Below are 288,358 nucleotides of genomic sequence, written 5' to 3'. Positions count from 1 at the left end.
TTGGATTTGGAGACATCCGAAGGGCTCTAAGCCTCTAAATCGGCTGTGCTTTGAGAAGAACAAGAACTCCAACATTTGAATATACATATACACATATAGGCTTCATTAAGGTATTTGATAAAAGCTACAGAGCCCAAGGGAAAAACGTGGACAATGTTGTTGTTAGGCACAAAAATGCCATTAAACTGGTCCTTGGCCTTGGAATAACATGCAAAGTACACAGCTCTTGATGGTGCAACTCCAACTAGGTTTGGACCCAAGCCTCTAAAAACTGACCTTGGTTCCTCTTTCTCCAAAATTGACTTGGGATCTGACCACTTCCTCTCCACTAATGGTTCCCAGCTGAACTTGAGGATAATCAACAGTTCACAAAGCCAATCTTGAAGACTATGAGGACCTTGGATTTATAGGTAGGAGGGGCTTTAAGGACATGTAATAAAATGCCCTCATTTTACATATGAGGCCATTGAGGCCTAGGGAAGACAGATTACTTTTCTCAAGTCAGATAATAAGTAACAGAGTCAAGATTGAATTCAGATCCTCTAATTTCAAATCTATTATGTTTTCTACTGTATCTTGTTTCCAAGGCATCATAACAGAAACCTTACCTCAAATAACCAATCTCTAAAACAGAATCACAAAGTAAATGGCAAGAGAAAAATCACACAGAAAAACTCATTTTTACCCTCATAATAAATCATGAAAATCTTTCCAGAAAACTCATCTCATGCAGGAATCAGAAAACTTTCTTATGTGAATATATGAAGTGGCGAAAAGGTCAATCATTCATTTTCCTAATTTAGGACTTAGTACCTGACATTGAAGATCTTCAAGTACCTCTCAAGTGAGTTATGCTCAGAGTTAACTGAATTTTTGCCAAGACTTCTTGTATCAGGACTACCATTGTAGACTCACCCTATTTGTATCCTGTATCCCATACCCTTCAATCTACCTTCTCACATCATAATGTTTCTATTTTTCATCCAGTCATACCACCTCCTTGAAAACAGAGTGTAAAGAATTTTCTTCAATGAATATCTTTGGGTCCTAAGTGTCAAGAGAAATTAAAACAAAGACTATTCCCTTTGACCATGTCCTCTACAATAACAAGTACATGACAGTTTCATTTATTTACTTATTTTTGAGAGAGATATAAGACAAGAATGACTTCTATAGTTCTTTCCATCCCTATGACATGGGAATTTCCAAGGAGGCTTCATGAAGGAAGTGACACCTAAGTCTGTCATTATAGGGTGAATTTTGAACATCAATTTGTGAGAGCAATCTCTATGTCTTAAGTACTCCCTACCCTCAAGAACAATGGTTATATACATCTTTCTGGATGCCCCTACAAAGCTTAAAACAGTATGCCATTATGAGTATTTGTTAGAGTTCAAATGTTGGAGTTAGTTCTTCTCAAAGGCACAGCCAGTTTAGAGGCTTGGAGCCCTTCGGATGTCTCCAAATCCAAAGGTTCTGTCCTTCAGCCTCTGCCTCTGCTTTCTTCTGCCTCCAACCAAGACAGAGATGGAAGGTCTCTCTTATCTCCTTGTGGGGAGCCCAGCCACCAACTTGCCACGGAGAGAGGGCTTCTGGCGTAGCTCCACTGAAGTCCGTCAAAAGTGTTCTCTGCAGCAGAGTCGTTCCTCTCGAGTCCAGCGTGATCAGCCAGCCAAGAGGAAAAAAGTGTATTCTGGAATGGCTGTCTCTCCTTATATGTGAACCTTCTGAAAGAATGGGATTATGGGTTTTCTCCCATAGTGCTCTCTGGCCCAAAGAGCTTTAAGGTGTGGACTCTCTTGAAGTTAGAAAGTGTACTTTGTGAAGCTAGCATACTTATGGACTCCAATGAGTAAAGGTGGGAACACAAGCCTTGTCTTGATTAGTTCTACTTAGTACCTTGTTTCAGGTTCTGGCCAAAACAACTTCTTGTAAAATTAGATCAACTCTAATTACTTAGCAGTTAGTAAGGATTCCAACAAGTATTCCCTTCACTGATGAAACTCATAACCCCTTTTTGTTTCAATGTTAAGCATATAATTATTACAATTATGTAATATGTATAGTGAGAGTAGGGGAGAATGGAATTAGATATGACCCCTCCTTACATTTATTCAAAGACTCAAAACTGTCACTGAGCCAACTAAAGGATTTGATCCAATAAGCATTTATTAAATGCCTACTATGAGTTAGACATTGAGCTAAGCATTGTGAATATAATTAATGAAAGCATAGTCCCCACCCTCAAGGCAAGCCTTAATCTAATGGGGAGAGACAAGATACAAAAAGATACAGGAAATTGAGGAGCAGGGAGGTACTCAGCATAGAGGCATTTTGTTTGATGGAGTTGAAGCTAAATAGAGCAGAAGATGCAGAGTAGAGTGAGCTACATATTCAGATTAGTTCATGTTCATCATGATTATGAAAAGATAATTTCATCTTCCCAGTGTCATTAGAAAACAAGATGCCACCCAACAATTCCACACCTTGATCCATCAAGGTCTTTCAAGAAAGTTGTTGTCCTAACCTTCCCCAAGGTCAATTAAGGGCAGGAGCCATTTCCCTGGAATGTAAAGCTCCTTAGCTAAGAGTGGTTGCTATGAATTATAGTGACTGTACCCTAGATGGCTTAGCTAGCCTGGTGCAGAAAATATTTATAACAGAAATGTTTCATAGAGATGGTGTACCTGACAGCATCCATAATATCATTCAATACAGAACATCAAGAATCAGCAAAACAAACAGATCAACAACAACAACAACAACAACAAAACCCAGAGTGGATAGAATCCAAGGAGCCCAGCAGGGTAAATTTACATAGTATCCACTGAGAAGTAGAATCAATGAAAGCTAGTCAGTTGATGTCAACATGAAATATTAGAGGTCCTGCATGATTGAAGATGGGTTTCTGCTACATTTATATTTTTCATATGTCACCTATGATCCCTGTGCATGCTCACTCTCCTCACTGATAGTGTATATATTTGTGGGAAAGTGTGCCTTAGGTTTATGGGAAGGTGGGAGATTGTATTACAAATGTTTTTACTATATTTTCCTTTCCTATTTTTTAAGTTTTGCTGATGAGTTTTGTTATACATTATTGACAATATTTTCATTTCTTGAGAGGTCTCCTAACAAAATAAAAGTAAAATAAAATTGCAATACACTGAATTATCTGTCAGTGCCTGCAAGGTTAGCACACACTCCCATCTCTCTATTTAAAAAAAATTAACAGAAATCTATTTTCTTGCCCTCTTTGCTCCCATCCAATTAAAAAAGAGAAAAAAAATTTCTTAAATCAAATATACATTGTCAAAACAAATGTCCTATGTCAAAAAGCATATGTCTCATTCTGCACCCTCTTCGTAATGTGATCACTTCTCTATAACAGATAGCATGTTTTGTCCTCTGGAATAATGAATTATCATTTTTATAATAGCTTTCTTTTTTTCTAAAATACATGCAAAGATCGTTTTCAACATTCACTCTTGCAATTTCTTATGTCCCAAATTTTCTTCCTCTCTTCCCTCTCCCTTTCTCCCAAATAGCAAATAATTAAGATAGGGTTAATATGTGCAATTCTTCTAAACATGTTTCCACATTCATTTTAAATAATTCAATTTAAGAGGGAAAAATGAGTAAGATATAAATGACTTTCCAAAAAAAACCCTCAAAGCAAAATTCCTGAGCCAGATAGATTCATAATTGAATTCTAATAAACATTCAAATTCAAAATTAATTTCAATATTACACAAATTGTCTGGAAAAAAGCAAAAAAAAAAAGATTCTATTAAATTCCTTCTGTGGCACAGATACCTTCTTGATACATAAACCAAGGAGAATCAAAAACAGAAAAACAAAACTGAAGACCAATATCCTAAGTGAACATAAATGCAAACATTTTAAATAAAATGAGGTTAAAGCAAAGAGGTTAAAGCAACCTATCACAAAAATAATACATTATGACCCTATCAGATTTAAGAATGTAGGATTAGTTTAATATAAGGAAAATTATAAACAATTAACTTGAATCAACAAAATCATATTATTATAAAAGTAGAAAAGATTTTTGACATACTACACCATGAATTTATAATATATTTATAATGTAGTTTTAGGTCTGGTATAGCTAGACCACCTTCGTTTGCATTGTTTTTCATTATGAATGATCATTTATTTTTCAGAATGCTCATAGCTTTCAAAATTTGCTTTTAGTGTTTGTTATTTAATTCATTTCATTCTTTATCAGTTTAAAAAAACTCTTCAAATGGTCCATTCTTTTTTTTTTTTAATTTAATTTTATTTAATAATAACTTTGTATTGACAGAATCCATGCCAGGATAATTTTTACACAACATTATCCCTTGCAATCACTTATGTTTCGTTTTTTCCCTTCCCTCCCTCCTCCCCCCCACCCGCCCAGGATGGCAAGCAGTCCTATATATGTTAAATATGTTGCAGTATATCCTAGATACAATACATATTTGCAGAACCGAACAGTTCTCCCGCTGCACAGGGAGAATTGGATTCAGAAGGTAAAAATAACTCGGGAAGAAAATCAAAAATGCAAATAGTTCACATTCATTTCCCAGTATTCCTTCTTTGGGTGTAGCTGTTTCTGTCCATCATTTATCCAATGAAACTCAGTTAAGTCTCTTTGTCAGAGAAATCCATTTCCATCAGAATACATCCTCATACAATATCGTTGTCGAAGTGTATAATGATCTCCTGGTTCTGCTCATCTCACTTAGCATCAGTCCATGTAGGTCTCTCCAAGCCTCTCTGTATTCATCCTGCTGGTCATTCCTTACAGAGCAATAATATTCCCAAATGGTCCATTCTTTACATTGATGTGGTATAAATTATTCTTATGGTTTCGTTTTCTTTACTCTGCATGAATTCATCAATTCATACTTTTTTTCATGTCTTTTTTGAAATCATATATACCCTCATTTGTTGCAGCTCAATAACACTCTATTACAATCATAAATCACATCTAATTCAACTAGTCCTCAATTGATGGAAATCTGGTTTAAGGTCTGGTCCTTAAGAATCAGTTTTCTGTCTTGATCAATTCTTTTTGAATGTAAACAACAGTCATTTCTGCTTTGGCCAAAAACCCTGAGGGTTTTTCCCTCCCAGATTCATTCATTCATTCATTCATTCATTCATTTAGATTTTTTTGGACTATGTGAAAGAAGAGTTTCTTTGCCTCAATTGGTTTTCATTTGATTTCATTTGAGTGGAAAAGACAAAAATGATAAATAATGGAGGTACTATATGAAAACCAGCATAGTGATATTTTCACTCCCCTGCCTCCACCCATCAGAATCGTCATTTCCTATACAACACATCAGGACTTGCACAAAGAGTAGGCGGGGGCCATTCTTTCTCCAAGCTTATATATTAATAGAATATGGTCCAATTACTATTTAGCCTCATGTGCTTGGGACCTCAGTGCATCAACTCAAGCCTCAGCCCATTACATCTCCCGCTTTCTTTTGTTTTTGAACACAGGTGATCATGCCATCCCTGACTCCTCAGGGAGGTCAGAGCCCCCAAGGGGAGGTGATCACATCCTCCCTGACTTCTCAGGAAAGGAGGTGAAAGCACCGAAAAGGAGGTGATCATGACCCCCCTGACTTCTCAAGAAGGGAGGTGAAAGCACTAAAAAGGAGATAATCACGCCCTCCCTGACATCTCAGGAAGGGAGATGAAAAGCACCAAAGGGAAGTGGGGGTTGCTAGAAGGTTTCTGGGCTCAAGGGTCTTATTATGCACAAACCCATCAGCATGGGAAGTATTACACAAGCACATAGCAACAACGCAGAGGCTATTAGTGATGACTCTCCCCACAGTCAGTGCAGGCTTGATGTGGTGTAACAAACATGAATTATTCACCCAATTAACGGCATAACAAACAATATGAATCAACATTGTGTTGTAAAAGATTGCCAGAAGTCCTAGAAGGAGAGTATGTAAACAGCAGTCACACATACATCTTCTTCAGTAGCCAAGAGATAGTCCAAAACCAATCTATTGTCCATTGCTTCACATATCAGGGAATCCAATGATCTCCCCAAGTTTTTGAAGTCCAGCAAAAGTCTTTTTATGTCTTAGGGAATCCAATGATTCCAGCAGATTTTGAAGTCCTGTAACAGTCATATTATTTCTCAGAGAATCCAATGATTCCTGAGCGCTTTCAAGTCTTATGTCTCAAAGAATCCAATGATTCCTGAGGGATTTAAAGTCCTACAACAATCTAATGTCTCAGAGAATCCAATGATTTCTGAGGGTTTTGAAGTCCAATGATTTTCTATGTCCATGAGTCAAACGCCATAACTGCCATACTCTTTCAATGGTGAGCACAGTCAGCAACAGAACCACCCGATGTTTCTTGGGTCTTCTCCTTCGTTTCAAGGGTCTGCTCCATCTCTCTGCAATGGACAAGGCAAATATGGCTCGTTGGCACCCATCTGATTCCTTCTCCACCTGTAGAGATACAAGCAAACCCTCTCCCCCAAGCAGTTAGCCTATCTGGTCCCTTCCATTCACCACTTTCTGGGTCTCTCCACATCACCTGGCGATTATCTAAAGATAGTGGAGCTGCTCGCACTGGACACTGCCTTTCTGGTGGGTTATAAAACCTGTCTGCCGGAGCCAGTGCATCTTTGTCAAAAATCAAGAAGTTAATAGTATAAAGAGCTAGATTTAGAAGCTCTCTAGGGTTACCTGTGGCTCCCCCTTTCTTTTGTTTTTGGAGAGTCTTAATGTCTCTGTTTCTCCTCTCTACTATTGCCTGTCCTTGAGGATTAAAGGGCATTCCAGTGGTGTGTAAAATATTATACTGTGCACAAAAGTGTGCAAAATGTTTGGAGGTGTATGCAGGACCATTGTCTGTTTTTATTGCTTGTGGCACACCCATAATTGCAAATGCTTGTGTGAGGAATTCAGTGACCACTCAGGCTGTCTCTTTTGCTGCTGGTATGGCAAAAGTGAATCCTGAAAAGGTGGCTACCACAACGTGGATAAAAGACAGACGACCAAAAGATTTATAATGGGTCACATCCATTTGCCAGATTTCACTGGGTCTCAAACCACGAGGGTTCTTCCCTGGAGGCAGTGTAGGAGCGTGGAAAGGAAGGCAAGCTGTACAGCTTTTTACTATGCTCCTAGCTTCCTCTTTTGTTATCCCAAATTGTAAATGCAAAGTTTGAGCAGCCTGATAGTATTTAAAATGGGATTCCTGGGCCTCCTGAAATAAAGGCGTACTGGCTAACATAGTTAAAAGGCTATCTGCCTTTGAATTCCCATCAAAAATAGGACCTAGAAGTCCACTATGTGAGTGGACATGCAAGATATAAATCTTACCTGGATGTTTTCTCACTTGCTCCTGAAGTTCCTTAAAGAGCTGATATATATTAGAAGCTGCAAATTTTATTTGGGCTGTGGCAATTCTTTGTACCACACCTACTGAATAGGCTGAATCAGATATTATATTTATGTCTCCTGGATAATAAGTGAGAGCTAACATGATCGCATATAATTTGTTCTGCTAAGTGGACTGAAAAGGAGTTCTGACTACTCTCTTTATTGTTAAGTCATGAGAGTATACAGTGCAAATATTGTGTTTGGATGCATCTGTAAAGATAGTTGGTCCTTTAAGAGGAAATTTAGAAACTTTTTCTTCAAGAATCCATCGCCAATTATGTAAAAGTCTGGTTATCTTTAATGGAGACCCATGTGTAAAATTTGGAGCCATGGCTAATAAAATTTGCCACTCTGGGATGGTCTCACAACACACATTAATTTGTGTATTGGTGTAAAAGGTATATATCTTATCAGGTCTTGCCCCAGATAATTGTACTGCTGGCTTAATGTCCTTTAACAAAATTCTAGCCACAAGCAACCTGCCTCCACCCACCAGAATCGTCATTTCCTATACAACACATCAGGACTTGCACAAAGAGTAGGCGGGGGCCATTCTTTCTCCAAGCTTATATATTAATAGAGTATTGTCCAATTACTATTTAGCCTCATGTGCTTGGGACCTCAGTGAATCAACTCAAGCCTCAGCCCATTACAATGATATACTGTCAGTGAATCTGTAAATGGATACATTCTGGAAAGCAAATTGGAATTATATAGCACAAGATGTGTGCCCTTTGACCCAACTATACCACTAATAGATTTATTCCCATAAGAGCTCAAAGAAATAAAAATTTCTTTATGTAAAACAATATTTATGGTGGCTCTTTTTGTAGTGGTAAAAACACTAAGTAGATTTCCGTTCTTGCTTGTTCTTTGTTCTAGAAGAAGACCATGACCAGGGAGGTGATGCCATAACATACAAATGAATTGTATTTAAATAAGGGAAGACTGTGCAAGGTTACCTGCCTCACTTTCCCTTCCAGAGCCATCAGAATTCAGTGGCCAGATTTATAAATCAGGATGACTGGAGATGAGTGAATCTTGGAAGGTAGACTGCTAAATATTTTATATATATTGTAGTGTAAAGGAAATTTTGCTTTCTATCTTTTCTGGCTGGATTTTTTTGGTATTACGTATAATAAATGCTGACAATTTGAAGCAGTTTATATCTTGCAAGTTTGCTGAAATTAATTATTTTATTAGGTTTTCATTTGATTATTTAAGATTCTTTGAGTATATAATCATAACACCTGCAAAAAAGTGATAATTTTGTCTCTTCTTTACTCATTAATAGTCAGCATTTCTAGTACTATGTAAAATAGAAGTGGTAACAACATACATACTTGTTTTACCCCTGAATTTATTAGAAAGGAACCAATTTATATGCATTATAAATAATGGTGGCTCTTGGTTTTAGATATATGCCATTTGTGTTTTTTAAGGAAAGGTTCATTGATTCCTGTTTTCCAGTGTTTTTTTAAATAGAAATTCATGGTGTATTATGTCAAAAAAATTTTCTACATTTATAATAATATGATTTTGTTGATTCAAGTTAATTGTTTATAATTTTCCTTAAATTAATGCTACATTCTTAAATCTGATAGGGTCATAATGTATTATTTTTGTGATAGGTTGTTTTAACCTCTTTGCTGATATTTTATTTAAAATGTTTGCAATTATGTTTACTTAGGATATTGGTCTTCAGTTTTGTTTTCTGTTTTTGATTCTTCTTGGTTTATTTATCAAGAAGGTATCTGTGCCATAGAAGGAATTTAATAGAATTTTTTTTTTTGCTCTTTTCCAAACAATTTGTGTAATATTGAAATTAGTTTTGAATTTGAATGTTTATTAGAATTCAGCTATGAATCTATTTGGCTCAGAATTTTGCTTTTAGGTTTTTTTTTTTTTGTTTGTTTGTTTTGTTTTTTTGGAAAGTTATTTATATCTTACTCATTTTTCCCTCTTAAATTGAATTATTTAAAATGTCTATTTCTTATTCTATTAATTTCAATTATTTCACTTAAGCTGTTGATTTTATTGGCATATAATTGAACAAAATATTTTAAAATTATATTTTCTTTATTATTTATGAATTCTCCTTTTTCATTTTTGATATTGATACTGAGGTTTATGTTATTGTTTTTTCTCTCAAAACCAGATTCTAAATTATTTATTAATTTAATGGAGTTCAACTTTAATGTTGTTAATTTAATTTTAGGCTTTCTATTTTGATGTTTAGTTGGATTTTTAAATTTGTTGATTTTTCAACTATTTTAGTTGCATTGCTATGTTCTCTCTGTGTCTGTTTCTCTCTCTTTCTGTAATAAAAGTATTTAAAGCTAGAAAATTTCTTGATGGGTTATTTTGATTGCATCTCTAAAATTTTGAAATGTTACCTCATTGACATTCTTATTGAAATTATCTATAATTTTTATAATTTATTCTTTGACTTTAGGATTCTTTAGGATTAAGTTATTTGTTCCCCCATAGATTTTTTTTTTTTGCTACTTTGTAAGCTATTTCTCTTTTTTTTTCCTTTTTTGTTAATTTTTATTTAATAATTACTTTATATTGACACTCGTTTCTGTTCCAATTTTTTTTCCCTCCCTCCCTCCACCCTCTCCCCTAGATGGCAAGCAGTCCTTTATATGTTGGATATGTTGCAGTATATCCTAGATACAATATATGTTTGCAGAACCGAACAGTTCTCTTGTTGCATAGGGAGAATTGGATTCAGAAGGTATAAATAACCCAGGAAGAAAAACAAAAATGCAGATAGTTCACATTCGTTTCCCAGTGTTCTTTCTTTGGGTGTAGCTGCTTTTGTCCGTCATTTATCAATTGAAACTCAGGTCTCTTTGTCAAAGAAATCCCCTTCCATCAAAATATGTCCTTATACAATATCGTTATCGAAGTGTATAATGATCTCCTGGTTCTGCTCATTTCACTTAGCATCAGTTCATGTAAGTCTCGCCAGTCCTCTCTGTATTCATCCTGCTGGTCATTTCTTACAGAACAATAATATTCCATAACATTCATATACCATAATTTACCCAGCCATTCTCCAATTGATGGGCATCCATTCATTTTCCAGTTTCTAGCTACTACAAACAGGGCTGCTACAAACATTTTGGCACATACAGGTCCCTTTCCCTTCTTTAGTATTTCTTTGGGATATAAGCCCAATAGAAACACTGCTGGATCAAAGGGTATGCACAATTTGATAATTTTTTGGGCATAATTCCAGATTGCTCTCCAGAATGGTTGGATTCGTTCACAACTCCACCAACAATGCAATAGTGTCCCAGTTTTCCCGCATCCCCTCCAACATTCATCATTATTTTTTCCTGTCATCTTAGCCAATCTGACAGGTGTGTAGTGGTATCTCAGCGTTGTCTTAATATGCATTTCTCTGATCAATAATGATTTGGAACACTCTTTCATATGAATGGTAATAGTTTCAATTTCATCCTCTGAAAATTGTCTGTTCATATTCTTTGACCATTTATCAATTGGAGAATGGCTTGATTTCTTATAAATTTGAGTCAGTTCTCTATATATTTTGGAAATGAGGCCTTTATCAGAACCTTTAACTGTGAAAATGTTTTCCCAGTTTGTTGCTTCCCTTCTAATCTTGTTTGCATTAGTTTTATTTGTACAAAGGCTTTTTAATTTGATGTAATCGAAATTTTCTATTTTGTGATCAGTAATGGTCTCTAGTTCATCTTTGGTCACAAATTTCTTTCTCCTCCACAAGTCTGAGAGATAAACTATTCTATGTTCCTCTAATTTATTTATAATCTCGTTCTTTATGCCTAGGTCATAGACCCATTTTGATCTTATCTTGGTATATGGTATTAAGTGTGGGTCCATGCCTAATTTCTGCCATACTAATTTCCAATTATCCCAGCAGTTTTTATCAAATAATGAATTCTTTTCCCAGAAGTTAGGGGCTTTGGGTTTGTCAAACACTAGATTGCTATAATTGACTATTCTGTCTTGTGAACCTAACCTTTTCCACTGATCCACTAATCTATTTCTTAGCCAATACCAAATGGTTTTGGTGACTGCTGCTTTATAATATAATTTTAGATCAGGTACAGCTAGGCCACCTTCATTTGATTTTTTTTTCATTAATTCCCTTGAGATTCTCGACTTTTTATTGTTCCATATGAATTTTGTTGTTATTTTTTCTAGATCAATAAAATATTTTCTTGGAAGTCTGATTGGTATAGCACTAAATAAATAGATTAGTTTAGGGAGTATTGTCATCTTTATTATGTTCGCTCGGCCGATCCAAGAGCACTTAATATTTTTCCAATTATTTAAGTCTGACTTTATTTGTGTGGAGAGTTTTTTATAATTTTGCTCATATAATTCCTGACTTTCCTTTGGTAGATAGATTCCCAAATATTTTATGGTATCAACAGTTATTCTGAATGGAATTTCTCTTTGTATCTCTTGCTGTTGGGTTTTGTTGGTGATGTATAAAAATGCTGAGGATTTATGGGGATTTATTTTGTAGCCAGCTACTTTGCTAAAATTATGAATTATTTCCAATAGCTTTTTAGTAGAATCTCTGGGGTTCTCTAGGTATACCATCATATCATCTGCAAAGAGTGATAGTTTGGTTTCCTCATTGCCTACTCTAATTCCTTTAATTTCTTTCTCGACTCTTATTGCCGAGGCTAGTGTTTCTAATACGATATTAAATAATAATGGTGATAGTGGGCAACCTTGCTTCACTCCAGATCTTACTGGGAAAGGTTCCAGTTTTTCCCCATTGCATATGATGCTTACTGATGGTTTTAAATATATGCTCCTGACTATTTTAAGGAAGAGTCCATTTATTCCTATGCTCTCAAGTGTTTTTATTAGGAATGGCTGTTGGATTTTATCAAATGCTTTTTCTGCATCTATTGAGATGATCATATGGTTTTTGTTTGTTTGGTTATTGATATAGTCAATTATGCTAATAGTTTTCCTAATATTGAACCAGCCCTGCATTCCTGGTATAAATCCTACTTGGTCATAGTGTATTATCCTGGGGATGATTTTCTGTAATCTTTTTGCTAATATTTTATTTAAGATTTTAGCATCAATATTCATTAGGGAGATTGGTCTATAATTTTCTTTCTCTGTTTTCAGCCTACCTGGTTTAGGTATTAGTACCATGTCTGTGTCATAAAAGGAGTTTGGTAGGACTCCTTCAATCCCTATTTTTTCAAATAGTTTATATAACATTGGAATTAATTGTTCTTTAAATGTTTGGTAGAATTCACATGTAAATCCATCTGGTCCTGGGGATTTTTTCTTAGGGAGTTGATTGATAGTTTGTTCTATTTCTTTTTCTGAGATGGGACTGTTTAGGATATTTACTTCTTCCTCTGTTAGTTTGGGCAAGCTATATTTTTGGAGGTATTTTTCTATTTCATTTAAGTTGTCAAATTTATTGGCATAAAGTTGGGCAAAGTAACTCCTAATTATTGCTCTAATTTCCTCTTCGTTAGTGGCGAGTTCTCCCTTTTCATTTTTAAGACTAACAATTTGATTTTCCTCTTTCCTTTTTTTAATCAGATTTACTAAGGGTTTGTCTATTTTGTTGGTTTTTTCATAGAACCAACTCTTAGTTTTATTAATCAATTCAATAGTTTTTTTACTTTCAATTTTATTGATCTCACCTTTTATTTTTAGAATTTCAAGTTTAGTGTTTGACTGGGGGTTTTTAATTTGTTCCTTTTCTAGCATTTTTAATTGCAAACATTGATCTTCTCTTTCTCTATTTTATACAAATAGGCCTCTAGAGATATGAAATTTCCCCTTATTACTGCTTTGGCTGCATCCCATACATTTTGGTATGATGTCTCATTATTATTGTTTTCTTGGGTGAAGTTATTAATTATGTCTATGATTTGCTGTTTCACCCAGTCATTCTTTAGTATGAGATTATTTAGTTTCCAATTATTTTTTGGTCTACTTCCCCCTGGTTTTTTGTTGAATGTAATTTTCATTGCATCATGGTCTGAAAAGGATGCATTTACTATTTCTGCCTTACTGCATTTGAGTTTGAGGTTTTTATGTCCTAATATATGGTCAATTTTTGTATAGGTTCCATGAACTGCTGAAAAGAAAGTGTATTCCTTTCTGTCTCCATTACATTTTCTCCAGAGATCTATCATATCTAACTTTTCTAGTATTCTATTTACCTCTTTGACTTCTTTCTTATTTATTTTGTGGTTTGATTTATCTAATTCTGAGAGTACAAGGTTGAGATCTCCCACTATTATAGTTTTACTGTCTATTTCTTCTTGCAGCTCTCTTAGTTTCTCTTTTAAGAATTTAGATGCTACCCCACTTGGTGCATATATGCTTAATATAGATAGTGCTTCATTATCCATGCTACCCTTTAGCAAGATATAGTGTCCTTCCTCATCTCTTTTAATTAGGTCAATTTTTGCTTTAGCTTGATCTGAGATCAGGATGGCTACCCCTGCTTTTTTGACTTCACCTGAAGCATAGTAGATTTTGCTCCAACCTTTTACCTTTAACCTGCATGTATCTCCCCGCTTCAGGTGTGTTTCCTGTAAACAACATATTGTAGGATTCTGGCTTTTAATCCATTCTGCTAACCGCTTCCTCTTTATGGGGGAGTTTACCCCATTCACATTTATGGTTAGAATGACCAATTCTGTATTACTTGCCATCTTGTTAACCCCGGTTTATGCTTTCCTCCCTTCTTTCCCCTTTCCCCCCCTTCCCAGTATTAAGCTTGTGAGCACCACTTGCTTCTCACAGCCCTCCCTTTTTAGTATCCCTCCCCCCACCTTAGAGTTCCTCCCCCTATCTTACCCCTTTCCCTCCCAGTTCCCGTATTCCCTTCTGCTTAGCTTATTCCTTCCCTTTTCACTTTTCCCTTCTCACTTTTCAATGAGGTGGGAGAAGTTTTACCATAGATTGAATATGTCTTAAGATTTTTCACTTAAAGCCAATTCTGAAGGCAGTAAGATACCCACTATATTCATCCCCCCTCCATTCTTTCTCTCAGATATAATAGGTTTCCTATGCCTCTTCATGAGATGTACTACCCCCACTTTACCCTTTTTCTGATACAATGTCCTTTCCACATCAATTTCTAGAACAAGGTATACATGTATTCTTTATACATCTATATAGTCAAAATATAGTTCCCAAGATTAATCTTTACCTTTTTAGATTTCTCTTGAGTTCTATATTTGTAGATCAAACTTTTTGTTAAGTTCTGGTTTTTTCATCAGAAATAGATGAAATTCGCTTACTTCGTTGAATGTCCATCTTCTTCCCTGGAAAAAGATGCTCATTCTCGCTGGGTAAGTTATTTTTGGTTGCATACCAAGTTCCTTAGCCTTTCGGAATATCATATTCCAGGCCCTTCGATCTTTTAATGTGGATGCTGCCAGATCCTGGGTGATCCTTATTGTGGCTCCTTGATACTTGAATTGGGTTTTTCTAGCCGCTTGCAATATTTTTTCCTTCATCTGAGGGTTCTGGCATTTGGCCACTATATTCCTTGGTGTTTTGATTTTAGGATCCCTTTCAGTGGGTGATCGATGAATCCTTTCAATGTTTATTTTTCCTCTGTTCCTATGACTTCTGGGCAGTTCTCTTTGATAATTTCCTGGAAAATAGTGTCCAGGCTCTTTTTTTCATCATGTTTTTCTGGGAGTCCAATGATTCTCAGATTGTCTCTCCTGGATCTGTTTTCCAGGTCTGTTGTCTTCCCCAGAAGGTATTTCACATTTTTCTCCATTGTTTGATTTTTTTGGATTTGCTTGACTGATTCTTCTTGTCTCCTCGAGTCATTCAATTCCACTTGTTCAAGTCTGATTTTCAGTGAAGTGTTCTCTTCACTCACTTTTTTAAAATCTTTTTCTAATTGTCCAATTGAGGTCTTTTGTTCTGTGGAATTTTTTTCCATTTCGCCAATTTTGTTTTCCAGTTCACCAATCCTATTTTTCAAGGATTTTACTTCTTTATCCACTCTCTCTTTAACTTTCTCCAGGCTCTTTTGCCAAGCCTCCCTCTCCTTTTCCCAAGCTTCCCTCTCCTTTTGCCAAGCCTCACTCTGCTTTCCCCATTTTTCTTCTAGCTCCCTTGTGAGAGCCTTTTTAATCACTTCTATGAGGTTCATCTGTGCTGAGGAACAGATGATCTCCTCCTTTGGGGATTCACCTGGGGACTGCCTGTTTTTAGTCTCCTCAGGATTTAGAGTCTGCTCTCTATCTGTGTAGAAGCTGTCAAGGGTTAAAGTCCTCTTCAGCTTCTTGCTCATTCTGTCTATTAATCAGAGACAAACTACCAAAGAAAAACAGAAAAAACTGGAGTCTTTCTTTGGGGGAGGAATTGGGTATGTTATCGAGCTTCCTCTACAGACTGCAGGGGGCAGCAGTGAGGCACTAGCAGGACTGTGCTGCACCTGCGCTCTGAGATCCAAGAGCGTGCTGAGTCACTGGGGGGGGGGGGGGGGGACGGCCAGGTCCCGAGAGACTCCAGCTATTTGGGGTTGTATTCTTCAGTCCCGGTGTTTTTAGCTTCTCTGCTGGGCTGCTGACTTGTTGCTGGAGCAAAGTATCCAAACCTGTAGTGAAGCTCTCCCCACAGAGACGGCTGCGATCACTCCCCACCCCCTCTCCAGTCTGCTCCCGTGCTCTCACTGCCGCTGCCCTCAGCCTGCGCCCGATCTAAAACTGCCCCAGCCCTCCAGTAAAGACAGACCTTTCTTGGCGAATCTCAAGGATGGCTTCTCTTGGTAACTATATGTGGGTTTTTTTCAGTCAAGCATTGATTCAGAGGCTTGTAATGAAGTGGATAGTGAGAGAGAGCGTGGAGCTTATGCAGCTGTGAGCCTCCTCTCCGCCATCTTAACCAGAAGTCCCCCCCCATAGATTTTTACTGAGATGCCAGCATATCAAAATGGTTATAAGATTTAGACATAAAGGATGATAATGATCAAATTAAGAGAGCAAAGAAAATTGTATATCAAATCAATAGATAAGGAAAAAAATTGTGATTAAACAGGAGACAGAGAATATGATAGGTTCTATAATGCATAATTTTGATTACATTAAATTTTAAAAGTTTTTGTACAAATGAAATCAATGTAACCAAAATTAGAAAGAAAGCAGAGGGAGGAGAAATTACAGCAAGCTATATGATAAATGTATGTACAGAACTGAGTCAAATATATAGAGAATGGAGTGAAATTTATAAAAATAAGACCCATTTCCTAATAGGATAATAATAGAATAATAGATATAAGAGAATAATAAATAGAATAAATTCTCAAAGGATATGACCAGGCAGTTTTCAGAAGAAGAAATTTAAGCTAACAACAGTCATATGAAAACATATTCTACATCACTAATAATTAGAGAAATGCAAATGAGAACAACTTTGAGGTATCACCACACAACTATTAGATTGGCTAACATGACAGAAAATTAAGATGATAAAAGCTGGAGGAAATGTGGGAATAACAGTTATATTAATGCATTGTTGGTACATTTGGTACATTTGGCAGAGATATGAATTGGTTCAATCATTCTGAAAAACAATGTGGAACTATATTCAAGGGATTGTAAAACTATACATTCCTTTTGACCTAGCCTGCTCTACTTAGTCTGTCTGTCTGTCTGTCTGTCTCTCTCTATATATATGTATATGTATATATATATATAAATGTTGAAGAGAACAAAGAAATAGGAAAAGGACCCATATGTACAAAAATATTTATGGCAACTTTTTTTTTGGTGGCAAAAAATTGGAAATGGAGGGGGGAATACCAGGGAAAAAAAGGGAATGACTGAACAAGTTGTGGTAGATGATTGTGACAGAATATTATTTTGCTAGAATAAATGACAAAAGAGATGGTTTCAGAAAATCCTAGGAAGACTTAAATGAATTGATTCAATGTGAAATAAGCAGAACCAAAAAAAAACAGAATACAGCAATATTGTAATAATAAACTCTGAAAGAAAGCTACTCTAATCAATATAATCACTCAAACTAATTTCAAATAAGCCATGATAAAAAAAATGCTATTTATCATCAGAGAAAGAATGTATACATTCTGAGTATAGATTGAAGAGTATTTTTTCACTTTATTTTTCTTGGGTTTTTTTGCAACTTAACTAATATAGAAATATGTTTTGCATGGCTTTACATGTAAAATGAGTATCATAATGTTTGTCTTCTTAATGGATAGAAGAGAGCCTAAAGGGAAGGAGAGAACTTGGAACAAAAAAACTTTTAAAATAAGTTTTTTAAAAAAAAAGCAACCAACGACACCAAATCCATTCTTTTTGTGATTTATTTGTCTATAGTGGAAGGGATTTGAGGAGTAACATCAGAGGAAATTTATATTTTCCAGAATAGGGGCTGATTTTTAAACAGAGAGACACACATACATAAGGAAAAAAAATTCATTTCAAGAATTAAATTTCTTGATAAATTTTTATTTTGGGGGCACAAGTTAAAAGTAGAAGAAGCCTCAGAACTCAAAGTAGTCCATTCTTCAGATAGGTAAAACCAGATTACCACTGAGACTGTGTACACAGGTGATTCTGTCGTCATGGGAGCAGGCCCCAATAGTCCCAAGATATATGAGACATGGGGGAAAGGAGCCTGCTTTGCAGGCAAGAAGCCTTCTCCAGCCTCACAACATTCTGAAAAGCTGAGCAGAAGATAATAGAAAGCATTTATTTTTCTGCCTGCTGGGATTGGGAGGTTCCACATTTATGTAATCAATATGAGTTAAACTGACCAGGAAAACTCCAATAAATCCATTTTCTTCCTTTGCTTATTATTATTTTTTTTTAACAAAGTATCAGTGTAATAACTCCGTATTTTGTTATTGTTTGTATTATTTTTTAAACTTGTTTTTGTAAACTTATTTTTTTTTAACAAAGTATCAGTGTAATAACTCCGTATTTTGTTATTGTTTGTATTATTTTTTAAACTTGTTTTTGTAAACTGCATTATTTTTCAACATGAATTTCAATGTGAACAACCTACCAAAAAAAATCTTTTTAAGGTCTTAAGAAGGGGTTAGTGCAGTTTTGAGGTCAACTAAGTGATTCAATGAGATGGGTAGGTGGCACAATGAATGGGATTGATCTTGTTAATCTTTGTCTCTTGGGGAAGGAAATGGCAAAGCACTTCATTATCTTTACTAAGATATTGGCAAAATCTTTGCACATTTTGCCAAGATAACAACAGGGCATCTTTCAGGAGATCACTCTGCTATGGGGATAAAATAGCTATTTCACAAACAATTATTTTTTTATGAGGCAAAAGAAAATCCACCAAAAAAACCTAATAAATTTCATTTTAAACTTAAAAAATCCATCAATCCTGCAAGGAAGATACTACAAATATTAATTATTCTCATTTTATAAAGGCAAACATTGATACAATATAAATACTTCCTATTCCTTCAAATAAATATGTCTCTAGTTCATTCACCATGCTAAACACCCTTCTTTGGACCCACTCCATTTTATTAATCCTTTCTTGAGCTGACTACAAAATTAGAATTCCAATCTGGAAGTAATTTAAAAGATCTAGTGAACCAAATTTCTTAACCGAGGGTCCATAGTCTATAGACAGATTTCAGGGGCCTACGAACTTGGATGGGTTAAAAAATTTAACATCTTTATTTTCATTAGCCTTTAAATGAAATTTTTTTCTCAGTTTCTTCATTTACAAAAACAACATAATGATAGCACCTAGTTCCCAGAGTTTTCATTAGGATCAGATGAAGGTATTTGTAAAGAACTAAGCACAATGATAAGCACTAGCTCTTATGCTTGTAAGCAATAAATGATATTTCTGGGAAGGAGTCCCTGTTTCATCAGATTGTCAGAGAGATTCTGAATATAAAAAGTTAAGAATTCCTGAGTGTCCAATATCTTCATTTATAGCTGAGGAAATCGACTGTCTGGTATATTTGTAGGGAATTCTATCTCAATTCTCCACAGACATCATCATTTTCCCCTTAGGTCCTTTTTAAACCTGACAGGGAGTGCAAGTGGAGGAGAAGGGAAGGGTGAAAAAGTCAAAACAATCATTTAAACCCTAGTCCTTCCTCCACTCTCAACTTCAAGCACTTCTCAAGGCAGTATAATAGCAGAAAGTTTTCAGGTGAACCCTGGAGGACGCTTTTTATTATCATCTCTCTTCAAATTAAATTATTGTCTTTTAAGGTCCCTTATAAGACCAGGGGTCACTGTCCATAGTAGAAAGTGCCTCTTCCAGGTTCAGTTTCTGGAATTTCCCTTTCCCTTGGACAAGAGACATAAAAATGTGCAAAATTCTAGGCATTCTAGTCCTGACTTTTGTATTGCCCTTTCTCCCTATTTGCCACTTTGCTCTCTTGCTCAGGTCCCAGGCCTAGGCTACCTAAGCTCTTGGGGCTGATAGGATAAGATACTACAGATTGTCCCAACTGAGCTTGATAAGGAAAGGATAATTTTCCCAGGACAGCAGCCAAACTAGAGAAACAAATCCCTTAGCAATTGAAAGCTTTCTCCAAATGAGAGGAAATTCTTCTCTTTGGTGGCAGCTGTTGAGGTCAAGGACCTGCTCCTAGATGAAAGAGCATTTCCTTTACATTGTATTCTGCTTAGTACCAGTGTGGGGAAAGAGGGGTGGGAGCAACCACACAGCCTTGCCTTCCCCTATAGACCCTGGCTACTCACCCACACCCACACAGGTTCCCATTGTTCTCAAAGCCCTGGGGTTGCTGGCATCCTTCATTCCAGGGACCTGGGAGCCTAGCTTTTTCCTTTTGAGATAACTTAGAGGGACAAAATCTTCCTGGAGCTTCTTTTCAACAAATATTCACAATTTTTCCAATCACCCTCTTTAAAAAAATCAATGTGATAAATGGTCAAAAGATATGAACAGATAATTTTCAGATGAAGAAATTGAAACTATTTCTGGTCATATGAAAAGGTGTTCCAAATCATTATTGATCAGAGTAATGCAAATTAAAACAATTCTGAGATACCACTACATACCTGTCAGATTGGCTAAGATGGCAGGAAAAGATAATGATGAATGTTGAAGGGGATGTGGGAAAACTGGGACACTGATACATTGTTGGTGGTGTTGTGAATGGATCCAAATCTTATGGAGAGCAATCTGAAACTATATGCAAAAAGTTCTCAAACTATGCATACTCTTTGATCCAGAAGTATTACTACTGGGCTTATATATCTCAAAGAGATATTAAAGAAGGGAAAGGGACCCAAATGTGCAAAAATGTTTGTGGCAGCTCTTTTTGTAGTGGCTAGGAACTGGAAACTTAATGGAGTCCATCAATTCAAGAATGATTGAGTTAATTATGGCATACGGATTTTATGGAATATTATTGTTCATAAGAAATGACCAGCAGGATGAATACAGAGAGGCTTGGAGAGAATTACATGAACTGATGCTAAGTGAAATGAAATGAACAGAACCAGATCAATGATCTGTGTATAATATACACTTCAACAACAATACTATATGAGGATCAATTCTGATGGAAATGGCTATCTCGCTAATGAGAGGATCCAAATCAGTTCCAATTGATCAGTGATGAACAAAACCAGCTACACCCAGCATAAGAACACTGGGAAATGAGTATGGACCACAACATAGCAATTGCCCTCTTTCTGTCTTTATTTGCTTGAATTTTTGTTTTTCTTCCCAGGTTATTTGTATCTTCTTTCTAAATCCGATTTTTTTTTTATGCAACAAGATAACTATATAAATATGTATACATATATTGTATTTAACATATACTTTAACATGTTTAACAGGTATGGGACTGCCTGCCATCTAGGGGAGGGGGTGGAGGGAAGGAAGGGAAAGTTGGAATGGAAATTTCTGCAAGGGTCAATGTTGGAAAATTATCCATGCATATATTTTGTCAATAAAAAGCTATAATAAAAAATGAATTCACAAAAAAATCAGTATGACATTATGAATACCTATGAATCATACCATTTTAAAAAGTATTGATTTAAATTTCTCAATGTAAGTGCAATATTGCCCAGTTTATCTGTGTTTCATACTGATATTCTTTTTGTTCTCTTCTGTGTGTGTGTGTGTGTGTGTGTGTGTGTGTGTGTGTGTATTTGTTCGTTCATTTATTTATTTGTTTACTTATTTCACTCTCTAGTAACAAAGAATAAAGTCAAACTACAGAGATTATTATTGGTCATGGCAAAAAATATACCTCTCTTTCTGCTCCTCTAGTTCTTTACTTTCATCCTCTCTACCAAGATTAGGATGGTTCTAGTTCTTTCAAGAAATGATTGGTTATTGTACTAATGAGAGTTATTAAATATTTCATTTTCTTTTTTTGTCTTGAAGTCATTGTATGAATTTTTTCTCTGATGCAATTTTCCTCACAGCATGTCTCCCTGGTATTTCTGAATCTGACCCTTCCATAGTTTCTTGTAGTACTTCATTATATTAATAGGCCTTTATTATATTTCCAGTTCTATACAACAACAATAAAAAATCCTATTATAAATATTTCAATGGATATATGCAATATCATTCTTTCTCTGATCTCTTTGGAATATAAACTTAAGAGTGATATTACTGATTTAAAGTGTATGCATAGCTCCCTGGCTTTGCATATAGTTTCAAATTGTTTTTCAAAATGGTTGAATAATTTCACAGATCAACCAACAATGCATGTGTGCTTGTCCCTCCACAGTTCTTCCAACAATTGCCATTCTCCTTTTTCCATCTTTTCATTTGTATGAATTTCATTTCAGAATTATTTTCATTTGTATATGTCCTACTAGTGACTTGGAAATGATGAGAGCTTACATTTCTTCTTTTGAGAAATGACTTTTTATAATCTTGGACCTGTGTTGTTAGTGTGAGCTGTACTCAACATGTAGATGAGAGTAAAACTCTGTGTGTCCTGAGTGAGCTCTGTAAAATTATGTAAAATCACACACACACACACAAAATGTCTCCTTTGATCTACAAATCCAAATGGTCTTGCATCCTCTGGAGCAAGATAAGCTTTCTTGGGGGAAGTCACAACCCCAGCAAAATTTCACATTTATTTGAGACTTCCCTTAGACGCATACAGATCACTTCTCTCTTGAGAATGATATGCTTGCCAAGAGAATCCCTCTTGATGTTTCTTTAACAAGAAAGTTTTTTTTTTTTTGTTTTTTGTTTTTTGTTTTTTTTTTTTACCATAGCCTTTGTGTTTAGTGAATTCCTTTGTCCCCAACCGGTGCCTTGGAGAAAGGAACCTCACCCATTCCTGCCTAACCTCTTTTTCGGTACACTCATTCATCATCATTTGGTGACCACAAGGTTTTCATCCATGAGGGTTTTTCTGGTTGAGGTAAGCCTACCATACCAACCTTCTATAACAGGGGACAACTTGACTTTCCCAGGGCACACACATTGGAGTTGTCTGGAGCCTTGCACTCATGTCTCTCTTAGGAAGCTTGGACAGGCAAACTTCTGCAGTGTGACAAATAGCCCTCTTACTGAGGAGAGCTTTTGTCACATCTTTCTGTGTCTCTGGGACACCTAGGGCAGACAAGAACTATAGAATTGGAAAGCTTGGGGCCTGTGGCAGTATGGGTCAGCTTCCTTCCTCTATTTCTAAAGATTCTCTCTTAGGCTGTCTCTAAAAATAAGGACAAATTCGGCTTGAGAGATTTAAAATCGAAAAAAGTTCATCCATTTTTGCAATACTGTCTGGCCACAATATAAGTTAGACAACCAGGAGTAATGACCAATTAATGGCTCAATCAATTTCATTACTATTAGGGAACTAGACATATTTTGCAGGACTTAGTATCCCTAGGATGGCCTTCCTGTCTCAGAGCAGTGACTGCCACAGCCCTATTAATTGAGGAAGCCTCTAAATTGACCTTAGGTCAGCCATTAGAGGCTCTAACCCCCACCCCCACAGAGTCCAAAGCATTCTAAAAGCCAAAGGGCCATCAGTGGCTCTTGAGTGGGAGGTTTAATAGGTACAAGTCTGTGAAGACCACGTAGATATTTTAAAATCAGCGGGAGTCAGAATAAGCAAAAGTCCTTAATCTTTATTCTTTGTTGAAGGGAGAGGAGAGAGAGTGGACACAGGAATCTCCTATTTTTTCTAGCACCAGGAGTTACCTCCCTTATCCTATTCCACCTTCTAAATCCTCCTCCCAATCTCTCTATCCACCAACAAATCGAGCCAGCACACAATGGTGGGGCAAATGCTAATAGAGTATTGTCCAATTGGTAATTAGCCTTAAGTGTTTGCGTGTCCAAATCTCAGTGCATGAACTCGAGTTTCAGCCCTTTACACAAGTCCTCCTTCTAGATACCCCTGACCTTACTTTCCAAGTCTGTCACACTTTAAATCCTGCCACTCTTCTCCCTGACGTCTCTCAACTGGGAGAAATTGTCCATAATTATGAGGAAGTTATAGATTCTGTCTACTCCAGCAGATCTGACTTGAGGGACACCCGCCTTGAGAACCCAGATGGGGAGTGGTTCACAGATGGATTTAGCTTTCTTGAGAATGGGGAGAGAAAAGCAAGTTATTTAGTGGTATCTCTTCATACCACCCTTGAGGCTAAGCCATTATCTCCTGGAACTGAGCTCATAACCCTAACCAGAGCTTTATTTTTTTTTTTTTTAGTTCTTTTTTTAATTATAGTTTTTTTTTTTTTATTTACAAATATAGGCATAGGTAATTTTTCAGCTTTGACAATTACAAATCCTTTTGTTCCAACTTTTCCCCTTCTTCCTCCCACCCCTTCCCCTAGATGGCAGGTTGACCAATACATGTTAAATATGTTAAAGTATAAGTTAAATACAATGTATGTATACATATCCAAACAGTTATTTTGCTGTATAAAAAGAGTCAGACTTTGAAATAGTGTACAACTAGCCTGTGAAGGAAATCAAAAATGCAGGTGCACAAAAATAGAGGGATTGGGAATTCTATGTAGTGGTTCATAGTCATTTCCCAGAGTTCTTTCCCTGGGTGTAGCTGGTTCAGTTCATTACTGCTCTATTGGAATTGATTTGGTTCATCTCGTTGTTGAAGTGGGCCACGTCCATCAGAATTGATCATCATATAGTATTGTTGTTGAAATAAGTAATGATCTTCTGATCCTGCTCATTTCACTCAGCATCAGTTCATGTAAATCTCTCCAGGCCTTTCTGAAATCATCCTGCTGGTCATTTCTTACAGAGCAATAATATCCTTTAATATCCATATACCACAATTTATTCAGCTATTCTCCAATTGATGGCCATCCACTCAGTTTCCAGTTTCTGGCCACTACAAAGAGGGCTGCCACAAACATTCGTGCACATACAGGCCCCTTTCCCTTTTTTAAAAATCTCTTTGAGATATAAGCCCAGTAGTAACACTGCTGGGTCAAAGGGTATGCACAGTTTGATAGCTTTATGAGCATAGTTTCAAATTGCTCTCCAGAGTGGCTGGCTATATTCACAATTCCACCAACAATGTATCAGTGTCCCTGTTTTCCCACATCCCCTCCAACATTCCGCATTATTTTTCCCTGTCATTATAGCCAATCTGATAGGTGTATAGTAGTATCTCAGAGTTGTCTTGATTTGCATTTCTCTGATTAATAATGACTTGGAGCATCTTTTCCTATGGCTAGAAATAGTTTCAATTTCTTCATCTGAGAATTGTCTGTTCATATCCTTTGACCATTTATCAATTGGAAAATGGCTTGATTTCTTATAAATTAGAGTCAATTTTCTATATATTTTAGAAATGAGGCCTTTATCAGAACCTTTGACTGTAAAAATGTTTTCCCAGTTTATTGCTTCCCTTCTAATCTTGTCTACATTAGTTTTGTTTGTACAAAAACTTTTCAATTTGATGTAATCAAATTTTTCTATTTTGTGATCAATAATGATCTCTAGTTCTTCTTTAGTCATAAATTCCTTCCTCTTCCACAGGTCTGAGGTAAATTATCCTATGCTCTTCCAATTTATTTATAATCTCATTCTTTATGCCTAGGTCATGAACCCATTTTGACCTTATCTTGGTGTACAGTGTTAAGTGTGGGTCAATGCCTAGTTTCTGCCATACTAATTTCCAATTTTCCCAGCAATTTTTGTCAAACTGTAGTTCTTATTCCAAAAGCTGGGGTCTTTGGGTTTGTCAAACACTAGATTATTAAAGTTATTGGTTGTTTTGTCCTTTGAACCTAACTATTCCTTTGATCAACTAGTCTATTTTTTAGCCAATACCAAATTCTAACCAGAGCTTTAGAATTGGGGAGAGGGATGAGAGTCAACATCTACACTGACTCCAAATATGCTTTTCATATTTTGCAAGCTCACAGAGCTATTTGGAAAGAATGAGGCTTGTTGACAGCAAAAAATTCTCCTGTTAAACATGCGGGAGAAATTCTGCATCAATTGCAAGCTGTCCATGAATTTAGAGAGGTCTCGGTCATATTCTGTAAAGGGCACCAGAAGGGAGAGTTACTTCAATCTAAAAGGAACAGGCTGGCAGATTCAGATGCTAAAGCTGCTGCCCTTTCACCATTGACTATGGCATCTTTGATTCCCCAGCTGCCTAAGTCTTTTGTTTCTTCCTATAACACACAGGAAAAAGCTCTTCCAGAGGAAAGGGGGTACAGCCTTTCTCCCTCGGGTTGGTTTCAAACACCCTCAGACCAGATCTTAATCCTGGAGGCAAGTCAGTGGAAACTGATAGCTGGTCTTCATCAAACTGCACACCTGGGGAGAAATGCTCTCCATTCCCTGGTGAAACGCGTTTTCACCGACCACAAGCTGGGAGAAACAATCAAACAGGTCTGCCAGACCTACCTAATCTGTGCCCAGGTGAGTCCTGAGGGAGCTGTTAAGCCCCGACCTCTCCTGAAGCCAGTCCAGAGGAAAGGCATGTACCCTGGTGAGGATTGGCAGCTAGACTTCAGGCATATGCCCCCTTGTAGGGGTTTCAAGTTGCTTCTGGTGTTTGTTGACACATCACTAACTGGGTAGAAGCTTTTTCTTCCAGGACTGAGAAGGTTAAAGAAGTATCTAAATGCTCGCTGAAAGATCATACTGCATTTTGGCTTGCCCAGCGCTTTACAGAGCAATAACGGGCCGGCCTTCATTTCTAAGTAACTCAAGAGGTAGCCAAAGCACTTAATATTTCTTATCTCCACTCTGCCTGGTGTCCTCAAGCCTCTGGGAAGGTGGAGAAAATGAACCACAAGCTGAAGAGAGTTCTTACTAAACTATGCCTAGATTTTAGAGGACTGGATAAAAGAATCTCCCACTGAGGCTACTCAGTGTCAGAATTGCCCCCCTCTCCCCAGGAGATAATTAAACTGAGTCTTTTTGAACTCCTTTATGAGAGGCCTCTCTTAAACACTGACATCCTTGTGGATTCCGAGCAGAATGGAATCATTCAGTTTGCTACTCAGCTCAGTGCATTTCAAAAGGCACTCTCTGAATACGCAAATGAACACCTTCCTAGGCTCTTGGAGGCTCAAGCTCAAATCCCATCCTCTGTCAATCCTGCGGACTTGGTGTATTTGAAAATCTGGAAGCCCCAGGGATCCGACCCTCTGGGGGTAAAGTGGAAAGACCCATACAGGGTCATTCTGACCACTCCAATGGCAGTTAAACTGGAAGGGTCCCCCAGCTGGACTCATATTTCTAGAATTAAAAATGCTGCTTCTGTTAACCTCTCCTTCAGATACCCCAGTGTATTCCTGAGCCCATAGAGGATCTGAAGTTTCTCTTTTGCAAGAATCTTGTGAAATCTCTGAAGAAGGAAAGGTGACATTGCCTATCATCTTCTTCCCTCCTCATCATGAGGACTCTACTCCTGATGTTCTCTTATTCTGTGGGCTCTCGCCAGTGGGGTGACAACTTCCTGGTCAGAGTAGGGGAATCTATAGTCCCTACTGCCACCTATACTAACTCCTCTTCTGATTATTATCTTTTTGCTCCTGCATTTTCAGATTGCTTGTGAGATTTGTTTCCTCTAGGGCTTCAAGCTGCAAACTTCCAACTTCTGCGACCTAGGGATCATGAGACAACTGATGAGCAAACTCAACATCCCCTGGATGCTGCAGCTGCTTGTTTTCAGATCTCGTTTCTTTATTCCAAGCACAAATCCCCATTACGGTCAGCTCTATGGCCATTTTCAACAGGAAGTAGTTACAGAAGACCTTCAACCTTCAACCTCTTTCCTAAAAGAATTTGTGCTTATTGCTTGAGAGGGGAGATGATGAAAGTAAAATTCTGTATGTCCTGAGTGAGCCCTGTAAAATTATGTAAAATCACCAAAAAAAAAAAAAGTCTCTTTTGATCTACAAACCCAAATGGTCTTGAAACCTCTCGAGCAAGATAAGCTTTCTTGGGGGGAAGTCACAATTCCCCCTCAAGATTTCACATTTATTGGAGACTTCCCTTAGACTCATACATAAAATGGATCTTCAGAAAATGACTCTTGGCAGATTACTTCTCTCTTGAGAAGCCTGTCAAGAGAATCCTTCTTGGTATTTCTTTAACAATGAAGCTTTTTTTTTTTTTTTTCCTTTGCCCAAACCTGAGCCTTGGAGAACAGAACTTCACCCATTCCTGCCTCACCTCTTCATCAGTAGTACCCTCATCCCTCATCAGTAGCACTGGACTGTCATTGTATGGCTCAAGTGAAGGGAGAATAGACATCTCCTATGACCCTTTTCTAAGGGAGACTTTAATTCTTGTCCGGAAGAGAAACAGGAGGTTGGGGACAAAAGCTTGACCATTTTGCTCTTTGCAGAAAGAGGGGTACCAGGCTAAAATTATATCTATCTGCTTCTTATATAATAATGTTATGGAATATATTTTTTCATGTTCAAGCTAAACTACTGATCACTATTCATTAGTTGTGGTAAAGGAGAATCTCAAGTTTTATGTCTACAATTTGGTTCCTTTTCCTCAAAATACCAGTTCCACAATGAACACAAATAGTAATTAGCAAAGAAACTCATTTATCCAAGTCAGTAGTAAAAAAGAAATCAGAGAGATTACACAAGGAGAATATATATCAAATAATATAGAATGAAGGGAGCAAGATAACTTGGTTCAACCAAGGAAGAAAGTTCTAGATCTCACAAAAGCATGAGACTTCCCTGAAGTCTCTAGTGTAACAAATAAGCTAAGGACAGGAGCATGATGAAGAGCTCAAGCTTTTCTCATGTTGGCTTTTCTTCAAAGTCTATTCTTCCTTCAGCAATGTGAAGTAGGATTGGCATTGTCCAACTTCTCTCTCAAAGATGAAAACCCAAAACACCCAGTATGGAAATACTTGCACAAAATAATGAAGAGTGAAATGAGCAGAACCAAGACAATATTGTATACTGTAACATCAATATATTTTTTAATAACAACCTTGCCTAAATAAGTTATTTTGACTATTATAAATACTCAAATTAACCATAAAGGACATATGAAGTATGCTTTCTATATCCAGAAAAAGAACTGATAAATTAAAAAATATGGCCAGAGAAATCTGGAAAGATGACAGAGTAGATTGGTAAATTTCAATTTTCATTCCCTGTTTCCTCAGCAAATAGAAAAAAATTTGTACCTCAAGGCAAACATAGAGTGGAGAAAAATCAAGAAACCTTGGAGCAGAACCATAATCCTCCTAATACAATTTGAGAAGATCTGAAAAAAAAAAAAAAGATCCAGGAATGGGATTAATTCACTTGTGTCAAGAGCAAACACCTCCAGGACAGCTCTATATAAACAACTAAGTGGGGTTAGCTGCTTGTGGCTGGAGCCTCAGCAGGAACCACAGAAACTTTCACCTCTTGGATTATTTGTGGGGGGAAAGGGGAATGTCTCAGTCTGAGAAGACTGAGGGAACCTTGGCTGATTAGGAACACCAGGCCCAACAGTGAAGCAACTGTAGCCCTGGGTAAGAAGGAATAGTACAATCATTAGTACAGAGGCAGTGGAGCACAGATGTTGCTAGCTGCTGGCACTTACAGGAGGGTGGAGTTTTTAGTTTAGGGTTCTTGGTCAGAGAAAAGAGCTGAAGTAAAGCCAGACACCATCCCTCCCACCCCAGGATTAGAGGTGCTTACATAAATACCTCTTATTAAAAAAAAAAAAAAAAGAACCAGAAAAGAACCCCACCATAGAAACTTACTATGGGAATAGGGAAGATTGAGGTTCATCATCAGAGGAGGACACTGACATAAAACAGCTTCTACTCCAAAGAGTAATATGAAATGGCTTCTTGCTCAGAGAGAATTTATAGAAGAACTCAAAAAAGAATTTTAAAATCAAATGAGAGACATTGAAGAAAAACTCAAAACAAAACAAAACCATCCAAGAAAAACAAGATTATGGAAAAATATAAAACAACTAGAAAAGGAGATCGTCTCAAAGATAAATCTGAAATTAGATTTGGGCAAAGGGAAGCCAGCAAAACTATGAGAGACTAAGAAATAACAAAACAGATTATTATGAAATGAAAAAATAGAACATAAGAAAAATGACAAATCTGGAGAACAGATCAAAAAGAGAAAATATAAGAATAATTGGTGTGTCTGAAAATTGTGTACAAAGGACCTTAACACAATAATGCAAGAAATAATCCAAGAAAATTGTCCTAGTATAATAGACCATGAGGAGAAAGTAGAAATAGAAAAAAATCCATCAATCATCCTCTCAATGAGATCCTCTTTAAAATTCACATAGAAACATTATTACCAAATTTCAAAACTCCCAAATCTTTTGCAAGAAACAAGAAAAAAAATTCAAATGTTTTGGAGCTACAATTAGAATTGTGCAAACCTTATCACCAACTACAATAAAAGACCACTGGTCCTAGAATCATATCCACCAACAATCACTAAGCCTGTGGCCAAAAATATCATATCCAGCAAAATTATCTATAATTTTGAATGAGGAAAAAAATGGACATTTAATGAACTTGCTGATTTTAAGAATTATCTATCAACCAAATCTGAAATTAATAGAAAATTTAACACATAAGAGCCAATATCAAAGATCAGTTTCAAGGAACTTAACTCAAGGACAAATTGTATTTTTTGTTTGTTTATTTTTATATGGGAAATGTATACCACATATTTAAGATTGACATCAACAATAGGATAGCTTAAAAGAAAAATTGGAGCAGAGTTAAGGTAAAAATAGTAATTGTGTCATACAAATGAGGTACAAAGGAAGAATAGACATAGACATTAGAGGGAAGAAGAGAACTCATAGTTCTGAATACCTATTTATTTACACAAGAAATGGGTTAAATAGGTAACACTACATACATATTATGAAATCTATAGCACCCTTCAAAATCTATAAAGAAATAAGGTGGATGAAAAGAACCAGTTCCACCCAGAGAAAAAACACTGGGAAATGAGTATGGACCACAACAAAGCATTTCCACTTTTTCTGTTATTGTTTGCTTGCATTTTTGTTTTTTCTTCTCAGGTTATTTTTACCTTCTTTCTAAATCCGATTTTTCTTGTGCAGCAAGATAACTGTATAAAAATGTATACATATATTGTATTTAACATACACTTTAACATATTTAATGTGTATGGGACTACCTGCCACCTAGGGGAGGGCGCAGAGGGAAGGAGGAGAAAAGTTGGAATGGAAGTTTTTGCAACAGTCAATGTTGAAAAATTACCCATGCATGTGTTTTGTATATAAAAAGCTTTAATTAAAATAATTAATTAATTAATTTAAAAAAAAATAAGGGGTAAGGGATGGGCAGACAGGGAAGCAAAAGGTGTGGGAAGAATACAAGAAAGGGATCCATGGGTGGGAGGAGATTAAGTAATAGCAAGGCAAATTAGGAGCAGAATTAAAGCAAAGGATCATCAGGTATAGGAAAGATATCTGTATATGTGTCTATATTTGTATATACATATATCTACATATGTACATATAAATATATCTTTTCTTAACTATAGCCTGCTTGGGGGTGGGGAAGGAATAAAAAGGGGAAAAAAAATAAAGTAAAAATGGTGTACAGTTGAGAACAAAAGAACAATTTACAAGGAAGTAAAGAAAAGCTAGATACTCATGAATATAATTTCTTCTATTAATATATGTACTTTCTTGAACTGATAATTTGTTGTTATATATTTTGAATCCTCCCTGATGTTCTAGTGAGCACATGACAATATTTTTTTTGTTTTGTTTCATTTTGTTTTGCATTCCTTTTCTGTTTTCTTTTTTCTTATTCTGTTTCTTTAAATAAAAATTAAAAAAATAATAATTCATTTTGTTTTGCATTCCTTTTCTGTTTTCTTTTTTCTTATTCTGTTTCTTTAAATAAAAATTAAAAAAAATTTTTAAAGTATAAAAATATGTATTGAACAATTTTATACATACATACCTATCTGTGTCTGATGGTAATCATTTTAAGGGTGGGGGAAGGGAGAAAAAGAAAATAATAAAGAAATTTACATAATTTTGTTGTATATTTGAAATAAAAAGCAAGTTGTGCATAATAGATTTGCAGTTTCATTCACAGTCATCTTTTTTATTGTGCTATGTTATGGAAATGCTTGTTTTAGTTTCAGAAATTAAAAATAAATTTTAAGATACAAAATAACTATAGATAAAATTTAGATAAAATTATCATTCTTATTATATTGATTCAGTTTACCCATAAGCAATTAACAATTTATCAGTTGTTTGAATCTGACTTCATTTGACTGAAAATATTTTGTAGTTTGTTCTTATGATCTTGGGTTTGTCTTGGAAGATAGACTCCCACGTATTTTATATTGTTTACATTTATTTTAAATGAAATTTCTCTTTTTATCTCTTGCTGCTGAACTTCGTTGGTAATATAAAGAAAGGGTCATGATTTAATTGGTTTATTCTCTCATTTCTATTTCCAATATTTCTTGTATCTTTCTTATTAGATTTAAAAAATCCTTTTGGAGCTTTTCCATGAAGACTTTTTGCATCTAAAACAATTTATGTTTCTCTTTGAGGCTTCACATGTAGGCATTTTGATGTTGACTTTTCTAAGTTTGTATTTTGATCTTCCTTGTCAATATATCTTTCTATGGTCAGGGTTTCCCATTGTTTCCCCCCCTCACCCCACCACATACACACACCATTTCCAGACTATTTCATGACTTTTAAAGTTCAACTCGTTCCTGTGATATTTAGGGCACTAATCTAAGGTCCTTGTTCAATTGCTTTCTGTGCTAGGGCCTCTAGGCTTGCCATTCCAGAACATTAGTCTGTCATAGCAGGGCTGGAAGGCTCATAGCTTGCCCACTGCACTGCTGTCCTGTGGAGCCTAAAGCACCCAACCTTGGTTATTGATCTGTGTTGGAGTTAAGAGCCAAATGTTGTCTTGTCTGGGCACTTACTGTGCTGAGTTGCATTCACTTCTTACCCAAATGAGACAATCCTTTCCTGCCTCCTTCAAAGTTATTTTGGGCTGAAAAATTCTTTTATCTATCCTTTTGTGGATTCTGTTCCTCCAGAATTTGTTTTGAGGAATGATGTGAAGTTGTTCTGAGGGAAACTGGAGACAGCTCAGGAGATAGTCATATGATTTCTTTGGTTTTGTAATTGATTTAGTCAATGATACTGATGTTTTTCTTAATAGTGAACTACCTGCTCATACATAGTATATGATCTTTGTGATGTGTTGCTATAATCTTGCTAATATTTTATTTAATTTATTTTTACATCAATATTGATTAAAGAAATTGATCTTTCTCTGTTTTGGCTGGTTTCAGTATTTAGACCATACTAATATGTCATAAAAAGAATTAGGTAGAACTCTTTCTTTGCTATTTTTTTCCCAAACACTTTATATATTATCGGAATTTATCATTCTTTAAATGTCTGGTAGAATTCAGTTGTGAATCCATTTCATACTGGACATTTTTTTCCTTATGGAACTCATTGATGGATTGTTCAATTCCTTTTTCTAAAATAAAGTTACTTAAGTATTTGATCTAATCTGTTAATCTTGGTTTAAATTATATTCTTAAAAATATTCATCTATTTCATTTGGATTGTCAGATTTATTTGGCATATAATTTGGCAAAATAATTCCTAATGCTTTAATTTCCTCTTCATTAGTGATGAATTCACCTTTTATATTTTTTTGATACTGGCAATTTTTCTTGGATTTCCTAATGAAAATTTATGTATTTTCTAGAACTTTTTGGGGGAGGTTTGATAAGGACAAACTTATTTGTTTCTTGCTACTCTGCTATTTTAGCATTAAGAAATTTCAGGAAAATATTAAATGACTCTTGTTCTAGTAATCCAAAACTTTATTAAATACAAAATTTATCATATTGTTACCTTTTCCTTGTTCCAGAGTCACATAAATTCTATCACACTATCTTGTGATACATAGATATATGAAGGCATACGGGGGGAGTGGGCAGGAGGAAGGACTATGTCAGTTGAGACATTCTCTCTATAAACTAGAAATACTTGAATTTAGAATAATGACAATTATTCTAGATAGACGTACTTAAAATGTAGAATATTATATTACTATTTTTCTTTTATATTACGAACCAATTAGCATTAACTAGTTTTTACAAATATGAGAACTAATTGAAGGAGCTGGGCATATTTATCCAAAAATAAAAGAGAGATGATTTTGGAAGATGCAATGGGAGGAATTGGGATTTTTTCCTTTTTTTTTTTTTTCCTTTTGGTCCCAAGAGGGCAAAACCAACAGTGATAGGTAGAAATTACAAAAAGGTCAATTGAAGCTGTGAAGTCAGAAAACCTTACTGACAACTGAAACTGTCTGAGAGCAGGTCTCTCAGAGGATGGTGCATTTCCCATCCTCAGAGATCTTCAAGTAGAGTTGGGATGACCACTTGTCAAGTATATTGTAGTGGGAATTCCTTTTAAGTATGAGTTGATTTCTGTCATCTTCTCCACTCTTCAAATTCTGCTTTTTTTTAAAAAAAGGAAGAAAAAAAGATGTTTTATAAAGCTTTATGATGCCCAGGGACCTAGCCAAGGGAAGTATAAAGGAAACTACTTCTAAGCCACCCTATATTGATCATTATCTTGTGGAGCTTGGAACACTCAGAGAAATTCCCTTCCTAACTCATGGAACCACTTTTGTTTTCCTGACTAGTTAATAATGCTAGTTGCATTCACCTAGCAATACTTTCTTCCCCTATTTGTGAGGTAATTTATAATTTTCAAAGTATTATCCAATTAAAAACCACCTTTACTAAATTTAGAGCCGGAGAAATTTAGGATCAACCCAAACCCCATTTTGCAGATAAAAAACATTTAAGCTCAGAAAAGGAAACTTGCCCAAATTTACACAGTAGCAAGTACATAGGCAAATTAGTTTCCTATTGCATCTTTAGGCATTTAACTCCCCTGCTCAAAAACCTTCATTCATTTTCTCTGGATTCTAGAATATTATCTTTGCAACCTAAGTATTCAGATTCTCATATATTATCATACATTATGATTCCAATCTATCTATCCAATCACATTTCACATTATTCCCTTTACATGGCCTTCAAGTCCAGTCAAACTAGACTCTTCAGTTTCATCCTACCTTTTCTCTGCTCCCTGTTGTCACCTAAGCTGACTGTCCATACTTGTTGGAATCCTTACAAACTGCTAACTAATTAGAGTTGATCTAATCTTACAAGAAGATTTTGGCCAGAACCTGAAACAAGGTACTAAGTAGAACTAATTAGTACAATGCTTGTGTTTACACCTTTGTGTTCACACCTCCCTTAAAGCTCTTTGGGCCAAAGAGCACTATGGGAGAAAACCCATAATCCCATTCTCTCAGAAGATTCACATATAAGGCCAATGAGGAGAGAAAGCTATTCCAGAATACATTTTCCACTTGGCTGGCTGGTCGCAGAGGAGAGTTCAGCTGGACTGGAGAGGAGCAACTCTAGTGTAGACAGAGAATTTTGCGGAATTACGCCAGAAGCCCTCTCTCCGAGGCAAGGCAGAATATATTCCACTTGGCTGGCTGGTGGCAGATGAAGAGTTTTCTAAGGATAAAGCTACGAGTGAGAGTTCAGTGGACAACCAGATTCATCTTCATCTCACACCACTGTGGTAGGTGGCTGGGCTTCTGCACGCCCCCCACTGAGACCAAGCTGGTCTGAAAGACTCACCAGAAAGCTAGCCGAGCTCCAAGAGAAGGAAACAAGAGATTCATTCCATCTCTGTGCTGGTTGGAGGCTGAAGAAAGCAGAGGCAGAGGCTAACGGACAGAACCTTTGGATTTGGAGATATTCAGAGGGCCCTAAGCTAAACCGGCTGTGTTTTGAGAAGAACAAGAACTCCAACATTTGAACTCCCAACACATACTTGCTTCTCATTTTACCTATAGAAATACTTTTCTTCCTTCAAACCCTAACTTGAATATCAGCTCCTCCAGAAAGCTAACCATGATCTTCACTGCCAACTATGGACAAAAACAAATTCATTCTTTTTTTTTTTCTTGCATTACTTTATTTTTTCCCTTTTTCCTAATTATATTCTACTTCTCTATTTTTATCTTTCTTCTGCTGTCTCCACTTCTGAGGAACTATATTATTATTTAAGTCTTTGAGTTCCCAACTATCAGAATAGGACTCTGAGAAGTTTTAAAATGTTAGTTAAATTGTATTTGACTGAATATGTTCTGTAGTGAGTGGGATAAGGCTTAGTCACTGTTGACTAGAAATCAAGATTAAGGCTGTCTCACCCAACTACTTTCAGTCACTTATGTGAGACTCCTGGGCTGATTTAAAAGAATTGGTAGCTGGGGTAACAATGGAAAATAATCTGGCTGGCAGCAGGTTCGAATCACAAAAGGTGAGATAGTCCTGGAACAAGAAACTTAAAAGCTCAATTGCCTTCCCTGTGGAGAAAAGCTGCTGCAACTTAGCATGGGACCGGCAGAGGGCAACAAACGTTTGCAACAATACATGAGCAGTGGAGAGGGAAGTTAATAGATGGTCCAGGCAGTTACTTATCCTCTCTCTAGATTGTCTCTGTATATATTCCCTATGTTTATCAAACCGAGTAGAAATATTTCTTACAGAATAAAGTGCTTAGTACTTTACTGGTGGTAGATAGTACATAGAAAATGCTATATAAATGTGTTATTGTTATCATCATCATCATCATCTTTTTCTTCATCATAATTTTCATTGTTTTTGTCATTCACTTCATGTGGGTTCCCCACAAACTAGGACGTGGGGCTTCTGCAAACATAACCTGATCACTCCCCCCGGTTATGTGGGATTCTCTGGGAAGATATATACCTGTGAAGATTTTTTTGTTTTCATTTATGTTTCTACGATGTTTTAAGAAAGTGTCTTTCACTTTGGATCTGGTAAAAAAAATAAATATTGCTGGAGTTTGTGAGCTATGATTTCATATAGATGCTAACCTAAATCATACCTTGAAACTGATTAAAGCAACCTAGACTATATGTCCTTTTTACGGGTGAGGAAAATAAAATTTCTTAGGAAGCTTGCCCAAAGTCATTGTGGGAATTCCTTTCCAATTCAGACATATAAGCAATGTAGGACGTTATGCTTCTGAATCTTTCCTAAGTTCTGAGTTGTCTTCCTATTAAAGGCCAGACCTCCTACAGTCCAGCCTCTGCCCCAAGTTTCATTTCTTCTCTTGACCTTAGCTTTTAAAGCTAGTCTAGATCTTGTTTATCCCTTTATTTGCATATTTGTCACAGTCCTACAATTAGATCTCCCCTTTCCCAATCCCTTTACCTTAGCTGGTGCATAAATAATTGTTCTGTGGAGGGAGGCTTTCCTTGAACTCCCTGAACAAATGTTCAGTTTAACAGGACTATTGAATTTAGAACTAGAAAGGACCTTAGAAATTCTTAAATATAATCTTATTCATTTTACAGACAAGGAAACTGAAGCTCAGAAAGGAAAAGATCCTTGCCCATAATCATAGAATTCAAACTCGGGTTTTCTCAATCTGCACTTCTCTAATGTTCTTTCTTTTATAACAGAGTTATGGCCTCAAGAAGGGGCCATTGAGGGCCAGCGTGATGAAAGAAGGCTTCCTGGAAAAGCAGGGAGTAAAGCTGGACAATGGAAAGCAAAACACAGCTGGATTTAGAGTTAGGATAATTGAATAATTAACACCTAACTTTGAATTTCAACTCTACCACTGGCTACCTGTGTGAGCACAGAGAAATCATTCACTTCTCTGAACTTTTTTCTGGGTAATCTTTACAAATAATAACCTTCCTTATCTATATATAGGATGAGGGAAGGATGATTTTTAAAGTCCTTTCAAACTCTAAGTCTATGATCTATGAGGTGATAGAAGGCTTTCAATCCAACAGGTATTTATTAAGCATTTACTCTGAATAAAATCCTGAAATTTGAACTTTATCATAATAAAGCTAGCATTTATATAGTGCCTATATTGTGTCAGGCACTGTACTTAGTATATTAAAAATATTTTCTCATTTGCTCCTCACAGCAACCCTTGGAAGTAGGTATGATTTTAATTTATATCTTCCTGACTCTAAGCCTAGTGCTGTATCCATTGGGCCACCTACCTGCATAAAATAAATGAAAGCACATTGATTGACTAGAGCTGTGTTAGAGGATCTTTCAGCACCCAGCTGAGAAATCAATATATTTTGAAACCAAGATGAACTGTTATCATCAGATGCTTAACTGATTAATATCTGCTTAAGAATATATCATGGGGTGCAAGAATGTTTGTGGCAGCCCTCTTTGTAGTGGCCAGAAACTGGAAACTGAGTAGATGCCCAGCAATTGGAGAATGACTAAATAAATTGTGGTATATGAATATTATGGAATATTATTGTTCAGTAAGAAATGATCAACAGGATGATTTCAGAAAGGCCTGGAGAGACTTACATGAACTGATGCTGAGTGAAATGAGCAGGGCCAGGAGATCATTATATACTTCAACAACAATACTATATGATGATCAATTCTGATAGACCTGGCCATCTTCAGCAATGAGATGAACCAAAAAGAATTCTGGGAAATAACTAAGAACCATTACCTTGAATTCCCAATCCTTATATTTTTGCCTGCCTGCATTTTTGATTTCCTTCACAGGCTAATTGTACAGTATTTCAGAGTCCAATTCTTTTTGTACAGCAAAATAACGGTTTAGTCATGTATACTTATTTTGTATTTAATTTATACTTTAATATATTTAACATGTATTGGTCATCCTGCCATCTAGGGGAGGGAGTGGGGAGGAGGGGGAAAAGTTGGAACAAAAGGTTTGGCAACTGTCAATGCCGTAAAATTACCCATGCATATAACTTGTAAATAAAAAGCTATTAAAAATAAAAAAATTTAAAAAAATCTGGAAAAAAAAAAAAAGAATTTATCATGGGGAGGGGTGGGAGGAGGACAGCTAGGTGGTGCTGTGGATAGAACATTAGCCCTGAAATCAGGAGGACCTGAGTTCAAAAATCTGGTCTCAGACACTTAACACTTCCTAGCTGTGTGACCGAATCTATCATGGGGAACGCTCTCAGGAAGGGATCAGAGAATCGTGTTTTTAAAGAAGATATCTAGTTCAACCTTTATATTTTATAGACAAGAAACCTAAGGTGCAAAGGAGTTAAGTTACTCATTCAGGATCAGACAAATAGGGAAAGAATCAGAGAAAAGATTTTAACTTAAGTCCTATGATTCCAGAATCAATACTCTTTCCACTGTACCAGTTCGTCACTATACTTAGCAAGCAGGTGCTTACCCCTTTAGTTAATGCATCCCTCCCAATCATATAAGCCAGGGTTTATTAAACTTTTTCCACTTGTGACCCCTTTTCACCTGAGAAATTTTTACATGACCCCAGAAACAGTTATATAAAATAGGCATACAAATCAAACATTTATTGATAAAAATCATATAATTGCAACCCCTACATTCATTTATGAGACTCCATGTCCAATATATGGTAAAGCCTTCTGATTTTGGATTGGCAATGATTAATTATAGTTGGACACACTACACATTAATCCCAGCATCATGGTGTCATTTTGGTCCTCTTTGAGCATGAAGGACAAACAAGAAAGAAGTGGTATCAGCCCTGGGTCATTTGAAGTCACATACTCTTTCCCACCCATCACTACCACCACTATGGGATCCCAGGTACTCCTCTTCTGACTTTTTGGGGAGGACTCTCTGCAGAAGTAAAGAATTGTAACTCTGTAGAGTAAGGGAGGAAGGCTGGATCTAGGGTCCAAAATGAACCTGCTGATATACAGATTGGCTAATTGATCCTAACCTCCCTCTCACCACTTTGCCTAACTGAAGCTTCTCTTTTACCACAAGAAGAGGTCCTTGGCCAAGTGGCATATAGCCCATGCTTCTCCTACTCTAGATGCTTAGATCTAACTTCTCCATTGCCTAATGGAAGAGTGGTTTTTTAGCAATTAATAAGTGTCCAGACCTGCTCACAGGAAGATTTCGGTACCAGCCCGAATCCTGATCAGGGGTGAGGAATGAAGGGGCAGAACTCATGAAGATGGTCAAATAAGAACCCTTTTATTAAAAATTTTCTCAGCCTTATATACTCTAATACACTTACATAATTTTAGCAGTGTGTGTACTAACTACATACTGTACATTTGGGACCACATACACAACTTGCTATTGTATGCAGATGTTTCTTTGGCACACAGGTTGTTATGTCCCCTGACTTCTCAGGAAGGAGACACACTTGGGGGAGATGGGGAGCCAAACCAGACATGTGAGCAGGGTTCCACAGGACTAAAGGGTCGCCCAGGGTTCCCTACTATCTGTGACCTTCTACAAATAAGGAGGAAGAAAAGTTCCCTAGCAGAGACCCACTAAGGTGTGGCAAGTAGAAAATTGGGGGCTAACCTTAAAGTGGTTAGGGTCCTAATACGTGTTAGCTTTTGTAATATTTAGCAAACAGACTAATTACAAAAAAAGCTAAATCAGCTATAAGGAGAAAGATGCCATGAGGTGGGACATAGAACATGGTGTATTAACCCTAATAAGGAGTTTAGGATGCTGGTAAGGAACAGTTAAGTCCTTTTATAAGAGACATATAACCGTAGGGGTTTGATATCATAATTGGGCTTTTGAATTATATGTAGTAAGGGAGGGACTGTAATCAAAAGTCCATTTGAACAAAAGGCCTATTTAAGAACAAAAGGCCCACTTAAGGCTGAGATGATCCTATCAGTGCTTTAGTTGCTTCTGCTAAAGTCCATCTGGATACCCAGGACCTCATCATTTGTATCTAAAAATTGTATAGCAGAAAAGTAGGAATATTAAAAATATCCTTTTCTGATTATAATGTAATAAAAATTATGTTTAATAAAGGATAACAGAAACATAGATTACAAATTAATTAGAGAAACAATCTTAAAGAATGCATGATTTAAAGAACAAACCATAGAAACAATGATTTCATTAAAGAGAATAATAATGAGACAATATATTAAAACATATAGGATACAACAGTGATTAGAGGAAATTTTATATTTATAAATGTTTACATCAATAAAATAAAGAGCAGACTAGTGAACTGGGTTTATAATTTTTAAGAAATTAGAAAAAAAAATTCCTGATTAAATACTAAATTGGAAATCCTAAAAAATTAATAGTGGGAGTAATAAAATTGAGAGTAAAAAACAATATTGAATTAATAAATTAAGCTAGGACTTAATTTTATAAAGAGCATCAAATAATATAAATAATTGATTAATTTCAATGAGAAGAAAACCAAATCACTAGTATCAAAAATGAAAAGGATAAAATATACCACTAAAATGAAGATGAATAACAAAGATGGAATTAAAACAATTATGAGGTTTTATTTTGCTCAATTACATGCCAATAAGTTTAAAAATTTAAGTGAAATGGAATATTTACAAAAATATAAATCACCAGAAAAAAAAATAGAATATCTAAATAGGCCTATTTTAGTAAAGGAAATTAAACAGGCCATAAATGAGCCTCCTAAGAGAAAAGCACTAGGATCACCTTGATGTACAAATGAATTCTATTACAAATTTAAAAGTCAATTAATTCCAGTATTAAATAAATTATTTAGAATGATATGTAAAGAAGGAATTTTAACAAACACTTTTTATAAAACAAACATAATACTGATATCTAAACTAGGAAGGGTAAAAACAGAAAAAGAAAATTAGATCAATTTCATCCTGCATTTTCTAAGAAAACAAATGACATTACAGGGTGCTGTCTTGACTTGAGTGTGAATTGTATTTAAATGGGCAGAGTTGCCTAAACTTACCAGTTTTGCTCTCTCTTCCATAATCATCAGAATCCAATGGCAAGATAAAAGCCAGGATGACTGACAATGGCCTGGAATGCAGACCTTGGCTTCTTTGATGTCTAACCAAGTTCTAAAGATTCCACAAAACCTGATTTAGTGACCTTCAAGGCCACTGGAACAAATTGTTTTCATCGTTTCATTCTATTAGGGCAAGTCTTAAGGCAGACTTTCATATCCTCATAGCAAATACTACTTTGCAAAATCTAATCTAACTGTGAGTAGCTAAATGGAACTGGGATTCAGGGAACAACATTATACTTGGAAATACTATAAGTGGAGGACTGGAGTTACTGGTAAAGAGCATAGACACACCCCAAATCTTCTTTAAAATATTGAAAAATTCCAGGAAAGAGGAAAAATCTAACATTCCTGGCCTTCCAAACAGTAAAGGTTGGGATAATCAATGTTACATAAGTAAAAGATACATGCAATGTAGATAAAAAGTTACATCAGAGGTGGAGGGTAGCAATGGAAAAGGCTGCCTTTGGTTAATGACAGTATCACAGAAGGCTGGATATCTACTTTAAAGGTATATTGGGGAGATTACTATTTACTAATAGTGAATTATATGCTCTTCAAGTTCCCAATGACTTTTGTTTTTCCCAAACTTCAAACTTCCTATGACTAGCACCCAATTCAACTCTTTCTTCCTTCAGCTTTAATGCGTGCTGGGATAGAGAAAAGGGGAACTCTGAAATAATTCAGACCTCCCACAACAAAAGGAGAAATTTTTGCAAGAATTACTTTAATTTCATTTGCACAGATCTGATCTATAACTTCTCCTTCAAGGCAAAGGTATTTATATGACACCTACTATGTGTCAGGCACAGTTGATCCTCCCCACAAAAATGGGAGGTAGATGTAAATTCCTGTTTTTACAGTTGAGGTAACAGATATATGGAAGTTAAGTGACTTGCTCTGGATCACATAGCTAGTAACTGGCTGAGATTGGATTTAAACTTCTTCATTTTAGATCCAGTGCTCTCTATCCACTCTGCTACCCAGTTGAGGGAGACAAAACACACACAAAAAAACTATGCACAAAGCAGTTAATTGAGGGTAACTCAAAGAAAAGGTACTAATATTGATGAGGACAAGAAAAAGTTTCTTGTAGATAATAAGGTTTTAACTGGGCTAAAACCAAGAGAGTCAAGAAGGAGAAATTTCCAGGCAGGAATGACAACAAGAGCTGAAAAAAAAGAAGCGTCTCTTATGATGAACAAAGTATGTGGGAAAAAATCAAATTTTAAAAGACTGAAAAGATGAAAGGGTTTCAGGTTATGAAGCACTATAAAGATACAATATATTTGATCCTGAAGGAGAAGGGGAACAACTAAAGCATACTTAATGGGGTTGTGGGTGCAGCATGTGATATTACAAGTCAGACCTAGGCTTTAGGAAGATCAATTTGACAGTGTAGTAGAAGTTGAATTGGAATGGGGGAAAACTTGGGCAGGAAAACTAACCAGCAGGCTATTGCAATAGTCCAACTATAAGATGATGTGGTCTGTACGAAGAGATGGCAAGGTCAAAGGGCAGAAGTGGATGTACGCAAGAGATGTTGTGAAGGTAGAAAATGATAAGACTTGGTAATAGATTGGATATGAGAAGGGGGCGGGTGACTGGGAGGATGGTGGTACCTTCTACAAAAATAGAGAAACTAGGAAGAATGGAGGTTTAGGGTAAGGTGAATATCATGAGTTCAGTTTTGGATGCGAGTTCTACAGAACTTCCAGTTTGAGATGTTCAATAGGCAATTGGATATGGGAGACTGGAGAATAGCAAAGAAATTAAGGCTGGATAATAGGATCTTGGAATCATTAGCATTGACAAGATAATTGAATCCATCATAGCTGATGCAAATATCAAGTGAAATAGTATAGAAAGAGAAAAGGAGCTTTGGGGAAATAATGGTTTATATGCATGGCTAGAATGAAGATTCACCAAAGGAGACTAAGGAATCATAAGAGAGAGAATTAGGAAGATTAATGTTGTAAAAACCTATGGAGAAGACAGTATCAAGGAAAAGGACAGCAATAGTGTCAATCACTAACTGCAGAGAGGTTAAGATTAAGAGATGAAATTCAATTTAGAAATTAAAAGATCATTGTTAACTTTGAAGAAAGTAGTTTTTTAGCTCAATGATGATATCAGAAGCAAGATTTAAAACAACAGAGTGAGATGAGAGGAAGCTGAGGTACTAATTATAGATGGCCTTCTTAAGAAGTTTAGCTACAAAAAATAGGAGAGATATAGAATGATAATGAGGACAGGCAGATCAAGCAATTTTTTTTGATGCTGGTGACATGGTTATATTTCCAGGAAAGGGGGGAGGGAACAATAAACAGGGAGAAATTGAAGATTAGTGAGAGAATAAAAATGATAAAAGGGGGGGATTTGTTTAAATGGAAAGAGATCAAAACTGTATGTACAGTGATTTGTCTTGATAAAGAGAAAGGCTTTTTTATGTGAAATAGGAGTGAAGAAGATAGTGGTGGAAGGGTATCTGAGGAATGTATGACAGGGAAAAAAGTTGAGAGATCTTAATGAAGTGTCCCCCCCCTTTTTTTTTTCCTAAATATGAGGCAAGGTTCTCTCACCTGAAAAGGTAATAGAAGAGGAAGATGTGGAATACTTGAGGTGGGATGGAAAGGCTGGGAAGTTTTTGTGGTGTGTGATTGTGAATTTATTAAGATGTAAAAGGATTGCTTTACTGCAGTGAGGGTTCAGTTAGGACTATATAACATAAATTTGTAGGGGACCCAGTCAGCATGATTTTCTGATTTTCTCTAGTTTCATTCAGTAGCATAAACATAGAAACAAAGGCAAGAGGTAATGGGAGTAATCCAAAGGCTAAGGCTTCATGGGATAAGATTTTTGAAAGGGACAGGGGGTAAAGAGATTCTAGAGGCTGGTATAGTGTTGACTTTGTTTACCAACAGATCATGATCAGGAATGGGGGAGGATATAGGGGTGATAGTCTAGAAAAGAATTGAGGCATGGGAGGGATTAACAAAAGGATTTTTACTTATCTATGGCAAAAGGAAGGATCTTCAACGAGAGGCACTGTTAAGTGAAATTCCCATCAATATCCACCAAAAATCTAAAAACTCCCTCTAACTCTCTTTTTGCTAAATGGCCAAAAAATTCTCTAATCTTGGTAGAGGACTGTTGTAATATGGGAGCCACCTGCCAGTGGCTGCTGGAAGTCTAACTCAGATCTCTTCACGTGAGAGGATGATGATGATGATGCTGCTGCTACATGGAGACTGAGAGGCAGTTGCTGTTCTCTGACCTCTCTCCTCTTCCCTCTTGCCTCCAATTTATTTCATTCCCAATCCACAAGGAATCTGCATAAGTAAAGGCTGCTCTGCAACTCCTTCAAGTGTTATGATTCACAGCTGTGGAGGCTCTCGGAGAATTGACCTGCTCCTTCATTTAGGCATGGTCCTTAACAGAGAAAGTAGGGAATAAATTGATGAAGTCATAGTGAGAAATGGATGTCTCACAGTAAGCAATTACCATCTATAGAGGCATCACAAGAAAAACACAAGAAGCATGAAAGCCAATCCAAGTTCACCTTTCCCTGTACTTTCCATCCTTTATTCCAACAAATTCAAGCTCATTATGTTGAAATGTTGCACACTATAAAGCTAACCCTATCATATCCAAAATCATTTAAAAATCTTCCATTAGTCATTCTTGCTCCTTCACATTTTCTCCCCTCTCCCACCAAATTTCACCTTTCCTTTTTTTTCCCAATCTTCTTGTACTTTTTGTGGTCCCGTGAGTCCGATGCCATGGTTGCTGCTGAAATAAGACATTCCATTTCCCAACTCTTCATATTTTCACTGGTTATCTCCTTCTTCATTTCTGCTTCTTGGATTCATTGATTTCCTTCAAGTCTCAGCTAAAATCCTACCTTCTAGAGAAAGCCTTTCCTAATCTGGCAAATATTTCCAATCTGTCATATAGAAACATACATACATACATGTATACATATAAACACACACATATGTATAAATACATATATATGTACTGTTTTGTATAGTTGTTTTCATGTTATCTCTTCCATTAGACTATTAACTCCTAGAGAGGAAGGATTATCTTTTACCTTTTCTTGTAACTTAGAACAGTTCTAAGAACATAATAGGTGCTTAATCAATGTTCACTGAATATCTGATTCAAACTTAAAAGACTAAGAACCATTTCTTCAATGGATAAATGTTCAAAGGATATGAACAGGCAAGTTTTCAAAAGAAAAAGAATCTAAGCTGTTGACTTAAGCTAATGACTATGTTTTTTGTTTTTTTTCCCATCATGTGTGACTAACTCTGTGATCTCATTTTGAGTATTCAAAGACACTGGAGGTTTATCCTTTCCTTCTCCAGCCCATTTTACACATAAGGGACTGAGGCAAACTGAGGTTTGTGACTTGCCTGGGGTTAACCAGCTAGTGAGTATCTGAGGCCATATTTGAACTCATGAAAATGAGTCTTTCTGGCTACTTGTCTTTCTGGCTCCAAGCCAGACATATCCATGGAGCCACTTAGCCACTAATTAGAAAACTGCAAAATTAAAATAATTTTGAGATTCTACCTCATATTTGTGAGACTGGCAAAGATGATAAAAGAGGGAAATGACAAATATTGGAGCAGTGCAAGAAAAGAGATACATTAATACATTATTGGTAGGGCTATAAGTTGTATTGGCCATTCTGGAAAGGAATTTGGAACTATATTCCCAGAGACTTAAGTTCATTACATAACCAAATGAATTAATAGCAGAAAAAGATAATCCCTAATTCCCTTACTCTATATCCCCTTCCCTCTCAACTTTATGATCTGGCAGGACAGCACAAACTGACCAAAAGATATATAGGAGAGGAGAACACTATACCAGAGAGATTTCATGGAAATTGGGGAAAACTATCAAAGATATGGCAAAAAGTAGTAATGAATTAATTTTTCAGGGATACAGAAAATTTTCTAACATGGAGCATGTTCTACCCTCTCTATTTCTTATAAGATTTGTTACTAAAACAGGCACCATTAAAAAAAGGAGGGAAAGGATATGACCTGTTGGACAATAACATATACACTGTTTAGATGAGGGAATTCAAAAGAAGTACCTTATAAACTTTAATTCTATGAGGAATACAGATATTAAAGAAGGAATAAATAGATGTGTGGAATATGAATCTAAGAAAAACATCTAGAAAAGACTGAAAAAAATTTAATAAAGTAAATTATGGGTAAAAATCCTTTTTTGCAAAGTCACACACATAAAAACAAACAAACCCTGCCTTTCCAAATTAACAAAAGAATTTGAAGGACACAAAAGGATTTTACTTGATTACTTGAGAGGAAAAAAGAATTAGATAACTAGAAAAAGGGAACAATACAGAGAAGTACAATAAACCAATAGCATATTCATTAATATCAATTTTAAAATTTTATGTAAAATCTTGTCACACTACAGCAATTCTCCTTTGAAATCATTCTTGCTTCATATTGCTGAATCCTTATGAAATCTGAAGAGGCTGAACTCTTTTTACTTACACAGACACTAGTAAATTTTCTACAGTGGCTCAGTATAAGGTGACCTTTGAGTATACTCCCTAGATTCACATATCACCACATATACTTCTTCCTTCATAAGAAGGTGAAAACTTAATGGATTTGTTCCATACCTATTTTAAATTATAGTTAACTGGATGCAGATTTAAAAAGAACCTTAGAGATTGTAATTTCATAAAACTAGAGGAAAGTTCAAAGGTGAATTAGTTCATCCTTTTAAACTTATTATTTTTTTTAATTAACAAATCTATTTTATGTTCCTCCCATTCCCTATCCCATTAAAAAATTTAAAAATTCTATTTAACAATTATGTATATAATTAAGCATGACTGTGTTTAAAAAAAAGTCTCATTCTGCAACCTGAATCCATCATCTTTCTGTCAGTAAGTAGATAAAATGCTTGTAAAAGATGAGAAAATAGGCCCAAGTAGGTTAAGTGACATATCCAAGGAAGAAGAAACTGATTTTCTGTACAACTCCTGCGTATCATACCCTAGTCAGTAGATTTGTGGCAGGTGGTGAGGCTAGCATGCTGGCCTGGGAGATCATGAAGCCCTGAGATCAAGTCTAGTCTCAAATATGTAATCTTGAGCAAGTTGTTTAATCAGTTTGCTTCAGTTTCTTCAACTGTAAAATAGGGCTAACAGCACCTATCTCACAGGGTTGTTATGAAGATCAAAAGAGGCACAATGTCTTGTATATAGCAGGTGTTATATAAATATTTATTATCTTTCTTTTCCCTAATCATTATATATCATAGATCTTTTTGTTAAAGAAAGGCGTAGGGCACGAGGAATTAGTGTAACACTATCTTCAGAGCTGGGCTTACTGATTGACATTGCGAATCAAGAATCAAGAATATCAAGAATAGCAATAACTGGCCATGTGTCATCAAAATGATGTCCTAGGAATACATGTGGAATGGCTAATCACAATTTTGAATAAAGAGAAGTGGTTGTAAACAACAGACCAACTATACTAGCCAAAGCATTAGCAGAAAGTGGTTCTATAGATGAATAGAATAATAGTGTAAAGGAAGTCCTTATTCTGAAATAAAGAGTAAGGATCTGACTTGGGGTCCTGAAGGGATGAGGATAATTCTTCTAAATAAGTGATACTTCAATATCACCTCTTCCCACAGGTCAACTGAGACTGGTTTAAATATGCTTTGAGTCTTAAAGTATAGATTTCATTAACATCTAGGGTTCTAAGACAAAAAGTAAAGAAGAAAGGAGAATGATTGTTTTGCCACTTAGGAACTCTACCAGCGAATAGAGACCAGGATGTAGAAATAGAATTTGAAGGTTAGCTGCCCAGAGTTGGCAAGACACTATGCAAATTTATTTGAAATAGGCAATTGAGGGTGTTTATTTTAAAATATTCCAGGTGGATGATGCATTAGTGGAAAGCACTGGGAGAGGAAATGTAGGGATAATGAGTAGCACGTTAGCATTGACTAGTCAAATCAATAAGCAGTGCTAGGCATTATGTTAAGCATTGTAGATACAAAGAAAGGCCAAAAAGAAAATCCCAAACCAAAACACTCCCCTCCCCCCCAAAAAAACAACCCCTAACTCTAATCCCTGCTCTGAAGGAGCTCACAATCTAATGAGGGAGACAAATAGGCAACACACACACACACACACACACACACACACACACACACACACACAAAGCCAAACAAGATATATATATGATAAACTGGAAATAATCAGTTGATTAAGAAGGTTTGGGAAAGGCTTCTTATGGAAGGTAGAATTTGAGCTGAAAACTAAAGGATGTTAGGCAAGGTAGGAAGTGTAGATAAGCAAGGGGAGAATTCCAGGCTAGGGAACAGAGAAAACAACTGGAATTTTGTGAGACTGGAGTGTCAAATACAGGGGCAAGAAAGGTAATCACTATCTTTAGCATATATAGGAGTAAACAAGGTATAAGAAGACTGGAAAGGTAGGGAGTACCAAGTTATTAAGTACTTTGAATACCAAACAGGATCCAACACAGGAACTCAAAGGTGAATGGTAGCCAAGTAGAGTTTACTGAACCAGGGATAAATGGGGTGTGAGATGAGCAGACCTATTCTTTAGGAAGAACCCAATTTTCCAGCTAATTTGGGTTGATAGGAGTAGAAGCAAAGATCTATTTCAAATTCCATCTCTCATATCTCCACACTTTGCCACACAAGTCACTTAACCTTTCTATGCCTAAGTTTCCTTAGCAGCAAAATGAGGAGGTTGGATGAAATGGCTTCTGAGGGCCCTTCCAGTTTTCTATTATGATTTTGTAATCCAAAGGGGTGAAGATATCTGCATTAAACAGGAATGTGTGGACTACAAGCTTAGTCAAGCTTTATTCTCCCTAAATTTCTGAAACTAAATTCTAAGTGGAAAAAACAAGTGAAAAGCTATGCAAGAGAATTACTTCTATAATGCTGCCTTTCTCTGAACCTACCTGATGGAACTTACTTCTTTTGCTAGTTCTTTATTCTTTCATATCTCGTTCTTTAAGTGTCTATTAGACAGGCATTCTTAAGCTGGAGTCTATGAACTTTTTTAAAAATTGAGAACTGTATTTCTTTCTGTGTTAATTTTATAACAAAATATTTTATGTTAAAATATAATTTTCAATAAAACAAAGATTTGTTATGATACAATTTCATAGGGCTTCACTGTGCTACTGTGCTACAACATACTATCCAGAAATTCTAAAGAAATCATTCAACATGCAGAAGCATTCAACATTGGAAGATTTATCTGAAGTGGTCCTTAAAAAATTCCTACTTATATTAAAATAAAAAAAAATTGGTTCTCTCTGCAAAGAATCATATCACTGACTCCTAAATCTGTAATAGTTTTAGGCTGAAGCTAACAATTAATGGCAGTTGAATTCACTTTCACTAAATAGTGAGAGTAAAAAACAATATTGAATTAATAAGTAAAACTAGGAGTTAATTTTATAAAGAACAACAAATAATATAAACAATTGGTTAATTTGAATCACTAGTATCAAAAATGAAAATGCTGAATATACCACTAAAATGAAGATGAATAACAAATGTAAAATTGAACAATTATGAGGTGTTATTTTGCCCAATTACATGCCAATAAATTAAAAAATTTAAGTAAAATGGAATATTTACAAAAATATAAATTATCAGAAAATAGAATATCTAAATAGGCCTATTTTAGAAAAGTAAATTTAACAGATCATAAATGAACTTCCTAAGAGAAAAACACTAGGACCAGTTAGATGTATAAGTGAATTCTATTACAAATTTAAAAATCAACTAAATCCAATATTAATAGAATATGTAAAGAAGTGACCCTTCCAAACTCCTTTTATAAAACAAATATTGATACTTAAACTAGGAAGAGTAAAAACACAGAAAACTATTAGACCAATTTCATCCTGCATTTTCTAAGAAAATGAATGACATTATAGGATTCTATCTTGACTTAAGTATGAATTGGATTTAAATGGACATTTATAAGTTGCATAAACTTATCAACTTTGCTCTCTCTTCTATAATCATCAAAGTCCAATGGCTTTGGTAAAATCCAGGATGATTGACAATGGCCTGGGATGCAGAGGATGACCTTGACTTCCTTGATATCTGACTAAGGACTCCACAGAACTTGATTTAGTTACCTTCATGGCCATGAACAAATCTTTTCATTCTACCAGGGCAAGCCTTGAGATAGACATCTATATCTTCAGCAAATATTGCTTTGTAAAACCTAAACCAACTGTTAGTAGCTATGCACATACATCTTTACAGAAAGCTTTTTTTCCCCCTTATCTTCCTCACCTCTGTGCTCACTGATTCTTCTTCTTGACTATTCTGTTTGGGGTCAATTGCTTACATCATAGCTCATCACAGTTTCTTAAAAACATCTCCAAGAGATGGACCTGAATATTCACTTTTGATATTTGGATTATAAAGGAGTATGAATACTAAAAATATCTTTAGGTGATATTGGAATTTTTTTCCTCATAATTTCAGGAAGAATATAAGCTTTCATATCAAAGTTTGTCACTGTTTTTGCAGTCTTCACAATGATTTTTCTTTTACAGACATGGTCTTCCTTCTCTCAGAAGTCTTGAGAGAAAATTGACAGAAGAGTCTAGATACTTCTTGTGCTGCTCAAAGATCTCTAGTCCAAACTCTTTCGACACAGGGATTCTCTTTCAGTAAGGGTTCTACTTGTATCTTCAAATGTGTCCCCTTTTCTTAACTTCACTATGCCATGGTTTTACAAGAAAATTCATTCTGGAAACATAAGACCTCTTGGTCTAAGATAGTGTTAGAGATGGCAAATATGGAGTATGAAATTTAAGATAAGATCTTCTGTTCATAGCCCATTGACTATTGACGTGACTGGTCTTAAATGGTTAGTTTTTAAAACATACAACCAGGCAACCAGTGATTTCCTTTTCTGTGTTATGCCAAAACAACACCAGTTGAATATGTTTGTTTCAATTGCATTTATGATGTTTGTTCACAAAACGTTTGGTTTTTTTTTTTAGGAAAGTGTAGCAGAAATAGGTTGAAAAGAATGATTTTGTAGTTTGGAGGAAAAACATTGAGTGTCATGTTTAAAAGGTAAAAAATGGGCAGGTTTTTTGATACTATTGTGTGATACAGCTCTATGTGTTGGTCTAGAAGGTTTCCCAAGTAAAACAAGTTTATCATCAGCTACAGTGCAGTGACATTAAAAAGGAAAAGTTGAGGACAGTTTTGCTATTTCATGGCACTCAACTTCCCTGGCTTTTGAGCTGTTTTCTCATGATGGGAGAGGAACTTTTTTCTGAAGTAAGTAATGTTTCTGAAGTCCCAGTATGTTCTGCTAAACTGACATTTCTTACTCCTTGGAAAAAATACTTATTACAGGAGACTAATATGTTATCTCTCCAATGACCACCCAAATATTTACTGTGCAGATTATCCTTGGCCCGCACTAGAGGGAAGACTGGTATGGGAAGTTTCCTTACCTATAAAATAAAGGAGTTAATCTGCATTTTTAAGATCCCTTTGGCTACAAATTTGTGATCTTTAGTAATATCCAGTGATGAAAATCAAAAAACCCCACCAACTCTTGCCCTTGCCTTCTTCCTCTTTTTTCCAGTCCTTTTCCTCTTTCTTCCCTTTCTCATCTCTCATCTTTTTTTTCCCTCTCTTGCCTCTTCTTTCATCCTCTTGTTTCTTCTCCCCCCATTCTCCTGTCTTTTCTGTAGGCCTGTTTTCCATAGTCTTACTTCCTCATATGCTTTCTATTGTCTTTCTTCTAGCCTCTGAGTCTCATTTGGCTTTTTCCCTTTGCTTTACTTTTTTCTTTTACTTTCTCTCCTCCTCTGATGAATCAATGAAAAATCCAATGTAGGCTTTACGCTCCAGAGTGGAGACAATTGTATTTTTCCCCACAGAATACATCTATCAGACTATGAGGTTTGGATATGATATAGAACATGATCTGAAGAAACTTATAATGGGAAAAAAAATCATATATATAAATAATACCTAGGAAAGTATCAGATTAGATGTGCAAAGGAAAGACACAGGTAAAGTTCTATAAGAAATTTAATGGAGAGTTCATTTTCAGCTTAGGGTGGGATGATCAAGATGGTTTCCTAGAGGAATTCTGTGAATTGAATCTGACAAGGGAAAATTCCATAGGCAGTGATAGGAATTAGAGGAAACAGTTCATGAGCAGAAACACAGAAATGGAAGTGCAAAACTCAAGTAGGAGATGGAAAGTTGTCTGGTTTACACTTTGGCCTAAAGCCTTAATTGGACCATCCCTCTTCCTGGCTCTCCCCCTTCTTCCAATGGTGATTTCCCTCTGGGACCTCCATTCTGTGAGGGGGGGGGCATTCTTTTCTGGGCTCTGCCAAAATCCAAATATTATTGTCCTCTTCTTGGGTACTTCCATAAGTATGTAACTGGAGAAGGGCGTTTAATCTTTTTACCTGCATATCAATAAAAGCTTGCTTCCTTTCTTTAAATTCCAAGGGCCCAGCTTAATGTTTAATTGTATTGATTTTAAGTAGAAACAACAGAAACTGTATCTTTTTTCTTTCCACCAGACACACCAACCTGAAGATTAAGCTGACAAAGATTGGGGAACACTTCCCAAGACTATGTTATGCATTTCCTAATTCCTTTCTTTGCACTCAGTTTTTTCTCTCCATTCTACCTTCCTCCACACAGCAGTTAAACTGTTCTTCCTAAAGCACAGGGTTGATCACTTCCCACTCCAGAAACTCCCTTCCAACCTCTAGAATAAAATACAAACTTGAACTTTAGTTCAAGTGCCATTTTCTAGAATGCTAAAACTATGTTAATTCCCCAGCTGTTAATATTCTCTGGCAGAACTTATTTTATGCATGTTTTATATTTACTTAACTATATATATCCATTCCTTATTCCCACTGTTTAAAATGTACATTTCTTAAAGGTAAGGACTTTACACTACAGTACCTGGCATATTGATATTTAATGTTTATTGAATTAATGACTGAATGAGATTGCACTAATGGCAAAGTACTAGAGTGATAACCTTCTTGGCCTCTTGAATACATTCTTCAATTTCAAAACAAAGCATTCATAAATAAAATCATGGTTCCTAGAGGCCTTCTTTTGGATGCTTATCATTTCACAATGAAGCTCTCAACAGAAAAAGCTCATTTACCACCATATATCAGGTACCTTCTCACCCTGGAAATTCCCTCATCCCCTGTGATCCTCTTACTGATCAGGTCTGGAATAGTGGATATGTTGGGCAAAGAGAAACTGAAGAATTGAAGGCACTGATAAGAGATCTGTTTAGCTCCATGGTTCCACCCTCTGGGGAAATTATCCAGAAATCAAAGTTATGTCAAACCCCTAAGACCCACCCTTTATAGGGTGGGTCTCATCTCATCTTGCCACGTTCTGTCAAAAATCCCAGTCATGTCCCTGAGCTTAAATTTTCCCTTTAAAATCTACTTATGGTCCATGTCATGGACTCATTGCTCTCCTTGGAGTCAATCTGCCACTGGCACTCTGCCTCAATCTCTTTTCCCTTACTTCTCCCAACTCCACTATGCTCCTGACCTCACTTCTCCTTATAGCTAACTAACCCTTTCAGGATTTAGCCTGCCAGTTAAAAGCATGCCCCAATCTCATAGGGTGTTTCCTTTTTCCTGAAGTATGGCAAATTCCACTAGGGAACCCTAACTTTTGGTGTCTACATCAGCCACATCATCACTATGGAATATCCCTCTGCCCCTTTGGCACCTCCCACAGAGTTTCTCCACAAACTTTCATTTTGACAATGGACTCAGCCCTGCCATCCTTCACCACTCTTCTTTCAGTTCTGTTTCTATGTTTTTATCTTCACCATCATGTCACCATATGGAGTACCTTTCTACCTCCTCTGATCATCCCTCAATTTTTAAGCTCTTTTTTATGGGTTGTTTCCCCCCATTAGAATGTAACTTCTTTGAGGGCATGACTATCTTTTTTTTTTTTTTTTTTTTGCTTCTATTTATATCTCCAGTGCTTAGCATAGTGCCTGACATGTAGTAAGCACTTAATAAACAAATATATATCCTTATGTATCATAGTAACATATCATGTGAGAAGTAATGAGGGCCTGAATAAGGACCAAGGCTATGAAAGAGAAAGGAAAGAGATGGTTTCAATAAATGTAAAGATGGCACTGACATGAGACAGCCAGATGGTGCAGTGAATAGACCATCAGCCCTGGAGTCAGGAGGATCTAGGTTCAAATCTGGCCTCTCTTAAGACCTTCTAGCTGTGTGACCCTGGGCACAGCTAGAATCCTAGTGCCTCATCAAAAAAAAAAAAAAAAAAAAAGATATTACTAATAAGATGTGGCAACTGATTTGAGGGGCTAAAAGAGAAGAAACAAAGATCATTTTGAGATTTTGAACTTAGGTGTCTGGTTCTAAGAACTTTTTGATGTATCAGTAGAGATGTCCCCTAGGAGCAAAAGAGACTAGGTCTAATATACTAAATTGAGGGTCAGAAAACCAGAGTCTGAATATCATTTCTACTACCTAACTTACTGTGTGAGTTCACTCTTTTGGGGTCCCAATTTCGTCATAAATATGGAAGATGGCCTGGATGATTTTCTAAGGTTCTTCTTAGACCTAAATCCTGTGATCCTATGTTAGGAATGTCCCCACTAAATAAGCTTTTTTTTTATTGTCTTGGGGTTATTGTGAATAAATTTTCTATTTGGATAGAGAGAAATATTGATGTACAAAGTTTTATTTTCAGCAACAAGATTATATTCTTGTTAAGTCCAAACATCTGGATAAATATTTTACATTTCAGACACTCTGAGTCAAATTTCTTGACAGTGGCAGCAGCAGGACCTGGGCTACCAAAGGTGGAGCCAGGAAGAAGGCAAAACCCATGCTTCTACCTCAGAGAGACACAGACTGTCTTTGCTTGCTGAATAGAAATATTCCTTACATTTCTCAAAACATGATCCAAAAATTAAAGTATGACAAAGCCCAAACTTTTTCTCTGAATGATGAGTTGATATAAACTGATTAAACACAAAATAAACTAAAATTATCTTGTAAAAATGTCTAGACTGTTCATGAACATGGAGTAATCTAGAAACTCCTTTCACCATTTGCACGATCAAAAGATATGTCCAATAACAAGATGTGGTTACAAGTCCTTTAAAAGCTTAAGTCTAGTAGCCATCATCATCATCCAAGTCACAGCCATAATCTGAAATGTAAAGAGAAAACATATATTACCAGCGAATATAACTATGAGTTACAAAAGAAAGAAAAATGAATCATTGTTCATGTACAATTATATTGCTAAATTCAGAGTGAGTTCTTTTGACTCTGAATTCATGGTATATATTACCTCTGCTACTTTAGGCAATTAATTGCATCATGTCTTGTGACATATTTTATATTATTATTTTTATCAGTTGACAAACATTTATAAAATGATTACTATATAACAAGTACTGTGCTAAGCACTATGGATATAAGAAAGATATAAGAAAGAAAGGTCAAAAAAAAGTATGCCCGATTCTCAAGGAGTATCTATACTTTCTAATGGAGAAGATAGTACATAAAAACTCAACATACAAGATATATGTAGACCATGATGATAACTGAAAGAGGAAGGTAGCCACTGAAGAGATCAGGAGGAACCTCTTATTCTAGAGCAGTCTTGTTAATTAATGTGCTTATTTTGTCTTTGTTAAATCTAGAGTGACTTAGGCCATAATAGGTGCTTATCAAGGTCTGTGAATGTGTGCGAATGATGGCAAAGGAAAACATATATTACTGAGCATTTTCACTGAATTATGTAATTTTGGAAACTTATTGTCAAATAGTAAAATGCTGCCCAGAGTTTATAATAATAAAAATAGCAACAACAATGATGTTGATTGCTATTACCACTATTACTACAATTACAATTACTATCAGTAAGGTGGACCTAGAGACAGGAAACCTAGGCTCAAAACCCAGTTCTATTACTATGTGACCATAAATACTCTTCACCCCAAGGGGCCTTTGGTTTCCTCATTGGAGGATGAATCTTATTTTTATTTATTTATTTATTTGTTTTATTTTATTTAATAATAACTTTATATTGACAGAATCCATGCCAGGGTAATTTTTTTACAACATTATCCCTTGCACTCGCTTCTGTTTCGATTTTTCCCCTCCCTCCCTCCACCCCCTCCCCTAGATAGCAAGCAGTCCTATATATGTTAGATATGTTGCAGTACATCCTAGATACAATATATGTTTGTAGAACTGAACAGTTCTCTTGTTGCACAGGGAGAATTGGATTCAGAAGGTAAAAATAACCTGAGAAGAAAAACAAAAATTCAAATAGTTCACATTTGTTTCCCAGTGTTCTTTCTTTGGGTGTAGCTGCTTCTATCTATCATTTATCAATTGAAACTCAGGTCTCTCTGTCAAAGAAATCTACTTCCATCAGAATACATCCTCATACAATATTGTTGTCAAAGTGTATAATGATCTCCTGGTTCTGCTCATTTCACTTAGCATCAGTTCATGTAAGTCTCTCCATGCCTCTCTGTATTCATCCTGCTGGTCATTTCTTACAGAACAATAATATTCCATAACATTCATACACCACAATTTACCCAACCATTCTCCAATTGATGGGCATCCATTCAATTTCCAGTTTCTAGCCACTACAAACAGGGCTGCCACAAACATTTTGGCACATACAGGTCCCTTTCCCTTCTTTAGTATCTCTTTGGGTTATACCCCAATAGTAGTACTGCTGGATCAAAGGGTATGCACAGTTTGATAACTTTTTGAGCATAATCCCAGATTGCTCTCTAGAATGGTTGGATTCATTCACAACTCCACCAACAATGCATCAGTGTCCCAGTTTTCCCGCATCCCCTCCAACATTCATCATTATTTTTTCCTGTCATCTTAGCCAATCTGACAGGTGTGTAGTGGTATCTCAGAGTTGTCTTAATTTGCATTTCTCTGATCAATAGTGATTTGGAACACTCTTTCATATGACTGGTAATAGTTTCAATTTCATCATCCGAAAATTGTCTGTTCATATCCTTTGACCATTTATCAATTGGAGAATGGCTTGATTTCTTATAAATTAGAGTCAGTTCTCTATATATATGGAAATGAGGCCTTTATCAGAACCTTTAACTGTGAAGATGTTTTCCCAGTTTGTTGCTTCCCTTCTAATCTTGTTTGCATTAGTTTTGTTTGTACAAAGGCTTTTTAATTTGATATAATCGAAATTTTCTATTTTGTGATCAGTAATGGTCTCTAGTTCATCTTTGGTCACAAATTTCTTTCTCTGGAGGATGAATCTTAAAGAGGGCATGAAATGATAGTAGACAACTGAAAGGGGACAGAAAAGAACTGTGGTAAATCAGATAATATACTGCTACTTATAAGCAGTCCAACTAACTGATTTAAGTCCCAGGAAATAGATTTACCAATATTCTTAATTTCGCTTTCTTAAGTCATATCAAAACACCTTCTCTCCCGTTGCCCTCCTCCCCTGCCCATCAGTCCTACCTACCATTTCCTCCCATTAATTGAAGGGCACTCATGCAATGATCCTCTTCTTCTTCTATCTCTTCTTCTTCAACATCATCATCATGATTATATAGTACTGGTCCACTTTCAACCACAATATTTGGAGGCTTTACAAGGTCTACAATCTGTGTCTGTGAATTGAGAAGTGATACCTACAAAAAAAAAGTTAAAGTGGGAAGGTTCCTTCTACTTTAATTCCACCTAAGCCAAAGTATAGGTGATACCTATACTTTTTAGGCTCCTTTGAGTTCTAGTATTTGAGAGAGTGATAAAAGACCAGAAACAGATAATTCCATGTCATTTTTCCACATCTGAAAAGTATTTCAAATTCAAATATTTTAAGCTAGATCAAACTTCAGAATAAAATTAAACATGAGACAACTGGTCATTGAAGTTCTTACTCCCACTAATTCAGACAATAAATTTCTGAGATGCTATCATGATGGGCTATGAAAGGGTCTCTTCATATGGTGTTAAAATAAAACTGGTGCATTTGCTATTGGCATGTTTATGGAAGAAAAAATGCACTTTTAAATCATGTCATATAAAATAGGGACAAGTCCTTGGAATAAATAGAATGTCAACATAAAAGAAGGTGGCAGAACTCAGCTTATTTTGCTTTTTTTCTCTTTGTCATCTCCAAGAACATTCTTCCCTCCTTTGTTTCACAAACATAGGTCTGGACTACTTTATTGAAACAAAAACTCTGGCAGATTCTTTAAAGTCTGAAGGACTTTCCAGATCTCTGGAAAAGAGAGTTTTAGCAGACTTCAGGGACAAGATAAGCCAAAAGTGTAAGATGGGAGATGAAAAAAGTTAATGTGATCTTAAACTACACTAAAGTGAATTGGCATCCAAAATATAACAAGGATGTATGCAACTTTATTCTACTGTAAGTCACCCTTCCCATCAAGACCTGCCCAACCCTAAACACCAAACCCTCATTCTGGCAAACAGAATCCCAAATTAAAATGTCTTACTGCTCCTAGAAATGCTAACCATCCCCTTTTCAAGCTTTGTTTTGACTTCTGAGCTATCACAAAGTGCTGCAAGGCAAACCAGTCATTTGAAGAGCATATTTACTTGTTATTTATCTATCTAAAAGATAAAATAAAATAGACTGTACAATACTTAAGTGGACCTGTTGTTTTAAAAATATAAAAGCACAGAATTTATAATTAGGAAGGACCTTGGAGATCATCTAGTTCAGTCTCCTAATTTTTACAGATGAGGAAATCAAAGCCTGGAGTTTCAGTAACTTGTCTAAGCACATGTAATATCTAAATGTATTGTAAAGGTATCAGTTCATGCCCTTACTCATACAGCTTTACATTCATGTATAACTGGTTAAGGAGGAAACAGACAAAGGGACCCTTTCTTTTTCTGTTCCTCCAGTACCTTCAGTAAAAGCCAGGTCTTTAAAAAATGTTTAAAACAAAATTCTATTGAAAACAATTTTCTGAACAAGAGTAAGACAACATGACCGCTGTCTTAGTCTTTAATAGTACGGTTCATACCATTTCATCCAAAAATCAAATTTCAACATTAGATAGCTCATATAGAAACTAGTATTAAAAATTTGGTGTTTACTTAAAAGACTCAACTTAGGAAGATCTAGAAAGCTGTTTGTGTTTTGCTCCTCACGAACTTCTACTCAGTTCTCTATATTCATGTTGGTAAGGAGATATAGAACTTAGAGAGAAACATTATAAAGCAGAACAGACCTATTGGTCAAAACCTGTTAAGATTTTTAGAGCTTATCAACCTGTAGGTTTATATATTACATTCCTTACAGGAGGAAAGTAATCTTATTTCCTTCTTTGACAACTGATAAACCTAAATATAAATCTTTGTCAATGAAAGGCTTAAATTAAGTAGTATATGTAGTTTAGATTACCCAAACTCTGGATACCAGATATAGGAATTAATCAGACCCACATTTCGGACAAATGTTCTGATTCTTTATCTAAGTCATCTTTACTCCCTTCTTCAGGATAACTTCTTTCTTTCTGGGGAAGAGAATCAAAATAAATGCCCAGCAAATTGAAGGCCTGTCTCAAGGAGGTCTAACAAATGCCAATCTCCCAAGGACTTTAAGGATTTGTGACCTTAGGGAAAGGAATATTTCAGTAATATTCACTTAGGAAAGAGATCAATAGTAAAAAGTCAATGCTTTTAACTAACCTCTCTTGTTGAAACCTTTTTAGCTGGTTGTGTAGAAACCAATGGTCTCAATCTGTAAAGAAAAAAAAAGATACTCATAAATGAAAATAAGAACAATTTTGAAGGCATAGACTAATTTTACATTTGGATCATCACAGCCCTGAACTAGCATACTGAAGGCACTAAATAATACTTTTGATTTTAGATACATTTTTAATATTTTAAAAAGGCCTATATTTTGTAGGATTTTTAAAAAGCAAAAATAAATACTGTCAAAGATTTTTTCTGTATTTACTGACACAATTACATAGTTTTAGATGTCTTGTTTTTAATGATTAAATTGTTTTCCTATTGTTGAATCACCCCTGCAATACGAATATATATATATCTCATTGTGATTTGGTTTTTAACCTTATCACTCAACTGGAAGTTTTCTTTCCAAAGTTAGCAATAATTTCTTAATTTCCAAATCTGATAGTCTTCTCGATCTTAATTCTTTTCCACATCTTACTGAATTTAATGCTTTGCTACTGTCTTTTTTCAGGGTTTTTGTGACACTACTCTCATCTTCTTTATCTCCTAGTTGTCTAAGCAAATATACACAAAATACATAAATGTGTATATTTGCGTTATTTATGCTACAAGTATTTTTATTATATAGTTGCTGTTCCCCTGTTAGGACAAACATACATTGAAGGTAGGGATTGTTACATTCTTTGTACTTGTACCTTTCTATTACATTCACATACCACAATTTGTTTATCATTCCCTAATTAATGGACATCTGTTTTATTTCCAGCTTTTTGCTACTATAAAATTTTTTTCTAAAAATTATCTAGTATAACACTCCCAGAGAAAGGGGTGTACGGCATTTTTCCTTCTAAGTATGCTGTAGTGTATTTTGGTGTATATGGGTTCTTTCTTTAAAATTTTTTCTTTCTTACAATTACTAACCTGATGAATAGCAACACAAATTTCAACATGAAAAGAAAAAAAAGGCTCTTAAATGAAATTATGAATCTCTATTATGTACATGTTTTTCTTTTAAAGTCTATATTAAATACTGTTGTACCAAAATTATCCTACTTGTCTCTCTGACCATTTTTCTGCTCTCTTCTGTGCATTTTTAAAAAAATTAATGCTTTTCCCCTCACATTTCTCCCTGTCCCAACTCCTCTTTCCAAAATAAATTTCTTTCCTTATAATAAATAAGTTTATAAATTCACACACTAATAATTTCTGAAAATATATGTCTAACCCTGTGCTTAATGTTCATTACCTATCAAGAGATAGAAGTATATTTCTTCTCTAGACTTTTGGAATTTTAACCTGTTATGAATTGAAGAGAATACCAGTCTCTCTCTTTTTTTTTTTTTTTTAATTTTTTTATTTAATAATTACATTATATTTACACTCATTTCTGTTCCGATTTTTTTTTCCCCTCCCTCCCTCCACCCCCTCCCCTAGATGGCAAGCAGTCCTTTATATGTTGGATATGTTGCAGGAATACCAGTCTCTCAATGTTGTTTTTCTTTACAATATATTCTTCTTTGTTCTGCTCAATTCACTTTGTATCACTTCATAGATCATAGGTTTTTCAGGATCTATTATTCCTTTCATTATCTATCAGAGTAGTAAATTCCATCATATTCTTATACCATAATTTGTTCAGTCATTCCCCAATTGATGGGTAAACAATTATTACAAGTTTTCTAGAGTAAAAAAGAGGGGATCTATAAATAAATGTGTGTGTTTACATGATACACATGGCAGTGGTACCAAAGGGTATAAACAGTTGAGTGATTTACAGAGATAGTTCCCTTTTCATAATAGCTATGTGTTCTGTTTCATAGTTTTGTCAACAATGCTTCTCCCACTGCTCCTTAACAACTATCATTTTCCTTTTTATTATTTTTGTTAATCTGATTGAGTGGAAGGTAGAGGTTCAGAATTTTTCCAAATTATGTTTTTCTTATTATTAGTGATATTGAGCATTTTTTATTTGCTACTAGTTTTCTTTTGAGAACTACCTTTTCATATCCTTTGATGGTTTATCAACTGGGGAATGCTTGTTGTTCTTATACATTTACATTTATTCTTTGTATATCAGTTCCAGATAACATGAGCAATAACATTAAAAACTAGATAATTCCTCTTATCCTCATAATCACAGAAACCTTTTAAAAACAGAAATTATGGCATAAAGAAAAAGCTACTTCACCCCTCTCCATGGTCAAGGTTACCAAGAATAAAAAAGAAGGCAACAACTTTTCAAGTCCTCAAAGAAAACAAAACCATGACCTTATGCTCACTGAGCCTGGGTTTGCTACCAGTAATAAGCTTGCACCAGCAGATCCAAGAATTGGACACAAAATCACAACAAAATCTAGCTCCCCACCGTGGTTCCCTCTCTCTCTTTCCAGAGACTCTGATAGATAGATGGAACTAGAGCTAGTCTACCAATCCCATGCTACTAATAGATATCAGACTGGACAACACTGTAGCACTACTGGAGTCTGGAACTGGAATGGACACCCTGTATCACCAGTGCTACAATGCTCTAAAATGCTAGTGCTAGTCCAAAAGTACCAAGGAACAGGGGACAAAGATAGTAGCACTTCACCAATACAACATACAGCTGGGACTAGGTCTGAAGGAAGCAGAAGTGGGCAGAGACTCAGCTAGGCTGGTGAACCATGATTTGCTTAATGTAGGAAGAGGCTGAGATGCTTTGAGATAAAAATCACTATCAGAAAAAGTGAGTGTTGTCAGCAAGACTTTAAAATTATCAAGTTTGATGTTGAAATTAAATAAGGCACCCAGAAGGCAATGAATAATGTTGGTCCTGCCCATCTAAGAGAAGAGTAAGGCAAATGGCAGGAATTTTGAGAGATTTGCTATATCCAGGTTTGGCATGTGCCTATTTCTAGGACTTTTTTTTTTAAACGAGGGTGTGGTTGCTGCACAGGTAAAGAGACGACAAGTGTACACCAAAGGTGGGGGAGTGGTCCTGAAAAAAGCATGAAGATCCTCATGCCAGAGGTGTTATTATTCCTTAAACACTCCATATATGGGCCGATTGATTAGTTGGGGGATGTCTGCCCAAACATAGAAAGATTTCCCCTGGTGGAATTAGCAGATGAGAATAATTCCAACAATCATTTAGGTGGCTGAAGCAGGTGCTGTAAAGTACTTTATTTTGGTAAGACACCAAAGACTCCAAGACTGTCTACTGCAATTTGTATCAACTTAAGTTGTCCTGACTTTTGCCATGCTACTGGACTTTGATGATTCTGGAAGATTAAGACCGGTATTTTGTGCCATTCTGTCTCACTTGAATACAATTCATATGCAAGGAAGACATCACTCTACTAAGGTCATTTCTTTATAAATGAAAGATGATTCACTACATAATAGCAGCAATGATACAGTAATGATTTCCCAATCTGGACATGGCTCCTTGTCTCCATCTGAAAATATCTGTCTGTCATGAAGTAATAGTTAATATAGATGAAAATATCATGAAGGATATCTTCATGTCCGAGCTCACATGATATAGATATTTTTAATTAGCCTTAGGCCAAGATGCTTCATTGGTCAAGCTGTGGCCAATTAGCTTTCCTGAGGGGAGGAAGTTTTATCAAGAAAGCACCTATGGAAGCTGAGATCAAAGGAAGTCTTGTGGAGATTGTGTTTGTGGAAAAAGCTATGTCAGGTTAATGGGAACTGAATCAAAAAATTGTTCAAGGGAGAGAAAAAATAAAATTATCAAAGGTCTTGAATATAAGCAAATGAATAAACATGAAAATAACAACAGAGGGAAACATGACTTCTGGATCTGGTAATACTTAATACAGCAAAACAAAGAAGATGATTCAACATTTGATGAGACTGAGGACTCTGTGGAATTTGAAGAGAATGTGGAACCATGAATTCCTGAGTGGATTAAAAGAAAATAAGAATCACGAGAGCAGAATGCATTGCCTGCATAGTAAAAATAATGGGCAAAATTTAAAAAAAAATCCTGGAATCTGCAATAATAAGAAAAAAGAAAGAAACAAAAGAGAAAACAGTGACTTGAGAATGCAAATATACAGAAGTGAAGAACAATCTAGAAGAGAAGCAAAAAACAATTACACTGAACAAAAACATACTATGTAAGCAAAATATATCAGTCTTAAAGATGATATGCAAAGAACCTGGCAGAGGAAAAAACACAAACAAAATAATCCTTAATATCATAACGCTGGCTAACTGCTCATAACTTCTGAAAGGAGAAAATGAAATTCCAGTTGAAATATCACAGATCTCATTACAGGAAACAATTCATATATGAACAAGTTCTGAAAGAGATCAGGAGAAAGATCTTCAAGTACAAAGAAAAGGCAATTGGAATAACACAAGATTATTCTGTACCCATTAGAAAACATGGAAGAGAATGAAATGTGTTATGAAGAGCAACTGATGTCAGAATATAGCCCAGATTGACCTAGCCTGAAAATATGAATTCAACCATACAAGAAAAATTATGAACATTCAATAATATAGAACTTGAAACATTTTTATAATGAAAACCAGAAATGAAGAGATTATTTGTTTCTTAAGACACACAAAGAAGAGAAATGCATGAAGAATGAATAAATGAAGCAGCCAAGGACAACAATGAAAACAGAGAAATCAGTAAGAGATTTCTTTTTAAATGTGTGTAAGAAATAGGGATTAAGGCAGAAATCTGATAAAGATAACAGTAAAGAGGTATACAAGAGGCATTTGGACAGAATCTATAACAACCTGCTCATAACAATTAATATTATTATTATTATTATTTTTGTAGGCACATATTACATACAACATGGGAGGGTATGGTGATGGAAGAAGGGAGGATAGTGAGACGTATATGATAGTCTGGAGTCAAATCAGAAGCTAGTAAAGAGAAGAAGATAGAAGGTGACTATTGTGGTCTCAGAAATAGATTAGCCTATAAGGATGGGGAGGAAAGACTCAAAAAGGAACAGAAAAGGAGGTCTTAGTTTAGTGGTAGAAGGGAGTTCCACTGACAAAGTCTTATGAGTGAAAAGAATGGTCCATGAAGGAAGTGAAGGCCTAAAGAAGGCCTGTGGGATTTAGCTCTTGAAAAGTACATTCATCTCAAATCAATAGGTGGGGAATTAGAACCCCTGGGATCAAGTGGCACCTGGAAGAATGGGAAAGCATAAATTCAAGGAGGAGATTTAGAAGTAAATTGGGGGGGAAATGATAATCAGCAGAAGATATAGATCACTGATGGGCTGCATATTTGGAGACATTGTAAAGGAGAGGACTTATCAGGAGGCCAGGTTTTCTCTGATACCTGCAATAATTGACATTATTCTGGAAATAAGGCACAATATAAAAGAGGAATCAATAGGGGAAGTTATACAAAGTAGTGTCAGAAACCACCAAGAGGCAAAAGTCTAGAAGTATAACGTTGGAAACTTTGATTACATTAAGAATACAGAGGAAGGAGAAAACAGATAATTAGACGAGAGCATGAGTCAGAGAATGAGGGTCTAGAATAGACAGATAGTATAGATAATAGAGTAAGAATTCTTTTTTGGAAAGGGGCACAAAAAATGAAATATTTTTTAAAAGTCCAACAAATTAATGAACAAGAGTAAGTGAAGAAGAAAGGAAGTATCTAGTTGATCTATTTAGAGGAAAAATGTGGTGTGTGGGGGATTATATAACTAGATAATAACCATTAAGAGAAAAAGAACTAATACACAAAACTCTCAAGTTTTTCCCCAAAGGAAGAGATATAACAAATGAGAGAAAAGGATCAGAGTGAAGGAAAAGAGCCAATGGAAATAGGATCACCTTAAAAAAAAGATTTAAGTAATTGAAAAAACATCATACACTGCATTTATAGCAGAAGAAGAAAAAAATCATCACTTGAAAAGCAATATTAGATACAGAGGGAAAAAATATAAACCTAATTTTTATAATTGTGAATAAATTTTAAACTGTCCAATAATACAAAAAAGTGACATTAGATAAGAAAATGAAATCATACATTTCCTTGTATACAAGAAACACATTGAAAAAATAAAGTTATACACAAAATAAAACTAGTGGTTTTTTTTCTTTTGTTTTACTATACATCAAATGAATTCAGAAAAACAGGCTGTTAACCATATCTGAAAAAGTAAAAACAAACATTCAAAAAATAAAAAGAGATTAACAAGAAATCCATATTATGCTAATCTCACTAATAAATTTATATACTCTAAATGCCTTAGCATGCAAATTTATAATGGAAACATCTGAGTACAAGAGAAAAGACAGTAACAACAATGACAAAAGTCTTCAATATACTTTTCTCCATTATATATAAGTCATTTAATAGATAAAAAGGTTAAACATGGAATTAAACAAATTGCTGGAGGAACTAGAATTAACAAGATATAAGATATTTTCTGAATGGCATACATAACATGGAAATTTTACAAACTATTGCAAACAAAGGTAAAAAGGCAAAAATAGTCAATACATACTTTACAGATTATAATGCTATAAGAAAAGGAACTGATTGAAGCATCACAAACAAAAAATACAAATCCAAATGGAGACTGAACAATGAAATCTTAAACGAGTGGGCTCAAGAACAAATCATAGAAACAAATTAAAAACAATGTACAAAGAAAATAATGATGAAATAATACTCCAAATATAGTTAAAGCAGACCTCAGAGGAAAAATTATTTCCTTATAAACATATATTAACAAACTAGAAAAATTCTAAGCAAAATCCTACCAAGCCAATTAAAGGAATTTATGCAAGAAAACATTCACTATGATCAAGTAGGATTTATAGCAGGATGATTCAATATTAGGAAAACAATCAATATAATCAATTGCATTAAAAACCAAAAGATCCAAAACCACATGATCATCAATAAGAGAAAAACATTTGTTGACAAAAGTACAACACTCCTTATACTTTTTATGCCTATAAAGCACAGATATGAAGACTTTAAAAAATATTATAAAAACATCTATCTAAAACCAAAAGCAAACATTATATGTAATAGGATACTAGAATCTTTTCTAGAATATTTGAGAGTGAAACAAGCCTCCCCATTCTCTCCATCACTATTTGATAGTGATGTATCTGGTTTCAATTCCACAGAACTAGATGCCCCTCCTAGGTTAAGTGTATTCTAATCTCATCACCATAATTGATACCCTTTTATCAGATTTCTATTAGACAGTAAGCTAATTGGAAGCTGGACCTTTGTTTTTATCAATTGTACCCCCAGCACAGTGCCTGGCACATAGTGGGCACTAAATAAATATTTATTGGATTGGTTTTAATACTGGAAATGCTAGCAACTGCAAAAAGACAAAAGAAAGATGTTAAGATAATATGTAAAGAGGAAAAAAATTATCTCTCTTTGTTGATATGATGATTTATTTGGAAAATCTTAGGGAATCAGATGATGCTGAGAGAATTATTAACTCCAGCAAAGTGGCAGGCTACAAAATAAACATTCAAAAATCAACATTTCTATATAATGATAACAAAACACAAGAAGCAAGAATAGCAAGGAAAAACATTCCAAATAAATATAAAATGCATGAAATATGTGTGGATTGACCTCCCAAAGCACACAAAAGACTTAAGTTTAATTACAAAATACTTCTAAGAGAAAAAAAGAACTATAGCATTACCTAACATATGGATCTGAGCATTTAGACTTCTGGGACTCTCCTGAATTCAATTGTTTCTTCAAAAAACTGTTAAGATTTTTTTTTGTTTGTCCTTATTTTTTTTTTTTTATAGTTCTGCTTATATGGGCCTTCCTGAATAATTAAAGTTAGGGTTGATGAATAACAAATAGTACTGAAGTCATTTTAAGTCCTCTGAAATGGATTCCTGTAGGCCACATGATTCAGACCATACTCAGTAACTATTTTTCAAGGCCACAAATTTTACATTATTCTGCTCTAGAAGACCCTAGGGATATTACAAAACATACACTGATGATCTCAGTTTATCCTATAGTAGACTACTTCTTTGAAGATCATCCATTTTCTTATATATCTGAAATCTCTTTTCTGGCTGCTTCTCTATTGCAGCCTTTCATTGCCTCAAACAAGAGACAGACATTATTATTGTCTTCCAACTTTTTAAATAAATGTAGTATGGTATAATGGATAGAAGATATGGGCTTAAGTCCTTACCCCTGACACATACTGTCTATGAAGCCTGAGCTAATCTCTCAGGAATCCAGGAAACTCTTTATAGATTATTTTTTCAGGCTATAAATTTCAGAGAAAGTGCTGACTTGCAGTAGAGGAAGAAGTCTGGTAGTTCATCTGATAGTTCCCTACCCAATGAAATGACAAGTCTAGGTCCTATCCCTTTGGTATTTAAATTTATTATCCAGAAGAAATTTATTGAGGTATGCAGGGTGAAGAGTGTTTCTAAATCCATTTCCTGCCAATATTGCTAATGGATTTCTTCAAGTGTATTTGTTAAATAATGGCTCTTTTTTCACTTTGTATTTTTAAAGGTTTATCAAACATCAATACTTTGTGTCATTTTGGTAAGACAGCATACTTGTTCAGTTTCATTCATTTATTTCTCAACTTTTTGTACTAGATAGATTTTTTTTAAAAAATAACTTTTTATTAATAGACCCCACGCCAGGGTAATTTTTTACAGCATTATTCCTTGCACTCACTTCTGTTCCGATTTTTCCCCTCTCTCCCTCCATCCCCTCCCCCAGATGGCAAGCAGTCCTTTGCATGTTGAATAGGTTACAGTATATCCTAGATACAATATATGTGTATAGAACCGAAGAGTTTTCTTGTTGCACAGGGAGAATTGGATTCAGAAGGTATAAATAACCCGGGAAGAAAAACAAAAATGCAAGCAGTTTATATTCATTTCCCAGTGTTTTTCTTTGGGTGTAGCTGCTTCTGTCCATCCTTGATCAATTGAAACTGAATTAGCTCTCTTTATCAAAGAGATCCACTTCCATCAGAATACATCCTCAAACAATATCGTTGTTGAGGTATATAATGATCTCCTGGCTCTGCTCATTTCACTTAGCATCAGTTCATCAAAGATTCTGATAAAGGCCTCATTTCCAAAATATATAGAGAATTGATTCTAATTTATAAGAAATCAAACCATTCTCCAATTGATAAATGGTCAAAGGATATGAACAGACAATTCTCAGATGAAGAAATTGAAACTATTTATAGACATATGAAAATATGCTCCAAATCATTATTAATCAGAGAAATGCAAATTAAGACAACTCTGAGATACCACTACACACCTGTCAGATTGGCTAGAATGATAGGGAAAGATAATGCGGAATGTTGGAGGGCATGTGGGAAAACAGGGACACTGATACATTGTTGGTGGAAATGTGAACACATCCAGCCATTCTGGAGAGCAATTTGGAACTACGCTCAAAAAGTTATCAAACTGTGCATACCCTTTGATCCAGCAGTGTTTCTACTGGGCTTATACCCCAAAGAGATACTAAAGAAGGGAAAGGGACCTGTATGTGCCAAAATGTTTGTGGCAGCCCTGTTTGTAGTGGCTAGAAGCTGGAAAATGAATGGATGCCCATCAATTGGAGAATGGTTGAGTAAATTATGGTATATGAACGTTATGGAATATTATTGTTCTGTAAGGAATGACCAGCAGGATGAATATAGAGAGGACTGTACTAGATAGATTTGATGGTTGTAGAGGGTTGAAACTCTGAATAGGTGTATTTGAATCAAACAACCAAGCACTTAAGTAGGCTAATTACCTACTTGATATGAGACAATGACTCTATTAGCATATGTTTGGATAAATGGCTTTTCTCACAGTTGATGCTGGCTCAATGTTTGATGTTAAGATAATCATGGGCAAGGATTAGAGGGCGTAGGGACAGAAACCAGACTCACTTTGCAGCAGCAGCATGAGGAGAGAAGTTGGTGACTTTGTACTAGAGGGGGATACATCTTTGGCGAGCCTTGTGGCAGTTTGCCTGCTTCTTTCACTTCTTCTCCTAAAGACTAAGGACTTTTACTTATCCTGACTCTGGCTGAGCCTGAGGTCTCCAGGGAACTAGCCTGGACTTAACAGATGATGACAATTTTGTAGCATGTTTTAAAGATTAGGAATATACATCTACTTTTAAGCACTGCTCTTTAATTTTTTTTTGCCATATTTCTTTATAAATATACATTTCATTTTGTTTTTTTATGTAATTCTATGAAGAAATCTCTTGGTATTCTTTCAGTACATTGTTCCTGAAAATCACTCAATCCCAACTTTAATCAATTTATCCCTTTCTATTGCAGTACACAAACATGTCCTGATTTCTACCTCATGACCATTTAAAAACATACAACTCTCATTTAACTCTATCATTCTTTAAACTACCATCCTATTCATGGAGGATTTTATTGATATATAATTTTCCTTTTTTTTTTTTTTTTTTTAACTTTCACAACCAAACATCTTTTAAAAAGTCTATTCAAGTTGCCTTCACTTTATATTTTCCTGCTTACTTAACTCTGAAATCTGGCTTTCTATCTCATCATTCAAGTGACCATGTTCTCTCCAAAGTCAACAGTGACCTTTTTAATTGCCAAATCTCTTTACCTTTTTTCAGCTCTCATTCTTTTTGTTTTCTCTGCAGCATTTGATAGCACTAACCACCACCTCCTCTTCAATACCCTTTTCTTGCTAGATTTTTATGATTTATCTCTCTTGGTTTTCCTTCAGCTGTATATATCTGGATCCTCCTTATTTTCTGTTAATGAATCATTAGTTGGATTACATATTCTAATTGTGGGTATATCTTGGGGCTTTTTCATAGGTCCTTTTCTCTTCTTTCATCAACTCATCAACTTCCTTAGGTTTAATGATCGTTTCTATGTAGATGACTTCCAAATCTATATCTAGTTCTAGTCACAACTGTTTTCTGGACATTTCAAACTGGATTCCCATAGGCATCTCAAACTCAACATCTCATTTTTCCCATGAAACTAACTTCTCTATTTCTATAAGGGGTACTTCCATTCTAACTTGTCAGACAGGATTGCCACTGACTACTCATCTTTACATATCCAGTAAGGTGTCAGATCTTGTTCGTTCTACTTTCATAACATTTCTTGGATTTATTCCCTCTATTCATCATCTTATTTGGACTATTACAAAAGCCTTTTCATTGGTTTCCTTGATTTCTTTTTTTCTTTTTCCATCTTTCACATGGCTATCAAATGGTATTCCTTTAAAATAAGCCTGACATTCCTCTGTTCTATAAACTCCAATGGTTCAATCTTGTCAAAAGGGCCAAATATAAATTCTTTTGTTTAATTTTAAAGTCCTTTACAACCTGGCATAAGTCTACCTTTCCAGACATTATTTTCATTTCTTATTTCTGTACCTTTACTAAACTTCCAACCAATCATATTGCTTCTTGCAACTCAGCTCTATAACCAATCATACTTTTCTCAACCCCATGTCACCTATTTTGTTCTATTCTTTATTCTCTTCTCAAAACTTATAAAAGTGAAGCTGAATTTTTACTCAGGGTTTGTGGCCAGACAAAACAGAAGAGAGTAAAATTTAACCAGTCAATGAGCTTGATTTTGACTATGGTCAAATGTATGGTATGAGATCATTAATGAGTTTCTGTAAAAGGAAGCATTAATGACCAAAAAACCATCATGATTTCATGAAAAAAAGGTAGATCATAGTAGAATAAAAATAGCTAACCAAATATACAATAAAAAGAAATTAGGAGTTTGCAAGCACTAAAAGAATCTACCTAACAACTTCTGGTTCATATTTTTCCATCTTGTCTAGAAAAACATAAAGAGTAAACCTAGATATACATTTATAGAAACTGGAAGAAAGTACAACCATCACTTAGGCAGCAAGTACTCTAGCCTAGCTGGATTTATCTTTTTCATTTTATTTCTACTCTATATTTCACTAATCTTTGTAATTATAAGCTCATTTCCACTTCAAAGTATACCCTCTCCCGCCATTATACTCCTGCCTCCATTGGAAAAAAAAAAAGGAAAAGAAACAAACAATAACAAAATGATGTCCACATAACTTAGATGGATACATCCTTATTCAAAACACCATGGCAACACCTTAGATAGAAAGTTATACTGAAGGAAGTTTATTCTAGAAAAAACAAAGGATTTTTAATTTTTTTAATAGAATTCTTTATATGGCTTGTTTTTTGAATAAATATCTTCATTATAGTTGAGATTTAGTGAGATTGTTATCTTACCCTTGACTTTCATTGCATGAAGCCAACTTCTGCCTAGACTTTCATATCTTAATGATATTAAGGAGTGACGTAAACTAACAATATTATCATCTGTCAAAACAAAATAGTGAATTCAAGATTTTGCTAATGGTTCTTCTCTACTGCTGCATGAACTTCCACTCAAGAAACTTAATGTAACTTGTCTGAAATGTGCTGTTGTCTATATAAAAAGATAATGCTAATGACTTCATCATGGGTAGAGTATGTGCTTTAAGTTGTTCTTCTTGTGGTAAAAAGAAGTACATTTGCCTATTCACTACATAGGCTTCAAAAGAATGAATTTGTGTAAAGTTAAATGACATAGCTTCTGACCATAAAACAGAACCAATAATCAAAAATTGAACTTGCCAGCATGGCTACATTGTTCTAAAAAAGAACAAACCCTAAACATCTGCACAAAAACTTGCTTCTGTATCCTGCCAAAAAGAAAAAAAGTCACATGTACTAAATTACCTACATGACAAATCCTGTAATGAAAAGCATCTCCTCCCTAAAGACATGGTCAGTCCTTTTGACAGCATGGTTGTTTAAAAAAAGAAAAAGAAAAAGAAAAAAATGATTGAACATTTGAAAGGTGAAATGCAAGAAGGGACTAAACATTTATTATGTTTTATTATGTTTTAAACACTGTGCTAGAAGCTTATATGTATTATTTCATTTAACCCTGCCAATAATCCTAGAAGGTAGATGCTGTTATTTATTCCTACTTTTACAATTGAGGAAACTGAAGCAGATGTAACATGCTCAGGGTCACACAGCTACCAAGTGTCTGAGATTAGATTTGAACTCAAATCTTTCTTATTTCAGGCTCATTCAGCTGCCTCATTCCTCCTCACACTCAATAAATTCATAAAGTTGACAAAAAAAGGGAAAAAGACATTCTGGAGGAGCTGTGGGAAAACAAGCAAAAGCAAAAGGAAAACAAGTTCTTTTGATGAAACTGTCAATGGTTTAGCCATTATGTAAAGCAATTTATCATATACAAAAAAACTATTATATTATCAAACCCATTGATTGCTTCAATGTTACTACTAGATATGTATTACGCGATGAAAGAAAGAGGAAAAGGACCCATACGTACAAAAATATTTATAACAGTTCTTTTTGTAGAGACAAATATTTGGTAACTAAGTAAGAACTCATCAATCAGGGAATGGCTGAATAAGTTATGGAATATAAATATGAAGAAATACTATTTATGTTGTAAGAAATGATTAGGTTTCAAAGAAATCTAGAACAAGCCATATGAACTGATGCAGAATAAAATTTGAAGAATCAGGAGAGCAATTTATACAATAACAACATTACAAAGAGAAACAATTTAAAAGACTTAGGAATGCTGATCAACACAATAACCAATTACAATTCGACATAATGATGAAATGTACTATCCACAGTCTGATAAAGAAGAAAGTACTCAAGAGTACAGAATGAGGCAACTATTTTTTTAGACATGGGCAATTCTGGAATTTTTGTTTGACTATGCTTTTTTATAACAGAGACTATATTTTTATCAATTTTTCAATGGGGGGGAAATGATAGGGAAAAAATGCAGATATTCTGCAGAGAAAAAAAATGCAGAGAAAGGAAAAATTTATTCTTAAAAAAAAAGCATCTTACTTATCAGTCCTTAGGTCAGACATATACTTGGAAATGGAGCAGAGAATAAGGAATTCAGAAATTAATTAGTCTAATAACCAAACTCTTTCATCCTATATATGTAATAAGTTACTTGTCTAAGAACAGCTAATTAAAATGTGAAGCCAGAAATTAGACTAAGGTTTCCTTTCTCCAAATTATTCCTTAAGTCATAGAAGAGCAGATTTAATTTAAAGCAAATTCCACATAATCAAAATTAAATTTATTTTTATATACAAATTTCATAGAACAAATCTAACCAATTCAACTGAAGCAAATTTGGTGTCAGTAGAGAAACAACTAGTCAGTTCTAAAAAAAAAAAAAGGTCAAATTATCTGTAAGTACTGAGAATATACCCAAATAAGATCTTTAGTACAAGTTAGTTTGGAGACATTCTCTCAAACTCAAAACATGATACTAATCAGGTAATAAGAATAAAAAGCAAATTCATACAATACCTTTTTCCCATGCTGCTGTTCAGAGGATCTGTTAGAGTTCTACTTGCAGGACATTTTCTGCGTGCCAACTTCTTGGTGCTGCTGCTGTCATTAGGTGGCTCATTTTCCCTCTTAGGGGTCATAGTTCCTTTGCTATTCAAGTCCCTTAGTACATTGTAATTAATTTTACTTGAGATTTTCTTTTGTTCCAACATCTTTTCAATGGCTTCTCCTGCAGTGCTGGCCTGAATTGGCTCCCGTTTTTTGGAGGACTTCTTTGGCTTAATTTAAACATAAAAACAGATAGATGAGACATAAATAACTGTCAATTAAGAGTTGATTTTATTACTCATAAGTAGGCAATCTTTCAACAAGTCTCTAAAGAACTAAGTGACTGGACATTCCTCACAGTAAGGGCATTCCAACTGTAGGTCACAGGGCCCTACTTCATCAATAGCACTAATGTATCCATCACTTAGATGTTATTGTTGTTCAATTTTTCAGTCATATCTGACTCTTTATGACCCCACAAACCATCCCTCCACTACCCTTCCAAATTTATTCAAGTTCATGACACTGTTGATCCATTTTATCCTCTGCCATCCCCTTTTCTATTTGTCTTTAATCTTCCTCAACATCAGGGTCTTTTCCAATGAATCCTGTCTTCTCATTATGTGGTCAGAGTATTTCAACTTCAGCTTTAGTGTTTAAATTTCTAGTGAATAGCCTGAATTAATTTTTTTAAGTCCTAACTGATTTGACCTCCTTGTTGTCCAAAGAACTCTCAAAAGTATTTTCCAGCACCACAATTTGAAAGCATTAATTCTGTGGCATTCAATTTAGCTTATAATTTAACTCTTGTAGTATAGTTTAATTTAAATTCAGTTATTAAATTCATATGATATGCCCTGGAATTTAAAAGAAAAAAAGTTTATTTTATCATGCCCTAAAATCACTGAGGACAATTCAGAAAACTTTAGTCCAGATCAAATGCTTTTCACTTTTACATTTAAATGATGGGAATTAACAATGACAACAGTAACCAGAGTTCAAACTTTGGAAAGAGAGAACACATTTCAAAGACAATGAATACTGTTGGCATAAAACTATACTTCTCTGGACCAAAAACTCAACTGTCAGAACACTCTATTCCTAGTCAAGTGAGAAGTAGACCTAGCTTAAGAAAGATCTGAATTCAAATCTGATCTTAGCCACTTAATAGATGTGTAACTCTGGGGATACAACCTTATTTGTCTCAGTTTTTTCAATTGTAAAATGAAGTGGAGGTGGAAATGGTAAACCTCTCTAGTCCAGAAAACTCAAATGAGAGTAGGAGCACTAACTGGACATGAAATGATTAAACAACAAATTTTATTTTTAATTTTTAAGTGTCTGAAAGAGGAATAAACTCTCTAACCAGTATAGCACCATAAATTCATACACATCACTGCTTGTTTCTTGAAGCATTTATGCACTGCCTTTTCTCTTGCTCAAGTACCCAAACTACAAATGGCTTAAAATACAATGTAATTGTCAATTTAACTGGTCTAAGTAATAAGTTGAAGAATTGAGCAAAAAAGAAATAAGGTTTATGACAGGAAGAAAAATATCGTTTCTTTAAAGTTAGCAAAGAATGAAAATAACAGCTTTTCTCATTTCAAACCTTAGAAATATAAGATCTTAGAATATCAGAAAAAGCAGAGAATTTAGAGGCCAGACAGTTCAATATCTTTATTCTAACATGGGGATACTGAGACTCACTCTGGAGAAAGACTTTGCCCAAAGTTATGCAATTAAAGATCTTTGGTTCTACAAAGGATTCCCAATTCAGAGTTCTAACACATCATGATTCTTTTTTAATAAAACTTTTTCTTTACAATTCAAATAAATAAATATCTATTTGGATTTTATTCTTACATGTTGAAAAAAATCATTTAAAAACTTCAAGCCAGCACATATTAATGCAATTCACTAGCTGAGAGATATTTTCTTTGGGGAAGTCTGGAATATACAGCATATAACATAGCCATCAAGTAATGTATTATTATTTAATCTTTCTAATATCAGTGAAATACTGCTCTTAGTATGGAAGCATGAATTCTTTAGCCAAATTACAAAATAACAAAAGATTCTTATAAATTTAAGCTCAAAGCCACAAAATTCAACAGGGAAATTTTTATCCAGTAAATATGGAGATTAACTAGAAAACCGATGATCTTTTTAATAAATTACAATGTTACCTTGTGTTCCTTATAAATGCCAAGTTCCTTCTCTTTTGCTATCCTTGCTTCTTTTTCTAAAAGATAACGCAACCAGTATGAATGACAGTATTAGACAATATTTCATAACATATGTGGAGGCGGGGACAATAAATAACTGCTCACCCTTTTGTTCTTTTACATAGTCAGCATGTTCTTTCATCCACAGTTCAGCTTTGATTTGTGCTTCATTTTCATTGAGAATATACTGAAGACACAATAAAGTAAATTTCTTTACAAACTTTTAAAAAACAAATAGAATTTTACCACATCTCAAAACTATAAACAAAATGCATATTTGCATATGTAAAGTCATTAAAGGAATGAAATGGGACTGTAATGTATTACAGTATTTCTTTTGTAAAAGAAAAGTATATCTGGAGGCTATCTAAAAATGTGGACCCAACTTTCACCTTCAAGAACAATATTGTTAATTTGACACTTTCACATATACTCCTTTCTATACTAAAACACATGCTATTTCTGCAGATCAAGGATAACTGATCTACTTGGAGCTAATGGAACATAATGAAAGTTAGAAATAGTATACTCCCCTCCCCCACAGAGAATTTTAATAGGTTAATGACCTCATATTTATGGGAATGAATTAAATTTTTCATGAATTGTATGAAGGAGTATGAGGGTCAACTTGAGAACAAAATCATCTATCAAGAACTTGGTTTCAATTCTTCTTTTTAAAAAAAAGATATTTTACATATAAAGAATTTCTATTGAAAACAAAATTAGAGGAAAAGCAAAAAATAGAGGAAAATTTCAATTATTAATTTTAATTAACAATGCCAGCAAGAATTTGAGGACATAATTAGTAGTATCTTACATGATTAAATTTGGTAATGTCAATCAACTTGGAAATCTTTTTTAAGTTAGATATTTCTTGAAATCATATTTCTAAAGAGTTCTGACCCATATGATATTTAAAAAACAAAATTATTTGCTACTATTGCACTGTTTTTCTTTATAACCTTAAAAAAAAACCTTATTGTTGCAATTTCATAATCTCCTATCAATGATTCCTCACTTATAACTTTAACTGCTCCAGAGTCCATTCTTCTAGGTAGCATATGATAGGGGCCACTGAAATGTTTTGGTCACCAAGTCAGTGTCACATAACATTGATTGGTTTATCTGAGGCTTAGAGAGTTTAATGAACTCACCTTAGTAGGAAGGCATGTCTGGAAGACAAAGCACTTAGAATAGGATCCCTGATGTTATTAAAATAGATGGTATTACAAAAAGACCATCATGAGAGTCAAGAATCTGAGCAACTACAATAGTATTTTGGTGTTAAAAGTCCTAACTTCTAAATGATGCAAAGTATAGAAAAACAAATTGAATGGCTAGATATTACCAAGACATTTGATTTATGTTAACAAAAATGGATTGAACACATATTATGTGCAATACATACCATATGCAAGGCTCAATGTTATAAAAACATTTCAAGAATTCTAAACCAAGGACAAGGTTTCAAGGACGAAATGCAAAAACAAACAAACAAAAAAATTGCAACATACCAAACCCCCTCTATGATTAGAATGACATTACACTACTAGTTTGCAGCCTTATTTAAAAACCAAATAAACCTATTGGGTGCATTTGCAAAGAAGTATCATTTAGATACAGCATTAGTCTGAATCTAGTAAAAATACCTGAGAACGATGTCATACATAATGTACAGAAATGAATTAAAAAGCATTTTCTTCTTTAAGGGTAAAGTATAAGAATAGAAGAAAAATAGCTTACCCTATCGATTTCACTGTCATCAATTCCATTAAGATCTAATTCACCATCGCCTGAATTTTCATCTAAATTAAGAAACAGAAACCAATCTCAATTAGAGTTCATGGGTGTTTAAAAACAATGTCACAAACATTTTAAATTTGAGATTACTTAGAGAATTGTAGGAATGCTAAGTGATTAAAAATTATATTTTAAAATACAGAATCTCCTTATTCAAAAAAGCAACCCAATCTGGCCTCAGACACTTAACATGTACTAGCTGTGTAATCCTGGTCAAGTCACTTTTAATTGCCTCACCAAAAAACACACGCAAAAAAATCCCTATGCTATTTTCTTATACCTTAAATTGTAGCTTTGTGTCTTTGAAGATCATTCTAAGTATAGTTATCCAAATAAGATTTTATAAGTACATACTTATAAAGTATATAAACTTATTAAAAATAATTAAAAAGTAAAAGAGGGAGATAATTAAAATAGACTATATTGTAGTGGGCAACATATGTTCATTGGTAACTGAATCAGCTCATTGTATTAGAGATACTTTCATTTTAAAATAAAAGTAATATTTTATAGAATAATGTCCTATGAAACTTTTTCTAAGGAAAAAATAGGACTCCTATTTTATTTTATTTTATTTTATTTTATTTTTAATAGACAGGAAGTAATTTATTACTTATGCATGAGCCATTTATGAATCAGTACATGCATATCACTACTTTGTCAAGAATAAGTATTAAAAATATCACAAAGCTAGGAGACTAAAAATGAAAAAGCAATATAACTATATAATTGAAACAATTCCAGTCTGATCTATTTAAACAGGTTATTGTATAAAAATGAGATGGATGGATGAAATGATATGAATACCTGTTATAATAATAGTTTCATATAGAAGTTTAAGCAATGTAAGTAAGTTCCCATAATAAAGAGATCAAAAAACTCTAAAACTGCTTTAATCAATAAAAACTTGATTTATTTGTTATCCAAAAGGATATGGCAGCTAGATCACTTGGTTTTAGAATGTAAACTCCTCAAAGGGGTATTTAAGAGTGAAACCATAAGGATAAACAAACAGGTGAAAGATGGAAAAGATCTTCAAAGATTTTGTAAAAAACTTTTTACTCTCAAGAAGAATGGAGTCACTATATTTGGACTTTAAAAATCACAATCCTAGATGCTTATAGAGTAAGGAGAAATGACATTAAAGAGAACAAAAATGAGAAAGCAACTATAGATTAGAGTTAGTATATGCAAAGGAGGCCTATTTTGGAAACATAGATTTTATAGTATTGAAGAATCATTTCTCAAGTTAGTTGAGGTAATGCAAGATACAAAAAGCATGAAGAGAAAAAATCCTTCAGATCTTATTGAGACCACCAATATCAATTATAAATGCCTACTTTTTACAAGTATATAAAACTTTTATGAGAATATCTTATGGGTTCATCAAGAATGCTTGATGCAGGTTAAGAGAAAAGAAGACTCTGGCAGGTGATAGTCCACAATAGACCATATCTTTATCATCACAGAGTTCTCTGAAAAGCAAAAAGAATAAAAGATCCCATTGTGTTTCTTGCTGATTGTGTTAAAAAAAATGGACTTCCGGTTAAGATGGTGGAGAGGAGGCACACAACTGTGTAAGTTCCGCGCTTTCTCTCACTATCCATTTCATTACAAGCCTCTGAATTAATGCTTGACTGAAAAAAAACCCCACAAATAGTTACCAAGAGAAGCCATCCTTGAGATTCGCCAAGAAAGGTCTGTCTTTACTGGAGGGCTGGGAGGTTTTAGATCGGGCGCAGGCGGCAGGCAGCGGCAGTGAGAGCACGGGAGCAGACTGGAGAGGGGGTGGGGAGTGATCGCAGCCGTCTCTGCGGGGAGAGCTTCGCTACAGGTTTGGATACTTTGCTCCGGCAGCAAGTTAGCAGCCCAGCAGAGAAGCTAAAAACACTGGGGTTGAAGAATACAACCCCAAACAGCTGGAGTCTCTCAGGACTTGGCCGCATCCCCTTCCCCCCCACAGTGACTCAGCACGCTCTGGGATTTCAGAGCGCAGGCGCAGCACAGTCGGGCTAGTGCCTCACTGCTGCCCCCTGCAGTCTGTAGAGGAAGCTCGGTATCAACACCCAGCCCCTCCCGCAAAGAAAGACTCCAGTTTTTTCTTTTTTTCTTTGCTATTCTGTCTTTGATTATTAGACAGAATGAGCAAGAAACTGAAGAGGACTTTAACCCTTGACAGCTTCTACACAGATAGAGAGCAGACTCTAAATCCTGAGGAGACTAAAAACAGACAGTCTCCAGGTGAATCCCCAAAGGAGGAGATCATCTGTTCCTCAGCACAGATGAACCTCATAGAAGTAATTTAAAAGGCTCTCACAAGGGAGCTAGAAGAAAAATGGGAGGCTTGGCAAAAGAGCCTGGAGAAGTCAGTTAAAGAGAGAGTGGATAAAGAAATAAAATCCTTGAAAAATAGGATTGGTGAACTGGAAACAGAAAATAGCTCTCTAAAAAACAAAATTGGCGAAATGGAAAAAAAATTCCACAGAATAAAAGAACTCAATGGGACAATTAGAAAAAGATTTTTAAAAAGTGAGTGAAGAAAATACTTCACTGAAAATCAGAATTGAACAATTGGAATTGAATGACTCGAGGAGACAAGAAGAATCAGTCAAGCAAATCCAAAAAAATCAAACAATTGAGAAAAATGTGAAATACCTTCTGGGGAAGACAACAGACCTGGAAAACAGATCCAGGAGAGACAATCTGAGAATCATTGGACTCCCAGAAAAACATGATGAAAAAAAGCCTGGACACTATTTTCCAGGAAATTATCAAAGAGAACTGCCCAGAAGTCATAGGAACAGAGGAAAAAATAAACATTGAAAGGACTCCTATTTTAAAAAATCTGAATGTCAGGTTTCACCATAAGTGTTCTTAGGGTTTTATAAAATTCAATTCATTTCACTTTATTTCAATATAATGTAATAATTTTTAAATATTCATTATGTACAGAGCACTGTACTAGGCTCTTAAGGACCCATTTTCTGCCTCATTCTCTGTCTTTGTTGAGCTCACAACTTAATCAAAGGCTGTGACATGTAACACACATCAATAAGTACATTACAAAAGTATGAAATCAAGTACTTTGTAAGACTGAAGAAAGGAAAGGTTATAATTCCCTTGGGAAGGCTGATAGCATCTGAATTGGGCTTTAAATAATGGGTAGGAATTCAGTAGGCACATTTTCAGCATTTTCCTGGCACGTAGTAACCTCTTAAAAAAGGCTTGTTGACTAACTTATTGAATATAAATCCACATACATATCTCTATACCTCATATTAACCATGTTCAAAACTGATCTAAATCTTTCTCCTTAAATCTGTCCCTCCTCCAATCTTTTCTATTTCTGTTGATCACATACTATTCTCTCAATCACACAAATTCAAAATTCTGAGGCCATTGATTCTTCCATTCTCCTGATGCTCATGTGCAATTAGTTTACAAATCCCGTCTAACAATTTTTCACAAAATATTTCACATTCAACCTCTTCTATCCATCACTATTGCCACCATCTTTGTTTTAGCTATCAACACCTCTTGCTATTAATACTAATAGTCTTTTCATCTTAGTTTGCTCACCTTTCCTACCTATCCTTAACATAATTTTCAGAATAATCTTATTATAGGCATCAAAGAATCACAAATACTTATAGTTGTAAGGGATCTCTGAATCATTCTGACAAAAAAGAAATCCTCTGCACCATCAACATAGTCATCTGTGATCGACAGTCTTGAAGATCTCAAGTGAGAAGGAACTCTTGAGGGAACCCATTTCAATTAAGGAGAATTCTTAATAAATTTTACTCCTATCAAGCATAAATAAGTCTCTCTGAAACTTTCACTCCTTGTTCCTAAAGTAAAACAACAAATTTAATTCCTTTCCCCTAGGAAATACTTGAGCACAATATTCAAATACTTGAATAAGGCTTTTAAGTTCCGATACTTAAGATTTAATCTAACTTCTGTAAGGCAGAGTATAGTACACTTCTGTTTAAAGAGTTCCAATGACAGGAAACATCTAATATTCCACTTTTGGACAACTAAATATTAGGAAGTTATTCCTATTATCAAGCCTGAATTTACCTTTTTATAATCCCATCCTCTGCTCTTGGGGCATCTTCTAAGGTCAAAAGGAACCAGGCTAATTCCTCTTCTATTTAAAATTCCTTAAAATATTTGATTATAGCTATCATAGCTTCTAAATCTTCAAATATAAGCATAAAGTACAAGACAAAGGCTCTCATTGACCTTTTCTGGATATTTTCCAGTTTATTAATATCATTCATTACTATTGAACCCAGAACTGAAAACAATATTCCGGATATAGTATGACCAGGGCAGAATATTAAAAAAAAAAAAAAAACCAAAACTAACCACTCTTATTCCTAGAAATTATTCCTCTCTTAATGTAGCTCAAAATCAAATCCGTTTTTTTAGTTTCTACATGGAAATGTAGGAATGTCAGGAATTCCTGAATTCAAAATTGGCCTCAGACACTCGCTAGCTTGCTGGGTAATCCTGGGTAAGTTATTTCACCTCTGTTTGCCTTAACCATGGAGAAGAAAATGGCAAACCATTTCAATCTTTGCCAAGAAAATTCCATATGAGATCATGAAGAGCTGGACACAACTGAACAACAACATTCTGTTATCAAGCTTATAGTTATTAAAACACACAAGGCTTTTTTTAGACAAACTGCTCAATGACCATGCCTCATTCCTAATCCTATATTTATAAAGTTGATTTTTTGAACCCAAATGTAACACTTTATTTTTGCCTGTATAGAATTTCATGAGTACATTCAGTGCAGTGTTCTATAAGGCTATCAAAATCTTTCTGAATCCTGTCACCATCATATTAGCTATTTTCCCCACCATTGTGTCATCTCAAATTTTGATGAATTTAACACCCAATTACTGATAAAAATGTTAAATAGCATTGATCTCTGGCATACACTTCCCAGCTGATAGTGTCATTCAGAACAATAGTCCTGCTTCTTCCAAACTAGTTCCAAGAATCATCCTTATAAAAAAGGAGTCCCACTTTCCTAGATATCACCAATAAATAAACATATGTCAAATGAGATGTGTTGGAAGTGTCAGGCACAATCAGAGGGCCAGTTTTTTAAAAATAATCTCTATCCTCAATATTCCAGAATTATTTTTATAAAAGTAATCATTATTTTCTTAATGGCTAAACCAAATGGGATGTTATGGGGAATTGTCCTTAATAATCTATGTGATACGGTATTGTTCATCTTGGAGTTAAGATACAGTGAGTTCTACCATTTGAGTCCCATGTGAGCTCAGAAGGCTCTACCAGATATCAGACACAAATAATCTGTCTGACCATTCGGGATGCTTGCACATAGTTTTGGCACATTCTTAGTGATAGTTATAGGTTGAAATCACATAAAATATAAGTTTCACAGTCTTTCATGAACTGTAGGCATTATTTGTATTTTTTGAAGTGATGGGAAATCTACACATATTTACACGTTTTCTTTAGTTCAGACTGGGGCAAAAAGGAAAATTAATAGCAAAGCAATCACATGATGAATATGAAAGTGCTAACAAAAAATTTAAAAATCACTTAATTCAAAAGTTCCCTAATTGAGAGGGAATTCCATCTTATACCATGTGTTATCTCTTTCCATCAACTCAAATGGCTTCTGATTACTTTTAGGATGAAATATCAATAGTCCTGTTTAGTCTTTTATTTAAAAAAAAATTGTACTTTATCTTAATCCCATTAAACATTCACTTAAAAATTGTTTTAAGTTTCAAATTTTCTCTCTCCCTCTCTGAGAAAAGTAATTTGATATAGATGATACATGTTGAATCATGTAAAACATATTATTAGTTATATTATTGCTATATTAGTTATGTCTTTCCCCCAAAAAAGCAAAAACCATGAAAAAAAAAACCCACAGAAAGTAAAAAATAGTATACTTCAATCTTCATTCAGACTTCATCAGTTATTTATCTGGAGGTGGATAGTATTTTTCATCATAAGCTCTTTTACTATGCATGTTTTGGTTTTGCATTTCACTTTGCATCAGTTTTAAATGTTTTTCCAAGTTTTTCTGAAATCAGAATGTTCATAATTTCTTAAAGCATAGTAATATTCCATTATAATTATACCCTAACCATTTCCCAATTGATGGATATACCCTCAATTTTCAATTCTTTGCCCCCAAATGCCCATGCCTTTAAAAAAAAATCTTATTTATGACACAGATCTAAAAGTGGTACTGCTATATGCAAAGAAATGCACAGTTTTATAGCCCTTTTTGCCTAAAGGGCTGTAATTCCAAATTGCTCTTCAGAAGGGTTGGATCAGTTTTACAACCCCACCAAAAATGCATTATTTAATTTTTCCACATCTTTTAAACACCCATGATTTTCTCCTTCTGTTATGTTAGTGGATTTGATAGAGATGAGATAAGATCTCAGAGCCGTTTTTACTTTCTATTTCTCTAACCAATAGTGAGTTAAGAGTATTTTATCAGATGATTAAAAACATCTTTGATTTTTTTTTTCATTTAAAAACTGACTATTCATATCCTTTGACTATTTGTCAAATGGGGAATGACTTGTAGTTTTAGAAATTTGAATAATTTCTCTAATATATGTGAGAGATGAAAAATTTACCAGAGAAATTTGCAAAATCCACTCCCCTACACTCAGTTTTCTGCTTTCCTTCTAACCTTGGGTTTTCTTTCTGCAACCTGTTTTTATTTAAATGTAATCAAAATTATCCATCTTACATTCTGTCCTTTGCCTCTTGATCAAAAATTCTTCCTTTATCCATAGGATCTAATAAGTAATCTATTCTATGCCCTCTTAATTTGTGTATGGTATCACCCTTTTTGTGCAGATCACATATCCATTTTGAGTTCATGTTGGTATATGATATGAAACATTTGTCTATACCTAATTCCTGTCAAATTACTTTATATTTTTCCCAGCACTTTTTGTCAAATATTAAGTTCTTGTCCCCAAAGATGGGATATTTGAATTTATCAAACCCTAGATAACTATGGTCATTTACTACTAAGTCTTATGTACTTAATCTATTCTATTGACCCATCATTTTATTGCTTCATTAGCACTGGATAGTTTTTATGATTACTGATTTATAATTCAGTTTGAGATTTGTTAAAACTAGGCCACCTTCCTTCACATTTGTTTTCATTAATTCCCTTGATAATGACTTTTTTTTTCTTCCGCATGAGCTTTGTTATGATTTTTTCAGCTTTAAAATTAGTACTTTGATATAGTACAATATAAGTTAATTTAGGTAGAAATGAAATTTTTATTATATTATCTTGGCCTATCCATGAGCAATGAATATTTTATCAATTATTAAGATCTGATTTCGTGTGAAAAACATTTCATATTTGAGTTCATACAGCTACTAGGTTTGTCTTGGTAGGTAAACTACAAAGTATTTTATATTTATATTGTCTACAATTATTTTAAAAGAAATTTCTCTTCCTATCTCTTCATGCTAAGTTTTGCTGGTAGTATACAGAAAGACTGATGTTTTATGCAGATTTATTTTATATCTTGCAATCTTCAAAAAGTTATTTCAACTATTTAGTTGACTCTCTTGGATTTACTAAGTATACCATCATATAACCTGCAAAGAGTGATGGTTTTGTTTTTTTCACTGCCTATTTACCTTCTTCAATTTTTTTTTTCTTGTTTTATTGCTACTGATGATATTTCTAGTACAATATTGAATATTAGGAGATAATGGGCATCCTTGTTTCAACTTTTGAAAAGTTTTTTAACTTATCCCCATTACAGATGTTTGTTAATGGCTTAAGATAGATACTGTTTATCATTTTACAGAAAGCTCCATTTATTCTTATGTTCTTGTGCTCGTGTGTGTATATGTGTGTTTAGTAGTACTTGGAATTGTATTTTGTCAAAAGCTTTTTTTCTCCATCTATTGAAATAATCATATGATTTTTGTGGATTTTATTAATGATGTAATCAATTAAACTCATTTTCCTAGTAGTGCATTCTTGGTAAATCCCACATGATGTACGAACCTTATGATATATAGCTATAATCTCCTTGCTAGTATTTTATTGAAATTTTTTGCATCAACATATATCAGAGAAATTGATCTATACTTTTTCCCCTCAGTTTTGTGTCTTCTTGGTAGAAGAATCAGTACTATATCTGTGTCATAAAAAAGAATTTGGTAGAATTCCTTCATCCAGTTCTCCAAATAATTTATATAGTATTGGAATTAATCGCTCTTTAAATGTTTAGTAGAATTCACTTTGAATACATCTTGGCCCTGGGGATTTTTTTCTTAGGTAATTCATGGATGGCTTGTTAATTCCCTCTTGTTAATTTGGACATATTCATCAATTTCACTTAGATTGGCAGATTTATTGAATATGATTGTACAAAATGGTTCTTAATTATTGCTTTAATTCCCTCTTTATTGGTGGTAAATTCACCCTTTTCATTTTTGAAACTGGAAATTTGATGCGCTTCTTTCTTTTTTAAATAAAATTAACCAATGATTTACCCATTTTACTGTGGGTTGTTACCCACCATCCCACCCCCAAAAAACCAGATCTTTTAATTTTCTTAATCTCTCCTTTGATTTTCAGGGTTTCCCATTTGGTATTTAATTGGTGATTTTAAATTTCTTTTTCTAATTGCTTTTCATTGCATGCTCTTTCTCTATTTTACTGCTGTAAGCATTTAGAAATATAAATTTCTCTCTACATACTGCTTTGTCTGTGACCCAGAAATTTTGTTATCTTGTCTTATGTTGCATTCTCTTTAATGAAATGATTGACTATTTCTATGATTTGCTCTTTGAGCCACTCATTTTTTAGGATTAGATTATTTCCAGTTAATTTTTACTTTATCTTTCCATGACTTTTCATTAAATAAATTTTATCATATCATGATCTGAAAAAGAGGCACGTAATATTTCTGCATTTGACTGTGGAGTTTTTATACCCTAAAACATAGCCAGTTTTTGGTGGAGGACATGTTCTGCTGAGAAAAAGGTATATTCCTTTCTATCTCCATTCAATTTTCTCCAGAGATCTAACATTTAATTTTTCTAAAATTCTACTGAATTATCTATTTCTCAGGGAGTAAAGTTGAGGTGCCTCGCTAGTATGATTTTACTATTTCATTATAATTCATTTAATTTCTCCACTAGAAATTTTGATGCTATACCATTTGATGCAGATATGTTGATATTATTGATATTACTTCATTGTCTATGATGCCTTTTAGCAAGATATAATTTCCTTCTTTGTCTTTTAAAATTAGGTCTATTTCTGTTTTGCTTTGTTAGAGATCATGATTGCTACCCTGCTTTAAAAAAAAACAAATTCAGCTAAAACATAATAGATTTTGTCCGAGCCATTCACATTTACTCTGTTCCTCTGCTTCAAATGTGTTTCTTATAAACACATTGTAAGATTCTTTTTTTAATCCAATTTATCCATTTCCATTTTATAGATGAGTTCTTCCCATTCACACTTACAGTTATGATTATTAATTGTACATTTCCCTCCATTCTATTTTCCCCTATTTATTCTTCTCTTTCTCTCCTTTTCTCCTGCATCTATTCTCCTGTGCTTTACTTTTGACTAGTGCCTCTGCTCTCTCTTCTATCAGCTCCTATTTTTCTTCTCCCTCTCCTCCTCTCTAATGTTCCTATAAGGTAAGACAGATTTTGATATCCAGTCAAGTGTGTATTTGACTCTTTGAGTCAAATCCAAAATAGTAAGGTTTAAGTGATGCTTGCCCCCCTCCTTTGTTTCCCTTCATACGTCTTTCCTTTTCCAATAATATTCCCAAATTCTTTATTATAGAAGCTGCTAAATAAATCCTTGGTAATCCTAACTTTTCTATATTTGAATTGTCTCTTTCTGGTTGCTTGCAATATCTTCTTTTTGATTTGAGTGTTTTGGAATTTGACTATAATATTCCAAAGAATTTTGATTTGGGAATCTCTTTTAGGAGATCATCAGTGAATTCTTTCAATTACTATTTTACTATCTGGTACTCAGATAGCTTTCCTTGATAATTTCTTGAAAGATATTATCTAGGTTTTTGTTGTTGTTGTTGTTCATGGCTTTCAGGTAGTCCAAGAATCCATAAGTTAGCTCTCCTAAATCTTTAACTCTCCTAAATCTCTTTTTCAGGTTAGCATTTTTCCTTCTTCATTTTTTTCCTTCACATTTTCTTCTATTTTTTTTCTTTCTTTGGAGATTTTGTTTGACTCTTTTTGTCTCACTTCCATTTTCCCAATTCTACTTCTTAGGAAATTGTGTTTTTGGACATTCTTTTCCATTTGACCAATTCTACTTTTTAAAGGTAGTTTTCTTCATTAAATATTTTTGTGTGCTTTTTTTTTTTTTTAACCAAGCTGTTAGCTTTTTTTCAAGATTCTTTTACATTACTCTAATTTTTTTTCCCAATTTTTTTCTACTTTGATTTTTAAAATCCTTTTTTTTTTTTTTTTTTTTTTTTTTGCTCTTCCAGGAGTTCTTTTGAACTATGAAACTAAATCATAGTTTTCTTTGAGGCTTTGCATGTAGATGTTTAGACATTATTTTTCTCTTCTGAATTGTGTTTTGATCTTCCTGTTATCACAGTAATTTTCTATGATTAGATTTTTTTGGCTTTTGTTCATTTTTATTATTTTATGTATTTACGTAATATTTATTTATAAAATTATGTTATTACTTTTAAGGTTTAACTCTGCTTCTGAAATGCAGGGGGAACTATTCCAAGCTTCTTTCACCAGGTGCCCGGTTATTGACCTGCTATGCCAGGGCTTCTGAGCCTGGGAGCTCACTTGATGTATCAAGAGGTAGAAGGCCTCAATGCTAACCTAAAGGACTACCATGCCACTGGCCTGCTGAATCAGGGATTCAGTGTTTCAATTTGTGACCTATCTTGGGGCTATAAGCCTATGGCTGGTTTGCCTAGATATAACCTGCATTATCTGAGTGAGAAAGAACTTTCCTGAAGTTCCTCTAAGTTATCCTGGAAAATTATTGCACCTTATATTTTGTGTGTTTTGTCACTCTAGAATTCGTTTTTAGATATAATTTAAGGTCATTTGGAGGGGAGTTTGGGAAAGCTCAGGCGATTTTTCTTGCTTTTTCTCTGCCATCTTGGCTTTACCTCCCTCTCAACTAACCTATTTAACTATTTAACTTTAAAATTCATTTGGCTCCAATCTCTCTTTCCAGGTACATTGGCTATTATTTTTGCAACTGAACTCTACGATCCAAACTGTCTTTTTCATTATTCTTCACATAATTAATTACTCATTTTCATGCATTTGCATGGGTTCTTTCTATGTGTCTAAAATTCATTCTCTTCTTACTTTTACTTCAGAGTTTTCCTCTTCCTTCCCAATTAGTCAGTCAATCAATAAGAATTTATTGTCTTCATCAGAATATAAGCTCCTGGGCACATCCAAGATTGAAGCCAAAATGATAGCATACAGGAAGTACTACAGCCAAGCTCTACCAACATTCCCCTCAGACAACTTTAAATTATGCCTCAAAGCAAATTCTGGAACTGCAGAGTCAATAAAAAGGCAGAGTAAGAAGTTTTTGACACAACAAAACTCAGGACTTTAAAAGGTCTGTGGCACTGGGATTGAGACTAATCCACAGTACAAAAGGATGGTAAAATCAGCTGCAAGAGATCTTGGCGGCAGCAGCAATTTGGAGGAGTTCTTATCTCAGAGATGGAAAAGGACTTAAGCAATGGGCAAAAGAGTATCCATCATTAGCACCAGGCACAGAACAGAATTGTTTGGCAACTCCACAGACATGCCCACTTCTGGGTCACTGATCCAGGGAATAAAAGAATACTTTTAGTAACCAGAGAGCAGAGGTCCTGAGGAACAATAGTATATGCAGTCACAAAAGAACTGGACTCCTGCAAAAAAATGATCACAGAGTATCAGAGCCTTTTTCTGGATAAGAACCACTAGAAACAATGACCATACCTTTCCATGAATCCACCTTAGAAACAATAACTTCCAATTTCCCAGAAGAAGCTATGAAAACTGCAACCCCATAAAGTCAGGTTCTTGGGACAGGGCTGCCTACCACTCCGAGTGAGCAGAATCTAACTTTAATATAAATTTTAAAATCAATAAATAAGTTGGAAGAATGAAAAAATAACAAAAACAAAAAGAACCTGTTCATAAAAAGCATGGTGACAGGAAGAACAAGAAGACAGGAAGAAAAAAACAGCAAAAACAAAGGCTAAAAGGATAAAAAAAAAATGCAATGAGAATTCCTGGAATACCTAAAAATTATTTTAAAATTTAAATTAAAAAAAGTTGGTAAAAATGTACAAACTTCACTAAAAGAAAAGTTAAAAAACAGAATAAAGTAAATCATTGAAAAAAATAATACAAACTTCACCAGTGAAAATAATTCTTGGAAAAGTAGAATTGACTATATATGTAGGAAAAAGAGGTACTAAAATTCACTGCAGAAAATAATTCCCTCCAAATTAGAATTGGGCAAGTAGAAGCTAATGATATAATGAAACATCAAGAAGCAATGATACAGTCAAAAGAATGAAAAAATTAAAGAAAATGTAAAATATGTCATCAGAAAAACTGACCTGGAAAATATTGAGGAGAGAGAATTTAAGGATTACTACACAACCTGAAAGCCACGATAAAAAAAAAAAAAGAGTATAGATACTATATTCAAAGAAATTATCAAGAAAATTGTCCAGAAATGTTAGAACCAAAGAATAAAATAAAAAACAGACAGTATAACTACCACTAAGTTTAAAATCTTTCCCTCTCAGATTGAGATAAACCTAACAACAAAACAAACAAACTTTTTAGAAAAAATTGAATGAGAATAAAAAGGAGTATATATTTTCTCTTAGCTATTCATCACATCACAAAAATTTATCATTATTAGGCACAAAAATCTTAAACAAGTGTAAAATTTGATTTAAAAAACCTAAATTACTGGTATCCAAAATGACAGAGTAAATGTGCCAACAATTAAGTAATGAAATAGGAGCTATTTTGTACCAATGAATCTGACAGCTCTAAATGAAACATGAATATTTACAAAAATATAAATTGCTCAGATTGACAAAAGAAATAGGATACTTAATATCTCTATCTTAGAAACGAAAAACTGAACAAGTCATAAATAAGCTCCATAAGAAAAAATCCCCAGGACTAGATGGATTTACAAGTGAATTCTACTAGACATTAAAAAAAAATAATTCCAATACTATATAAAATATTTGAAAAGAAACATATATAAAGAAGTAGTCATATCAAATTTCTTTTATGACATTAATATTTTTTGATACCTAAGCACAAGAGGACAAAAACAGGGAAAGTAAACTACAGACCAATTTCCCTAATAGATACTGATATAAAAATTTGCAGGGACATTACAACAATATATCATGAAGATCATGAACTATAACCAGATTTGACTTATATTAGAATACAGGATTGGTTCAATATCAGGAAAACTATAAATACAACTGATCATATCAATAAACCCCTCAAATTATGACTGTTTAAATAGATGCAGAAAAAGAAATATAATACCCATTCTCATCAAAACCACTAGAAAGTAAAAGAACAAAAGGATGCTTTCTTAAGATGATAGATACTTAAAATGACAAGTACTAAAGATATAGTTGATGGTCTGTAATTCTGAAGTCAAGAAGACTCATCTTTCTGAGTTCAAATCTGGCCTCAGACACTTTGAATTCAAATATGGTCTCAGGCACTTAAGCATTAGTTCTTCATCTATAAAATGAATTGGAAAAGGAAATGGTAAACCATTCCAAAATGTTTGCCAAGAAAATTCCAAATGAAGTCAGGAAGTCAAGATATGACTGAAACAACTGAACAACAATCTATCTAAACAAAGAGTTACTCTTACCTGTAATGTAGAAGAAATAAACAAAAAGGCTTCTCATAAATTCTGCAATATATTGAATTGTATATCCTACAGACATCTTAAACTTAATATACCCAAAACTGAATTTATTATCTTCCTCTCCTCCCCTGTTACTATCAAGGGTACCATCAAGTCAGTACCACATGGAAATTTTATAAAAACTGAGTCAAGCAAATGAATCAAGATCTGTTACTAAAATGGGAATAAGTCAGCCAACAAACATTAAGCATTTGCTACATGCCAGCCATTGTCCAAAATAAATAAATAAAGTGTTCAAAATGCTCAGAACAGCTAATAGGCAAAAAAGTCTATAACTGATAGCAGCTGTTTTTAGTAAGAATTCTTCATTTAACCCCACATAAGTGGAAATATTCCTGAAAGACCTTTTTTTATTCTTATAAAAGCTGGGGTTAATTCAAAAAATGGAAAGACATTTAAACTTATATAAGAGGCATTACTATTTGGTAAAAGAAAGCTCCTTATAATTTATAATTTAGTATAATAAAAAGTAGTTCTGCCCTGGTACATTTAGTGTGGGCAGAAGACAGGAATCACTTAGGTAAAACTCATTTATCAGTTTTTACATATAATGTATGCATGTTTTTCTTTTGACAATAATGTATGCATGTATTTCATTTGATAGCCAGGATTATTGGCAGTAAATAAAAATATTAATTTCCAACTTGATAACTTAAGAAATCATAAAGCTGTTAGCGCAGACTTGGGAAACATTAAGTCATTGTCTTATCAGTACAATTTTCTTTCAGAAAATATTCTTTCTTTCTGTTCAAATGTCCACTTTAGTGTTGTATTCCACTTTGTCTCTCCAATCCTAAAAAACAAAAATGAAAAAAACCTAAAACAGACCTTTCATTCTTCTACTCCATTCAGTTTCATTTCATTTCTTTATTTCTCCATGTCACTTACTATCAAATTTCTTTAAAAAATGTGTTTGTATCCTAAGCTTTCATTTTTAAGCCATCTAATATCTTTAATCTCTTATGATTTAGTTTTTAAATATATCACAACCTTCTAAAACTACTCTATCAAAGATTATCATTTTCTTAGTGCCAAATTCAACAGGCTTTTTTGGACTTCATCCTATTTGAAATCTACATCGTATGAAATCTGATCATTTACAACTTTACATTTTCTTTTATCCTGGCTTCTTGTACACCACATTTTCCTAGTTCCTAGTCCACCAACCACTCTTCACTGCTCATGGTCCTCTCTTTTGCTCTTTCTAAAAATCTCTTTTTTCTAAATGTCATTTATTTTGATGAATTCAACTATGAGCTGCCTATAGCTTCTGTCTCATATCTCAAATAAACTACAGCAGTGATTCCCCATATTCCAAGAATGAATAATGCTTTTTAGCATCAAAAACTTCCACAGACCTCAATAGTACATTAACAAAAAGTTTTTATGAATTCAATAATACTTTTAAATAGAATGATAGAATCTTAAGACCTGAAAGAAATTTCAGGGGTCATCTACTATAAGCTGTACCAACAAGAACCCCTTCTTTAAATATCCCCACCAAAGAGTCATTCAGTTTTTATTTGAAGACTTATAATTAGGAGACATCTATTATCTCCCATGGCAAACTATTACACTTTGGGATAAGCTCTAGATGTTAGTTTCCCATTTAATGGTTAAAAGATTCAAACTAAAAATTCTTTAATGGTGTTATACAATTATGAATGTGCATATATATGTGTGTATATGTAACATACCTATATATGTATTTATGTACACATAAATATATATAAACATAGATATATAATATTTCCTCTGTGACAACTGTGAGTGTGTTTGAAACATTATAGGATGATTTCTATAGAAATTCAAAACTATCATGATCATGCACAGAATGATTTTATTTGTGCAGCAATTACATCAAAGCTCTGAGCAATTCTAAGTGCAAAATATCATTGCAATTTTGCATCCTAAGGTCAAATTGTTTCCAAATCACCACAAAGGTTTGACTTTCAAGCACAATCAGTTTTAAATGGATGGTCAGGAGTGTGCATATTCCCTCATTTACATTCTACATATTATATCACAATAGGTCCCTTGATCCCCTATTATTTTGTATCATAACATCAAGATGTTACGAACATTTTTGTTGTTTTGTTGTTCAGAGATTCAGTTTGTGTCTAATTCTTCATGACCCAATAGATCATAACATGTCAGGCCTTCCTATTCTTCACTATCCAAATTTATAGTTTCCATAACTCCATCTATCCATTTATCTGTCATTCCCTTGCCTTTTGCCTTCAACCTTTCCCAACATCAGGATATTTTCCAAATGAGTCCTGTCTTCTTATGTGGCCAAAGTATTTATGCTTCAGCTTCAGTACTTGACTTTCCCATGAATAGCCTGAATTTAAATTGTCCAAGAGACTTTCAAAAGTCTCCTCTAGCACCAGAATTCAAAAGCACCAATTTTATATGCTTAACTTTCTTTACAATCCAGTTTTCACAACCCACCACAATACACTGCTAAAGGAAAAACCATAGCTTTGTCAGCAAAGCAGTGTCTTTGTTTTTTTAATATGCCATCTAGATTTGCCATAGCTGTCCTTCCAAGGAACAAGCATCTTTTAATTTCATGACTATAGTCACATCATAAAACTACTGTTAACAAAGAATTCCGAACAAATCATACAATAATGTATTACTAACTAGTACAGGGCAATAAAAATTTAAAAGAAAAACAACAAAAAACCTCATTCATCCATAAGACTAGATCAGAAAAAATAAGATATTAAATTGAAGAACTACTAAAATCAAGTTTGAAAAAGTTAAAGATCTTGAGGTCATTGAAAATCTTTACTGAAAACTCCAGAAATTATACCTGAAAACAAAAAGGATTTTACAAAAACTATATTGATGTCTCAAAATGATTATGAAGAGAATATGGGTATATACATAGAATGGAATTTTGGAAAACTGTCTTTGAACCTGATAAAGTAAATTCACCTAGCATTCTAATTAAAACAAAACAAAGTAAATTTTAAAAGCTGCTCTCTTCTATAAACATCATGGACAAATGGCACTCACCTATAGTATTTGACAAAATACATAAAAATATTTCAGGACTTCTACAACAAAGGAGGGAAGAAAAAGAGAATAATTTTAAGCATGTGTCAACCATAGCAGAACTGACTTGAGAGAATAACTAAAGTGGAAAGGCACTGGAAGAAGTAATTGATATTTAATATACATAACAGAAAATTATGTTGCACAAATGAAGTCAACAATAACAAAAAAAAATCCCAAAACATAAGAAACTGAATCTAGAGAGGAAAAGGGAAATAAAAATTTAAGATTCTTTTAATTACCAAAAATCAAAATTCTTAAACTTTAAAATATACAAGAATCAAAGCAACATATTTTATTACATTCATATAGCTTAACTTAAATAAGTCACTTCCCAACTTATGGGTATCTTCTTGGTTCCTAGTTCTTTGCCACCACAAAAAAGATGTTATATATTTTTTAATATATGGGATCTTTTCCTCCTCCTTTGAACTCTTTAGGATAGAGGCCAAAAAGTACAGCTGAGTCAAGTGGTTAAGTCAAAAGAGCAGAAAATGAAAAGAATTTATAAGGTATCTAAAAAGAAGAAGTCCCACAGAACAGGTCAAGATTATATAATTCAATTATTATTGAATATTAATTGAATAATTAATATTGAATATTAATTGAACACACCCCCCTTTTAAAAAAGGATACATCTTAATTGCTCAAGCATTTTAGAAAGAAAGGGATGCATAAAAATGACAATTAGGTATTGATTGTTGTCTAAATAATAAAAACAAATAATAAAATAAAAATAGGTAGGAACATTGTAGCCAAAACCGAGTTTCCAGGCTAAAGAAAAAAATACTTCAAGCAACCAGAAAGACATAAGTATAGTACTAACGAACCAAAATCATAATCACAAAAAACAACTCTATAATTAAAATATGGGAGAAAAATTTTGAAAATATGATGTTCAAAAGGAAAAAGTACTTTAAGAATAACTTTCCCTGAAAAACTAAGGGATATACTAAAAGGGAAAATATAGATCTTTATTAAAAGAGGACATAACAATAATATAGCTAGCAAAGTGCATTGCATATGTTATTTCACTTGTTTCTCTGATTTTCAAAGATTATGAAACATCATCTCCTCACCTCCTTCTGGGCCTCAGGTTAACTTACAATAAGTCTGGAACATGTTTCTTCACATGACTTGGATAAAACAACTCAATTCTTTCCAGTGTCGTCTTGCCTGTTCTAGCATCACCTCTTATCCAGTCCTTATGACTGACCCTGTTTTTACCCCCACAGATCCCTGGAACTGTCTTCTAACCTAATGAAATAACTTTTAGGAACTCTTGGACTTTGTCATTTGTCTCAATGCTGAAGCCTTGGAACTTCTGGGCTCTTCTATCTGTCCTGAAACTGAATTTTCTTTTAAATGGGACTAAAGTGGGAGTTGTTTGAGAGAAGACATGGAATTTTTTTATTTTTCCAACTATCCTTAATAATTATCACAAGTAAACATTTAGTTAATGCTATTTTATTCATTCAATTATTCAAAATGCCAGTCTTTTAAAGGCAAAAATAGGACAGAAACTCAAAAGGACAAATATATCTGAGCAATTGGGGTGAATGATGATGAAGAGCTTACATGCTAAAAGAGGAAGAAAAAACATGTGTCTCTTCAAAATCTATCTTCAAGGGTCACAGATGGATTAAAAACAGCCAGGACCTATTGTTAGCAGTTCTTTTCTGTCAATCTGATTTTAAGAAAGAAAAAACAAAGGAAGAAACCAGAACTAAGTAGGGAAGAAACTAGAAGAAGGAACATGATGATACTTCTTATAATTGGGATGTGTGACAGGCATATGTAGACAGGGAGAAGGGAGTAAGTTAAAGTGGCCATCCCATAAAATAAATAGGTTTATTCAAACTTTACATGAACTGCTTATTTGAAGTTGGAAAAGAATAGTTAAAAAGAGTTTGGTGTAGAAACATATTATATTCTATAACGGAAAAAGCAGGGACAGGGATTTTTTTTTATTTTTATTATTATTTTTTTATGGATAGGGTATTTTAAGAGGGAGGGAAGTCAACAAAACAAACTTCAACTTCATAAAGAAGAAATGGCCTTCTGGATCTCGACAAGGAAAAGTCTGGAAAGGAATTCAATCAGACCATTTCATTTATAAATTAATAATGCTGATCACGGTTTTGTTTTTGTTTTTGTTTTTGTAAGCAATATGATGGTAGTAGGAAGGGAAGGTTAAAAAAAAAATCTTAAGAGAAAATGGAGGAAAAAAATGAACATTTAACAATCAAATCCCTGATATGAATGGCTGAGCTAACAAAACAATGGAAGAAAGCAAAATTCAACAAAGAAACTTATTTGAATAAAACATTAGATACAGAGAAAAAGGGAGGTTGGAACAGTTTACTCAAGCAATTGCTTACGGGGTAGCAATCTGCATCCTCAGACAAGATAACATTAAAAATAGTTAAAAATAGATAAGCAAGAAAATTTTAATGTAGCACCATTGATCATAAAATGCTATCAATATCTGATATAATGGCACCAAATGAAATGACATCTAAGTACTTAGAAAAGTTAATCAAATTACATTGAGAAATAGACAGCAAAATCATAATAGTTGGGGATTCCTCAAAGTACTATGAGACCTAGACAAATAAAAAAGAAAACCTAAGAAATAAATTAAGGACTGAAATAGAATGTTATAAAATTTAGATAGCTCTCTGATACCAAATAGAAAATGAAAAGGATATATGCAATTTTCAGTAATGTATACCACCTGACTTAGAAACAAAATGGCTCCAAATGCAAATTCACTATTAAAAAGAATGAAGCAATGAGGCAAATTTTTTTTTAAATGATGAGCATTTATGTAATGCTTTAAAGTATGCAATGTGCTTTATAAATGTTGTCTCATTTTATCCTTGTAACAACTCTAGAAGGTAGGAGTTACTTATATTATTTCCATTTCAACGGAAACATACCTAGGTTGAATGATTTACCCAAGACCACCCAACTAGTAGATCTGAGGTCAGATTTAAACTCAGCATTTCCTGACTCCAAGTCCAGTAATTTACACTGAAATATCTAGCTGCTTTAAAAACAAAGCAAAACACCACCACCAACAACAACAATTTTATTAAATATAAACAAAGATATACCAATATCCTGCAAGGATATACACGTGTCCACCCACAGAGATGTATACACATCAAGTGTAATAAACAATGTGTCAAATCCAAAGAGTTGCCCCTGTCTTCTTGATATTGATTTAGAAATAAAGTTCTTTCATCACTACATATAAGGCCTCCCTAAAGTGGGTCTTAATGCATGTCTTAATGCAATAATCCTGATTCAGTCCCCTAATGGAATTAAATGATTATGTATGCATCCTAATGAGTCCTTAGGGCCCAAGGCATTGCCAAAACAGAAGACCATGAGTTAGAGCATTAAAAAATTCACACAGATATGTACGGAAAACACACACACACACACACACACACACACACACACACACGCGCATATCTATCTCAAACACATCACTGATCACAATGTAATAAAATTATAATCAAATTAAATTTGAAAAATTGATTCAAACTTAAATAACATAATCTAAAGAACATTTAGCTAAATGACTACAGGGAAAAAAAAAGTATCCTCCCCCAAAAGGCAATAATGAAACAACATGCCAAAACTCTGCGATTCAAACAAACAAAAAATCAGAATAAATCAATCAACTGGGCATACAAATAAAAAAATAGGCAACAAATGAAAAACTGTAGTAAACATAGAAATTATGAAAATCAAAAGATATTAATTTATAAACAATGTGAAAAAAATAAACCATTAACTAGATATAAAAATGCCAGAATCAAAATTTCATAAAAAATTATTACAAATTATTTTGCCCAAGTCTATGGTAACAAAATAATTTAAATTAGAATAATGAAGATTTACAAAAATATAAAATGCCTATTTTAACAGATTAGAAAAAGTTAAATAACCCAATCCCAGAGAAAAAAAATTGAAGTAAAAATAAAGAAATTTTCAAAAGAAGGAAAAAAAAGGTCCAGATACATTTGTATCAAAATTTCAAAGAATATTTCTCTTCCTACTAAATTATAAGCTCCTAAGACTGTTCTTGCCTCTCCTCCCCTCCCCCTCCTCCCCCCCCCCCCCCCGCTTTTTTTTTTTTTTGGTAACCTCACTAGTTTGGCAGAAAACAGGTACCTAGTAAATGTTCTATTCAGCTTTCCCTAAAGCACAGGTCTGATCATGTCACCTCACTTATTCAATAAATCCTAGTGGCTCCCTATTGCCTCTAGGATCAAATAAAAAAATGGTCTATTAAACATTTATAACCTAGCTCCTTCCCCTACCTTTCTATTCTTTTTATACCTTATTTTTCTTTGGTACTTCCTTCACTCTACACTTTTTCATACAAATATACAGGCCTCCTATCTGATCTTCAAATAGTATACCCCAATCCCTCAGCTCCAGAAATTTTCTTTGGCTGTTCTCCATCTCTGCCAGTTGGCTTCCTTGGCTCCCACTAATTCCTAACTAAAATCATATTTTCTACAGGAAATCTTTCCCAAGTCTGCCTAATTTTAATGCATTCCCGCTATTAAAGTATTTCTTAGTATATCCCATTATATTGTGAGCTCCTTAAGGACAGGGATTGTCTTTTTTCTCTTTCTACAGCCCCAGCACTTAACACAGTGCCTGATATATAAAAGGCAGTTAAAATATTTATTGAATGCTGACTTTTAAACAATGAACAATTAATTTCAATATTACATAAGTTGTTTACCAAAATAGTAAAAGAGAATCCTATTAAACTCTTCCAACAAGATAAATATAGTCTTGGTATCTAACTCAAGCAAAGATAAAACATAAAAGGAAAACTAATAGATCAGTATCTCTCATGAATATTGATACAAAAATATTGTAGAAAATATTGGCAAAGAGTCTACGACATTGTATATGTATATGTTCTGGTTATATTTTTATTCAGAATGCAGCACTGGTTAAATATAAGGAAAACTATTAATAAAATAAACCACATTAAAAACAAGGGATAAGGACTATATCTATGATTCTATATAAAGCCCTCAATATATAAAGAGAGGGTTCCCAATAATGGAACTCATCTCCCAATGCAAGTATGCACTGTCTCTATAATTTATTTTATGAAAGTGTCCTAGACTATTGAAAAGTTAAGTGATTCACCTGGGGCCAGTATGTATTAGACCAGATACAAGTCTTCCTGATCTTTGTTTATTTTAAAGTCCTGATATGCAAGATTCTAAGTAAATAAGATTTTCTGGCCCTTAGTAGCTACATTTCATTCCTTTTGGTCAAAAACAAAAAAGAAATTCAACAGCTTGAAACAGACAATGAAATGAAAGGTAAAAGAAGAATAGTTATTAAAAGGAATACCAGGCCAGAACACAAATTCATAAATTCTTACAAAGAAAGAAAGATAATCAATTGTGATGTCATAAAACAGAGAGAAATCAGTAAAATTAGTCCAAAGGAAGCTTGACAACTCAGCAAAGTTATGGAATATGGATGGATTGGAATATGAGGATGAATTAGGATGAATAATGGAAGAGGTTTTCAAAAATTATTCCTACATCCTTTTTCTCTATCAAGGATTGGAACAACTGTATGTAGACCCCAACAACACATTCTCTAAGGTACAGGTGGAAAAACAACTAGACTGAATCATGTACAGATAGAGGAAATCTGTGCTAGATGCAATAAAATTGTGATGATATAGAGGGTAGTTAAGTTTTCACAAAAATTATTAACAATGGCTTTACTATCTCACAATTGTTTGCATAAACATTTATTTGGTTTAAAAAATACTTTAAATCTGTCTTTCACAACAAGACGTTTTCTATCCATATAAGACCATCATTTAGGATTTTTATCATTCATAAAAATTGATTATATAAAATTAATAATCATTCACACATATAAACCCAATGCAGTCAAAATAAAAGTAAAAGATAAAGATGGGAAGCAGAGGAAGAAATCTTCATATTATATGATTCTGATAAAAGTCTAATATCTAGAATCTATAGGAAATGGACACTTTTTTATTTTTCAATACAAAATGAAGGTTTGGGAGACAAAGTCAAAGCAAGGCATACACCTGACCACTCCCAAATTCCTCTGAAAACCACTTCAAAATGTGTCAAGTGGCAAAACCAACAAAAAGGCCAGATAAACAATATTCAAGCCCAAGATAACTTCAGCAAAAGTCATTCTCACTATGGTAAGAAAGGTGTACATTTCAGCACTTGCCTGGCCTGGCAAGACAATAGTGAAACCCTGAGCCCAAGCAAAAGCTAGCAACAAAGTCCTGACCAGGTACAAGGTCCAGAGTCCACAGTGCAAGCCAGCAGCAGACCTTGGGGGCACCAAAATCTGTGATAGTTACTTCTGACCTCAGTTCACAGATGGTAAGCAGAATGAATAACTGGTTAGAAGGAGAATACAGGGCACCCTTGGCTGGCACTGAATGTAGGACTCTGTTGCATTGGCCATATGAGGATCCCAGTCACAGTGCTAGCGTGAACATACTAAAGCACAATCATACCAGAATACTAAAGTTTATAGATGCAGAGGAACTGGGATCTTGGTCTACATTCCAGGATGAAAACTGTGCTGATACTCACTCACAGATCAGAGAATATGCTAAGAAACAGTGACCACATCTCCTTTTAGATCACATCAACTCTAAAAACTGAAAACTTACAGACCCCCAAGTCCTAGCTCTGAAAATAACTGAATAAAAACCCTGAAATTTTAAATAGGGCTCTCCAAACCATGGGAATTGAACCCAAATTTAGCATAAAGCTGGAAGTCAAAAAAGAGACTGGAAAAATGAGCAAAAACCAAAAAAGGAACCTGATTATAGAGAACTACTAAGGTGACAAAAAAGATTAAACTATAAGCTCATAAGAGAGCAATGTCAAAATGACTTCATGTAAAGCCTCAAAGAAAAAAAAAATCAATTGGTCTTAAGTCCCAAAGGATTTATTAGAATTTGAGTTCAAAAAATATTTTAAAAATCAAAGAGGCAGAGAAAAAACTAGGAAAAGAAATAAGAGTGATGCAAGAAAATCACGAGAAAAGAGTTAACAGCCAGATAAAAAAAGCACAAAAATGGGAAAAGATGAACAAAAATTCATTGAAGCAAATACTTTCTTAAAAAGTAGAACTGGGCAAATAGAAAAAGATACAAAAATTCAATAAAGAAAATAATTATTTAAAAATTAGAATTGAGTTAAGTGAAAGCTAACTATTAGGCATCAAGAAAAATAAAACAAAATCAAGAGAATGAAAAAAGAAAATGTGAAATATCTCATAAAAATTGTTCTAGAAAATAAGACTGAAAAGAGATAATTTAAGATTTATTGCATTATTTAAAAACCATGATTAAAAAAAAGAGCTAGAAAAGATCTATGGAGGATGATTATGGAAATATGGTATAAGCTAGAAAAATTTTCCTCATAAACCAGAGAAAACATTACTTCAAAGTGAACTCAGAGAGACAGAAATAATTTAAAGTTGGAGTAAAGAATTGGCCCTGTTAAGACAACCTCTATTGGCTTCATTGTAGGGAAGAGGATCAAAAGTATACTACATATAATAACAGATTTTTTTTTTTAATATCTTGGTTAGTTTGCCAGAACCACTTTCATCTTGTTTTTATTCTTGATTATATGATTACAAAGAATGACCGTGATGGAGGAGGTTAGGAAGAAATACAATGGGAAATGCAGATGACAAGGAAACAAAAGATAATAAATTTTATATTTAACAAAATAATGTTTTGCAAGAAGACCCAAGAGAAGATAAATTCTGTGGATGAATAAAAATAAAAATTGTGAGCATTGAAAAAAAAAGTACCATGGAGTAAATAAAGTTCTTGTCCACTGATATAAATACATTCCTCTATGGTTTCAAAGAAACAGTCCTAAAAATTTCATCTAAAATAAAACTGTTTTTTCATATAGTAAAGATTGTGTTTTACACAGAAATATATATGCATCCTATAAAAGTGTAACCCTGGAGTAGCCCTAATTTGCTATAAATGGTGGACAATGTGGTAAAAAGAATATAAGTATAAAAAGCTAATAGTTTATGCTAATACTGAGTAGTATAGTTCTAATCTTTCTATTGTCCTTCACAAATTCATCCTTTTAGCTGATAAATTTTCTTCTGCTAAAAAAGTATTTATATGATTATGCTCATTATGGATCACCTCATTTTAACTTCATCAATTTTCACTACATTAGGGGAAAAAACACCAAGTGAAAACCAGTCACACTTGGAAGATTTTTTAAAAAGTGCTAATTTCAGAAAAGATCACAGTTTATCAGTGATACTTACTGGGCTCTCTGTTCTGTGGTGAAATACATTCTCTGATGGATTCAGTGATTCCCAAACTGGCTGCCGTAGGCAGAGGACCAAGTAAAGTTTCTAAAGCTGGTGGTTTAATTGGATCTATGGTTCCATTTCCACAACTTAGATCATCATCATTGCTCAATCTGTTTCTATCAAGAAGTTCCTTATAAAAGTCTTTATTTAAATGATTTGCAGCTGCTTCTAGTTCTTCATCTTCTGCCTCTTCTTCTCCAAATATGCTGCAAGTATTGTCATCTATGGAATCTATTAAAACAATTTTTAAAAATCACTGTCATGTTACTAAAAAAGGAAATAGAAATGAACAGAAAGGGTCAATTTAATTTTTTAAAAAATGGAAGAAAAAATCCTTCACTAAGTTGCAGAAGCTGATTTCAACTTTTAAAGCAATTATGAAAAGATAAACTGTCAAAAGATATGGTTTAAAAATAACACCTTTTTTTCCAAGATTGATGCGTTTTGTAAAACAATTTACTTTTTAAAAATGTTTTATTTAAGAGCACCTAAAATTCACCACAGAAATTATAAATGAAGAGAATGTCATACTACTTTGTCATTCTGACAAATGTTTATGTAAATAAGAATGCTGTATTTCCCACAAAACAATAAAATTAAGAAACCACAGGCAAATATCAAACATTTCTGACCACTTCAATGGCAGAAAGAAAATTAACAGACATTAAAATCCTGTGACATTGTAGAAAAAGCACTGAATTTGATTGCAGAAGGTCTAAGTTTTAATTTAGCTTGCTTACTTAGTATTCAAGTAACAGTTAACAAGTCATTTAGCTTCTACGGGCTTTGGTTTTCTCCTCAACAGAATGAAAGGGTTGCACAAGATAATATTTAAGATCTCTTCTAATTTTAACTCAGAAAGCTTAGGAAGTGATTACAAATTTCACTGATTGTGATGCCTTGCTAACAAAATACAATGACATTTCCATTTTAATGAATCATAATTCAAGTCATTATCTTAGAATCAATGTATTCAGGTCACCTTCCTAATACATAATGAAACTTTTAAGACTATCAATTCTTAGGAATCTATATGAAGGATAATACCTTAAAGGTATATAAATTCATAATAAGAAATAAAAAGTTATGGATATTTCAAATGCATGTATTAATCTTCTGAGGTGACATTATGGTGGGCAATTCTTTTTTTTTTTTAAATAACTTTTTATTGACAGAACCCATGCCAGGGAAATTTTTTACAGCATTATCCCTTGCACTCACTTCTGTTCCGATTTTTCCCCTCCCTCCTTCCACCCACTCCCCCAGATGGCAAGCAGTCCTTTACATGTTAAATAGGTTACAGTATATCCTAGATACAATATATATGTGCAGAACTGAAGAGTTTTCTTGTTGCACAGGGAGAATTGGATTCAGAAGATATAAATAACCCGGGAAGAAAAACAAAAATGCAAGCAGTTTATATTCATTTCCCAGTGTTCTTTCTTTGGGTGTAGCTGTTTCTATCCATCCTTGATCAATTGGAACTGAATTAGCTCTCTTTATCGAAGAGATCCACTTGCATCAGAATACATCCTCAAACAATATTGTTGTTGATGTATATGATGATCTCCTGGTTCTGCTCATTTCACTTAGCATCAGTTCATATAAGTCTCGCCAGTCCTCTCTGTATTCATCCTGCTGGTCATTCCTTACAGAACAATAATATTCCATAGCGTTCATATAATGGTGGGCAATTCTTATGGCTTTCCATAAATCATCACTAGGACAACAGAATCCAGAATTGGATGATCCTTTAGACTAACCTAATATGGTACTTCTCATACTCTTTATTATAAATAGACCAAGAAAAGATATAATACTGAATTTGAAACTAATTGTAAGTATATATTGTTTAAAATTATTCTTAGTCTACATATGTAATACAAGCTATCACTCTATCAACATAAGTATATGTCTTTGTAGCTATCATAGTAAGCTTCTATTGAGAGCCACAGAGAAATGTTACCTATCTTGGAATAAAAAAACAATTGCAGCAGGCTGAAAGGAAATGTGGTATAGTAGAGAGGGCCGACTGGCTTTGAAATCAGGAAAACTGGGTTCAAAATCCAACTCATATTTGACATTGATTAGTTTATGTCCCTAGACAATATTACCCAACACTACTTAAGAAAACTAAGTTTAATCATTAAAACTTTTCCTTTCCTTACTACAAAATATTTCTGCTTTGAATAGTTACTACAGTTATTACCTATAGGAAGTATAAAAACACTTTCAATGTTACTTTGTGACATAATCAGATGTCCCATTAAATATTTGTGTGTGTATATATGGTTGTGTGTATAAGCATGTGTATATGTATACACATACACACACACACACACACACACATATTTAAAACTCTTAATTTTTTTCAACCAAAGAATGGCTCCAATAACATGAATATTAGTAGGTTTAGATTTTCTTTAGAGCTCTTTTAGTTCAAACTTTCATTTAATGCAGTAATTCTCTGAAAGGTAGGCATCCAAGATTTCTTCATTTTGTGATTTTCTGACTATTCCCTTGGCCCTAATAGCATTATTAACAATTAATGGATAGCTCCATACATGTGTATGTAATATGTATGTGTGTGTGTATATATGTGTGTGTGTTACATACATGTATATATAAATATGTACATTAAATAAACCATTGTACTTGTAGGCTATCCTGCACCTGAAGAAATGAGTCCATGGTAAACAAAAAATCCTTCTAAATTCATTAATTGGAATTTTCTATCATGGAAACTAGTCTTTAGACACAAATTAGTATGCATGCTGGAATGCAATGGCAAATACCTTTTCCTCTAATCATCTGACATAATTTTTTTTGTGTGTAATACAAAGAAAGTTAAAACTGCTTTATGGAATTGAAAATATAATTCTATAATTCTTAATATCAGTACAATTCACAATTTATTTAAGAAGATTGAGTTAACTTACCATCTTTAGTGAAATGTGCAAGTGCTCCTTTCACCTTTGGCCTACTATTTTCTAATTCAATCTCTATCTCATCTTGGTAGCTCGATATTTCACCTTGCAAAAAAAATAAAAATAAAAATAATCAGTAGTATTCAATTCCTAAGAAAAAATAAATAATTTGAGATGTAAGATAAGACTGCTACCTTCCACATCCTCAAGTTCTTTTGATAAGGCCTGTTCCAGCTAAAACAGAAGAGGAAAAAAAGATGCATTTTAGTAAGAAAAATATTTAGTGAGCAAAACATTCTTGAATAAAACTTTTATTTTGAAATTCTTGTACAATTGATTATAAAGATGTTTGTTTTTCCATAATAAGTTTCTTTTGCTTCCACTTAAAAAAAAAAAGTTACAATAACCAACTAGCATTTCTTAAAAAATATGGAAGCTCCTAAGGAGCTTCCTTCTACTCCATCAGAAAAGATGAGAAAAGTTTGGCCTTGTCTGAATTCTTAGTTTCTTGATTGAAAAATGTAATTTGGCGGAAGAGGACAATATTCTCACAAAATTTTAGTAGATATTTAGTTACTTCTGTAGTACTGTAAAGCCTTAAACACTGTTCCAGGAATTCTAAGGATTCAAGAATGCTAAGGACCATCTATAATATAAGTGTTATCCATGAACAAATCAAAATGATGAACTTGTAATATCAAACAGAAGAGCATTCATAATTAAGAAATCCTAGATTAGGAAAAATGCAATTCAAAAAGAGGAGAGCTGTTTGAGAAAACATCTAAGGAATAAAGTTAGACATTCAGTCTTCTGGAGCAAGAACTAAATTACAAAACTAGAAAAGAAAATCTAACCCCGACAGTGAATCAAATAGCAACAGGATAAGGAGTGGGTCTTAACCTTAGGCATTAGTCTTCAGGCTAGAACTGTAGCAAACTCACATTTACTTCATTAAAATGCTTTGTTACAAAGAATAGGGTACATGTGTAACAATGTAATATGGAATTCATGGTAAGGTTTCAAAGTCATTTTTGAGAACAGATTTGAACAACATAGATAATATTCCTGAATGTTAAGATAAATGTATAAAGAGAAATTGTTTTTATCTTATCTGAAAAAGGTAAGATTTCAAAAATGTTATATAGAGTTAAGATGTCAATGTACATTAGTCTCAAACTAAATTATTTTCAATTCTTTTATTAATAGCTTAAAGACCTGAATGTTAAGAGCCAGAAGGACCCTGAAGATTATCTATTCTAGCCTCCTCATTTACAGATGAGAAAAACCAAGATATGACATTTTCAAGTGCATACATTAAACTAGTTGCAGAACTGAGACCACAACTCAAGCATCTGGATTAACAGAACATTTTAAGTTCTGAACTTAACACTAAATAAAGTATTTCAATAAATGTAGTGGAAGAGAAAAAGAAAATTGAACATTAAAGTAATATTTATTGTATGGAACTTGATTTTCCCTTTAAGTAAAATATATATTCAACATGTAACTTTCAAAGCTATTTAGCTTGTTCCAGTATTCTTTTCACAAAAGAATACTAAAGATACTCTACTTAAGTCTTTTTCAAAAATGTTATCTGTTGGGATGGCTAAGCACAGTGTGGATAGAGTACCAGCCCTGAAGTCAGGAGGACCAGAGTTCAAATTTGACCTAGCTGTGTGACCCTGGGCAAGTCACTTAACCCCAACTACCTCAGCAAAAAAGAAAAATAAATATATCTGTACTATTTCAGCACTGGTTTTTATAAGACAGATCTTCAAATAATTCATTTTTTTTTGTTTTACATATGCATAAAAGATAAGTTTTTTAAGCACTTCTTTTCTAAAATTTTAAAGAATATTCTGGAACTTTAATAATTCTTTCATTATAATCGTTAAAACTATTTGCCAGCCAAAATTACTCTCTTAAAACTTCAATAGGGTCTACTATGCTTTTTTATGGGACAAAACACACTTCTTTCGTCTAATGCATGAAGGAAGATTATAGTAATTTTAACATTCCTGAATTCCTTGAAAATCTTTATGGCACTATAACGTCCTTAATTGCTCAAATAATCTTATATCAAGTTAAATTCTGTGCTCAAGATGACAGAAGTGAAAACTGCCTAGCACTCATCAGTTTATCTTAAATCTAAATATTTATAAAACAATCCATTTCATATTTTATTTATGTATAATTGTGAAGAGTTTTCTTCAAACTACATTGGTGAACTATGTGAATAGTTCGCTTCGCTGACAACTAAAACTTGGCCTCATTTATACATGCAGTAAATTTTTATGGATCAACAACTTTAATAGTGTCATTTGAAATTTTTTTTTAATTTTATAGTAATTTTTTATTGACAGAACCCATGTCAGGGTAATTTTTTTACAACATTATCCCTTGCACTCACTTCTGTTCTGATTTTTCCCCTCCCTCCCTTCACCCCCACCCCTAGATGGCAAGCAGTCCTATATATGTTAAATATGTTGCAGTATATCCTAGATACAATTTATGCATGCAGAACTGAACAGTTCTCTTATTGCACAGGGAGAATTGGATTCAGAAGGTAAAAATAATCCGGGAAGAAAAACAAAAATGCAAATAATTTACATTCATTTTCCAGTGTTCTTTCTTTGGGTATAGCTGCTTTTGTCCATCATTGATCAATTGAAACTGAGTTAGGTCTCTTTGTCAAAGAAATCCACTTCCATCAGAATCTTCATACAGTATCATTGTCTCTCCAAGCCTCTCTGTATTCATCCTGCTGGTCATTTTTTACAGAACAATAATATTCCATAACATTCATATACCACAATTTACCCAACCATTCCAGTTTCTAGCCACTACAAACAGGGCAGGCACAAACATTTTGGCACACACAGGTCCCTTTCCCTTCTTTAGTATTTCTTTGGGATATAAGCCTAGAAGTAACACTGCTGGATCAAAGGGTATGCACAGTTTGATAACTTTTTGGGCATAATTCCAGATTGCTCTCCAGAATGGTTAGATTCGTTTACAACTCCACCAACAATGCATCAGTGTCCCAGTTTTCCCGCATCCCCTCCAACATTCATCATTATTTTTTCCTGTCATCTTAGCCAATTGTGTCATTTGAAATTGTAATTATCATACAAAGAAATGTTAAACACTTTTTTTAAAATAGTGTTTTATTGAAAGAACATACACATGGGTAATTTATCAACAACTTTTCCCTTCCCTTCCTCCCCTCCTTCCCCTAAATGGCAGGCAGTCTTATACTTGTTAAATTGTTAAACACGTTCATATGAATTTTTTTAAAGATATTTATCCTTCTTCCCCCAATATCTTTTTTTCTTTTTTTCTTTTTTTTTTGCTGAGGCAATTGGGGTTAAGTGACTTGCCCAGGGTCACACACCTAGGAAGTGTTAAGTGTCTGAGGCCAGATTTGAACTCAGGTCCTCCTGACTTCAAGGCTGGTAGTCTATCCATTGCACCACCTAGCTGTCCCATTCTTGCCCCTTGTGGACTAATATAGTCCACAAAATATAAATATAGCCCCTATAATACCTGTTTTATATAACGATAATCCAATTTCCTGAGCACTAAAGAAAAAAGACAAAAGTACAGCAATAACTTCTTTTTTTTTAATTAAAAAAAATTCAGCACTGGGAAATGAATGTAAACTGTTTGCATTTTTGTTTTTCTTCCTGGGTTATTTTTACCTTCTAAATCCAATTCTTCCTGTGCAACAAGAGAACTGTTCGGTTCTGCACACATATATTGTATCTAGGATATACTGTGACATATTTAACATGCATAGGACTGCTTGCCATTTTTTTTTGCAGCCATTCCTCAATGGCTCCTCCCTGGTGGAGGGAAGGAGAGGAAAAGTCAGAATAGAAGTGAGTACAAGGGATAATGTTGTAAAATATAACCAGGAATGGGTTCTGTCGATAAAAAGTTATAATTATGGGGAAAAAAATTCAAAATATTGTCACTAACTCAAGATAAGCAAGTTAAAATAGAATGTGTCTGAAGAAAAACAGCAAGGAATAGGCATTTGAAGAAAGGGTTACTTCCCAAAGGCTGACTTCACTTAAGTGACAGAACATCACTCTTAGAAATAAGTTTAATAAAGTGATTTACACACATTTTGACATCACAATTCAACTAATTAAATTTCATTAAACAGCAATAGCCTTAAGCAGCACATCTGCATATCCCTAACAGTTTAAAAAAAAAAACAAAAGGACTCAAATTCTATTCTCCAGAGGAAATAAGTGCCTTCAAAGCAAGAAAGGAAGAACAGAGGGACTCAGATGGCACAGTCCAGAGACCTCACTCAAACTTCTCCAGTCTTACTGTGGAGGCCTCAGATAGGCCAGATGTTTCTTCTTTCTTTCTTTTATTTGTTTGGAAAGTTCACTAACTGTCCACATATCCTGTTCTCAAAGACTGTCTTTTATTCTTTAAGGGTTTTCTTTCCTAGTGCTTCAGTTTCCTATCATTGTGGCCTCCTTCACTACATTTATTTACATTGTACTTTATAGCGAATAAATCAAAATAGCTATACTACTATTTCTTAACTACCAGTTTGAAAAACTCATAACCACTTTCTACATTTGTAGGTTTTTTCTCCTTTCTATGCCTTTTTTCCATAATATGTTATATAACCTTTTTGTGCCTTTATTATATGGAGGGCCGTTTTGTACTGTCCTTGATGCAAGAGTAACTTATAACCACTCAAAAATTTTTTGTAATCTTTCTACATGAACTTAGTTTCTACCATGATTCAACAAAATGGATAACTGCCTAAACTACTTCTTTAACTCTATATTACTTCAAGATCTGTAGAATATCAAATGAAAACATTGTACACAGTAACGAGATTGTGTGATATAAATTGTGATGGATCTGGCTCTTCACAATAACACAAGGAAATTCCAATAGTCTTGGGATGGAAAATGCCACTCGCATTAGAGAGAGTACTATGGAGACTGAATATGGATTGAAGCATAATATTTTCATTTATTTTTGTCTTTTTTCCCCCTTTTGCTCTGATTTTTCTTGCACAACATGAAAAACATGGAAATATGTTTAAAAGAACTACATATATTTAACCTATATTAGATTAGTTGCTATGTTGGGGAAGGAAGGATAAGAGAAGAAGAGAGGGAAAAGAATCTGGAACACAAAGTCTTACAAAAATGAATGTTGAAAACTATCTTTACATGTATTTGGAAAAATAAAATTATAATTGAAAAAAATTTTTAAAAGATGTTTGCGAGAGGGGGGGAAGTAGAGTCAACAAGTTGGAGGAAATTTTTTCCACAAGTTCAGCTAAGAAACAGAAAGAAGATATAGGGTGATGGCTTGAACATAAAGTGTTTTTCTTCATGTGTGTGTGTGTTTTTTTAATGGGATTATTGAACATCTTTGAAAAGAAAACATTTATAGGAGGATTCTTAGAAGATGGAGAAAGAGGCCGGTAAATTTCAAGCTCTCTCTGTGTGTTCCCCCCACAAATAAAATGTGCTCCTCAAAGTGAACACAGACTAGTGAAAAATCAAGAAGACTTGGAACAGAACAGAGATCCTCCTGATATAACCCAAGATGATCTGAAGACAGACCTGAAGCTGGGGCTTAACCTGTCTGAAGTGCAAATGCCTCTTAGCTAGGTCCACAGAAATATCAAGTGGAGACTCCTTGGGCTGGCTGGGTGTGGCTGGAACTTCAGCACGAACCACAGAGACTTTCACCTCCTGGACTGTTTGTCCAGTCAGGTTTTGAGTCTGAGAGTAAGCCTCTACTGACTGGTACTGCCAAGACCTTGCTGTGCTGCTGAGATCTACCTGGGCAAGAAAGAACAAGCACCTGATGAGTATAGAAGCAGCAGGGCAGGGATTGCTGCTGGCAGTGGGCACTTGCATGAAGGTGGAGCTCTTGGTTTGGAGTTCATGATCAGAATGGAGAGCTGAAGAGAAGTTTGAGACACCATTCCCCTGAAGAGAAAGGGAAACTGTTCCCTTTACTGAAGCTGTGTTCCTGTTAAGATTCTTTTTATTGTGTCCCCTTTTCTGATCTCAGAGATCAGGATCTCCCAAGCTCCAAGGAGTCTAGAAAAGACCCATCTTCCCATGATGAGAGAAGCAATACTATTCAAGGGCAAATCAACTCCCATAGATCTTTTTGAAATTCTAAATTCTCATTCAATTGAGAAATTCAGGTCTGATCAGCTCAGGTTATCCCAGCCCCCCACCAGGATACCCTTCAGCTCAGCTCCTTGCAGAAGGCCCAAGCAATTTGTTAAGATCCTGCCCGCTAATTCTCAGTGTAAAATTCCATTTCCCAATAGGACTCTGCCACTATAGAAGTCAGTCTTAGCAAACTGGTTTCTATCCAACAAAAACTTTCATTTTGCAATTAATAATTTGGGAATAAGGGCCAATTAAAAGGGAATTTTAAACAAATCTCCTATTGCCACTAACCTCATCCCACCAGGAATTCAGGAGATTCAAACCTCATCACACCCATCCCACAACTAGAGGGCTTATCCTAATACCTTTAATTAAAAAATAAATGAACTGGCAAAAAATAAAGAACCCCACCATTGAACATATTATAAGGACAGGAAGGACGAGAGTTCATCTTCAGAGGAGGACACTTTAGTGAAAAAAAGGTTTCTTCCCCAAAGAGAAATGGCTCCCCACCCAGAGAGAATTTATACAAGAAATCAAAAAAGAATTTAAAAACCAAATGAGAGAAATTGAGGAAAAACTAAAAAATAAAATAAAAATAAATAAAATCAAAGAAAAACAAGAAAATTATATAAAAAAAAAAGTTAACCAACTAGGAAAAGGAGATAGAGACTCAAGATGAAAATAATTATTTGAAAATTATGGGCAAGGGGAAGCCAGTGAAGCTATGAGAGACCAAGAAAAGTAAAACAGATTATTAAGAATGAGAAAATAGAAAAGAATGTGAAACATAAGAAAAAAGATAGATCTGGAAAACAAATTAAAAAGAGAAAATATAAGGATAACTGGACTGTCAAAAAGTTATGAGTGAAGCAAGGACCCTGAAACTCTGAAAACCCTTGAAGGAGAAAATCTCCTTCAACTCTGCCTCAGTGAGGGACTCTGCCCCAAGGACAGTTTCATCCTTGTTATCTGGGTGGGGTGGGCTCAGTCCTGAAACTCACTGAATTCAATTCAAACTCTAGTTCAAGCTGAAACCCAGTGAGGAGCCAACTTGGGACTCCACCCACAGGCCCCTTTCAGCTAAATCTCTCATTATATAAAAAGAGCCTAACTAAAACCCTCTCTTTGCAGAGGTTCCAAACATGCCAGCTCTATGCTTGGCATGCTAAGGGCCTCTGTCCATTGGAATACTCTTTCCAGTGCCACCTTCTCTTAACTCTCACCTATTTCCCTAACCAGACTTTATGCCTCTCTGTCAGCATTTTCTAACCTTACTTCCAATCCTCATAATAAACCCTTTTATCAATCTGGGTTTTTGAGTCTGTAAATTCAGAGAACCTCTGCACTGCCAAAAGGGAGTCCCCAAAACTCCCTATTCCTTGTGCCAAATCCCAAGGGGTTGCATGTTAGGATTCTTACAAGGTGCTAAGACAGTGGAATTGATACAGACAATAATTACCTAATTTAGCATGGTTCAGTATGATTGATCTGATCCTACAAGGAGATGTTATGGGCCAGAACTTGAAACAAGGTACTAAGTGGAATTGAGGAGACAGTGGTTAAATCTGGTTTAGCATTGATTTAATCCTACAACAAATAATGGTTTCTGAGTGATATAATGATTGGTATATACTCAGTGTGGGATATATAAAGAGGAAGTCTCAGGGCAAGGAGAGAGAAGCCCACTAAAGGACTAGCCTACTAAAATAGAAGCCCACTAAAAGGTCTCAGAGGGTGAGACAGATTCATTCCATCTTCCACCTTTGTGCTGGCTGGAGCCTGAAGCAGAAACCTTTGGACATGGGGAGATCCAGAAGCCAGGATTCAGTCGAGGAGATTCACAAGTCAGAGAAGGCAGCTTAAGCTCTCCACTGAACTGAAACTAAGGATTGCCTCCAGAAACTCCCCAAGAAAACTGCTCCAGAGAACATTATATTTTAGAGAAGAATATTACAGTTGTAGGGGAGCCAAACCTCTCCATTTGGTTCCCTGAACCCTGAACCTGCCACTAGACCTTATCATTTAACTCCCTGACCACCAGAAACCGTAATTTCATTTTGGTTCCCTAAATCTAAACCTCATCATGAGAGGAACCTTGAAACAATAATCCAGGAAATAATCCAAGACAATTGTCCTGGAGTGATAGAACATGAGGGTAAAGTAGAAATAGAAAAAAAATCCACTGATCACCACCTTAAAGAGAACTTTTGTGGAAAACACATAGGAATGTTATTGTCAGATTATAAAAACGCTCAGATCATAGAGAAAATTTTACAAGAAATAAGAAATTTTGCAAGAAAAAAAGATTCAAATATGCTGGAGCTACAATTAGAATTGTACAAAATTTATCAGCAACTGCTGATAACAAAAGACTGCAGGTCCTGGAGTCATATCTACCAAAAATCAAAACGTTTGAGCCTGCGGCCAAAAATATCATACCCAGCAAAAGTATCTATAATTCTGATTGAGAAAAAATGGACCTTCAATGAACTTGCAGATTTTCAGGAATTTCTATCAACCAAACCCGCATTTAATAGAAAATTTAACATATAAAAGCCAATATCAAAGATCAATTTTAAGGAACCCAACATGGATAAACTATTTAAACATGGACATACTGTTTATTTTTTTACATGAGAAATGTATACTTTATGTTTAAGATTCACATCAACAACAGAGTAGCTGTAAAGAAAGATAGATGGGCAGAATTAGGTAAAAATAATTATCATGTTATACAAATGAGGTGCAGAAGAATAGACACAGAGGAATTAGAGGGAGGAGGTGGTCTCATAGTTCTGAAAACCTACTCACATTGGGAATGGATTCAATAGGCAGCAATACATATATACCATGAAGGATATAGCACCCTCCAAAATCTATAAAGAAAAAAGCAGGGGAGGGATGGGGAAGCAAAGGGTGAGGGAAAAAAGACAAAGGAGGGATCCTTGGGTAGGGAGAGGTTAAGTAATAGTAAAGCAAGTTATGAAGCAGAATTTAATTAAGCAGTAGGGATAAGAAAGCCATGTATATGTGTGTGTGTGTGTGTGTGTGTGTGTGTGTGTGTGTGTGTGTGTGGTTTATGTGTATATCTACACACACACACACACACACACACATATATCTTCTGAACTGCAGCTTGCTTGAGAATTGGGTGGGGGGGGATTAAAAGAGAAAAAAGAGTAAAGTAAATAAGACGTACAGCAGAGAACCAAAGAGAAAAGTAAAGAAAAAAATGGACATTCATGAATATAATTTCTTTTAATAATACATATACTTTATTGATCTGGTAATATGTTATGTATTTTGAATCCTCCCTGATATTTTGCTAGTCACATGACAATGTTCTTTTTTGTATTGTATTTCTTTTCTGTTTTTCTTTTTTCTTACTCTCTTTTTTCAAATAAATTTAAAAAGACAAAACAAATTTTAAAAAAGAAAGAATATAGATGGGAAGGTTGATCAAATGGAAAAGGAGGAAAAAGAGGTACAAAAGCTCAGTGGAGAAAATAATTCCTAAAAAAAATTAGAATTAGGCTAATGAAAGCTAATAATTCCATTAGACATCAAGAAGCAATAAAAACAAAGTTAAAAGCATTTTAAAAATCAAAAGAAAAAATAGAAGAAAATGTGAAATAGCTCACTGGAAAAACAACTGACTTAGAAAACAGATCCAATAGAGATAACTTGAAGATTATTGGACTACCTGGAAGTAGTATCAAGTGCTACACATCATCTTTCAAGAAATGAACAAAGAAAATTGCCTTGATAATCTAGAACAAAAGGGTAAAATAGAAATTGAAAGAATTCACTAATCATCTCCTGGAAGAGATCCCTATATTATAAGTACCAGGAATATTACAGCCAAATTCCATAGCTTCAGGTCAAGGAGACTTGCAAGCAGCCAAAAAAATTTCAAATATTATGAAGTCACCAGCAAAAATAACCAAGATTTAGCATCTTCCACATTAAAGTATAAAAAGGCTCAGAATATGATATTCTACAGAGCAAAGGAGAATCACCTACCCAATGAAACTGAATATAAACATTCCATGAAAAAAAAGTACATTAAATAAAATAGAACTTTCAAAGCATTCCTAAAGAAAAGGCCAAAAATGAACAGAAAACATGATTTTCAAATACAAATTTTAAGAAAAGCATAGAAAGGCAAATAAGAAAAACATAAGGGATTCAAAAAGTTTAAACTTTATACTTATAAATGGGAAGATGATAATTGTAACTTTTCAGAATTTTATCATTAGTAAAGCAGTCAGAAGGAGTATTCATAGACAGAAGGCTTACATGTGAGTTGACTATGAAAGGATGATATCAAAAGAAAAAATTAAGGGGTAAGAAACTGGAGGAGGGAGGAAAGAGGTTATCTCACATTAAAGAGGCATGAAAAAACTTTTAGAGTAGAGGGGAAAATGGAGAGATGATGGATAACACTTGAACTTTACTCTCATCAGAATTAGAGGGAAGATTATGGGAAGATAGTTTCAAGCACTCCAGATTTCCCCCATGAACTAAACAAAAATGCATCTCAATATACTATAACATATTTAACATGTATAAGAATGCTTGCCATCTAGGGGAGGGGGTGGAGGGAGGGAAGGGAAAAAGTCGGAACAGAAGTGAGTACAAGGGATAATGCTGTAAAAAAATTACCCAGGCATATGTTCTGTCGATAAAAAGTTTTAATAATAATAATAATAAATCCTAAAAAACCAAACAAAAAAAAAAGTACCTCAGGGCTAATTCAGAGTATAAAAAACAAACAAGATTTGGGACAGAACAGAAATCCTCCTGGGACAACCAGAGAAGCCCCCCAAGCCTCCATAGATGGAGGACTAACTAGTATGAAGTGTAAACATCTTCAGGCTAGCTGTGTTGAAACAGCAAAGAAGGAAATCAAGGCCCCACTAGGATAGCCTCAACTCCAAACACAAGAATTTTCAACTCCCAGACAATGTATGGGAAGTCTAGGAAGATTGAGGAAAACTTCTGGGGATAAGGAATGCCAAGTTTAGCTGTGCTCCTGAGACACATACCTGGGCAAGAGGAAATCAATATAGTGAGTGCAGAAGCAGTGAGGCATGATAACTGCTGGCTGCAGACACTTATAGGAGGGTTGGGGTTTTTGGTTTTGGCTTCCAGGTCAGAGGGAAGAATTCAAGGAAGACCTCAAGACAGAGGCACTCTCCCAAACTCAGAACAAGGCATGATTAAATTCAATCTAACCATAGAAAGTTATGGTGGGAACAGGGAAGACTGGAGTTTACCGAAGTAAAAAAAAAAAAAAAGCTTCCCCTATCCCAAATAATAATGTTAAATGGCTACCTGATCAAAAAGAATTTACAGAACAATTCAAAAAACAAGGCTTTGAAAATCAAAACAAAACAAAACAACAACAACAACACAATCCCCAACCCCCGCTCCCCCCCAAAAAAAAAAAAAACCCTAGAAGATTATGAAAAGAAAGTCAATCAACTAGAAAAGGAGATCCAAAATTGTAAAGAAGAAAATGACACTGGGGCAGTTAGGTGGTGCAGTGGAGAGAGCACCAACCCTGAAGTCAGGAGGACTTGAGTTCAAATGTGATCTCAGCACTTAACACTTTTTAGCTGTGTGACCCTGGGCATGTCACTTAACCAAATTGCCTCAGGGGAAGGGGGGGAACTACTTTGAAAATTAGAACTTGCTGGGGGGAGAGGGAGAGAAAGTGGAGCCAAGATGGCAGAGTAAAGGCAGGGATTCACCACATTGTCTCCTCTAAATTCCTTTAAATAATGACCCTAAACAAATTTTAGAGCATCAGGACACACAAAAAGCTGGTGGGGAACATTTTCCAGCCAAAAATAACTTAGAAGGTCAGTAGAAAAGGTCTGAGGCATTAGGGTGGGAGTCCAGCAGGCTGTCCCAGCCCAGGCCATTGCCAGGATAATCCCAACCTCAGTCCCAAGCCCTGCCAGGCACAGCAAAGAAGTCATTTGAGTCTTTGAATCAAAGCAGTATTGGTGGTTTCTAGATCTCTCAGTCCAAAGACAACAAAAACAGCTTAAAAGGTCAGCAGGAAAGGTTTATCTATTTACACGGAAGGATTATACTTGTAACTCATAAAAACTTTTTCATTATTATGGCAGCTAAAAAGTTAGAAGGAGTATAAATAGAGGGAACAGGTGTGAATTGAATATGAAGGGATACAAAGAGATACTAAAGAAAGGAAAGGGACCTGTATGTGCCAAAATGTTTGTGGCAGCCCTGTTCGTAGTGGCTAGAAGCTGGAAAATGAAAGGATGTCCATCAATCGGAGAATGGTTGAATAAATTGTGGTATATGAACATTATGGAATATTATTGTTCTGTAAGGAATGACCAGCAGGATGAATACAGAGAGGACTGGCGAGACTTGCATGAACTGATGCTGAGTGAAATGAGCAGAACCAGGAGATCATTAGATACCTCAACAATGATACTGTTTGAGGATGTATTCTGATGGAAGTGGACCTCTTTGATAAAGAGAGCCTTAATTGATCAAAGATGGACAGAAGCAGCTACACCCAGAGAAAGAACACTGGGAAATGAATATAAACTGCTTGCATTTTTGTTTTTCCTCCCGGGTTATTTATACCTTCTGAATTCAATTCTTCCTGTGCAACAAGAAAACTGTTTGGTTCTGCACACATATATTGTATCTAGGATATACTGCAACCCATTCAACATGTAAAGGACTCTTGCCATCTGGGGGAAGAGGTGGAGGGAGGGAGGGGAAAAATAGGAACAGAAATGAATGCAAGGGATAATGCTGTAAAAAAATTACCCTGGCATGTGTTCTATCAATAAAAATTTATTTAAAAAAAAAAAAGAATATGAAGGGATAATATCTAAAAAAAAAAAAATTGAAGGAATGAGAGAAGAAAGTACCGGGAGAATGATAAAAGGAGAGGTAGAATGGAATATATTATCTGCCATAAGAGAGGCAAGAAGTTTTCACAGTGGATGGCAAGAGGGAGAAGAGAGGAAGAGTGAGTGAACCTTACTTTCATCAAAATTAGTTCTAAGAGGAAATAATATATACACTCAATATGGGTCTAGAATTTTCTTTTACCTGGAATTAGGAGGGGAAGGGGATATAGGAAGAGGAGAGAGTGATAGAAGAAAGGATACATTGGAAGAGGGGTTGGTCAGTAGCAAAATACTTTTGAGAAGGGTGTGGGCAAAAGGAGAGAGAGAGAATAGAATAAATGGAGGAAATTCAGTTAGCAATGGTAATTGGGAAAAGAATTTTGAAACAAATTTCGGTGATGAAGGCCTCATTTCTCAAGTGTATAGGGGACTGAGTCAAATGTAAAAAAAAAAAAAAAAAAAGAGCATTTTTTAATTGATAAATGATTAAAGCATATAAAGCATATAAAACCATGCATATCCTTTGATCTAACAAAGAATCATTTGATCTAGACATAAATCCAAAAAGAGTTAAAAAGAAAAAGGGCCAATATGTATAAAAATTTATAGCAGTTCTTTTCTTAGGGCAAAGAATTGGAAATTAAGGGATGCCCATTAATTGGGGAATGGCTGAATAAATTGTGGTATATGATTTTGATGGAATGCTATTGTTCTATGGCAAATGATGAGCAGGATGCTCTCAGAAAAACCTAGACAAACCTCCATGAACTTAAGAAAAATGAAATTTAGAGTATACAAAATAATAGCAATGTTGTAGGATGATCAGTTGTGAATGGTTTTGCTATTCTCAGCAATACAATGATTGATCCAAGATTAGACTGAAGGACTTACTTAAAAAAAATGCTATCCATACCCAGAGAAAGAGCTGATTATATCTGAATATAGACTGAACCATACTTTTTTTTACTTTATTTTTCTTGAGGGTTTTTTTTTTTGGGGGGGGGAGGTTGGGGAGAGATCTTATGTTTTCTTTCACAACATAACTTTTATGTGAATATTTTGCATAACTTCATATGTGCCTTCTTAATGGGAGTTGGAGTAGGAAGGAAGATAATCTGGAACTCAAAGTTTTGAAAAATTAGCAGAGAATGTGAAATGTTTTATAAGAAAAACAACAGATCTGGAGAATAGATCAAGAAGAAAAAAACCTAAGAATTGAAATACCTAAACACTATGACCAAAAAATCTTGACACAATAATACAAGAAATAATTGAAGAAAATTGCCCTGGAGAATAAGAGGGGAAAGTAGAAATAGAAAAAAATCCACCAATCATCAGTTCAAAGACTTCCTACAAGGAAATCCTACAGCCATCTAATAGCTAAATTCTGAAACATCCAAATCAAAGAGAAAAATTCTTTAAAAGGCAACAACAAGAAAACAATTCAAATATATGCTAGATCTACAATAAAAAATTACACAGGATATATCACTAGCTACAATAAAAGACTGCAGGTCCTGGAACCTATTAGCAATCAAAAGAACTAGGGTTGCAACTGAAAATATCATATTCAGCAAAATTAAGTATAATATTGAATGGAAGGGGGTGAAAGGACATTCAATGAACTGTCAGATTTTTAGAATTTTGTCTCAAACAAACCTGAACACAACAGAAAATTTAAATATAAGAGTCAACATCAAAGACTAATATCAATATGAACAAATTGTTTGTTTGATACATGAAAGTGTAAACCATGTGTTTAAGATGGCATTATTTATAGAGTGGTCCAAAAGAAAGACTGAGATAGAGCGGACTAAAAAGCAAAATGTTCTAGGAAAAGGTAAAAATCATAATTATGCTATATGAATAAGGTATGATAATAAAAATCAACACAGAGGAATTTGATGAGATGAGAGGGCTGTTGTTCTGAAAATCTATTCATATTAAGGATGGGTTAAAGAGGGAATAATATATATACACACATACATTTACATAATATACATACATACATACATATACGTTCATACACACACACACACACACACACACACACACACACACACACCAAGAAGGATATTACACCCTCCAAAATTTTTAAAGAAATAAGAGGGGAGAGAACAGGATAAGGTAGGATATAGAAGGATGTTTAAATTACTGGCAGTGAGATAAGGTGTGCAGATTAATAGGAATGGGATAAAGGTGGGGAGGAAGTGGGAGAGAAGATGAGAGAGAGATCCATGGGGTGGGTGGTGAAGTTAAGTATTAACAAGGCAAGTTAAAATGTAGAAGTAAAATTGAAGAGTTAATAGGGATAGAAAATAAGAGATAAACACAAACATAGTAACAATGATCAGTTGTAGAATTTATTACAAAAAAAAGAGTAGAGTAGCAATCATTGATTTCAAACAAAGTCAAAGTTTAAAAAGATTCAATTAAGAGGAATCTACTTTATATGTCAGTATATTAATACTGTTTTAGATGCATATATTTAGATGTAAATTTAGATGTATTTATATTTAAGTGAGTATGCATAATATAAAGGTGTATGTATATGTGTATACATATATGTACAAAAATTAGCTATATACGTGTATATCTTTTATATATACACATAGATATGTATGTGTGTGTAAATATATCCATATTAACTGCAGCCTACTTGGCAGAGGTAGGAGAGAAGGGGAAAAAAAGAATAAAGTAAAAAAAAGGCACAGTAAAGAACAAAAGAAAACTTATAAGGAAGCAAAGAAGAGATGGATAGTTATGAATATTCTTGTCTTCTATTATATATATGCTTTTTTGAACTGGAAATTTGTTACATATTTTGAATCCTCCTTTATGTTCTACTGGGCATATGACAATTTTGTTTCTTCTTTTGATTTTCATTTTCTATTTTGTTTTTTTCTTATTTTGTATTTGTTTTAAATAAATAAATACATAAAAGAGAAAATAGACAACTGGCTGAAAGGGGAAATAACAAGTGCACTTAAATGGGTAGAGAAATTTAACTTACCTTAAAGGAAAATAGAAGGGGAGGAGAATAAGAAAAAAAGGAAAGGAGAATGAGAGAAGGGAGGTCACATTGGAGAAGTTGATGACTTAGAAGCAAAACACTTCCGAGGAGGGATAAAATGAAAGAAGAGAAAAAAAGAAAGTTAAACAAGAAAAATAGGGTAGATAAAAATATACAATTAGTAATAATAATTATGGATACAAATGGAATGGTCTCACCAATAAAAAAAGAAGCAGAAAGGAGAATGGATTAAAAACTATAATCTGTCAATATATTATTCACAAGAAACATACATGAAGCCAAGACACATCCACAGAGTAAATTAGGTAAGGGGTTATAGCAGAATATATGTTTCAGCAAATATAAAAAAGCAAGGGTAGCAATCATGATGTCAGACAAAGCACAATAAAAATAATCTAATTAAAAGAGAAGCAAAAAAGCTATATATTAGGACATTAAAACTTCACAAAAATATAGAAGAGCAGAAAATATTAAAATGCATCCCTTTTATATAGTATGTAGGAAAAATCAAATTCAATAAAAGGCTGAGGAAAGATAAAAATTATTTGGAAACTAAATAATCTAATCTGAAAGAAATAAGTGAACCAAAGAATCATCAGAACAATTTCATTAAAGAAAATTATAACGATACAACATACCAAAATTTATGCAAAGCAGCCAAAGCTGTACTTAGGGGAAATGCTTATGTCAATAAATTTAATAAAGAGCATATTGGTATATTAACCATGCAACTAAAAACATTGGAAAAGAATGAATTAAAAACCCACAATTACACACCAAATTGAAAATCCTGAAAATCAAAGGAGAAATTAATAAAATGACAGTTAAGAGAATCATTGAACTAATACATAAAAACTAGGAGCTGATTTAATAAAAAAACAAAACAAAATTAGACAAACCATTGGTTAATTTGATTAAAAAAAAAACCCAAATCATCAAATATCAGTATCAAAAAGAAAAGGGTGAACTCACTATCAAAAGACAAAAGAGAAGCAATAACTAGGAACTATTTTGCCCAATTATACACCAATATATCCAATAATCTATGTGAAATAGATGAATATATACAAAAATATAAAATTCATCATCCAAATTAGCAAAAGAGAAAATAGAATACTTAATCTTATCTTAGATAAAGAAATTGAACAAGCCATCAATGAGTTTTCTAAGAAAAAAAAATCCCCAAATCAGATGGATTTGCCAGTGAATTCTATCAAATGTTTAAAGAACAATTAATCCCCAAACTTTACAAACTATTTGGAAAAATAGTCAAGGAATCCTACCAAATTAATTTTGTGACACCAGTATGGTGCTGATACTTAAACCAGGAAAACCAAAAACAGAGAAAGAAAATTATGGGTCAATGTCCCTAATGAATATTGATGCAAAAATTTTAATAAAATTTTAGCAAAGAAATCTTATTATATTGCAAAGATCAGGTGGGGCCAGGTGGGATTTATACCAGGAATGCAGGACTAGTTCAAGATTAGGAAAAGTATCAATACAATTGATATCAGGAACAAAACTATTAAAAATTAGATGATAATCTCTATACAGAAAAATTTATTTTGATAAAATACAACATTAATTCCTATTAAAAACACTAGAAAACATAGATAATTGGAGCATTCCTTAAAATCGTTAATATAATAGGAAAGTAAAATGACATATATTGAAGGGGATGTGGGAAAATTAAAACAAAACACCACCAAAGAGATAACTGAAGAAGGCTGAATTGAAGATTGAAGCATAATGAAGACATATCATATTTCTTTTGGGCTATTATGGAAATATGTTCTGTATTATTTTACTTGTAAAATGGACATCACATTGCTTTCCTTTTCAATGGGTGGAAGAGGGTTGACAATAAGGGAGAGAATTTGGAACTTCAAATTAAAAAAAATGAATGATAAAAATAAGTAATTTTTTTAAAATATGGGTTTTGGAAGGATGAGTCATGATTGGTCAGATGGAGAAATGTCAGAATATTTAATTAGGGAAGTATGATACTTAGTAGCAATTATGAAATCTAGTATATGATTCTAATTATGTGTGGTTGAGGAAATATGAAGGAAAAGATAATAGGCTTAACGAGATTGAAGAATTAAAGAAGGGTAGAGTGAGAGAGAGACCATCTAAGTAGATAATAAATTTTGCTAGCACAAATAAGGGCCAGAGCTGGGGAGAAGAGGAAGATGGTGAGCGTGATATTAATTCCTTGAGAAAGAAAGAAAATTACCTGGGGGCCCATATAAACCAGTCACTATAATCTGCATTGGGAGGAAAATTTTTACAGTGTGAATTTCAAAGAAGGACATGTTATTGAATGAGAATGTAGTAAAGGAAGAATCTAAAAGTGGCAAATGGACTACCTTCTAACTACCTTGGTAGGAATAGTATGTTGAAGGATATGGATAAAGGCAAAGAATATGCTGAAAAGAAAGGGTGGACTATGTCTTCAATAGGGAGCTTTGTCTCAATGAGATCTAATGGATGGAAGGGGTGTGAGAGCAAAGATCAAAGATGAAAGGAAATTTATTGACTACGGAATAGGAATTCTAGTGGGCAACAAGTAGGCAGATAGAATTAAGGAGAATGGAGATGAGAAAGAAATTAGCAAAAAGATGCAAGAACTTATAGGGTCATAGATTTAGAAGGAATTTAGTGGCCATTAAGTCCCCAGTTTTTCAGATGAGAAAAGAAAAGTTCCGAGAAGTCTGTGTGTGGAGAGATTTGTGTGTGTGTGTGTGTATGTGTGTGTGTGTGTGTGTACATACCATATGAGCATTTCTACCACAGACAGCATGACTATTCATTTGTGTATTGGTTCACTTATTTATTTATTTAATTCTGTGTATGAGAAACAATTTAGCTGGATAATGGAAGAGGCATAATATAAAATAATGCTAACAATACAAATTTGATACAGGTTGTGAATACTTTAAAAGCCAATTAGAGTAGTTTTTTATTAGATCAGAGTTGCGATAGGGAACCACCAGAAACAGTTGACTAGAAATAAGGAGCATGGCCAAATCTAGACTTGGTAGCTCTGAGGAAGATGCCTTAGAATGGGGAGAGACTAGAAGAACAAGGAAGCCATTGTAATAGTTTAGATGAGATACTAGTATAGTAGCTATGTGAATAGCAAGACAGGGATTGGGCAAGGGGTGTTGTGGATAGAAACAGCAAGAATTGGTAAAGAATTGGTTAAGTGGAATAAGAGAGAATAAGAGAGTCTTCTTTATCTGACATGCTCAATGAAATCCAAACATTATTAAAGTTATTTTATTGTTAAGTGGTATGACTTTATAAAATAATTTTCAGTATAATAGTCAAAGATTTAAAAACATGACAATAACAAAACAACTAGCATTTATAAAGCAATAATAGAAACTAACATTTATATAGCTCTTTAAAGTTTATAATGATTTCATTTTATCTTCACAACAATTTTAAGAGATAGGTGCTATTATTATCCCCATTTTACAGATGAGGAAACCAAGATAGGTAAGTTAAATGACTTGCCCAAGGTTATAGAATCACTGTTTTGAGTCCATATTTGAACTTAGGTCTTTTTGACTCCAAATCTGGCACTCTACTATGTCACACATATTGTAGCTCTATTATGTATACTCAGTAATTTAGCTAAGAATATCAAGTAGCTGTGAGGACCGTGTATTTAAAATTAGCTGGAGTCAGGAATTCAGGTTAAGGGAAAAATCTTCAATCTTTATTGAATTGAAGAGGTGAAAAAGGATTGTGATAGCAATATGGGCAAGAAAGATTGTGATAGCAATATGGGCAGCTGTGATAGGAAGCCAGCTAGCAGAGGGAGATTTGAGCTGAAGGGCTGTCGCAATGGCAATGCTAGCAGCTATGTCAAGATGCCAGCCAGCAGTCTCTCCTTCTGCTTCCCTTTCCACTCCCTTGCCTCCATCCACCAAAAATGTCATTTCCTATACAACACATCAGGACTTGCTCAAAGAGTGGGCAGGGGCCAGTCTTTCTCCAAGCATATATATTAATAGAGTATGGTCCAATTACTATTTAGCCTCATGTGGTTGGGACCTCAGTGCATCAACTCAAATCTCAGCCCATTACAAGTATTCCTATTTGTACTTAAAGAATTTTTTTTTAATCTGTTAATAATACTTTCTTTTTTCATGAATGGCAACAATAGAAAGTCAAAATCAGAATAACTTACTCGATAATAATGATGATGATGATGGCTTACAATATGAAGGTTTATAAAGTGTTACAACTGTGAGACTCCTTACAAAAAACATGTATATTAATACCCTCACTTCACAAATTCAAAATCCCACAGCTACCATATGTCAAAGCCATTCTTCCCAAAAGGAACGATAAAGGAAAAGACCATTTTGATCACTAAAGTAATAGTAGTTTGGCAGAAAATGGATATGAAGAAGTTGAAAATATGAATGGTGTCTTTGGAATTTAACATCAATGTATGTTGACAAGATTCTTCCCAACGACATTAAAATGGTAATTGAATATTACCCCTCTGCACTTTATCAGTTCTATTATGATAGGTTAAAAATGCTTTGAAAAAATTAAAATATTACATGTGTTATTATTACTGTTGTTACTGCTTTGCATATTTTTTCTATTCAATCTAAATAAATAACAAGGAGGATATGACTTTTTTCTTACCTGCTTTATCTTTAACTTTCTTTGCCCAGCTGTGAAAGAAGGTGGATCACATTCACCTTCCAAATCAATCTTCATGAATTCATCTATGGTCAGCTGACTGGTAGGTGTATCCTCAAATTCTGTTAGCCTAAAAGTATGCAAAGTAAAACTAAAAACTGCTTCCCCTTGGAAAATAACATATTAAAGTTATTGCAAAATTTCATGCACTCTGAACAAAAATATACTACACATATTACCTATAATGACTTACATGAGAAGTAATAACATAAAAGATAAACAACCCTGACTCTTAAAAACAAACAAACAAAAAAAGGCTGTTTGTTTAACATGATAGAGACCACAGATGGACATACAAGTATTTCACTAGTCTTCTCAAAAGACTAAAAGGATACATAGAATATATTTCTTCTTTGACCAGGACTGATGAAATATGATATATGGTAAGGCTTAAACAAGAATTATGGGAAATAAAGTATGAAAGAATCTTAAGATAGAAAGGCAAAATAATCAGACTAATAAAACAACGAATTCACCAAGAAACAAGTATCAAAAAGTAAAATTTACAAGTGGCTCAATAAAATAAACAGCATTTTCCCATGCAAATATGTGTCCATTCAACATAACCATTATCAACATTTTCATTCGACATATTCTGCCAACCTGCTATTCTAACTAAGAAAATTGTTGACATTTCAGTAACAAAGTGAAAACATATATACCTTAGTAACCTTCCTTCAAACAAATGTCCCTAGAGAGAGGACAGACTCCAGGTAAAGTTCTAGAACAGAAACTGTTCAAATCTGACAATTCTCTGTCAAAACCATTATTAACCTACCTACTCATCATACATAAGGCGGCTGTACATATGACTACTAAGAAGCTGTAAAAATAAAATCATATTTAGCAAATTTATTTATATTTATAATATGTTTAAAGTGCTTATTGAAAGACATTTAATTTAATAACTAAACACAAGAAGCTCAAATAATTTTCATTTTCTTTCTGGTTGTCACATGAAATAATCTCAAATAAAAATATCAATTAAGCTCTAAAAATTTACAATAAATATATAAATTATATAATTATAACATATAATTATAGGTTAGCAAATGATTTAACTGTCACATTTACTTTGTCAAAGAAAATAACATTTTCATTTTAAATAGGAGTGAAACATGTAACAATTTCAATTTAAAATATGACCTAATAACTCTTACTCACAAATTTCTCCAGTAAGATGACTGCATTCAATTTTTACTATGTCCTCTCTCTTCAAAAATACACTGGTCTCCTCAATTTAGCCCTAGATATTTCATAGCAAATTGGACAATAGCTAATTGGAGCAAAATGTCCTGTTTGCCTACCAAGCATCAAGCTAAATAGAAAAGAGAGAAGACCTCAGGTAAAGAGCTTCCCTTTTTATTAAAGTTCAATGGCTAATAATCCTCTTATATTTGTTTCCTGGCTGTTGGGAATTAAATGAGACTTTGCAAGGTTTATGTGGGAAATACTTTTACTATGATCATAAATTTTTAATAATATAAGAAAATCAACTTGGAAGTTACAATTTGGAAAGAACAAGTGATAGCATAAACAGCTAGAAACAACTAGCTCAAAAATGTTACGGTTTGGAGGCAGCTAGGTGGCACAGTGGATAGCACACTAGTCCTGAACTCAGGAGGACTTGAGTTTGAATCGGGCCTCAGACACATAACACTTCCTAGCTAAGTTAACCCCAATTGCCTCAGCAGCAAAAAAAATAAATAAATAAAAATAATTAAAAAAAAAAAGAAAAGAAAAGAAAAAAAGTTACTGTTCCATAAATATGAGCTTATTGTTATCAATATACAAGATAATTGGTAAAACACATTTTGAAGTAGTGGGGCAAGATTATAATGAAGACTATGCCTCAAAGGGTTCTGCTATCTATAGTTCTACTTTGCTCAAGTTATTAAGTGGTATGAGCTGGAAAATTTTTTTTAAAAATCTCAGAAGATAAGGTAAATGGGATGAGTTTAATATGATAAAGTTTAACAGTAATGTAAAATAATGTAAAATTTTGTAATTAGCTCTGTAAAAACATTTTAACTCCCAAAGCAAAGGGTAAAGTAGATATAGCTAGATAGCAGGTCACATGAAAGAAGTCCAGAAATTTGAATAAACAACATGTTCAATATGAATGAATTTTTTTTTAAAGGGATAGTAATTAGAATAAGAAGAGTGATATCCCATTGAATTATTCATTCAGATCATATCTGGAGAATGCTGATGTATTCTCTTCTAGATACCACTTTTAAATACAAGTTAAATCTGGTTAAGAGAAGAGTAATCAGGAAAGATCATTTGAAGGTCCTAAGAAAATTTAATCTAGAAATATCTATGACAGGTTCTTTTCCCTATCATTTCTTATCCCATGATAGCTTACACTTATTTCACATTCTCTGAATGCTTTAATTATTATTGTTTTCTAGTTTTTAAGTATATTGTGTGTCTTACATGTCCAATTTAATTAAAATTAACCAACAAGCATTTACTGGGAAACAACTATATTTCTCTCATCCTATATCTTCCAAAGTATGAAGAAATCAAGATAAATGGCATGGAGCATTAACATGCTAATGAAAAAAAAAACTTTCTCTATACATTATGTACACAACTTCAAACCACACCTACCTCTTCCTTAATGTGGATTCACAAACTTTAACCACTCGGATAACCTCTTTAACAGTCCTTCGGAAATCATGCATTCTTGCTGCAACTAGAAGTGCTGTAAAATGAACAAGGAAAATCTTTGTAAAACCATATAGTAATTAAAAATTAAGAACCATCCAGGCTATGAATCAATTCACAGATATCTAAACAGGTTGAGTACTAGGTAGAATACAAAGGATAAATAAATGGTGAAAGTGAATACAAGGTGAACTTGGAATCAGAAGAGTACTTTGAATTCTGACCCTGTACTAGTTGTGTGATCTTGAGCAAGTCATTTAAAATTCAGTTTCTTAATCTAAAAATAATGAGGTTAATTAGTGTTTTGAGGATCAAATGAACCAATATATGTAAAGCCCTTTGCAAACTTTAAACTGCTACACACATGTTAGGTATTAATACTATAAATCTCGAAAAGATACTTTTATACACAGTCTTGTACAAATACAGGGTGGACAAAATAAAATTTTTCCTTGAGATTTTGCTTCCAAAAACAAAACAAAAAATTATAGGTTTTAGGGCTGAAAGACAATTCAGATACTATCTACTCTAACTACAACAGTTTTAGAGAAAAAGAAACAAAAAAAAGAAAAGAGACTTGGCCAAAGTCATACAGCTAGAAAGTAGGAGAGATGGGATTCAGACCCAGGCTTTCTAATTTTAAATCTAATCTAATGCTATTCTGCTAGTAAACTTCTCAGTCATCAATTTACTCCTTCAATGAACACCAAAGCAGGAATTTTTATTCTTTTGGAGTCTTCAACATTCAAAACCTCTTTGAATCCCCCAAAGTATTATAACTTTCCCTCTTTGGATCTTATAAAGAAATTTGTTTATACTTTTTTTTAACCTAATATGCTTATTATAATCACATTTTTAAAAACTGTTTTTTATATTAACCTCCTACTAAAATCTTAAATTGTATGAGGGCCAAAATTGCTTTTCTAAACTTGTTTAGTTTAGATAAAATTGTCTTCTCTAATACACAATCAGATATTGGCAAGCACAAGTCAGATATGTGATAAATGTTTGTTAAATATAATTTCTATTACAAATAAATTTTGTAAAACTTGAATTAAAAGGAATTTTATTGTGATAACATGGCACTAAAATAAAAAACCGGAGATATAATATTATAAAATTATAGTCTGGAATTACTGTTCTACATAATTGAATACTGTGGAAGTCTAGAAAAGAGCTGTAACATGGGCCTATCAGATCCAAAAGAGTTCCCCAGAACCAATTAAAATTTAATTGGGAAATAGTGAACAAAATAAATAAAAACACAATAGTATATAAATAATATTAATATAGTTAATCTTCAACTTTAACTATTAAGGCTTCAAGAATTTGCATGATTTTAATAGTAACTGCATTTTGACTTTCATAGTGGCAACCATGAACATTCATAGCTGTATGCTGTAGAAATAAATGAGAGCTACCATGTATGCAAGCTGGGAGAGAGGCTGGTATCCTACTAGATGATTCATTAGTCTTGTTCACTCACTATTATAAAGAGCTGCCCATGAATTCATTGGGTATTTTCACTGTTTGCCTTTAAAATTCAAGTTCCATGTTGCAATTATGCCCCCAAACTGTAATGCAAGTCTCCTGGGCTTTAAGCCCAAGCACACAAAGTTTGTGATGCAACTTTATATAGGAAATAAAAGTGTTAGGAAAATGTCATGAAAGAATGTTTATTTACAGCTGCTATTGGTCAAGTTATCCTTAAAAAACTCAAATACCATATGAAGCAGACATTGCTGATGGTTTATTTCAAACTGGTGCAATCTTCTCCATAGTCATGAAGGACAGAATATCAGAGGTGATGTCAAAATCTTGCCAGTCTTGGCAACAACTTAGCAACAGCTAAAGTTCCAGCAATCTTTCCCATGGTCTTTAGAGGGTACCATAGTATATGATACAAAATTCTCATATCACCATCAGATACAATAGAATATAATGTTCAGATTTTTAAATATTTTAAAGAATTTTTTTTTGTGAATAGCATTTATGGTACTATATATTTCATGTGTTATGAGAAATGTCTACAACCTATAGATCAATTTTTAAAAAATATAGATGTTAATATATCTATACTAAAGGTTATAGAATTCTAGTCATAGGGAATTGCTAGCAAGAAAAAATGTTATCAATTTTATTTTCTATGCTATATTCTCTGGATAAAGCTATGGTTTCTATGTTAGGAAAATACATATCAGAATTAATGTTTTGTTATAGCAAATTATATGCAGAAAAGTGTATTTTCTAGCAAAAGATTAGTTTTTGGTGGTCACAAGAACCTAACCCCTATTTCCCATCGTTCAATATATCAACATTCAGTTTTGAATTTTCATACCATTTTTCTAGGATTGTTATTACTACAAAGTTGAGAATTAATCAAATATAATTTTTTAAGAGCAATATGAAGCCCACAAGGATTCTCAAGTACAATTTGGTGGCAAATATTTTCATTGGAACTTGATACCAATGGTAACGATTAAATGTTACTCCTGAACATACTCAAAGGAAGCAGAACAACTTGATACAGAATATCTAAGCTACCCAGTGTACTAGTTGTAATTTCAATTCAAAAAGCTACACAATCTAGAGTGATATCATTATAATTCTTCAGAAAATTTTCTTCTATTGGTCAATCTTCAAATGATAAACATGTTTATACCTGGCTACCCTGGTTCTTAAATAACTCAAGTACTCAAAAATTTGATAGTCTGTTAAAAAAAAAAAAACCCTGACAGAAAAATTATTGCATCATATTCTTGTGATTTGAAATAATATAAGGGAATTTGGAAAGTATTGTATGAACTCACTGACAACAGAATAAGCAGAAGAATAATTTGTATGATGCATCAATAATATAAGAGAAAATAGAATGAAACATTAATTTTCAGATATGGACAATATAAGGATTTGTTTTACTTATCTATATTGTTTTGAGGCAGAAATTTGATGGGGAAGAAGAGAGAATAGGTCAGTAAGAAATAACAGATACGAAAGAAAAAATGTTTCAATAAAATGTTAAAAATACACATAAGAAAATCAGAACCACTTCAGAAGAGAGCAGTTAAATTTAATACATAATAAATAATACATAAAAAAAAACCTAGCCAAAAATTTGGCATTAATCAACACCTAACACCCTGTAATCAAGATAAGGTTGGAATGGGTTCATCATTTAGAGATAAAAAGTGATACTATAAGCAAATTAATAGAGCAAGGGATAATCTACTTGTCAGGTCTGTGGAAAAGAGAGGAATTTATGACCAAAGAAGAACTAGACAACATGATGAAATGAAAAATAGATAATTTTATTACATTAAATTGAAAAGTTTTTGCACGAACAAAACCAATACTAAGATGAGAGGAGAAGAAGAAAGCTGGGAAACAATTTTTTACAGCCAGTGTTTCTGATAAAGGTCTCATTTCTTTTTTTTCCTTTTCCTTTTCCTTTTCCTTTTCCTTTTCTTTCCTTTCTCTTCCTTCCTTTCTTTCTTTCTTTCTTTCTTTTTTCTTTCTTTTTTTTTTTTTTTTTTTGCTGAGGCAATTGGGGTCAAGTGACTTGTCCAGGGTCACACAACTAGGAAGTGTTAAGTTCTGAGGCCAGGTTTGAGACTCAGGTCTTCCTGATTTCAGAGCTGGTGTTCTATCCACTGGGCCACCTAGCTACCCCTAAAGGTCTCATTTCTAAATATATAAAGAGAACTGACTCAAACTTATAAAAATATAAGTCATTCTCTAATTGATAAATGGTCAAAAGATATGAACAGGCAATTTCCAGATAAATTAAAACCACTTATAGTTATATTAAAAAAAAGCTCTACATTTCTATTGATTAGAGAAATGCAAATAAAGATAACTGAGATACCACCTCACACCTCTGAGATTGACTAAAATGACAGGAAAAGATAATGAAAAATGCTGGAGAAACTAGGACTCTAATGCATTGTTGTTGAGAGTTGTGAAATGATCCAATCATTCTGGAGAACAAATTGGCACTATGCCCATACTGTGCATACCCTTTGATCTAGCAGTCTCACTACTAAATCTATAACCCAAAGAAATCATAAAAAAGGGAAAAGGACCCACACATACAAAAAGTATTTGTAGTAACTCTTTTTGTAGTGGCAAGGAACTGGAAATTGAGTGGATGTCCATCAGTAGGAGAATGGCTGAATGTTATTGTATATGACATTGGCATTATGTTATTATGTTGGCATAATAGGAACATTATTGTTCTATAAGTATAAGCAGGCTGATTTCAGAAAAGCCTGGAAAGATTTATATAAACAGATGCTAAGTAAAGTGATCAGAATTAGGAGAATATTGTATACAGTAACAAGATTATGTGAAGAATAACTGTGATAGTCTTGGTTCTTCTCAACAATGAGGCAATTCAAGATAACTCCAACAGAACTGAGATGAAAAATGCCATCCACATTCAGAGAGAAAACTATAGAGATTGAATGTGGATCAAAGCATAGTATTTTCAATTTTTTTGTTTGTTTCTCATGTTTTTTTTTCCCTTTTGTTCTGATTTTTCTTGCACAATATGACAAATATGGAAATATGTTTAAAAGGATTGCATATATTTAATCTATATTAGATTGTTTCTTTTCTTGGGAAGGCAGGAGATAAGTGAGGGAGGTAAAAAAAATTTGGAACACAAAAATTCCAAATACAATGAATGCTAAAAATTATATTTATATGTATCTGGAAAATAAAATACTCTTGAGAGGGAAAAAAAAGCTAACTGTCTATAACAGATATTCATGGTTTCACATTCTTTGAATACTGGAATATTTGTGTTTTTGATTAATTATTAATAATAAAAAATGAAAAGAAAATATAGAATTCTCTTAGTCTAGATTTTGAGAAGAATGTCTCCTTGTTGCCATAATGAGATTATCAGAGGAAGACTTAAGTAGAGAATATTTTTTAAAAGTAGTACAAATTCTTAGAGGCCTATCTTTTTGCTTGGTTCCAAGAGCTCTTGCAGTTGTCCTTTGCCTCTGCTTTCTTCTGTCTCCAGCCAGCACAAAGGTGGAAGATGGAATGAATCTGTCTTGTCTCCCAGAGAGGGCTTTTCTCTGAACTGACTTGACGCTCCCCTCACAATCTTTTCAGCTGAACTAACTTGACTGGCTCACTGAAGCTCTATTTATGCTCCTTCTCCTAGAGTGGGATTGTGAGAGTGGGATTATGGGTTTCCTCCCAGAGTGCTCTCTGGCCCAAAGAGCTTCTTGCTTATATGAGCTCTCTAAAAGTGTGAACACAAGCATTGTTTCTATCGGTATTAGCAACTTATCACCTTGTAAGGATTTGCTCTAAGGTGTGAATGAATAAGCATTGTATCAATTCCACTGAGTTAACACTAGGATTCTAACATCTCCCTTGAGTTATCACCTTGTTTCAAGTTGAGTTAATAGTAGGATTCTAACACAATCATAATTCATCCAATGAATGAGGAACAGTTCCAACATTTATAAATGTATATATAGTTAATCCAGACAAATGGGACTAACTTTTCTAACTCGTATGTAATGACACAAAAAAAGCTATGACAACTTCCTTAGGATTTGAGGACTAGGAACTTCTGCTCACTTTTTTATACTAGATATTGGACGTATGAGAAATTCAGTTGCATGATTTCTGTAATTGTTTTTAGTTGTTTAGTCATGTTCGACTCTTTGTGATTCTATGGACCATAAGTCATGCCAATATTGTCCATGGGATTTTCTTGGCATTTTGTCATTATAGCTAGAGAAGTGGGACTTTTTTTTTAAAAGCACAAACATTAAATGCTAAGACTGCCATAATATAGCAGGATGGTTTTAAGACCACCCTGAAAAGAACAAGAAAAAAAAAAAAACAGCCCATCCCTACCTCTCTCACTTCAAGGTTGCTTTCTTGGCTCCCTCCACTTGAGGCTCACTTACTTGCCTAACAAGGCATAAAGAATAGAGAGGTTGGAGAAAAGAGAAAAGCAAACAAAGAAATGGGAAGTTGTCTCACAGAATTAGCAGAGAAGTACATTTAAAACTTTTTAAATTTTGAGAAAATAAAAGTTGAGTTTTAGAGAATGTAATTTATATTGACACAATAGAATTTTGTTAACATACATTTCCCATATGTTTTTGAAGTTGCGGTGTCTTTTCTTGTAACTGAGGCTACATAGCCATCTCTCCCAGAAAGATGATGCTGAAGGAGCTCCTTGTTCGTTCTACTTTCTCCTCTGAATTTGCTAAATGGCTAAGTGCTAGGCACTGGGACTTAGCTAACATTTATAGTGCATTACTTGCATCAGATACCTGCTCCACAGAGGCCTGAGGGTCGGCGCCCTGTGTGCATCCAATCTCTCTTCATCCTCTGAAGCAGTCTCAGGGCTGTCATGGACACTTCATGGTTCTTTTCTCCAAACTCCAGCATGTGTGCAAAGCGAGGAATGTATAGACATGGATCTATTAAAAACAAACAAACAAACAAACAAAAAAAAAATAGTATATATACATATACATACACACTCAATACCTGTATGGAGAATAAGCTTTTTTGTCATTGGCCCCATGTTTTGTTATTTACCCCAAAACATATATAAATAAGACTAAAGAATGCTTTGAAGCCAGACTGGTTAAATAACAAAATCCAAAGTGATCAAGGTTATCCTAGAATGAGGCTTTCAAAGGAGTATCTCAGGGACTTGTTTTTGACACTATACTGTTTAATCAAAAATGTGGATAAAAGTATACCAAATTTGTAGATGATCCAATTTCTGGAGAGCAATTTAGAACTATGCCCCAAAAGCTTTAGAGCTATGCATGCCCTTTGATCCAGCCAGTGTCTCTACTAGGCCTGTATCCTAAAGAAGTCATACAAGAGGGAAGGGGCCCTACATGTACAAAAATCCATTATATTTTGTCTTTGTCAAGCCACATCTAGAGTGTTATGTTTACTTCTGTGTACCCCATTTCGTATTGCAAACTGACAAACTAAAGCAGGTTCATAGGAGAGCAATTGAGACAATACAGACTATCAGCCATGCCATAGGATTTGTAGAAGATTGCTCATTTTGGGAAAAAAAAAAGTTAAGGAGAATGCAATCATGATTCAAAATATCTGAGAGAGTACCACTGTGCAGAAGGAGAATAAGTTTTGTTTTGCTTGATATTATAATGCATAAAGGGAGGCAGATTTCAACTCAATATTAAGAAAATCTTCCTAATGAGTAGAATTGTCCCACAACAGATTAAGGCTAGCTCAGAAGCTATTAAATTCTCATAATTAAAGTGTTTAACTATAGGCTTAAAATGAAAAATAACTTGCTTTTAATACCTTCTTTGGTGAATTTGGACAAAAGCTTTCTTAAAGTCCTTTTAACTTCTGTCCTGAAATCAGTATATAATATGCTACTATTTTCATCTAAATTGTTATTACGCAAGTGTCTCCTTCATAATTCATTATATTTTCAATTGCTAGAAGAAGTTTAAGAGATTATAATTACCTAATAAAAAATTAATAAAACATTCTTAATTTAATAAAATGCAAATAGATAATTAACAGTGATTTTTCAGTGATGAATGCACATAGATCATATTCAAAGGAAAAAATAACTAAATGAGTTGAATATGAAAATCTAAACATCAGTGCTTCTAAAGACAAACTCCCTATGTAGCAACAAAATGTCATGATGAATTAAGAGAATAATTGAACAAAACCTCCTATGGTTTAGAAAATGAATCTTTTTCTTTACCTTTTTAAACTTTCATTTTAAAATTTTCTCTATAAATTTAACCAACATTTGGTATGGGAATTTAAACCCACCATGTATCTATATTATGCTTAGCTTTTTATTTAAAGTACACAATAAATTTAACAGATTATCAATAATCTGTATTATAACAAAGCAATTTATGTAGTGTTAAAAAAGATTTGTATAGCAATTTACACAATTTCATTCTATACAGTTAATAATTCTGTGAGATGGGTGTTATACCCCTGTCATTTTAAAAAATAAGAAAACTGAGCCTAAAAAGGTTTTAATTGATGTACTTGGAGTCACATAGCCAATGTTTTATTCAAACCAAAGTCTTCCTGACTCTCCATCTATCAGCACTATACTATTTAACAGTCTTTTCTTCTCAACTTCCCTATGTTTTCTTTTGCGTGTTTTTTCATTAATACTTTCTTCTTTTTGCTGAAAACACTTTCAATACATATCTATTCTCTCAACACTTATTCCTCCTAAAAATAAGCGATCCTTTATAATAAATACATTCAAGCAATATAAATTTACACATTGGCCATGTATAAAAGTTGGTGTCCCATCTGAGCTTACAGTCCATCACCACCTTTCTCCCAAGAGGTAGGAAGCATTATTCATCATCAGTTTTTAGGATTAAACTTTCTTTGTAAAATAAGAGGGCTTAATGCTTAATGGAAATATAATGCATTAGTCAAAGTTCCTAAGTCTTTCAAAACTGTTTTTATTTACATTGTTTTAGCCACTGTATAAATCAGTCTGGTTCTACTTCACTGAGTTAATTAATAAAAGTCTTTCCATTTTTTTCTGAAACTTTTTAGTTGGTTATTTCTTATAGAATAATAATATGCCAACGTAATTTGTTTCTAGTTCTTTGCTGTAATTATAAGTACTATTACATATTTTTGTACATATTTTTCTTTTCTGTCTGATCACTATGGAGTAACTAATAGTTGTATCACTGGGTCAAAGAATACACAGTTTGAGATCCAAGGAAGTTAAATGGGTTACAGTTACCCAAGTATTATCAGAAATGATATATAAATCCAGGAGTTCAGACTCCAGAGAGTATTTTTTTTCATTGCCCCTTTTGGATTTCTTCTTTTGAAATTTCCTGTTTATACCCTTTGACCATTTAGCTATTGGGAGATGGTTTTTGTTGTTATAAATTTACATCAATTCCCTAGATATCTTGTATATTGGATTTCTATGGGAGAAATTTGCTACAAAGGCACTTTGTAACATAGTTTACCCATAGCACTATTCCATGCCCTTAATTCTTTCATTAAGGAAGTATTCTTCTTCACCAGATTCTGCAAGAATCACCTCCCTTAACTTTCGTGATACATAATAATCCAGCTGCCTTTTGGAAACAGTGCTCCACCTAACAAGACACCCAAAACATAAGAATTAGGAGAACTGTGCAAAGAGACTATTCCTCAGTTTAATCTACTAATACTGAAGACTGTGGAAGCCTAAGAATGATCAGGAGATATCATCCCTCTTATGCATATTGATGCTTGTAAAAGAAGAAAATTATAATGAGGTCATTTCTTCTACCACAAGCACCACCTTTCTTCTTTCTTTTCCATTCTCTCTTCTATCTCTTTGCTTCATATTCTTTGATTCCCTTTCTCCCCTCTCTATTCATTATGGCATCCACAATTACTAGTCAGTCTCAATTATGACTCCTAGACTGGATTAAACTTTCTTTGTAAAATAAGAGGGCTTAATGCTTAATGGAAATATAAAGAATTACAGATCTAGAGCTAGAATAATCTGATAAATTATCTAGTCCAATGCCTTCATTTTTCACATAAAGAAACTGAGTCACGAGGAAGTTAAATGACTTGTCCAAAGACCCACAGATAATAATGGCAGAACCAGAATTTGAACTAACATTCTCTGATTCCAAATCCAATATTCTTTACATAGCATCACATAGGCTAAAAGATAAGGAAACTGAGGTACAGAAGTGAAGAAACTCTTCTAAGGTCATAAAACTAGTAATCTTAGATACCTAGTAATACCTCTAATACCTAGAAATCAAAGCCAGGTCACTTGACTCCAGATTCTGTGATCTTTTCACTATGCCATGTTGTTTCCTCATGCCCTCAAACAAGAAAAGCTTTAAGAATAAAATTCAAAAGTAACTAGAGGCAATCAAGCAAATTCAGTTCAGAGATAAAAGGTATTAGTATGGAAGATAAAACCTAAAAAACAGATGAGGGAAAAAAACACAACACCTTAAGGTCCTAGAAAAAAGGACTTTAAGGGAAATTCTCAAATGGGGTAATCCTATGGAGAGTTAAATGGAAGGATGGGGGAAAAAAAAGCATAGGAATAAGAAGTCATGAGTGGTTTACAATCTAGCTTAATTACCGGGTTTCTTTTAGTGAGACTTTTTGCCTCACTTATCATATGTGCTTAAGACCTCACAATGAAAATTTAAAGGGCTGGAATATGGTCACCTTTGCAGCAAATATTTTTTGGTGACTAATAGATTTCTCTTACCTTTCTTTTAAATTAATTGTTTAATGGAAATAATAGAAGATAAGAAATCTGGAGTGTTATCTATAAATTCAACACCTGTGAACATCTTGAAGCAATGCAAAATATCAATGATGACAAGTGTACTTAGTTACAAAACTTTTAAAAGTATTAGGTTCGAAGATAGTATGAGATCACAGTGTATATACATAGGCATATATTACTAGGATATGGATTTTAGTTAATATATGATAAAATTTTTAAATTATGCTCCTTTTATCTTGGGGATAGTTTGTAATTGATTTCTAGATTCTTTTACAATCTATTTCCCAGTAAAATTTATTAACTCATTAGAAGAGAAGGCAACGGTCAGACAACTCAATTTACAATTTTAACATAGCAAACAACTATGTACAAACAAGAAGTTCACAGGGTAAATTGTAGATAATAAAGGGAAAGCATATTCCAGGCATGGAAAATGTTTGAAAAAAGACTCTGCATACAGGATTTCTTGAGTACAAGCCCAGAACAATATTAATTGTGGCCACCTAGCTGTTTCACTTGAACTCCTCTTGTATTCCTATATACAATAGAATTGTTATTACTTATTTCACGCTCATAATAAAGGAAATGGACAGTAAGGAAATGAGGCACTCTCTTTTGTAAATTAAAAAAAAAAATTCATTGTTTAACTGCTCGCAAGAACCTGCTCCAAAAATAAAACATGGCATAAACACTGGCAATATTATTTCTTGTAGTGAAAGGGCAAGTTTTCTAAAGTGTACTCTTTTAATTTCTCAATTCATGTTTTTCAAAAACCATTTAATTTACCAGTAACACTGCAACTAAATTTTTTCTCCCCATTAACGATCCCAAAGAACAATTTCAAAGAAGCAAAACTACCAGAAATAGCTTTCTGTAAGGTCACAGTGCTTCAATAAAGAAAATATAATCGTATGTAAAAGGTGAAGCTAGTAAAAAGCCGAGTAAGAGGAGTCTTGCTTTATTCATAATAGGATTTCTATTTCTGAATTTTTGAAATTCAAATGCCGAATCAAAGTTCCTCCCATAGAGACAAAGGTTTTAGGTTTTTTTTTTTTTTAATTTTGTTTTTTTAAACAGCAACCCATTCCAGTCAGATCTTTCACATAAATTTTCTCCAACAGGGAAAATAGCTCCCATTCTTATAGGAACACTAGCATTGCCAAGCTTTGCAAATACATCAAATATTGAAAAGCTTATGGGGGGAGGGAGGGGAGAGGAAGCGGGAAGTAAAGGGGGACGATGTGAAGGGGAGGTGTGGTACTGTGTTCTGGTGGACATAGGAAAAACACATTTCCTATATAACAATAAGGAAGATAAGCATGATCAGCAAGAAACATAATAGTTCTTTTGGTCAGGTCGAAATCTTTGGTCATGCTCAGATTAATTCCTCAGGAAAAGTGTAGATGGGGAGCCTTGACTGGGCCCCGAAGTCACAGTCACCATGAAAGTTACTTCCCCCACCCTAAAAAAAAGCGGATTGAGATCCGCTTCAGCTTTTCTGGGTACTAAATCCCCGGCTATGATTTAGGACTTAATGGCGGAGGCGGCTCCCCAGGGCAGTTTGCGGGGGGGGGGGGAGGGTGCGCTGAGACCAGGCAGAGAAGGAGCGCCCTCGCTTGGCCCCTCCAGACAGATGGGTGCAGGCCAGCAGAGCCGGGCGGGGATGCACAGCAACTCCAGGCCCCGCCCCTCCCCTCCCCTCCCAGCTTGGTAATCATGGCTTCTGCCTCCACCAAGGAGCTTTCTGTGCAAACTTCCCAGCTTGCAAAGGGAGGAGAGAAGGCTGAAAGCCTAGGTATGACCCTATGTCCTTTTGGGGCAGGGAAGGGGTACCGGGCGGGAGATTTTACATTCTGAAACTCCACAGATACGGAGTAATAAAGAAGTAGGGAAGAGGGGAGCAGGGAATTCCGACTTCGCCTCCGCCGATGCTCTTACTCCTTCAAATCACTGAGCTCCCGAAACGCAATCATTTTTTCCTTTGCCCCTAAGCTGTGTCAGCTTCCGTAGTTGAGATATGGGGAAGGCTCTAGAAGGGGTTAAGAGAGAACAGAAATACCGCCCACAGCCTCGTGCCTCTGGTCTCGCCAATCAATCTTTCCTTAGCATAGGGGACCCACGGTCGTATCCCATCTCCATAGGGACCCCTCTTCCCTAAGCAGCAGTAGGGAGTGGGGAAATGGTAGACTAGCGAGAAGAATGACATATTGTCTGGGCTGGGCGAGGGAGAAAGAAAATGGGGGGAGCCTGGGCCCATAAGCTCTTTCTATTGGAGCTGCTACTGCTGACGTGCACTGAGGCTGGCAATTATTAGGGCGACTGACGAGGAGGAGAAAGGAAGGAGGAAAGAAGGAAGGAAGGAAGGAAGGAAGGAAGGAAGGAAGGAAGGAAGGAAGGAAGGAAGGAAGGAAGGAAGGAAGGAAGGAAGGAAGGAGGAGGAGGAGGAGGAAGCGGAGGAGGAGGAGGAGGAGGAGGAGGAGGGAAGAGAACTGGGAGGAAGGGGGGAAAGAGGAGGAGGAAAAAAGGAAGGGGTAGGGGAAGGTAGTGGGACCGGACTTCGTCAGCACCTACTGAATGACAAATAGCTAACTTCCACCCCATCCTCATCCCCAGCACCCTCAAGGAAGTTGCTCCGGCAAAAAAATGAAGTGACCCCAATGGCAGAAAGCAAAAACCATGTTCAATGGCACTACTAGCTCACGTTGTAGAGAACCTCGCTCCAGGATCAACCCCACCCTGCGCCCGGCTAGCAACTCTGCCCAGGGAATCTACAGCTATGCCGGAGGGTGCGCGCTAAGAGGGGATGCGCAGCAGTTTTCACAGCCTAGGAATTTCGAGCCTGGAAACTAAACGGGCATTGATCTTCATTTGACCCTTTTGGATTTGAGGCTAATCTGCAGCGCTTCCCAAGGGTCTCGTTATTGGGTACCAAAAAAATTCACTAAAAACTGATCCCTGAAACTGAGGCTACTGCTTGGCTGAGGAGCAGGCAAGGTGCCTGCCTTCTCAGCTACAAAGGGCTCTGGATTTATACAGCTGCTGCTACTGGACTATTTGCAATCATCCCTGGAGGGCTGCACTTCTTTGGCCATCCTGCCCCAAGCTCGAAGGTTGGCCCCAGACCAACAGAGGTGAGCATTGGTTATCAGCTCTTCTGCCCCTGAGATTGTTTTGTTCTATTCTTGGCTTTCCTATAGTAAATTCTCATTCTTGCCTCTGGCCCCAAGTTACTTCGACGTCAGAATTATGTAGTATTTCACCTTCTTTCTTCTTCCTTCCAGTAACCTTGGAGTCCCAAAAGAATGTGATAGTTCATGGCAAGGTGCCAGCATGCTATGAGGTAGGGTCCTTGTCCCTGCAGAAGATGGCAGCAGAACTTTTCTCTACCAGTGCTAATACCAACATCACTAACAGTAATTCCACTACCACTGCCACCACAGTCACTGCAGCCAATGCTAAGAATAGCTCCCTTCACCTTCATCAAACAGCCCAATCTCCACTACCAACACAGGTGCAAAACCTTAACAACAACTTCGAGAGTACCAACTGGCAGTCATTCTACCCCACTCTCCGAGAGAGGTAAGAAGCCATAACAGATGAATTTAGACCGACAGCCTTTACTCCTCATTAGGAAAATATTTTATTAGAGGGGACTGTATAAAACTGGGTAAGAATCTGTGGCACTGAGCAGTGGATGAATGTCCTTTTTTTTTTTTTTTGGACATGTGGTATTTACCTTTCCAAAAGAGAATGGGATGAAGATGTTCTGGCTTTTCCCTTTTTGCTAGTTTCTGGCTCTGCTTCTGTCGAGGTTCAAGTATCTTTCAGTGAGAAGGCTGAGAAAAATCAAACTATATGCTAAATGTTTTTAAGATGCAAATCTAAGCATTTTTTTCTCTTTGCAATTTTCCAGGAATGCAATGATGTTCAATAACGAACTCATGGCTGATGTACACTTTATCATTGGCCCTCTAGAGACATCAAAGCGAGTTCCTGCTCATAAGGTTTGTAATCGTCTTTCCCTTTGTGAACCACTAAAGACCTAGAATCTTTTAGAATGTAATTTCATATAATGTGAAACTGCTTCCATACATGTTAATTACATTGAGCCGCCAAAGCCAAATTTGCTTATTGATATTTCTCCCCCCCCCCACACTTTTCTGTAGTCTTTATTCACTAGTAAATTTTATTAGATTGAATACAGCCGTTTACCAGCAAGATGTTTTTCTTTACAGTATGTGCTGGCAGTTGGCAGCTCTGTCTTTTATGCCATGTTTTATGGCGATCTTGCAGAAGTCAAATCTGAAATCCATATACCTGATGTGGAGCCTGCAGCTTTTCTCATCCTGTTAAAGTAAGTCTTGCTTGAAATTACAGCGTTTACAGGGACTTAGGCTGCACTGTCATCAATTAAAGTATACTGAGTGCTTATTAAGAAGAAAGGCAGTACACTAAGGACTTATGAAATCGATAGCATTTATAAAACTGCAAGGTAAATCCATCATGGATAACAACCGAGCTGATAAATAGCTAATCTTTCAAATTCTAAAAGGTTATCTTTTCCTGGGAAGTATATACTCAGCTATTTAAAACAGCATAGCATTTAAATAATATAGTTCATTTAAATGGTATAACATCTAAAATAGTATATAAAACCTCCCCAAACTCCATTATCAGTACTTTCTTAAATCTGTTTCACTCTGATTAGGTACATGTATTGTGATGAAATTGACCTGGAAGCTGACACTGTGCTTGCAACTCTCTATGCTGCCAAGAAGTATATTGTTCCAGCTTTAGCAAAAGCTTGTGTTCATTTTCTAGAGACTAGTTTAGAGGCAAAAAATGCTTGTGTTTTGCTCTCCCAGAGCAGGCTCTTTGAGGAACCAGAACTAACCCAGCGTTGCTGGGAAGTGATTGATGCTCAAGCAGAGATGGCATTAAAGTCAGAGGGCTTTTGTGAAATAGATCAACAAACATTAGAAATTATCCTTACCAGGGAATCACTAAACACCAAGGAGGTAGTTATCTTTGAAGCTGTTCTGAACTGGGCAGAAGCTGAATGTAAAAGAGAAGGTTTGCCAATTACACCAAGAAATAAGAGGAAAGTACTGGGAAAAGTTTTATTTTTAGTACGAATTCCAACTATGACACTGGAGGAGTTTGCCAATGGTGCTGCTCAATCAGATATTTTAACTCTTGAAGAGACACGCAGCATATTCCTATGGTACACAGCTACCAAGAAACCACAGTTGGAGTTTCCACTGACAAAAAGGAAAGGCCTTGCCCCTCAGAGATGTCACAGATTTCAATCATCTGCATATCGGAGCAACCAGTGGAGATACCGTGGACGATGTGACAGCATCCAGTTTGCAGTAGATAAGAGGATATTTATTGCAGGACTCGGATTATATGGATCAAGCTGTGGAAAAGCTGAGTACAGTGTGAAAATTGAACTTAAACGGCTCAATGTTGTTCTTGCTCATAATCTGACCAAGTTCCTTTCAGATGGATCCAGTAATACATTTTCAGTCTGGTTTGAACATCCGGTTCAAATTGAACAAGACACATTTTACAATGTTAGTGCCATCTTGGATGGTAATGAACTTAGTTACTTTGGACAGGAGGGAATGACTGAAGTTCAGTGTGAAAAAGTGACATTTCAATTCCAATGCTCCTCAGATAGTACCAATGGCACTGGAGTCCAAGGAGGACAGATTCCAGAGCTTATTTTCTATGCGTGAGACAGTTTATGAGGATGGTATTCCAATACTGCTATGCACATGAAAGGGACTTGTTCAAAACTAGAAAATTCTACAGCTGTTTCTTGTTCAGCTATTACATTACTCTTAAAATAGCAGCCTCTCAAACTAAGTGCAAGAATACTCTTGGATTTAATCCTATTTTATTTATTCTATATGTAGACAACTAATTTACTAATTAATTTAACTAATTAATTATGGCTGATAGAATGTTCTAAAGTAGAGCTGTTTATGAACCTATAAAATATAAAACATTTTTCTTTATCCTAAAAATTTGTACATTCATTCAATTTTTAAAAATTCCTTTGTGTTTCATGCCTTACTAATTCCAAAGCATAAAAGTCAACAAATTTAAATAAACCACTGGATTAAATGACCCCTAGAGTCCCTTTAGTTCTCTGTCAATTATCTTATGATAATCCAATGTCACAAAAAAAGATACAAGATCTTACCCAAATATGAAACTCATTTCTATTATGAAAGATGCTGCTTTAATTTTCCAAAGTTATCTAGGTTGCTTTGATTTAACAAAATGTAGAAGATGACCCAACTTTTATTACATTGACAATCTCAGGTTGATTTGCTGATATCCTTGAGCTTTCTTGTAAAGAACAAGGCTATGGAAACCAGTAGAATTAAAATTCAGTGGTATCCACTTCAATATTAACACAGGAAGTACTATTGTGAGTAAACCATCCAGTCACTTTATGACAATAAATAATATTAAGAAATGATGGTAAAAAGTTTGTTTGTTCTATTTCAACCTTAGAAGGCAAAGGATGTCCCCCAAACAGTATTTATTCTCTTACTGAGTTAATAGGGATCTATTACCACTGATCCAAAAAGACCTTATTTAGAATAATATAATTTAGAACAAATTCTCAGTAACAGATTAGTTTTATACAGTGTAATTAGTACTCTAGAGCTGTGGAAAAATATTTTAAATAATAAAATCTTATATTTGTTTTGAAAATCCATTCCTTAAAATCATAAGGAACTAATTTGGGCCAAAGAAGGGACAATCTCTTTTGCAAAGATGAGGTCCACCGGTGTTATGAAACATTCCATATATTGTCAGATTTATTTTAATGTACTGTTCAGTTTTGCTGACTTTTCTCCCCTCTCTTTTTTCTTTTCAAAAAAATTCTTTAAGTAGAATGGTTTTCTGGGAGGGGGAGGATACAAGTTACATAAAAACAAGTTTTCAATTAAAATGTATTTTTTAAAAAGAAAATTTATTGTATATAATAAAATTCAATGGCTTGGCATATCAAGGCTATACAAAGACAGAAACAGGGAGCAGACCTATAATTTCATTAGTATAGTTAAGTCCCAGGTCAGGATTACATGACTAATACATGTTAGCATCATCTCTGCAGTTTATAATTTTAAAGATTTACTTAGAGCAGAAGTGTCAAACACACATGGACTCGAGGCCAGAATCAAATTAAAATGTAATTGGAAAATATTTAACAAAATAATTTTAAAGTACAACAAAACATGTAATATAAAAATATATAGGGCTTTGAGTCTGACAGCACTGGATTAGAATACTGGGAGTTACATGACTTGCCCAGAATCACACAACTTGTACATATATGAGGTAGAACATGAACAAATTCTTGTTGGCTTCTACTCTTTCAGCATGTTGCCTCACTGATGATACATTGCTGGATTTCAAATACAAGTGAAAAACCATTAGCACAACTGATAAAACTATCCTAATGAACTAACAATGGAGAAAAATCCCAGATGTCATTTTTTTAAGAGGTCAAGAATTTATTAGGGTGTCTACTATGTGTTTGGCAGTGTTGTTTAAAAAAAGTAACACTATTTTTAATGTAGAAAACCCATTTCTTTATAGAGTATATCCAGTCTTCTATGCCTGCTTTAAAAGGTGGATCCTTAAATGATGCAGCTAAACACTGTTCTGGTACCCTTTCATCACTAATCTTGCTGCTTCTATCACTTAGAAAGTTTGAAATGAAATAATTATAACCATGATAGAGTAGATAGCTGGCAATGAGCCTAATTCTTAAAATGTTTTGATAAGTGATACAGAGAGTTTGCTAAGTATATATTCATATTAAATTAAAATATGATTTCCAAAGTTCTCAATCTGTTAACTTTCATGATATTGTATGAATTGTCAATCAGTTCATTCATTAAAAAAAAAAAAAAAAAACAAAACCACCATCATATCCTTAAGGGCATAGTGCTATAAAGGAAAGGATTGTAGAGGCCATTGAGTCCACTAATAAGCGCTTTTATCAGTATCCTTGGTTCCCTGAATATACATCAACTTCCAATAAAACTAACAGCTTTTTGGGGGTCTTGTTGAAAGCTACTTTTAAAATATTGATGACCTCTACCTTCTGGTTATGAAATCCAGGGAAATGAATCCCTTCTCATTCTCATTCTCCCTAATCATGCCTCTGTCTTACTACTTTACAACCCCCTATAGGCTCCCACATACCACCATTTCAGAAAAGTTATATGCAAAGTACTACCAGAATTTACTGAGCAGATAAAAGGCACTATGGTACAGGAAAATACAAGATTTAGACTCTGAAAACTTGGGTTCAAATGCCATCTCTGCTCCCTATGTACTTTTACGTGACTTCATTCCTCTGGGTCTGATATGTAAAATGAAGGGATTGCATTAGATAATTTTCAAAATACCTTCTCATCTAAAAATCTATGGACATTAGCAAATTTTATTTTTCTATACAGTCAGGATTGAAAATCATAATGTAAGCAATTTGCTTGTTTTGTACTGAGTCTTAGGCAACTAATCATAAATAGTTTTCTAAAGAGTTCTTACGTCTGTGACATTAAGACTTCTGGTTTCCTTCCTTAGCAGGTAGACATGGTGATTGTTATCTAGGTAAAATGATAGCTTTCACTACAATATTAAATTGGGGGTAATAACTCTTTGAGTGCCTAATCTAGGGCTTGCTCAATAGAGATGCTTGGGCACATTGCATGTAATTTATGAATCTCAAAGATAATGTTTGCAGAAAAACTATATGGCATAGACAATTCTCAAATGAAGAGTGAGGTAAAACTACTTCTAGTTTCTTTCCTTTCCAAAAAGATCACACACAGATAAGTGCTTCTAAGAAAATGATTAATTAAAATTGGTGCTTGTAGTAATATTCATCTGAAAAAATATGAGCTGGATTTGACTGGAAAAGGACTCCACAATCTTTTATTCAAGACAATAAAACATTTATACATCATTAAGAGTTGCTAAGATATGTAACTTTCCCACATATTGCCTATTGCCTTCAAAGGGAATGATTATCTCCCACATCTGAGCTAAATGCTTCAAACAATATTCAAGTTTCTGTACCCCAAAATAGATCTAAATTGTAAGGGGCTTTTTGTAGTTTTTTCAAAACTTCCTTACCTGGGCAATCTCTGGATTTTCAAGTGCTCTTTCCCTACTACTTCTATTTCTTCAAAGACCATGGCACTTTATTCTCTGGCTTCAAAAAACAAAACAAAAAAACCCAACAACAACCCAACACTCTTTCAGAAAATAAGCACTGTCCAAATACTCAGAAAACAAAAACATACCTATTGCTGGAGCATTGATGCAGAGTTCTCTGGCCAAAAGAAGAAATGTTTTCCCCAGCACATAAACATTCACCTATTAAAACAAATCCAAAACTTGGAGTTTATATTTTTAATGTTAATATTTTTAAAGATATTCCACTATAAAACAGAAACAAAAGTTGTTTGACCATAACTCTGATAACAATAAAATCTCATATTTTAAATAGTATTTATACAACTTATAAAGTTCTTTGATATAACTTCTTTTGATTTTCGCCAGTTCCTGCCTATTTTTTCCAATCTTATCTTACTCTCATCCCCATATTCATTAATATTCCAACTACATGGACTATTAGCTTTCCTTTACCCACATGCACTTCTCCTGCCCCCATGTACTTACACTTGAAATTAATTCCTTTAGCATCTCTAGCTACTGAAATTTTTCTCTTTAAGACCTACCACCTCCAAAAAGTTGTTCCTAATCCTCTGAGCTAAAAGTGTTCTTTCCTTATTTCTTGCATTTCTTATAGCACTTAACAAACTCTTTTGTCTTTTTCACATTTTATTTTATGTTATTTTTACACATATATCTCCCTATTATACTTTTTAAGTTTCAGCTGAAAACCTTATCTCATATTTTATTGGCAAAATTTAAGCCATTTGCAGAGAACTTTCTTCTCCCCTACTTATCTTCTCACCAAGATGTCTTCTACCATTATGTCCTTCATGTCTGCCTCAGATGAAAAAGTGGCTCTTAAGAGTAAGGTAAACCCATCTTTGTGTATAAGTGTTGTCATTTTATGCCATGAATTGCCTATCATCCTGACGCTCTCATTTTTATTCAGACCCAGTCAACTGGTTCCTTTCTTATAACCTACAAACATGCTTCTATCTCTCCCTACAAAAAAATCTTCACTTTATCCATTACATCGCCATTGCCAACCCATTGCTAACCTGCTTACTATGGGCTAAAGTCCTTGAGATGGTTTAATTTTTTTGACTCTCACTTTTAATTCTCTGCAGTTAAGTTTCAACTTATGATTCTGCCTTCAAAATTACTAATCTTTTAATTGCCAAATCTAATGTCATTTTCTCCATCTTACTGATGAAGGGGATGGTTTCAGAGAAACCTGGGAAGACTTTTAAGAACCTATGCAGAGTGAAGTGAATAGGATCAGGAAAACAATTTGTTCAGGGACACTGTAGAGATAAACAGCTTTGAAAGATCCAGGAATTCTGATGACTATAATGACCAAACATGATTCTAGAAAACTAATAACAAGGAAATAATTCATTGATGGACATATATGTATAAAAAAGAGAGAGGGGAGACATGCATACATTTAATGTGTATGTTTACATATTTGTGGTTTATACATATACACAATTTTTTTTTCTTTTAGACATGACCAATGCAAAACTTTGTTTTGCTTGACTATATATGATTCTAACAAGTTTTTTTTTTTTTTTTAATTTTTCCTTCATTCTCAGTTTTGAAGGGCAGAGGAATGGGAGAGAGAAAAGGTAAATTTTTGCTGATTGGAAAAAATAAAAATAAGAAAAATTTACAATTGATTTTTAAATTTCCAAATTTAATAGCTTTCAGAATTCTAATCCTGCTTGACCTTTATGTAACCTTTGATTAGTGATTACCTTCTTTTGATTTTTTTCTTCCAGATTTTCTTAGAACACTGACCTCTCTTGGTTCTTTTTTAGGACACTGCCTTCTCCTGGTTCTCCTGTCTATTCTGTTTCCAACCATTTCTTCTTAGTCTCCTTTGCTGGATCTTTATTCAAATCATACTCACTTCCCACATGTCTGTCCAAAGCTCTCTTATCTTCTTCTTCTATCCGATTTCACTTGATATCATTTGTAGGTTCAATGATTAGCTCTATCTATACTAATGACTCTCAAAACTACTTCCCCAGATTGAACAACTCTTCTGACCTCCAGTCCCTCTTTTCCAATTGCCTTTCAGATACTTTGAACTCTATATGTTCAAAATTGAACTCATTATCTTGCCTTCAAAACCTTTCTTATTCTAGACTTCCTTGTTAATGTTGAGGGTACCACCATTGTCCCAGTCATCCAGGTTTACAACCTAGGTATCATCTTTGAATTGTCACCCTTATCCTTTCTATCCAATCAGTTGCCAAAGACGACATGTCCATTTAACTTTTGTTACATTGCTTACAAACATTCCTTTTTTTCTCTTCAAACACTATAATCACTTTGTGACAGGCCCTCATCACCTCACTGCAACAGCCTGCTGTTGGTCTCCCTGCCATGTCTTCCCCTATTCCAATGCATTCTGTAGTCAGCTGTTGAAGTGTCTGGCAATGAATTCCCAATTTCCTCTTTACAGATGAGGGTTTTAAGCTCAGAAGAATCGTAAATTGACTAAGGTTATTTGGCTACTAACTACAGTTAGCAGGTCAACTAAGGGTTTTAGTAGACTCCAATGACAAAGTTCTTTCTATTATACCACAATCTCTTCAATAATGAAGCTTATTTGAAAGGGAAATTATACTTGAAGAGTATGAAGAAAAGAAAAGTACATGTTACATTATCAACTACTATCCAATCACTATTCAACATAATACCAGCTATATACAAAAATCTGCCCATTTACAGAAACTGATGATAATTAATCTGCCCCTTTGTTTCTTTTCCCAGTGCTACTGATTTCTACATCATATAATATAAAATGTCTCACCCGGACAATTACAAAAACCTTTTTCAAAATAGTATTCTTATTTCTCCACCCTTCCTAGACACAAGCCATGAAGTCCATCTTCCTAAAGTCCAGAGAAGATCATCTTTCATATATCTCCTCTCCCCAATACCCACTCAGTTTCAATGCATTGCAAAATCACAAAATTTCTGTATTTGGGATCATCTGATCCTATCTACAGCCGAAAAGGATTTCCCCTTACATTCAGAAAAGATGGTTAATTCTAAGTTCAATGTTCTACTACACCACTATATATAACTGTGATGAGCTCAAGGTTACCCATTTAAAAAAAAAAAAAGCACACATTCTTACCCACCAGTCACCCAGACCTTTAAAACTAAAATCTTAAACATTTTATTATCATTTTGTACTCATTCTAACTGATTTCCCCCAGAAGACAATATATCCCTAACCACCATCATGAGAATACTTTCTCCCATGCTACTTACTAACACTGTAGATCAGAGGAAGAGAAGAGTTATTACTCCTCTTCACCTCTTCAACATTCTTCCTTAATCACTACCACTTGGAATCCCTCTCTTTCTTTCCCTCAATTCACTCAATATGGCTTTATCACCCTATAAGCATTTACTGTGTGCAAGGCATTATGCTGCACAATGGGAATGTAAAGGTCATCCTCTCTTTTTCAAGAAGTTCAGTATCTGTCTCAACCATCTCCACCCTTGCATACTGAGGACTTTGTACTCTATCCTGGAGCATATATGCAAAGTCCTCAGTACTTCTGAAGGATAGAGGTGCAGGTAAGAGAATTATAAAGTTATCTAACAATTACTTCCAAAATCTTGCCTTTTGTTAAGATTATATTAACTACCACTGCTACAATATAATGATGAATACAGAGAAGTATGGAAAGACAAACTAATGCAAAATAAAATAAGCAGAATCATGAAGATAATGTAAATGTAAATGAAAAAAACAAAGTAAGAACAAAACAATTGAAAGTGGATGCTTCAATATTTTCTTTTTCTTTCATATATTATGAGGGATATCTTTCTTAGAAGGGATGGGGATAGAAATATATAAAAATAAATGATGTTAAAAACCAAAGATATCAGTAAAATTTTATTTTTAAAAACACCAATATATAAGTATACCTTGAAATTTATCTAGTTTAGGAAAAAAATTCAAAATCAATATGCATTCCTCAAAAACGTATAGTTTTATTTATTTGGCTTTCAATTCTAGACCATTAAAAGATACAGCATCACCCATATCTGTTATCCAAAGGCCTTAGTAGGAAAGTTGCTTCAGAACTTGGCCTGAATCATGTTATTGTTTCCACAAGTCTGAGTAACCTTTCTCTAAATCACTCTGATTCCTTTGGAACTATGAGTCTGTGACTTTTTTTTTTTTTAAATTGGCTATTCTCAAGCCTAAACAGAATTCACTTTTATCCCAGACACTGACATCTTCAATTGAAGAAGAGTTGTTTTTTCCTTCTGGTTTTACTGACTTCTTGTATCCAACAAAATTGGCCTTAGACCACAGCTTTCCAAACACTTTGCTGTTCTACAAGTCCTGTCTCTTAGATGGTCAGCTTTACATTTAAAAAAACTTTTGAGTCTAGCTCCTTTCCCTTTCCCCTTCACATCCCACATTCTAGACAAACTGTCCTAGATATTTCTCTAAGGTAGAATTTCATCTCCTGTCTCTATAACATTGTAGGGGCTCTCTCCTCCATGCCTCCTCCCTCCCTCATTTGTATCTCTTAGAATCCTTAACTTCCTTTATGGTTTAACTCACCTCCTCCTGCAGGACATTCTTGATTTCTTCTAATTATTAATGTTCTCTCTCTCCAAATCAACTTGTGTCTATTTATTTTAATATCCCATCAATCTGAATTCTTTAAGTATCATCTGTAAGTGCTATTTCTCTTTCATATGCCACTGAAGCTAGAGAAAACCATGAAACCATGCTGACCGGATCCATTACAAATTTATTATGTAATCTCAATTCTACCCTAACTGCAGCAAAGGGATCCTTTTAAATATGTCTAATAGATTCACTCTCCTACATTATGTCTTTCTAAAAAAAAAAATCCTTGTTTTCCTTCCCCAGAGTATCCCTTCCCCATCTGATAGCCATCCCATCTATGAACTTAAAACCTTCTTATTCCTCTTCAAATCTCCCATAGTTCCACTTATCTCTTTCCCACTGAGAACCTTGCCTTGTACATTACTTAGAAAAAACTGAAACCATTTCCAGAGGGCTCTCTCTTGTTCCCTCCTCCTCAGTTCATGTCATTTGCTAGCACCTTTTTCTTTTTTTTTTTCCTTTTAATAACTTTTTATTGACAGAACCCATGCAAGAGTAATTTTTTTACAACATTATCCCTTACTTCTGTTTTGATTTTTCCCCTTCCTCCCCTCCTCCCTTTCCCCCAGATGGCAAGCGGTCCTTTACACGTTAAATAGGTTATAGTATATCCTAGATACAATATATGTGTGCAAAACCGAACAGTTCTCTTGTTGCACAGGGAAAATTGGATTCAGAAGGTATAAATAACCCGGGAAGAAAAACAAAAATACTAGCACCTTTTTCATTCTTGTCTCACAAGAAGATTTTGAACCTCTTGCCAAGGCCTACTCCTCCTGTACTATCTCCTATCTTTTCCATCATATTGTCCTCGTTGATTCTTTTCTTAATGCCTATGAATGCACTCATTCTTAAAGCCCTTCATAATTTATACTTTTTCAGTTTTCTCACACTTTTTTCTATCCCTACATACTCTTTAGTACAATGATATCAGCCTCCTTGCCAATAATCCATCCCCAAAGTCTGAGAATTTAATTGTCTGTCTCCTGTAACCCCAAGCCTGAAATTTTCTCCTGCCTTCTCCTTCTCCACTTCTCTGAATTCCTTCTAGGACAAGCTAAAATCCTACCTACCATAAGAAGACTTTCCCAAACTCCTTAATGTTAGTGTCTTCTCTCAAAATTATTTCCAAATTTTCCAAATTTTATCCTCTTTGCATATAATTGTTGGCATTTTGTCTCCTCTATTAGACCATAATTTTTTTTGAGTAGGGATTTTGTTGTTTTTTTAGAGTTTTCCCCCATTTGTATCCTAAATGGTTAACTTGACTTTATAACCTAATTCCTTTGGTTTCTGAATCACTGGGGCAATGTGGCATAATGCATACTGTGCTGGATTTGGAGTTGTGAAGACAAAGACTCAAATCCTGAATCTCTAGTTATAACCTCTCTAAACAGCAATCTCATCTGTATAATGGGAATAATACAGTTTAACTCAGAGAGCTATTTTGAGAATCAAAATAGGTATTATAGGAAACCACTTTAGAAGATTAAAAGCTACTCTTCATCACTGCCACTTTCAGTGTCTCCCTCTATCACCGTAACTCACTGATTTCTCTTTTAAGTTATCCAATTTTAACAACAAATCCAGAAGTTGATGACCATTATCTACCATCTAATATTGACCCTTCTTTCTTAATGAGTTCAGTACCTAGCTCATAATCTATTTCTTTATTTTAATCCTATCCCTTTATTCCACTTTAGCTATGGACAAAGAGAATGACATCCTTAAAATATTACACTTTCTGGTTTATAACTTCCAAAATTTCTTTTATTTGATCATTTTTTCTAACTCTTTCTTTATACTTTTTGTGCTTTATAATGTTGAGCCCTACTTTGTGCTTACTTTCACCTCTAATCCCATTCTTCAACCTAAATTTTCCTCCCTTCTCAATTCTGACCCCTTAGCAAACCAATTCTACTTTATATTATCTTCTGTGGGCAGCTGCGTGGCCACTAGATAGAATGCCAGACCTCGAGTCAGGAACACTACTCCTTTTTTTCCAGTTTAAATCTGTCTTCAGAGATCTATTAGCTGTATGTCCATGAGCAAGTTACTTAACCATTTTTGCCTCAGTTTTCTCATCTATAAAATGAGCTGGAGAAGGAATTAGCAAATCACACTCCAATATCTTTGCCAAGAAGGCCCCAAATGGGGTCATGTAAAGTCAGACACCACTGAAAAACAACTGAACAAAACTATCCTCTACTCTGTTTTTCAATCCCTTGTAATCTAGTCATATTTACCATCTTTTTTTTTTTAAACAAACCTCAAAATTGGATTACTAACACCCTAACTCCATCCTATTCAAGTCCTGCTGAACAGAGCTAAAAAAGTATAGAACTGTGATGACTACATTCCTTTTAAACTCATGGTATCTAATTCAACTAGGATATCACAAAAGCAAAGCAAAACTCCTTCCTAAGCAATTCAGTCTCCCACACACTATAGCAAGTGTTCCAAATTTTTTCTTTCAAGGCTCTTTAAATATATTATAAGCCTTCATTTTAGACTCCCTAGTGTAATGTTCTCTGGGAGCAGGTTTCTTTGGGGGGCTTCTGGGAGCAGCCTTTATTTTAGTTCAGTAATCACCACAAATGTAGCCAGGTGTTAAAGTCCAAAATCCTTTATTATCTCTTTCAAAGTCTTATCTCCTTCACTTGGGGCTCAGCTAGTTTTCTGGAGGCCTTCTAGAATCTTGGGTTTCAATGGAAGAGAGCCTGCCACCAAGGTGGTGTGAGATGGGATGAATCTGTCTGAGTCCAAGGGTTTGTGCTCCAGCCTTCAGGCTGTATCCTTCTGTCTGCTTGTCTCTGAATCTCCCTGGCTGAGGCTTCTCCCTTATATGCTCCACACTGAGTACAAACCAATCATTATATCACTAGAAAACCATTATTTGTTGTAGGATTAAATCAATGCTAAACTAGATTTAACCATTGTCTCCTCAATTCCACTTAGTACCTTGTTTCAAGTTCTGGCCCATTAACATCTCCTTTTAGGATTAAATCAATCATACTGAACCAGGCTAAATTAGATAACCATTGTCTCTATCAATTCCACTGACTTACTACCTTGTAAGAATCCTTTGTTTCAAGTTCAGAGTTCTGGCCAATAACACCCTAACAATATCAAGAAAGAATATTTCTCGGGTCTAAAAACTCCTTTTCCACATTTCCTTATCTGAAGGTGAAATGATGACAAAAAAGATATTTTTTGGCAAAATCTTTTTTTTTTTTTTTTTTTGCTGAGGCAAGTGACTTGCCCAGGGTCACAAGCTAGGAAGTGTTAAGTGTCTGAGATCACATTTGAACTCAGGTCCTCCTGACTTCAGGGCTGTTGCTCTATCCACTGCAACACTTAGCTATCCCTCTTAGGGAAACCTTTAAGAATTAACTAAACAGTTAAACTAAAATCAAAATATTTCTAAATGGGGCTTTGAACATACTTCAGGGCTGTCTTCTCTTTGTCCATTCCCTAAAGCAATTGGTCCTAAGGCTTACCCTTTTTCACAGAAAAAGGATTAAGATACAGATCAGAGAGAGGAACTCCATTTATTCCTGGAGGGGACATGGTCTAGGAATGAATGAGATGATTACTTTGCTATTTAACTATTCTGAAATGTTAGATTCAAATTTTTTTTCTTATATAAATTTTTTTCTCATATAAATTATCTTGGAAAAAAAGAACTTGTCAGAAGGCAAGGGGGAAAAATTACCTTGGCATGGATTCTGTCAATATAAAGTTACTATTAAATAAAATTTAAAAAAAAAAAAAAAGAAGGCAAGGGGGAAAACTTATGTTAATTTAATGTGGGACAAGATCTCCCTCAACTAGAAATGGTTTGGATATTAATGTAAAAGAAAATACTTTGTGGCAGAATTGTGTTTAACACTGAAGATGGTCTCAATATTCATTCTTCTAAAAACTCATGCTACCTGACTCCAACCTTGAGTTGAGGATCTTGCATCATCCTTAACACCCCACTCCCAAAAACACTTTATTATTAGTTCCCTTCTCACCTCACATTGTATTCTAATTACTATTTCCACCCAAATTCTCCAGAAGATTGTCTCCATTAGCATCTCACTCCCCAGCTCTAATTTTTATTCTTTATCTAATAGCTCCCCTTCCCTGCTGCCATTTAAATATCATCTTAAAAAGGAAAAACCTTACAAGCCAATTATTAGCCTATATATTTCCTCCCCTTCTCAGCTAAATTTGAAAAAAGTGGTGTTTCCACTCTCTTAATATACTAAAATTCAACATTCAATTGAAACTGCTTTGAAATCAATGATACAATTTTTTTAAATTACATATTTTTTTACAATTGGCAAAAGTCTTTCATCCCAAATGCGCGTTTTCCCTATTGTGCCACAGTTCTCTTTTATTGTCCTGACCCAGTTTCCCGAATTGTCCCACCTCAGTTTCCCTAATTGTTCTGCCTCATTCCCCTTAGTTGACCCCCTCCCAGTTTGGTTCATTAAGACTAGTATAACTCAGAGATTATAAATTGTCAATGTGTAAACTCAAAAAGGGGGAGTCCAGACTTTCCATCTCTAGTCAGACACTTTCTTACCTCCCCAATAGTAACAATTTATAGTCCTACCCCCAACCTGTCAGAACCTGATTAATGGTTCCTGCCTGGAGATTCCCACTCACCAAAGTTTGGACTCCATCCCCCTGCCTTTGTTTAGCTACTGTGTATAAATATGTCATGGAGAACTCACATTCTTAGCTGGATGCTGGATTCTTGGAGATGATAGCCTCATTCAGCCCTGGGACCAAACCATGGATCCATCTGGTCCCAGTAAATCTCTCCCTTTCAAATAAAATATTAAAAACTCTCTAATCTCTATCTTGCCTCAGTTTCTCTGGCATTATACTCCTCATCCCCCAAAGAAAATGAAAAAAAACAAAAAAAACAAGCCCTGTTTCATACACATATAGTTTTAAAAAAAATCTGGGGCCACATCAAAAAATTTTCTTTTTCTGCACTAAGTCCTGAGTCAAGGGATGGGTACCATGTTTCATCATAAATTTTCTGGAATTACAGTTGGTCATTATACTGAAGAGAGTATTTAATTCTTGTGAGTTGTTTATCTTTAACATGTTTTCATAATTATATAAATAATTTCATTATCATAATATAACAATTCATAATTGTTCTGGTTCTGTGTCCTTCACATTAGTTCATAAGTCTTCCCAAGCCTTGCTGAAACGATATCCTTTATCATTTAATAGTATTTCATTAAATTGATATACTATAACTTGTCCAATTCTTCAATTTATGAATACCTCTCTTAGATTCTTTTTCTTTGCCACCTCAAAAAGAATTGTTAAGTATTTTTGTGTATCCTTAGTTAACAGTTTGTTTTACTTAGGACTAATTCCCCCCTCTATACATTCTCCTCTTTTAACTTGCCTATCTGCCTTTCCTTTCCTATTTCTTGTAAAGTGAAATATATTTATGCCTGTGTGTATATTATTTTCCCTCTTTTGATAAGTTCAAATGAAAGAGGGGTTAAAAGTGATGATGATCCTTCTTATCTACTATAGATTATACTACACACATATATTCTATACTATACTCCCTGTGATGGGGGGGAGGAGAGAAGAGACACTGAAACTGTCCTCCCTATATGGGGGTGAACTCTGAGAAACTCTCCTCTGTTAGATTCAAGTACATCCTTTTAGAATTCCGAGCTACACTCATTGTACTGACAAAAAGTTTTAAACTCTTTTAAAAAGTCTTGTTAAACTTGTGTCCAAGCTTTGTTTTAAAGTGAGGTTTTCCTTGTAGATGTTTTAGTCATTCTGTTCTTCCGGATCTGTTTTCGATATCCCTATCAAGACAATTACTTTTTATGGTGAGATTCTTTCATTTCTTCATTTGTTTCAAGCCTACTTCTAACTTTATTAGGGCTGGGCTCTATATACTTCTATGGGGAATATCTGGGCTGGTCTTGCTGTTGCTTTATTCCAGGACCACAGGGACCACTCTGGCTGAAAACCTAAAAGTTTTCAGTGCTTCTAAAATAGTCTAATCCATAGTACAATCTTTTTTTTTTTTTTTTTTTGAAAAAAGAGAAAAAAACTTTTACTGCAAGTGTTACTTCTTTCTAGAAATCAAATTCAATTACATGATGTTAAAACTTCCATAGAGGTAGTGCAGATGAGAATACAGTAGCTAAGTAGCCTAAGTGGATACATCAATCAAAACTATAAGGCTTACTCTGGGAAAGAATTCCTTGTAGACTATAGTAAAATCTGATTTTGTCACTTTGGTCTACCTTTTTCAAGTTCCTGATGTGGGTCTGAGTCTTGACAAACATCAGACTGCTGTAGGACTCAGACCCTGGAATTGAATGTTAGGGAATCAGCAAACAGAATTGGAATGACAGAACTACACAGGCTTCTTCTTTGCTCTGGAATTCCTTCCCTCGTGGAAGTAATTTCACTAAAGGCTTCTTCAGATTGGGATAGAAGCTGAAACTGAAATCTGCTACTGCTGAAACTTATTCCTTCTCCTTGCCCAGAGCCTTCTACCACTCCATACAGTACCTGGATTTCCAATCTCTCCTCAATCCATTCTACATCTATGATCAGAAACTGGATAGTTAAAGTTGCCAGCTGGTATCTTTTACTATAGTGAGTTGATATGAGTGCCCAGTATAGTTCTGGGACATTCTCTTACCCTGATTCATAATCTCTCCCTGGTCACTTATATGCTTCCCATACAATGTACATCTGGCTAGAAATGTCCCCAGACTCAATACTAACTTATACTGGAAAAATGATTCATTGTGACTTTTTCTTGGATTTCTCTATCAGGATTCAATGTGATATATTTTTTAGATTTTGTAGAAGTGCTATTGGTGAGGGGAGCATGCCTTGATTATTTTGCTTTCTGTTATACTACCATCTTGGCTCCACCTCCAGAAATGATCACTTAATTGTTGAATCTAATGGCCTTTCCTCAATTCTGATCCTTTTTTATCCCTCAATAGAATTACATTGTTGATCGGTTTCTCCTCTTGGATATTTCTCCTCTTTATGTTTTCTTAATAGTGCCTTCTTTTGGTTCCCCTTCTACCTAACAATTCCTTTTCAATCCCCTTTGTTGATAATTTACCTTTATCACACCCACCAATTGTGGTTGTTCTCCAAGGCCTTCTTCTACTTTATGTCTTATATTATCATACTGAATCATATGATTCTCAAGTCTAAATATGGAGCTAAAATCTCATTCCTCTATGACTAACTTCCCCTTAGACATTTCAAAATGGATGTTCCATAGGTCTCTCAAACACAACATTTCCAAAACAAGACTCATAATCTTTCCTCACAACCTAGTAACTCAGGTTTACAACTTCAGTATTAACTCAGGCTTACAACTTCAGTATTAATTCAGGCTTACAACTTCAGGGTTACCTCTCTATTCAAATATTCACTACCCTAATTCAAGCCTTCATCATATTTTTGTAATTTAACTTTTTCCTACTTTTCTAGACTTCTTATAGTTTACTTTCCTCTGCATGCTATCTATGATCCACACTTTTACTCTTGCTGTTTCCTATACTTGGAATCCTTTCCTTCTTAGAATCTCTTTACTTCCTTCAAAGAAACAATTTCTATGATAGACTTTTTCCAACCCCCAGCTTCTAGTGCCTTTCCTTCCAAAGTTACCTGTATTCCATCCCCCCATCTTATATATCTATTTATATATGATAGCTTGTAATATATATGTATATATAAGCACATCCACATACCACCCCCACATATTTATATTTGGAAGCGGGGGGAGAGAGAGAGAGAGAGAGAAAGAGAGAGAGAGAGAGAGAGAGAGAAAGAGAGAGAGGGCTAATTATTTACATTTTGTTTATCCAAGAAAACCTAAGCCCTCATACAGGGCAGGAACTATTTATGCCTTTTTTACACTTTGTATCCCTAGACTTCATAGTTCCTGGCACAAGATAATCATCTAATAAATGTCTCTTGATTGACTAACTCTACAAATATTTGACTAATTCTACAAATATTATAACCTCAGAAATAATGATACACAAAAAAAATTTTTGGAGAAAAACAGCACAGTTATCTGATAGGGGCAGGATACTCTGTTCTACTGTTTACCCTTTTTAGGAAAAATCTATATAAACCTAGGGAATACAACTATATTTCCTGTTTTTGCTACTCCAAACTGAATACAAAACTCAGATTTTAAGGGCCAAACAATTTAGAATTATTTATTTCACATTTATTGGAAAATTACTTGAGATGAAATGATGTAGTTTTGGTCCTAAGCTGCTTTAATTCAGCAGAAAATTTTAAAGCAATATAAAGTCTGTGAAGCCAAGATTCATTAGATTATCACAACACTAGAAGTCTATTTTTAGCTTGATCAAACTATTTGATCAGTAACTTTCTGGGAGATTCCATTCACACAACAAATGGAAGAACCAAATTAACCTGCACCATCTGATTGATATGATATAAAACAATTATTACTTAGTGCAAGTATGTTAATATTCCACAAATTAATTGTGTAATTACATACATACAACTATTCATTATTTTATAAAAGATTTTAATAATAAAGGGAAGGAAAGAAAAGGTATTTATTTAGTGCCTACTATATGCCAGACATTATGCTAAGTACTTAGCAAATGTTACATAATTTTCCCTTAGTACTTCGAAAATAATTTTCTCCAAGGAAAATAATAGCTAACAAACTTTACATAGCACTTGAAAGTTTGCCAAGCATTTCACAAACATTACCTCAATTGATCCTTGCATCAACCCTATCAAGTACAAGCTATTGTTATCCCCATTTTAAATATGAGGAAACTAAGACTGAAAGAAAATAATTAATTTGCTCAGGATTGCACATGTCCACAGCTAGTATAGTGGTTGGGGTAGCAGGATTTGAACTCGGATTTACCTGAAGCCACTTCAGCCCTTTATCCAATTTAATATCTAGCTGCCTAAAAGTAAATGTAAATGTACATATTAATCCACATTTTTTTTTTTTTTAAAGAGAACATCCTCCTTTAAAAGCCCCATTTTAGAAGAAAAGCTTATGGAGGTTTCTTACTCCTTTATGGCAAATTATGTTGAACTAGTTGTTTCTTCAAAATTCCTTATTTCTGTAAGGATAGCACCATCTACTCAGTTATCCAAGTTCATAACCAATTATTTCTTGACTCTTCTTTATCTTTTATTCCTTACATTTAACTGGTTGCCAATCTTGGCACTTCTGTCTCTACAACCTCTCTTTTTTCCCTCCTTTTCTCTTCAAAATAAATAATTCCCTACATCAGGCCCTCATTACCATTTGTCTAAAGTATTAAAACATCTTTTTAAGTAGGCAGCCTCTCCTGCTGCCAATGAATCTACTCTCCAATCTAGCCTCTAAGGAGGTACCAAAATAATCATCCAAGAACTAGATAGATCATAGTAGTCCCCTACCTAGAAATTTTCAGTTACTAGAATAACTTAATTTCTCACTCTGGTTTTCAAAGTCATCCTTAATCTCATGCCCACCAACCATTTCACAATTATTCAACGAGCTTATAGTAAGTGTTTACTATATGTCAAAAATTAAACTAAATGCTGGGGATACAAGGAAAGTTAAAAAAACAAAACAATACATACACACACCAGTTCTACCAATCAACCAGGAGGAGAGACCACATAAATAACTCATAAACTAAAAATATAGTACATGGAAGGTATTCTGCAAGAGAAAATATCATTAGTTGGAGAAGGGCCAGAAAATACCCTTGAAAAGTGTGTTTTTGAGCTTGAATTAAATCATGAAAACTAAGAGACAAAAGACATGGGATAGAGCATTCCAGGGAAGATGGTCATGGGGTACAAAGGTATGTATGGAATGTTTGAAGGACTCTTAAGTAGGCTAGTATAGATAAGTTGTAAAACATGTGGATCTTCAAGAACTTTTAATTAATGTTCTTAATTCTCAAAAAAAGTCAATATGGCATTCCTCAAAATCAACATCTTCATGTTTCTATATAGATTATTTCCCATTCCTGGAGTAAATTTCCTTTTCTCAAAACAATAGTTTCTATTAAGTCAGCTGTTGTGCCATTTCTAATACAAAACTAGATTTTAGTGCTCTCACTTTTTTGAAATTATTTTATATTTACTTATTATCTATAAGTATTATTACCCTATGACCCCCATTTCCAAGTAAAATGTTAAAATTCTTTAATTTTGCATAATTTTTGTGCTAATATCCCCAACTCTTTACAGAATGGTTTAGGTAAAACAGATGCTTAAGATTACAAATTTGAATTGAGAGATAAAAATCCTTCATTTGCTTAAAAATTAAAGTTTTAAAGGTCTTCCAATTTATCCAAATTGGTCTCCCCTTACCAATAGAAAGATAAAAGGAGACAGACACTCTATTAAATGGTATGCCATGTATTAGCAAGTGCTAATGCTAATTACTGTATTTACAATCTATTAAGGGGGGGAGGGAGATATATATATATATATTTTTTTAAAAGACCATACCTGTAGAAGGTCACTGAGGTCAAGTAACATATCTGTGGGGAAAGTCAAGGAAATAAAACTTTTCAGTTGAAGAATTATGAAAAGATATACAATGTCCAAAATAATGTACAAGAAAAAAGCAGTAATAGAATTGGTTCTACAAGACTGATGATAGAACTTATTTTATTACCCTCTTTTTAATAAATGATATATACTACAGATGGCAGATACTACTTTATTTGTATAATTACTTATGTTTGTTTAAAAAGGGAAGCAAGAGGGCTTAAATTGGAAAGTTAAAATTATCTTCAAACATAAAGCTTTGAAATGTTTTTAAAATGGAATGGTCAGAGGCAACATTACATAAATGCTTTTCAACTTGAGGGTTGCTTCAAAGTAGTAAAAGTTAGAATATTTTGATAAGATAAAGATTTCTCTGGAACAGGGAAAATTAATTATTTTTATAATTAGAATGAAAGGCTATATTTAAATGTAAAAGCACAATGCACAAATTTATTATTTATTTCATAAAACAGTACCAGTAAAGGTACTTTCAAGATACTAATTAAATACATGCAAATGCTCAGTTTATTAAAATAGCTGTCATTTTTATAACATTCATAAGCATCATTTGATTCTCACAAAAACTTTGTGAAATCATATATTACAGAAAATAAAACTGAGATTCAGGTTGGGTAACTGGTCCAAAGTCACACAAATAGAAGAGCCAGAATTCGAACTGAGGTCTTATAACTCCAAATCCAGCACTCTTTCTACTAGTATCTGTTGTCATAGGTACATATTGATAAAATTTACATTGAATTAATTCATTGTCTTTGAATTGTTAACATGTTCACAAAACATTAACTTCAATTAATAATAGTAGACTATTTAAAAATTAACTGGGGAAGGGGAAAGAGAACATGTAAATACATAGTGCCTGTTATATGTGAAGTATTATGCTGATAACTTTACAGAGATTATCTCTTTGATTTGATCCTCTGAACTGTTATTACCTCCATTTTACAGTTGAGGAAACCGAGGCAAAAAGAGATTTTTTTTTTTTAAGTGACTTGCCCAAGATCATATAGCTATTAAATGTCTGAAGCTCTATTTGAACTTAGCTCTTCCAGACTTCAAGCTGAACACTGTATCATCTAATTACCTAAATTAAACAAAAAGACTAATGGAAAAAAGATACTTGTGAAATCAAGCCATAAAGACCAAACACAGAAAAGACAGATAGAATTTAAACAACAAATAGACTTCTAATGAAGATAAATAAGAAAGCAAAAAGAACTATCTCTCTAAATGAGAAGCATAAGGACTTAACAGATATTTCACACAACTGGAAATTACTTCCATGTTACTTCTATGACCATATATATATGAAAATACAGAATGGCAAAATATTAAGTTATAAAAATATGAACAACTTTGTGAGAGCCATGAATTAATTATATTCCAATGCTGAAACTAAGTATCAACTGTGAAACAAACAGCATAAACTCGGTCATGTACCGGTAGAAACTGTAAGGAAGAAACAGTGGTAAAAGTTGCATGATAGCATAATGGACAAATTAAATTAATTCAACAAACATGGATGTACCAGGCACTATGCTATGCACCAGGGATACAAAAGAAAAAAAAGACAATAGATAGTCTCTTACACTTAAGGAACTGACAATCTAATGGGGAAGAGAACATGCAAATAGATAGATATATAAGCAAGTTATATATAGGATAAATAGGAAATAAAGGAAAGCAAGCACTGGAATTAAGAAGGCTTAGGGAAGGCTTCCTGTAAAAGGTAAGTTTTTAGTGGGGATTTACAAGACAGGGAGGTCAACAGTCAGAGAGATGAAGGTGCGTGTTCTAGGTACAGAAGTCACACAGAAAAAACCTAGAATAGACAGGTGAAAGTTTTGTTCAGGAATTACCCATGCATATGTTTTGTCAATAAAAAAACTATAATAAAAAATAATTTAAAAAAAGAAAAAATGTTTTAAATTACCACTGATTAAAGAAACAAAAATTAAAGCAATTCTGAAGTACCATCTCAAACCTCTCAGATTGGCTAATATAGAAAAGGAAAATGATAAATGTTGGAGGAGATGTGAGAAGAGTGGGATACATATACTATCAGAGTTGTGAACTAATCAACAATTCTGGGGACAATTTGGAACTAGGACCAAAAGGCTATAAAGACTTGCATGCCTTTTGATCTAACAATACTACTACTATGGTGGTATCCCAAAGAGATCATTAATAAAAAGGAAAAAGAAACCTACATGTAAAAAAATATTTATATAGCAGTTCTCTTTTGTAGTGGCAAAGAAATGGAATATGATTCTATTGTAATAAAGGATAAGCAAGAAAATTTAAGAAAAACCTAGACTTATATGAACTGATGCAAAAACAAGTGACCAGAACTAGGAAAACACTGTACATAGTAAGAGCAACATTGTGAGATGATCAATTATGATCGAGTTAAGCTCTTCTCAGCAAGACAATGATCCACAATTTCAAGATTCATCACAGAAACGGCTAATATGGAAATATGTTTTACAGGATTAAACATATATAAATTATATCAAATTGCTTACCATTTTGGAGAGAGAGGAGAGAATGGATGGAAGCGGGAATGGATGGAAGAGGGAATGGAGCAAGGAAGAAAATTTGGAACTCAATTTTGTAAAAAAAATGAATGTACAAAATTGTCTTTACATGTAACTGGAAAAAAGCCATTAAAAAAGGAAAGAAAAATATAGGCATATGATAAAAAATGAAACCAATTATTTGCTTTTTAATCTTTTAAAAAACAAATTTTGGAAGGTATGGTCCATATCTGTACTTGAAATAATGTAACAAAATTGACAGAGATTATACATGTATCATATATTACTTTGTTTTCAGCATTTGTTGATGATCTATAAGCTCATAAATAGATTAGAAGGAATGATAATGGCAGAAAGTCTATCTTTTCCAAATACTGGAACCTATTCCCCAGAGTCTAGCACACAACTTTGTACATGTAAAATACTTTATAAATGTGTGCTGAATTGAAGCGCACATGGGAAACAAAATTAACTTCATACTTAAAACATATGAATTAATTTAAGAAATTTTATTATTGAAAACATTTTTAATTTTAATTAAATTTTAACTTAAAAAATTTTAATTACTGATATGTTTTATCATTAAAAGCATTTTATTTTTTAAAAATTACTGGTATGCTGTATGTGCCAAAATGTTTGTAGCAGCCCTGTTTGTAGTGGCTAGAAACTGGAAAATGAATGGATGCCCATCAATTGGAGAATGGCTGGGTAAATTGTGGTATATGAATGTTATGGAATATTATTGCTCTGTAAGAAATGACCAGCAGGATGAATACAGAGAGGCTTGGAGAGACCTACATGGACTGATGCTAAGTGAGATGAGCAGAACCAGGAGATCATTATACACTTCGACAACGATATTGTATGAGGATGTATTCTGATGGAAGTGGATTTCTATGATAAAGAGACTTAACTGAGTTTCAATGGATAAATGATGGACAGAAACAGCTATACCAAAGAAGGAACACTGGGAAATGAATGTGAACTATTTGCATTTTTGATTTTCTTCCTGAGTTATTTTTACCTTCTGAATCCAATTCTCCCTGTGCAGTGGGAGAACTGTTCGGTTCTGCAAATATGTATTGTATCTAGGATATACTGCAACATATTTAACATATATAGGACTACTTGCCATCTTGGGGGGGGGAGTGGAGGAAGGGAGGGGAAAAAACGAAACATAAGCGAGTGCAAGGGATAATGTTGTAAAAAAATTATCCTGGCATGGATTCTGTCAATACAAAGTTATTATTAAATAAAATAAAATTTAAATTAAAAAAAAAATTACTGGTATGTTTTATCACTATGAGCATTACCCCAATTTTGTTATTCTTGTAACAAAATAAAATAATAACTAAGCACTAAGCAAAACTATCAACAAAGTGACCACATCAAAATATTAACTATTTATATCAGCTCTCCAACTGTCTATGTAAACAAAACAAAACAAAACAAACAAACAAAAAACCAAATAAGATATCTCAATCTCTCTCTCTCTCTCTTAGCGCTTCTCTATTTTTAAACAAAGAAAAACTAATTTCCTGGGATTTTTTTTTAGGGGGAAAAAAAAGGAAATCAAAAAGAAAAAGGTCTTATTCTGCAACTTAAATTGAATTTCTAAAATCATGAATGGTCATTGTAAATGACCACAGATGTTACCTGAAGTTGCTTGTCTTTTACCATGTCACTGTTACCAAAAAATCTGTTCTCCTGGTTCTGCTCATCATCAGTTTACATATAAATATCCTCAAAACTGTTGTTTTTTTATACTTTGTTTTTTATAAAACTTTTATAAAACTTTGTTTTTAATAATAGTGATATTAGATTATAATTTATATAATTATAATTAGATTAAAATAATACATATTAGATTATAAATTGTTCTTCTGGAACAAAGTTCAAAAATATCAAGGGAATTAATGAAAAAAAAACTACAAAAGCAGTAGCCTAATAGTACCAGACCTACAATTCTATTATAAAGCAGCAAACATCAAAAACATATGATACTGGCTAGGAAATAAAGTAGTGGATCAGTGGAATAGTTTAGATCACATGACACAATAATCAATGTCTATAGTCATCTAGTACTTTATAAACCCCAAAACTCTAGCTTCTGGGATAAGAATTCACCTGGGAAAACTGGAAATAATATATCAGAAACCTGGCATAGGCCTACATCTCACAAAATAAGGTGAAAATGGGTGCATTTAGCTACAAGCAAATTAGTAGAGCGAGAGATAGTTTACCTATTAGGTCTTGAAGAAGGGAGGAATTTATGGCTAAAGTAGAACTAGAGAACATTATGAAATACAAAATGGGCAACTTTGATTACATTAAGCTATAACAAACAAACTAACAAACAAAGCCAACACAGCCAAGATTACAAGAGAAGCACAAAGCTGGGAAAATTTTTTTACAGCCAATGTTTCTGAGCCTCATTTCTAAAATATATAAAGAACTGTATCAAATTTATAAGAATACAAATAATTCCCCAATTGATAAAATGGTCAAAGGATATGAATAGACAATTTTCATATGAAGAAATTAAAGCCATTTACAAACATAAAAATGTTTTAAGTCACCATTGATTAAAGAAATGCAAATTAAAACAACTCTGAGGTACTACTTCACACCTCTCAGATTGGTTAAGATGACAGGAAAAGATAAGGATAAATGTTGGAGGGAATGCAGAAAAGCTGAAATACTAATGTACTGTTGGTGAAGTTATGAAATGATCCAACCATTCTGGAGAACAATTTGGAGATATGCCCAAAAGGCTATCAAACTGTGCACACTCTTTGATTCAGCAGTGCCACTACAGTGTCTATATCCCAAAGAAACCATAAAAGAAGGAAAAGGACCACATATGCAAAAATTTATTGTAGCAGCTCTTTTTGCGATGGCAAAAACTGGAAAGTGAGTAGATGCCCACCAATTAGGAATAGCTTAATAAGTTATGGTATATAAAAATAATGGAATGATGATGAACAAGCTCATTTTAGAAAGGCCTGGAAAGATTTCCACAAACTGATGCTGCGCAAAACAAACAAAACCAAGAATACATTGTACACAGCAACAGTAAGATTATGTGATGATCAACTATGACAAACTTAATTCTTCTCAGAAGCTAGGTGGCACAGTGGATAGAACACCAGCCCTGTAGTCAGGAGGACCTGAGCTCAAATTTGCCCTCAGACACTTAACACTTCCTGGCTGTGTGACCTTGGGCAAGTCACAACTCCAATTACCTCAGCAAAAAGAGAAGAAAAGAAGAGAAAAGAAAAGAAAGACATGAGCACTTTTATAGGCAACAGAAGAAATAAGGAGAGATTAAAGATAAATGAAAGACTGGGAATGATCACAAAGTAATCTGCTAAAGAAATCAAACTCTACAAGAAGGACCCTCTTCCTATAAGATGGAAATTAATAGATAGTAGCAAAAGATATCTCAATGATGTGATATAAGAAAGATCATCATCAAATGGCATTATTTCAGTAAAATATGAGGCAAGGTTTGAAACTGAGAGGGATAAAAAGGTCTGGAAGAACTATTACAGTGAATACGACAGTAAACTAATAATTAGGGGGCATTTATGTCATCTAGAAGGATTGCCTTGAAAAACGTAGTTAAGTTTATATAATATAAATCTGTAGTGGATCCAGTATACTGGGTGATTTTTTTCACCTTTGTTCAGAAACATTGGTAATACTGAGTAATATATGGTTGAAGTGATCTGAGACCAAGATTAAACAGAGCAAACATGACAATAAAATGAAGGGGAAAAGAGCTCAAGACAACAGTGTAGAGTTAAAAATAATTCACCACAGAGTCAAGAGGAGGAAAGCAAGAGAATATAGCAAGGACAAGGATGATAACCTGAAAAACAACTGAGAAGTCAAGGATTAGAGGTCCTAGTATGAACAAAGAACAAAGTTTAAAACTATAAAGCAGAAAGACAGTTGAACTAACTGATGTAATAGAACTGTGTCCCCTGATCTTTGTGGAGCGTAGGCCACTTGGCAAGGGGAAATTCCAAAAAATGATTCCCACCCACATAAATCTCTTTTTGAAAAGCTACTTGGTTTCCCAAAGGAATCTCCTACCTCCAATTAATCTGTGAATCACTCTGGTCTAAGAAACAATCACCACCTTTATTGATTTGAAAATTAACCCTTAATCTGCTCCCTAGGCAGTAATGAACTGAACCAGCTATGCCCAGCGAAAGAACTTTGGGAGATAACTAAGAACCATTACATTGAATTCCCAATCCCTATATTTTTGTCTGCCTGCATTTTGGATTTCCTTCACAGGCTAATAATTGTACAATATTTCAGAGTCCGATTCTTTTTGTACAGCAAAATAACAGTTTGGTCATGTATACTTATTGTGTATCTAATTTATATTTTAATATATTTAACATCTACTAGTCATCCTGCTATCTGGGGTAGGGGGTAGGGGAAAGGAGGGGAAAAATTGGAACAAAAGGTTTGGCAATTGTAATTGCTGTAAAGTTACCCATACATATAACCTGTAAATAAAAGGCTATTTAAAAAAAAAAAAAAATCTGCTCCCTAGCCCCAAACCATAGAAAGCTAATTAAAAGAAAAAAAACTCTGTACCCCAAATCTTTGTTAATTCCTATCTGGAACTGGTCCTCTGGGAAATTGTTTCTCAGTGTAAAAAAACTTTTTTTTTTTTTTTTTTTTTTTTGCCAAAAACCTTACATGAAGGTCAGGACTGCGAATTCTTTTGCAAAAACCTTTGATACCAGCTCCTGTGTAGTAGAGTATTTATAGGAGTATCAATATGTATATTCAAATCCCCTTCTATGAGAGCAGAAGATGGGGAAGAAAAGACTGTACCAGATCTTAAACTTGTTGAAAAAAAAAAGGGGAAGCATCCTGGGAGTTAGTAGATAACATCTACCAAAATTTTGATTGAGTGGTACAGAGACTGAGTGAACCTCAAAGGAGGTGAGATTACTAAATGACAGTAATAGAGGAAAAACATGGAAATGGTAATGGGGAGCAAGTGAAAAGTTCAGCCAGAACTTGAGAGGGGAGGCCAGAGAAATCTGTCATCAGGAAGGACTTAGGCTTCAGTGAGAGCCAAGTTTGTGGTCAATGAAGTATGTATTCCAGAGAGCATAGTAGAAGTGATGGAAGTTTTGAAATAGGACACTATTAGGGGAATACTGAGGGAATGAGTATAAGGGAAGAGATAATGAGGAATGAATAATGGGGAGGAAATACAGGAAAGGGACTTTCTACAATGTGATTTTTCTCTATTTTAAATTTTAATAGGACAACAGAAGAGAACTGGGAGATCATCAAGCTAATTGTTAACATTTTTGTTGCCATGAACCACCCCCTTTGGAAGTCTGGGGAAATCTAAGAACTTCTTTTCAAAATGTTTTTAAATGCATACAATAAGATACACTGTATTACAAAGATAACCAACTCTACCCAATTGTATAGTACAAATAATGATTGACTGACTGAAGTTATTAAAATATCTTATAAAACAAGTTCAACCAAGGTTGAGAATCTCTATGAAAAGGTTCAAATAAGGAAACAGTGACCTAGAAAATCTGAATAAATTGTCCAAAATCATTCTGCTAGCACTTGTCAAGAGTTCAGGATTTTAATCCACATCTTCTGTTTATAAATCTACTCTCTGCTTTATATAAAACATCAGTCACTAGAAGAATTCTAGGGAAAATAATATGCACACATTCTAGGTTACAGAAATTAAGAGATTACAATTCTCCTTTTAGAACTCAGACAAGTAGACTTTCATCTTCATAATTATACATATTTCATTGAAATACTGCATCAAATTCAGAATCAGAGAATCTAAAAATTCTAGAACTGAAAGGAATTTCAAAAGTTATCATATTTAAACCATAAGTAAACAGGAATTTCCTGTAAGGTAAGTAGTCATTCAGTCTCTGCTAGAGGGGAAAATATGAAACCTGAGATTCAATTTATTTACGGATGAAAAAAAGGAATTCCAATAGGTACATTTGATATTTGGAGAAAAGTTACTGAAAAACCAAAAAGAAGAAAAGTAGTATTTTGAAGCTGAAAGGATACGAGGTGTTCCTTCAGTGCGACAAACCAAGTAAAGACATGCAGCAATCACATGTGCCATTTTTCTTCCACGTGTAAGATGCTTGCTCACGGCCATCTTGAAGAAGTTAAATGCTGTATCAAGGCAATGTTGATTTAGTTGTAACTGATTTCCTAAGTGATGAATCTGACGTTTGCCTAGAAAATAATTTTTAAAAATTACAAAATTATGAAACATAATTTTGCACTTAATTTATTGCAATTTTATTGAAAAAGCATAAGATTTTATACCAATTTAATTTCAAAAAAGATGAGACCAACCCAACAACTAAGTTCTTAGAATAAAATATATCTTCTGAATTTATGTAAAATTTTACAAGTTTATGTCAAATCATATTTTAACTATTAATGACTGCAAATAGTATTTGTAATATTCTGCATTCATACTTCCTTATTTCTTGAAAGAAGGAAGATGCTTTTTGTCACCTTTTAATTGATCATGGCTTGCTCATTTTATTTACAGAGCACTGAGTTTTTAAGTTTTTGTTTTTCTTTCCATTTACATAGGTCCTGTTTTGAATGCTGTTTCACTACTTATTATTTCATTTTGCTTAAGTTCATCTAAGTCTATTATTCATGCTTTTCTGAATTTTTCTTAGAGTACAATAATGTTACATTTGTGTCAACAATTACATTATTGTTAACATAATTTAATTAGTCATTCTCTTAACTGAGATCTACTTTATTTCTGTTGTTATCCAGTCATTTAAATGTGTCTGATTCTTCATGATCTCAAGGCCTTTTAGGTCCTTCAATTCTCCATTATCTTGCAAAGTCATGTTTGTTGTTTTCATGATGCTACTTCTCCATCTCATCCTCTGCCACCCTCTTTTTTTTTTTTTTGCCTTAAATCTTTCCTAACACAAGGGTCTTTTTTTTCCCCCAGTAAGTCCCATCTTATTATGTGATTAAAGAAGTTCAGTATTTGAACTTTCAAAGAACAGTCTAAATTAATTTCTTTAAGAATTGACTGATTTGATCTCCTTGCTGTCCAAGGAATCTCCAAAATCTTATTCAGCAACACAACTTGAAAATGTCAATTTTATTTATAATCCAACTCTTAAAGCCATAAGCTACTATTGAAAAACAAAAAAACAAAAAACATAGCTTTGACTATATAGACTGTCAGCAAAGAGATGTTTCTTCTTTTTACCATACTATCCAGATTTGCCATAGTTTTCTTTCCAAATAGTATACATCTTAATTTCATGGCTATAGTCATTATCTGCAGTGGTCTTTAAGTCCAAGAATATAAAATCTGACACTTTTTATTTCTTCTCCCTCTACTTGCCAGGAAGTGATGGGATCAGTTGTTAAATAGTTTTTTGATGTTTAGTTTCAAGCCAGCTTTTATATTCTCCTCTTTCACCCTTATCAAGAGGATCTTCACTTTCTGCCATCTGGAGGATAACACCTATAAATCTGAGATTGTTAACATTTCTCCCAGAAATCTTAATTCGGCTTCTGATTCATTCAACTGGGCCTTTTGTATGATGTACTCTGCATGTAAGTTAATTAAATAAAATGACAATATACAACCTTGTCATCAATTATTGCTAAGTGTTGCTTCTTGTTCTATATACAACTTCCTCAGGAGACAATAAGATGATTTAGTACTCCCTTCTCTTTGAAGACTAGCCACATTTTGTTGTGATGCAGAGAAATGAGGTTATGGATATTTTAGTATGCATCAGAGCTTTTTTTCTGTCTTTGATCCTCTGATCTCCTCAGGATGGATACATACACATGTATATACTTACATATATATACATATATATGTGTGTGTATATACACACACATACACCACTTAAGAGTATTCTTTTTGCTACCTTTAAAAAAAATAATCACAATTTCAAATTATTTTACTGAATAACTAGATCAAATGACAGCTATTTCCAATTTCCTTTAGTGGGCCTATCTTTCTATAACTCTTCTAACATTATTTTCTTCACTATAACCTCCAAACTCTCCACCCTCTTAGTATTGTCCCAGGCTGGTTACACTCTTTCTCAAATCTATAATGAATCTATATTATCTTTTACTCTCAAATCTCTTTTACCTTTGTTCTATTTCAACTAACATCTTGCCAAGCCCTAATCCTGGAATACTCTAACCATCCATCTCCTTCTCTTCTTATGAAGGAGGAAGTCAAGAAATACTAATAAATAGGTCTACTACAAATGAATATATTACCTAATGTTAAATGAAAGGCAATCTTTTCACTTCTTTTTAATTGACTTTCTACCCTACTCACCACAAAAGCAGTTTCAAATCTCTTTTTCCATCTTCAAACCTCCTATCTATTTTTTGAAAAGATTCTGCTCTTTCTCAGTTCACATCCCTATAACACCATCTCCAACTACCTCTTCTTACACTCTAGATTCTGAAAAAGAGTTGGTCCATCTTGCCAAGACCAACCTTTTAATGAACTTTTATACTTTTGCTTTTTACCTTGTCTAGCAGATTTACCAATCTGGCTTCCAAATTTATCATTCATTTGAAACTACTTTCTCCAAAATTACCATTTTCTAATTACCAAATCTAATGGCTATTCTTCAATCCTCATTCCTTTAGATCCTTCTGCAGGATCTGACACAGTGGTGTACTTCTTTCTGGAAACTCTCTTTTCTAGATGTTGGGTTGTTATTATTATTATTATTTTTTTTGACATCCTACTCTCCTTTGTTTTCCTATGACCTGCTTAACTATTCCTCTTCCATATCCTTTGTTGGAGTTTTATATTTTCTATGTTATTTCTGAGGCCCTCTTCTTTTTCCTCCTTTATACTTTTTTTCTTGACTTCTTCAATTCCTCTATGTTCAATTATCATTTCCATTAGGTCTACATACCAGGTCGCTTTCCTGAGTTCCAATCCTGCATCACCAACTGCCTAACTGACATTTGCACAGAAAATCTGAATGGATACTTTAAGCTAACTAAATCCAAAACAAAACTTACTACCTTTTCCTTTTCCAAACCTTCCATATTTCTGTCAAAAGCAACAATATTTTTTTCCAACCCTTGTGTTGACTCCTCAGTTATAAAAACTCTCATGTATATCAATAGTTCTCCTAGATCCCCTTTTTTCCGCTCACATAGACACTATCTTAGTTCAGGTCTTTATTATTTTCAAACATATTCTTAATTGGTCTCCTTAGCTCAATTCTTTTCCAATCATCCCCCCATAAAGTCACTAAAATGATTTTCCTAAAGAACAGATCTGACTATGCCATGTATTTACTCAATAAACCACAATGCCTTCCTATTACTTCTAAAACTAAATAAAAAAGACTTTATTTAGTACTTAAAGCTCTTTAAAAATTGGTCCACTCTATTTTCCAGGGTTTGTTTTGTGTTGTTACATATGGTTCCTCCTATTACATGCATTCCATGGCTCAACCATACTGGCCCATTGACTACCATTCATATATTCTTCTTCATCTCTCATTCACTGGCTTTCCCTAATGCCTTCTTCATTTAACACTTCTAAAAATTTCTGGCTTCAAGATTCACCTAAAATACTACCTTCTTTAAGTAGGCTTTTCTAGGGCTACAGCTTTAAGAGCCTTCCTTCAAAGGTTATTTTTCATGCATATTGTATGTATCCATCTATATACATGTTATTTTTTCCCACTAAAATGTAAGATAAGAATGGAATTGTTTTTACTTTTTCTTTGCATTTACAATACTTAGCATATTTCTCTTATTGCTGATTTTGTGCAATCTCTCAAATAATTATTGCAAGTGTGTAATTCTTCTTTTGAGAATTGTTTGTCCATATGCACTCACTGCTTCTTCCTTATCCTAGTTGCACTGATTTTACACATGCAAAAGCTTTTTATAATCTCATGTAACTGAAATTATGTTTTATGATTACATTGTTCTGTTCTGTAAATTAACAATCTCCCTAGTCATAAAAAGATACCTGATCTATTTGTTATCTGGATTTTTATGGTATAACCTTTAATATTTAGGTCAAATATCTGCTTTGTATTTACTATGCTATGTAAAAAGCATTTATTAAGCACTTACTATTTACCAAATACTGTGCTGAGAAATGAGGGTGCAAATAAAAATTGCAAAGGTATTCCCTGCCCTTAAGGAGTTTATTTTTTAATAGGAAGAGACATAAGTGGTCTAGAATTCATTTCTGCCAAATCACTTTGCACCTTACCTAATAGCATTTGCTAAAAATGAGGGAGCATTTTGCTCCCAAATTATCAAACATCAGAACAGTGAATTCACTTGTTCCCAATTCTTCCTTTTTAAATCTATTCTACTGATCTTTTAAAAATCTTTTTAGACCATAAGTGCTTTAAAATAGATCTGGAATATTATATCTATTCATTTCTACTATATTTTATTAACTTCCTAAAACTGCAGATCTTGTTATTCTTTTGAATTATTTTATTATTTTTTTCTAGCTCTATGAAATATTCCTTTGGCAGTTTGATTAGAACAGCACTAAATCTATACCTTTGTTTGGACAGTACAATTAGATGGATTTAGGATTGGTTCAACAACCAATGCAAAAGAATAATCATCAAAGGTTTCATGTCAAGTCTAAAAGACATCTCTGTTCTGTACTATGTATCTCATAGAGTTCTTTTGAAAAAAGCACTTTGTAAGCTAATTAATTATATTATCTAAAATTTAAGCAAATGGAAATTTTAAAAGGTTCAAATAGCTTAGGGCATACCTTTTCAGAAATATAACATATGTGCAACAATGGGCATCCCTTAATTATTCCCAATGAAAATTATTTTTAGAATTAACATTTATCAACATATTAGGTCAATTGTCCACATTTTGCTACTATCAAAAACAATATTTTTTTCTATTAGCACAAATAATTATGAGCTTACTCAACTAAAGTATCTTAATATTAATACAAATCTAGCACCCCAATTCAACAGAAATAGATACCATTCTGAAGAGTCTGAGCTCTGGATTCCTTTCCCAAGTTTACATGGAAGCTTCCTCCTACTGATGGAATTTTGCCTGCACCTATAAACATAAAAATTAGAAGAAATTACTGAAAACAAAAGATATTCTGTAATTCCAGTACTATGATTTTTCCATTATATATTGTCTAATACTCTCTTAAACTACAAATAAAAAGTTGTTGTTCAGTCATTTAGTTATATCTTTGTGACCCCATTTGGAGTTTTATTGGCAAAAATATCAGCGTGGTTTACTATTTCCTCCTCCATTCATTTTATAGACAGAGAAACTAGACAAATAGGGTTAATTGACTTCTCCTGAGTCATACTACTTAGAAAGTATCTGAGGCCAGATTTGAACTCAAAAAGATACATTTTCCTGACTTCAAAAATAAAGGTAAAATAAAAGGTAGTTTTTTAAGTCAGCTACCAAATAATCTAGATTACTCCAGGTACTATAAACTCAGTTAACTAAAAAATGAATTTTTCCCATTCTCAAAAAAGCCTACTTGGGAAAACTGCTAGGAAATCATTGTCATTATGGTCATTCGGAGTTAGAGGTAAAGCTTTAACTTTCAACATTCTTTCTGCTATCTGCTTAATATACACATGTACACATGCAGAAATACTCATACACTCTTAAAATACTAGTGTTTGTAAAAGATTCTAAGTCCATCCTTCACTCTTCAAATATTTAGAAGGCATTTGTACACAAAATAAAATGCAGACTCTTCACCTTATAATTGAAGGTTTACAATAGAGTCTCTATCTTTTCAACTTCTTGAACCTTTGAGCCCCTTGATTAAATCTCTATAACCTAATCAAAGTGGTTTAAACATAGTTCCTAGAATTGTAAATGAAGTCACAGGACAGCAGGATTTGAGTTGGATGATAGAACATTATACATCATCTATATCGAGTGTCAGATACCTAAGGGGAGGTATTTAGGCAATCCACCTATAAAAATCAATGCTCAAGAATTAAATAAAAATGTAAAAGGCAGATGTTTAACAAAATATAACAAAACACAGATAATGTTAATTTGTGGTTTTTGAAGTTAATATGTGTCCACAGGCATCTGTTTCTATTTGACTTTGACCATTGATCTAAGCCATAATTCAAATTTTTACTAATGAAAAATAAGCATGGATATTAAATTATTTACCCATGTTATATAGATGATAAGTGAAAGGCACAGTATTTAAGTTTAACATTGTGTCCAGTCCTTTTCTGTTGTAAGTAATTCTTCATGACCCCTTCTGGGGTTTTCTTGGCAAGGATACTAGAGTAGTTTGCCATTTCCTTCTCTAGCTCACTTTACAAGATGAAGAAATTGAGGCAAACAGGGTTGTTCACCCAGGGTCAAAAGGTTAATAATAAATATCTGAGGTCAGATTTAAATTAGAAAGAGTCTTCTTGACTTCAGGCCTGGCACCTTATCTACTGTGCCACTGAGATGCTCCCAAAACATTGCATATAACAAAAATTCATGGGTTTGTTATGTCCTACTCTTTATGAGTCACTAGAATTTTCTTGGCAAAGGAAAAGCTGTGGGAGGCTCAAAAAGTTTGGAAAAGTCACTGTGGTTCAATGGAATATTAATATCAATTTAGGGGCAAGATGGCAGAGAGAACACATACTTCTATCTAAGCTCTCCCTTACCCTCAGACTACTTTTTTATGAAACAGTCTTGGAATTAGTGCTTGATTGTCAAAACCCAGGAATATTGGGAGTACAACACATTACCAACAGAAGATGATCTTGAAATTCACCATAAAAAGTCAGGCTCTTGGGCGGGGACTGCTGGGCCAGGCGCAGGCAAGTAGATAGTAAGAGCACAGGAAACAGCTCATGCTAAGCACACCAGAAGGGGGTGTGGTGTGGTCTCAGCCCGTGGAAAATTTGGGGGAGAAATTTACCACAGTGTCGGCTACTTTGCTCTGGCAGCAAGCCAGCAGAGAAGCTATAAACACAAGAGTAAAGACTATAATCCCAAAATGCTAAGAGTCTTTCTGGACCTGGCCATACCTACCCACCACCGGGAAGGACTCAACACCATCTCAGTGTGCAACTGTGGATCTCAGTGTAGAAGCTGACCACAACGTACACGCTAATCCCAATGCAGACACTGATACCAGCACAATCATTGCTGTCCCACTACTGCTTCACTGCTACTTCCTGTTGTCTGTAAAGGAAGCTTGGTAACACCACACTGCCCTAAAAGCAAACTGCAGTTTTTTGTTTTCTTTTGTTTGTCAAAATGAGTAAAAAGGCAAAGCGGGCTTTAACAATAGATAACTTCTATATTGAAAGAGAGCAGACTTCAAACTCTGAGGAGACTAAAAGCAAATTGTCTCCAGATGAAGCCCCAAATAGTGATATAACCTGGTCCCTAGCACACAAAGCTCTCAGACAAGAAATTAAAAAGTCTCTTAAAAGAGAGCTAGAAGAAAAATGGGGAAAAGAAAGGGAAGCTTTGCAAGAGGGTCTCGATAAGTCAATGTTAACTCATTAAAAGATAGAGTGGATAAAGAAATCAACTCTCTGAAAAGTAAAATTAGTGAATTGAAAAAAGAAAATAGCTTTCTAAAAAATAAAATTGGCAAAATGGAAAAAAATTTCATAGAACAAAACAACTCATTTAAAAACTCAATTGGGCAATTACAAAAAGAAATAAAAAAGGTAAATGAAGAAAACAATTCATTAAAAATCATAATTGAACAAATGAAAATGAATGACTCAAGGATTCACCAAAAATCAGTCAAACAAAACCAAAAAAAAAAAAAAAGAAAAAAAAAAAAAAAGAAAAGAAAAGAAAAAATAGAAAAAAATGTTAAATACCTACTTGGGAAAACATCAGACCTGGAAAATGGATCTAGGAGAGATAATCTGAGGATTATTGGACTTCCTGAAAATTATGATGAAAAAAAAGGGCCTAGATACCATTTTCCAGGAAATCATTAAAGATGTTATAGAAAGACAAAGTAAAATAGACATTGAAAGAATTCATCAATCATCTACTGAAAGAGATCCCAAAATCAAAACCCCAAGAAATATTGTGGCTAAATTCTGGAACTATCAGACCAAGTGAAAAATACTACAAGCAGCTAGAAAAAATCAATACAGAAGAGCCACAATAAGGATTACTCAGGATCTAGCAGTGTCCACATTCAAGGATCAAAGGGCCTGGAATCTGATATTCTGAAAGGCTAAGGAACTTGGTATGCAGCCAAGAATAACTTACCCAGCCAAAATGAGCATTTTCTTCCAGGGAAGAAGATGGACATTCAATGAAGTAGGTGAATTCCATCTATTTCTGATGAAAAAACTGGAACTAAACAAAAAGTTTGACCTCCTAATTTAGGTCACAAGAGAAACATAAAAAGGTAAAAAAAAAATCTTGGGAACTATATTTCTGTTATGAATATACATAAAAAATACAGGTATAATTTAGTTTTACTGTTATATTATAAAAAAGAAGCTAGAGGTGGAAAGAAAATTGTACCAGAAAAAAAGGAAAAGTGAAGGTACTACATCTCACAAAAAAGCAAAGGAAACCTATTATATCTGAGGGAAAGAAGGGAGGGGGATAAACACAGTATGAATCTTACTCTCATCAGAATTGGCTCAAAGAGAAAATATTAGACATATTCGATTTACAGAGAAACTTCTCCCACCTCATTGAAAAGTAGGAGAGGAAAAGTGAAAAGGGAAGGAGAAAGCTAAATAGAAGGGAATACAGAAATTGTAAGGGAAAGGTTTAAGAAAAGGGGAGGGACTCTTAGCGGGGAGAGATCCTAAAGAGGGAGGGCTGCGTGAGGCAAGTGGTACTCACAAGTTTAATACTGGGGAGGGAGGAAAGAAAAAAGCATAATCTGGGGTTAATAAGATAGCAGGAAATACAAAATTAGTCATTTTTACCATAAATGTGAATGGAGTAAACTCCCCCATAAAGTGGCAGTAGATAGCAGACTGGATTAAAAGTCAGAATCCTACAATATGTTGTTTACAGGAAACACATTTGAAGCAGGGCGATACATACAGAGTAAAGATAAAAAGATGGAAAAGAATATACTATGTTTCAGGTGAAGTCAAAAAAGCAGGGGTAGCCATCATGATCTCAGATCAAGCAAAAGCAAAAACTGATCTAATTAAAAGAGATAAGGAAGGAAACTACATATTGCTAAAGGGTAGCACAGATAATGAAGCAATATTAAACATATATGCACCAAATGGTGTAGCATCTAAATTCTTAGAGGAGAAGTTAAGAGAACTGCAAGATGAAACAGACAGCAAAACTATAATAGTGGGAGATCTCAACCTTGCACTCTCAGAACTAGATAAATCAAACCACAAAATAAATAAGAAAGAAGTTAAAGAGGTAAACACAACACTAGAAAAGTTAGGTATGATAGATCTTTGGAGAAAACTAAATGAAGACAGAAAGGAGTACACATTCTTTTTGGCAGTTCATGGAACCTATACAAAAATTGACTATATATTAGGACATAAAGACCTCAAATGTAGAAAGGCAGAAATACTAAATGCATCCTTTTCAGATCACGATGCAATAAAAATTACATTCAATAAAAAGCCAGGGGAAAATAGACCAAAAAGTAATTGGACACCATTATTGTTCAATATTGTATTAGAAAAGCTAGCCTCAGCAATAAACGCCGAGAAAGAGAAAGAGAAATTAGAGTAGGTAAAGAGGAAAACCAAACTATCATTCTTTGTAGATGATTTATGATGGCATACTTAGAGAACCCCAGAAATTCTACTAAAAAGCTATAAGAAATAATTCATAATGTTAGCAAAGTTGAAGGATACAAAATAAATCCACATAAATCCTCAGCATTTTTACACATCACCAACAAAATCCAACAGCAAGAGATACAAAGAGAAATTCCATTCAAAATAACTGTTGATAGCACAAAATATTTGGGAATCTATCTACCAAAGGAAAGTCAGGAACTAGATGAGCAAAATTACAAAACACTTTCCACATAAAGTCAGACTTAAATAATTAGAAAAATATTAAGTGCTATTGGCTAGGCCGAGCGAATATAATACAGATGACAATATTCCCTCAACTAATCTATTTATTTCGTGCTATACCAATCAAACTCCCAAGAAAATATTTTAATGATCTAGAAAAAATAACAACAAAATTCATATGTAAGAACAAATGGCTGAGAATCTCGAGGGAATTAATGAAAAAAAAAAAAAATCAAATGAAGGTGGCCTAGCTGTACCTGTCTAAAACTATATTATAAAGCAGCAGTCACCAAAACCATTTGGTATTGGCTAAGAAATAGATTAGTTGATCAGTGGAATAGGTTAGGTTCACAAGACAAAATAGTCAACTATAGCAATCTAGTGTTTGACAAACCCAAAGATCTTAACTTTTGGGATAAGAATTGATTATTTGACAAAAACTGCTGGGAAAACTGGAAATTAGTATGGTAGAAATTAGGTATGGACCCTCACTTAACACCATATACCAATATAAGATCAAAATGGGTCCATGATTTAGGCATACAGAATGAGATTATAAATAAATTAGAGGAACATATGGGATAATTTACCTCTCAGACTTGTGAAGGAGGAAGAAATTTGTGACCAAAGATGAACTAGAGATAATTATTGATCACAAAATAGAAAATTTTGATTATATCAAATTAAAAAGCCTTTGTACAAACAAAACTAATGCAAAAAAAGAAGGGAAGCAACAAACTGGGAAAGCATTTTCACAGTTAAAGGTTCTGATAAAGGCCTACTTTCCAAAATATATAGAGAATTGATTCACATATAAGAAATCAAGCCATTCTCCAATTGATAAATGGTCAAAGGATATAAACAGACAATTTTCAGATGATGAAATTGAAACTATTTCCACTCAAATGAAAAAGTGCTCCAAATCACTATTGAGCAGAGAAATGCAAATTAAGACAACTCTTGAGATACCACTACCCACCTGTCAGATTGGCTAAGACGACAGGAAAAAATAATGATGAATGTTGGAGGGGATGTGGGAAAACTGGGACACTGATGCATTGTTGGTGGAGTTGTGAACAAATCCAACCATTCTGGAGAGCAATCTGGAATTATGCCCAAAAAGTTATCAAACTGTACATACCCTTTGATCCAGCAGTGCTACTATTGGGCTTATACCCCAAAGAGATACTAAAGAAGGGAAAGGGACCTGTATGTGCCAAAATGTTTGTGGCAGCCCTGTTGTAGTGGCTAGAAACTGAAAATTGAATGGATGCCCATCAACTGGAGAATGGTTGGGTAAATTGTAGTATATGAATGTTATGGAATATTATTGTTCTGTAAGAAATGACCAGCAGGATGAATACAGGGAGGACTGGCAAGACTTACATGAACTGATGCTAAGTGAAATGAGCAGAACCAGGAGATCATTATATACATCAACAACAATACTGTATGAGGATGTATTCTGATGGATGTGGATTTCTTCAACAAAGAAAAGATCTAACTAAATTTCAACTGATTAATGGTGGACAGAAAGCAGCTACACCCAAAGAAAGAACACTGGGAAATGAATAAACTGTTTGCATTTTTGTTTTTCTTCCTGGGTTATTTTTACCTTCTGAAGACAATTCTTCCTGTGCAACAGGAGAACTGTTCGGTGCTGTGACATATTTAACATGTATAGGACTGCTTGCCATCTGAGGGAGGGGGTGGAGAGAGGGACAGGAAAAGTCGGAACAGAAGTGAGTGCAAGGGATAATGTTATAAAAAATTACCCAGGCATCGGTTCTGTCAATAAAAAGTTATAATTTTTAAAAAAAAGTAATTAGAAACTAAATAATCTCATCCTAAAGAATGACTGGGTGAAATAGCAAATCATAGACACAATTAATAACTTCACCCAAGAGAATGACAGTAATGAGATGTCATACCAAAATGTGTGGGATGCAGCCAAAGCAGTAATAAGGGGAAACTTTATCTCTCTAAAGGCCTACTTGGATAAAATAAAGAAAAAGAAAATCAATGAATTAGGCTTGGAACTAAAAAAACTAGAAAAAGAGCAAATTAAAAACCAAAAACCCCCAAACACTAAACTTGAAATTCTAAATTAAAGGAGAGATTAATAAAATTGAAAGTAAAAAAACAAACTATTGAATTAATAAATAAAACAAAAGTTGGTTCTATGAAAAAAGCAACAAAATATATAAACCCTTGGTAAATTTGATTAGAAAAAGGAAAGAGGAAAAGCAAATTGTTAGTCTTAAAAATGAAAAGGTAGAACTTGCCACTAATGAAGAGGAAATTATAGCAATAATTAGGAGTTACTTTGCTCAACTTTATGCCAATAAATTTGACAATTTAAATGAAATGGATGAATACCTTCAAAAATATAGCTTGCCCAGATTAACAAGAGGAAGAAAGTAAATTTGTTAAACAGTTCCATTTTAGAAAAAGAAATAGAACAAGTTATTAATCAACTACCTAAGAAAATCTAGGATATACTGCAACATATCCAACATATAAAGGACTGCTTGCCATCTAGGGGAGGGGGTGGAGGGAGGGAGGGGAAAAAAAATCGGAACAGAAACGAGTGTCAATATAAAGTAATTATTAAATAAAAAATAAAAAAAAATTAAAAAAAAAAAACTACCTAAGAAAAAAATCCCCAATACCAGAATTCTACCAAACATTTAAAGAGCAATTAACTTCAATGCTATATAAACTATTTGAAAAAATAGGGATTGAAGGAGTTCTACCAAATTCCTTTTATGACACAAACATGGTACTGATACCTAAACCAGATAGGTTGAAAACAGAAAAAGAAAATTATAGACCAATCTCCCTAATGAATATTGATGCTAAAATCTTAAATAAAATATTAGCAAAAAGATTACAGAAAATCATCCGCAGGATAATACACTATGACCAAGTAGATTTTCTACCAGGAATGCAGGGCTGGTTCAATATTAGGAAAACTATTAGCATAATTGACTATATCAATAACCAAATTAACAAAAATCACATGATCATCTCAAAAATTTGATAAAATCCAACACCATTCCTCTTAAAAACACCAGAGATTATAGGAATAAATGTACTTTTCCTTAAAATAGTCAGTAGCATCTATTTAAAACCATCAGTAAGCATTGTATGTAATGGTAATAAACTGGAACCATTCCCAATAAAATCAGGAATGAAATAAGGTTGCCCACTTACTATTCAATATTGTATTAGAAATGATAGTTTTGGCAATAAGAGTCAAGAAAGAGATGAAAGGAATTAGAGTAGGTAATGAGGAAACCAAATTATCACTCTTTGCAGATTATATGATGTATACATATACTTAGAGAACCTCAGAGATTCTACTGAAAAGCTATTAGAAGTAATCCAAAACTTTAGCAAAGTTTCAGGATACAAAATAAATCCACATTAATCCTCAGCATTTTTATACCACTAACAAAATCTAACAGTACAAAGAGAAAGTCCATTTAAAATAACTATGTTTAGTATAAAATATTTGGGAATCTATCAAAGGAAAGTCAGGAACTATATGAGCAAAACTACAAAACACTTTCCACACAAATAAAGTCTGATCTAAACAATTGGAAAAATATTAAGTGCTCTTGGATAGGCCAAGCAAATATAATAAAGATGATAATACTACCTAAACTAATTTATTTATTTAGTCATATACTAATCAGACTCCCAAGAAACTATTTTAATGACCTAGAAAAAAATAACAAAATTCATATGGAAGACCAAAAAGTCAAGAATTTCAAAAGAACTAATAAAAAAAAATCAAATGAAGATAGCCTAGCTGTACCAGATCCAAAACTATATTATAAAGCAGCAGTCACCAAAACCATTTGGTATTGCTAAGAAATAGACTAATTGATCAGTGCAATAGGTTAGGTTCACAGGACAAAATATTCAATAACTATAGCAATCTAGTATTTGACAAACCCAAAGACCTCAACTTTTGGGATAAAAATTTGCTATTTGCAAAAAACTGCTGAGAAAATTGGAAATTAGTATGGCAGAAACTAGGCATGGATCCACATTTAACAGCATACATCAAGATAAGGTCAAAATGAATTCATAATCTAGGGTGACTCCAAATACCCTATCAATTATTGATATGTTGCCTCTCAATGACATCAAAATCTTCACCCCACATGAGACACAAAAATCTAGCCCTGAACTTCAAGACTAATCATTCTGTATGATACATCTAGCCAGAACACAGAATACATGAAGAGAAAAGTTCTAAATACTAATTAGCAAGAGTCAATAAATCCGTGCCTTGACTTGCTTTACTGATTGATTAGGCTAAAGAAAGTGATGAAAAAATTGTTAATAAGTGCATATTAAACTTAAAAGCTTAATTAATTAATTTAATTAATCCAGCCAAACATCATCCCCTTCCCCCCCTTCCCCCCCAAGGAACCAGTTGTTAGAAATATACCAGCATATTCTAGGAAATAAATATAACAAAAGCTCTTTGGAAGGGAGTCAAAGAAGGAAAGTCCTTGATTATTTAAAATGTAGAGAGATCCAGAGCCAAAAAAGTTGAAGACTGCGTTAAACCATGTTATCTCCTAGAACACATATGTACATGTTCATTCCTTCTTTCCTGCTTTTGTCTGAGTTACTTCTAATGCATTCCCAATATAATGTTCTGCTCCTATTTTTTACAGACTCAGACCTTTTTCCCAAACCCAGATCAAATCCTACTTCCTTTTCCCTATATTTAATGCTTCTAATACTCTTTGCATTTAACTATTTTTAAAGCAGTCCCTAATTTTTTAAGCCATCAATTCTTTTGCTATATGCCACATTCTACATTTACCTATTTTCACCTTCTTCAAATTTTTATTTAGTTAATCTAAGATATACCATTATTACTAGCTAACTTACTCTAGTGACAAAAGAAAATTTCCAAAAAAAAAAAAAAAAAAAAGAAAATTTGAGCCTTCCCTTTACCCCTCTTAAAGTTATAGCTCTAAAATCAAGGACTACTTTCAAATAAAAGAAAATTATCACAAAAACACAGCACCACTCAAGGTCAGATTTTTCTTGGATAACTTTTTCTGGGTATGTTTAAAACAAGAACAAGAAAAAATAATCCTACTGATTGAAATGGAAGAGTGCCTACCAACTAAGTTTGTATTAGATGATTTTCAAATTGTGATAATCTAACTCTCCCTTTATCATTCATTTTTAAAAATATATCTTCTCTACCTAGTTAGAGTGTCAGTCCTTTGAGGTCAGAGAGCCCTCATTATCTTTTTTCCTGGTGTCAGAGTATAAAAAGGCCTTCAATAAATACTGGCTAAATGAATTAATTTGGTCTTAATGATGGTTATAACAAGACAACATTTACATGCGTATGCTTTATTAAGCATTTATATTTTTTAAACTTTTATGGGTATTTAGGCAGTTTATTTATTTTAATCTTTTTTTATATTTTGAGCTCCAAATTTTCTCCCTCTCTCCCATTCCTACTTCATCCATTGAGAAGGCAAGCAATTTGATATCAATTACTCATGTAAAGTCATATCAAATATACTTCATATTAGTCATTTACTCAATCTGTTTAGCTTTTGACCAGTGCCTTCTTTAATACACACACACACACACACACACACACACACACACATATTCTCTCTTCTTTGAACTAAATCAAATGAAAGTGAGATTCAAATGCATTCAATGCATTTAGTAAATGTGGTTAACCTAATATTAATACAGAAATTACATATATTAATATTTTACACATATTTTATCCAGGGATAACTAGATAAGATAGTTTCTTATAATAAGCCTCAAATCTTAAACTTAAGTTATAACTTCACTGTTCCATGTTTATTAACCTGTTATAAAATTCATTTTCCTAATCACAAGAGTGCTGACTCCAACCTTTTAGGTAATCAATGTGTGATCAAATCCAGCATAGGTGGGATATCTTGACTTGATATAAAATGTTTCCTCATTTTAACTCCTTTCAGAGTTTCCCCCTGATTAATCAAGGGTTCCACTAAGCAATTTAGCTGCAATCTTTCCTGGTTAATCACTAAAACTCCCCTTTAGGACTTAGCCCTCCAGTCTAAAACATAATAATAAAATCTTTGCCTCTGGTTTTGGAAAAAAAGAAAAAGAAAAAAAAATTTTCCCATCTTGTTTTTTGTTATCTCTGAACTAACTTCTTGGGCAGCACAAGGAGGGGCCCATCTTATGGTTATTTAGTTGGCAGAGATGATGTTTGCCTTGAGTATGCTGTGATTACTCATGCTAAATCAACATTCCTGGCTTTCTTAGAGGATCAAGAGCTCTATCAGTCAAAAAAATATTTTATTTTGCCTCTTCTGAGTGTCTGGACATCAAATGTTATAAAAGTAAGGCCCTGGGAAAATGGGGCATCTCAGATCAAAAGGATTGGAGGCTTCATTCATCAAAAGAGTCTGGTCCTCTTAATAAAGAATTATTGGGTTGAAGCTTGGTCTCAGTATTTTTTCTTACAGATCAGATAATTTTGGACCCCACACTATGTAGAGTCCTGCCTGCCCAAATTATGATAAAGGTTTTAGGAGTTACATGTAACATCTTCCCAAACAGAAATTTAAATAATTTAACTTTATTAATTCCTTTGTGATTTCTTTCATCTTTACCTTTTTATGGTCTTTTCATCAACAAAGTCCAAGACAGGAATGTCGTCTTCTATTTCATTAAAAATACATTTTTTCCACTGACGAATTATGCTGAGTTTTGCTGGGTGTACTTGGTTGTAGTTTACCTCCTTTGCCCTCTGGAATATCATATTTCAAGCTCTTTACTTCTTTAATGTGGAAGCTACAAAATCTTATATGATTCTGACTATGGTATTTTACTGGTTTCTTCCCAAAAATCTCTTTTGAGATCTTTGCTAGCTTGAGACGAATTCTTATTTTTCTTGGAGGCTTTGGGTATAGGAGCTTTGATTTTGTTATCTTCTTCTGAGTGTGTTTTGATCTTCCTTGTCACCACAATAATTTTTTATGATCAGAATCTTCTTCTGTTGTTTGCCCATTCCCCCAATCTACTATTCAGCTTTTAATTTTTGGTTAAAGTAGGGATCTGAGACTTACATGAACTGAGGCTGAGTAATATGAGCAGGACTAGGAGACCATTATATACTTTTCAGTTTTTCCAAATTGTTATGATCCAAGAAGTGTGTTTACTACTCTTTTGGTCTGTGAATTATCACAAGCACTCTTCTCTGCCCTGGAATGAGAAGGAAAGTCCCTGCTCCACTGTGGCTATAAGTTCTAGAATGCCAGTTCTCTTCCTTACCCTAAGAACTACAATTTTCCAGTCCAGAATTGCAAACTGGATTTGAGTATGGACAAAGCAACACAATCCTGTACTACTAATAGCAAAGAGATCTCTATAATATCCTTCTGAACAGCTATTTGACCCCCTTACCAATGGGAATTGAGAACTTTGGAAGCTACCATTGCTGCTATTGCTGCTGGTGCTATTGATTCAGTGGCCCCCAGTGCTTGTTTGTGGTTTGTTGGGGCTCAGACTGGAGTTGTGCTGGCATGGCCTGCACAGAGCTGTGTTTCCCTCTCAGTCTGGTGCAACAGAACTTTCCTTTTTGACCTTCCAAGTCATATTTGTTGTCTATGAGCTGAGAAGTCTAGAAACTGCCACTGCTGCCACTGATTCAATCGTCCCAAGATGTCATCCTAGTTTGCTGGGGCCAGCGCTGTGCTTACGTGGCCTACCCCAGACTGCATTCCAATCTCACACTGGTACCACAGACCTTTCTTGCTGTCCTGGACTGGAAAATTGTTTTACTCCATGTTTTTGTGGGTTCTGATGCTCTAAAGTTAGTTCAGTCATTATTTAAAGGTTATTTGGAGAGGCTTGTGGGGCCACAGGTAGAGTCCCTGCCTTTACTCCACACCTTGGCTCTACTCTCAATGGTTTCTTTCTGTATGCTTAAAATGTATTTTATTTATTTTTTTTTAAATGAAAATAGTGGAATTTGACTATGATAATACTAGACTTTCCATTCTGGGAGCTTTTTCAGGAGATCTTTAGTGGATTTTTAAAATTTTATTTGACTCTTTGGTTCTAGAATATCAGGGCAGTTTTTCTCTTTCTAATTTCTTTCTTTCTCTTTTCTTTTTAAATTTATTTTATTAAAAAAAAAATAAAGCAAAGCAAGAGAGAACATTGCCATGTGCTCAGCAGAACATCAAGTAGGATTCAAAATATATAACAAATTATCAGATCAAGAAAGTGTATATGTGTGTGTGTGTGCGTAGAAGAAATATTCATGTATGTCCATTTTTCTTTACTTCCTTGTAAATTGTTCTTTGGTTCTCTGTTGTGTACCGTTTTTTTAAATTTTTTACTTTTATTCTTTTTCCCCCTTTCATCTTCCCAGGCTACTCTACCACCAAGCAAGCTATAATTAAGAAAAGATATATTTAGATATAGATATTTAGATATATGCATACATACACACTCACACCTCACACATCTTTCTAAACCCTGCTGCCTCTTTAATTAGATTCTGCTCCATAACTTGTCTATTTCCCTCTCTCATCTTTTCCCCTCACCTCTTGCTTCCTCATCTATCTATTCCTCCCCCCTTATTCCTTTATAAATTTTGGAAGATGCTATACCTTTCATGGACTGTGTGTGTGTGTGTGTGTGTGTGTGTGTGTGTGTGTGTGTGTGTGTAGTGTTGCCTATTGAGCCCATTCCTAATATAAAAAAGATTTTCAGAATTACAAGTCTTCCTCTCCTCTCTAATGCCTCTGTGTCTTACTCTTCCTCTGAACCTCATGATTATTATTTTTTACCTTAACTGTCAGTCTTTCTTTTGAGTTACCCTATTGTTAATGTGAATTTAAAACATATAGTATACTTTCTCATGTAAAAACTATTTATCCATGTTTAAACAGTTTATTCATATTAAGTTCTTTAAAAGTGATCTTTCATATTGGCTCTTATATGTTAAAATTTTCTGTTAAGTTTTGGTTTGGCTGAAAGTCCTGAAAATCTGCAAGTTCATTGAGTATCCTTTTTTTTTCCATTCAAAATTATAATTTTGCTAGATATGATATTTTTGGCCACAGGCCTACTTCTTTTGATCAATGGTAGAAATGATTCCAAGACCTGCAGTCTTTTATTGTAGCTGTTTATTATACAATTCTAATTGTAAATCCAGTGTATTTGAATTGCTTTTTTCTTGTTTCTTGCAAAATTTTCTCTCTGATCTGGGGTTTTTGAAATTTGGCAATTGTATTCCTGTGTGTTTTCCACAAAGGATCTCTTTGAGGTGGTAATCAGTGGATTTTTTCTATTTCTACTTTCCCCTAATGTTCTATCACTTCAAAACAATTTTCTTGGATTATTTCCTGGATTATTATGTCAAGGTTCTCTTTTTGGTCTCAACTTTCTGTCAGTCCAATTATTCTTATATTTTTTCTTCTTGATCTGTTCTCCAGATCTGCCATTTTCTTATGTTTTATATTCTGTTCTATTTTCTCATTCTTTATAATCTTTTATTTCTAGGCATAGCTTCACTGGCCTCCCCTTGCCCAATTATATATATATTTTTTTACAAGATCATTGGAATTGGCCTGAATCATCTCATTGTTGAGAAGAACTATGTCCATCAGAATTGATCACTGTATAATCTTGCTATTGCTGTGCATAATGATCTCCTGGTTCTGCTCATTTCACTTAGTAGAAATTGTTAATGTGTAAATAAGTTTCTCCAGGACTCTCAGAAATCATCCTGCTGATCATTTCTTATAGAACAATAATATTTCATAACATTTATATATCACAACTTATTCAGCCATTCTCCAAATGATCGGCATCCAGTCAGTTTCCAGATTCTTGCCACTACAAAAAGGGCTGCCACAAACATTTTTGCACATGTGGGTTCCTTTACCTCCTTTAAGATCTCTTTGGTATATAATCCCAGTAAAAACACTGTTGGATCAAAGGATATGCACATTATGATAACCCAATTCTAATTTTCAAAGAATGATTTTCATCTTTGAGACTATACCTCCTTTCCTAGTTTTTCATAATCTTCTTGTTTTTCTTGAATGGTTTTTATTTTATTTTTGTTTTAGTTTTTCCTCAATGTCTCTCATTTCATTTTTAAATTCTTTCTTGAGTTCTTTCTGAGCAGGGAGTCATTTCATATTACTCTTTGGGGTAGAAGCTTTTTTTGCTAAAATGTCCTCTCAAGAACTCCGGTCTTTCCTATTCCCATAATAAGTTTTAACAGTAGGGTTCTTTCTTCTTTGCCAGTTCATTATTATTATTATTATTTTTAATAAGAGATATTAGTGTAAGCAGTTATAATCCTTGTTGGGGGGGAAGGGATAGGAAAATGGTTCCCCTGGTTTCACCACAGCTCTTCCCTTTGATCAGGAATCCCTGCCTCTAAACTCTTGGGTATGCTGGTTCCTTCTAGCCCTGGGCCATGTCTCAGCAGCACAGCTGAATTTAGCTTTCCCAACCAGCCAAGATTCACTCAATCTTCCTGGACTCAAATCAGGAGACAAAGCCCTAGGTGAAAATCTCAGTGGTTCCTTCTGAGTTCCAGTCACACTTAGCTAGTCTTAAGGGGTCTCCACTTGATGTTTCTGAGAAGTTATCCTGGAGGTATTTGCACTTCAGACAGGTTAATCCCCAATCTGGGGTGGGTCTTCAGATCTTCTCCTGTTGTTATCAGAAGGACCCCTGTTCTGCCCCACGTCTTCTTGATTTTTCACCAGTGAATTCTGTTCTATTTGTGGGGGAAATCTGGAGAGCTTGAAAACTTATCCATCTACTTTGTCCTCTTACCAGAATCTCCTTCACCTTTCTAATTTCTAGAAATATGTCTAGGTTCTTTTGTTGATTGTAGTTTTCAGGTAGTCCAATAATTCTTAAATTATTTATTTTTATCTTTTTTTTCCTGTCAGTTTTTCTGATGAGATATTTCAAAATTTCTTCTTGTTTTTCATTCTTTTGACTTTCTTTTATTGTTTCTTGATGTCTTGTGGAGTCATCAGCTTCCCATTATCCAGTTCTAATTTGTAAGGAATTCTTTTCTTTAGTGAGCTTTTATACTTCTTTTTCATTTGGCCAATTCTACTTTTTAAGGAATTATTTTCATAAGTGAAGTTTTGTACCTCTTTTTCCATTTGAACAATCCTGTTTTTTAAAATGTTATTTTATCAATATTTTTTGTCCCTCTTTACCAAACTATTCATTGTCTTTCACAATCTTCATATACTTCTGTCCCCAATTTTTCCTCTTACCACTCTTTGATTTTTGAAATTATTTTTTACCTTCCAAAAATTTTGGAATCACTTTCCTGTGAAACTTTGTTTGTAACTGTTTTGACACTGCTGCCTTCTTCTGAGTTTAAGTTTTGGCCTTCCCTGCCACCATAATAGCTTTTTATGGTCAGGTTCTTTTGTTATTGTTCACTTATTTTTTTCCAGCCTATTTCTTGATTTTGAATTTTATGCTAAAGTTGGGCTCTTTTCACTTGGCACTGGGGGTGAAGGAGCTGTCCCAAGGTTCAGGTTTTTTTAAAGTGCTGATTTCAGAGCTAGTTCTAGGAATTTTGAAAGATTTTGTTTTTTTCAATATGATGTGATCCAAGAAGAGATGTAGTCATGATGTAGTCATCCCTTGGGATAAAAATGATACTGCACCTTAAGGTTTTAGGTCCTCTGACATGAAAATAATATTGCTCCTCAGAATATCTATTCCTTTGCAACTGCAAATGCTACTGCTCTTCAGAATCCTGATCTCTCTTGACGAAAAGTGCTTTTCTCTGCCTTTGAAGTGTGTCCCAGAAATGGGTAATGGATAATAAAGCTGCCAAAAAACATTTTATTCTACATAGGATAATTGCTAACACAGGAGTTCCCTGTAATCTCTTTATGATAATTGTTGAGCTACCTTACCAATCTTGGGCTGAGAGTCCCAAAGCTTCAATTGCAAATGTTGTACCTGCTTCCAATGCCCACATCTAGTGTTGACATTAAATGGGTTCCAGGTCAGACCCTGCCCAAATGTCACAGATTTCTTTTTCTGATCTCCCACATTGGCTTGGACTGGAAAAGTATCTCACCCCAACCTTTTGTTGGCTCTGCTGCTTCAGAATATCATTCGGATCATTATTTTAAAGTTGTTTAGAGGGGAATGTCAATTTCTTGACTCTTATCTACTACAAAATGCTTTAACTTTTACAAAGCACTTTAGTCTATCTACATTACCCCATGACAATCCAGTAAAGTGGCATTTTTATTATTAACTGTCCTAATTTTACAAAAGAGGGCACTGAAGTTCATATAAGTTAACTGACTATAATCACACAACAGGGTTCTCAACTCCAAAACCTGGCCTTTTCTCAATTACAAAAAGTTATTCTATTCAATGCAACAATAACTCAACGTTATATATAAGGCTAGGCGTTTAGAACAATGAGCCCTAACAAGATGAACAAAATTTGACAGAGATAAACTATAATGTGGCACCCAAAGAAATCAACTCAATCACAGTATGGAAGTATATTTATAAGTAAAATCTTATTTGTAAAAAGTTTCAAGAACTGTGTGCTACATACTTCACAAATATTTCAGATTAAAAGACAGATGCAACTCTACAATTGAGGAGACTGAGGAAAACAGCATGTAAGTGACTTGCCCAATATCACACAGCCTGTATATCTATAAAGCCAGATGCAAAATATAGCTCTTCCTAGGTATCTAGGTGACCTAATATAAATGCTCAAAAAGACTTTAAAAATCAAATGAGATTGAAGGAAAAAAATTTGAATCCAAGAAAAACAATCATATTATGAAAATAAAGTCAACCAACTGGAAAAGGAGATTCAAAATCTTAAGGAAGAAAACAATTTCTTGAAAATTAGAATGGGGATGGAGGATAGGGAGAGAAAGATAAATAATTACAATTAGGCAAGGGGAAGCCAGCAAAGTATTAAGGAATAAAAATATTTAAAAAATGAAAAATAGAAAAGAATGGGAAACCTGCAGGACAAAACAATAAGAAAAGACATAAGAATAATCATTATATGAATGTGTGCCCACGCGCGTGTGTGTGTGTAAAAGCAAAAGAGCTAAGTTTGTAGCCAAAAATATCACATCCATCAAAGTTAAATATAATTCTGAATTTAAAAAAAATACATTCAATAAATTGCCACAGACTTTCAGGATTTTGTTGCAAGATCAGAACTTAATAGAAAATTTCATATACAATATCCAAGAAAATATAAGGTAAACATCAAAAACTAATTACAAAGGACTCAATAATTTCAAACTGTGTTTTATATGTGAGAATAGAAACTATTTATCTAACATTGTCACTAGTAACTGGATAGTTCAAAAGAAAGATTGGAGTAGAGCTGAGGACTACATGATTCTAAAAAGCAAAACCATATAGAAAAAAAGTAAAAAGAGTAATTATCTTAGACAAATGAAATACCAGAGGAAAAACTGATGCAGATGAATTAGATAGAGGAGGAGAGCTGGTAGTTCTCAAACCCTACTTTCATTAGGAATGGGTTAGAGAGGGAACAATAAAGAAGGTACATTACTTACATATATACATACATATATACACATACATACACATATATACAAAGAAAAAGAAAGAGAGAGGGAAAGACAGAGAAAGAAAGGTATAAAGGCTTTCTAAATTTCTAAATTCAGAAAGAAATAAGGTTTGGAGATAGGGAATAGGAGGGAGGGGATAAGGAAGAGATTTTTTAAAGGAACCATACATTAGATTTGGGTTAAAGAGAGAGAACATATACATTTAAAAGGAAATAAAAGTTTTTGAAATTTGTTTTAAAAATGTGAGTGATTCATATGGAACAATAAAAAGTCGAGAATCTCAAGGGAATTAATGAAAAAAAATCAAATGAAGGTGGCCTAGCTGTACCTGATCTAAAATTATATTATAAAGCAGCAGTCACCCAAACCATTTGGTATTGGCTAAGAAATAGATTAGTGGATCAGTGGAAAAGGTTAGGTTCACAAGACAGAATAGTCAACTATAGCAATCTAGTGTTTGACAAACCCAAAGCCCCTAACTTCTGGGAAAAGAATTCATTATTTGATAAAAACTGCTGGGATAATTGGAAATTAGTATGGCAGAAATTAGGCATGGACCCACACTTAACACCATATACCAAGATAAGATCAAAATGGGTCCATGACCTAGGCATAAAGAACGAGATTATAAATAAATTAGAGGAACATAGAATAGTTTATCTCTCAGACTTGTGGAGGAGAAAGAAATTTGTGACCAAAGATGAACTAGAGACCATTACTGATCACAAAATAGAAAATTTTGATTACATCAAATTAAAAAGCCTTTGTACAAATAAAACTAATGCAAACAAGATTAGAAGGGAAGCAACAAACTGGGAAAACATCTTCACAGTTAAAGGTTCTGATACAAGGCCTCATTTCCAAAATATATAGAGAACTGACTCAAATTTATAAGAAATCAAGCCATTCTCCAATTGATAAATGGTCAAAGGATATGAACAGACAATTTTCAGAGGATGAAATTGAAACTATTACCACTCATATGAGAGTGTTCCAAATCATTATTGATCAGAGAAATGCAAATTAAGACAACTCTGAGATACCACTACACACCTGTCAGATTGGCTAAGATGACAGGAAAAAATAATGATGAATGTTGGAGGGGATGCGGGAAAACTGGGACACTAATGCATTGTTGGTGGAGTTGTGAACGAATCCAACCATTCTGGAGAGCAATCTGGAATTATGCCCAAAAAATTATCAAATTGTGCATACCCTTTGATCCAGCAGTGTTTCTATTGGGCTTATATCCGAAAGAAATACTAAAGAAGGGAAAGGGACCTGTATGTGCCAAAATGTTTGTAGCAGCCCTATTTGTAGTGGCTAGAAACTGGAAAATGAATGGATGCCCATCAATTGGAGAATGGCTGGGTAAATTGTGGCATATGAATGTTATGGAATATTATTGTTCTGTAAGAACTGACCAGCAGGATGAATACAGAGAGGACTGGCGAGACTTACATGAACTGATGCTAAGTGAAATGAGCAGAACCAGGAGATCATTATACACTTCGACAACGATAATGTATGAGGACATATTTTGATAGAAGTGGATTTCTTTGACAAAGAGACCTAACTGAGTTTCAATTGATAAATGACGGATAAAAGCAGCTATACCCAAAGAAAGAACACTGGTAAACGAATGTGAACTATCTGCATTTTTGTTTTTCTTCCTGGGATATTTATACCTTCTGAATCCAATTCTCCCTATGCAACAAGAGAACTGTTTGGTTCTGCAAACATATATTGTATCTAGGATATACTGCAACATATCCAACATATAAAGGACTGCTTGCCATCTAGGGGAGGGGGTGGAAGGAGGGAGGGGAAAAAAATTGGAACAGAAACGAGTGCAAAGGATAATGTTGTAAAAAAAAAAAAAAATTACCCTGGCATGGATTCTGTCAATATAAAGTAATTATTAAATAAAAATTTAAAAAAAAATGTGAGTGAATAAGATGGAGAGGGGATAATAGAAGAATATGTAGATTAATGGGAATAGGATATGGTTTTTAGATGAACAGGAAATGGGATAAAAGGGGAACAAAAGAGAAAGGAAAAAGTATGTGGGGGGGAGGGAGGGGTTGGAGGATAAGGGAAGAGATCCTTGAGGGTAATAGGTTAAAATAACAGGAAGGCAAGGTAGCAGGCAGAAATTAGTGTAGTTAGAAAGATAGAGAGAGATCTGGATTTCACTTTCTGAGAAACAGAGGAAAAGCAAGCATAGTATGGTCTTACAAAGATGAAGATAACGATATATGTCTATGATTACAGATGTCTATGTATACATATTATGTACCGTGTACCGTGTACCTGTGTATATAGGCTTCTTGGGGGAAGGAGAAAGAGGGAATAAGGATGAAAAAAAGAATAAAGTAAAAAGTGCACAGCAGAAAACAAAAGAAAATCTACAAGGAAGCAAAGCTAACTAGTCATGACTACAACTCTATATTATTTGTTATATAGTCTTTTTTTAAAATAGAAATGTGTTGCTTTATATTTTAAATCCTTTCTTTTCTTCTGCTATGCACATGGCAAGTTTTTTTTCTTTTCCAAGTTTACATTTATGTTTAAAATAAAAACATATTTACATATACACATAAAATAAATGGGGATGTTTAGCCCAGAAAACAGAAGACTTAGTAAAGACATAGTTGTTTTCAGTATATTTGAAACACTATCATGGGGAAGAGCATTTAGACTTGTTGCTTTAGTTTATTAGATTAGTTTTCTATAAGAAGAGAAGTAGAACATAAAAAGAAGAATTTAATTCTTAGAATCCTTCAAAAGTAAACTAATTCAGGGGAAAAAAGGCATTTTTGGAAGGGATTATAATCTCTGATCTAAAATTGAGAGAGAATTTTAATAAGCAAAAATACAAGGAAAATTTCAAATCAAGAAAATACAAAACTGCAAAGTGGTGGGAGAATATAAGATCAGTATAAATTGTCCAGTTTGGATAAACTGTAGAGTATAAAGAGGAGAATAGTATAAAATAAGGTAGGTTTTGAAGGCCAACTGGGGAGGTCCTCAAATTAAGGAACTGAGATTTTTATTCAAGAAATAATTGGGACTCAATGAAGATTTCTGGAAAGGAGAGAGTCAATCAGTAAGTCAGTCAATAAGTAGTTCATAGGTTCTATTATGTGCCAATTATTGCACTAAATTCTGGGATTACAAAGAAAGGCAAAAATAGTCCTTACTCTCAGGGAGCATGTATATAATAACAGTAATAATAATAATAATCTAAGCAGAGAAAAAATGTAAATTATGAATAGGATAAATAGCAATAATAATACAACCTCTAACTAGGATAAGTAGGAAATAATCACCAGAGGGAAAGCACTAAAATTAAGAGGAACTGGGAAAGGTTTTCTAAAGAAGATGATTTTTTTGCTAGTACTTGGAAAACCAGAAAGGAGGGAAGGAGAAAGAATATTTCAGGAACAGCGTCCAACCAGAGAAAATGCCTGGACCTGGGAGATCATTCTGGCAACAGCAAAAAGATGTGTATCAGTGGATTAAAGAGTATGTAGCAGGCAATTATAATGGATATATGATGGAGAGAGTCATCTGCATCCAGAAGGAAAATACTATGGGGACGGAATGTAAATCACAGCATAGAATTTTCACCTTTTTTGTTATTATTTGCTTGCCTTTTGTTTTCCTTCTCATTTTTTCACTTTTTGATCTGATTTTTCTTGTGCAGCATGATAAATGTGGAAATATATATATATATATATATATATATATATATATATATAGAAGAATTGCACATGTTTAATGTATATTGAATTACTTGCTGTCTAGAGCAGGTGAGAGGGAAGGGAGGAAGAAGAATTTGTAGCACAGGATTTTACAAGGATGAATTTTAAAAACTATCTTTGCATGCATTTTGAAAGTAAAAAGCTATTATTTTTTTAAAAATGAAAAATAAATATATTTCTGTTTATTTTTTTTTTAAGAAACAGAATAAAAGGAAAAAACCAAAACAATACAAAAGAGAACATTGTCATGTGCCCAGCAGAACATAAGGGAAGATTCAAAATATATAATAATTAATTTCCAGTTCAAGAAAGCAAAAAAAAAAAAAATTATATATATATATATATATATATATATATATATATATATATCAGGAAGGAAGGTGTAAGAAGACTGGGAAGAGATAGGGACAATTAGGTTATGAAGAGTTTTGAATATCAAAAAGAAGATTTTAAGAGACCTCATTTCTAAAATATATAGAATTGACTAAAATTTATAAGAATACAAGCCATTCCCCAATTGACAAAAGGTCAAAAGATATAAACAGACAATATTTAGATGAAGAAATTAAAGCAATTTCTAATCATATGAAAAAAATACTCTAAATCACTATTGATTAGAAAAATGCAAGTTAAAGACAACTCTTGAGATGCCCCTTCACACCTCTCAGACTGGCTAAGATTACAGGGAAAGATAATGATTAATGTTGGAAGGGATATGGGAAAACTGGGACACTAATGCATTGTTGGTAGAGTTGTAAACTGATCCAACCTTTCTGGAGAGTAATTTGGAATTATATCTAAAGGATTATAAAACTGTGCATACCCTTTGATCTAGCAGTGTCTATACTGGGTCTGTATCCCAAAGAGATCATAAAAAAAAGAAAAGGACACACATGTACAAAAATATTTGTAGAAGCCCTTTTTGTGGTGGCAAGGAACTGGAAATTGAATTTCCAACAATTGAGGAATGACTGAATAAGTTATAGTATACACATATAATGGAATATTATTTTATAAGACGAGAATGAACAGGCTGATTTCAGAAAAACCTGGAAAGACTTACATGAAATAAGAGAACTATGAAGACTGAATGTGAATCAAAGTAAAGTATTTTCACTTTTTTTTTTTTTTGGCAGTGTTGTTTGCTTGTTTTTTTGTTTTGTTTTGCTTTTTTGCTCAGGCAATTGGGATTAAGTGACTTGCCCAGGGTCACACCAATTAGGAAGTGTTATATGTCTGAGATCATATTTGAACTCAGGTCCTTCTGACTTCAGGGCTGGTGCTCTATCCACTGTGCCACCTAACTGCCTCCTGTGGGTTTTTTTTCCCCCTTTTGATATGATTTTTCTTGTGCAGCATAACAAATATGGAAATATGTTTAGAAGAATTACACATGTTAAAACCTACAGTGGATTGCTTTCTATCTAGGGAAGGGGAGAGGATAGAAGGAAAGGAGAAAAAAATTGGAATACAAGGTTTCACAAAAGTGAATGTTAAAAACTATCTTTGCATGTATTTGGAAAAATAAAAAACTAATTTTTTTTTTAAAGAGGATTTTGTATTTGAAGACCTCAGACCGTTGATAACACTGAATGATGCACATTTCCTGAAGAAAGATTATTAGAAACCAGATCAGGTATTTTCTATCTATACAAAGTCTATTTTCTTGTAGCTGACAAATAACCAGCCTCCTCAGGTGAGAAGACTTCAGACCTGAGCCTTTCATTTACTGCTGACTGTAACAATCCCCTGAAGAAATGTTGCTAGGGACTCAAACCAGACATCTCCCATCTGCCCTAATGCAGCCACTTATATCTGCATCAGGCAGAGGTAAGGTGTTTTCTACCTCCTATTGCTGCTCAATTCTCTTACCAGGATAACAAGAACCTCCAGTATAAATCAAAGTAAATCTCCTTTTAATTTCAGGCTTCCCATCTCTTACTACACCAGTACTTTGAGAGTAGAGGAGTGGTGCTCCCCACTCAATAAGGAACATTCTCACACCTGGACATACTTTTCAAATCCCAGTGACTCTGAAATCAGTATATCATCATACAAACTCCATTCTCTACCTTCTACCATTCAATTTCTCATCCCCTTTTACTCTCCCAAACCAAAATTAGTCTTAACTCCACCCAACCCTTTCATTTTACCCTCTAAAATGGCTGTTCCATAGGTATTAAATTCCCTTCATCTTAAATCTATTTCTCTTCCACTCCTTTAATTTAATAGCTATTACTGAAACCTGGCTTTCCTCTGATGACACAGCCTTCCTGGACATCCTTTCCAGTTATGGCTGCACCTTCACTCTCATTCCTAGACTCAATGGTAGAGGAAGCAGAGTTAGAAGAGGTTCTTCCTTCCCACTGCCACTTCCAAGTTCTGTCATTTTCTCAACTACTCAGTAAATATTCTTCCTTTATGATTCATACTATTCATATCTACCATGCTCAAGACTAAAGTGGAGGGAACAGAGGGAGAGTTTGTGCATGATTTTTTGTTTGCAGATGACTATGCACTTAATGTAACCTTCAAAGCTGAGATGCAACAAAGTATGGATCGATTCTCTGCCACTTATGCTAATTTTGGCCTAATACCCCTAAAAAAACATAGGTACTCCATGAGCCAACATACCAACATCCATATGTGGAACCACTGATGACAGCAAATAGATTTTGAATGCAGTGAATAATAACCTTGGCAGTATTTTCAGGAATGTGCACATAGACGATAAGATTGATGCATGGAATGCCAGAGCTAGCTCAGTGTTTGAAAAGCTCCAAAAAAAAGGTGTGGGTGAGAAGAGGTTATTAGCCTGCCTACTAAATTGAAGGTCTACAGAGCCATTGTGCTGAAGTCATTATCATATTCCTATGAAACCTGGAAAATATGCCAGTGCCATACCAGGAAACTGAATCACTTCCATTTGAATTGTCTTAGGAAGATTCTAAAGGCCACCCAGCAGGATAAGGTACTAGAAATTAAGGTCCTTTTACAAAATTTTAACTTCCACACATTCAAACTCTACTAAAGATACCACAACTCCAATGGACTGGCCACACTGTTTAAACACCAAACATACATTTGTGTTGGAATCTTTACAAACTGCTAACTAATTAGAGTTGATCTGATCTTACAAGAAGATGTTTTGGGCCAGAACCTGAAACAAGGTACTAAGTAGAACTAATTAGTACAATGCTTGTGTTTGCACCTTTACTCATTGGAGTTCACAAGTATGCCAGCTTCACAAAGTAAACTTTGTAACTTTGTGAGTTCACACCTCCCTTGAAGCTCTTTGGGCCAGAGAGCACTATGGGAGAAAACTCATAATCCCATTCTCTCAGAAGAGTCAGATATAAGGCCAGTGAACAGAGATCTATTCAAGAATATATTCCACTTGGCTGGCTGGTCGAAGAAGAGAGTTCAGCTGGTTGGAGAGGAGCACTCTGGTGCAGACACAGAGCACTTTGAGAGATTTCAGCTGGATTACTCCAGAAGCCCTCTCTCCGAGGCAAGAAAGAATATTTTCCATTTGGCTGGCTGGTGGCAGAAGAAGAGTTTTCAGAGGATAAAGCTACGAGTGGAGAGTTCAGTGGACAACCAGATTCATCTTCATCTCACACCACTGTAGTTGGTGGCTGGGCTCCTGCACTTCCCCCACTGAGACCAAGCTGGTCTGAAAGACTCACCAGAAAGCTAGCCAAGCCCCAAGTGAAGGAGACAAGAGATTCATTCCATCTCTGTGCTGGTTGGAGGCTGAAGAAAGCAGAGGCAGAGGCTAAAAGACAGAACCTTTGGATTTGGAGATATTTGGAGGGCTCTAAGCTAAACCGGCTGTGTTTTGAGAAGAACAAGAACTCCAACATTTTGAACTCCAACACATTTGCCTAAAAAAAACTATTACATGGAGAATTCACACAAGGCAAGCATTCACATAGAGATCAGAAGACGTGCTACAAGGACACTCTCAAGGTCTTTCTAAAGAACTTTGGAAGTGATTGCATGACATAGGACATGCTAGCAAAGAACTGCCAAGCATGGCATACCTACAATCAAAAAAGGTGCTGTGCTCTAAAAGTAAAGCAGAATTAAGTAGCTCAAAAGAAACATAAAATATACAAATTTATAGAGAATCCATCTCAAATGTTTACATGGACTATTTTTACCTGAACTGTGACAGTGCATTCCAAGATCATATTGGTCTGATCAGCTATAGTCAGTCACAGTGTAATTTGACTTTAACATGATGTTCATTTTGGTACTCTTCAAGAACAAAGGGCAAGAATCATCAGCATAAAGATAATGAAATCCACAGAAACTGATGAAATCACCAACTAAAATAGTCCTGAGGGAAAGAACCTTATGTGATGCCTATGTGAAGCAGCATGATCTGGATAAAGATATAATAAAGTGATAGAGAAGAACAAAGATGATCAGATAGACTGTGTGTGGAATAGAGAGAGATAAGGTGAAGAACTTACACAAATGTATGAATTCTTTTTCTGTACTTTATTTTCACTATTTCTGTGCTTCCCCTATGACCTGTATAATATGTGCAGGCTCATATTTACTTGAGCCTTAGCCAGTTATAAACATATTTACTTAATCTGAGCTGATGACATTTATCAGTATTTGACATCTATCAATATTTAATCTATTAGCTGGACCACTATCTGCTTGATTAAGCCTGAAAGCCTGATTTTTTGTTTCCTAGAAATCAGGAGATTTTGGAGAAACAGAAACCTTCCATTCCAATCTCTCCAAATAGCAACAACCAATTAGATACCTCCCCCTCCCCTTCTCAATACTCTGTTACTTGTGATGTAATCTCTTGTATAAAAGCTATGCATCTTTACTACTTCTTTAGCCCTCCTATCACGAGCTTTCTCTTTCTTATCTCGTGATGGGATGGCTCATCCTCTGGAGGTTTTCAATAAACAACTTTTCTGCTTTTTACCGAATGATCTCTGAGTAGTCAGGGTAAGGGTCTTCTACATCCCTTGCAGCTGGAAAAGACCCAGCGTAGAATAGTGTCCCAAAAACCTAGAAAGAAGAGAGTGTGAAAGAAAAGAGAGTGACTGACCAGTGTCAATAGCTGCCCAAAGATCAAGAACTGGGATGGTTGAGCAGTTAAAAAGTCATCAAGGGTAGCTTGTACAGTCTTGTGCATTAGGAAATTTGCTCTGTTATCAGCATTTTAAAAGACAGATTAGAAAAAGGAGAAAAGAGAAGCAATTAATAGTCCATCACAATATTATACATGAAAAACAAGAGGTAGAATTTTGAATAAAAAAAGATCAGAAAAGGATATTTCACGAGAAATATAAGTGACAAGGTCATAGGAACATCAGAATTGGTTCTATTTGAATAGAAGTGTTTCTTGTTCTGAATGGCCCTATTTCCCTAATTTGGCCAAGATCACTAACTTGTTTTCCTATGTATTTTTCCCTTCCCCCTCATCTCTTCACCATGATAACCCTTCACTTTTCTTCCTGCACAGACCTAGCCAAAAATCAAAAGTGATTTAGAGAGACTTATAATATGTGTCTTTATATATGGCAAGGGATTTTCAGTCATTACAATATGTGGTTCTTAGGCACAAATTCTAAGATCAAATACTTCAAAAGTTACTTCATTATTTCAATAATTCTTTTTCACCAGTCAATAGGCCTTCTTGATAATAAAACTGTATACAGAAAATTTGTCCCATTCTTCTGCTGTTCAACAACTCTGTTGACATTTTTTTCAGTGTCAATGCTCTTTTCCTATTGTTACATTATTATTTTTTTTTTTCATTTCAATGTTAAGGTCATGGGACTGAAGCTACATTTTAGTTTCAAATAGTCATTTAGCAACTCTCTATCAAGAAACTAGCGTAACAGAAAAAACAAAAACAATGAATAAGTTACTGATTCTTGCCCTCAAAGAATTCAATTACTTAGGTGAATAATATGTATATAATAATATGACAACACAACGTAATTTCTGTAAGGTTCAACAGAGGTACAAAATGCAACAAGAATTGCAAGAGAAAAAGATCTCATCCAACTTAAGTAGGTAAGATGACCGAAGATACAAAGTAAAGATATTCTTATCCATGGAGACAAGAACTTTAAATATTATTAATTATTATTAAAAATTTAAAATTATTAATAACTAATATTAAATGTTAAATAAAAAACTTAAAACTAAAAATATCTGTTGAGCTGAATTTTAGATAGGCTAAGTTGAAAGGACACTTCAATGAGCCTGAAGATAGATACAAGAGATGTTATTTAGCAACATTTCAACTAACTCTGACAGACATAAAAGAGAAAAGAAAAAACCCCAGTGACACTGATACATTGTTAATGGAATTGTGAATACATCCAGCCATTCTAGAGAGCGATTTGGAACTAGGCTCAAAAAGTTACCAGACTGTGCATACCCTCTGATCCAGCAGTGTTACTACTGGGCTTATATCCCAAAGAGATCTTAAAGAAGGGAAAGGGACCTGTATGTGCAAGAATATTTGTGGCAGCCTTCTTTGTAGTGGCCAGAAACTGGAAACTGAGTGGATGCCCATCAATTGGAGAATGGCTGAATTTATATGAATATTATGGAATAATAATAAGAAATGACCAGCAGGATGATTTCAGAAAGAACTGGAGAGACTTACATGAACTGATGCTGAATGAAATGAGCAGGACCAGGAAATCATTATATACTTCAACAACAATACTATATGATGATCAATTCTGATGGATGTGGCCCTCTTCAACAATGAGATGAACCAAATCAGTTGCAATAGAGCAATAATGAATTGAACCAGCTACACTCAGTGAAAGAACTCTGGGAAATGAGTATAGAATATTTATGAGTATAGAATTTCATAGAATTCCCAATCCCTCTATTTTTGTCTGACTGAATTTTTGATTTCCTTCACAGGTTAATTGTACACTATTTCAAAATCCAATTCTTTTTGTACAGCAAAATAACTGTATGGACATGTTGTACTTAACTTATACTTTAATATATTTAACATGTATTGGTCAACCAACCATCTGGGGGAGGGGGTGAGAGGAAGGAGCAGAAAAATTGGAACAAAAGGTTTTACAATTGTCAATGCTGAAAAATTACCCATGCATATATCTTGTAAATACAAAACTAATTTAAAAAAAGAAAAAATCCCAGTGTTTTTATATGAAGATTGACCATGAAGATATATAGAATGCATCCTGATGTCGTGTTTGATGACATGCAAACAGAATCAAAATCCTAGAATTAACAACCTCCCCAAGTGATTCATGCCAACCAAGCATTTCTTTCAATGCATTTGAATAATTTCCTTTCACTCTTCAAATAGAAATTTTAAAACAATTTCAGAGTTACTACCAATTAATTGACTAATCTATAAATATCTGTATTTACTGAAAGCCTAATACCATTAATACTGTTTATTTGCTGCATCTAAGCATTCTAATCTACTCTAAGTAAAGCTGACATAAGTGTGAATAAAGTAAAAAAGAGATAACATTCTTTCATCTAACTAAAATATATTTATTTGCAACAGTGATCTTAATAGAAAAAGCCTTCCCATATTAAAAAAAAAAAAAAGTCCTGAGAAAGAAAAGTTAATTTTTACAATTGTGAATAGTAAAAGAATTTTAACCATAGAATTAAAAAATTTGAGAAGCTGGACTACTGTACCCATAAAATTTAATCAAAGAATGGAATTCCTACTATAACAGTTAATAAACGGTCACCCTTTGTAGTTTATATAAGCTTCAGCAAAAGCCCAGGCTTGTATGTTATTACAGATGAGGGAGTTGGGCTATCTTAGAGGTTCTTAACTGTTTCTGTGTCATGCTCAAAGAATACTGAAACCTAAGGAACCCCCTTCTCAAGATAATTTTTTAAAAATTCATAATTGAGCATTTAGGGTTAGAGTGGGTGGATAGAGTGGTGGATCAGTAGAATAAATAAGTTATACAATATACAATAATAGAAGACCATGTGTATGATAAACACAAAGATCCAAGCTCTTAGGGTAAGAACTCAACATCTGATCAAAATTGGCTAGAAAACTGAAAAGTTTAGCAGAAACTAGGCACAGATTACCTTCTCCACCATATACCATGTTAAAGTCAAAATGGATAAATGATTCAGATATAAAGATAACATTAAGTAAATTAGAGGAACATGGAAAAATTTACCTGTCAGATAGGACATCTAGGGATGATATGGGAAGAGTTTATGACAAAAAGAAACAGAGGGGATTACAGAAAGTAAAATAGACAAATTCTGATTACATGACATTAAAAAGCTTTTTGTACAAATTAAACTAATCATCAAAATCAGAAGAAAACAGGAAACTGGGAGGAAAATTTTTACAAGTTTCTCTGAGAAAGGTCTCATTTTTCAAATATATAAGTGAGATAAATTTTTAAAAATACCAGTGATTGATATAAAAAAGGACTTAGCAAGAGAAATCAAAATTATTATTGTTGTTCAGTTGTTTTCAGTCATTTCCAACTCTCTATGAATCCCATTTGGGGTATTCTTAGCAAAGATACTGGAGTATTTTGTCACTTCTTTCTCCAGCTAATTTTGCAAGTGAAACCAAAGCAAATAAGGTTATAAGTGTCTAGTGTCACAAAACTATTAAGTATCTGGGGCAAGATTTGAACTCATGAATATGAGGCCTACAGTTCATCACCTAACTGCTAAAAGCTATTTAAAATGACAGGGAAACAATGTTCTAAATTTTTACTGATTAAAAAAAAATGCAAATTAAAACAACTCTGAGATTCTGTCTCATACCTATCTGTATTACACACTAACATAACAAATTGTGGAAGGGAGATAAAAAATACTAATTCACTGTTGCTGAAGTTGTGAACTCAGCCAACCATTCTGGAAAGCAATGTGGAATTATTATGCCCAATGGACTATAAAACTATGCATACATATCCTTTGATCCAGCAAGACTAGTATTAAATCTGTATCTAAAAGGGAAGAAAAAAGAAAAGGACCAATAGTTACAAAAATATTTATAACAGCTTTTTTTTGAAGTGGCAAAGAATTAGATGCCTATCAACTGGGGAACAGTTAAACAAGTTGTGGTATTCAGTTGTAATGGAATATTATTGTAATGATGATCAGGATGGTTTCAGAAAAACCTGGGAAGACTTAGATGGACTCGTGAAAAGTGAAATGAGAACAACTAAGAGAACATAGTTCACAGTAACTGTAATAGTGAAAGGATGATCAACTGTGAAAGGTTTAACCGCACAGATCAAGATAATAATGCAAGACAATTGCTTCTTTATTGTTCATTTATTTCCCCAATTACATATAAAAGCAATTTTTAACATTTTTTTTAATTGAGATCCATATTATCTCTTTCCCTCTTTTTCCTCCTCCTTCCTTGAAAAAGCAAGCAATTTGATATGGGTATACATGTTCAGTCAAGAAAACCCTATTTCCACATTAGTCATATTGTGAGAAAACAAGACCAAACAAAAAAATAAAAAAAAAAACAAAGTAAAGAAAAAGTATGCTTCAATCTGCATTCAGACTCCATCAGTTCTTTCTCTGAAGATAAGATAGCATTTTTCATCATAATCGAAGACAATTCTTTAAAAACAATGATGCTATCTACTTCCAGAAACAGAATGGAGGGACTCTTAAATGCAGAGTGAATCATACTTAAAAAACAAAAACAAAAACAAAACAACCTTTATTTTTATTTTTACTATTTTTTTTCACAAGATAGTTAACATGTTTTACATGACCTCACATGTTTAACAGAAATCAAATTGATTGCTTTCTCAAGGAGGGTAGAAGAGAGGGAAAGAGAGAATTTTTTATACATAATTAATTGCCAAGTATTTGATAAAATAAAATAATTTCTTAAAAATTCATAATTGAAAGAAGCACTTGAAGTTTAGTAAAACTAAAGATACAAATTTTCTTTCCATCCAAAATTATCCATGAATACCATGTTAATACCTTTCTTTTAGATATCCTAAGGTTCCTTCCAGTTCTAGGTCAAAGATCCTAAATGTGAGAAAACTCTGTAATAAGAATGAGAAAAGCAAATCCAAGAGGATAGTAGAAATAGCTGTAACAACGTAAATAGAAACACTTAAAAAAAAAAGCTAAACTAACATAAGCAACAAAATTCAGGTCAAGTGCATTTGTCAATGTCAGTATCCAGTTATTAAAAATTAGTACACATCCTTTTCTGTTAACATTCAATAACCACTCTAAATAATACTCTATATAATAATACTCTAAAATGGCATGATGTTATTAGTTTGGAAAACAATTTGTGAAAACTGTGGCTTTAGATATTTCTTGGAAAATATTTACTGTATCAAAAACAAAAAGTGCCCCCTAAAGTTTGAATTTGTAGTATATGACATTTTCAAAATTCTTATCAGACTCAAGAATTTTACCAGTGATAAAAAGAAAAACTTGTCATTTTCCTAGTCAGTCAACTTTTACTTAAGACAGCATAATGTAGCAAAAATATAGGATCAGGAATTCTAAGATCTGGTACTTGTTCTGTTATTGTTTGTCAAGTCATTCATCTCTGGGCCTTAGTTTCTTCTTATATAAAATAATAAGTTGGCTTCAATAATTTATAATGCTAAGATTTGAAGACAAAAATATCTAACTTTTCTTTTCTTTTTTTTTTTCCTTCTCGAACTAATGTAAAGGGCAACAAGGCCTAATATTTTCTTTGCACTGCCTTCCATTCTACAAATCTATTTTTATCTAAAGTGTAAAACTCTGGCATACAGACACTATGTTGTATTTAGGTGCTGCTGTACAGCATCTAGAAAGAAGAGGTCTCTCTTGCCTACCTATACTGGAGTCAAGCAATGATGCAAAAGAGTATAGCAAAGTAAATAAATATAATTGTGGACCTGGAGTCCGGAAGACTTTAGGTTCAAATCCTAGCTTTGATCTTACATTAGCAACAATTCAAACATAGGCAAATAGACTCTTAAGTCCCATTTTCCTCATCTGCAAAATGGGGAAAATAATTTCTGTAGTTATTATCAGAAGATAATTTGAAAATCATTGCAATAATGTATATAAAACATTTTGCAAACTTAAAGATGCAAGAGTCAATTATTAGCTATCTTTCTCTGTGTACTAGATTTCCCTCTGCTTTGGGGGTGGTGGGGGTGGTGGAGGGGATCCCTACTTCAGCTTTGCTACTGAAACGGAGTTGCTCGGCTTGGCATCCTCAGTTGGTATTCCTTATTGCGTGACCACCCCCCAACAGAGATATGCCAATTCCAGGAGAAATTCAAGCCCACCTCACAGCATCAATAGACTCATTCTCGGATCCGTCGCACATTTCCCTCCCCCACGAGCTAGCAAAAGGGAAAAAAAAAAAAAAAAAAAAAAAAAAACATCAAACCTCACCCCGGAGCTCCACCTGTCAGTTCCGGCAGAGGCCCGTCCCTCAGGGCGCAAGGCCGGAGCAGCCGGGGTCCCGTACAAGTGAGATCCGCTTCGTCCAGTTGGGGCCTGGCAGGGGAGACTCCCAGAACTCAATCAAATCCGGAAAAAATCAGATCACAGCCTCTTCCTCTCGGCAACAGCGGCCAGTCCGCCCCATGCTTCCTCTCCAAGAGGAGAAGCTACTCACCGTCCAGGGAGACGAACTGCCCCACTGCGGAGGAGCCGCCGCCACTATTCTCCACGAACTGCACCTCGGATACGATGATGTTGTCCTCCAGCACGGAACCACAGCCCGTGCATACCGCATCGCCGCGGCCTGGGTCTAGTTCTATGTCCGTGCCGCCGCAACTCCGGCACACGCGGCCCGTCATTTTGACACCCACAGACCCTCAGCCACTAAAATCCAAGTGGGTCTCTTCCCAGATCAAGTAACTGTTCAGCGTCCCAGTTTAGAGACCGGCAGCTGCAGATGCGAATCGCTCCAATGTCCTGGAATCCAACTCCCGTTTGGGCCTCTTTCTCCTCTCGCGATGCTGCCAAACGGTCCCGCCCCCTCTATCTTCCTCTCTCCTCCCCTCCCTTTCGGCTCTCAGAGGCGGAGTGGCGGCAGCTAGGAGATGCGAACCGCCTTCTGAACTGTCACTAACTGCCAGCGACGCTCACTGCTCCAAGACAAGAGAGGCGAAGAAAGGGCCTCAACGATTAAGCTGCGAGGTTCGAATAAGGTTCTTGGTACTTCCAAGCCTGGCTGGCCGCCTAGCGTCGTAAACCAGTAGGAGCCTGACTCGATCCTGCTCCAGGGAGACAGAGTTAAAGGGGAGGATACCACTGAGGACGCGCTTTCTTGTCTGCTCAGTCTGTCTCCTCCTCCTCTTCCCCTTCTCCACAGTTCTGCTCAAATGTTCACCAGAGCGTTAAGCATACATGCTTTGATGTGCTGACGGATGCAAATACGGAGCCAGTTAAAATCATTTGAGAGCAACAAGAATTTCGAAGGAAACACCAAGGAGAAATTCCTCTAAAGCGGATATAAAAGCACCTCACTTTATGGGATTGTTCTGAGCACCACATGGCAAGGCATATTATACCAAGTTATAGCTTTTGAGTGAGATAAAATACTATCGTGCTGTTTAAAAAAAAGTGAGAGATAGTTTCATCTGGGAAGATTTATCTGAACTGATGCAAAAGTGAAGTGAGAAATAGAATAATTTACACAATTAAAACAAAAATGTAAAAATAACTATGAGAGACTTAGCAACTCTTATCAGCACAATATCCCACCACAATTCCAAGAGATAGAGCTTGGGGGTGGGGATAATAAGGAGGCATTGTATGGCTGGAGAACAGAATAAATGTCTCTTAAGTCTTTTCTCATCACACCCTTTCTCCAAGGGAGTTGGAGGTTTGGGGCCAGAGAGAGGGATGGATCCCTGATTAGAATTATATCTTCCTGCTCACTTAAATAGCACTCATCTAAAGAATAGGATGTTTATGTACAATCACTGTTCACTACGTGGAAAGACACAAAACAACCAGCAATTTGATCCCTTCCCACCAATTCCCAGTTTGATATCTTACATAAAACTTAGCCAAGAATCCCATTTATCCAAATAGGCAAAATAGAAGCCAAAGAAAGTATAATAAAACAATATATACTAGACAATGCAGTGCAAAGAAGCTCTGCCATTGGGAACAACTGAATCTAAACTTAAGGAAGGGGGGGGTGGGAAAAGAAGGTAAGGAGGAGAGAGAAAAATGAGAGGAGAGGAGAGGAGTCTGACTCAGGGAGAAAGAACAGAAGAGAGGAAGTAGAAGGGAAAAAGATCAAGTCTAATGAGGAAAACTAGGGACAGGCATATGACAGAGACTGCCATCTTCTTCCCAGGATTCCATAAGTGACCTAAAGCAGGCTTGGCAATTTTCATTTTTTCTCTAGATTTGGAAGTCAGAAGTTTCTGAAGCAATTGCCCAAGAAAAACAACTGCAAAAAGACTTAAGATCTCTCCTCCCTTCTCCTGTTCTACCCAACTGCTTTCTGACTCTGAGATAAACTGAAGGCATTGATCTCTACCAATGACATGAGAGTCCTGTGTCAATGGGTCTGGGAACTTGGATTATGATGAAAAATGCAATCTACCTCCAGATAACAAACTGAGCACAAACTGAAGCCTATTTTTAAATTTTTTTCTTGCTTTTTAAAAAAGACCATGACTAATACAAATTTTTTTTTAATGTATAATTGTATATTTGTAATTGGATTTCTATTTTCTTGCCTTCTCAAGTGGGTGAGGAAATGGAAGGAGAAAGAAACTTTGGAACTGAAAGTAAAATGGAATAAAGAACTTTAAGAATGAGCTGAGCCATGAAAGAAAACAGGAATTGTCCTATTTTCCTCTTTATTTTTGATGTAATATGATTTTGTGGCCCCCTGATTTTGGGGAGGGGGACACTTCTAACAATAAGTTAGTAAATCCTAAATCTTCTGGTTTTGGAGTCTGCCTCAGAGACTTCCCACATTCCCAATCTAAGAACAACAATCTGTCTGATTCTGAATAGATCACTTCTCAAATCATTGCTGACTGATAATCTTGTCAGTGATAACCAAATTCTGGAGAGCATTCCTCTGGACCATAGAATTAGCATGTCAATGACAGATAGCTGAATAAAGGGGTCTCCTCTCAGCACTTTGCTCATTTCTTTTGGAACTTAGCCTGCTTGTAATGGTGTTACAATTAAACTTTGCCCCTTGACTAGGAAATGGGTTCAAGCCTGCAAATTTTTTAAAGATACCTAGTGACATCAGTCTGTGACCCCAAGTTTTTGAAGACCCCTTCCCAACCTCAACACTTTCTCTTCACATTCCTTTCTTACTACTCTTTGGTTTCTTCCATCCTTTCCCCACATTTGTTTCATTCTAAATTTAAAGCTTCAGTTTCTTTACTTTGCCTTGGTTGTTGTCTGCATGCTCTTTTTTCTAACTCTATTCTCCCAACACTGCTATCTTCATTTTTTCTTCCAGTTCCCTTTTCTCCCTTCTCTTCTCCCTCTCTTTATCTTCATTTTTTCTTTCCTCCTATTGATTTCTCCCAGAATGCATTCTCATTTTTACTATGTCCATTCTTTACGAGTCCTAAAATCAATGCTGATTACCTAGTCTCCATTCTCATTCTCTTCTACCACCTATCTTAATTTCCCAACTCATCATTTTCATTATTGAAGCCCTATCCTCATTTTCTTTCATCCCAAGTCCTAATTTGATTCCACTCCTACTGTCCAGACCTCCTTCTGTAAGTTCCTTTTCTGCTTTATTCTCCCTTATTCCCTTTTATCACCCACCATTCTTCTATGCCCTCAGATTTATATTATTATTCTTGGCATCTTCCAATTCTCCTTCCTGTACATCAGGGGTTTTTAACCTGGCATCCTTGGACTGTGAATTTTGATGGAAAAAAAAAATCTCATCTTTATATTCACTAGGGCATCTAGATAGTAAAATGGATAGAGTTCTGTACCTGGAGAAATGAAGACCTAAATTCAAATCTGATCTCAGACACTATATGATTGTATGCAAGTGACTTAACCAGGTTTGCCTCAGTTCCCTCATATGTAAAAAAAGCTAAAGAAGGAAATGGCAAACCACTACAGCATCATTGCTAAGAAAACCCCAAGTGAGATCACAAATAGACATGACCAAAAAAAAAAAAAAAACAACCTAATAACATATGGTGAGTAAAATGACTGAGGCACAATTTTTTCCTTACATTTTATTAACAGTTACACATATAGTTATTAATAAAATGGGATAGACTCAACTGAATAGATCAGTGACCTGAGCATGATCTGTTTTTTATTTAGGCTAGCAGTAATCAATGAAGGCTGACCTCTCAATGGCCAAAGACTCTTGAGTGTACCTAACTGGGTCTTTTTAATGTAGTTGTGTCTTCCTTCTAATTGGTCTGATGGTCCATCATTGGGACTTCCCTTGGGAAAGAAAATTCCAATGGCAGGCATTTTAATGAGAAAGTAAGTTAACAGTGGTCTCAGCTCCTTTTATTTGGAAGACCAGGCAATAGGATTAATCCGCATTTAGAGAAAGTGGGTCAGCCTTCAGAAGCTGAAAAAGCCCCTCTCTGACAATTGTGGAATGCTAATTGATTTATGGGTTTCAGCTGCTTCTGGTAATCTTGGCTACAAAAGTAAAACCATGCCACTCAGGATTCCTTCCCCTGATTAACCTTCCAAATTACCCTTAAATTTGAGGAGAAGGAAGAAAAGGCAAACAGTTCCTTAGTTCTTTGTTTACCTCTAAACAAAGAAAGGATTTCACTTTAAACTGATTAATTAGCAAAATGTCCCAGGGGATATTCAACTAGCCATTATTTGGGACTGAAAGAGACTGCTTTTTGGGTTAGACTGAGAAATAGGGTTTGATAAAATGGGAAATAGGATGGATAACAGCGATATTGATTATTAAATGATGCAACATATTTTTCTGTTGGAGTTCAAATGTTGGGTTCTTGTTCTTCTTTAAAATATTATAAAAGTTCTCTCTAGGTGCCTTCCCTGAATCAGGATTTTGTCGGTCCCTGTTCGGGCGCCAAAATGTGGTGAGCTTTTTCTTCTCAAAACGCAGCCAGATCTTTTATTATCTCCAATACAGCCCGGTTAGCTTAGAGGTCCATTCCTCTGCTTGGTTCCAAGAGCTCCCTCCGTCCGTGGTCGCCAAATCCAAAGGTTTTGTCCTTCAGCCTCTGCCTCTGCTTTCTTCAGCCTCCAACCAGCACAGAGATGGAATGAATCTCTTGTCTCCTTCACTTGGGGCTCGGCTAGCTTTCTGGTGAGTCTTTCAGACCAGCTTGGTCTCAGTGGGGGAAGTGCAGGAGCCCAGCCACCAACTCCTCTCCAATGCAACTGAACTCTCTTCTGCGACCAGCCAGCCAAGTGGAAAATATATTCTTTCTTGCCTTGCCTCGGAGAGAGGGCTTCTGGCGTAATTCCGCTGAAATCTCGACTTGTAGCTTCTTCACTCTGAAAAACTTCTTTGACTCGCCCATTGAAGCTCTATTTATGCTCCTTCAAGAGAGGGATTGTGGGTTTTCTCCTATAGTGCTCTCTGGCCCAAAGAGCTTCAAGGGAGGTGTGGACTCATAAAGTTACAAAGTTTACTTTGCGAAACTCCCATACTTGTGAACTCCAATGAGTAAAAGTAATACAAGCCTTGTATTAGTTCTACTTAGTACCTTGTTTCAGGTTCTGGCCCAAAACATCTTGTAAGATTAGATCAACTCTAATTAGTTAGCCGTTTGTAAGGATTCCAACATTTTTCCAATTCCACCCCTTTGATTCACAGAGAAATAGTTTTCTCAATGAATCACTACCTAATATGCCAATTACTAATGGCATCCAACATATTCATCTTTCAGACTTTACTCATCCAGATACAAAAAAGTCCAGAAGACATTAAACATCAAAGAATCTTAATTATGAGGCATAACTATTTACCCATATGGGAATAGCGTGAGGGGAAAAGAGGAGAAAGAGACAGAGAGGAAAGAGAAGACAGGAGAAGGGAAGAGAGAGGAGAGAAGAGGGGAGGGGAGGGGAGAAGAGCTGAAGAATTGATAGAAACTATTAGGAGTTAATAGGAACTATTACTTTAGTAAGCAGGCTATATAGAAATAAGGGGAAGGAATGAGAGGAAAGAGATACATTAGGTGTCTTAGTAACCCATTTCCACTCTACATTTAATTGGTTCATCATATCTTAAGATTCAGACATCTCATAACAGTTGTCTGGTTTCTAAAAACATCTATAGACATCTGGTCTTTGAAAACCTCTCAGGCATTCTAGAATGTTCAGGTTACTTGTAGAAATTCTTAGATGTTTCTGTTATATCTTTTGCAAAAGAGATGTCAGTGCAATTTAATGCAGTTTAGTTTTGCTTTGACAAAAACTAGGTCACGTGATAAAAGTTAATTTAAATCTTATGACTCTAATCCAATTGCTACTTTGGAGAATCACTTGGAGTTCACTTGATACTTTGGAGAATTTAAGTTTTTACATTCTTTTTTTTTTCTTTATTAAAATCTTGTAATTTGTGAAGTTGTGGTTAATTTTCCTTTAAAAATCATGATGTACATCAAAATGAGAAAATCAGTAAATGAAAGCCAAAATGAGTAACTGAAAATCCCATAATGTTCAAAGAACAGATAATGAAACTAGTCGTCAGTCAGCAAGAGGCTAAGGTACTATGAAGGTAGTATTATTACCTATGTTTTCAATTGTTTGGTTATTTTTGTTTGTTATAAAAGATAATTACCAGTTGGACAGTAGGCAAATACATCCAGAAATAACTTGTAAAAAGATATCAAAACCTGCTTAAAATAAAATGTGTAAGATAAAAAGATTGTAAGGAATCTTAGAAGGTCATATAAGTAAACCAAAATATGGCAACTTCAACAAATGACCACCTAGCCTCCTTCCACTTAAAGATCTCTAGTAATAGGGAACTTGTTGAGGCAGCAGTAGATACTGCTGGCTTTTTTAAAAAAAATTTATTTTATTTTATAATAACTTTTTATTGACAGAACCCATGCCAGGGTAATTTTTTACAATATTATCCCTTGCACTCACTTCTGTTCCGATTTTTCCCCTCCCTCCCTCCACCCCCTCCCCTAGATGGCAAGCAGTCCTATGTATGTTAAATATGTTGCAGTATATCCTAGATACAATATGTGTAAGCAGAACCAAACAGTTCTCTTGTTGCACAGGGAGAATTGGATTCAGAAGGTAAAAATACCCCGGGAAGAAAAAACAAAAATGCAAATATTTTACATTCATTTCCCAGTGTTCTTTCTTTGGGTGTAGCTGCTTCTGTCCATCCTTGATCAACTGAAACTGAGTTAGATCTCTTTGTCAAAGAAATCCACTTCCATCAGAATACATCTTCATACAGTATCATTATTGAGGTATATAATGATCTTCTGGTTCTGCTCATTTCACTTAGCATCAGTTCATGTAAGTCTCTCCAAGCCTCTCTCTATTCATCCTGCTAGTCATTTCTTACAGAACAATAATATTCCATAACATTCATATACCACAATTTACCCAACTATTCTCCAATTGATGGGCAGCCATTAATTTTCCAGTTTCTAGCCACTACAAACAGGGCTGCCACAAACATTTTGGCACATACAGGTCCCTTTCCCTTCTTTAGTATCTCTTTGGGGTATAAGCCCAGTAATAGCACTGCTGGATCAAAGGGTATGCACAGTTTGATAACCTTTGGGCCATAATTCCAGATTGCTCTCCAGAATGGTTGGATTTGTTCACAACTCCACCAACAATGCCTTAGTGTCCCAGTTTTCCCGCATTCCCTCCAACATTCATCATTATTTTTTCCTATCATCTTAGCCAATCTGACAGGTATGTAATGGTGTCTCAGAGTTGTCTTAATTTTACTGCTGACTTTTCAACAAAAATAATCAGCTAAAAATGAAAAATACAATCTTGTGCTTGCACCTTTACTTATTGGAGTTCACACGCTTGGGAGATTTCAGGGTTTAGTATGAGATATTTGAATTCATACCTCCCTTGAAGCTCTTAGGGCCAGAGAGCACTATAAGAGAAAACCCATAATCCCATTCTATCAGAAGAGTCATATATAAGCCCAGTAAAGAGAGATTCATTCCAATATTTTTCCACTTGGCTGGCTGGTGGCAGAAGAGAGTTCAGCTGGATTGGAGAGGAGCACCCTGGTGCAGACATAGAGCACTTTGGGAGACTAAGAACCAGAAGCCCTCTCTCGGAGGCAAGACAGATTCAACTTGGAGCTGGATTGGAGGCTGAAGAAAGCAGAGGCAGAAGCAAAGGACAAAGCCTTCTCTCCGAGGCAAGAGAGATCCATTTCATTTTCCACTTGGTTGGCTGGAGCTAAAAGAACAAATTTAAAAACCCCAATACAAAATTTTAAATTCTGAAAATAAAAGAAGAGAATAATAAAGTTGAAAGCAATTATTGAACTAATAAACAAAACTAAGAGTTGGTTTTATTAAAAAAACAAACAACAAATTAGATAAAGCTTTAATTTGATTAGAAAAAGGAAAGAAAAAAATAAAATTGTTAGTATTAAGAATGAAAAGGGTGAATGTCCCACCAATGAAGAGGAAATTAGAGCAATAATTAGGAGCTATTTTGTCCAACTATATTCCAATAAATATGATAATTTAAGTGAAATGCATAATAATTACAAAACTATAGATTGCCCAGATTAAAAAGAGGAGGAAATAAATTACTTAAAATAGTCCCATTTTAGAAAAATAAATTAAACAAGCTATTAATGAATTCCTTAAGGAAAAATCTCCAGACCTAGGTGGATTTATAAATGAATTTTACTAAACATTTACAGAATTATTAATTAGAATACTATACAAATCTATTTGGAAAAATAGGTGATGAAGTCCTACAAGTCCTTTTATGAAACAGATATGATGCTGATACCTAAACCAGGTAGGGTTAAATCAGAGAAAAAAAATTTAGACTAATTTACCCAATGAATGTTGATATAAAATTCTTAAATAAAATATTAATAAAGAGATTACAGCAATTTATTACCAGGATAATACATTATGACCTAGTAGGATTTATACCAGGAATTCAGGGTTGGTTCAATATTAGGAAAACTATGAGCATAATTAACTATATCAATAGCCAAACTAACAGAAATCACATGATTATCTCAATATGTGTAGAAAGAAGAATTTGACAAAATATATCGATTGCTATTAAAAACCCTGGAGAACAAAAAAGTTTTCCTTAAAATGATCGATAGCATCTATTTAAAACCATCAGTAAGCATTATAAGCAATGAGAATAAAGTAGAACCATTCCCAATAAGATCAGGCATGAAACAAGATTTGCCACTATTACTATTACTATTCAATATTGCATTAGAAATATTATTTTTAGCAATAAGAGAAGAAGAAATTGAAGGAATTAGAATAGTTAATGAGAAAACAAAATTATCACTCTTTGCAGATGATATGATGGTATATTTAGAGAATTAACTAAAAAACTATTGGAAACAATTCACAACTTTAACAATACTGCAGGATATAAAATAAATCCACATAAGTCATTGACATTTCTATATGATACCAACAAAATCCAATAGCAAGAGATACAAAGAGAAATTCCATTTAAAATAACTCTAGATAATATAAAATATTTGGGAGTTCTACTTATCAAGGCAAAGTCATGAATTATATAAAGACAATTACAAAATACTTTCCACACAAATAAAATTAGATCTTAAAAACTGGAAGAATATCAAGTGCTCATGGATAAGCCAAGGTAATATAATAAAAATGACAATTCTACCTAAATTAATCTACTTATTCAGTGCCATAGCAATCAAACTGCCAAGAAATTACTTTATAAAGCTAGGGAAAATACCAACAAAATTCATGTGGAAGAACAAAAAGTCAAGAATTTCAAGGAAATTAGTGGAAAACAAATGCAAATGAAGGTGTTCTAGCTGTACCAGACTTAAAACGATATTATAAAGCAACAGCCATCAAAATCATTTGGTACTGGCTAAGAAATAGAGTAGTGAATCAGTGGAATAGGTTGGATTAGTCCTCCTACACTATCCCTTTGCATAACACTAACCTTAACCTCTAATGATAACTATAGCCACGCCTTCAACTTACTCTGAACACAAACCATATTCTTAATAAATACAAAGCATAATTTCCTCAGGCTCCAATTCTACTTCTGAATCTAATTCACCTACTATAGCATAAAGTCTTAACATTAAACTTTAACTCTGACACTACTGAAATACTCTGACTCGAACATTAAATTTAACCCTAACCTTAATAAGACATTCTGCTCCTTTTACCTTTACTCTGTATGTATCTTTCTGCTTCAAATGTGTAAATATGTAAACAGCATATTGTAGGATTCTGTTTTTTAATCCAGTCTTCTATCACCTTTCATTTTATGAGAGAATTCATCATTCACAATTAAAATTACTAACTCTATTTCCTGCCATCTTATTTTCTCTTAAGAGATGCTTTTGTCTTTCCTTTTCCTCTGTTCTTCCTCCCCAGTGTTTTGCTTCTGACATCATCTCCCACAAACAACTTTCTCCTTTTATAGCCCCTCCCCATTTTTTATCCCTTTCCCCTCCTACTTCTATTCTCTTTTCCATTAGCTTCCCCCATTCTTTCCTTTCCTACTTCCCTTTAGGGTAAAACAAGTTTCTATATCAAACTAAACGTCTGATGTTCTCTCTTTGAGCCAAATCTGATGAGATTAAAGTTCACACAATGCTCTACTTCCTTTCTTCTTTCCCTTAACTGTAACAGGTCTTTTATTGCTTCTTCATATGATATAATCTATCCCATTTTAATGCCATTTTCCTTTTCTTCCAGTACAATCCCTTTTCCACCCCTAGTTCCTTTCTTATACCATCACCATAAAGTTAAATTATACCTATACCCTCTAAATAGACTCCTAATAAAGATCCAGCTCTCAAGAGTTAAACATATCTTCCTATATGGGCATGTAAACATTTTAGCCTTTAAAAACATATTTTTCCCCTTTTTACTTTTTTACTTCTCTTAAGTTCTGTATTTGAAGATCAAATTTTCTATCCAGGTCTGATTTTTTTTTTATCAAAAATATATGAAAATTCCTAATTTCATTGAATGTCCATTTTTTCCTCTGAAAAATAATGTTTAATTTTTTCTGGATAATCAATTCTTGGCTGCAGTCCAAGCTCCTTTGCCCTCTGGAATGCAGGTCCTCTGGTCCTTTAAAGTGGTAACTGCTAGGTCCTGGGTACCTTAATATTTGAATTGTTTTTTTTCGGGTGCTTGCATTATTTTCTTCTTGATCTGATCATTCTGGAAGTCAGCTCCAATTTTTTTTTGTAGTTTTCATTTTGGGGTCTCTTTCAAGAGTTGATCTGTGGATTCTTTTTTTTTATTAAAAGTTTTTTATTTACAAAACATATGCATAGGTAATTTTTCAACATTGATTCTTGCAAAACCTTGGGTTCAAAATTTTTCCCTCCTTCCCCCCACCCCCTCCCCAGATGACAGGAAATCCAATACATGTTAAATATGTTAAAATATATGTTAAATCACACATATATAAATATACACATATACATATTTATACAGTTATCTTGCTGCCCAAGAAAAATTAGATCAAGAAGGAAAAAAAACTGAAAAAGAAAACAAAATGCAAGAAAACCACAACAAAAAGAGTGATAATGCTATATTGTGGTACACACTCAGTTCCCATAGTCCTCTCTCTGGACTAGAGATGATTCTCTTCATCACAAGATTATTAGAACTGGTCTGAATCATCTCATTGTTGAATAGAGTTGATCATCATATAATCTTTTGTTGCTGTATAAAATGATTTCCTGGTTCTGCTCATTTCACTTAGCATCAGTTCATATAAGTCTCCCCAGGCCTCTCTAAAACCATCCTGCTGATCATTTCTTATAGAACAAAAATATTCCATAACATTCACATACTTATTCAACTTAATCAGCCTTTTTCCAACTGATGGGCATCCATTCAGTTTCCAGTTTTTTGACACTACAATAAGGGCTGCCACAAACATTTTTGCACATGTGGGTCCCTTTCCCTCCTTTAAGATCTCTTTGGGATATAATAAGCCCAGTAGAAACACTTCTGCAACAAAAGGTATGCACAGTTTGATAACTCATTGAGCATAGTTCAAAATTGCTCTCAAGAATGGTTGCATCAGTTCACAATTCCACTAGCAATGTATTAGTGTCCCAGTTTTCCCACATCCCCTCCAACATTCCTCATTATCTTTTCCTGTTATTTTAGCCAATCCGAGATGTGTGTAGTGGTACCTCAGAGATATCTTAATTTGCATTTCTCTGATAAATAATGATTTAGGGCACTTTTTCAAATGAGTAGAAATGGTTTAATTTCTTCATCTGAAAATTGTCTATTCATGTCATTTTATCATTTATCATTTAGATAACTGTGGTGTTCTCTTCTTTTGTATAATATGATGGTTCTCTGGGAGCAGGTTTCTTGGGGAGGTTTTCTAGAGGCAGCCTTAGTTTCAGTTCAGAGTAATAACCACCTCAAATGCATCCAGGAGTTAAAATCCAGTTCTTTATTGTTTCTTCCAAAATAGCCTGGTAAGCTTTCCTTGGTTCCGAGAACTCTTGTTGCTAGTCCTTGAGCTCTTCCAGCTTCTGCCTATCTCCAACTGACTGTTGGCGAGACTGAGAGCTTCTTATACATGATCTCTTAAAGGTGTGAACCCAAAGGTTGACTCCTTTTCTGAGAGAATGGGATTATGGGAGGTGTAAACTTGGATATCTCCCGATTTGCGAACTAATGTGTGAACTCTCAAAGGTATAAGCATTGTTTCTATCAATTCTAGTGACAACACTTTGTAAGGATTTGCTCTAATGTATGAACCAATAAGCATTGTTTCTATCAATTCCATTGAGTTAACACTAAGATTCTAACAGATAATGGCTTGAATTCTTACAAATTTGAGTCAATTCTCTATATATTTTCAAAATGAAGCCTTTATCAGAACTCTTGAATGTAAAAATGTTTTCCTAATTCATTGCTTCCTTTCTAATCTTGTCTTCCTTAGTTTTGTTTGTACAAAAACTTTTCAACTTAATATAATCAAAATTATCTATTTGTTATTCAATAATGATGTCCAGTTCTTCTTTTGTCACAAATTCCTTCCTTCTCCACAGATCTGAGAGGTAAGCTATCCTATATCTTCTAATGTGCTTATAATATCACTCTTTATGTCTAGATCATGAACCCATTTTGACCTTATCTGGGTATACAAAGTTAAGTGTGGGTCAATGGTAAGTCTCTGCCATACTAGTTTCTAATTTTCCCAATAGTTTTTGTCAAATAGTGATTCTTATCCCAGAACTGGGGTCTTTGGGTTTGTCAAACACTAAAATACTATAATCATTGACTAGTTTATCCTGTGAACCTAACCTATTCCACTGATTGAATACGCTATTTCTTAGCCAGTATGGTTTTGATGATTGCTGCTTTGTAATATACTTTTAGATCTGACACAGCTAGGCCACTTTCATTTGCATTTTTTCATTAATTCCCTTGAAATTCTTGACCTTTTGTTCTTCCAGATGAACTTTGTTATTATTTTTTGTAGGTTTGTAAAATAATTTTTTGGGAGTTTGACAATCACAGATTCTTAAATTGCAAGGAATCTCAACTAATACAAATAAAATGGAAATGGGATTACAACCCAGCTTCAGTCATTAGCATAAGTTTGAAAAAGCTTAGTTAGGAAGAAGGCCTTGATTTTCTGAGGTGATTGGTATTCAGTCACACCTGATTCTTGCAGGCCCTATTTAGAGTTTTCTTGGAAAAAATACTGAGAATAATTTGCCATTTCCTTCTCCAGCTCATTTTACAGATGAAGAAATAGGCAAGGTTCGATGACTAGCCCAAAGTCACAGAGTTCATGTCTGAGATCAGAGCTGAAATCAGGAAAATGAGTCTTCTTAATTCCCTATGCAGCTCTTCATCCCCAGCACCACATGATCTAAGGGAGCTCATTCTATTATTTAAACAACTTTCAGTTGGGAAACTTTTTCTTACACTCAGCTTACATTAGTGTCTGTGTAATGTTCACCCATTTCCTTCTGCATCTAAGGTGAATATGTCATCTTTCTTCCCTTTGAAATCACTTGTCATCACTTCACAAAATATTCTCTTCTTTAAATTGATTCAAATCAAAAGATTCTTGGGGGCAGGGATGAGGCACAGCACTGATTATTTCATTATCTCAGATTCTATCTTTGATTCCACCACTTCATGATCAAAAATATAACCTGCCTTCCCCTTACAAAAACTTTGGTGAACCCATCAGTTTTTTAGTCTTTCCCTGTTTTTCCTCAACCTGTTCATTTTAGTGCACCATATACAGTAAGATCAGAGAAGTAACCTACAGTTTCAGTTGAATAACGAGGGAGAAAGTCAGATTGCAGAAGTTTTAGATGAGTAAGAGGAGAGGAAGTTGGAGTTGCCTAACACAGATAAGTTTTTCAAAGAATTCAGCTGAGAAGAGAGAAGTTTGAAGATACCTGGAAAGTATTTTAATGAGAGTACTTTCAGGAAGGAAGAAAATTGAATATATTTGAAAACATCAGGGAAATTTCTACAATATTAATATTAGAGACTTAAGATTAGAGGGTGATGATAAGGATTAGTGGAGTATGCTATCAGGAGAAAATTAAATGAAAGGGAAAAAAAGGGCCATGGAATGATGTGACACTCCTGTTGAGGAAGCCAGACCGGTCATATGTCAGCCTGATAAGTACAATCTATATTTGGCATGAACACTCTAATCCTATTTCTAGGAAGGATTAGAAATTCTTCTAATTTGGGATTAGAAAGGAAGTTGAAGAAGTCCTCCTCCAAGCTATTGATTTTTCCTAACTTCTTGTGATTCATTTGAGAATAATATACACAAAGAAATGCCCGTCTAAATGTTCTTATAATGCCCACAACCTGGTTAGTGCCAGAGCTTGAGGCCAAAAGAATTCTGTTGATCAGAATACTGGGGCGCCACCTTGGGAAAGGTCCATTTCTCTGGATATTAGTGCTGCTTTAAGAGGACACCAGCAGAGCTAGTAGAGCTCAGTAAGGAGCATGGAGAGCCTTTTCTTTTAAGGCAGGAATGCCTATAAGAAAATGTTGGTAGCACTTAAAAAAAGAGAGAGAGAACTGTTTTACTATCAGTGAAGCAGTAGATTGGCTTCATGAAGTAGTAAGAAGTAATAGCAAAGTTCAAAAGCAAGAACTTACAAGAGAAAAGACTGTTAAGTTTTAAAGAAAATTTTTGAAAGAAAATTCAAATTGATCAAGATTCAGGTCATGGAAGACTATAGAAAATCTCCATGACAACAAAAATAGAAGAAAATGTAAAATACCTCATTGAAAAAACAACTGTCCTGAAAAATAGATCTGTGAGGGAAATCTAAGAATTATTGGACTATCTGAAAACCATGATGAAAAAAAAAAACATTGTAGACAAAATCTTTCAAGAAATCATTGAGGAAAACTGTCCTGATATCCTATAAAATGAGAGAGTAAAAATAGCCAATGAAAGAATCCACAAAAAATATCAAGTGCCCATGTAGTTCAAGAAAATTTAATAAAAATGACAATACTACCTAAATTAATCTACTTATTTAGTGCCATATCAATCAAGTGCCATATCAAACTCCCAAGAAATTATTTTATAGATCTAGAAAAAAATAACTAAGTTCATCTGGAAAAAACAAAAGATCAAGAAATTCAAGGAAATTAATGGAAAAAAAATGTCAATGAAGGTGGCCTAGCTGTGCCAGACCTAAAACTATATTATAAAGCAGCAGTCATCAAAACTGTTTGATAACTGGCTAAGGAAAAGAAGTATTTCTACTGGGCTTATATCCCAAAGAGATTTTAAAAAGGAGGGAAAGGGACCCACATGTGCAAAAATGTTTGTGGCAGCCCTTATTGTAGTGTCAAGAAACTGAAAACTGAGTGGATGCCCATCAGTTGGAAAAAGGCTGAATAAGTTGAATAAGTATGTGAAGTTATGGAATATTTTTGTTCTACAAGAAATGATCAGCAGGATGATTTTAGAGAGGCCTGGGAAGACTTACATGAACTGATGCTAAGTGAAATGAGCAGAACCAGGAGATCATTTTATACAGCAACAAAAGATTATATGATGATCAACTCTATTCAACAATGAGATGATTCAGACCAGTTCTAATAATCTTGTGATGAAGAGAGCCATCTACACCCAAAGAGAGGACTATGGGAACTGAGTGTGTACCACAACATAGCATTATCACTTTTTTTGTTTGTTGTGGTTTGCTTGCATTTTATTTTCTTTCTCTTTTTTTTCTGTTTGATTTGATTTTTCTTGTGCAACAAGATAATTGTATAAATATGTATGCATATATTGGATTTAACATATATTTTTACTGTTCAAAATGAAGAAGGGACCCAAAACTCTAAAACTCCTTGAAGGAAAAATTCTCCTTCGACTCTGCCTCCATGAGGGACCCTGTCCAAGGGAAACAAGACAAACAGCTTCATTCAATTAAAGAAATTCATTCAATTCTATTCAAATTCAGCTCAAGCTGAAACTCAGCTTGTAGCCAAAACTCCTTTTATAAAAGAGCCAATCTAAAATCCTTTCTTTGCAGAAGTTCTAGACATGCCAGCTATGCCATGCTTGCTATGCCAATGAGACCTCTGCCCACTAGATAATATTCTTTTCCAGTGCTACCCTCTCTTTATGTCATCTATTTCCCTAACAAGACTTTATGCCTCTCTGTCAGGATTTCTAACCTTACTTCCCAATCCCTATAATAAATCTCTTTTATCAATCTAGGTTTTCGGGTTTGTAAATTTCTTTACAGAGAATCCCTGTGCCTCCAGAAGGGAGTTCCCCAAAACTCCCTACCCTTGCACCAAATCCCAAGAGGGTTCAGGAGAGCCAAACCTCTCCATTTGTTTCCCTGAACCCTGAACCTGCCACTAGACCTTATCATTTAACTCTCTGACCACCAGAAACCCTAATCTCATTTTGGTTCCCTAAATCTAAAACCTAAACCTCATCATATTTTTGGTAACCTAATCTGGAACCCCCCAAACTAAACTTCACCTCATCAAACATATATTGGATTACTTGCCATCTAGGGGAGGGGGTGAGGGAAGGGGGGGATTTGGAACACAAGGTTATGCAAGGGTTAATGTTGAAAAATTATCCATGTATATGTTTTGAAAATAAAAAGCTTAAATTAAAAAAAAAAAGAATCTGTGATTATGTTATCCTCTGAAATTAGCTTTTTGGAATCCAGGAGAAAGAATATTTCATCACTTGAAATGGATTATGATGACTGTTTGGATATATTGGCCTCAAATCTATTATGTTTCAAAACTGCTCTTGGATACTAGATTAAAGGATTTTCATTGAGGATAGCAAAAATTCAATTGTTTGAATTTATGCAATAGGTAAAGTGATAAATAATACAGCTTTATCTATTATCAGCAGTGAAGGAGATGAAAGCAAAATGTCCTTTAGACTAGACTGTGTGTAGTAGAATTATAAAATCCAGGCCCTGGGATTTATGAAGTAAAAAAAGTTTTTTTTTTTTTAATTCTTTGTAAATCTATGTTTTTTATATGCAATTTATTTTCATAAGAATTAAGTGGCTAAATATCAGTTTGGGACTAAATGAACAAAGAGCAAGAAATGATAAATAAGCATTTCGATTTTCCACTGATGGTTCAGCAATTTGCGTAATGTCTGTGACCCTGTCTTCTTTTAAAAAGTTCTATTGCTCTTGGGTAAAATTGGAATAAGAGGGGAGGGAAAGACATAAACATTTATATAGTACTGCTATGTGCCAGATACTCTATATTTTCTTTTACATCTCATTTAATTCTGACAACAATCATACAAAGTAGAAGCTATTATTATTCCCATTATATAGTTGAGGAAAATAAATCAATAGCTGTCAAAACATTGGCCCATATTCCTACTATTAGTAAGATTGTACTTGATTTTTTCAAGGCAGGTCCAAGTTTCTGTCAAATGCACCATCAACTGCTTCTAACAATATAATGTTTCTATCTGCAAAAAAATTGTGACTAGGACATACTTTTTGCACATAATAGGTACTTAATGTTGATGATTAAGTGAATATAGTGCTTCTCTGAAATAACTACTGATTTTTTTTAGGAGACCTGTATTTTTATAAAACATATATGTTCATAAAAAATATTTTAATTGAGTTTCTTGATTTCTTTAAGCCTGCATTCTGGGTGTAAGATCATGAAGAATCTTGAATTCCCTCATAAGCTCAAATGACAATAAATACCTTAACTGATATGAAAGGGGAAGGGAAAAGAGGTAGAGAAAAAAAAACCTGCCTAGAAAAAAAATTGTTCTCAGGAAATCTATCACAAAGAATTACAAAATGTATAATAAGCAAAATTGAAGATAGAATATAATGGAAGAATAATGTGGAATAAAAGAAAGCTATTATAAATTTCCAGCAAAAGCCTATTTGAGGAAAAAAAATGTACCCCAGCAAGAGAATTTATGTGTCATTAGTTCTTCCAGAGTGGTTTAGAATCATAATCACAAAATATATAAAAGAAAATTCTGACACTGTTAAAGATTAGTAATACAATTATTAAAACAAAAAGAATGGTAGAAAGTCTTTATATAACTTTGAATTTTCTAAGAATACAGAGAAGAGAAAATGTAGTAACAGAAGAAACAACAGAACCATAGAAAATTTAAAAAAAAACTAAAAAGACATATAAATCAAAGCAACAGAATTAAAGGACATTAAAGTAATTAAAGATAATGTGAAAATGATTGATCCCCTGAAACATGAAGAAATTTGCCGATTTTAAATAACTAGTAATTGTAATAAAAATGTTCAGAAATATTGGCAACAGAGGGTAGAAAAAAGTTACATTTCACCTAGCCACAAGAGAAAATAACCATGATATTGCCTGAAGAATCAACTATGTCAAAAAGTTAAATTTCAAAATTCCTAAAATTAATCAGTGGTCACTAGAAATAATAGAGTATCCTGTATGCTAAAATTACTCATCCAGAAAATTTTAGCATAGCATATCACCAGGAAAAATGAAACTATAAAATGTAGTTCTTTCCTTCTGAAATTCAGAGCAGGACAAAGGTTTGGATCAAGATTTTTCACAATTTACCAAGCAACTGAAAATTAATGATGTAAGCAAAAAGAAAAAGATGACTCAATAGTGAGTGACACTCAGAGAAGTAGAAAGAGAATTTATGAATACATTAAGGTTTTATTTCAAGGGAAACAGTAAAATGGTGGGACAGGTCAGTTTGTCAGGCAGACAGGAGTTTACCTGGGATCTTAAAACACCTGATAGGTGGAGTTCCCTGGACAAGTCACTTAATCTCTTTTAAAAGCCAGTTTCCTCATCCAAGAAATGCAGATGATAACATTAGATACTTCGCAGGGTTGTTTGAGAAACTCTAGTGATATAATTTTTAAAAAGAAAAAATATATTCTGATGAAACTTTATTTTTTGGTAATGCAGCTAGTGGATAATTGACATGCTCAAAGTTACCACAGCTAGCAAATGTCAAATGTCTGAGGCCTCATTTGAATGAAGGTTCTTCTGATTCTAGGGCCAATGCTCTATCCACAGCACCACCTAGTGGCCTTTTTTATTTTTCATATACTTTGTGACAATATTTTTGTTTTTGAAGACATGAGCAGGCCTATTAGAAACTTCTTTAGGCCGAAAACTGGTGAGTTTGTTTCACTACAAATGATCAGGTGCATCTCAACATTTCTTATGCTTATTTATGTCATGAAATTTGCAAATGTAAAAAATGTTAAAAAAATTCATCAATCTCTTGAGAATGGAGAATGGAAGAGCTTTTTTATGTTTTCTAAATGTTGATATCACAGGCTTCCATTAAATAGAAAGTCATCCAAATGTAACTTCCTCGTTTTAAAATAATAAGCAAATTGTATGTGAGGAAAGGGTTTCTTAATTATTCATCACCTTGTGAAGTTCCCTTGAAAAGGAATCACCCTTGATTTCTGGAGAAGAAGGCTTTATGACTGGAAAATGAAATTTTACTTTATGAGCCTATACCAGAAAATTAAAACTTCTCTAGGGATTCCTTTATCCTTTTCTTGAAATGACATACAGATGTTGACAAAACTAATGGACACTTGTAGGATTCCAAAGCTGATGATAATGTAGCAAGTTCAAGAAGTATAATTTAGCTACATTTTTAAAAAGCACAAGAATCAAAGAAAAGCCTTGTCCAACCACTGTCATAGAGTGATGATAGCTTTAAATTTTTAGACATAAAATAGGAACAATATGGCTGTGCATTTAATGTATATACATGTAAGGTATAAACACAGAAGCATACATATATTTTTATTATATATACATATATAAAACACTAACATAGGGATACTGAATATCTACATATACAATATATACCATATAATCTTTAAAGGACAAATTTTTGTTTGTCTTTTTTCTTTTGTCTTTTACATGGACATTATAGATGCTAAACATTCATTCTCATTTTTACTACTATATAAAGAGTTAAGATTTTATTTGGAATCCATGGCTTCTATTATGAAGTACTACCCAAAATGGCTGATTTAGTAAAAAAAAAAAAAGGGGGGGGGAAATATTGATGTTTAATTTTGGTGTAGATTCTGCTTTTTGAGTACCTTGAGCATTTGATTTGTCACTGTATCATTAGATGCTAAACCTTTAGGAGAATGCTTCTTTTTCCTCCTACTTATATTTTTCTTTTTTACTTATATATATATTCTTAGTTAAAAACACAACTTTAGCAATGTGTTTGATATGAAGGCATATTAAATGTGTTCACTGATGTTCAGGTAAAACTATAAACTTTTTTTTTCTATATCTGGGAGCAGGAGTGAACTTTCACATTTCTCAACTATACCAAATGCATATAATAAAAGAATACCAATAAGGATAAAAATCACACACAATTCAAGTGAGCAAGATTTCCAACAAAGATCTACCAACTTTTTTACACAAGATTGAAAGCTTGAACCATGCTACATTTTCTCCAAAATGAATAAAGTTGCAGTTGACCTAAGTTCTATTAATGATCAATTAATGTCCTAATACCTGAGAACAAGAACAGATACAGCAGTTATACTTATTACCTCTAAAACCTTGGGTAAGTAACTTTGCTGGGACTCTTTTTGCTATAATTTTGTTTGAACTACATGTCCTCCAAAGACCTTTCTACTTCTATTTTTTTACTGTAGCAACCTAGCTGTCACCTGGATAGGGGTGTGTGTGTGTGTGTGTTTGGGGGGGGGGGGTGTGTGTATTCATCTGTCTGTGTTATCCTATGTAGTGTCTCTTAACGCTACCCTAACCTTGTAGCTCCCCTTAGAGCTACTCTTAATGCCCATCTATCGATGGCACAGTTAGGCCACACTTACCCGTCTTCGGGCACCAATACGGATCCCACAGAGACAAACCACCAGGAGGTAGGGGTGAAGCGAAACATAACTTTATTCTTAGGTAGCACATATTTATACCTCCCTGAGGATCCGGGGGGAAGGGGAGGTCCTCTAGGAACCTGGCATAATGGGATTGGTCTAAGAAGAGAGAAGGAGGGGTGCTAGGCTTTGAGAGCACTAAGGAGGGAGAAGTGGGACTTGGGGTCAGATAACGCCTCTTGGGGCTATGCTCCACCTCCACATAGAACTCACCTGCACCTTGATACCTCTCATCCCTGAGGTCCTCCCACATCAAACTTGAACTGCATTCCTTGTTCCTAGAGGCTTTTTAACCCTTATATCTCCCCCTCTTTTATTAATAAGACTGAGTGTTCTCACGTTGACAAATGAGAAGCTCTTCCATAAGCACCTCTATAGAATTTTTTAAGAATATATATAAAGCCTCCTAGCAAAGTAGCCAAAAGCAAAAGAAGCAATAATATAAAAATGGCTACATAGAACCCATGGATACAATAGAAGGGGATGGGAAAGGAATATGTTGGATCCAATCACTAAGCCAGTCCGGCAAAGGTGACTGTTTTGGGCGTTTCTTGGGTCATCTCCTTCTCTTCTTCTTCAGCCCCTGTTTTAATAGGGGCAACTTTTCTTGTTCTTTCTGGAATCCAGTGGTCTTCCCCATCAGGATCTGCAAGACATAAATATCCTGGTCCTCTCCAAAGCACTAAGGATGGGCCTTGCCACTGTCCTTCCTTGTTTTTCCAAAGGACTTTTTGAATGTTCTCTGGTGCTTGAAGTGCTGTTTTCATGGGTCCTAGTTTTCTGTCCTATCTATAAGATTGTGCCAAATTTGGCATTCCTGGAGAGAGGAATGTATCCCTATTCAGGCACAAAAAAAAAAAAAATTGTAAATATATAAGGTCTTATCCACATCTACCTGTGTGGGCCATTGAGGGTTCTGTCTATTTTCTCCCCCTTTCTGTTTAATAAAGGTGGCATTCAGAGAACGATGGGCTCATTCCACTAGGGACTGGCCCTGTGAATTATAGGGAATCACTGTAACATGTTTAATGGTGAACATGGCAAGGAAGGTGGCCATCTGCTTAGAGGAGTAAGCTGGCCATTATTGGTCTTTATGGTATTAGGAATTCCATGAAAGGAGTAGCAACTATATAACTGTTTAATGAACAAAGGAATGTTCTCATGGGAGGCCACTCTGGCCCAAAGAAATCTAGAAAAGGTGTCAGTACAAACCTGGATGGCCACACGGCCACATGTATCACATTCATTTGCCACAGATCATTGGGGAATAAACCCTGGGGATTAACTCCTATATTAGGTCAAGGAGGGAAAAACTGAACACACTGAACGCACTGCTTCACTATCTGTCGGGCTTGTTTCCAGGTGAGGCCAAAAAGGTGGCATAGAGTGGAGAAAATCAGGGCATGTGGTGACCATGAGAAGAGAGCATTGTAAAACACAGTCCGCCACCTCATTGCCAGCAAATATGCCTCCTGCACAGCATTGGTGAGAATATACATGCAGGACATAAATGTTTCCTACTCTGTAAAATCAGCTGCAATTCAGCAAGAAGGTAGCAATTGAAGAATTCTGAGGTTGTAGGACAGCATCCTCAATGCTTCTGAGTACTCGGACAGAATATAAGCTGTCTGTTATGATGTTAATGGACTCTGGGTATCTATTACATCCTTTCAAGATGTCATATAAAGGCTGCACCAAAGAAATAGGAATAGGAGCATGAGCTCTTAACCATTGAATTTGTCCAACCAGTTTCTGAAATAGATTCAGAGTATTCACCTTGTCTAATTGTAATTAGGTATCTGATTAGTAAAATCCCAGGTAAATGATGGGATAGGTATGTTGGATCTTTTCTAGGACTACCACCAGTCCATGTTGAGCAAGAATGCAAGAATGCTTATGGTCTCTTTAAGCAGGGCAGAGAGATCTTTCCCACTGCTTGTTGATAACAGTATATCATCTGCTAACTGAAATGAGCAGAACCAGGAGATCATTATACACTTCGACAACGATATTGTATGAGGACATATTTTGATGGAAGTGGATTTCTTTGACAAAGAGACCTAACTGAGTTTCAATTGATAAATGACGGACAGAAGCAGCTACACCCAAAGAAAGAACACTGGGAAACGAATGTGAACTATCTGCATTTTTGTTTTTCTTCCTGGGTTATTTATACCTTCTGAATCCAATTCTCCCTGTGCAACAAGAGAACTGTTCGGTTCTGCAAACATATATTGCATCTAGGACATACTGCAACATATCTAACATATATAAAACTGCTTGCCATCTAGGGGAGGGGGTGGAGGGAGGGAGGGGAAAAATCGGAACAGAAACGAGTGCAAGGGATAATGTTGTAAAAAAATTACCCTGGCATGGATTCTGTCAATATAAAGTAATTATTAAATAAAAATTAAAAAAAAAAGATAACAGTATATCATCCATATAATGCAGTATCATGGCATGAAGCCATGCCTTTCTAATTGGTTCTAGCATTTGGGCTACATATACCTGACACAAGTTGGGGCTACAACACATTCTTTGGGGGAAAATTTTCCATTGGTAGCACAGATCAGATCCTACATTGTTTATAGAGGGAATGGTAAAATCAAATCTTTTTTTATCCTCTGGGGCCAGAGAGATGGAGAAGAAACACTCTTGTATGTCTATTATTATAACTGGCCAGCCGGTGGGGACTAGATTAGGAGATGGTTTGTCAGGCTGTAAGGTTCAATACCTACATAGTTCATATAGTAGCATTAACAGCCCTAAGGTCCACTAGCATTCTGAATTTCCCAGATTTTTTCTTTATGATAAATAAAGGTCTATTCCATGGGCTGGACATTGATTCTATATGTCCGGCCTTCAACTGTTGTTGTATAATTTCCCATGTTTGGGCTTTGTCTACTAGGAGGGATCATTGGAGTACCCAAACTGGAGTGTTAGATTTCTTTTCTTTTCTTTTCTTTTTTTTTTTTTTGTATAGATTTTTATTTACAAGTTATATGCATGGGTAATTTTACAGCACTGACAATTGCCAAACCTTTTGTTCCAATTTTTCCCCTCCTTCCCCCAACCCCCTCCCCTAGATGGCAGGTTGACCAATATAAATTAAATACAATATAAGTATACATGTCCAAACAGTTATTTTGCTGTACAAAAAGAATAGGACTTTGAAATAATGTACAATTAGCCTGCGAAGGAAATAAAAAATGCAGGCGGACAAAAATAGAGGGATTGGGAATTCTATGTAATGGCTCATAGTCATCTCCCAGAGTTGTTTTGCTGGGTGTAGATGGTTCTATTCATTATTGAACAAATAACTGTTCATCTCACCGTTGAAGAGAGCCATGTCCATCAGAATTGATCATCATATAGTATTGTTGTTGAAGTATATAATGATCTCCTGGTCCTGCTTATTTCACTCAGCATCAGTTCATGTAAGTCTCTCCAGGGCTTTCTGAAATCATCCTGTTGGGCATTTCTTACCAAACAATAATATTCCATGATATTCATGTACCACAATTTATTCAGCCATTTTCCAATTGATGGGCATCCACTCAGTTTCCAGTTTCTGGCCACTACAAAGAGGGCTGCCACAAACATTCTTGCATATACAGGTCTTTTTCCCTTCTTTAAAATCTCTTTAGGATATAAGCCCAGTAGTAACACTGCTGGATCAAAAAAAATGCACAGTTTGATAACTTTTTGAGCATAGTTCCAAATTGCTATCCAGAATGTCTGCATTTATTCACAATTCCACCAACAATGTATCAGTATCCCTGTTTTCCCACATCCCCTCCAACACTGAGCATTATCTTTTCCTGTCATTCTAGCCAATCTGACAGGTATGTAGTGATATCTCTGAGTTGTCTTAATTGGCATTTCTCTGATTAATAATGACTTTGAGCATCTTTTCATATAGCTAGAAATAGCTTCAATTTCTTCATCTGAAAACTGCCTATTCATATACTTTGACCATTAATCAATTGGAGAATGGCTTGATTTCTTATAGAGTCAATTCTCTATATATTTTGGAAATGAGGCCTTTATTAGACCCTTTGACTGTAAAAATGTTTTCCTCAATTCTAATCTTGTCTGCATTAGTTTTGTTTGTACAAAAACTTTTCAATTTGATATAATCAAAATTTTCTGTATTGTGATCTATAATGATCTCTAGATCTTCTTTGGTCATAAATTCCTTCCTCTTCCATAGGTCTGAGAGGTAAACTATCCTATGTTCCTCTAATTTATTTGTAATCTATTTATTCAAGTAAGCCTCTAAGGATATAAAATTTCCCCTTATTATTGCTTTGGCTGCAGCCCACAAATTTTGGTATGATGTCTCATGATTGTCATTATCTTGAGCGAAATTATTGTGTCTATAATTTGCTGTTTCACCCAATCATTCTTTAAAATGAGATTATTCAGTTTCCAATTACTTTTTGGTCTATTTACCCCTAACTTTTTGTTGAATGTAGTTTTTATTGCATATCAATATCAAATTTATTGGCATAAAGTTGGGCAAAGTAATTCCTTATTATTTCTCTAATTTCCTCTTCATAGGTGGAAAGTTCTCCCTTTTCATTTTTAAGACTGATAATTGGATTTTCCTCACTCCTTTTTCTAATTAGATTTACTAGAGGTTTATCTATTTTATTGGTTTTTTCATAAAACCAACTCTTAGTTTTATTTATTAGTTCAATAGAATTTTTACTTTCTATATTATTAATTTCTCCTTTTAATTTTAGAATTTCAAGTTTAATTGATTGGGGGTTTTTAATTTGGTCTTTTTCTAGCTTTTTAAGTTGCAGATCTAATTTTAGATCTGGTACAGCTATGCCACCGTCATTTGATTTTTTTTTTTCATTAATTCCTTTGAAATTCTTGACCTTTTGTCTTTCCATATGAACTTTATTGTTATTTTTTCTAGGTCATTAAAACAGTTTTTTGGGAGTCTGTTTGGTATAGTGCTAAATAAATAGATTAGTTTAGATAGTATTGTCATTTTTATTATATTTGCTCGCCTTATCCAAAAGCATTTAATATTTTTCCAATTGGTTAGATCAGACTTTATTTGTGTGGAAAGTGTTTTGTAGTTTTGCTCATAAAGTTTCTGATTTTCCCTTGGCAGATAAATTCCTAAATATTTTATACTATTGGTAGTTCCTTTAAATGGAATTTCTCTTTCTAACTCTGTTGGATTTTGTTAATGATATCTAAGAATGCTGATAACTTACGTGGGTTTATTTTGTATCCTGAAACTTTGCTAAAGGTGTGGATTATTTCTAATAGCTTTTTAGTAGAATCTCTGGGGTTCTCTCTAAGTATACCATCATATCATCAGTAAAGAGTGATAATTTGGTTTCCTCATTACCTACTCTAATTCCTTTAATTTCTTTCTCAACTCATTGCCAAATTCTAGTTTTAGCTAGAATTGCAGTTTATCCCCATTACATATGATGCTTGCTGATGGTTTTAAATAGATGCTATTGATTATTTTAAGGAAAAGTCCATTGATTCTTATACTCACAAGTGTTTTTAATAGGAATGGATGTTGGATTTTATCAAATGCTTTTTCTGTGTCTGTTGAGATGATTATATGGCTTTTGTTAATTTGGTTATTGATAGAGTCAATTATGCTAATATTTTCCTAATATTGAACCAGCCCTACATTCTTGGTATAAATCCTACTTGATATATTATCCTGGGGATGATTTTTTGTAGTCTTTTTGCTAATATCTTATTTAAGACTTTAGCATCAATATTCATTAGGGAGATTGGTCTATAATTTTCTTTCTCTGTTTTCAGCCTACCTAGTTTAGGTATCAGTACCATGTCTGTGTCATAAAAGGAATATGGTAGGACTCCTTCATTCCCTATTTTTTCATATAGTTTATATAGCATTGGGGCTAATTCTTTAAATGTTTGGTAGAATTCACATGTAAATCCATCTGGTCCTGGGGATTTTTTTTTTTAGGGAGTTTATTAATAGCTTGTTCTATTTCTTTTTCATAAATGGGACTATTTAAGCAATTTATTTCCTCTTCTGTTAATCTAGGAAGCCTATATTTTTGGAGGTAGTCATCCATTTCACTTAGGTTATCAAATTTATTGGCATAAAGTTGGGCAAAGTAATTCCTTATTATTTCTCTAATTTCCTCTTCATAGGTGGAAAGTTCTCCCTTTTCATTTTTAAGACTGATAATTGGATTTTCCTCACTCCTTTTTCTAATTAGATTTACTAGAGGTTTATCTATTTTATTGGTTTTTTCATAAAACCAACTCTTAGTTTTATTTATTAGTTCAATAGAATTTTTACTTTCTATATTATTAATTTCTCCTTTTAATTTTAGAATTTCAAGTTTAATTGATTGGGGGTTTTTAATTTGGTCTTTTTCTAGCTTTTTAAGTTGCAGGCCCAATTCATATATCTTCTCTTTATTTTATTCAAGTAAGCCTCTAAGGATATAAAATTTCCCCTTATTATTGCTTTGGCTGCAGCCCACAAATTTTGGTATGATGTCTCATGATTGTCATTATCTTGAGCGAAATTATTGTGTCTATAATTTGCTGTTTCACCCAATCATTCTTTAAAATGAGATTATTCAGTTTCCAATTACTTTTTGGTCTATTTACCCCTAACTTTTTGTTGAATGTAGTTTTTATTGCATTGTGATCTGAAAAGAATGCATTTACTATTTCTCCCTTCCTGCATTTAATTTTGAGGTCTTTATGTCCTAATATATGGTCAATTTTTGTGTAGGTTCCATGAACTGCTGAGAAGAAAGTACACTCCTTTCTGTCACCATTCAGTTTTCTCCAGAGATCTATTATACCTAATTTTTCTAATATTCTATTTACCTCTTTAATTTCTTATTTGTTTTGTGGTTTGATTTATCTAATTCTGAGAGTGCATGATTGACATCTCCCACTATTATAGTTTTTGCTGTCTATTTCTTCTTGCAACTCTCTTAACTTCTCCTTTAGGAAGTTAGATGCTATACCACTTGGTGCATATATATTTAGTATTGAAATTACTTCTTTGTCTATGCTACCCTTTAGCAAGATACAGTTTCCTTCCTTATCTCTTTTAATTAGATCAACTTTTGCTTTTGCTTGATCTGAGATAAGGATTGGCTACCTCTGCTTTTTTGACTTCATCTGAAACATAATAGATTCTGTTCCAGCCTTTTACCTTTACTCTGTATGTATATATGTTTCCTGTAAACAACATATTGTAGAGTTCTGACTTTTGATCCAGTCTGCTGCCTCCGCTTAATGGGAGAGTTCATCCCACTCACATTTACTGTTCAAATTACTAATTCCGTATTTCCTGCCATCTTATTATCCCTACATTATGCTTTTCTTTTTCTTGCCTCCCCAACCCCCTTTCCCAGTTTTAAACTTATGGGCCCCACTTGTGTCATGCTGCTCACCCTCTTAGGATCCCTCTCTCCCCCCTTTGAATCTCTTCCCCTTTTTTGTATCCTTTCCTTATTACTCTTTTCCTTTTCCCTTTTCCTCTTCCCCTTTTTAGTGAGGTGGGAGAAGATTCTCCGTAAAACAAATATGTCAATTATTTTCTCTTCGAGCCAACTCTCATGAGAGTAAGATTCATACAATGTTCCTCCCCCTCTCTAGTTTCCCTCAGATATGATAGGTTTCCTTTGCCTCTTTGTTGGATGTAGTTTCCTGTTATGGGCCAGAACTTGAAACAGGGTGCTAGGTCACTGGCATCGATAGAAACAATGCTTATGTGCTTGGTTCACACCTTTGGAGTTCACAGCTTTGGGAGAGTTCACATATTAGCTCACACATTAGAGTTCACGCCTCTCATACCTTTAGAGTTCACACCTTTAAGAGATCATATATAAGGAGCTCCCACAAGACAACTAGAGACTTTGGGAAATTCATTCATCAGGATTCAGTGGAGGAGATTCACAAGTCACAGCTCCCACAAGCCCACTCTCTTGGAGGAAGAGTCCCATTCGATATGCCACCATTGTGCTTGCTGGAGGCTTTGGATTCAGATGGAACTGGAGGCAGAGGATGTCAGAGACAAAGGACTAGTGACAAGAGATCTTGGAATCAGGGAGAAAGAGAGGCCTCTAAGAAAACTAACTGGGCTATTTTGGAAGAGACAATAAAGAACTGGACTTTAACAGCTGGCTGTATTTGAGGTGATTATTACTTGGAACTGAAATGAAGGCTCACTCCAGAAGCCCCCCAAGAAACCTGCTCCCAGAGAACAATTGTATTTTAGAGAACACAATCCCCTTTCCATTTCTACTTCCCCTTTTTTTATGTTGTGTCAGTAAAATCAAATTATACATGTACTCTTTATATATATGCACAACAGAAATATAGTTCTCAAGAGTTCCTTTTACCTTTCTCTGCTTCTCTTGAGTCCTATAGTTGGAGATCAAATTTTTTGTTTAGATCTGTTTTTTTCCTTAGAAACAATTGGAATTCATCTGTTTCATTAAATGTTCATCTTCTTCCATGGAAGAAAATGCTCAGCTTGGCTGGGTAGTTTATTCTTGGCTGCATTCCAAGTTCTTTTGCCTTTTAGAATATCAGATTCCAGGACCTTGGATCCTTTAATATGGAGGCAGCCAGATCTTGGGTGACCCTTATTGTGGCACCTTGTTATTTGAATTGTTTTTTTCTTGCTGCTTGTAATATTTTTTCCTTAGTCTGATAGTTCTGAAAGTATTCCTTGGAGTTTTTCTTTTAGGGTCTTTTTCAGAAAGTTTTCAATGAATTCTTTCAATGCTTTACCTTCTGATTCTATTATATCTGGGCAGTTCTCTTTGATGATTTCCTGTAAAATAGTATGTAGGCTCTTTTTTTCATCATAATTTTCAGGAAGTCCAGTAATCCTCAGATTATCTCTCCTAGATCTATTTTCCAGGTTTGTCATTTTTCCAAGTAGATATTTAATATTTTTCTCTATTTTTCCTTTTTTTTTTTTTTTTTTTTGGTTTTGCTTGACTGATTCTTGATGTCTCAATGAATCATTGATTTCTATTTGTTCAGTTTTGATTTTTAATGAGTTATTTTTTCATTAGCTTTTTTTACTTCTTTTTGTATATGTCCAATTGAGTTTTTAAATTAGTTGTTTTGCTCTATGGAATTTTTTTCCATTTCACTAATTTTTTTTTATTGAGTTATTTTCTTTTTCCAATTCACAAATCCTACTTTCTTAATAATTCTTTATCTTGTCCAGTTTTCAAATCCTACTTTCCTGGAATTTTTTTTTTCTTTTCCAATTCACAAATTCGGTTTCCCTGCACTTCCTGGGAATTCTTTATCTTTTCCAATTCACATTTCAGGAAGTTGTTATTTTAGTTTCTCTTTCATTTCCCCATTTTTCTTCTAACTCTCTTTTAAGATTTTTAATGGTCTCTTCTAGGAGAGCATTATGTGATGGGGGCCAGTACCATTCCCCTTTGGGGTATTGTCTGGAAACTGTTTGCTATTAATTTCCTCGGGGTTGAAAACCTGCTCTCTTTCTGCATAGAAGCTATCTATAGCCCTTTTGATTTTTTTTTACTCATTTTTAAAGCCTGTGGGGTCTGCCTTCAGGGCAAGGAGGTTACCAGCTTCCTCTGCAAAGCAGGGATAGGTATAAACAGCTGCAAAGAACAGCGAGGTACAGGAGTGCTCTGGGAAAAAGTTCCCCCTGACCAGACATGATTCAGACCTGTTTAGCATGGGCTGAAGTGTGGAAGTGCCCAGTGAAGAACCCCGCTGTGCAGATTAGTGACTGCCCTGAGGCTAGAGGCTGACCAGGCCAAAGCCCACGATGGGCTTGTGGGTATTAGCAGCTGATCAGCAAGTAGCCCTGCACTGAATGGAAGTGTCTCTGCCCTGGGAAGTACAGTTGTGAAGAGGAAGTTCTATTGTCCCCGGCTGAGCCCCCCACTGTGCTGATTGGAGGCTGCCCTGGGCTGTGCCCCCTGCTGTGCAGATTTGTAACTTCCCCAAGCAAGCCCTGTACTGCAGAATGTGGCTGCAGAGCTGTGTTATGGTCTGAGCTGGGTCACTCACTTCCAGTTTGGGGTATGTATAGCCTGATCCTGTTAGGTTCTGGCATTTTTTAGAGTACTTTCTGTCTTTGCCTTTAATTTCTCTGCTGATCTAGCCAGAGAGCCCACCCGCTCCTCCAGTCCACTCCGTTTGCTAGCCTTTCCTATCTCCCTGCTTGTGCTAGTCTGCTCTGGCATCTCAGGACAAACCTTTCCTAGCAATCTTCCAGATTATCTTTGGCTGGTGAGTTGTTGTACTTCTAATTCTCGGGGGTTTTATCAGTCAAGCACTATTTTTGAGGCTGAATTTAGTAATTGATCATGAGGTTATAAGAGGAGCTTAAAAAGTTGTGTGTGCCTTCTCCACCATCTTGGCTCTGCCCCTCTTCCCCCCACCCCGGGGTGTTAGATTTTCATGTTAATGATGTGAGCATGATATGAAAAGTGGTACTCAAACACCCAATGACCCCCATTAAAAATTTTGTGGAGGTGATATATAAACTGAGGCCCCCCCAAAGCCTTCATTATGTCCCTGCCCCATAGACTGTACCTGAGACCTGTGACCACCAGAGGTTGGAATATCCCCTGTTTGTCTGCAAACTGCCAGGGCAGGTCTTCTGTTGCAACCCCTTTAGATATAACAGCTGTGAGGGCAATCGTTTGAAAGGCACTGGAACCAACATTCTCACATCTCTTTATCATCTCTTCCAGGTCAGCCTCCCCATCTCAAGTAAGCATGGCCTTCTGGCAGTTAGTATCAGCATTCTCCTGTGCCAGTTTCTGTATAAGGAGGCTGGAGGCTCTCCTCTGCCCACTGACCTCTCAACAGCCATCTGTAGGCAGGCCACAAAATCAGGGAAAGGTTTATCTGGGCCCTGTTTAATTTTAGTCATCGAGGGCCTCTGCTTTCCAGAAGCTTGAATTTTGCTAAATTCTCGTTGGGCACATTGGGACATAGCTACATATACTGCTGCATCCTATTGCATTTGATCCTCATTTTGTTTATACTTTCCAGCTTTCTATATCAGTTGTCCTAAACTTGTCTGGAAATCTCCAAAGCCTTCACAAGGGGGTGCAGAGGGAGTGTACGGGAGGAAAGGTGGGGCATGAGGGAAAAGGCTATGCCTTGGAGATGGAGGTGACTTTCCCTCTGTTCACTTTCTCCTCCCTAATCTTATCATTGTCCTTTTCCTCAAGGTCATATGTTTACTTTCTCATTACTCATCTTATCCCTGCCCACTCCTGTTCCATCAGATTCACTTCCTGCTTTTTCTTCACTACCTCTTCCTTCTTTGATGTCACATCCACCTCCTTCATCTTCCTGTTTACTTCCTGGTTCTTTCCCACAGCTAATTTCTGTGCACTCCATTTTAATGGACATGACTGGTCCTAGTGATTGCTGGTTTATGGCCCTCATTTGATTTATGACCCTCCTTTGCTTTATGACTCTGTTTGCACTTCCTAATCTGCTTTTAATGGATTGCAGCTTGCACCTCTTAAAGTGTCCCCAGTCACTTGATAGCATTCTGGGATGGCTCCCAGAGTTTCTTTATCATAGGAAGCCATCTGATTACCTACTACCTCCCACTTTTTAAAATCCATTTCCAATCCTGCTTGCTTTACTATTTTATAAGCTTCTTTCCCTAGTTTCTCCTCATCTGGGACCCTCACAATAATTTGTCCCATTTCCTAACTTTCTACTCACTAGAGCAGAGTTCTGTCTCTTCCCTCCTGCAGGCCTGCTACAAGGTGAGGTCTTAGCCAAAATTGTCCCTGTTCAGGCACCACTTGTAGCATCTCTTAACGCTACCCTAACCTTGTAGCTTCCCTTAGAACTACTCTTAATGCCAGTCTGTTGACAGCATGACTAGGCCACACTTACCTGTCTTTGGGCACCAACCCAGATCCCAGAGGGACAGACCACTAGGAGGTAGGGGTGAAGGGAAAGAGAACATTATTCTTAGGTAGCACATATTTATACCCTCCTGAGAATCTGGAGGGAAGGGGAGATCCTCTAGGAACTTGGCATAATGGGATTGGCCCAAGAAGAGGGAAGGAGGCATGCTAGGCTTTGAGAGCATTAAAGAGGGAGAAGTGGCACCTGGAGTCAGACACCGCCTCTTGGGCTATGCCCCACCTCTACAAAGAACTCGCCTGGGCCTCGATACCTCCCATCCCTCAGGTCCTCTCACATGCCTTGAACTGCATTTCTTGCTCCTAAAGGCTTTTTAATCTTTACAATCCTATATGGTGGTATATAATTAGATTATGAATTTTCACTGTAAAATATGGATTTGTAACCAACTTTTATAATGTTCAAAAGCCAATAAGGTTAAGGGCTAGGTATGATCTGACATCTTTCCCTTCCCACCCCTCCCTCCCCACTGGATTCAATATGCTTTATTTCTAGTATATACATATACTTCCATTAGGGTAGTTATAAATATTATACATTATAATTGCTCTTTTTTAAAAAAAAATTTTCATAACTATGACTTTTTATTGACAGAACCCGTGCCTGGGTAATTTTTTACAACATTATCCCTTGCACTCACTTCTGTTCCGACTTTTCCCCTCCCTCCCTCCACCTCCTCCCCCAGATGGCAAGCAGTCCTATACATGTTAAATAACAGATCTGCTCTTTCTAAAAATTCCTGAGTCAAGCTGAGGGAATTTTGAATGGGGTTCAGACTTGTGGTGGGAGACTATCCAGCAGGTTAATAAAATAGATAAGGATGAAATTGAAGGCCTGTACCTAAGTTCTGACAGGGAAGGAGAATGGATAGATAGGAGAGTGGTGCAGATTGCAAAAATTTGATAGAATTTAGAAACTAGTTAGATCTTGTAAGTAACAATGATATGTTTAGGGAGACAGTTGTGATAATGGATGATTGAGAAGTAGATAATGTACAAAAAATGTGAAAGGAAAGTTAGCAATTGGGGAAAATCAGATAAGGATGAGTTCATTTTCAAAATATTGAGTATAAGATACCTACTCTATTAGGATCTAAGAAAAAATTGGAATTGATTTCTGGAAAGAGAACTAAACAAACTACCACCTTCTGGGTACAAAACAGATATGTGACAATGGAGGACATGATAAAGGAAAAGGTAGGTTTTGGATGGTAAAAGATTTGATTGATGAGGAAAGAGATAGGTATAACCTTCTTATGGTGGGCTTGTGTGACTGGGGTAAAGGGAATCAAGAGTTTGTGAAGTTTCAAGAAGGGAATGGTAATGAGTTCAGCTTTAGAAATCATCAGTTTAAGATGCCTCTGGTGTATCAATTGGAAATGAAGGACCTAAGGCTCTACCTCAATCTTCAAAGCCAGTACTGAAATGTGTCACAAAATTACACTTTTCTCAACTGAAGATACAAAAGAGTATGGATGACAATGCTCATGTCTCTTATCCCAACACTCTCTTCAGTCATAATTACTGAGAAGACTTTCAAATGAACATGAATAGTAACTTCTGTGGACCTGAAGATTTTGATTAGAAGAGTGTTTCTTGGGAATACATGGAATTGTAGCAATGAGTAAAATTGAATCTGTCAGGAAAACATTAACTGTTTTAGTATAAAACTCAGAATGTCTGAAAGACATTTTTAGAGCCAACATAGGGCAGAGGAGGAATCCCTATTTTAAAAGGCAACAAGAATTAATACGTTTTTAAGAGTACCAGGGATGAAAAAGATCAGAGTCCCTAATTAGTTATCAGAATTTGTCTTCTGAGAAAATAGTTCATCGAATGGTTTTCATCAGAAAGAAGGAGAAATAAATAAATAAATAAAATCATCTATCATCTCTTCATATATCAAAGAAAAGCATGATGGGAAAATACCAAATGTACAATGTAAAGCAACAACAAATATTGAAGGGATAAAATGAATTATCCCAATCTGTGGTACTCTTCTGTGTGTGCCTCCATGATGGGAAATGAACATAAACTCAAGCATTGCATACAAAAATAAATCTAAAATGCATACATCAAGAATACAATGGTTTAACATGATCTGACTCTAAAGTACAAATGAGAGGCTGCAGTGTAAGTCTCAGATATGGAACATTTAGAAACTTTAGAAACAGTTTCTGCCTCTATGGTTCTTATTTTCAGGTTATTTGAGTATATAAATACTTTCAGATTAGGTTTTTTTTTCCCCAGGTTTCTGTTTCTCTACCCAGAGCTTGATACAGTACCTAACACATGGCAGGGATTTAGAAAGTATTCATTGACTAATCATTTTACTCTACTTGTGAAATTTTCCTTTTCTGTGTCTGTGAACACACACACACACACACACACACACACACATACACATACACACATATACACAATGCCTTTATTTTCAGAGTATATAAATGTATTTTAAAAATCCCATCAAACCCTTGGGAGCTGCATATCAAGGGTGAGGCTATCAAAATATTAAACAAGAACAGACCTCCAGTGTGTAGTCAGGAGCCCTAAAACTCAGCTCACAGTATACAAGGTCAACACCAGCAATCAGGGAATCCTAGCCTCTACTCTCAAATTTTGACACTCATGCATGTAAAAAAAAGGACCCAAGAAACAGCTGAGCAAGGGACTGGACAGCTCAGGCTTGCTCAGTTCTTCCTGTGGTACCCAGGTGTCTGCTGATGTATCAATTGCCCTGGGGCAAGAAGGTTGAGACCCCAAGAAAATCAGGTCACCAAAATGAGGCTGGCCCTTTGTCCTGGAGCTTCTTCAAGTACCCTCAAAGCAGCAGCAGCAGCAGAGAAGAGGCAATATCACTGCTCCTGGTAGGTGAGTGATGAGCCCAGAGCCTGGAAGCAGCCCCACCCATTGGCCAGCAGTCCCTGACCCTTGAATTAATGAGTCAGGCAAGGGTTAAGGCCCTGGAAGAGCCCCCTCCTTTCCCGAATTTGACAATTGCAGCTAGCTCTGTCCCCACCTTCTTCAACTAATATATCTCAATCCCAAAATTCTCCTGGGATCCTTTCCCAAGATTTCATAGGTCTCCTGGAGCCAAGCTTTTATGCTGATTTCCAGGCTGTGTTCCCACTGATGCTGTGAGCTACTTGAGTACAGGCAAGATCTTTTCTCTTTCATTCCCCAATGCTTCGCACTGAGCTTGACACACATTGGTGGCGTCATAAAAGTTATTTGACCCATTATGATGCAGCAACTAATACACTTGCTTCAAACTTCTTGAACAATCATCACAAAAATTTCATTTCCTCCCAACTTCTTATTTCTTAAGGTTTTCCTCCAATTTCCTAGTAATAAAACATGATAAAAATATTGCAATCTATGGCTGTGATGTGTTTGAAGCCTTTTTTTGAATTCATCCCTGACTCTGAGGAAAAAAGAAAAAAATTCCCCCCTACAATGATGCAAATCTAGGTAAAGATAAATACATAACAGAAAAATGCATAAATTTAAGGTCTTCAATGAAGACAAAGAATGTTTCAGGAGATGAAGTTGTTGTGAGAACAAGACAAGGTTAAGTTTGTCAGAGAATGCACACATATATATATCTGAAGGTGTTGAAACGGGATAGCTCATCAAGTATAATGTGTAGGACATCTTAGATATATCTTGATATGTGAACCATGGTATGTTATTTGAAACTGGTAGCATTTTGCTATTTTTATTTGGTTATGAAATTTGTCTGTAAAGTACATAATCCAGGCACGCAGAGCATTACTATGAATATGTCTGACAAATCAGATGAATATATATATGGATTCCAGAAGTAGGAACGATTTCTTTTCCTATTGGAGAAATCCATGTCATGGTTTGTGTATTCAAGACTGCCAATAAATGCCCAAAATCATATTAGGGTGACATAAGTGAAGATGAAAATACCTTTTTGAATCACATAAAATTGAATTTTCTTTGTGTACTTTTTCCCCCTTCTCTGGATAGGTATGAGAAATATCTGAAATTCACATTGAAGAAAAGATTTATTTACTTTCATGCACATTGTCTGTTCTAGATACAATATAATCATACCATATTTGAACTTTTATTCTCTATCAACATTATGAAAGGAAAATAAGACTTGGAAATCTTTAAATTGACAGGTGAAGTATGAATGTGTTTGTGTCTGAATTTACCTATACATAGCTTTGCATGTTTCTCTGATTTGATGGATTGCAAGATTAAACATGTTTATGTCTGTATATCTATTTTGTTTTGATGAATGTCAGAATCTATGTCTATATGTGTCTGTAAATGTGTATGTGTGTGTGTATGTATATAACTTCAAGTGTGTTCAATATTTGTGTTTTATTTGTGTGTGTGTGTATGAAATAGAAAGATGAAGAATTTATAAGATAAGTATTGTATGAATTCCCCCTTTTTTGTTATTTCCTTGTGTCCCACATACACAGACATATTTATTTAACATTAGTCAGTGACATTTATCAGTATTTTACATTTATCAATATTTGACATTTATCAGTATTTAGTCTATTAGCTTGACCATTGTTGTCTGGATTATCTAAAGCCTGAAGGCCTAAGCTAGAAACCTTCCATTCCAATCTCTCCGGATAGCAACAACCAATTAGATGCCCTCCTCAATGCTCTCTTACTTGTGATGTAATTTCTTGTAACAAAATCTATAAAAGCTGTATATATTCACTGATTCTTCAGCCCTCCTGCTGTGAGTACTTTCACTTCCCTTTATCTCTCATGGCTGGACTGTCTGCCTCTCGTGAGATGCTATAATAAACAATCTTTCTGCTTTCTACTTTGAGTGATCTCTGAGTAATCATTTTGGGTAGAGGTCTTTTGTGTCCCACACATATATAAGAATGTGTATTTGTGTAGTTATGTGTGCATTGTGTGGCTGTGGGTATTTGGGTATTGTGTATATATGATTACATACCCATACATACATATACATAGCATATTTTATATACTATGTATATGTAAGTGTGAAAAACAAACATTACTATTTTCATTGATAGATTTTTCTTCTACTGAAAAGGAAATTCTTATACTTTTGCCTAGGTTTTTCTGTAGGCTCATTGTCAAACTGGTGGTCTTTTTTTTTTTTTTTTTTTTTTTTTTTACTTTTAAGTCAAGGGCTACATGGATCTTCCCATAAAACTTAGAAGGCTTGTGAGATCACACCTTTAACCATGTGAAAGGGTCTTGGAAATCCTCTTGTCCAACTCTCTCTTAATATATGATTGTAAAGGACTGAAACTCCAAAAAAAGTATGCTTGAATCAGAGCACTTAAGGCTAATTACCTATTCGATGTGAGATAATGATTCTATTAGCATATATTGGATAATGGCTTTCCTCACCATTGGTTCTTGCTGAATGTTTAGTGTTAAGATAATTGTAGGCAAGGAGTGGAGGGAGGGGGGAGGGAGGAGAGAAGCCAGAGTCACTTGGGAGTAGGACGATGAGGAGAGAAGTTGGTGACTCTGGACCCCAGAATCTTTGGCAAGCCTTTTGGCAACTTGCCTGCCTCCTTCACTTCTCCCCCTAAAGACCAAGGACTTTGATTTATCCTGACTCTGGCTGACTCTGAAGCCCTCCAGGGAGCTAGTCTGTACCACATATAACAACATATGGACCAAGAACCCTAATTTCACTGAAGAAGTCCCTGTGAGCAGAAGGGAACTTACTTTGTTAAGGACTAAACTAGTAACTTTCCTGTTCTAGCTGAAATGGGGCAGATATTAGGAAAAGATTCTCCCCTACCCCTACTCCCACCCCATACTTAGATTAATAAAGAGGCAAGGTTTGCTTGTAACTTGGGAGCAGATTGGTGGACTCTTGGAAACATTAGAATGCACATCCTCTTGGTTCTTCAAGGAAGAAGAAATAGAGGCAGATAATTGGAAGCTAATAGGAGATCAGCTATGTGAATATTATAACGATAAAGGTGCTGATTCAATTTCTAAGGAAACATTCTATATATACAATATAATACAATTGGCCTTAAAGAATCCCACAAGTTCTACAAAAAAGAAAAGCTCTAAGGAGAACAGCCAAACAAGGAAGTGTGAGGAGAAAGAGAAAGAGAAGGGGGATGGTAATGATAAAATAGACAAAGTGCATGAGGAACTTAAAGGGTGTGGTGATTCTCACTTTCAGGGCCCAGCTTCACCTCCACATATACCCGAGGAGACTCTTTTTTTTTTTTTTTTTAATTATAACTTTTTATTGACAGAACCCATGCCTGGGTAATTTTTTTTTTACAACATTATCTCTTGCATTCACTTCTGTTCTGACTTTTCCCCTCCCTCTCTTCACTCCCTCTCCTAGATGGCAAGCAGTCCTATACATGTTAAATATGTCACAGTATAGCCTAGATAGAATATGTGTGTGCAGAACTGAATAGTTCTCTTGTTGCACAGGAAGAATTGGATTCAGAAGGTAAAAATACCCCAGGAAGAAAAACAAAAATGCAAATAGTTTACATTCATTTCCCAGTGTTCTTTCTTTGGAAAAAGCTGCTTCTGTCCTTCCTTGATCAATTGAAACTGAGTTAGATCTCTTTGTCGAAGAAATCCACTTCCATCAGAATACATCTTCATACAGTATCGTTGTTGAAGTATATAATGATCTCCTGGTTCTGCTCATTTCACTTAGCATCAGTTCATGTAAGTCTCTTCAAGCCTCTCTGTATTCATCCTGCTGATCATTTCTTACAGAACCATAATATTCCATAACATTCATATACCACAATTTACCCAACCATTCTCTATTTGATGGGCATCCATTCAATTTCCAGTTTCTAGCCACTACAAACAGGGCTGCCACAAAAATTTTGTCACATACAGGTCCCTTTCCCTTCTTTAGTATCTCTTTGGGGTATAAGCCCAGTAGAAACACTGCTGGATCAAAGGGTATGCACAGTTTGATAACTTTTTGAGCATAATTCCAAATTGCCGAGCAGACTCTTGATACTCCCCCATCAACTTCACCTTTCTGGATGGAGAGAGGAAGAGAAGTGGGAAAGGCAGTGATATCACCAGCACCTCCTCCCCTTCCCCCAGCAATCACCCTCTCTTATGACTTAATTGCAAAAGACACTACTTAAAGCCAAAGAGGAAAGGTAGAATACAGCTAATTTGAGAATAGAAATGTATCCTGTGATTGAACAGCTCAAGTCTTCAGGTCAAAAAAGGAGAAGATATATTCCTTTTAATCTAGAAATTATCAAAGATCTGAAAAAGGCTTGCATTGTTTATGTGGCTACATCTTCTTATGTTAAGATGTTATTATAGAATTTGACTTATGAAATTTTAAGCTCCAGTGATTGGAAATCTATAGCAAGGGTATGTTTAGAATTTGGACAAAACTTGTTACGGCTTTCTGAATATAGTAAACTCTGTAGGATACCAGCCCAATGAAATAGGCAAACTGGAGTTAATATACCAATTACCTGTGACCAACTAACTGGTGTAGGTTCTTATGCAGACACTTCAGCAAAGCATGGGGGTTTATCACAGGTAAACAAGATAGAGGAGAAAAGCCCTCATAAAAATAGCACAAGATCCAAATGATTTTGTGGGCCATGTGCAGACATATATAGCTGTCATATGAACTATTGGTGAAAATGCAGCAACAGAAATTATGATAAGGCTATTTGTAAAGAAAATGCTAAGGAGGTTTGTAGAAGAATTATACTAGGACTACGCAAGCATGCTCCTTTAGAGGAGATCATAAGATACTGTGCCACAATGGGATATTTGTGCCACAAATACCTTTTATACCCAGGCTATGATGAATACTTCCCAAGATCTGAACATGGGAAGACAAGGTCCTTTTTGGCAAGGGACTTCCAGAAAGACTCATCAATGCTTTCAATGTAGTAAAGTAGGGCATCTGAAAGCTCAATGTTAGCATAAAGACAGAGTGAGAAAACAGGGTGGGAGAACAAGACCCAAAATCCCATGTCCAAAACACAGTAGAAGCTTTCATTGAGCATCAGAGTGTAGATTGATTCAAAGAAACAGGATGGTGGCCCCAGCCCCAGGGCCCAAAACAAAAAAATACTTGGGGCATGATGGCAGCCGATGCTACACTCAGAGAATCTTTAGAAGTTTAGTACTCAGCCAAGAAGCAATCTGATGGGAGAAAGGGATTATATAATCAATCAACTAGGAAGTAACCTGATGGGAGAAAGGGATTACAATTGGGGAGAATACAGTTATATGTAGTTGGGACTACTGAGATATTCCCTGGAGAGGTAAAATCTGTTCCTCTCCAGCTTATGGATCCTTTGCCTCCAGGCACAGTAGGCTTGACTGTTTCACCTCCTGAGAGTACTTATAAAACAGTGTTCATCCATACACTGATGTGGGAAACTGGGGAGTGTGTAGATAATATCCCAATGTGTGACTTATCAACCAGGAGAAGTAATAGACAATCTGGTGATAGTTGCCCAGATTCCAACTCAAGCAACAGAATCCAGGAATATTTTGGACAGCAGCTGTGGCAACTGACTTCCTATGATCACTATCTATATAAATGGCATACCATTAGAAGGATTGGTAGACACAGGTGCAGTTTGTGAAGTCATTAGAAGTGCCAACTACCCCAGTCATTGGCCAAAGATTAAGGCAGACACCTATAGGTCTGGTGTAGAAGGATCAATAGTAGCTGAAGTTAGTGCTACCCCTTTGAGATGGACTTTTGAAGGTGAAACAGGAGTTTTTACTCCTTTTATAGTTGAAAAAAAATCCCCATCAATCTGTGGGGAAGAGACATTTTACAACAGTTAGGATTACAAATAAGTACTTTGGTTTTTTAGGCAGGGCTTCTTCTGTTGAAGGCCTGCCAACACTCTTACCTGTTCCTATTCAATGGAAAACTGATACAACAGTGTGGATAGAACAGTGGCCCTAAGCTAGCGATAAAATTCAGGCCTTATTAGGTTACAGGAGCAACTTGACCAAGGACACTTACAACCTTTTCTAAGTCCTTGGAATTCCCCAGTATTTGTTGTAAGAAAGAAATCTGGAAAATGGAGAATGTTGGCTGATTTAAGAAAAGTAAATGAACAGATGGAAGCTATGGGAACTTTTCAGCCTGGATTTCCATCTCCTACTCAACTCCCTAGAGAATGACCTCTTTGGGTTATAGACATTAAGAATTGTTTCTATTCAGTAAGATGTTTAATGACTTGACCAACATTAGATATAATGAGAAATAGCAGAGCTAGAATTTAGCTTCAAAGTAGCCCTGAGAATTTCCTTCTAGTATACTTTCATTTACATCATGGGTCATGGGAGAACAACATGAACAAAAGATTCTTGGGAATCATTTTCTATGACATAGAGGACTAGTCCAACAAATAGTGTGCAGCTATTTGTCCACAACCACATAGTCAATAAGAATGTGAAACTAGACTTGAACTCAGGTCTTCCCAACTGCAGGTCTAGCTCACTAGGCACTGGGCCCTCTAGCCATTGTTCACTTACCAAATCATCAGACCCAAGTCAGGAAAAATTGGCTATCATCCTTAGAATGTTGTTATTGATACACAAAAATCTTATTGAAAAAAAAGAAAGCAGCTGCTCTTTTTACTGTTTTTCTCTTGCATTGTGTTTTTTACTTTGTCCTCACTTATTCCCTCTCTAGGAGCAAGAAGAATTGAGCAAATAAAATTCAAAAGCCATCCAAATGGTACCTGGAGATGACTTTCTTCCATACCATAAAGAGAAGGAGATCTATAATCTTCCTCCCAGCACTAAATTGCCATGATCTATATATGCTAGAGCAGTCCTTATTGGCTCCCTCTCGTGTGGCAACTGAATATGAATTTGAACAATCTAAATTCTGATTGTGCAGAAAAAAATTCAAGTAGTCTACCCCCAACTTGATGGTGTCATTTGAAGAATACTCAGCAAAAGTAGTATAAGAAATGTCCACCAATGCATCATTTGTGTGACCACAAATTGTGTGACTATTCTTTCTTCTACTAATTAATCCCGTAGGGAGAATTGAGGGGTTTCTACATGAGTGTAGACAAGTGAAGGCACTTAGAGCAGAATAGAAATTTTGCCAAATATCTTCTGTAAAGACTGATGTCTATTTTTTTTTTTGACTGAGGCAATTTGGGTTAAGTAACTTGCCCAGGGTCACACAGCTAGGAAGTGTTAAGTGTCTGAGACCAGATTTGAACATAGGTTCTCCTTACTTTAAGTCCGGTGCTCTATTCACTGTGCTATCTAGCTGCTCTGATGATTATCTATTAATAGATGCCTGAGCCATTTCATATGCCAACAATTAGCTCAAATGACATTTTTCTAAAATCCTTCAAATCAAAGGATTGCTTCAGGGATGCAGGTTCAAAAGCAACATGACAACATGGCAGCTAGTACATAGAGCAGTGGCCTGGTAGTTAAGAAGATCTAAGTTCAAATCCACCATGAGACATTTAACTAGCCTTTTGGCCACTTAGCCTTTCCATATCTGTAAATTTGGATTTGCCGAATCAGATTTAAAGCTCTTGGCAGAATTTAAAGTTTTACATAAATGTTGGTGATTATTGTTATCAGAAATTTTGGAAAACCTTGTTTTTTTCTCAAGGATATGGCATGCCAATTCTTATAACTAATATGCCAATTAAGGTAATCCCCAAAGTAAAATAGGCTGAAATTACAGCTATCTTTGTCATTGTTGTGTAACTCAGTTTTCTTCCCCAGTTGAATTCAAGTTAATTCAACAAATATGTTATGAAAGAGAAGGAAGGAAAAATGAATAAGGCCTCATCTATTACTCTTCTCAAACAACTGACATTTACTAGTGAAATAACACTATGAATAATTATTTTTTCTAAGTCCTCTACAAATCTACTTAATGCATATTGTATCTGAACAGAAGAATCCAAAGTACCTTAGTCATGGAGAGAAAAATAGATACGGTAGTTTTACTCTAGATGATTTGGGCCACCATGAGTTGCTAAATAAATTTGATCCAAAGTTATAAAGGATAAGATAGCAACAACTTTTATATAAATCTCAATGAAGAAAATGGAGTGTCTTTTGGAAGTTTCAGGGCATGAATTGTCCTTATTGAATAGCCCTAAATTGGAGATCAACTATAATTAGGTGAATAAGAAATGCCTTCTTATTAGTAAGTTCATTTCAAATCATTTCAAAAACGTGACTCTCTCCATGGGAACTTAACTCTTCTTTAACCCTATGGACCGGGAATGTGCCACAAGTATTTGGCTTCACTTCTACAATCCCAGGAACTAGCCATTCCTTGGAATACAATGAGATGTCAGTGAGGGCTGGCTCCCCTCTCTGATGTCAATATTAAGTTATATCTTGAAGCCTATCTGGCACTTCCTTCTCCTATATATAACATTCTATATGTAAAAAAGCTGGCTCTGTGCCTTCTTTGTTTTTAAGCCCTTTTAAAAACCGTTCAAGTTTAATCGTCTTTGGGGCTTCACCCACAGAGATGACAATCTGCCTGGGACCAGACTTTTCCCAATCGAGTTTGAAGGCTGCAGAATGGGGTCCCCAGACACTTTTCAGTAGGTGTTCCCTCGAATAGGTGATGTTCTCTCTCTCTTTTTCTATTATTTCAATCATAATTCTCATTATTCTTTGTCTTTTATGTATTATTTACTGTATTGGTTGTTATTGTAGGCAATCTATTCTGTGTGTATTGTATAATTAAATTTTACTTTCACTTTGAGTCAGAGGGCGCCATTTATAGGAGCGAATCTGAACTTTTCCCTAAAGTCACATAACATTAGGTCTTGTAAAAATAATTTGGAGATACCTGTTTCTCAGAGCTAAGGCCCAGCAAGGAGACTGCTGCCTAAACTTGGGTGAACAATACTCCTTTGCACTCAAAATAATATCACCCTCTGAACAGTGTGCATCATGTCAATAAACACGAGGTATTCTCTAAGTGATTTTGGTTTTCTTATTTCCCAGGGGCCTCCATCACATGTTCACAATCTCTGTTCCTTGTCACAATCCAATTTTTGTCCCAGAACTCTGGTTCCATGTTCCTAAACTTGAGACAATCCATTCCTATGAGATGACAACAGCATCCACAGCTTTAAACTCTCCTCTTAAGTGGTGGGTTTCTCTGCCTGCAGCAGTTGTTTTCCTCACTCTGAAATTACTTAAACTTCTGTTTGTGTCCTGTATCTGCTTTATGCAGCTCTGGCTACGCACAGATTACAGGCTGGTTCCAGTCCAGGAGACAGGGTTCTTATTCCTAAAGTGGAGTTGCTCAAAGAATACCATTTTGAAAATCAGTTTGAAGCTCATGAATGAAATCAGCAAGAACAAAAGGAAAGTGAAATTCATCACTCTTACAAAGCAAAGGGTCTTCTGTAATCTCTGCTGTTGGGCACATCTTGATCTTCCTAGAGTAGCAAGCAGATACATTTAAAATGAAATCCTGGATTTCAAATGGCAAATAAGCAAATTGACAATTTCAGAAAAGGTTTTCACATAATCTCTCTTTTTACCTGAAAGATCCCTGGAAGAGGAATACAGTTTACCCTGATGCATAAAGTAGGGTCTAGAGTTTATATCTCTATGAATGGTTTGTACTTTCTGAACACATCTCTTACTTGTCATGGACTTGTTCTTTTCATTGGAGATTTCATAGTCTTTTCTCAGTATTGACCAAACTAACAAGTTTTAAAAATTCATAAAAGTTGCTAAAGCAAAGAGCACCTAAAAAGTACTGTCTTAACATCCATAAAGGAAGAACAGAATTGAGAGTTGTTTCTGATTTCAGGAGTCCCTTTGTCATAAAGTGAAAAGAACTTTATTTTTATAGACAAGGATTGAATAGTGGTAGTCTTCCAGAGCTGGAGAGGAGGTCACAAATGAAAAAGCTTCTATCTTTCTGACCCATTGTCCTGATAAGAAAACTTAAAGCCCAGATGAATGAAGTTACTCACCAAAAGTTACTCAGGGTTACTCTAATAGTCAGGAAGAACAGATTTCATGCTTTTCTGTCTCTTACATGTGTATACTTATTGCTTGAATGCTCAGAAAGTTTCTCTTTCTCTCTGTTTTTCTGTAAACATCTGACATGATGATATATTAATACTAGGGGTTTTCCTTATCTGGAAGTTCATTTTCCTCTCTATAATCACACTTTTGATCAAATGTAAATGTTCTGATCTTCTCCTTGCCCCCTTTCCCTTGCCTGCCAAGCTTGTCCTCACCATTTTTAGGATTATATTTGAGCACAACTCATACAAAGATTATTATTAATTGTTTCATCCTTGATTATGAGAAAGGTAGGAAATTACAATCCTGAGCAAATGCCTGCTCCATGGGAGGAGGTCTCATTTGCCATGAGATCAAAGATTGGATTACCATAAATGATTTAAATCAGGAATGAAAATCAAGTAGTAGGAACACAATGACTCCAAAGGAGAAAATCCTATGAGGTTTTTCTGGCCACATGATATGAATTTTTTTCTACAGAAAAAAAGTCCACAAAAGTCAAAAAAAAAAAAATAAAAGAACATAAGCATATTTGGAGGGATCATAACTTTTTAGAAAATTCTCTACTTTGTAAAAGGGTGCTTTTCCATAAATTTCCCAAACTTTGTAAGCATGGAATCCAGGGACTGCCCATAGATTTATCAGTCTTAGTAAGATAGGGAAGAATTAAAATAATAATAAGAACATTACAGATATGGGTTTTTGATCATGCAAGATGGGGTAAAATATAATGTTTCAGATACAATGACAAAACAACTGCAGTTTGCCTTATGCATAGAGTTTTTAAATTTTTCTTTCCTTACTGTTGCAACTGAAAGAGATCAAGTTTAGAGAGATTTTCTTTTTTTGAAGGCATTACAAATTTCTGAATGTGGACATATAATCAGCAAAATTTTGTAGCATTTGAATTGTTTTTGGCAAATTGTGAGTCTTTATAGGAATATTGGTCTGGGATGAAATTTCCTAAGAGACTCTTTACTAAAGCAAATGTGAGTAGTGTTTTATGTTATATCTTCCAGGTAAAGAATTGTCCTTTCCAGTCAGTTTGTGCTGGAATTGGGTAGTGGTTCTGGAGCAGAATTAAACCCGAATCATTTCAGAAACCTTTTGTTATCAAGTCACAATATACTCTATCTTTGTAGTTACTGGTAAGGCTTTCATCCATTTTCAATAAATGTTAAGTGCTACTGAAACAATTCGACCCAGGACAATTAGAAGTTCCATGCAGTGACTGAAAACAGCAGACATTGGAATTGGTCAATATACAAATATATTGCAGAGGCCTTCTAATGAAAAGAATGGTGTGGATGATACATCCTTCTACCATTGTTGTAGCTAATTGCTAGTAGTTTAAATTCACGTCTTTGAGCTCAATTTGAATCATTATTTATAAGAGATATTTTCCTAGGGATTAATTTTTTTCTTTAGAAATTTGTACATTTTCTAAGATGAACAGGTTCAAATTATCTTTGTCCTCACTACAAAAATAATGCAAATAAAGTTACAGGCAAAAAAGGTCACCTTTCACAATGATCAATTGGTTGTCTTTCATGCAAGATTGATTTGTTCATTGGTGGAATGGAATCTTCACATGTATTCAAATCACTGTCTTTTGTATAACATACCTCCTCGATCTATAAATAAAGTAGGTATGTACAAAGCATTAACAGTGATAATAAAACGTTAAACAATTATGGAAGGCTTTCTGAAGAACTGTCAATCTGATAAATTAATGAAAATGGTTATTTCTTGCAATGATACAAACACAGGACTTCATAAACACTGAGTATATCTCCCCTACCTCTGCTAGCTAAGCATATATCATCATCTCATAAGAGTTGATGTTACACTTAACATAAAAATCTTGTGAACACTGAAATTATTCTGTGTGACCTAACTGTATATCAGGTTGCATATTCCCCATTGAATAATAACCTATAATTCAATCTGCATACATAAATATTAAAAAAAACTACTCTTCAGGGAATATGAAGTAAAAAAAGACTAAAGAGAACACAGCTTTTGCCCCAAACAGATATTATTATTCATATTAATGTTATAAAAACAGGATTTTTTCTGGGTGATAGAGAAAAACCTATCTATTCCATATTGTAGCTGAACAAGAATATTCAATATAACATTGCATACCAAGTCATGATGAAAAGAACAAGTTGAAATGGGGAGCTTTCAACTGATAGATTTGACCATTGGGGTTTGCTGATTGGATGGGGAAACATCATCTTATCAAAACAAAACAAAACAAAACAAAAACTGGATGGCAACATCTCTTAGGCAAGTTAAAGGGAAGACATTTTTTACCAGACGAAAGTAAAGGACCCCCCCTATGAATCTTCGTATTTGGTCTTCTTTGATATGACTATGTCAGATACCAAGTTGAATTATGTGGCATTCATTTAAAAAGGAACTCTTTGTAGAGTGTCTTTATGAAAATGTTCGCTAGATTAGATTGCTATTGGTCAAATTCTATTTCACAACCTTAGGGGTCAATGTCAACATTTCTTAAATATCTATATATTATGAGCCAGAATTCTGAAACAAGGATTCTTACAAGGTATTAATTCAGTGGAATTGATGAGACAATGGTTATCTAGTTTAGCATGGTGATTAATTACGTAATTAATTAAGTTCAGTATGATTGATTAATGATTATTTAATATATTTAATTTTAATTTAATTTAATTAATTTAATAATTAATATATTTAATGATTAATAAGTATGATTGATTTAATCTTACAAAAAATAATGGTTTCCTAGTGATATAATGATTGGTTTATACTCAGTGTAGATCATATAAGCTGGGACTTAGAGCCAGAGACAGACTCAGAAGGGCTCAGAGAAAGACTGACAGAGCTTGGAGACAGAACCAGAGAAGACAAGCAGACTGGAGGTGAAACTCAAACCCTCAGAGCTAAGGCGAGACAAATTCATTCATTCCATCTTAATCAGCCTTGTGGTGGCTGGCCTGGCCTACTGTACTTCTCCACTGAAACCAAGACTTTGGCAGGCCTCTAAGAAAGCTAGCCTGGCCCCCAGGCAAGGAAACTAGATTGTGAAGGATATAATAAAGGATTTGGATTTTAATACCTGGCTATTCTTGTGGTGATTACTCTGCTGAAAAGAAAGCTGCCCCAAAGACCTCCACAAAACCAATAAGAACATTACACCTTCCAACATTCATCATTATCTTTTCCTGTCACCTTAGCTAATCTGACTTCTCAGTCTTAAAGGAGATCAAAATTTATCAAATATAAAGTAAAGTATAATATGTCAAAGGAGAGATACACAAAATAGTTCTAAGGTGGTAAGGGACAGGTCAATTCTCCAAGAACCTCCACAGCTGTGGATCATAGCATCTGAATAAGTTGCAGAGCAGCCTTTGCTGACAGGTCTTACAAACTGAGAATGAGATAAATTGGAGGAAGAGGAGAGATATCGGACAATGCAAAGACCTCTCAGTCGGAGAGGTCAGAGAACAGCCAACTGCTTCTCAATTCCTTGTATCATCCTCTCACGAGGAGATCCATTCTGGGTTGGATCTCCAGCAGCCATTGTCAGGTGGCTCCCGTGTATTCCAGCAGCTCTCCTGTATATTCCAACACCTATGCTATATAGGATGAAATGATCAAGTATAGAAAGTGGTTTAGAAACTCATCACCACAGTAGGAAGAGAAGTTTTCTTTCACTTCTATATAATTGAACATGAATTTCTCCTTTGAAGAAGAAATAAAAATTTGTCAATATTTTGAAATGTATGAATATGCAGTTTATCAAAAGTATTTCCTTCAGTTTTTCCATTTTGGACTTTGAAAGATGAATCCTTTTGATTGGGGAAAACTCCTTCCAACACATTTCAAGAATACTTCACTGTTCACAACCAATCAATGACCAAATGTAGCCTGGAATTGGACATATTTTAGATCTATGAAAGGGTAAAATATTGTTTTCTGAATTTCAACAAATCAAATGAAAGTGTTTTTTTTTCATAGCAAACATAATTCTGTCCTATGGTAGAATGAGGTTGTCTTTCTTTCTTTTTTTAAGAAATTGAATTATAAGTGTTTTAGATTTGTAAATATTGTCAGAGAAAGAACATCTGATATATGTGACTACTTCATTGTGATTAATGAGGAAGTTGAAAACTTAATAACTCCTGTGACTAAGAATCCAAGAAAGAATCCTTTTGATTTCCTTCACAGGTTAATTGTACACTATTTCAAAGTCTGATTCTTCTTGTGCAGTAAAATAACTGTATGGACAAGTATACATATGTTGTATTTAACATATACTTTAGCATATTTAACATGTATTGGTCTACTTGCCATCTGGGGGAGGGGATGGGGAGAAGGAGGGGAAAAATTGGAACAAAAGGTTTTGCAATTGTCAATGCTGAAAAATTACCCATGCATATATCTTGGAAATAAAAAGCTGTAATAATAATAAAAAAAAGAATCCATCATTAATTCAGGGACAGGAGTGGACTTTCTACAATTCACTATTTACAGTGAGGGAGTAAATAACAATAGTAAAACCTTGCAATTGTTTCCTATATGAAGAAATGCCCATTGTTTAAAAACTTTAAAAATTGGAATGGCAGAGATTTTAGATAGAATTATCTTATTTGCAACACCACATACTTAATTCTTCTTCATTTGAATACATTCTTAATAATTTGTAATTAAGAAAGAGAGAAAAGAATAAGCTCACTGTGCATAATGGTTACCCACATCATCTTGCATATTACTGTTTTCGCTAATAGAGAGCCAAAGTTCCACCAGGCAGAGAAATGTTAGATGGTGCAGGGAGATCAATGAATGAGTGGTTAATGATTTTTATAAGTGGATGGGTTTTACATAGATTGGTCATTAGTTTTTGTAGTTGAAATACAACAATGGTTTTTCATGCCATAGGTTATGATTAGAATCTATACTAAAACTGCTATGGAAATAATGATAGTTTTTTTTAATTGTCTTTGTTATTAATTTTGGGGTTTGTTGCTTTTGCTTCTAAGCCTTCTCCTGTGTACGGGGGTTTAAGTCTTGTAATTAGTGGGGGTTTGGGTTGTGCTATTGTTGTGAGTTTAAATAGTACTTTTTTGGGGTTGATTGTATTTTTTATTTATTTGGGGGGAATACTGGTGGTATTTGGTTATACTATGGCTATGGCTACTGAGGAGTATCTGGATAATTGGGTGGGGAATTTGGTATGTTGTTATTAACTTTATTAATGGAAGTAGTTTGATTTATACTATCCGGTAAAGTTGAGGTTATTACAGCTATTGAGTTATTTGATTCGTTAGGTAATTATTGTGTGGTTCAGGATTGAAATGGGGTGTCTTTATTGTATGATTGTGGGGGGGGTGAGCAATGGTATTGCTGGGTTGAATTTTGTTTATTACTATTTTAGTAATTTTGGAAGTTATTCGAGGTCTTTAGTATACAATTAGTAGTATTAGTGCTATAGAGATTATAAAGGATAAGAAGTAAGATTTAAAAAGCCCTTTTTGGGTATAAGTAGTAGTTGATGCTATGGTACTATGAAAATTGGCTTGACTTTTTGGTCCTGTTTTCTCGTATCAGCTTATATCAATGAGTATGGTAGCAATGTGTTGGCCTATTTGAAGACTTGCTAGAGAGTTTAGTCGGTGGAAGATATGTATAAAATACCCTAGTATGTTTGAGAAGTTATGTGTATGGATTAGGGGTTTGATTGGTATTTTGTTTGTTAATATGTTAAGTTCTATGGCAATTAGAATTCCTAATACGGTTATGATTAGGGCGGAGAGTTTTGTTAAGGTAGGTATGGTTATTGGGATTATAGTGGTAGGAGGAATGCTTGATGTTCGAAGGCTAATCTATAATGGGGTTGATTAGGTTTGGGTTGTTTCGTTTAGTGGTGATACAGGGAGGAATCGGGGTTCTTTTAGGAGGGCAAAGTGGACCACTCGCATGCTGTAAACAGTTGTGAGCATTATGGCAATTATGGTTATGGTTTTCATACTTGTTTTCATAGGTTACCATCAACCTTTACATTGTTGGTATGAAAAACAGCAGGCACATCTGCAATGATAAAAATGTTCAAATAAGAACTTCCAAAAAATTAAAATCTCTAAGAAATCCTAAAGCATTGGGTTTCTAGAGTTGTTGAGTGAATGAATAGAAATAGAAGTGGGACCTCTGATGGAAATTTCATAAACTGATGCAAGGCTATGTTTTTACCAAAAGAAAAATAGTGGAAAATTATTATTTAGTGATTATTATGAATATAAACTCAAAGGGAGACAGACCCAAGAATGTGAAGTAGAAACAATAATAAAACTAAGGTCTCACAACATTTCTCTACAAAAGAATTTGAGATTAACACCTTGACTTGAATTCTGAGTGGGAGAGAGTATAACGTTTTGGGTAAAATACTTTTCTTGCAGAAGACAACAAAGACAAAGTAGGAGAAGTGGGGGTTGGCCCAAAGTATACTAATTAAATGTGGCTCTTGGATTTAGCCCAGCAACAGCAGCTGCTGCTGTAGCTTCAGCAGATTTCCGCCAAGAAACTAGGTCAGAAAGGGATTAATGTGTATCCTGAATTACCAATAGGCATGGGACCTTGTTACATTGTTCATACACAGGCTTGATTCTATTACAAGGGCAGCAATTGAAATTTCAGGAAAAGAAATTCTGTGATGGCAATTCCAAATCTGAGTGGAGCTTTAGCATATGTGACAAAGAAACATAGCTTTAGAAGCTATATGTTGGCAGAAAATGCCTTTTCATTAGATGTTTGTCCCCTTTTTATTCAAAGTATCTTAATCCTTCACTACAAAGGTAAAGGTCACTTTATGACATAAAGTTATAGGCAAAAGTGGAAGCTCATGAAAAGAAATGTTTTCTTCTCAACAATTAAAATTTGGCATTCAAGTAGGTAGGCTGGACTCCTCATCAACATGTGTAACAGGAACTGTAAACCATAAATACAGAGAGTTCAAAAATGGGCACACACAAATCATTTATAGTGATTATGAAGATGTCTGAGCTTTCTTAAATCCCTAGGTCAATCAGGTGAATCAGGAGATTGTTCCAGCAGTCAGTTCTTTACACTGATGCAAAGATTTTTATAATCCTTTCCCACCTATTAAAAAAACCAACATCCACTCACGTTAGTAATGTCAGTGGAAAATCCTCAAAATAAAACTGGGCTAAAATCTAAAACTTTCTGTTGTCATCTGTTTTTCAACCAGGGATCTCTTTTGTTTAATGAACTTTAATTAATAGAATAAATATAAATACCTATTTTACCTACAGTAGTGCTAAGTAAGGAAAGATGAAGGACACAAATCTTACCCTTAAATAGCTAGATTCTACTGGAAGAATGTTATAAATAAACTCTGAGTAATCCACAAAAACCTTTTCAATCCATACTGTAGTTTAACAGAAACATTCAGGGTTATCATAGGGCAAAAAGGTCCTTTGACAAAGGAAGGGGAAAAGTGGTTAGCGCTATTGTTGATATGTTTGGATGTTGCAGATTTGGTGTCAGTATGGGACTGTGTAAAAAAAAAGACCATGTGATAATTCTTTGGGCCACTGAACATAAAGTTTTTTCTGCTGTGAAGCATAAGTGGCTATTGCATATTCCAGTGTCTGGATTGTTCCTCTTGAATATCCCTACCTCACAGACCTAAGTCTGTATACCTATATACTACTTATTTACAAAAGAAGTTTCTCAAAGTAAGTTATTCTGAAAAGTGTGCTATATTAACTTGCTATTGGTAAGCTCTATTTCACTAATTGAATTGAATGGCAATATGGGTCCAATGACTGTATATGTGGTGAAATCACACCAAATATAAAAATAAAATGAAAAATTTTACCACCACTGTCACTCAGTGTTTCATTTATACTTTCAGTTTTTTTTTTTTTTAACACATGGGAACATCCCTTGAAGAAGAAGTAAAATCTACTAAATATAAATAAATCATCATTATAAAATATCAAATGTTGAAATATGTGATTTAGATAAAAACAATCTATCTCATAAATGTCTTCCTACTGGAAGGGCTTGGAAGATAGATCCATTTAATTGTGGACCTCAGTTCACCTCTTTACAATAATATTTTTTTTCCCTTTAAGTACCCACAACTTCATTTGTCCTGGCTTTGGAGGAATTTTGGATACATTAAAGTATAAAATGTTAGTTCGTGGGGTTCCATAAACTAATTGGAATTTTTAGAAATTCAAAGAAGTTGATAATGGATTGATAGCCCAACAAAGTATTGTATGATGTTTAAGGGGAAAAAAAGCATGAAATACAATTGAGTTTATTTTAAAAATAAAATATAATTGTCAAATGGTGGATTGAGTTTTATTTTGTGCTTGTTTTTTTTAAACAGTACACGAATAGAGTTTATGGGTTGCAAATATTGTGAAAGAAGAAATGTCTCCTCTGACCACAACATTGTTTGCAATGAGAAAACTCAAGCTGCAATAAATTCTGTGACTAACTCATAGTGCAACAGAGAATAAAGACTAATCACTACTTCATGGGCAGGAAAATACTTCCTGTATCCTATTACATTCCAGGGAGTCAATGAAAATAGCCAAGGCCTTGTAACTGAATAATATATAAAATCGATGACCAATGTTTCAGACTTTTAAAAAATGGAAGATCAGGGACATTATATATTCCTGTCCCTTTGAAGCAGTATCCACTCAATTTTTCTGAATTTTAATGTATTCACAGTCATTTGTAATGAAGAATGAGGGTAAAGGGCAAGGCATGGCGAGTCAACTGCTTTTTTGGGGAATAATGATTTCTTTGGTTGTTACTATGGTCTTTGTCAGGTCTATTTCAGTTTTATTCCATAGCAACACTGGCAAAAACTTCAAGTTTATAATGATAAACAGTTCAAATAGAGTGCCAAATAATTTGAAGAACTAAGTAATGTCAGCTATTCCAAAAGCAATAGGATTCTAAAGAATTGTTCAGTTGATGAATTAGTGACAAGGGTCACAGGATGATAGTTCTTTACTCTGTTGCAGTGTCATGTTTTAGCCAAAAATAAAAATAAAAATCCCCCCAGAACAAATGAATACAAAGCAAACCAAAACAATATCAATAGAAATTGACTGTCAATTCTTACAAATAGAATATCAAGGGAGTCAAAGTCCAGATCAAAATAAAACAAAGAATTTTAAAATAACAACTCAAAATAAAAGATTGATGCGATGCATTCTTCAGTCCAGAATAAGAAAGGAGAAGACTGTGATATTGGAGTCAGGGCTGGCACAAAGGCTATCCATTGAGAGTAGAAGTGATGGGCCTTATAGTCAGCAAGTAGCATCAGCTTTGGGAGATCTCACACCAGAGGCAGGAATGGTATTCAAGCAATTGTTTAGAAAAAGGGTACAAGGGACCCTGAATTGACACTGGGCATCAGGCCCTTTTTTATTGCCCATGCAGTAGGGCAGAAAGGAGCATTAGTACAAGCTGCAAAAGAAAAAGAACCCTGGTCACAATTTTGGGGTAGAGGTAAGTACTACTATTTTGAGGTACAATTGTTCAGTTGACCAGAGAGAACAGCAGGTGAAAAATTTCAACACATCTCTTTGGAAGATAGATCCATTTAATTGTGGACCTCAGATCACCTCTTTACAATAATATTTTTTTTCCCTTTAAGTGAATGCCAAAACACACACATATATTGTATCTAGGCTATACTGTAACCTATTTAACATGTATAGGACTGCTTGCCATCTGGGGGAGGTGGTAAAGGGAGGGAGGGGAAAAATTGGAACAGAAGTGAGTGCAATGGATAATGTAAGCAAATACATATTGAATTGAATGGCAATATGGGTCCAATGACTGCATATATGGTGAAATCACACCAAATATAAAAATAAAATGAAATATCTTACCACCACTGTCACTCAGTGTTTCATTTATACTTTCAGTTTTTTTTTTTTTTTTTTACACATGGGAACTACATTTGGATCACCAAAAAATATACAAGAGCTCCTGAACTAGCTCAGATACTGATAGCTAAATCAGGTAGGATGAAAACAGAAAGAAAATTATAGCCCAATCTCCCTAATCAATATTAACGCAAAAATCTTAAACAAAATGTTAGCAAAGAGATTACATCAAATCATTCCCAACATAATACACTATGACCAAGTAGAATTTATACCAGGAATACAGGACTGGTTTAATACTAATATTGAAAACTATTAGTATAATTGACTATATCAATAACCAAATTAACAAAAACCATATGATTATCTCAATAGATACAGAAAAAGCATAAGATAAAATCTACCACCATTTCTAATAAAAACACTAGAACATATAGGAATAAATGGACTTTTCCTTAAAACAGTCAGTAGTGTCTATTAAAAACCATTAGCAAACATCATGAGGATAAACTGATATCATTCCCAGTAAGATCAGGGGTGAAACAAGGTTGCCCACTATCATCATTTTTATTCAGTATCGTATTAGAAATGGTAGCTTTGGCTATAAGAGAAGAAAAAGAGATTAAATTAAATTAAACTAAAATTAATGTAGGTAATGAGGAAGCCAAATCATTACTCTTTGCAGATGATATGATGGTATACCAATTATGGAAACCTAGAAAAACAACTAAAAAACTATTAGAAATAATCCACAACTTTAGCAAAGTTGCAGGGTAAAAAATGAATGATTTTACACATCACCAACAAAATACAATGGCAGGAGATAGAAAAAGAAATTCCATTTAAAATCACTGTTGATAATATAAAATATTCGGGAATCTATCTGCCAAGGAAAGTCAGGAATTATATAAGTAAAACAACAAAACACTTTCCACACAAATATAGTCAGATCTAAGCAATTTGAAAAATATTAAGTGCTCTTGGGTAGGTCAAGTAAATATAATAAAGATGACAACACTCCCTAATCTATTTATTTAGTGCTATACCAATCAAACTCCCAAGAAACTGATCTTGTTGTTTTCTTTTTCCATTTTAATAATCTATCTTTTAACGAGTTTTATGCCTTTTCCAAACCCTCTTGAAAAGTTTTCACTTCCTTTCCCCATTGTTCTTCTAGCTCTCTTTTAAGATCCTTTTCAATTTCTTCTAGAAGAGCCTTGTGTAATGGGGATCAGGTTATATCACCTTTTGGGGCTTCATCTGGAGACAATCTGCCTTTAGTCTCCTCAGGGTTTGATATCTGTTCTTTCTTTTACCATAGAAGCTGTCTATCATTATAGTACTCTACTTTTTACTCATTTTTTAAAAAAAAGTTACACAATGCTTATAGGGCAGGAGAAGTTTTTCAAGCTTCCTCTAAAAGCAGCAGCTGTGGCTATGGTGGGTCAGTGCTGACTCACTCCTGGTTCTAGGTGGTCGCCAGGATCCCATGAGATTCTAGCGTTTTGGCATTCACTGTTTGCTTTTGTGACTGAGTTGGATGTTTTCTAACTTCTCTCATGATCTCCTGGCTTGCAGCCAGGGCAAAGTAGCCAACACTGCTGCTGTAGATTCCTCCTTATAGATTCTCCACCAAGTGGAGTCTGCACCAGCCTGCAGAGTCCACATTGCTTGTGCAAAATTCTATGGAAGAACAAAAGATCAAGAATTTCAAAGGCATTAATGAAGAGAAAAGGAAATGAAGAATGCCTAGCTGTACCAGATCTATAACTATATTATAAAGCAGAGGTCATCAAAACCATTTGGTACTGGCCAAGAAATAGAGAAGTTGATCAGTGGAATAAGTTAGGTTCACAGAACAAATTTTTTTAAAAATAACTTTTTATTGACAGAAGCCATGCCAGGATATTTGTTTACATTATCCATTGCACTCACTTCTGTTCCAATTTTTCCCCTCTCTCCCTTCACCCCCTCCCCCAGATGGCAAGCAGTCCTATACATGTTAAATAGGTTACAGTATATCCTAGATACAATATATGTGTGCAGAACCAAACAGTTCTCTTGTTGCGCAGGGAAAATTGGATTTAGAAGGTATAAATAACGTGGGAAGAAAAACAAAAATGCAAGCAGTTTATCTTCATTTCCCAGTGTTCTTTCTTTGGGTGTAGCTGCTTCTGTCCATCCTTGATCAATTGAAACTGAGTTAGATCTCTTTGTTGAAGAAATCCACTTCTATCAGAATATATCTTCATACAGTATCATTGTTGAGGTATATAATGTTCTCCTGGTTCTGCTCATTTCAATTAACATCAGTTCATGTAAGTCTCGCCAGTCATCCTGCTGGTCATTTCTTACAGAACAATAATATTCCGTAACACTTATATACCACAATTTACTCAATCATTCTCCAATTGATGGGCATCCATTCATTTTCCAGCTTCTAGCCACTACAAACAAGGCTGCCACAAACATTTTGGCACATACAGGTCCCTTTCCCTTCTTTAAAATCTCTTTGTGATATAAGCCCAGTGGAAATACTGCTGGATCAAAGGTATGCACAGTTTGATAACTTTTTGAACATAGTTGCAAATTGCTCTCCAGAATGGCTGGATGTGTTCACAATTCTACCAACAATGTATCAGTGTCCCTGTTTTCCCACATCCCCTCCAACATTCCGCATTATCTTTCCCTGTCATTCTAGCCAATCTGACAGGTGTGTAGTGGTATCTCAGAGTTGTCTTAATTTGTATTTCTCTGATTAATAATGATTTGGAGCATATTTTCATATGGCTATAAATAGTTTTAATTTCTTCATCTGAGAATTGTCTGTCCATATCCTTTGACCATTTATCAATAGGAGAATGGCTTGCTTTTTTATAAATTAGAGTCAATTCTCTATATATTTTGGAAATGAGAACTTTATCAGAAACTTTGATTGTAAAAATGTTTTCCCAGTTTATTGTTTCCCTTCTAATCTTGTCTACATTAGTTTTGTTTGTACAAAAACTTTTCAATTTGATATAATCAAAATTTTTTATTTTGTGATCAGTAATGATCTCTAGTTCTTCTTTGGTCATAAATTCCTTCCTCTTCCACAGGTCTGAGAGGTAAACTATCCTATGCTCTTCCAACTTATTTATAATCTCATTCTTTATGCCTAGGTCACAAACCCATTTTGACCTTATCTTGATGTACAGTGTTAAGTGTGGGTCAATGCCTAATTTCTGCCGTATTAATTTCCAATTTTCCCAGCAATTTTTGTCAAATTATGTGTTCTTATCCCCAAAACTGAGGTCTTTGGGTTTGTCAAACACTAGATTATTAAAGTTATTGGCCATTTTGTCCTTTGAACCTAACTTATTCCATTGATCAACTAGTCTATTTCTTAGCCAATACCAGATGGTTTTAATAACCGCTAATTTATAATGTAATTTTAGATCTGGTATACCTAGGCCACTTTCATTTGATTTTTTTTCCCCATTAATTCCCTTGAAATTCTTGACTTTTTGTTTTTCCATATGAACTTTGTTGTTATTTTTTCTAGGTCATCACAATAGTTTTTTTGGGAGTCTGATTGTTATAACGCTAAATAAATATATTAGTTTAGGTAGTATTGTCATCTTTATTATATTTGCTCGCCCAATCCAAGAGCATTTAATATTTTTCCAGTTGGTTAGATCAGACTTAATTTGTGTGGAAAGTGTTTTGTAGTTTTGCTCATAAAGTTTCCGATTTTCCCTTGGCAAATAGATTTCTAAATATTTTATACAATCAGTTGTTACTTTAAATGGAATTTCTCTTTGTAACTCTAATTGTTGGGTTTTGTTAGTGATATATAAGAATGGTGATGGCATGTAGGTTTATTTTGTATCCTGCAACCTTGCTAAAGGTGTGGATTGTTTCTAATAACTTTTTAGTAGAATTGCTGGGGTTCTCTAAGTATGCCAACATATCATCAGCAAAGAGTGATAATTTGGTTTCCTTATTGCCTGTTCTTATTCCTTTAATCTCTTTCTCAACTCTTATTGCCAAAGCTAGCATTTCTAATACAATATTAAATAGTAACGGTGATAGTGGGCAACCTTGTTTCACTCCTGATCTTATTAGGAATGGTTGCAGTTTGTCCCTGTTACATATGATGCTTACTGATGATTTTAAATAGATGCTACTGATTATTTTAAGGAAAAGTCCATTGATTCCTATACTCTCAAGTGTTTTTAATAGGAATGGATGTTGGATTTTATCAAATGCTTTTTCTGCATCTATTGAGATGATCATATGTTTTTTGTTAATTTGGTTATTAATATGGCCAATTATTTTGATAGTTTTCCTAATATTGAACCAGCCCTGCATTCCTGGTATAAATCCTACTTGGTCATGGTGCATTGTCCTGAGATGATTTTCTGTAGTCTTTTTGCTAATATCTTATTTAAGATTTTAGCATCAATATTCATTAGGGAGATTGGTCTTCTTTCTCTGTTTTCAACCAACCTGGTTTAGGCATCAGTACCATGTCTGTGTCATAAGAGGAATTTGGTAGAACTCCTTCATTCCCTATTTTTCCAAATAGTTTATAAAGCATTGGTGCTAATTGTTCTTTGAATGTTTGGTGGAATTCACATGTAAATCCATCTGATCCTGGGGATTTTTTTTTAGGGAGTTGATTAATAGTTTGTTTTATTTGTTTATCTGAAATGGGACTATTTAAGCAATTTACTTCCTCCTCTGTTAATCTGGGAAGCCTATATTTTTGGAGGTAGTCATCCATTTCACTTAGGTTATCAAATTTATTGGCATAAAGTTGGGCAAAGTAACCCCTTATTATTTCTCTAATTTCCTCTTCATTGGTAGAAAGTTCTCCCTTTTCATTTTTAAGACTGATAATTTGATTCTCCTCACTCCTTTTTCTAATCATATTTACTAGAGGTTTATCTATTTTATTGGTTTTTTTTATAAAACCAACTCTTAGTTTTATTTGTCAGTTCAATAGGTTTTTTTTTTACTTTCTATATTATTTCTCCTTTTAATTTTAGAATTTCAAGCTTAGTAATTGATTGGGGTTTTTAATTTGGTCTTTTTTAGCTTTTTAAAAGTTGCAAGCCCAATTCATTGATCTTCTCTTTTCTCTGTTTTATTCAAGTAAGCCTCTAAGGATATAAATTTTCCCCTTATTACCTCTTTGTCAGCATCCCACAAATTTTGGTATGATGTCTCATGATTGTCATTATCTTGAGCAAAATTATTAATTGTGTCTATAATTTGCTTTCACCCAATCATTCTTTAAGATGAGATTATTTAATTTCCAATTACTTTTTGGTTTATTTACCCCTAACTTTTAGTTGAATGTAGTTTTTATTGCATTGTGATCTGAAAAGAATGCATTTACTATTTCTGCCTGCCTATATTTAATTTTGAGGTCTTTATGTCCTAATATATGGTCAATTTTTGCTTATGTTCCATGAACTGTTGAGAAGAAAGTATACTCCTTTCTGTCACCATTCATTTTTTTTTCAAAGCATTCATTTTTTTCCAAAGATCTATCATACCTAATTTTTCTAATATTCTATTTACCTCTTTAATTTCTTTCTTATTTGTTTTGTGGTTTAATTTATCTAATTCTGAGAGTGCCAGATTGAGATCTCCCATTATTATAGTTTTGTTTTCTATTTCTTCTCTTGACTTCTCCTTTAGGAAGTTAGATGCTATTCCACTTGATGCATATATCTTTAATATTGATATTGCTTCATTGTCTAGTGTTGCAATCTTTACAAAATGCTAACTCATTAGAGTTGATGTTTTGGGCCAGAACCTGAAACAAGGTACTAAATAGAACTAATTAATACAATGCTTATGTTTACAACTTTACTCATTGGAATACCCAAGTATGGGAAATTCACAAAGTAAACTTTGGAACTTTGTGAATTCATACCTCTCTTGAAGCTCTTAGAGCCAGAGAGCACTATGGAAGAAAACCCATAATCCCTCTCTCTGGTATATAAGAAGAAAGCAGAGGCCCAATGGAGGAGAATTCAGCCAAATTACATGGAGAGGGGAGCATTAAGTCAGAAGAAGCCATGAATTGGAGTTGAGCTAGAGCCAGGAGAAAATTACTTCGGAAGGCAAGAGAGACAGATTCATCTTTGTGCTGGTTGGAGGCTGAAGAGAGCAGAGGCAAAGGACAAAGCTGCAGGAGCTCTCAGAACCAAGCAGAAAGATAGGCCTCTAAGAATCTAGCTATCCAGGCCGAAGGAAAGAGACAAGATTTGGAAGGAGAAATAAACATTTGTATTTTTACCAGCTGGCTACATTTGGGGGTAATTATTGATCTGAACTGATCCTAAGGCTGCCTCCAGAAAATCTCCTCGAGAAACCTACTCTCTCCCAAAGAAGAACCATTTTTATATTATTGTAAAAAAGAGAAAAGAACATCACAGTCTATAGTACTCTTTAGCAAAATATGGTTTTCTTCCTTACCACTTCATGAGATCAATTTTTGCTTTTGCTTGATCTGAGATAAGGATGGCTACCCCTGCTTTTTTGACTTCACCTGAAGCATAGTAGATTCTGTTCCAGCCTTTTACCTTTACTCTGTATGTATCTCCCTGTTTTAAATATCTTTCTTGTAAACAACATATTGTAGGGTTCTGACTTTTGATCCAGTCTGCTCTCCATCTCCACTTTATGGGAGACTTCATCCTATTCAGATTTATGGTTAAAATGACGTATTCTGTATTTCCTGTCATCATAATATCCCTGGATTGTGCTTTTCATTTCCCCCCCTTTCCTCCCTTCCCTCATAAGCCCCATTTGTGTCACGCAGCTCTCCCTCTTTAGGATCCCTCCCTCCTCCCTTTGAATCCCTTCCCCTTTCTTGTATCCTTCCCTTATTACTTTTTCCTTTTCCCTTTTCCTCTTCTACTTTTAAATGAGGTGAGAGAAGATTCTTTGTAAAATAAATGTCAATTATTTTCTCTTTGAGCTAACTCTGATGAGATTAAGATTCTCACACAATATTCCTCCCCCTCTCTAACTTCCCTCTGATAAAAAGATAGGTTTCCTTTGCCACATCGTGGGATGTAATTTCCCTCTTTTTATCTCCCCTTTTCCCTTTTTCTGACACTATCCCCTTTCCATTTTTACTTCCCTTTTTTACGTTGTATCAGCAAAATCAAATTTTACATTTTTTTTTTTTTTGGTATATCCACAACAAAAATACAGTTCTCAAGATTTCCTTTTACATTTTTCTGCTTCTCTTGAGCCCTATGGTTGGAGATCAAATTTTTTCTTTAACTCTGGCTTTTTCATTAGAAACAAATGTTTCTTCTGTTTCATTAAATGTCCATCTTCCATGGAAAAATATGCTCAACTTGGCTGGGTAGTTTATTATTGGCTGCATTTCCAAGTGCTTTTGCCTTTCAGAATATCAGCTTCCAGGCCCTTTGATCCTTTAATCATGAGTGCCATTAAAGGAAATAGCCAATTTATGCAAGACCATTCAGGTTTTGGAGCAAAAGTAAGCATTTTCCCTTGCATAAGAATGATCGAATTGAATTCAACAATGATTGGAAAACCTGAATAAAGGCAGTTGATGCAAATTTTCTAGACATATATAACTGAAGCATCAAGTGGTTTTTCCCATTTTTATGTTTTTACAACTATCTTTGTCTTTGCTGTCCTTTGGGTTAACTTGGTAGACACAAATAACTAATTGGCTGTTTTCCTATTGTTTCTTGGGCCTTTAACGACTTGAGATATTTACATTGATTCTATCCTATTTGAGTAAAATCTACCCTCCTTGGGAACAGCAATGTATTTATATTAAAACCTAGGAAAGGGTTTTTCAAAAGGACTCTTTTCTCATGGAATCAATGCAGTTTATGCCTTTCTAAGCAAACCTGATTTCAAATCAGTTGATGCAAATTTTCTAGACACATATATCAAAAGCATTAAGTATTTTTTCTCATTTTTCTCATGTTTTCTATTACAACTATCATTGTCTTTGCTATCCTTTGGTTTAACTTGGTAGACACGAGTAACTAATTGGCTCTTTTCCCACTATTTCTTGTGCTTTTAACTACTTGAGATGTTTATATTGATTCTATCCTATTTCAACATAATTTACCCTACTGGAACACAGTATTATATTTATATTTAAGTCTAGATCAAGGGTTTTTAAAAAGGACTCTTTTCTCTTGGAATTAATGCAGTTTCCCCCTTTCTAAGCATTGATTCCACTTCTTGCATTTTATTCTCTCATTGCCATTCTATTGAATTAAGTCTTTTTTTCAGTGTTTCTTGTGGTCAGGTTTTTGTTTGCAAAATGCAAATGCCAGCAAACTTCTTGGAATTTCAAAAAAGAAAGAATGGTAGTTATTAAATTTTAAGCATTACTTCCTGCTATATGATGAGGGACATGGAGTGAATAAGCCAATTTATGCAAAACTTTGAATCACATCATTGAAGTTTTGGAGCATAAGTAAGCATATCTCCTTGCATAAGAATGACTGAATTGAATGCAACGATGATTAGCAAACCTGAATTCAAAACAGTTGATGCAAATTTTCTAGACACATATATCTAAAACATTCAGTGTTGTTTCTCATTTTTATGTTCTTACATCTATCATTGCCTTTGCTATCCTTTGGTTTAAGGTGGGAGACACAAGTCTAGCAAACGAGTCGGAGCTGAGTTGAAGATTGAGAAGGCTCTCTCAGAGTCACAATTTGATTCATCTTCATCTCACATCACTGTGGTGGCTGGGCTCCTGCACTGCCTCCACTGAGACCAAGCTGGTTGGAAAGACCTGCCAGTAAGTTAGCCGAGCCCCAAATGAAGGAGACATGGGATTCCTTCCATCTTTGTGTTGGCTGGCGGCTGAAGAAAGCAGAGGCAGAGGCTGAAGGACAGAACCTTTGCATTTGGAGACATTCAGGAGGGAGCTCTTGGAACCAAGCAGAGAGATAGGCCTTTTAACCAACCGTGCTATTTTGGAAGGAGAAAATAAACACCTGGCTGCATTTTGGGTGATTATTACTTTCAAATGCAACTAGGGCTGCCTCTACAATACTTCCCAGAGAAACCTGTCCCTCCCCCAAAAAGAACCATTCTTATTACATATTTTAAAAAGAAAAAAGAATACCACAATGTGGTGTTCTTTTTCTTCATTATAATAATATCAAGGTTCTCTCTGGGACCTCTGTCCCAGATCAAGTTTTCTGGAGGGAGCCTTAGTATCAGTTCAGATCAATAATTACCCCAAATGCAGCCAGCTGGTAAACAATACAAATGTTTATTTCTCTTTCCAAGTCTTGTCTCTTTCCTTGGGCCCGGAGAGCTAGATTTTAGAGGCCTAACTCTCTGCTTGGTTCCAAGAGCTCCCTCCGAATGTCTCCAAATCCAAAGGTTTGTCCTTCAGCCTCTGCATCTGCTTTCTTCAGCTTTCAATCCGGCTCCACTCATCTTGTAATTCCACTGAATTGGCTGTTTTAACATTGTTTCTTGGGCTTTAAAGGACTTGAATGACTTTAGATATTTATGTTGATTCTAGCCTATTTGAGTAAAATTTATCCTCCTTGCACACAGTATGATATTTATATTGAAGTCTAGATCAAGGGGTTTGAAGAGGACTCTTTTTTAATGGAATCAATGCTGTTTTTCCCTTTCTAACTATAGATTCTTCTGCTTGGTTTTCCTCTCTGATTGCCATTCGATTGAGTTTACTCTTACTCTTTTCCAATGTTTTTTGTGAACAGGTTTTTGTTTCAAAAATTCAAATGCCAGCAAACTTCTTGTTGGGGTGTCAAAAAAGAAAGAATGGGAGTCATTAAATAATATGCATTACTTCCTGCTGTATCAGGAGAGCCATGGAATGAATAAGCCAATTTATGCAAAACTTTGATGCACATCATTGAGGTTGTGGAGCATAAGTAAGCATTTCTCCCTGCATAAGAATGATCCAATTGAATGCAACAATGTTTGGAAAACCTAAACACAAAGCAGTTGATACAAAATTTCTGGACACATATCTGAAGCATCAAGGGATTTTTCCCATTTTTATATTCTTACATCTATCATTGTCTTTGCTTGTCCTTTGATTTACCTGGTTGATTCTATCTTATAAGAGTAAAATTTTACCTCCTTGTGCACAGCATTATATTTAGGTTTAAGGCTAGATTTTTCAAAAGGACTCTTTTCTCAGGGAATTATTGCACTTTTCCCCTTTCTAAGCATTGATTCCAATTCTTGCATTTTCTTCTCTAATTGCCATTCTATTGAATTTAGTCTTTTTTTAGTGTTTTTTTTTTGATCAGGTTTTTGTATGAAAAATTCAAATGCCCCAAACTTCTTGTTGGATTTTCAAAACAGAAAAATGGGAGTCATAAAATTTTAAGCATTACTTCCTGTTATATCAATAAGACAATTTATGCAAAACTTTCATATATATCACTGATGTTTTGGAGCATAAATAAGAATTTCTCCTAACATAAGAATGATTGAATTGAACGCAACAATATTAGGAAAACTTGAAAACAAAGCAGTGGATACAAAATTTCCTGACACATATCTGAAGCATCAAGGGATTTTTCCATTTTTTTGTTCTTACATCTATCATTTTCCTTGCTGTCCTATGATTACCTTGCTAGACACAAGTAACTAATTTACCCTTTTTCTTTTGTTTCTGGGCCTTTTAACGAATTTAGATATTTATATGGATTCTATCTTATTTGAGTAAAATATTGCCTTCTTGTGCACAGCATTATATTTATGTTTAAGGCTAGATTAAGGGTTTTTCAAAGGCCTCTTTTCTCAGGGTATTATTGCAGTTTTCCCCTTTCAAAGCATTGATTCCCCTTCTTGCATTTTCCTCTCTAATTGTCATTCTATTGAATTTAGTCTTTTTTTCAGTGCTTCTTGTGATCAGGTTTTTGTTTCAAAAATTCAAATGCCAGCAAACGTCTTGTTGGATTGTCAAAAAAAAAAAAAAAAAAAAAAAGAATGGGAGTCATGAAATGTTATTCATTACTTCCTGCTATATCATGAGGGCCATGGAATGAATAAGATAATTAATCCAAAACTTCGATGCACATCATTGAGGTTTTAGAGCATAGCTAAGAATATCTCCTTGCATAAGAATGATCGAATTGAATGCAACAGTGTTTGGAAAACCTGAAAACAAAGCATTTGATACAAAATTTCTGGACACATATCTGAAGCATTAAGGGATTTTTCCCATTTTCATGTTCTTACATCTATCATTGACTTTGCTATCCTTTGCTTTAACTTGGTAAAAAAAGTAACTAATTGACTCTTTTCCCTTTGTTTCTTAGCCTTTTTATGCTTTAATTATATATGTTGATTCTAACCTAGTTGAGTAAAATTGAACCTCCTTGCACACAGCATTATATTTATGTTTAATGCTAGATCAAGGGTTTTTCAAAAAGACTCTTTTCTCAGGGAATTATTGCAGTTTCCCTCTTTCTAATCATTGATTCCAATTCATGCATTTTCCTAATTGCAATTCTATTGAATTTAGGCTTTTATTCAGTGTTTCTTGTGATCAGGTTTTTGTTTCAAAAATGCAAATGCCAGCAAACTTCTTGTTGGATTTAAAAAAAAAAAAAACGAATGGGAGTCATGAAATTTTAAGCATTACTTCCTGTTATATCATGAGGGCCATGGAATGAATAAGATAATTAATCCAAAACTTCGATGCACATCATTGAGGTTTTAGAGCATAGCTAAGAATATCTCCTTGCATAAGAATGATCGAATTGAATGCAACAGTGTTTGGAAAACCTGAAAACAAAGCATTTGATACAAAATTTCTGGACACATATCTGAAGCATTAAGGGATTTTTCCCATTTTCATGTTCTTACATCTATCATTGACTTTGCTATCCTTTGCTTTAACTTGGTAAAAAAAGTAACTAATTGACTCTTTTCCCTTTGTTTCTTAGCCTTTTTATGCTTTAATTATATATGTTGATTCTAACCTAGTTGAGTAAAATTGAACCTCCTTGCACACAGCATTATATTTATGTTTAATGCTAGATCAAGGTTTTTCAAAAAGACTCTTTTCTCAGGGAATTATTGCAGTTTCCCTCTTTCTAATCATTGATTCCAATTCATGCATTTTCCTAATTGCAATTCTATTGAATTTAGGCTTTTATTCAGTGTTTCTTGTGATCAGGTTTTTGTTTCAAAAATGCAAATGCCAGCAAACTTCTTGTTGGATTTAAAAAAAAAAAAAACGAATGGGAGTCATGAAATTTTAAGCATTACTTCCTGTTATATCATGAGGGCCATGGAATGAATAAGATAATTAATCCAAAACTTTGATACACATCTTTGAGCTTTTAGTGCATAGCTAAGCATATCTCCTCGCATAAGAATGATTGAATTGAATGCAACAGTGTTTGGAAAACCTGAAAGCAAAGCATTTGATGCAAAATTTCTGGACATATATCTGAAGCATTAAGGGATTTTTCCCATTTTCATGTTCTTACATCTATCATTGTCTTTGCTATGCTTTGGTTTAACTTGGTAGACACAAGGAACTATTGGACTCTTTTCCCTTTGTTTCTTGGTATTTTAATGACTTTAAGTATCTATGTTGATTTTATCGTATTTGAGTAAAAATTAACCTCCTTGCACACAGCATTATATTTATGTTTAATGTTAGATCAAGTGTTTTTCTAAAAGATTCGTTTCTCAGGGAATTATTGCAGATTTCCCCTTTTGCAAGCTTTGCTTCCAATTCTTGTACTTTCCTATCTAATTGTCATTCTATTGAATATAGGGATTTTTCCAGTGTTACTTGTGATCAGGTTTTTGTTTCAAAAGTTCAAATGCCAACAAACTTCTTGTTGGATTTAAAAAAAAAAAGAATGGGAGTCATGGAATTTTAATCAGTAACTCTGCTATATCATGAGGGCCAAGGAATGAATAAGACAATATATGCAAAACTTTGATGCACATCATTAAGGTTTTGGAGCATAGATAAGCATATCTCCTTGCATAAGAATGATCGTATTGAATGCAACAGTGTTTGGAAAACATGAAACAAAGCATTTGATACAAAATTTCTGGACATATATCTGAAGCAATAAGGGATTTTTCCCATTTTCATGTTCTTTCATCTATCATTGTCTTTGCTGTGCTTTGGTTTAACTTGGTAGACACCAGTTACTAATTGACACTTTTCCCTTTGTTTCTTGGCCCTTTAACGACTTTAGGTGTCTATGTTGATTCTATCCTATTGGAGTAAAATGGAACCTCCTTCCCCTCAGCATTATATTTACATTCTAGGATAGATCAAGGCTTTTTCCAAAGGTCTCCTTTATTAGGGAAATTATTGCATTTTTCCCCTTCCTAAGCATTGATCCCAATTCTTGCATTTTCCTATCTAATTGCCATTCTATTGAATTTATTCTTTATTTCAGTGTTTCTTGTGATCAGGTTTTTGTTTCAAAAATGCAAATGCCAGCAAACTTCTTGTTGGATTTAAAAAAAAAAAGAATGGGAGTCATGGAATTTTACTCAGTAACTCTGCTATATCATGAGGGCCAAGGAATGAATAAGACAATATATGCAAAACTTTGATGCACATCATTAAGGTTTTGGAGCATAGATAAGCATATCTCCTTGCATAAGAATGATCGTATTGAATGCAACAGTGTTTGGAAAACATGAAACAAAGCATTTGATACAAAATTTCTGGACATATATCTGAAGCATTGAGGGATTTTTCCCATTTTCATGTTCTTTCATCTATCATTGTCTTTGCTGTGCTTTGGTTTAACTTGGTAGACACCAGTAACTAATTGACACTTTTCCCTTTGTTTCTTGGCCTTTTAACGACTTTACGTGTCTATGTTGATTCTATCCTATTGGAGTAAAATGGAACCTCCTTCCCCTCAGCATTATATTTACATTCTAGGGTAGATCAAGGGTTTTTCCAAAGGTCTCCTTTATTAGGGAAATTATTGCATTTTTCCCCTTCCTAAGCATTGATCCCAATTCTTGCATTTTCCTATCTAATTGCCATTCTATTGAATTTAGTCTTTATTTCAGTGTTTCTTGTGATCTGGTTTTTGTTTCAAAAATGAAAATGCCAGCAAACTTCCTGTTGGATTTGAAAAAAAAAAAAAACGAATGGGAGTCATGAAATTTTAAGCATTACTTGCTGCTATATCATGAGGGCCATGGAATGAATAAGACAGTATATGCAAAACTTTGATGCACATCATTGAGGTTTTGGAGCATAGATAAGCATATCTCCTTGCATAAGAATGATCAAATTGAATGCAACAATGTTTGGAAAACCTGAACACAAAGCAGTTGATTCAAAATTTCTGGATACATATCTGAAGCATCAAGGGATTTTTCCCATTTTCATGTTCCTACATCTCTCATTGTCTTTGCTATCCGGTAGTTTAACTTGGTAGACACAAATAACTAATTGGCTCTTTTCCCTTTGTTTCTTGGTATTTCAACGACTTTAGGTATTTAAATTGATTTTATCCTATTTGAGTAAAATTGAACCTCCTTGCACACAGCATTATATTTATGTTTAATGCTAGATCAAGTGTTTTTAAAAAAGACGCTTTTCTCAGGGAATTATTGCAGATTTCCCCTTCCTAAGCATTGATCCCAATTCTTGCATTTTCCTATCTAATTGCCCTTCTATTGAATTTAGGCATATTTTTCAGTGTTTCTTGTGATCAGGTTTTTGTTTCAGAATTTCAAATGCCAGTAAAATTCTTGTTGGATTTTCAAAAAAAAAAAAGAATGGGAGTCATGAAATGTTATTCATTACTTCCTTTTATATCATGAGGGCCATGGAATGAATAAGCCAATTTATCCAAAACTTTGATGCACATCATTGAGGATTTGGAGCATAAGTAAGCATATCTCCTTATATAAGAATGATCGAATTGAATGCAACAATGATTAGCCATCCTGAATTCAAAGCAGTTAATGCAAATTTCTAGATACATATATCTAAAGCATTAAGGGTTTTTTCTCATTTTTATATTCTTACATCTATCATTGTTTTTGCTATGCTTTGGTTTAACTTGGTAGACGCAAGTAACTAATTGACTCTTTGCCCTTTGTTTCTTGGCCTTTTAACGACTTTACATATCTATGTTGATTCTATCCTATTGGAGTAAAATGGAACCTCCTTCTACACAGCATTATATTTACATTCAAGGTTAGATCAAGGCATTTTCCAAAGGTCTCCTTTCTCAGGGAATTATGGCATTTTTCCCCTTCCTAAGCATTGATCCCAATTCTTGCATTTTCCTATCTAATTGCCATTCTATTGAATTTAGTCTTTATTTCAGTGTTTCTTGTGATCTGGTTTTTGTTTCAAAAATGAAAATGCCAGCAAACTTCCTGTTGGATTTGAAAAAAAAAAAACGAATGGGAGTCATGAAATTTTAAGCATTACTTCCTGCTATATCATGAGGGCCGTGGAATGAATAAGATAATTAATCCAAAATTTTGATCCCCATCTTTGAGCTTTTAGTGCATAGCTAAGCATATCTACTTGCATAAGAATGATCAAATTGAATGCAACAGTGTTTGGAAAACCTGAAAGCAAAGCATTTGATGCAAAATTTCTGGATATATATCTGAAGCATTAAGGGATTTTTCCGATTTTTATGTTCTTACATCTATCATTGTCTTTGCTATGCTTTGTTTAACTTGGTAGACACAAGTAACTAATTGACACTTTTCCCTTTGTTTCTTGGCCTTTTAACGACTTTACGTGTCTATGTTGATTCTATCCTATTGGAGTAAAATGGAACCTCCTTCCCCTCAGCATTATATTTACATTCAAGTGTAGATCAAGGGTTTTTCCAAAGGACTCTTTTCTCAGGGAATTATTGCACTTTCCCCTTTCCTAAGCATTGATCCCAATTCTTGCATTTTCCTATCTAATTGCCATTCTATTGAATTTAGGCATTTTTTCAGTGTTTCTTGTGATCAGGTTTTTGTTTCAAAAATTCAAATGCCTGCAAAATTCTAGTGGGATTTTCAAAAAAAAAAAAAAGGAATTGGAGTCATGAAATTTTAAGCATTACTTTCTGCTATATCATGAGGGCCATGGAATGAATAAGATAATTAATCCAAAACTTTGATACACATCTTTGAGCTTTTAGTGCATAGCTAAGCATATTTCCTTGCATAAGAATGATCAAATTGAATGCAACAGTGTTTGGAAAACCTGAAAGCAAAGTATTTGATGCAAAATTTCTGGACATATATCTGATGCATTAAGGGATTTTTCCCATTTTCATGTTCTTACATCTATCATTGTCTTTGCTATGCTTTGGTTTAACTTGGTACACACCAGTAACTAATTGACACTTTTCCCTTTGTTTCTTAGTATTTTAACGACTTTAAGTATCTATGTTGATTTTATCGTATTTGAGTAAAAATTAACCTCCTTGCACACAGCATTATATTTATGTTTAATGCTAGATCAAGTGTTTTTCTAAAAGATTCGTTTCTCAGGGAAATATTGCAGATTTCCCCTTTTGCAAGCTTTGCTTCCAATTCTTGCATTTTCCTATCTAATTGTCATTCTATTGAAAATAGGGATTTTTCCAGTGTTACTTGTGATCAGGTTTTTGTTTCAAAAGTTCAAATGCCAACAAACTTCTTGTTGGATTATCAAAAAAAAAAAAAAAAAAGAATGGGAGTCATGAAATTTTAATCAGTACTTCCTGCTATATCATGAGGGCCATGGAATGAATAAGACAATATATGCAAAACTTTGATGCACATCATTGAGGTTTTGGAGCATAGATAAGCATATCTCCTTGTATAAGAATGATCAAATTGAATGCAACAATGTTTGGAAAACCTGAACACAAAGGAGTTGATTCAATATTTCTGGATACATATCTGAAGCATCAAGGGATTTTTCCCATTTTCATGTTCCTACATCTCTCATTGTCTTTGCTATCCGGTAGTTTAACTTGGTAGACACAAATAACTAATTGGCTCTTTTCCCTTTGTTTCTTGGCCTTTCAACGACTTTACGTATCTATGTTGATTTTATCCTATTTGAGTAAAATTGAACCTCCTTGCACACAGCATTATATTTATGTTTAATTCTAGATCAAGTGTTTTTAAAAAAGACGCTTTTCTCAGGGAATTATTGCAGATTTCCCCTTCCTAAGCATTGATCCCAATTCTTGCATTTTCCTATCTAATTGCCCTTCTATTGAATTTAGGCATATTTTTCAGTGTTTCTTGTGATCAGGTTTTTTTTTCAAAAATGCAAATGCCAACACACTTCTTGTTGGATTTAAAAAAAAAAAACGAATGGGAGTCATGAAATTTTAACCATTACTTGCTGCTATATCATGAGGGCCATGGAATGAATAAGACAATATATGCAAAGCTTTGATGCACATCATTGAGGTTTTAGAGCATAGATAAGCATATCTCCTTGCATAAGAATGATCGAATTGAATGCAACAATGATTAGCCATCCTGAATTCAAAGCAGTTAATGCAAATTTCTAGATACATATATCTAAAGCATTAAGGGTTTTTTCTCATTTTTATATTCTTACATCTATCATTGTTTTTGCTATGCTTTGGTTTAACTTGGTAGACACAAATAACTAATTGGCTCTTTTCCCTTTGTTTCTTGGCCTTTTAACGACTTTACATATCTATGTTGATTCTATCCTATTGGAGTAAAATGGAACCTCCTTCTACACAGCATTATATTTACATTCAAGGTTAGATCAAGGCATTTTCCAAAGGTCTCCTTTCTCAGGGAATTATGGCATTTTTCCCCTTCCTAAGCATTGATCCCAATTCTTGCATTTTCCTATCTAATTGCCATTCTATTGAATTTAGTCTTTATTTCAGTGTTTCTTGTGATCTGGTTTTTGTTTCAAAAATGAAAATGCCAGCAAACTTCCTGTTGGATTTGAAAAAAAATAAACGAATGGGAGTCATGAATTTTAAGCATTACTTGCTGCTATATCATGAGGGCCATGGAATGAATAAGACAATATATGCAAAACTTTGATGCACATCATTGAGGTTTTGGAGCATAGATAAGCATATCTCCTTGCATAAGAATGATCAAATTGAATGCAACAATGTTTGGAAAACCTGAACACAAAGCAGTTGATTCAAAATTTCTGGACACATATCTGAAGTATCAAGGGATTTTTCCCATTTTCATTTTCTTACATCTATCATTGTCTTTGCTATGCTTTGGTTTAACTTGGTAGACACAGTAACTAATTGACACTTTTCCTTTGTTTCTTGGCCTTTTAACGACTTTACGTGTCTATGTTGATTCTATCCTATTGGAGTAAAATGGAACCTCCTTCCCCTCAGCATTATATTTACATTCTAGGATAGATCAAGGCTTTTTCCAAAGGACTCCTTTATTAGGGAAATTATTGCATTTTTCCCCTTCCTAAGCATTGATCCCAATTCTTGCATTTTCCTATCTAATTGCCCTTCTATTGAATTTATTCTTTATTTCAGTGTTTCTTGTGATCAGGTTTTTGTTTCAAAAATGCAAATGCCAGCAAACTTCTTGTTGGATTTAAAAAAAAAAAGAATGGGAGTCATGGAATTTTAAGCATTACTCTGCTATATCATGAGGGCCAAGGAATGAATAAGACAATATATGCAAAACTTTGATGCACATCATTAAGGTTTTGGAGCATAGATAAGCATATCTCCTTGCATAAGAATGATCGTATTGAATGCAACAGTGTTTGGAAAACATGAAACAAAGCATTTGATACAAAATTTCTGGACATATATCTGAAGCATTGAGGGATTTTTCCCATTTTCATGTTCTTTCATCTATCATTGTCTTTGCTGTGCTTTGGTTTAACTTGGTAGACACCAGTAACTAATTGACACTTTTCCCTTTGTTTCTTGGCCTTTTAACGACTTTACGTGTC

At 34.6% G+C, this 288,358-nt stretch overlaps 2 protein-coding genes across 4 annotated transcripts; one reads left to right on the top strand and one right to left on the bottom strand.

The window, feature by feature from the left end:
• Window positions 1–55,640: 55,640 nt before the first annotated feature.
• BRF1 (BRF1 RNA polymerase III transcription initiation factor subunit) lies at window positions 55,641–215,700 on the bottom strand. Its single transcript, XM_051978109.1, has 18 exons — window positions 213,531–215,700; window positions 179,450–179,530; window positions 174,488–174,661; window positions 165,798–165,829; window positions 150,712–150,784; window positions 137,388–137,537; window positions 131,023–131,116; window positions 128,350–128,476; window positions 107,755–107,794; window positions 107,573–107,665; window positions 104,586–104,864; window positions 79,082–79,143; window positions 77,444–77,525; window positions 77,300–77,355; window positions 75,081–75,340; window positions 60,662–60,713; window positions 58,461–58,629; window positions 55,641–56,132 (listed from the first exon to the last, which is right to left on the bottom strand). Exons 1-18 carry the CDS (start codon window positions 213,712–213,714, stop codon window positions 56,095–56,097), a joined length of 2,046 nt encoding a protein of 681 aa, XP_051834069.1. The 5' UTR covers window positions 213,715–215,700; the 3' UTR covers window positions 55,641–56,094.
• On the top strand, window positions 142,077–174,273 carry BTBD6 (BTB domain containing 6). Of its 3 annotated transcripts, XM_051978111.1 has the most exons (6): window positions 142,077–143,165; window positions 143,984–144,501; window positions 144,652–144,949; window positions 145,284–145,374; window positions 145,606–145,724; window positions 146,079–150,371. In XM_051978111.1, exons 3-6 carry the CDS (start codon window positions 144,735–144,737, stop codon window positions 147,109–147,111), a joined length of 1,458 nt encoding a protein of 485 aa, XP_051834071.1. In that variant the 5' UTR covers window positions 142,077–143,165; window positions 143,984–144,501; window positions 144,652–144,734; the 3' UTR covers window positions 147,112–150,371. The 3 variants fall into 3 exon arrangements, with proteins under 3 accessions (XP_051834071.1, XP_051834070.1, XP_051834072.1); XM_051978110.1 differs by lacking the exon at window positions 142,077–143,165 and having other exon boundaries at window positions 143,824–144,501; XM_051978112.1 differs by lacking the exons at window positions 142,077–143,165; window positions 146,079–150,371 and adding an exon at window positions 173,696–174,273 and having other exon boundaries at window positions 143,826–144,501.
• Window positions 215,701–288,358: the final 72,658 nt, after the last annotated feature.

Source organism: Antechinus flavipes, chromosome 2 (assembly GCF_016432865.1).
Source record: "Antechinus flavipes isolate AdamAnt ecotype Samford, QLD, Australia chromosome 2, AdamAnt_v2, whole genome shotgun sequence".
Classification (NCBI taxonomy): domain Eukaryota; kingdom Metazoa; phylum Chordata; class Mammalia; order Dasyuromorphia; family Dasyuridae; genus Antechinus; species Antechinus flavipes.
This window is presented reverse-complemented; position numbering and strand designations above follow the sequence as displayed.

What these genes read in the sequence shown, in the direction of transcription:
- BTBD6 (XM_051978111.1), top strand. Translation starts at nt 144,735, where the DNA reads ATGGCAGCAGAACTTTTCTCTACCAGTGCTAATACCAACATCACTAAC. An exon ending in TACCCCACTCTCCGAGAGAG is followed by an intron (nt 144,950 to 145,283) that starts GTAAGAAGCCAT and finishes GCAATTTTCCAG; the next exon opens with GAATGCAATGATGTTCAATA. An exon ending in GCTTTTCTCATCCTGTTAAA is followed by an intron (nt 145,725 to 146,078) that starts GTAAGTCTTGCT and finishes CACTCTGATTAG; the next exon opens with GTACATGTATTGTGATGAAA.
- BRF1 (XM_051978109.1), bottom strand. Translation starts at nt 213,714, where the DNA reads ATGACGGGCCGCGTGTGCCGGAGTTGCGGCGGCACGGACATAGAACTA. An exon ending in CATCAATGCTCCAGCAATAG is followed by an intron (nt 137,538 to 150,711) that starts GTATGTTTTTGT and finishes TGTTTTTAATAG; the next exon opens with ATCCATGTCTATACATTCCT. An exon ending in TCAATTAATGGGAGGAAATG is followed by an intron (nt 56,133 to 58,460) that starts GTAGGTAGGACT and finishes TTTACATTTCAG; the next exon opens with ATTATGGCTGTGACTTGGAT.